This window comes from Vulpes lagopus, chromosome 19, assembly GCF_018345385.1.
Source record: "Vulpes lagopus strain Blue_001 chromosome 19, ASM1834538v1, whole genome shotgun sequence".
In the NCBI taxonomy this organism is placed as follows: Eukaryota; Metazoa; Chordata; class Mammalia; order Carnivora; family Canidae; genus Vulpes; species Vulpes lagopus.
In genome coordinates, this window is record NC_054842.1 from 44,542,944 (window position 1) to 44,831,301 (window position 288,358).

Consider the following 288,358-nt stretch of genomic DNA (forward strand, 5'->3'; position numbering starts at 1 on the left):
AACCAGGAGGTCTTTCCAAGTGAATCAGTGGTCTCCAAGCCATGATGGGGTAGGGAGAAAGGGAAGGAATGAAGAGAGTTTCCTGGAGGATGATAATTAAGATGCTGATTCTTGGGTTGGACCCTTAAGATTTTGGTGCAGGAGGTCTGGACTTAGGACCAAAAATTAACATTGTAATAAGTGCCCTAAGCAATTATAATGTAGGAAGTTCAGGCCTACACTTGAGGAAACTGAGATAATTGGTCTAAGAATAAAGCAATAGGCCTTTGCAATAAAACACCTTATTCTTATGCATCTATTCCACTTTTTGAGCTGATGTTGTCGATTTCCTATTTGGCTTCCATTCAGCATTTACTGAGCAGCAGTTGGCAGAGAATTGTATTACCTGTTCCTTTCCTGGTATGTTTGGGCTGGGTGGAGGGGATGGGGAAAGGAGGAGGGTGTGAGCACAATAAAGGGCTATTTCTCAACTTCCTAGCAAAATGACAAATTCACCTTTTCATGATTTGTGAAACAGATTAACCTAAACAGCTGTATTACCCAACCACAGTTACCATAATTTGCTGACCGTATTAGGGCACCGAGGTCCCAGAGATGTCATGGCCTTCCTGGTAGGAAGATCAGTTCTGTAAACCAAAATGCCTCCCTTCTGCACTCCATGACAGGACCCTAGGCAGGTCATTCAAGCCTTCTGTAATTCAGTTTATCTGTAAAAGGAAGAGGATATAGCACCTGCTTCAGTGAGTTGGTGGAAGGAGTAAAGGGATCACTATCTAATGGATGCAGAGGGCTCCAAGGATCGAAATTACATAGTGAAGAGTCATTGCATTTTTTTTTGGTAAGCCACGAGACCACTGTGGACATAAAAAATAAAAAATAATAATATTAAATAAATATAATAATAAATAATAGATAAATGGTTTCCAGAGGCTGATGCGAAATGAGTGAAATGTACACTTTGTTCCCAGCAGTTCAAGCGAACGCTCCGCGGAGTGGTCCGGCGGGTTTTGCTTTTCGGGTCCTCGACCCCGCGGCCTCTTCGGGAGTTTGTGCAGCTGCTGCCGCGCCCCCCCCCCCCCCCCCCGGGTGACGGAGGATGCGGAGGCGCCAGGTCCCCGGCAGGTGCCCCCGGGGCGGGCCGCGAGCCCGGGCGGGCTGGGGGGCGGGGAGGATGCGGGCGGGCGCCGGGAGCGCGCGCGGCCACGTGACGGCCGCTATAAGAGCGCTCGGCCGGCCTGGGCCCCCGCCGCGCTGCCCCCGCTCCCCGCCCCGCTCCCCCGCGCTCCTCCCGGCCCCCGACTGCGGCTGCGGCGGCCCCGGCGGCACCATGACAGGTACGCGCCGGGATCCCTCCCCGGGGCCCCGCCCCGCAGCCCCCGGGCCCTCGCCCCTCGCCCCGGGCCCCCGCCCGCCCGCGCCCCCGGGAGCTCCCGGCCGGCCGCGGACCGCCGCGAAGTTGCAGGCTGTGGCTGCGCTCGGGCGTGGGCGCCTGCGGCAGCCGGGGCCGGGCGGGCAGCTGGCGGGGCCTGGGCCGCCTGCCGGGGCCCCCGCGCCCGCTTCCGTCTCCGAGCCCTTCCTCCTGCCGCCGCCGGGAAGGGCGGGGGGGCGGGCGGAGCAGCGGCGGCGCGGCCGGGGGGGCGGGGGGAGCCGGTGCCGGGGGGCGCCCGACCCGGGCCCTGGAGCGCGGCGCGGGGGCACCTGGGGGGGCGCGGGCGGGGGGGTGCGGGGAGCCGGTGCCCGGGGCCGCCTGGCCCGGGCCCTGGAGCGCGCCGCGGGGTCACCTGGAGGGGCGCGGGGGCACCTGGAGGGGCGCGCGGGCGGGGGGTGCGGGGAGCCGGTTTCCGGGGGTGCCGGGCCCGGGCCCTGGAGCGCGCCGCGGGGTCACCTGGAGGGGCGCGGGGTCACCTGGGGGAGCGGGCACCTGGGGGGGACGCAGAGGCACCTGGAGGGGCGCGCGGGCACCTGTGGGGGGCGCAGGGGCACCTGGGGGAGCGCAGAGGCACCTGGAGGGGCGTGGGGGCACCTGTGGGGGGCGCAGGGGCACCTGGAGGGGCGCGGGCGGGGAGCCCGTTTCCGAGGGTGCCGGGCCCGGGCCCTGGAGCGCGGCGGGGGCACCCGGAGGGGCGCGGGCGGGGGCACCTGGAGGGGCGCAGGCCCGGCCCGGGTGCCGCTCTCCGGGGCGCTCGCTGGCGGCCGCGCCGAGCCTATTTTTAGGCCCTGGGGCGGGGCTGCGGCCAGCTGGAGCCGGGAGCGCCCGCTCCCTTGTTGCGGGGGGCGCTGCGGCCGGCCCCGGGCGGTCCCTCCGCTGCGGTGGGGCCGAGAGCGCGACTTACACTGCGGGGCCGGCGCGGTTCCCTTTGCCAGCGGCCCCAGGTCTTTCCCTGGCTTGTAACGTGCGCCGGGGCTTGCAGCCTGTGGCCCTGAGCCTGCGCCCTGCCTCACCGTGCACAGCATCCCCATCCTTGCTTCCTGAAATCACCGAGTCCTATTTAAATCCCTTGTCCAACTTCTATCCAGGTTCCCCTGGAATCTGGACCACTGTTGGTCAGGTGACACATTAGGCATGTTATCCCCCAGATTAAAGGCTCCTGGGGCAGACTGGCTGAAATGTTGCCACCTTCTCATGGTGGGTCGAAGGAACAAGTCAAGGCAGACGTTGATGGGCATGTCAAGTGACAGATGTCACTGTTCTGAGCTACCCTACAGTGTGACTAGCTGGGAAGCCAGTGGCCCTTGAGGAGTGGGGAACAGCACTCTTTCAAGGCTCAATAGCGAGCCTTTACAGGAAGAGAGTGGGGGGGATGGTGGTGAAGATGCCCTCTGGTCTGAGACTGGGCCCCGTGTTAGCCCCCTTGACAGCCTGCAACTTTCTCTGGCTTATCAGAGGAATTTATTCTGTCTCCAGCCTTCACAGCTGGAAAATAATGAAGAGCGTTACTTCATGACAAAATGTCCCAACTCCTTGGTTGGGCAACAGTGCCCCCAAGTGCCCCCTGCCAGTGTTTGATCCTAAGTATCCCGTACGTTTGGATGCCCACTAACTTGTTAAAATCCCCCCAGAGATGGAGTGTACCTCAGACTCCTTCCAGGGAAGACCTGGAGAAATCCCAAAGGCCGGGTTGATGGTCTTGGGAGGGTGAGGCTTGTTCAATAGGAAGAATAATTCATGTGTTTGCCTTTCCTTCTGGCAACTGAGTGGTTTTGTGTGTGTGTATGTGTTGGGGGATCCCATGGTACAGGGTAGGGCGTGCTGCGTGCCTCTCCAAGAAAAAGGCAGATTTGTTAGTGCTTTTGAGGTGGTCCCTAAATGCAGTTAACACTAGCTGCTGTTTAGATAAAAGCACTAAGGAGGGAAGGCCTCTGTCGAGGTGATGTTTGAGCAGTGACTGTTGGTATGGCGGCGGCGGCTGTGGTTGGGGGTCAGGGGGCTTTACTCCAGGTTGAGGAAACACTATATAAAGCCTGAGGCTTGGCAGAAGCTTAAGCATCAGAATGAAGACTGTGGCCTCTGCTTTCAGATGCTCTCATTTGAGGTCATTAGTGAGATTTGTGGTTGGCTGAAAATACTTGTAGGAAACAGAAAATGGACCTCTTGATTTCTTCATTACCACCTGTTAATTGCCCAAGGTTCACCTTCTGGTGCTAAGCTACTATTTAGTCTGAGAATTTTGCGTGTTTGGGCTCTAAATTGGATTTGATTTTTATAGCTTAATCAGCCTGTCGGAGATTGCCAAGGATGTTTCTGCTAAAGAATGGTCGTGAATCATTTTTAAAGTGGGCACTTGGGTTCTTCCCCCCCACTTCCAAAGAGGCTGCTCCTTAATTAACAGAGCAAGTTGATCTCAGAGAGGCTGATTTTGCCAAATTAGTGGTTGCAAAGGGTCCTGGGGTAGCTTTTCCCAGGTAGGATATTATAATCAGTGTGGTTTTTCTCTTTGTCTTTGTATTAAGATCAGGCCTTTGTGACACTGACCACAAACGATGCCTACGCCAAAGGAGCCTTGGTCCTGGGCTCGTCTCTGAAACAGCACAGGACCACCAGGAAGCTGGCCGTGCTTGCCACCCCGCAGGTCTCAGACTCCATGAGGTGAGGATCTCCCTGCTGGTCTGTGGGTGCGACTCTGCCCTCCGCCTCCCATTTCTGGCATCCCTGGGCACTGAGGCCATACCCTTTCCAGGGGTTGAACACTAGATGGAGAAAGATCAGAATTGCTGAGCTCCTTCCTGGGAGCTGCTGTTCTGACCCATGCTCTTACTGGTTCCGGTGGGAGAAGGACTCTTCTGTAAGCAAGTCCTCTAGGATGACCCGAGTGAATGTTTTAGTCCAGGCATTCCTTTTAGGTGGTCACACTTCACTTGCATTCCTTTCCCAGAATGCCACAGGGGCTGCTTTGTTTCCTGTTTTCACCCAGGGAAAGCTCAGGTGACTGGAAAAAAAAAAAAAGGCAGTTTTCTCCAGTGTCCATAGGCATTTGTAACCCAAAGATGTTTGTCTATCATTTAATAGACTAGAATGTTTGCCAGAGCTTTCTGAACTAGGGATTGTGCTAGGAGAGCACCCCAGGGGTGGGGATTGGAGGACACTAACTGCTTGTTGATTGGGTTAGTTCACTTTGATTTGTTGGTATGAAACTTTGAAGTATTGGACTGAACTACCTAGATCCTAATACTACAAAAATATGGGGGCACACTAGCAGCTCTGTATGGTGTCTATTTTTGTTTTCCTAGCCCTTTTAGAAATTGAAAATGCCCTTTTTGTGACTTTTGACAAGAAATATACCACATGCCAAGGACCTCTGAAAAGGTTGCTTTATATAATGAGAGATAGATGCTTTTCACACACTAATAACCTTATTTCTAAAGGGCAATTTGGGAAAATGCTAATGCTTCCTAACGTGTACATCCTAATTTGTAGTCTCTTTAGTGAGGATGCGTGTAAGAAGACAGATGTAAGTCTTAGATCCCCCTTTACTGTGGTAAATGGCACCGCTGACCATTTATTTTCAAAAATATCAAGTTTACTGCGTGAATTAGAACATATTTTTCCACAGCCTGGAGACAGTACATTTCGAGTTTTGTTCTACATGTCTCAGACTGTTATAAACTTTCAGCGATGACCTGTTAATCATTTCTGTTGCCCTGTGCTGAACTTACTGTTTTACCTAAGTCTTCCCCAACTTAACCCACCTCAAGATTGCTTCCTAAAATAAATCTTGAGTTAATTTGGAGCCCAGAAAAGTGTACCTCACAAACCAAAGTGAGTCCCTCATTATGTCAAACTGCTAAGCATACTGTAATGTAAGTGTTGGTTATATTCTGTTCTAAAAATTGGCACCCAAATAACTGAGTCCTTTAACTCCTTTTGGGACGCAGTGTTCTCTGTCAACTGCTTTAGCAAAAATGGCTAGTTTTAGGCTTCATTGCAGGTATGATATGCACTTAAGCATCATTTGTAAAAACATGCAGTGACCCGCAAGAATCCGTTCTAATGAGATATCACTGTTAAATACGTAGGCTGTTGTAAAGATGTGCTCTTTCCAAATGGGAGTCACATCTCGACAGGCAGTTTCTATAATTTGCTTGGTATTCAGTGATCCAATAAGAATTAGGAACCTTTTGCTATAATAATGTTTAAGACAAGTACTTCATCTTCACCAGAGCAATTTTTATTATTTTAGTGAAGTTAGCTGCACATGCAAATTACTACAGTTTGGCCTGAAGTAAATTAAGACCACCTATTTAGGAGATTGTGCTATATCAAAATAACAGATTGCTTTAGTAATTGATGGGTAGGCTAATAGTTCAATTTTACATTAGATGGGTTACTTGTTACTTATCTGAAAAGATACTAAGTGCTGTTTTCTGGTTTTTATTTTGTCAGAAAAGTTTTAGAAACAGTCTTTGATGAAGTCATCACAGTAGACGTCTTGGACAGTGGCGATTCTGCTCATCTAACCTTAATGAAGAGGCCTGAGTTGGGCGTCACGTTGACTAAACTGCATTGCTGGTCACTTACGCAGTATTCAAAATGTGTGTTCATGGATGCAGATACTCTGGTGAGTGTGGCTTTGATGACTGACAGGATGTATATAGTAACTGAGACCAGTTAGGCATTTGAGGAATGCTCTCAAGGCTTGACAGTGAAGTTCAGATAAAACCAGTCATTAAGAGCATCAGGTGATGAAGGAGAGTAAACCCAGGCTACCTTACAGCTGTCACTTGAATGGTTAAGAAAAGCAGCAGATTGCATCTTTTGTGTTGGATAATGTAGGGAGAACTTATATTTATGGGGCAGAACATTCCTGTAATGCTTTCCCTCCCACCCCTCCCCCCTTTGAATTAGGTCCTAGCAAATATTGATGATCTTTTTGAGAGAGAAGAATTGTCGGCGGCACCAGACCCAGGGTGGCCTGACTGCTTCAATTCTGGAGTCTTTGTTTATCAGCCTTCAGTTGAAACGTACAATCAGCTATTGCGCCTTGCTTCTGAGCAAGGCAGTTTTGATGGTAGGTATCTGTTCTCTTTGTATGCGATAAGCTGTTAGTAACTTCTAGGGGTTGCTCTTCTCAGGGATCTAGTTGCTTTGATTCCTTGTGCCTGGAAGACAGCAATGCATGAGATGTAGCACACATTTTCATTTGTGCTCTTGTTGAAAAGACTGTTGTGTGTCTGTGTGTGCATATGCATTTTTCTTTTATAAGTGCATAAGATTAACCTAAGCTCAGAGAGGCAGTTTTACACACCTGCCTTTAGCTGGCTTTCTTGTGTCTAAGTTAGAGTATGATAAATGAACCGTGACTATTCAAGAATTAAAAAGACATTAAACAAATCAAAAATGTTAACATCTATCTTTAAACCAAAGTAAACTTAATCGCAACAGCTAACGGGAGGACCAACCATTTTCCCCATAGAAATTGGAGGAATAAACCTGATAATTTGGCTCTCATTCTCCTGGGAAGCATTTAAAAAGCAAGACAGGAAGGTAAATGATTAATCTCTGTCTCCAAATTCTCATTCCCTATAATGCCGCACATCAGAGTGGCATTTGCAAGGCCAAAGAGTAGGACGTTGGCAAAGTCAGCATCCATTTTCTATAATTTATAAGTGCATCTGTAGCTACATGTATATATAGAGAGTTTCTGACTATTTGTGGATTTAGGGACCCACATCCTTTGGAGAAATTTGATCAGATGGTATGTTTCTGTTTCAGGCCAGTCTCTGAAATGATAAATAATCCATTTTTTAAACAACAACAAACTATCCCAAGACAAAACTACTAGTTAATGTGCAAAAGCAGCTCTTTCTAAAATTCTGGTGGATCTTTTGAATAAAGAAGAAAGCCAATTATATCAGAGAAGGATCCGCTCTAAGAAGCAGCCAGTGTCTTAACTAGCAGATACTTGACGTTGTGGCAGAGAGCTCTGAGCTCGGAAGCAGGTGCTTGGCACCAGGAATCCTCTCTTCCCCCCTCTCTTCTCCAAGAGCAAATCTGAGATTGCAGGGAGTAGATCTTTTGAAATTAGCATAAATGACTTTCCTCAGGTGAAATAAGGTTTGGCCTTCAGTATAGATATGAAGATTCATTTCCATTAACTAGTTATAAAGTTAAAAGTCAAAATCTCACATTTAAACGTTTTAAACTAAAAGATTAAAAGCTTATCAAATTGCTGAAGTTAAAACAAGTTCTACCTAAATCTGAAATTGGGATTTTTGTTGTTGCTATTCACAGGAAAACAAATTGTTTGGTCCCTTGACAGAGAACATGTGATATGCAGCTACTGAAATGTCATTAAAAAGAATAAGAAAGTTTAAGTTTCCATCTTGAGTCCCTATTTGGCTAGTTTATACTCTTCATCAAGCCCTCTCAGCGTGGGGATGATTTGGCTTCCTAGGGGACATTTGGAAACATCTGGAGACCTGTGGGATTGTCACAACTGAGAAGAAGGGTGCCACTGGGATCTAGTGAATAGAGGCCAGGGATGCCACTGAACATCCTGTGGTGCATGGGACAGGCCTCACAGCAAAGGATTAGCAGGCCCCAGTTGTCAGTAGTGCCAAGGTGGATAAACTTTGCTCTGTGCCAAGACATTATATGCTCTAAAACAGTGAGCAGGGATATCTTCACCAAAATGAATGGTGACATCTGATAAGAGGTGCAGTCTTAGTTTAAGCACCCTTAAGTAAGAAATGTGTTGAGTGATCACTGTGGTCAGGGCCAAATACAACTTCTTCACTTCACTGACTTATTTCTTCTATGGAGCTGCTAAAAAATGAAAGACCTATTAGTACTTGAGTTCAAAAACACTCCTTATTTCTTCTACTTTGCATAAAAGGAAGGTGAGAGTATTTTTAGCAGAAGTCCACTGTTTGTCTAAGCCTTCCCGTCAAAATAGAGCTTTCTTCACCTTCTCTGATCAAATTTGGAGGAAGTACTGTAATCTGCCAGAAATTCAGTATAAATTCTCAACTCCAATAAACAATTCACATTCTAAAGTAGCTCCAGCAACCTGAAATCCAAATGACTCGTAATAGCGTAAAGAGAATCAATCCAGTTTTTTAATCTAGACAAGTACTAGGTTTTGTTGTTGAGAACAAAGAGCTTGGATACCAAACAGTAGGATGCCATGGCAAATTATCCAGGTTACAATTTTAGAATGTAAAACCCATTGATTAGAACCCGATCTGGATTGTCTACCTTGTCTGGGAATGAAGGAGGTACTAGAAGAGTTGATGGATTCGTTGTTAAGAAGCCAGGATGTGTGAAATGTGCCCAACTAGAAAGCACTTGCTGCTTTTTCAGCCAGAATCTGAAACCACTGAGGGAGTCTCTCTGTGCCTAGTAGCACATTTCATTATTCAGCAGGGTTTCCAGGAGCTGGTCTTTCTGTAATGTAAGGTGTTCCGTTTACTGGCTCGTCGGTGGCAAGGGATTGAATTTTCTCTGTTAATAGAAATGCTTAATTTAAAGAGTTGAAAATTCAGTTATGCAGATGGAAACCTATAGTTATTCTCAATATGTTGTCTAAATTCCACAGAAGAATAGATCAGCAGCTCTTACGTGAAAGGTAGTTTTCCCTTTGTGTTGATGAGCTTTACTTCCCAAAGAAAGCTCCCAACATACCATGGGAGCCTCTTCTGCACTGGAAAAGTTTACTGTCCTGTTGAATTAATACCAGTATGACATAAAGACTTACTGGACTGACCCTTAACATCTTGTCGTGAACTGCATCTTTTTTTCTAATGGCCGTAGGAACCTCGCTTTGCTTCACGTTTTCAGCGCTGTGCACCATTTTGTATAAATGTCATGTCATAGGCACCGAGATAGGAACATTTTCAGTGTTTCACATTTTCTAATATCCATAGGTATTTGCCATCTCTCTTCATCCCACAGTTTTACTGAACAGGGGGCTTAGGTCACAGCCTCTTTAGATTGGTACTAAAGAAAACCCATTTATAGATGATTGTATTTCAGTCTGAATGTCTTGCAAGTCCTGCTTAATCTCTTGCATACGTTCAACAAAAACTATGGGGCCTGGTGTCCAGTGACAAGCCTCACAGGCCCCTGGTGCCTGAGTGTTTGTGACTGGTTTTACAGTTCTTCTGCTGCAGAGGAATGTGGCTGGCATGCCTCTAATCACCAGCCCTCTAATTACTACACCCCCGCCATGCCTCTAGCCAAGAGAATAGCCCTAACATGGCAAATCACGCTAGATACCTTGACTTCTCTCTTCCTTCCAAATATATGGAGTATTAGAATTTAGAGCTAGTGGCTGTGCACCTCATTCATGGCTGAATCCTAATTTTCCGGAGTGCGGTGTCTAAGTTCCTATACTGTTCGTGTTTGCAAACTGTCTTGGCGCTTACTTCATAACTGAAGTTACAGGTTTCCTGAAAGTTGAACAATAGCTGTTGTGAAATACATACACGCTAGCATTTTATACATTTTATAGATTGTGACAGGTCAGGTTAAGTCGGGGTTTGTTAGCAGCGAGAGGAAGAGAGAGGTCATATCAGATACTCATCATCCGTTTTGTCTCTGCATACTCATGTGCAACAAAGGTGATGCCCTCGGCTCTTGAAGAAATCAATCTGAATGCAAGTTGAGGTTTATTTTCTTTCCCCTCATTACTCTAAAGTATCCTAAATTAAGGACGCCTATACAGTTGGAAGTTTAGTGCTTGAGGATTGCTGAATGTTTAATTTTATCTCTTTGTGTTTGTTTCAAAAACCTAAATCAAAAAGAAGAATTCATATTTTCCCCATTTGGAGTGTGTTCTTTAAAAAAAAAAAAGAGGGATCCCTGGGTGGCGCAGCGGTTTGGCGCCTGCCTTTGGCCCAGGGCGCGATCCTGGAGACCCGGGATCGAATCCCACGTCAGGCTCCCGGTGCATGGAGCCTGCTTCTCCCTCTGCCTGTGTCTCTGCCTCTCTCTCTCTCTCTCTGTGACTATCATAAATAAATAAAAAATTAAAAAAAAATAAATAAACATTTCTCTCTGAAGATAATGAAGGATAGTTGGAAGAAAAGCAGGCAGGGACAAGCCCTCCCTCCACCCCAAAGAGGAAAACACCATTAAAAACATTTTAAAAAAAAAAAAAAAAAAAAAAAAAAAAAGAAAGAAAGAAAATGGGGATTGACTTTAACATAAATACCCTGTGCTGTTTACTGGAGTAATGAAACTTTGGTCTACAGTTGAATTTTCAGAAAGATTAGACAGTTGGTGATTGAATATTAGGTATGATTTCACCTTAAGCAGAATCCCAAGACCTGCCATGAGCTCCTTATACTTACATGTTCCATATCCAGATTCCAAGTGGTCACGAAGCCCCTTAAACTGAAAGATTTTTTTTTTCTGTGCTAGCAGATGCAGTAAACCAGGAGAGTATGCTAAGTTTTTAAAATGATTTTTAACAGAAAAGAGTTGACGTTAAATTCTTCTAAAGTGTAAAATTGACTGCACTGCTACCTCTTTTAATCTTTGTGGTAGGTTAGGCTTCAAATTGAACCTGCCCAAAAAAGGAATGAAGGTGAGAGGTATTTCCAGATAACACTTGTCTTGTCCAACCCAAATCAGCTCAAGTTCCCGTGTGCCTCACTGGGTCCGCTGACTCGAGGGCTTCTCCCTTGCCGGCTGCCCAGACACGAGGCTGCCTGTGGCCTGGAGGGTTCTTCTTAGGTCGCTTTGAAAATTACTCTGCGCTTTTGCACTTATATCATTTAATTGATAGTTTGAGTAGTCAGCATCCCGAATAAGTAAAAACGAAAAGCAAAAGTCCTGACATGTAATAGCAAGACAAATGAGCACCCAGGTTTTTTTCTCAAGAGCTATTTTTACCTCCTTGTACCCATGAGTATTTCTTTTTAAATTAGCCATCTGTTTGTCTCTAGCCTTGTAACCAGCAGGGATCATGAGCCCCGTGAGAAATCGAGAAGGGGGAAAGGACCAACGTGTTACGTGTGTACAAGCTCTCACACTGGCCCTCCTCCTCCACACCTTTCCCAGTGGTCCCATGAGGTCGTCAGTCACCCCCCCGTTCACATATTCACGTAGCAGCAGGTCTTTCTCGAGGGCCTGCTCTGTAACCAGGATGAGGAAGCCCCTGGCGTAGCGTCAGGACAGCAGCTTAGCCAGTGGCAGAGCCAGGCCTGAGCCAGACAGCATTTCTTCACTCCGTGGCTGGGTTGTGTGTGTGGGTTTTTTTTTTTTTCTCCTTCCCTCCTAATTAGTCCCTACTGCAGCATTCATGAAAACGTATCTTGATAGTGACACAGGATGGAGGAGAATCTCTGACATGGGCCTTATTACAGATTAAGTACTTAAAATTCATTTCTCTGCGTAGAGAACAGCTGCTACATTCCTCGTCGTACAGATCAACGGAGGCCCTTGTCTACTGTCTCTACAGCTGATTGCTCTTTTCCCCCAAACCGCAATATCTAAAGTATTTTGTCTTTTTCTACATCGGCTGCACAGTTTATAGTCTTACATTGTTTTGTGAGTCCAGAAGTATTCTTGGAAATATTACTGTCTACATTTAGAGAGTAGTCCATTTGGCATTTAAATCATGGTAGGTACTGGGGCACCTGGGAGGCTCAGTCGGTTAAGTGTCTGCCTTCAGCTCAGGTCATGATCCCAGGGTCCTGGGATTGAGCTATATACTTCGGGCTCCCTGCTCAGGGGGGAGTCTGCTTCACCCTCTCCGTCTGTTCCTCCCTCTGCTCATTCTCTTTCACTCAGTGACTAAAATCTTTAAAAAAAGAATCATAAATAACTCTACTAATCTGGGCAAGATGCTAAGTTTAATGGCCAGCAGTGGACTAGTAAATAATTGATTTTTTTTTATCCCTGCCTCTATAAAGCTTACGAGACCTTACAGAAATTTAATAGGCCTAGAATAAATGTTCCCTTGCATTTATACGTTATTTAATTAACCTCTTGATTCTTAAGAATCTTTCTTTTTTTAAGGTACTGTTTATTAGAGAGCAGGCATGTAAGAGGGCACAAGGGCACGGCAGTGGGGGTGGGCTGTTGGGAGCAGAGGGAGAAGGAGAAGCAGGCTCCCTGCTGAGCAGGAGCCCAACCTGGGGCTAAATCCCAGGACTGTAGGATCATGACCTAGAGCCAAAGGCAGACACTTAGCCTACTGAGCAACCCAGACACCCCAAGAATCTTTCTTTAAAAAAAAAAGTGATAAAAGTTATTACCATGAGAGGCCCCTCTAACTCTGGGAAATAAAGCATTGTGGAAGGGGAGGTGGGTGGAGAGATGGGGTAACTGGGTGATGGGCACTGGGGAGGGCGCTTGATGAGATGAGCGCTGGGTATTCTATATGTTGGCAAATTGAATTTAAATGAAAGAAAATTAGTTAAAAAGAAAAGAGCTATTTAACATGAAGTGGTAAAGTAAATCGATTGTTCTTGGCTTAAGTGGGTTGAGGCCAGTGAGATGCACTCACTATCACAGTGAGTCCCAAGCTGCAAGTGCCTGGATTTCCATGAGCTGCCTAGGGCTCATCCGCTGGTCCTTGGTAAACCTCTTAGAAATATCACCAAGATCATTCATAAACTGTAATCCTTAGCACGCTTGCTCTAGGCAGAAGCGATGGCACTAGTATATCGTGGAGATCAGTGTTAACAGGCGAGTCACCTTTTCACTTTGGCACTTGCCTGTATCTCTATATAGTACTAAGCATGTTTTACTCTATATGCTTGATACCCGCTCCTCTGCCCCTTTATTAGATTGAGAACCATTGGAGAGCTGAAACCTATCTTATTAATCATCCTGTTCATAATACCTATACCTAATTTATGATACGTCAGCCGTTTTCTATAGAAATGAAACTGCGAGTTGCATCCTCTGGTAAAGGAGGAGTCCTTCCCCTAAAAGACTCTAAACCAGTGCTTCGCATATTCTAATATGCAAAGAAATCACCTGGATTAAAGGATTAAAAGGTGGATTCTGATTCTGCAGGTCTGGGTTGGGGCTTATCATTCTGCATTTCTGTCAGGTTCCCAGGCAATGCCTGTGGTACTGAAACCTGGACCACTTTGAGTAGGAGGATTCTAAAGGGAATGTTCCTGTGGCTGAGCTACTAGGGGTCACGTTTAAACCAGAAATGACCCACCCTCCCTGCTATCCACAGTAGGCAGGCCAGCTGCCAACAGACTGTGGAAGAGTACAGAAACAATTGCACAAATTTGAAAGGCAGCACTCAACTCCATTTCTGTCTTATAAAATAGAGCGAGTTTCTGATAAATGCTGTGATGTGTTTATGGTTGCCAGGTTCATGACTCTGCTCAAAAGACCTGGAAAATACTGAGGGGTTGTAAGGCGGTTATTATACTCGGGCAGCCAGGTGGAAGGATGATGCAGGATCTGATATTTGCTTTTGTTTGCAAAACAGGTGTCAGTGTCTCTAGTCCCATTTCCTTTTTTCTCTCACCTGTGTTGCCACGCCCTGGCCTGATGGATCACAGCTGCCGGCTGGGATACCTCCTAATCATGTTTGTCGGTTCAGAGATGATTGAGATTAGAAGTGTCTTAACCTGTCAGAATAAATTAAAGCTGCCTCTAGAAGTCTGACTGAAATGTACTGGACTAAAAAGTCCTGGGGGTTTTGTAGTGAGAAGTCAGCAGCCTTCATAGAATTCCTTAGGTTTTGTAGCACAGACATGCTTAGATTTGCATTCTGTTTTGAATTGTGTTCTAGCTTAGGGACTTTTTTTTTTTTTAAGATGTTTTTCATTTATTCAAGAGACAGAGAAAGCGAGAGGCAGAGAAACAGGCAGAGAGAGAAGCAGGTTCCATCCAGGGAGCCCAATGCAGGACTTGATCCCGGGACTCCAGGATCATGCCCTGGGCCGAAGGCACGTGCTAAACCGCTGAGCCACCCAGGGATCCCCTAACTTAGGGACTTCTAAAAACACGGGATTAGGGGCACACCTGGGTGGCTCAGTGGTTGAGCACCTGCCTTTGGCTCAGGGCATGGTCCGGGGATTCTGGGATCGAGTCCCCTATTGGGCTCCCTGCAGGGAGCCTGCTTCTCCCTCTGCCTGTGTCTCTGCCTCTCTCTGTGTGTTTCTCATGAATAAATAAATAAGATCTTTAAAAATAAAAAATAAAAAGACAGGATTGATAACCCTACATACATTTTTTTCGGATGAAGTTAAAAATTTGCCTGACCTTGAAATTTGAAATTGTGCATTTGGAAAAAGATGTTTGAAGTGCTAAACTTAAAAATCCTGTAAGAAGCTACAGACTCCCAAGGTGATGTTTAATTCTATTTTCAATCCACAATTTTGGGCTAAAAGTTGACCCTTTGAGGTCACAGAATGAGGTCGGTGGCTGTGGACCTTCTGTGCTCTGTCCTGTCTGTTCCGGGAGCAAGATCCCTATTGGCTGTTGTAAGGATTTGCCAGTTGAATGTGCCCCCTGACGCACAGGTCTTCCCTGCCCGTTACACTTGATGCTTGTTTCCTATCCCGCCGGTGCTGCCTGGCCCCGGGGTGGCGCAGGGCTGATGTTTGTGGGCTACCTGAGGGTAAACGGAAACAGCCTTTTGTGGCCAGAGGCAGCTGACCAGGAGCTCTAAGGGATCAACCGCGCTGGCTTCTGTTTCCTGGGATCATCCTGTCCAATTGGGAAGTTCTGCTTTACAACTACTCTTCTGACCTTCATGGACTTAGATGCCTTCCTTGTACTGCATGTAGTCAGTAGCCCATTTCAGTGGAATTGCTTAACTTTACAAAGGTCTTATAAGGTGGCACTGAAAAAAAGCTGGTAGAAAAATATATATAGCATGATGCCCAATTTTCCAGAGTTCAGAAACAAGTGAAACTACGTATGTTGTCTGGGGATATGTATACACGTGGTAAAACCTAGGAAATCAAGACCATTACTAACAAAATTCCTTTAGTTACTTCTGGGGCAGGGGCAGTGGAATTGGAATAGGGAGCCCACGTAGAATTTAAACAGCAGCGGTAACGTTAGAGTTCTTAAATTGGGTATTGGGTAGAGTTATATAATTAATACGCTTTATAAACTACACGTGTATTTTTCTTTTGATAGTATATTTCACAATGGAAATAACAGGTAAAGAATGTTTAGAAAAGATCTTGGCACAATCTTGGTCATGCCCCGCATCATATCGTTATTTTAAACTTCTAAAAATAATGCACCTGTGCTAAGGAAAAGTCAGGGAGAGCTTACCTGGAACACCAGTCCCCTCCTACAATTATTGTTGTCTCATTTATTTCCTTCCAATATGAATGTTGTTAGTTATGATAAAGATGTGTGTCTCTGTGTATCTTTATATTGCGTGATGGACTCCTGGTCTTTCTAGCCCTTAGTCTTAACGGCAGAATGATAATCCACAGGTGGTCAGTAGCCTCACGTACTAACCATTCCTCTTTGGTGGAATGTTCAAGTCATCTCGACTTTTCTGCTGTCACAGAACATCGTCAGGTTTCTTGCATTCATTCCACAAGTCATTCACGTTATCTGTAAGGCATTCTGTGTGCTTAGAACGTAGTCAGCAAAACGTCCTAGTCTGTGTCCTTGTGCAGTTTAGAGTCTCATGGCTAACCTTTCTTTATTGTATATTGCATCTAAAGCATATATTAATCCCCAGACTTTCAAAAAATTTTTTGAGAGAATAGTAGATATACATGCAGTTGTAAGAAAATACAGAAAGTTCCCATGTACCTTTCACCCAGTTCCCTAATGGAAAAATCTCACATAATTCCACAAGCAGGAATTGACACTGATGGAATCCATCAGCTTCAGTGAGATTTCAACAGTTTTAACAGTTTTACGTGTTATGTGTTTGTGTTAGGTATGTTTGTGTGTTTTTGTGCAGTTTTATTAGGCGTGTATTTTGGTGTGACCACCACCACAGTCGAGGTAAAACAGTTCCATCACATGCTATTCTTTTATAGCCATGATCTCTTCTCCCCGACCCTTTCCCCCTCCTTAGCCCCTGGCAACCATAAATCTGTTCTCTATAATTTTGTAACATAAAGGATGTTATATAAATGGCACAATATAGTATGTAACTGTGTAAGACTGGACTTTTTCACACAGCATAATTCTCTTGAGATCCATCCAAATTGCTGTGGGTATGAGTAGGTTTTTTTCCTTTATACTGTTGAGTAATGCTCCATTGTATGGAGGTATCGCATTCATACACCTGTTGAAGGATATTTGGACTGTTTCCGGTTTTGTGCTATTATGAATAAAGCTATGATTTCCTAACCCTTTTTTTAATGATTATATGTGAAAGGAAATCAGTAAGACATCAGACCTCTGGACCTCAGCCACCAGTGTCTACATTTGGGGTGTCCTTGTAGAATCCAATGAATGGTATTGTGTTTTGGCTTTAATATTTTGTGTCTCAAAATATGTTGCCAACATAGCTAATCTCCTTTTGTTCATGTAACCGGTGAAGCACATCCTGCTACTGTCTTTATTGTCCTTGAGAACTTAAGAGGATAAAATCTTGATTTTTCTGTTGAGCTGTTTGTCCCTTGAGGAATGAGGACCCATCGGAGGAGCCTCCTTATACAAAGAAGTTGCTCTGTAGACATTTGTTCAACGAATGCCTTTGATCCATAGAGTTGATTGAGGGTATTTAGAAAGGATAAGAGTACACAGAGGCTGGATAAGGGACACTTGGACTTCAACCCTAATGCTTTGATTTTACTACTTAGTTCCAGATATTAAATAATCTCCAGATTTTAAAGTCTCTCAGAACCAGTGGAAACCAAATAATAACGCTAGCCAGTTGGGGCTGCTGTATATGTGTGCTTGGGGGCAAAGCAGACTGAGGAGGGAAGTAACTGCTCAGTGTATTAGCCTTGCACTTCAGAAGAGCCTGCTCGTCTCCCTGCCTGCCAACCCGCCCTTAACACTGCACGCCTGCGCCCACACACTTGTGTGCATACGCACACGCACGCACGCACACCCCACCCAAGCTGCTGTTTTGCTGTATGAAAGACTGGTTCTGTGCATGTTTCCTGAAATCTCATGAACCTAAAACTGAGAGGACGTGAGCTGTGTGGCAGAGGTGGCTTAGTGACCTGTTTGGTTACTTGTGTGTTTATGATTTAGGTCAGACACTTAGCAGCTTGGCTTTCCACTGCTATTTCTTTTGAATGAGTGGCCACGTTTGTGCCTTTCCAAGGAAGGCCTAAAAATCAGGAGCCCCGGGGTCTAAGCAGGTGCTGTGCTGTGTGGTCGCGGCTGACGCTGGTCCCAGGGATGACTGACCTGGACCTGTCCAGAGGCTTGCTCGGTGGCAGGAGAGTGCACCCGGGTGATGCATCTTTCTGGGGCTCTGGAAAACCATTCCGTTATCCTAGTTTGCTCTCTGTTGCTTTTTGACTCCTCCTGCCCCCATTTTCTTAACATAAAGTCAAAAGTCCTTAACTGGGGATAAAGTCTGTAGTCTGAGCCTGCATGTCATGATCCGTGCCTCCCTCTCTGAGACTCACCCGGTGCCACACAGCCCTTCCTCCCACCCCGAGGTCCGCTTGCACAGGCCACCTCCCGGGTCGTCTTTGCACAGCCTCACGTTCCTGCCCACCTCAGATCTTTGGAACATGCTATTTGTTCTTCCTGAAACACCATCTGCCCTCCTGCTCTCTCCCTGCGTTTGTCAAGTCGTCCTATGTACCCCCCAATCTTGGCTTCAAAACAGCTTCCTGATAGAAGCCTTCCCCAGCTCCTCACATGTTCCTGAGCCACTTCCATGTGCCTCTTAGCACCCAGTACTTTGCTGCTTTTCCTCTCCATTTGTGATGTTGATTGACTCTTAATTTGCTGGTACCCATGTATCCTCTCCTTGCCCTGCTCCCCATGAGGATAATGACCATTTCTCTGTTGACTCTTCAGTGCCTGGTGCTGTGTCTGGCATGTACCAGCTGCTCAGTAAATATTTGTTGAATGAATGAATTAACTTGAGAAAATGGCCACCTCCTAAAATGTCCTTGGTACGTCTAACACAGAATTTCTTGTTTTAATAATGGAATTTGTACCTATTTTTTGAAGATCCAGTTATGTGTTCTGATAAAATTACTGACCGGTCTTTGAAGTTTATGACTGTGATTCTTTTTTTTTTTGTCTTTCAGGTGGGGACCAGGGTTTACTGAACACATTTTTTAGCAGCTGGGCAACAACAGATATCAGAAAACACCTGCCATTTATTTATAACCTAAGCAGCATTTCTATATACTCCTACCTCCCAGCATTTAAAGCGTAAGTGCACAGGTTTAACTGTTGTTGGGGGTGGTCAGGGCAGGGGAGTGGGATTTAAAATTTGGTGGGGCTCCTCATGGTTATTCTGAGGTCAGTCACAGGTGGGAACTTTGAGGGAAGTCTTTATCTTATGAGAAACATGGCTATAGTGGGGAAAGGTCTTGATGTTATCAGTTACTTTGGAGTAACCCCGAGGGCGCTTAGCCACCTCCTGGGAGAAGGCTCCCATTTGCTCCTGGGGTGCCACGCCCTCTATTAAATCATCCCTGTGTCATGGTCCAGAACCCATACTGGGCACAACCCTAACTTCTGCTTTGTAGTGGCTGCCAGGCTTCAGTTCCCGGACCTTTAAAATGAGGACATTAACCGCTTTCTCCGTGGTTGTTATGGAGATTAAGCAAGATGCTGGCAACAGGGTGGGGTCCCGGTCCAGAGGGGGTGGAGCCGAACTACCTCGGTTCACATTCTGGAGTAGTTTCCTCCTGGTTGGTTACTAGTGACTCAACTTCTAGCTCAGGATGAGTTAGTCTAGTCACCGAACTTCTCTGCCTCGATGTCCTCCAAAGCCAATTGTGATCGTTAAGGGAGGTAATTGTATGAAGTGGGTAGAAGGAGGCCTGGCCTCCCTTTAGCACTCAGTAAATGTCAGACTATTAGTCGTTTTTATTTGAGAGGAGGCCTAGCAGTAACCGTAATCTCTGAAGCCAGAAAGGCAGGGGTGTGTGTTCTCACTGTACCGTTTACCAACTATATGGCTTAGCCTCTGTGCCTCAGTTTATCCATACGCAAAATGACAAGGAAAATAAGCCCTACCTCCTGGAGTTGTCATGGGGACGGCATGAGTTCGCATAGACATTACGTGCTCAGTGGACATCTTGATTTTGGCAGCCTTACTTGTTTGGCTCCCCCCTTCGTGTGGTTCTCATTCTGCACTTAGTGCAGCCCCATTGCAGGGCTTGTCTCACTGTGAGGGCCCGGGCCCTGCTCTTTAGCCTCTGACTCATGTGTGTTGAACGAGGAAGATGATTCAGGCTTCTTGAACAGAGGCCAAGCTAAGCTGTCCGGTAGATCCTGAGACACAGCCCTGAGCGGCAGAGGTCTCGGTTGAGCTGGGCTCGGCTCTGCAGTCTGTCCTGCTTGGGCATTCCTGAGCCAGGAAAACAAAGGGCCTTTCACTCCTCGGATTTCATTATCCAAAGTCCTCTCTCTAAGTCTCCTACCACAATAATGAGCATGTCTGGCTTTTTGTGGCAGAAGTGTTTCCTTTTCTGTTCTTTTCCTGGGCAAACTCTGTCAACATTCCCCCAGATAAGGATTACAAGTGTCTTGTGTTCTTTCCTCCCTAACTGTTCTCTTGGCATATGTCTCTGACATATTATAGCCTCTTGATTGTCTTCCCTCTCTAGAATGAAACAGGCAAACTCTCCAACATGCCAGCTGCAGCCCAAGTAACACAAATAGAACAGGATTCACTAGCAAGGGGTGGATTTAGAGAAACTTGTTTGTTTGTTTGTTTTGTGTTTTGGCCTCTCTGTCCTTGGCCTTGTCAGGTACCAGCTTGTCTTGCTTAGAAATGTGGGCCTGATTCTTTTCATCCTTATTGCCTCACAACCTACCCTGCAACTCTGAGCCATGCTCCTGCAGGCCGTGATAGCTCGATCCCCGAGAACTGAATTTGTTTATAAGAGGCCGTTGGGGGGACGCCCCGGTGGCTCAGTGGTTGGGCGCCTGCCTTCGGGCCAGGGTGTGATCCTGGGGTCCCACGAATGAGTCCCACATCGGGCTCCCTGCATGGAGCCTGCTTCTCCCTCTGCCTGTGTCTCTGCCTCTCCCTCTCCACCCACCCCCATGAATAAATAAAATATTAAAAAAAAAAAAAGGCAGTTGGTTAACGTAATTGACTAGACTCAGCTGAGCAAGCAAAAAGATGAGAGGATGAAGGGGAAAGAATCATTGGTAGTGTGAGCAACTCTACCCACCATCCCACTTGATTCTGCACCGTGAGCATGAGTCCTGGGATGACTGTGTGGGGGAGACGCGAATCTGATCTCCTTCCAGTTGGTCTCGGTCCCAAACAGAGTCAACCTAGTGGTTAAAGTTTTGTGTTTTCCGTGTAACGTGGCCCCCGGTGCCTAGCAACTATCTCCGCTGTGGTTCATTTGGACTCCATCTGATTTTCACCTTAACGCCGAAATTGAGCGCGCTGCACCTTTCAGCGGTAGCCTGCTTTGCGCAGACACTACTTGCCTTTATTTTGTTCTGACAAGAACAAGAAGCAGGTAGAGCAGAGTTAGGTTTTGGGGCAGAGGGGTCGGGGAAGATGGACTTATTTGCCCCTCCCTCAGAGGAACCCACTTGTTTTTATATCCTCTGAATGAATTTCCCAGAAAAGCAGCTTGAGATCTCAATGACCAGAATGGTTAGGATGGTTTCTTCTTCCCAGCTCAACAAATTAGTGCTAATTTTGGAAATCGCCTTGGTTTATTGCCATAACTGTAGAGTATGTGACGCACTGGGGAAGTGGGGAGCAACTGCATCCACGTGTTGGCTGTCAGCTGGCCTGTGGCCCGACAGCAGCCCCCGCCGCCTCGGTGCGGCCCGCCCCTGGGGGTGTCCACCCCACACTTCTCGATAAGACCTTCCAGAGGCTTTGTCTCATCCCATTGCTGCCCATTTAGGAATGTTGAAACCACATCACAGAACTCCTTTTTCCCTTCCCTCTGCCAAAAAACGCCTTTGTTTCTTGCAGAGATCCATCTCCAGAGACATTTTTCGTACAAATGGGAAGGGCTGAAAGAACAGACAGTTCTATTTCTTTTTTGTTTTGTGTTAATGTAAAATTGTGACCCTGTTCTGCTAAGCCAAGGTAGATGATCACGAACATTTGGGCTGTCATAGCTCCTCCACAGATTGCCCTGTGGACCTCTGGGAGCTCAACATGAGTGTGAGGGGCTCCGAATAACCTTGGGGGTGGGGGTGGCGGTCTCCGGGACTTAGTGGCCCTGTGGTGTGCCAGCCTTCCCCAGGGACAGCGTACGGGTGGTGGCGGGTAGAGTGAAAAACTGTGGAGTGGTTCGGAGCAACTTGGGCTCCACTGAGGAAGTAAGAATTTGTCTTACCAGCTCCAAGCAACCATGTGCCATGAGGTCACTGAGGCAGTATTTAGATGCCCTGGAATCTTAGAGCCTTGGATATGTTAAAACACATGCTACACTTAGAACAGTGTAGCCTTGCTATTTTATGGGATTTTATGGGCTAAAGGATGGCCTAATATGAATCCTGTTTGGCATGAATTTGAGCCACGGAAGTAGCAATTCTAATGCCTTTCTCTGTATACTGTCTGGATAGAACAAAACAGAAAGAAAACACACTTAATAGTTCTATCACTTTGATGAATACTCAAACACAGCTCCCGAAAAACATAATTAGTGTGTTTCCTGTAATAGAAGATCCTCTTTAACACAGTATACTTTGAGAGCCAAAATGCTTGGTCCTGGGGCAGCCCGGGTGGCTCAGTGGTTTAGCGCCGCCTTCAGCCCAGGGCGTGACCCTGGGGTCCCGAGATTGAGTCCCACGTCGGGCTTCTGCATGGAGCCTGCTCCTCCCTCTGCCTGTGTCTCTGCCTCTCTCTCTCTCTCTCGAATAAATAAATAAAATCTTTAAAAAAAAAATGCTTGGTCCAATAACTTGTAAGGTGATTCGTAATAGATGAATTGAGAAACAAGTGTATTTCTTAAATAATATTCCTGAAAGTGCCTAGCGTGTTTAGGAAATAGGCTTATAATCGATACTAGATTCTTTTCAGTTTTCTTCATCTAGAGGGCCTGTTCTATTCGTGTAGTTTAGAATCTGGCTTGTGCATAGTGCTAGGCAAAAATCTCCTCAGCCTTTAAAAAAAAAAAATCAGTCATTTAGCTCTATTTTAGCTTTCTATCCTAACTAGAGACTAAAAGCTACTTATGGCATTTTGTGCTATATAAAGTGGGCCCGGAGCAAAGAGAGTTCTCTGGTATTGCTTCAAATTGCCATACAAATTTATTAGTCCTATTGATTGACTACAGAGCTTGTTTTACCAAATAATTTCCAAGTATTTTAACTTTTTTTTTTTTAAACTCAAGTTCAGATATGATCTGAGACCTGACTGGTCTAGTCTTAGAAAGTGGGTCTAGAAACCTAAAAGATTTCTATTTGCTTACTGCTTTAAATTCTTCTGAGGATGTTTGTATACACTGTTATTTTTTTCAGGAATGTGGCCTATAAGACCTTCTCTTGAAAATCAGTATTTTCCCAAAAATGAAATGAACCTTTGGGGTCCTGAATTCTGTTGTTCTTGTGTGTTTCTGATTTGATTGATTTTTTTTTCCTTGCCCCCTGAGACACCTTTGGCTCCAGCCCCCCATCCATGACTCTTGTCTCTGAAGCCGGAGCCTTTCTGTGTTCATTACTTTCACACGCTTACATCTGCCCCTAAACCCCAAGGCCTTGGAGTTTGGATCTTATTTTTTCAGCTGCCTGTCTGTCCCCTCACCCGTTCGTCTGGTTGGCGGGCCTGCAGCACGTAGAGGGTGCCACACATCCTGCTTGCTGAGGGCTGCAAAACGAGGGAGCTTTAGGCTACGAGGGTACAAGGAGTGGTACCTCCTGAGTAAGAAATGCCTGCAGTAGGAGACAGCACGAGGGAGGAGGGGAAGAGCGTGCAGGTGGAGTGGAAGACGTACCCTCCAGGTCTTGGACCGGTGGGCTGCAGACTGGATTTGTCCCACAGTTATGTTTTGTCTTCCTTACATGATTTCCTTTTTTTTTTTTTTTTTGAAAAAAAAATCCGATATTTGGTGGGATGTGGGAGAAAGATGTCTAGTGACTGTTACAGGTTTGAGGCCATAAGCAATGAAAGTAAAGGAGTTGCCATTTCCTAAGATGGGGGGGGGGGTTGGAAACCGGTTTTTAGGGGACAGGGATTGACCACAGATGTATTAAATATATCCAGTTTGGGATGTATGAAGTGTGAGGTGCCTATGAAACACCCTAGGTAAGTAGATGTAAGAGTGGGGGGTTGTGGAGAGAAGTCCCGGTGAGATATACACATGGGAGTGTCGGCCTAGAAGTGCTGTTCATTGTTATGAGACAGGACGATGTAACCCAGAGAGTGACTGTGATAGAAGGGTCCTGAAGACTGAGCCCCAAAACAGGAAAATGCGGAGGAGCAGGGACCCGGGACAGAGAACAGTAAGGCAAGAGGAGACCCCAGGAGAGTGATGTGCTGCACAAGCCGACCAAAGAAAATGTTCCTGGGGGCAGGAGGGACCCACCTGTGTCCGTTGCTGCAATTAGGCGGGAAGACAGTTGAGAATTGGCACCGACCTAAGGGTGACTGACAGGAGTGCTCTGCTGGAGTGGGGGGAGGAAGCCTGATTGAAGTGGGTCTGAGAGAATGGAGAGTCGGAGACGGTGAACATAGACAAGTCTTCTGAAGCATTTTCTTTAAGAGGGAGCAGAGGAATGGGTTGGTAGCTGCATAGGGCTTTAGGATCCAGAGGGTAGGCAGTGGAGCTGGTTTTTTTGAAGATGGGACAAGTCACAGCATATTGGTAGATTGATGGGAATGATCAAGAAGGGCAAGAGTGAGCACACTAATAATGCAGAAAACTAGACTTGCTGGAGTCATGTCCTTGAGTAGCTAAGAGGCCGTGTGTCCTGGTGCACAAGGGGGGAGGTTGGTATCAAGTAAGAACCAAGAAGACGATGGGTATATTGGTTGAATGAATGAGGGAGCAGGCAGTCAGCCAGGAGGGCACAGAGACCGACATGCTGTCTCCAGGAAAGTCTCATGGTGGCCTGTAGTCGAGGGGCTTCCCTTGGCCTACTCTGTGAGAACAGGCCACCCTGGCAGGTGAAGTAGTTGATGAGGTCCTAGTATAGGTGATTAAGTCCACCTTGGAGGACTGATGTTCTGATTTCCAGGGCATGATTGGGATGAAAGGTGGGGACAAATCAGGAGGGTCCCTGGTGGCCACAGTTGTTCACTGTTGGGTAGCAGCTGTCTTTTGGTGACGGGATGTGTACCCAGCTGTGCTCCATGGTCCTGACCCCCACCAGCTCTGCTCCCCACTGCCTGGACAGCACAGCCCTCGGACGTTTGTGCTCATGACCCCTGGTTTAGACTGAAGCGGGGCGGCGGGGGGGAGTGGTAAGAGGAGGCATGTTGGGGGTTGGGGGAAGAGGTGGCCACATGCCAGACAGCGTGAGTCGCTGCGGTGGGTAGAGGATGGGTGGCCCATGCTGCTGCCACATTTCCCAGAGGAAGGTCTCCCACGCGGGGCCGTGTTCTTCTGCTCAGCGTCTCGTGCAACATCACAGAGACAGCGCTGTGTGAGGAGTCAGCCGGCCCCGGGGGCACGGCCAGGAGGTGGCTCCCCTTCCATCCTGACGCTCCTCTGGGCTCACCCACACATTACCAGCTGCTGAACTAGTCATGAAAATTCTATCTGACCTTTGGTGACATCAGGTCACAGGGATTACTTTAACGGCTAACATAAGCAGTATTATTGCTGGCTCACGTTCAGACTCTGTCTTGTGATCTGGACGTCTCTTTTGAGATTCTATCAAGTTAAAATTAGAACATTTATTTTAAGAGATGTATGCAAGCTGAGACAAATCCCCGTTACTGGGTCAGAATGAATGACTCTTCGTAATTTAGAGACCATTGTAATATGTACCCAGTGTTGTTTTTGTTTTTGATTCCTGGCTGGTAACGTGGTAGGTAAGTCAGGCAGTGAGTCAGTGAACCCTCTGGTTTCCTTGTTCTGGGTCGAGGTCAATCGAACTTTTATCTTTTGATATCAGTAGTTCCCCCTTCTTGGTAGTCAGCTATTTTGCTTTCAGCCAGGCAGCGTAAGTTCTGACCGCTGCCCGTTTGTTGCCTTTGGTGAAAGAGCCAGAACTAGAAAGACGTCCCGAGCTTACCCTTCTATAAGACGGGAATAGCCCCACATTTGCATTTAGGCTGAAATATTCTTTTAAGCAAAAACCAATTTCCCATTTCACTTATGACCTGTTTTCTTATCTCATTTTGATGCGGTCTTTTAGGATTTTCATACATAATTGAAGAGTAGTTGGGACACCCAGGTGTGTGGCTCAGTTAAGCGTCTGACTCTATCTCTGCTCAGGTCTCAGTCTCGGGGTCTTGAGTTCAAGCCCCGCGTTGGGCTCATGCTGGGCACGAAACCTACTTAATTAAAAAAAGAAAAAACAGGGATCCCTGGGTGGCGCAGCGGCTTAGCGCCTGCCTTTGGCCCAGGGTGCGATCCTGGAGACCCGGGATCGAATCCCACGTCCGACTCCCGGTGCATGGAGCCTGCTTCTCCCTCTGCCTGTGTCTCTGCCTCTCTCTCTCCCTGTGTGTGACTATAATAAAAATTAAATAAAAAAAAAAATTAAAATAAAAAATTAAATAAAAAATAATAAATAAAAATTAAAAAAAAAAAAAACCAAATTTAAGAAAAAAAATTTGAAGTGCTCAACTGATTAAAATGACACAAAATGATTTTTAAAAACCTTCCTAAGGGAGCAGGATTAAGACCTAAAAATAATTACATGAAATTCCTATCTAGATTAATTAAAACTCCAGATACCAAAAAAAAAAAAAAAAGAAAGAAAGAAAAAAAACGGTATTTGAGACCTCTTGCTCACCTTTTTTGCAAAACGTTTTGTGGGGAAAGCTAATAGAGCAAGGCCTCCGGCTGCTTTGCGGTAAGCGCGTCCTGTTCTGTTAGCACAGGTGGAGCACAGGTGGAGCACAGGTGGAGCACAGGTGGAGCACAGGTGGAGCACAGGTGCACAGCCTTCCCCTGTAACGCACAAGCCCTCACAGGTGGCGGCCAGGGAGAGGCCGGACGTGCCCCCTCTGTCGAGCCAGGCAGCCCTCGGGGATTGCCAGGAACGTGGCCGTGTGTGACCACCTCACCACCACGGCGGGTCCGTCTTCTCTTCCCTCCCACCCTCGTGTCGGAGCCCCGTGTCTCCCGTTAGCAGCCGCCTGGCTCGGCCCCCGCCCACGTCGTCCTCCCGTCGGGGCCCGTGGGCTGCCAGGCCTGTGCTTCCCGTCCAGTGTCCTTGCTCTGAAACGTGTGTTGCTCCTGCCCCTGCTCCTTTGCACAGGCCAGTCCGGTGTGTGGGGCCGTTCGGCTAAAGGAACACCCCGACACCTAATTAAAAAACTAAAAAGAGCTCCCAGTGTTCACTGGGCAGAAGTAGGACTGACCGTGGCCAGGACCCGGGACCCCTCAGCCTCGCAGGACTACGCTATGCCCCGGCGCCCCGCGTCTCCCTGCCTCGCACCCCTGGATCCTCGCGAAGCCTCGCTGGTCCGGCCTCCGACCCCCGCCGCAGGAGACACCTGGGCGCGGGAAGCGTTTTTTTATTTATTTTTGCGGAGATGTGGGGAGCCGTTGGGCGGTTACGTCACATCCCCACCCTCCCGCTCGCCTCTTGCCGTCACCCGATCCTCCTGGCACCCAGGAATTCCTCGACTTTGGGCACAAAGGGCCGTCCCGCCCACACCCACATCCACATCCACATCCTCCGGCCACACAGGGCGTCGATGACTCAGAAGACCCTCAGGCGTCCTGGCTTCAGGGAGGGGGAGCCCAGGCCTGAGCCTCGGCGCCATGCAGGCCGCGCGTGTGCCCCGGGTGCCGCTGTTGACTGCAGGGGAAGGCCGTGTCCGGCCGGGTGCGGCCCTGCGCCCCCTTGGGGCCCAGAGAGGGCTCGAGCCGGGCGCCCGCCGCGAGGCTCCGCAGCTGCAGTGGCCTCTGTGCCAACGAACCCTTCTGAGAACAGGGCTTGGTCGGGAGCTTTCGTCCCCCGTGGCTGCTTTCTTGCTCCCTCCTGGAGCGTATGGGAATCTTTCCGGGCCCGATGGACACATCTTCCCACTTGTCAGGGTGACCTCTGAAGTAGCAGCTGTCACTCCCGGGTGACGTCCTTCTGCGGGGGGTGCCTGCGAGCAGCAGCCTAGCTGCGCTTGAGCGCTCCGCTGTGGCACCGCCGGCCGCGTGGCCCGAGACACGATCCGTGAACCGCTTCACACCTTGGCCTCCTCACGTAGTTGCCGGACATCCCCTGAGGTGCCCCGTGCAGCCGCGCCCGCGCTGGTGAAGCGTCCGGTGCGGTCAGCTGCCCCCGGAACTCCGTGTCCCGCGTGCACACGGTCGGGAGAGCTGTGCTGGGCTCACGCTTCAGGCTCATGGGCGCGGCTCCCCGTCCTGACCACACGACGTTGGTGGGTCGAGGTGTCCTGGCCGGAGGAGCCAGCAGGCAGCCTCGCGGGCGAGGGGCGAGGCGGGGACGGAGACGGCGGCGGCCACACCTGCTCTCCCGTGTGCCCGCTCTGGCCTCAGGCGTCTGTCGTGGAGGGCGCCGCCGCCCCTAGCGCACAGCAGGCTCGGGCGTCCGGGCTGGGCCGTCCCCGCAGAGCGCTCGCCGAAGGCCCACCTCCTGCCTCTTCCGAAACCCCCTCGGCCCTGGGAGCCCGACCTTTGCCTCGTGTGCGCTGTTGCTTCTTCTTTTCGTGTTCGGGGACTCCCTTCCCTGTGTGTGTGGGTGAAAATCTTCCGGGGTCGTGCGCTGAACATCTAACGCTGCTTATTTATTTCTGTATTTTGTAAAGACTTTATTTATTCAGGAGAAACATGAGCGAGAGCGAGAGAGGCACAGGCAGAGGGAGAAGAAGGCTCCACGCAGGGAGCCCGACGCGGGGCTCGATCCCCAGACCCAGGATCGCGCCCTGGGCCGCAGGCAGACGCTCAGCCCTGGGCACAGACGTCCCGACAGTTGCTGACGCAATCGGCAGCCGGGTCTGCACAAGTTCTGCGCGTTGTGATCTCTGTCCTTTTAAGAATAAAACAGAGGCCTTGCACACTGTGCGCGCACGTGCCTACTTGGGGAGGGACACCGGGGCATCTTGTTTATGTTCAGAAGAAAGGCCACGTGGTACACAGCGCTCACTCCAGGAGCGAATTTTCGGGGGCTGTGTCTGGCGGGGCGTGGAGCAGCGGCGTGTGGGGCCCGGGCTGGGGGGCCCCCCCGCTGTGCCTGCGCCTCGGGGCCTCGGCGGGCGCGTTAGCGGGTTCAGCCGTGGGATTGTTGTCTCCCCCAGTCGTGTCCTTAAACGAGTGTGGGCCCCAGGGCAGCCCGGGGAGGCCCAGCGGCTGAGCGGCTGCCTTCGGCTCCGGGCGTGACCCCGGGGTCCGGGGATTGAGTCCGGCGTCGGGCTGCTCACGGGGAGCCTGCTTCCCCCTCTGCCGGGTCTCTGCCTCTCTCTGTGTCTCTCCTGAATAAGTAAATAAAGTCTTTAAAAAAAAAAAAGTTTGGGCCTGAACAGAGGCCACTGTCCGAGAACGATAGCCACGGTAGGTCCCTGGCGTTCAAAACCAACCAGCCCACGAGCCTTTAACAGCTTGGGGGCCACGGGGGGAGCCCCGCTGCGCCGGCGGCCTGCAGGATGTGGGTGCTGGGGGCCCCTCCCGGAGCCCGGGTCGCCCGCTTGCCCTTCCCTGCCGGTGTTGCCTCTGGCCCTGGGCGTCCCCTCGGTGAAGTGTTCCTCGTTATTATTTGGCTTTATGTGCCTAGAGTCCCTCCCGGCCACAGCAGGACCGCTCTTAACTCTCCCTCTTTTTAAGAAATTATTGTAAAATGCATACACAAAAGGGTATATAAAAAAACTCTTTTTTAAATTTCAAGTTAAGGAATGGAACACAACCTGTACCTTAGAGGCCGCCGTCTGTCCCTTCCCATCACTGCCTCCTTTTTCCCCCAGAGATAACATCATGACGCATTGATTAGCTTCCTACGCTTCAAACAGTACTTTGTTTGGTTTGGTTTTGCCCTATGTAATTGGATTCTTAGATAAGAATTTCTAGTTGAATTTGAATTTTTTCAGCACATTTAAAAAATTCATCCATTTGCTACGTGATGCATGTAGCTGTAGTTCATTTATTTTCACTGCTGTACCATAGCCCATGATCTGACTACCCCAGGAGATGTCCTTTAAAAATGATCAAGTGGACAAGTAACCATAAAAACCCCAGTGACCTTCAACAGTATGTATGTGTGTCTTGCCCAGATGTTGGTGGATCGGCTGGAGCGGCTCGGGTGGTCTCGGCAGGGTTTGGGGCCGGGCCAACAGGTTGGCTCCACATCTGCCCCATGGGGCTCCTCCATTCTTCTGCTGGCAGAGGTCCCTCAGAGAGAGGGACCAGAAACAGGGCGGGCTCTCTGTTCAAAACACACCGTCCCTTCTCCCACGTTCCACTGGCAAAGGCAGGTTTTGCGAGCACGAGGCGGGAGGTTCTCCCCCTGTGGAGACTGGGGAAAGGAGCTGAACAATCTTAACCTACTAGGATGTGGTCATTTAGGTTGTGTGTAGCTAGGAGTGTTTCAGACGGCACTGCTGCTGCTCTGAACACTGTGATCCTATCTCCTGTTGCTCGTGTGTAAGAGCTCCTTTAGGATAAATGCCTGGGAGCTGAGCCGAGCTTCCAGGCCGGAGGCGTGAGCGTCTTCAGTGTCACTCAGTAATACCAAATGGTTCTCCAAGTGGTTGTGCCTTTCCCACCACAGTGGGTTGGTGTTTTGGTTGTTGCACTGATCCACTGCTACTTTTGGATTTTTGCATATATTTAATATACGATGGGATAATTTTAAAAGTATGTCTAAAAATGTTTCAGTGAGCTTAAGTTCTTTTTCTTTTTTTAAGATTTTATTTATTCATTCATTCATGAGAGAGAGGCAGAGACACAGGCAGAGGGAGAAGCAGGCTCCATGCAGGGAGCCCGATGTGGGACTCAATCCTGGGACCCCAGGATCACGCCCTGAGCTGAAGGCAATGCTCAGCTGCTGAGCCCTCCAGGCGTCCCTCACGTTCTTTTCCAACCACTATTTCCAGCAAAAGGTGCATCGCTAAGGCTACAGAACAAAGTGCTGCTTCTCTTTTTTGTTAGTCCTCAGAATCCACTAATGGTTTCAACCTGTGTCCTCTTGGCAGATTTGGTGCAAATGCCAAAGTTGTGCATTTCCTGGGACGAATCAAGCCATGGAATTATACGTATGATCCTAAAACAAAATGTGTCAAAAGTGAGTCTCATGATCCCACCATGACTCATCCAGAGTTTCTCAACCTGTGGTGGGACATCTTCACCACCAACATTTTACCTCTGCTTCAACAATTTGGCCTCGTCAAAGACACCCACTCATACTTAAATGTGGTAGGTTCTGTTTTTTTCTTTCAGGTAATTTAATGCTGTATTTGTTCTTAAAACTTAGTATTCTGGTAGATGTAGAGTGTTTAGTGGTATTTTAAACAAATAAGATTTGTTGAAGAAAACTGTTCATCTTACAGGGAATAAATACTGCCAGCAAAGACTAAAACAGTAGATTATGTGGCAGATTTCATTAGATCTGAGAGCATAAGAAAGGACTTTATAGGTTTTATATATATGTGTGTGTGTACATCTGAGAGTGTGTGTGTGTCTATATACACACACATGTGTATCCATATCTAGTGTCTGTAGAACACTTAGCCCATTATCCTAAAATTCTGAGATTATTCCTAAAGCATAAAGAGATTGCCTTATTTCATGTTTTAGAAACTAAAAACATTTATATTTTTTTGTTTTTGCCATCTGCTTAGAAGATTGCATTTTCAGTGAACGTTACAATAACATGAACATGCGAAAATAAATACTTTCTAGGATTATTTTGGTTTGCCATATTTGTGCTCTTCCAGTTATGTAGAATCTTGAAAAAGAAGCCTCCTTGTCAGAGGAAGATGACATTAACATTTACAGCAACAACTTGCTTAGCCTCTTTTCTGACTTTGAAGGTCTTCCTCTGGGGTGGTTATTTTGGAAGAATTGAAAGAGGATGAGAAGTTACACTTCTGTGCTACATATTAAGATATAAAATATAGAACTGAATGGGCGAATTACAATCAATTCTAACTGACCAGTTACTTACCTTGCTATAATTATAAGAGGCTAGAAGGTTGTAGGACATCCTTTTCTTTGCCAAGGTAGAAATTATTTAGCCTGATTCACATAGTAGCACTTGTACCAATATATAAAATGGAGAAAGGGAAAAATAACATAACCTTCTTTAATTGCTTTATATGGACCATGAAATAATACTTGCACAGCCCTCGGAATATTGCCTGGAGCACAGTAAGCGCATAAGGAAAGCTGGATATTAGCATGTAATCCTTACAACTACTCTAGTCAAGTATTAGTGTTAAGTGCCTTTTTTATATATGAAAATTAAGTGAGGCTTAAAGAAGTTAAATAACATCTTTTACATATAAAACACTCATCAGAAGCAGAACTGGGACTCAAATCTAGGCCTGCAAGACTGTTACCTTCTGAACAACATCATGAAACAAAGGATTCTGGAAGAGCCTCCCTATGTCATTCCTGTTGCAGGTGGAAGCAAGGCAGGGCTAATCCAGGCTAAGGACTTACGTGGCTTCAGCTGCGAACCAGCCCCATGGAATCTGCCCAAATACCTTGGAGTTCCAGTGTATTTAAACACATACATAAACACACACATTCATATAGTGCAACAAAAACTGGTAATCAAAAATTCTGTTCTCCCATTTTCTCTGTTAAAAGCAGGACCTCTTTGTATCCATTCACCTTCCTTTTTCTCTGCTGTTTCCAGTACCTTCTCACCTCCCCTTTTTGAAGACTAGCTCTGACACTCGTTTTGGCACAATTGAAGTTAGTTGCCTTTCTACAAGTAATTAGATTCTAATTTAACGTAGGGTAGGTTTGCTCATTTCCTGCACATTTACCTACCTTCTCCCTTCCACAACCCAAGGACCGAATTATGAACCAAGGAAAAAGGCGATGGGAATTGACACAGTTGTTGAAAACTAAGCAAATTAACACAAGCTACAAGAATAGACGCTCCTTGATAAGCTTCAGCAGGCAGATGAGTTCGGGGCATAGTCTCAAAACCGTTAAGCTCTGGTTTTCTGGTCTTCTCTAACGTGACAACCTGTGTATGTGGTGTGGCTCTCTGGGTAGGTGCCTTGTGAAGCTTAGCCTCTGAGGTATCATTTTGTTTAAGTTCTCAACCTTTCAGAGCCCACACAGATCGAGAATTTATCGTGAGACCGTGTTCGCTTGTCCGTCCATCTTACACTTTCTAATGAACTGTTTGCAGCTTTCAGACTTGGTCTATACACTGGCTTTCTCTTGTGGCTTCTGTAGAAAGGTATGCAGAACTTAAACATTAACCCTAATTACTTCGTTCTCCCAATGTTTTCACCGAGTCAAGAAGTCTTCATTTCGTTAGGAAAAAAAAAAAAAAAATCATGCGACCCTTGTATTTTCTGTGTCTTTCGTTTGTTTGTTTCATGTGTTACTTTTCAGTTTTTGCTACTTTGCATGATGATTCATCCTGGCTTTTCTCACCTTCAACTTATTGCATTCTTTAAAAACAGTCTGATTGTCAGCGCTCAACGAGTCTCTGATTATGCTCTCCTTTTTAGGAAGGCGTCTCGGGAGCCATATCGCATCTGTCCGTTGGGGAGACCCCGGCTGCGGCACAACCTTTTGTGTCCTCAGAAGAACGGAAGGAGCGGTGGGAACAGGGCCAGGCTGATTACATGGGAGCAGATTCCTTTGACAACATCAAGAGGAAACTTGACACTTACCTCCAGTAGAAACACTGCCATTCTCCCATGGACACATCCACTTCACGGGCACTTGTTTCTGATACTTAGCATCTAGAGCTGGGTTAGGAAAGGTCTGTTACAGTTGCTAGAAGCTTTGCTAAAATTCATCAGATGAGGGGATTTTGCAGGACAACAGGTGAGAACTGGGCAGAAGTCGCAAAGTAGCAGCAGCTCTGTTACGTGGACAGTGTTCTGCTTTTTAATCCTAGGCTTATTCAGCTCATGTGTCGGAAATTCTTACTTTTGCTGATGGCCAACAAATGTGGTAAGGGAACCCAGGCTATTAAAACGGCTACATTGCCGCCGAGAAACGTGCCAGTGCAGGCCCTGAATCAGCCTCCCTCCGATGGGACAGGGTATCTCTCGCTTGCTTGCTTGTCGTACCTCTCACTAGACTTGCGTTTTAGAGTTGCTCAGAGACTGCCAGAGTGATCGTGATTCTGCTTTCAGGTAAAGACCGCCCGCGGCACTGCTGAGTGATCCGTGAACCTCTCGACAGGTGGCGTTGGCCCATTCTGTTTCCTAATTGCAGTGTCTGAAACCGTTCACCAGTGTCCCATGTGTACAGTAAGGCCGCATGCTAACACGCTCTTGTTCGGTTCTGTGTATCTGTAAACAGCAGTGTGTTCTCTGATGGTCACCTGCCGGGGCACCTTGTATGAAAATAAAGACTTGTTGCCATATCTTGGTTGTCTAATTAAGGGGTTCCCACTCCCCTTGGGAAAAAAAATGTATTAGGTGGTTTTTTGTAAGTTGTCAGTGTTTTAAAAACCAGTGTAAAACTTGACACCGAAACCGGTGTCTGGATATGTAGACAGTCTGGTGTTCTCCAGCGACGGTGACGGATGCGATCGATGGAGGAGAGTGAGCTCAAATTTGTCTGTCAACTCACAATATATCTCGGTATCAAGGGAGTATTCAGATTTTAGAACATATTATAACGTTCAGATTATCAGAGGTTCATTGTCCATCTCGGGACACATTTGATGGCCTTTCAGGACTGTTAGAGTCAGTACTGGAACCAGTGACTTCTAGTGTTTTTATCCATGAATCAAAATGATGGACGTATAGAAGGGTATTTATTAACCTTACAGGTGATTCTAGGTTGCAAGGACAGCAAGCCAGGGATGGGCAGGATTCAAAGGGACCTTTTAAAATCATTGTGAGTAATCAGAGATCATTCTATTGGGAACAAAACAAAAGCAAAACAGTAGAGGAAACCGTGACAAAAGAAACTTGAGACGGTTAGGCAGGCACAAGTTGCAGTGACTCTTACGACCCCCACAACATTCAGGGTCGATGCTCTTTATTCCCACAATATCCTACTGGTTACACAAGTCAGCCCTGTTCAGCATGGGCGTGAATGGACACAGGAGGATGCGGAATCCTGGAGGCAAGAATGGCCAAGGGCCTCCTTGGAGGCTGGCTACGGAAGAGCTCGAGAACCTGAGGATTTACCTAAAATTGTAAAATATTAAGTGATTTCTGAAAATAAACTACAGTCTTTAGGACTGGTGGAGGAGTTGCTATAATCTTCAGGTACACAAAGCACCGCTTGAGATGTAAGTGCCTCCATGAGAGGGGCCGTGATACCTCCCCTCCAGATACTCCTAAATCCAAGGATCTCTGCTTTGGGGGTGGGGGCGGTTATCAGGATGTCACCCCATCATAAACTGAGAGAGATGTGTGTAACAAATAGGGAACCAGTTTCCTGGCCTCCTCTAAAGGTAGCCAAGGTGACGGGGGAGGGGGGATTGTGTTCCTAAGCATCATTATGAATGATTGAATTCTAATAGTTGGTTTCAATCCTCTGGCATTCTTAAAGATGATCTGATTGTCTTTACAATTTACACTTAAGGCCGCTGCTTTTGCAGCTGCTGGAAAGTAGCTTGAACTGAGGACAAAAGAGCTGAAGGGAAGGACAGTTAGTTTACTCTGGTCCCGGGGAGACGGCGGTAATCTAGCGTACCTTTCACCAGGATGAAGGCAGTGAAGTTGCTGATGGATTGGATCTGAAGACTGAGGAAAAAGTAATTGAAGATGAGGGGCTCGGGCAACTGAGTGAGTCTCCAACCTTGCTGCTCCCTAAAACACTGGAGACTTAATAGTAAGTACAGTTTCTTACGCCTCCTCACTTACAAAATCTGATTCAGTAGGTCTTGGTTGAGGCCACAGCATCTCTGCGCCAAGTAACCACCAGGCGATCCAAAAGCCTCTGACCAAAATGACATTTGAGAACCACTTGATACATTGAGGTATTTATACCAGATACAACAGGGAATGAGGTTTTTAGGGATAGATGTGTGAAGAGGTAAGATTGTTGGGGGGGGGGGCTCAACTTCTAATTAAAGCCTTTCCAAAAGACAGTCTCAGCTCTTTGACACAGAAACATCACCAGAAATAACATCTTTATGTATATTTGTGTAGCGTTTACCTTTTTAATGTCACTGAGACTTGGAGCATTAAGCTAAGTAAGATTTGGCATGTCCTTAAAATAAGTCTACCATGGTTTGCTTTTTTGCTTATTACTACAAACGCACAAACGGAATACTGTCTTTTTTTTTTTTTGATTACTGTCTTTTTATACTCGGGTTATTTGGTTATTTCTCTGGGTTTCAGATGCTGAAATTCAACCTCAAAATAAAACTATGTAAAAAAGGAAAAAGAGGAAAGAAAGTTGACTGGGCATTTACATCTCCATTGTCCTCTATCAGTTCTTTGATGTATACATAGTATACACATTTTGCAGATAATCAGAGAATAAGAAAGGTAAATAATTTGCAGACTTTGCAGACTTCAAATTTTTGTACTCCCAACACCAGATTATGCTCTGTATTAAAAAAAAAAAAAAAGTATGGTCAAAACAGACAATGCAATCAAAGAAACTTCTCTATATAACCAGAAATACAAATGCCAGAAACCTGGGGAGTAACACAGTGTAGTAATAGAAGAGCTTTCGTTCTGGTGTGAAGATCAGGACCGTGTTTGAAATAGGACTTGGGAGATACCTTTAGCAAAGGCTTTCGTTAAACTGGCTGCCTGAAACTATAATGTAAAAATAAACGGATAAAATCCCAGAATAGAATTTGTTGTGAGTTTTGGGCAGGACTTAGCCTCTAAACCTAGACACGCGTCTTACAAGAAGCCCCGTTACCCTGTTTTCAGCGGTGTTATTGGCCTGGAAGAGGCACAGTTTCAGAACTCTGCTGTGACACTGTGATGGATTCAGGTCACCATACATAGCTCCCTGGGCAAAGGCTTACATCTTGCACTAAGCAGTTTCTTGTGATCTACTTATCCTTATTCACCTGTTTTTTGAGATCCTGTCTGTCAAACTATCATTTCTCACTACTGTTTTTGCCTAGAATAAAAATAGGAAAAGAGTCAAATGTTCATAAAGGGCCTCTGAATGCTAGTCCTTTTCCACGGAGTCAACTCCAGTTGACCTTGAACGCGGGTTGAACTGTGAAGGTACAATTACACACGGATTTTTATATAGGTGTGTACACACAGTAACATATACACACACGCAGTACATTACTGTATTTTCTTGTTCGAATTTTAATAATTTTCTCTAGCTTCATTATAGGAATACAGTATATAATATATACACAAAGTATGTGCTGAGTGTTATCAGTAAGGCTCTGGTAAACAGTAGGCGCTATTAGTAGGTAAGTTTTGGGAGAATCAAAAGTTGTATGTGGATTTTCAACAGCACAGGCGGGGTCAGCACCCCTAACCCCCATGTTGCTCAAGGACCAACTGTATATGGATTTACCGAAAGCTGTTATTTTAGGTGATCAAAGCCCAAGTCCCTGGTTGAGATTAACAGAAATCCAGTCTTCAGGCAACCAATACTGCCATGCAACAGTAGGTAATCCAAATTTTAAGTGTATTTTGAAAGTCTCTGTGTTGGAAGAGATCACAACATTCAAAGCCTTTTCTTTTGATAGCTGAGAAAAAGAATCAAAGCATCACATTTGGTGAGTGTGGGACAATCAAACATCTCACTTGGTGTTTTTGTCTTAATACTTCTTGTCCCCCCCCCCCTTTTTTTTTATATTGCATAAAAGTGAAAAAGCTTACATAATTTTTGTTTTAAATATTTATTGAAGGCTATTAGCTTCAGAAATCAGAAAGGATGACACCATCAGAAAAGAGGACAGGTAGATCATAGAAAACAGCATATAATGTGCATGAAAGTATCCAGTTAAGAGGCTAAGAAGTCACTGAACTAGCCAACATTTCTTTCCTTGATCTTTCAAGGTGAAGTACTGACTTTTCCAAGCAAAGCTGCACAATTACACTTCAAAATCTTCTCCAAGGAGCCTAAAATACCAAGGGTCAACTAGGAAGACACATAAAATGGCAATGATACAACTCAGATTATAAAACATTTGATAGAGGATCAACATATGTTTTTTTTTTTTTTTTTAATCTTGTGAACAGTGGCAGGTAGAATAGGCTTTCGCTAGAAGACAAATATGCCTACACAGAGGTCAGATCCGTACCTTCGGAGATTAGCTCCATGCTTGATCAAGGTCTGTAATTCATGCCTAAAATGAATGTTCATCTTAAATCTCCTTACTCCTACTGGTCTTTGCAAGAAGCCAATTAAATCTCCTTCACTATAACATTTCTCATGAAATATTTATCTTTTCTTTACCAACATATTGATACCAGGTCAAGTCTTCTTTAAAAAACTACAATGTTGGGGCACCTGGGTGGTTCAATTGGTTATGTGTCTGCCTTCAGCTCAGGTACAAATTTCAGAATGTAGAACTTAAGAAAGGTTACTACATACTTCTTAATAAATGAAGGAAACTATTACACTTTTTACAAATATTTTAACGTTAATATAGTTAAAAAGGTTAAACATCTTTCTTATTAAGCCAAATATAAAATTTGTCATGTTTAACATATCTTCCAAATCCTAATGAACAGAATTTTGGCAGGTTCTATAAATAACGGAAAAAAGTGCCCTTGACTTCCCCCAATAGAAAACATACACTGCCTGAAGTCGCTAGTTTTATTGGCATTCACTAGTAATAAACACAAGGTATTTTCTTGATTTACTATTCCAATCCTAGATTAGGGCAAAATTTCCAATGCAGAGTGCTATCTAGTAATACCACTCTACGTAAGTATTGCACCTCCTTTTTTTTCTGACAGATGAGGAAAAAATAATTGGAACTAATGTTTTAGAAGATAAAAGGCATTTAACTTTAAAATGTATACACTGACTTCTAAACAATTTGGTCAAATTGAACAAAATAAAAAGTGTTAAGAATGAGCAAACTTGTATTCTTAGTATTTTATGTACTACCTGTAGAAAGCAACTGTGTAATACAGGTATGAGATTTCATAAAAATTTTCTTCATAGAAAAACTCACAAAAATCATGGCACAGAAGCTAATTTTTGAAACTTTTATTGATTTTAAAACAAAGTCCAGTTGAACCACAAAATTCTGTTGGAACCACAAGTGGTAATACAATGTCTTCAAGATATCTCTAAAGCTATTATTCTACATAATGATGAAACAGAATTAACAGCATAGCATAATACGAACTTTTCATTCTGGTGGTTTATATTATTTTCTTAGGATGAATTAAATTTGTTTAACACCATTTAAGAGGACTGTACAAAAACAGGTTATTTTTTAAATGACTTGCCAAATTTATCATTATGAATGTTTAAAAACAAGTCTATAAATGGGTAAAGAAGCAAGCAAAGTCTTCACTTTTACAATGGGTTTGCAAGGCTTTGTCTTTGTAAGCAAGAAGAGTTTTTTTGCTGGAAATTCTTTTTGTACTTAATCTCACGGGAGTATTGGTACACAGATACCCACATACCATATTTCATGAGATTTTCATCAACCTGATTTTGTGTAATGCTAGTTCTATAAGGTAAAGAAATTCCCTACTGCTCCTAATGCTAGTAGACCAACCCCAAGTTACTAATCCATTCTTGTCCATACAGAAATGTCTGTTGATCCTTTTAACCAGGCCTCTGCCCTTACCTGCTGCCAAAGAGAAAAATTGCTGGGAAGACTCTTGCTGTCTAATCCACTGTTTCTTGGAGCAAGAGACCACCCCGCACAGGGAGGGGGGAATTTAGCTATTGATAGACTTAGCACATATCTAGCTGTATGCCCAGAACACAACACTGCCTTCAACCTCCTCTTCAAGTCACTTCTTAACACTATAAGTAAAATACAAGGTGTTCCGTACGTCTGCATGGTCAAACAGGAAGCTTCTCCTGTTACAGTAATCTTTCTTTGGATTAAAGTTTCCCTTAAGGAAAAACACCAATATCTATCGTGATTGCCAAATGTAGAGCTTATTTTAAATGTGACTTAGTCATCTAGAATGCCATGGCAACTACTGATGAGTCTGATTATTAACAAAATAGAAAAAGAGGACTAATTTTATAGATAAATGTAAGGATGAATTACTGAAGTTCCAAAATCAATGTCTGATTCTAAACACAGTAACAAATCTTTCCATTCAGGATTAAGATGTCTTTAAGAGTTGAAACGATTTTTGGAGGTCATCCAGCCCAACTTCCATCCAGATATCACGCCTCTCACATATAGTAGTCTTCTGAATTATAAAAATTTATAAAGTTATTTTTTTAAAGAAAAGCTACATAAATAAAAATTATCTCTATATATAGAAATACCTATTCAGCAATCCCATAATTTAAATATTCAAATTAAACTGGGTAGAACTGGTTCCTTCTCACCCCTACAGACTGTATTTACACACTAACACATCAAATTACGTTTAAATAATAGTACTACTTGACTGTAATGGAGAAAAAGTGTTCTAACACAGTCCCTAATATTTTCATAAACCTAAAACTGTAAATCACATAAGTGAATTATATATTGAACTGTAAAAAAAAAAAAAAATAAGTAACTTGCTAATCTGGACATTGTCTCATTTAAGGTTTGATTCTGGAATGTAAATACGGTTTTTCAAAATAATAAAATATCTTGTAGATAGTCTACATATTAATCGTTTACAAGGACTGTGAATCCATCGCATCACAAATGGGAAGCTCAAGTGATTAACCAAATGTGCCCAACACAGAAAATAACTCTATTTGGTCAAAAGTATAAAAGGTCTGACCTTATTCGAAATATGAAAAAGCTGAGTATTTGAAAGATATATGAAAATACTCAGCAAAGACACTGTGAAAACCTGAATAACAAAGTAACTTTCTAAAAAAATTATTTTAGGCCACAGTATATAACAGAACTTATTGCTATTTGAAATATCATTAAAAATAGGTTTATATATAGAAGAGATTATGTATCAGTAATACTAATATAAAACGATATGCTCCTTTTAGAAGACATACTCTCTAGATCTCATTTCTAAAACTCTGTATTGTGATTTCCAAAATTTCTGTATATATCTAATCAAACTGACCTTACCAAAATCCCACATATTATAAATCAATTAAAGTTCTGATTTCATTAATTTTAGCTTGTTTCATTTCATTAGCATTTGTCTTTTTAGTTCCAAAGGCTCCAGCAGCAAGTTCTCTTTTTGTGTTTTGTATTTTCAGCATATTTTCTTCAACAGAATCCTTTACAATGAACTTTAAAAAGAAAAAACAAAAAGTACTTTTTAGGTCACAGTATTTAAAATCTTCAATGTAAAGAAACGAAATGATGTCTTATAGCATTACATAGAGTTCAAAATTGGTCAGTAATCTATTAGAAACTTTATCTCTCCTTTTTCTCTCAATATACAATGAGCATATTTAGAAATGCCAGAATAACCAGAGCTGAACATTGCTTTCCCTCATCTCTCAATATAGTTGTCTTATATAAAAAGAGTATGGCTATAAGGCTTTACGTTACATCTTAAGAATAGCACAAAAACCGGGACGCCTGGGTGGCTCAGTGGTTGAGCGTCTGCCTTTGGCTCAGGGCGTGATCTCAGATCCTGGGATCGAGTCCCACATCGGGCTCCCTGCATGGAACCTGCTTCTCCCTCTGCCTGTGTCTCTGTCTCTCTCTGTGTCTCTCATGAATAAATAAATAAAATCTTTAAAAAAAAAAAAAAGAAAATAGGACCAAACCCAGCAAACTTTATAGGCAACACTAACTGCAATACTAGCAAAACAAATTCAGGATTTATTTAAAATGAGATTTTCCCAGAAATGGAAGAATGTGTGTTTATCTAGTTTAACTTATAATGTGGAAAAGGTAAAGAGACATCTTCTCAACAGATGCTTAGCTTATTAAATAATTCTGATAAAAACCCTGATAAAAAACTTCATTAACCTATAAAATACATGTTTCTCAATCTTAAGTGTATCCACTAGAAATTTACTAAGAACAGTATACTCAATGTAAAACAAAAGGAACAGTTCAAAAATGATTACTATCACTGCTCATACAACATCGTATAGAGGTCCAGTTACTGTGATAATTAAACAAGATGTATGTATTACATACAACTTTAATGAAACACAAAAAAGACCTAAATGAAAGAAATACTAAATTCTTGTATGGAAACACTCCTTATTTATAATAAAGACCATTCTTAATCATAAATTCAATAAATCCCAGACAAGATTTCTTAAATGCGATCTGGTAACCTAAATCCAGAAAGTTCAAGAGTAAATAGGGAATTTCCAAAAAGAAGGGTAATGAGAGCACTCTGCCCTGCTAGGTATCAAAGCATACTTTTAAAAAACCATTGTAATTCTGAGAGTAATACTGTCCTGGGAAATCAATAAAATAGGAACAAAGTCCAGGAAGGAACACTGATATATATGAATTAGTTTATGGTAAAAGTGAAATTTCAAATCAGTAGAAAAAAAGGATATACTTAAAAATAAAATGGCTTTTCATTTGAAAAAAGAACTATATTATGAATCCTAAACAAGAGACAAAATATTTTATAAGCAAATATTTACATAACTCACATACATCCTTAAACCTATTTTGAAAGCAACTTGAAGTTAAAAAAATTCTAAATCCAGAATTCTAGTTTTCTTTTCTTTTTTTAAGGTTTTATTTGAGAGAGAGTGCTCATAAGCAGGGGAGGGGGACTGAGTGAGAGGGAGAAGCAGATTCCCCAATGAGCAGGGAGCCCAACACACGCTTGATTCCAGGATCATGACCTGAGCCAAAGGCAGATGCTTAACCAACTGAGCCACCCAGGCATCCCCAGAATTCTAGTTTTCTTAACCAGTTCTGAAGAAGTATTTGCATATAATATAATGCTCATTATGGCACTGTTCTTATTAGAAAAGTATCAGACCTGCTAAATAAATTATGATGTATCTATTTGTGGATGTAATTGCACAACAGTGTGAAAGGTACATAATGCCACTTAACTGTACACTTAAAGATAGCCAAAATGATACTGTTACGTATGCTTTACCACTGGGAAAAGAATAGGTTTTATATGTTTATATGGTAGTCCCCAATATATACTATTAAGGGGGCAAAATATGTTGCAGAATATAATAAAGTATGATCCCACTTACCTTAAAAGAAATTTTTAAAAGGAGAGATGTATACATACAAATGAATCTATGTAAACAGAGAGAAAGGGACTTTGAATAACATGTAAAACTGCTGATGGTGGTCTCCTCTAAAGGAGATTAAAGCTGACCTTCCTATTTTGTTCTGCATAATTATTTTGCAATCTTGTAACATATTCATGCATTATTTATATAATCTTAAAAACCTTATCAGCCTAATTTTAAAATAGATGGTTTAAAAACTCACTTTTGTGATGATAACTTCTTGCTTCTGGCCAAGTCTATGGCATCTGTCAAAGCACTGATCTTCAGCAGCCGGATTCCAGGCCTAACAAGAATATGAATTACTTTATTACCACCCTGATCTATGAGTGTTCTGCACAAATCCTTTCATTTCAGTACTACTCATTTACCTTTTACAGACTCAAATTTTTCTGACCAAATTCAGATACTGACATAACTGCTCTGAGAAAAAAAAATACACCTCCCCCGCCCCAACTGTGACAGCCACAGCTATCCCCCTCCTCCATCATTTCACTCCACTGCTTCCAGTATCTAATCCAGTGCCTGATATACAGAAAGCACACAGCATGAGTGCTTGTTCTGTAATCACAAAGTATCTTTTCTTTCCATTCTAAAATTGATCTGTCTGCTTAACAGAGGGGGGGAAAGGGTTACACATCCTCTTAAATGATTTAATTTATATCAGAAAAGATCTATAATTTGCAAAAAAAGGTTTTCTCCCCTTTTGCTGGTCTTTTTCTTTCACTTTCTTCCTTATCAAGAAGCAAATAAATTGCGTATCTGTCCAAAAATCATCATCTAAGATTACCCTCAGGTTAGTTAATATAACAAATACATGGCTACAATGATTTTTTTAAAATCTAACAATAAAATATTAAAACTCTAGCAAAGATTTAAAACTTCATTCACTGAATTAGTAGTCCAGAGTGCCTACAGCAATCTGTGCTATTAGAAAAAGGTACTGCAGGGATCCCTGGGTGGCTCAGCGGTTCGGCACCTGCCTTTGGCCCAGGGTGCAATCCTGGAGTCCTGGGATAGAGTCCCATGTCGGGCTCCCGGCATGGAGCCTGCTTCTCCCTCTGCCTGTGTCTCTGTCTCTCTCTCTCTATCCTGAACAAATAAATAAATAAATCTTTATTAAAAAAAGAAAAAAGGGGCAGCCCTGGTGGCGCAGCGGTTTAGCGCCACCTGCAGCCCAGGGGGTGATCCTGGAGACCCGGGATCGAGTCCCACATCAGGCTCCCTGCATGGAGCCTACTTCTCCCTCTGCCTGTGTCTCTGCCTCTCTCTCTCTCTCATGAATGAATGAATAAATAAAATCTTAAAAAAAAAAAAATGGTGCTTCCTGGGCCTCATCCTTAATCTCTGAGGACAGAGGTCAGAAATTACATTTTACCTAATTCTTTGCACATTAAAACTTTAGATCATTAGCATCATGATGGTAGCTACTTTGTCTACCTTATTTATAGCCAGATTCCTGGTGTCTCTAAGACTCCCTCACACAACGCAGGATTGTATTATTTGTTAGCCAAATGAATGAAACCACTACACCAAAGCATTACAGTTAATAGAAACTTAATTCTACATACAGAGGTAGAAAATCACAGCACAGACATTAAGAACATAGACCCTGATCCTGGTTTGCATTTTACTGTGTGATATTGGGCAAGTTATTTTACTTCTCTGTGTTTCAGTTTCCTCACCTGTAAAATAAGGACAATAAGACTTCACAGGGATCTCTCACAGGAATATTATAGGGATACTGTGAGAATTTCAGTTGATACATCAAGTGCTTAAAAGAAAGTCCTCAATAAACATTTGTTATTATCTATTTCTAAAGTTTGTCTAAGAATTTTCAGTTACAACAATGAAGGTATTTACCAAAGTTTATTTAAAAAAGAAAAAAGCTTAATAACATACTGAAAAGTCTAGAGAACTACTTACTGGATCCATTAAAAACACTCGAGAAGCTGCAGAAAGATTCAAACCAACTCCACCTGCTTTTAAGGACAGAAGCATTATAGTTGGAGATCCTGCTTCAGTGTTTTGAAAACACTGAATTGATTCAACTCTTTTCTTCTGTGCCATGGAACCATCCAAACGAGTAAACACAAATCCAGAGGCTCTAATGGAGGGACAAAAGAGACAAGTAACACTTTACATACAATTTTTAAAATGTTAAGTAATTACAAATTTCTTCATTCAAACTAATCCTTCCACTCATTTATTCAACTCATTATTGAATATTTATTCAAATATTTGCTAACCATCTACTACCATGTCACGTTCTGAAGTCAGTTTTTTTTCTAATACAGGACTTAATCTTTAAAATTCAAGGCTCCCAGGAAATATTCTTTATTGTGACTACCATTTTAGACAGATGAAATGAATAGAACTGGAAGAACATTATTTTTTGCTCTCCAAATCAAAACACTTACATAAAATCTTTTTACTCACATTGAGAATCAATAGTGAATTTACCTGAGCGGTGTTTCTATTAAAGACAGGAATGTTGTAAACTGAGAAACAACTAAACTTTTTATGTTGGGGTTCTTCTTTCTTAAGTCAATCAGTGCATGCATTAGAGCATTAATCTGAAAAAAACATCAGGACACCCATTAGATTCCATTTTGAATGGGCAAAATACATGTAACTTTTTTTTATTAGAAAAGAATGGTCCTGCCCCATTATTTCCCTAAAATGCAAAAGTAAAAGACAACTAATGTTTTTAGAAATTAAGACGGAAAGAATACAAACTGAAGTTCCTTGCCTCTTAAATCCACCACTATCAATAAAAATGTTAACACTAACCGAGTATAATATTCAAATGATAGGATTATAAGCAGAATTATTTTAAGACGTGGTATCCTTATATAAAATAAATACTCCAGATATTGCCCATGTGTATTACCTTCGAACTGGATGTCCATTCTGTATTAGACTTTTTCTCAGTGTCACATGCCAGTTCTTCCGGAGGACATTCTAATAAATTGTCTCCATGTATATCATTTCTGCATAAAGGACATTTAGCATGTGGCTATATAAGAAAAAATAAGATATAAGTTTATCCAAGAAACAAATATAAACTTCCCTACAATTTTTTAAAAGTATGGTAAATTCTATATCCTTAATAGCTAACATTAGACTTTTTTATTAGATTCATTCATTTGAAATAAATCTGTACACACTGAACTCCAAGCAGATGTAATATTCTTATGTGTTAAGTGGGACTGGGTAAAAAAGGGAGCATAACTTATGGTATGTCATCTTGACAAACAGTAGGAATCCAAAACAAGTATTATAAAATAATTTACCCTTAAACATGGGTTTGAACTACAGAGGTCCACTTATATGAAAATTTTTTTCAATAAATACAGCACAGTAAAATAAATGGATTTTCTCTTATGATTTTAGTGTCTTCTCCAGTTTACTTTAAGAATACCACATATAGGGATGGCAGGCTGGTTTAGTTGGAGGACATGCAGTTCTTGATCTCGAGGTCACGGAGTGTAAGCCCCACATTGCATGTAGAGATTACTTAAATAAATAAAAACTTTAAAAAGAATGCCACATATATAACATAAAAATATGTGTTAACTGTTTATGTTATCAGTAAAGCTTCCAGTCCACAGTAGGCGATTAGTATTAGTAAAGTTTTAGAAGTTAAAAGTGATACACAGATTTCAACTACACAGGCAGTCAGCATCCCTAACCCCTCCCTGCATTGTTCAGGGTGACCTGTACTATTTGCAGACCAGTAAAGAAACCATGAATAACAGTATCTTAAACCTAACTACAACACAGCACACTACTTGGAACTGTCTTTAGAAGGGAAAAATGTCCTTCTTAATAGCTTATAAAGCTGGTCTAGACCTGTTAAATCCTATCAGGCTCATTCAAAGCAGTATTTGTTGTGTCCACTTGTACCATACTAATAAAATATCTCCTAAATAACTATACACCAAATAACATTGTAATAAAAAGAAATTCTGAAACTGAAGCTGTTAAAAGTCAATATAGTAAGGTCACCTTTAGGGATAAGGTAACTGACTGGACGGGGACACAAGGAGACAAAAGTAGTAGTTACATGGATATGTTTACTTCATAATCAACTGTACAATCATGATCTGTTTTTTTTTCTATATGTATACCGATGAAAATGTTTTTAAAAACTCTACCCTCAGCTGAAAAACTGCTTAAACATTATTCCATTCCCAAAAACTCTACCATAAATTAGAATCCAGACCTACCTTATCCAATAGCCAATAAAACACATGTAGCAAAAAGCCACACTGAGACATGCTAGAAATGTATAATACCACCAGACTCTAAACACTTAAGTTAAAAAATCATGTTAAGTATCTCAAATTTTTATATTTTAGATATTTTGGATAAATAAAAATATTAACTTCATCTGTTTCTGCTAGAAAATTTAAGATTTTATTTACTTATTCATGAAAGGAACAGAGAGAGAGGCAGAGACACAGGCAGAGGGAGGAGAAGCAGGCTTCCTGTGGGGAGCCCACTGCAGGACTCGATCCCGAACCCTGGGATTAGGCCCTGAGCCAAAGGCAGACGTGTTCAACCCGAGCCACCCAGGCACCTGTCTACTAGAAAATTTAAAATTACCTTTGAGTCTCACATTACTGATCTATTTATTGGACAGCAATGATCTTAACAATAGAACTAGGATATTGCCTATGAACATGCCTCCAAAAGTATAGTGTCTTTTATGGTTTTGTTTTTCTTAAAGATTTATTTTTTCATGAGGGACACAAAGAGAGACAAGAGACATAAACAGGAAGAAATAGGCTCCTGGAGGGCAGCCTGATGTGGGACTCGATCCCAGAACTCTAGGACCATTCCCTGAGCTGAAGGCAGATGCTCAACTGCTGAGCCACCCAGGCATCCCGTCTTTTTATGTTTAAAAGGACTTAATTAAAAGAAATATATCACTGACATAATTAACCATAAAAGGTGCACTAGTGAATCCAAGTGCAAAACTCCTCATAGTCTGTCGGACTTAGGTTTTCATTACACTCAAGACTGACCAGTGTACCCAAACACTGAATCTGTATCTAGGATAAAACTAACCTGCTCATTCTGAATGACTTGGCAAATACAGGGTTTACAAAAGACATGTGCACAATGTGTTATGACAGGAACCGTTAAAGAATCCAAGCAAATTGCGCATTCTTCATCAGAACCTGAGCTCAGAATTAACTTCATCTTCCTTATTAACTTCTTTCGTAGTTCTTCAGGTGTATCATTTCCTAGAGAAAAGGCTGAAAAATTAATTTCACAGCACTATTTGTAATATGACTAGACAAGCTAATCTTCCTTATATAGGAAAAAGTTTTTATAGTTTATAGTCTTTATTTAGGCTTTTACTATCTCAGGAAAAAAACATAGTTTAAATTTAAAATTCATAAGCTAAAATAGTAGCTAACCCATATAATATACCTTACACAAAAGCATCATTAGAATCTGCACATACTACCACAGAATAAAAGGCAGATCCAATTCAAAATGGCAATCTAAGAGTATCTATCACTGGAAATCCTGGAAGACATCATTATTATTCCATTTCATTGGTAAGAATTTGTGGGTATGTTCCAGTTGTGTCCTATTCCAAAAACAACGTCCATTTAACAAATAAGACACTATATTTAGGGCATAAGAAAAATTTCTCATTCTGATTTAAAAATCCCTAACAAATATAACAGTGTAAACAAGCCATATCTACTTACCTGAGGGACCACTGGAAGACACTGCATTTGTAAGAAGGTGAGTATGACAACAAATCTGCCGCAGTCTAAGCAAAAGCCCCAGGACATCCGCATAGTGTGCAAGGACAGTCCCTTCATTAAAATACCTAGAAGTAAAAAAAAATGTTAAATATTATGAAGGCCTCTAAACAATATTATTCCCTATTCTAAAACAGTGGAATAAAAATGGCATTGTTCTTCTCTGGAAATGACTTCAAAACAATGGAAAACAGAAAAGCCCAACTACCTTTAATGGAACCATAAGAGATTTGCAACAATAAAGCAAAATATTTGAGAAATGGTTCCACCAATTACAATAGAAGTCAGATAGGGAGATGCTGAGAGAGATGACTGCAGATCTCAAACAGACCTGCTAGAGCACAATTCTTCAAAATAGATGGCATGCCCTGAAGGGAAAATCATCATCTTTCATGTGCAAAATTTGACAAAAACAGAGTGCCCGGCTGTGGTCTGAACTTGCAAGGATAAGTTTTACACCAAGAAGAGAAGGCAAGCTAAGAAAACACAACAGACCTACTATGTTTTTTAGGAAAGATTATGGGCACAAGATTCCACATTATAAGGAACCCTACAGCTTCTGACCTTTGTTGTATAAACACAAATAATACCTAAAAAAACTCAGATATAACCCTGAGTCATAATTAAATAGGATATTTCCTATTAGTCTGGGACACAGCTATGCCTCCCCTTCCCCCTTCATATTAACTTTTTGCAAATAGCTAGGCCAGAAAGAACTCAAGACATTCAAATATAATAATCAGCAAAGATCAAAGAAGGAAAAAATGGCAATGAAAGAAAACTCACCAAAAAAATATTGCCATAGAACAAATAAAAATTATGAGCAAGGATAATGCCATGATTTACTATCATGGCAAAATAACAGATAAAAAATGTGCTACAGGGATCCCTGGGTGGCGCAGCGGTTTGGCGCCTGCCTTTGGCCCAGGGCGCGATCCTGGAGACCCGGGATCGAATCCCACGTCGGGCTCCCGGTGCATGGAGCCTGCTTCTCCCTCCACCTGTGTCTCTGCCTCTCTCTCTCTCTCTGTGACTATCATAAATAAATAAAAAATTTAAAAAAAAAAAATGTGCTACAGCTCAGGAGTGTGAAGAAGAAGAGTGAACCATTAGAGAAATCAAAGTGACACTGAAATCAGCATAAAAGAGACAAACCACCGTGGAAAAACATAGGAAAGAATGTGGGAAACAGAAGAGATAAAAAGTAAAACAAAAATATGTAAAAAAATTAGCATAAAATGATACCCATGAAAAACAAAGAACATCCAACACATAAAGATAAAATAATGGAAGAGAAAACAACATTTAAAAAAACTTTACAGGAAAGAGAGAGAGAAAAAAAAAAAAGCCTGGAATCCACAGATTTAAATGGTACCACAATGTTCCAGAAAGAAATCAACAGAGAGAGGTATTGGTCAAATTGCTAGACTTTAAAGAAAAACATAAAATAAAATCATGTTTTCAATAGAAATATTCAATAGAAAGTACAGCAGAACAATGACAATACAGGCTTCTGAAGGAAGAATGGGTGATCCAAAAATCATATACTTATACGTCTATCACATTATTTAAGTACATTAAGGCAAAAGAAAAAGTACAGCTTAATGATTAGGAGCACAGACTCTAGAGCTAGACTGAGTTCAAAACCTGGCTTTGCCAATTTAACTGTGAAATTTTGGGTAGGTTTCCTAACTCGTGTACTCAACTTCTTCAGCTTTAACAGTGGCATGGTAGTAACATATACCTCACAGGACTGTCATAATAAAAAAAAGTTAACACATGGAAAACAGGGCAGCCCCAGTGGCGCAGCGGTTTGGCGCCGCCTGCAGCCCAGGGCATGATCCTGGAGACCCTGGAGCGAGTCCCACACATCGGGCTCTCTGCATGGAGCCTGCTTCTCCCTCTGCCTGTGTCTCTGCCTCTCTCTCTGTGTCTCTCATGAATAAATAAATTTTATTAAAAATCTAAATACATAAATATTCAACAATATAAAGAAGAGACAATATGAAGTTGAACTTTTAAGCTCTAGAACCAAACTGCCTGAATTTAAATACCAGCTCTGTCATTCACTTGCTGTGTGACATAGTATAAGTTACTTAACTGTTCTGTGCCTCATTCTTCACCTAAAAAATGTTGGTAGGTAATTATTATACTAAGTTAGATTATTGTTAATTAATACATATAAAGCAGTTAGGTTAGCTTAGTATGGGTAGCTTAGTCAAGCGTGCAACTCTTGGCTTAGGCTCAGGTCATCACTTCAGGGTCCTGAGATCCAGCTCCATGTTTCACTAACTAAATAAAATCTTAAAGAAAAAAACCAAAAACATATAAAGCACTTAGATGAATGCAAAACACCTAGTAAGTGCTCAATAAATGTTACTAAATGTATTATATATTAAAAAGAATACTTTAAAAATAACCTATATATTTTCTAAGGATTCAATAAAGTTATTCCTTTAATCTTTTCAAACAGATTAACCTTCACAGTCTATTCTCTGACATGGTCACTTACTACACTAGTAGTCAGCATTTCCGTTTAACAAATCTCTTTTGAGTACCAGACAATTAGAGTAGAAGGCTCCTCCAACCTCACTAGCCACTCTCTAGAGGTCTCACTAGACCTCTTCTCTAACATCACTCACTCTTGGTGATCTCATCTAGTCTTGTGCTTTAATTGCCATCTACACGTAGGTGACTTTCAAATATACATCAAGAACATTCCCATAAACTCTAATCTCATATCTGACTACAAGACATCTCCACTTAGAAATCTCAGAGGCATCATACAATCAATGGGACCAAAACCGAGCTTCTGTTCTTCCCTGAAAAAACTGTTCCTTTCTTAGTCCTATTTCTACAAATGGTAATTCCAACCTTCTAGTCATACTCATGTGAAAAACCTGGTGCTGGGGAGCCCTGGGTGGCTCAGCGGTTTAGAGCCGCCTTCAGCTCAGAGCATGATCCCGGAGTCCCGGAATCGAGTCATGCATTGGGCTCCCTGCACAGAGCCTGCTTCTCCCTCTGCCTGGGTCTCTGCCTCTCTCTGTGTCTCTCATGAATAAATAAATAAAATCTTAAGAAAAATAATAATAAAGAAAAACCTGGTGTTATCTTTGACTCCTATCACTCCTCATATACCATATCAATTAGCAAGCTCTTCTGGCTTTGCCTTCAAACTATAACAGAATCCAGCCATTTTTTACACCCTTCATCACTACTACTACATCACTACTACTACATCACTACTACTACACTATCATCTCTTAGTTTGATCACTGCCCACTGTTCTCTATTTATGCCCTTACTCCTAGACTCTAAATCTTATTAATACAGCAGCCAGTGATCCTTTTAAAATATTAAGATTACATCACTTTCCTAGGTCAAAACCCTTCAAGGTTTTCTAATCTAATAGAATGTAAAAGCCAAAAGTCCTTGAAATATGTGGACTGTCTTATGAAACCATCGTGTACTCCCACTCCAATCTCTGACATCATCATGACATCCTGCTCATATTATCCAGACACACTTACCTCTTTGTTGCTCTTCAAACTCACCAAATATACTCTTAACTCCGAGCCTTTATGCTTGCTGTTCCCTCTGCCTGAAATGTCTCCCAACTCCAATGTCTTTTACCTTTTAGATCTTTTCCCACAGAAACCTTCTCAGAAAGGTCTTCAGTGAATACCCTATTAAAAACTGTGTCAGCACTCCCTATCCCCTTTCTCTGCTTTAAATTTTTCCATAAATTTTAATTTTTAAAAATTGTCTCTTCCCTGCATTAAAGTATAAACTCCTAGAGGGTGGAGATTTTTGTCTATTATGCTGTATCTCAGTATGTGTTACACAGGCACATACTAAATTTTGGTTGAAAGAATGAATAAAGGAACTTTCAATCACCACTGTAAGATTCTGAACTCTGAAATAACTTGGTTAGAAAAATCTTTTTCAATCTCTCTAATTGCTGTTAAACTTGCTTTGAAATTCAGTGGAAGGGATCCCTGGGTGGCGCAGTGGTTTGGCGCCTGCCTTTGGCCCCAGGGCGCGATCCTGGAGACCCGGGATCGAATCCCACATCAGGCTCCCGGTGCATGGAGCCTGCTTCTCCCTCTGCCTATGTCTCTGCCTCTCTCTCTCTCTCTCTCTCTCACACTATCATAAATAAAAATAAAAATAAAAAAAAAAAAAAGAAATTCAGTGGAAGTTCTTAAATTTGAACTTGAATTTATTTTCTCAACCCTCTTCTGCTTTCACTTGTTTCCTACTCATTCTGGTTCCATGGGCACTCACATCAAACATGTCCTTGCTTGAACTAGAATTTCTCACTTTCTACCAACCCCGATCCCTTTATAACCCTACTTTATCAGTTCCTATTCCCAGATTTCACATGTTTGGTAAGTCATATTGACTTCTATATATATCCAATACTATGTGAAGCCTATCTACCACTCTAAGAACTTACAACTTATTATAATGGCTGTAAATCCTGCTATCTTCCTCAACTTCCCACCACCTTTCTCTGCAGATACTCTTGTCTCTTATTTCACTGATTATACTCTTTATCCCTTACTAGGCTTCATTTTTCTTCATCAATTTGCTTTATTTTTTTCTCTACCTATAGTCTCTTCCATGTTCTCTTCTCAAGGCAGTTAACCCAAATAAAATGCAAAAATTTGACAGAGCAACCAACTATCAATCTATGTACCAGTCTTACTTCCATCTTCCTCTTACAAGCTTCATGAAAAATGGCCTAACCCTACCTACTGCTACTACTTCCTTATAATTCCCTTATTCCTACAATTTGGTACATGCTTCACTATCCTGGTGAAACTATGTTAAGAGTTTACACCGGTAACTTCTGAATCACCAAATTAAACAGCTTTTCTAAGTCTGCATTATATGACACTACTGACCATTACCTCTTTCTTGATTATGCGGTCTTCCATGGCATTCTCCAACAGTTTTCTTTACTTTGAAATTATGAAAACATAATTCTGCCCTTGACAGAATCTTCTACGATAATTTCTCTTTCCTATTTCTTAAATGTGAACATTCCCAAGGTTTTGGTCCTTAAATAGGTTTATTATCTCTTTATATGTATATTTCTCTCAATGTTTTTATCAATTTCCATGACAGAGAGCCAGGAATAGAAGTGAGCAAAGTCTTCTGACTAGTACTCAGAACTTGCCATTTCACATATACTTTTCATTTTTTTCCTAACTTAAGGACTTACTTGGTAAATTATAATACTATTTCATTTACTTCAACTACGAATTTGTAAAAAAGGAATTTAAATAAAGAAGCAAATTAACTTTATACTTCAGACTTTACTAACATTTCTAAGAAATATTATTCAGTTAAATAGGAAAGAAAATAAAAATTATTTTCTCAAATGGCTTTCTTTTTTCCATACCTTCCAATAGTAGCTCTGCCTTCATTTTTCACAGACTGATAAATTTTTCTCTCTTCATCTGAAAGTGTAATGTGCTGAATAAATACTTTACGTTCTGGTAACTCCAAAACAGGTTTGCCTTTAATTTTGCTTGTCTTTGTTCTTCTAAGAGTAATATTTTTAATCAGGGATTGCAAACGCCTAAGTCAAAATAAAACAAATAATTACATAACTTTTTACTTCTATATAAGTTGATTCAACAAAGACAAAAAAGAATATTTTAATATATTACTATTTAAGAACCTAAGTAAAGGTTTTTCTTAAAAAAATCTTTTATTTTGAGTCTTACCCAAACTGATAATCAGACATAAATTCTACCAATAGTTACAATAATGAATTCCTTGACCTCAATTCAATACCTGTCAGTTTAATCTTCTTTTATCCTGTCTTTATTTTTCTTACTTCTCCCCATTTTTGTTCTTCTAGTCACTACCTTTACTTCTTACTTCTGTCAACGACATCATCCAATATTCAACATTCACACTCTTAAGTACCAACACAAAGTAGAAGGCATTATACTAAAAATCATAAAACTATGAGGAAAGATTTTACCTTCGAAAAGGTTTTTCAGTAATATGAAAATCAAGGTACAAAAATCAGTAATTTTTACAAAGTAACGATGGCAAAAAGATTAAAACATGATGTAACAACTCAAAAGAGGGAGAAATACCTTCTAGGTTCTACAACCTTTACACTCCCTTCTCAGTATTAAAAAAAAAAAGGCACATCAATTAAGGTTTTTCCCAACACTGAAATATAAATACAATTTCTTAAAATAGAATTTACATAATTGGTTCTGAGAATCAAGCAGTTTTGCAGATGAGGCTGGTGGCTGTTGAACCTCCTCCACTATAACCACAGTAAGAAACACATTTTACTCCATCCAACAAATATATATATATTTTATATATATATATAATATATATATAATATACACGTAACCACATAGACGCATAACAGAAACCTTTCACAAAACAATACTATGTGTGATGCACTCTATTTTCTTAAATCTACTATTTCATTTCCTTTTGTAATGCTACCTACCATCTTTATTATGATTTCACAACCTGCTAATGGGTACCAAACTCCAAAAACCACTGTTCTAGGCAAAAACATTAAATCACATATTAGCCTAGTACCTTGTGAAATGGCTATGACCAAGTTGAATTTTATCGGTCTTCATGAGAAACCATTTTCTTTAACTCTTGCTGATAGCAGTGTATGTCATACTGTTCAATTACCACTATATAAAGTGATATAAGGTAAGTTGTGAAAATTTAATGCATATTTGTATCCTCAGAGCATACAGTTTTTTTCTGTCATTGTTTCATCAATTAATGGTGATTTCAGGGGCAAGAGCAACAGAGACCATAAAGCTCTCCCTTTCCTTTCAGTTTGACTAAAATCAAAGAAAGGGAAGGCTTATTAAGTTTTAGTGGTAGTTAGGAATCCTTGTCTCCCCAAACAAGAATCACTAGAATTTGAGAGTCAAAGGCATTAAAGCTATAAACACTTTTGGGAGAAGAAAGCCAACATTGAAGTTAAAATATAGTAACTGAAGTGGGCAACTGGTTCAAGCTGTTTATAGTTATTAGTTGCTAATATTAATCAGTTTTCACGAAATTGCTTACCTAAGTCCTCCTTCATCTCCCATTGTGACAGGACGCTGTATTGTTCTATGCCACCATTCTCTATCAAGAAATGGTTTAAGTTTTAAAAAGGAAAGAAGAGACCACAAGTCCTTTAAAGAATTCTGAATCGGAGTACCTAAAAATAACAGAACACTGTTGTAACCCTACAGTGTATTCATTCAGAAAATCCATCTGACCCAATCAGAGGAAACAACAGTTGAAAATCGGCATTCTGAACTAGGCACACCCACTATTTATCAAGGTGTAACTACAATCCTTTGTTAAACACATGTGCAATCTCAAAATACAGTTTTGCTCTAATTTTTAGCTGTCATTTGCCATACTAACAAGGCAAAAGACCACAGGTCCAGTAAATTCAACCTTTTCCTTATCTAAGAACATTAGCTTGCTTTTATTTTTTAAAGGTTTTACTTATTTATTCATGAGAAAGAGAGAGGAGAGGCAGAGACATAGGCAGAGGGAGAAGCAGGTTCCATGCAGGGAGCCGGATGTGGGACTCAATCCTGGGTCTCCAGGAACATGCCCTGGGCCAAAGGCAGCGCTAAACCACTGAGCCACCCAGGCTACCCCATTAGCTTGATTTTAAATCAGCAGTATTACGAGGCGCCTGGGTGGCTCAATTAAGCATCTGCCTTTGGCTCAGGTCATGATTCTGGGGTCCTGGGATCGAGCCCCGAGTCTGCTTGTCCATCGACCTCTGGCCCCTGCTCATGCTCTCCTTCTCACCCACACTCTCTCTCAAATAAATAAAATCTATAAATAAATCGGCAATATTAGTAAGAAGGAAAAAAATAAATCCTTTTCCTCATATTCTAGAAGTATCACAATTAGGAAACAGGTTTGGCTTCAAGACGAGAAACAGAAATCAAGATTCTCGTTGGAAAATTAAAGTGTCTAACACGGGACACCTAGGTGGCTCTGTTAGTTAAGTGTCTGTCTTCTGCTCAGGTTATGATCCAAGAGTCCTGGGATCAGGCGCTGCTTTGACCCTTGCATCAGGTTTCCTTGCTCAGTGGGGAACTGCTTCTCCCTTTCCCTCTGTGCACTCTATCCTTCAAGCAAATAAATTTTTAAAATCTTAAAAAAAAATAGTGTCTAATGAATCTCCAAAGTTTAAAAAAAAGTCTAGTGATTGTTCCATAAACAGACTAGAATTCAAATGTTGCCACAGCATGGGCAACTATGAAAAACAAATCAAAATATTTTATTCAATGACTTCTATGATTAAATATGGAACAAACTTTATACCCCCACATGACCTCACCTAAACTTACTTAATAAGTATAACCCTTTTACCTGTTAATACCCATCTTCTTTCTGCTTCTAAATCAAGTACAGCTTTTGTCTGCTGAGCATTTGGATTTCGGATGGCATGTCCTTCATCCAGGATCACTCTGAGCCACCTTATGCTATGTAATGGACTATCACCTTTAGTCTGAAATAAATGTTTCATGTGAATTAAAACACAGGGAATTAAAATAGTACTTCATGTAATTTTGTAAATATAAGTTATTAATTTTTAATATCAAGACTTACTATGTGGTAGATACTGCTTTAATCATTATATACATTAAGTTGAATAATCGAAAATTTATAAAGTATTATTATTTACTCCTATTTTGCAGATGAGAAAACTGAAGGAACAAGGCTGTGAAGTATGTTGTTCAAAGTACCACAGCTAGGAAATAAACAGGGCTAGCTTTTAAACCTACATAGTCTAGCTCTCTACTCAGACTTTGGTTCAATACACTGAGCTAATTCTGCTTCAGATTAACACTGTGATGAAAGAAATATTTAGGAAGACAGAAAGAATATGAAGTCTGAATTTTAGAACACATTAGAAATCTGAAACCTATTTCTCAAATTCAACTTCTGAAATATAAGTCTCAGCATACTTACTCCATAGTCATGAGTTAAAATGTTGTATGTAGTCAAAACAATATCCTGTTTTGAAAGCAAGGCTGGGTCTCTTATACGATCAGGACCATAATAAACATAAAAATTCAAGTGTACATCTGATTTTATATGTTGTCCAAACTGGTCCTAGAAGAAAATTAGATATATTAAAAAAAATAAACAGATTAGTATCATGTTTCATATAAAAAAAAAGTACTGTCATACTACTAAAACTACACTAGAAATATTTAAAATAATAAATGGATTTAGTGTCATGTTTGATATAAAAAAGTACTGTCAAACCAATAAAATTACAGAAAATCAAGTTTCCTACAATCTAAACTAAAATAACAACAGTAACAATACTAATTATTATTTTATTGTCAGGAAAATGGACATATATGTAATAATAATACATTATATAAATTTTCCCTGGCCCTATCAATGAGCAGCCACTTCATTTTTAGGAGGAAAACAACCAAATTCCTTGAAAATTATAATTAATTTTTAAAAATGTTAATATTTTAACAGGATGTTTCCAGATAAACTTCATAATATAAAAATTAAACTGTAAAAGAGCAACCAATATTTTCAAGAATGTAGGCAGAGATTCAAGCATAGTATCCACTTTCATTCATTTATCACAAGCCTACTATTTGCCAGGTTTTATCAACCAGAAGAGTAGTAAAGCTAAAAAACAAACAAACAAAAAAACCCTGGTCCCAGCCCTCTCTGAAGACACAATCTGTTTAAAACACTTGACATTGTGGTTTGTTTGTTTTTTTTTAATCACGAAAACAACAGATCTGAGAGATTTTGAACAGGAAAAAACAAATCATGAGTAGATTGGAAAAAAAAAAGATACTAGAGAGGAGCACCTGAGTGGCTCAGTGAGTTAAGTGTCTGCCTTCAGGCTCAGTTCATGATCCTGGGGTCCTGGGATCAAGCCCTGCATTGGCTCCCTGCTAAGAGGAGTCTGCTTCTCCTTCTTCCTCTGTCCCTCCGTCCCTTTCTGGCCCTCTCCCCCACACACCCCCATCCTGCTTCTGCGCTTGCTCTCTCTCAAATAAATAAATAAAATCTTTATTTTAAAAACAAAGGATAGGGGATCCCTGGGTGGCTCAGCGATTTAGCACCTGCCTTCAGCCCAGGATGTGGTCCTGGAGTCCCAGGATCGAGTCCCACATCGGACTCCCTGCATGGAGCCTGCTTCTCCCTCTGCCTGTGACTCTGCTTCTCTCTGTGTCTCATGAATAAATAAATAAAATCTTTAAAAAAAAAATAAAATAAAAACAAAGGATACCAGAGAGACAAAGCTGAGAATCTCTTAGGTGAGAGATGATAAAGCCCTGAAGTATCAGAAGATCAGAATGGGAAGGACAGGTATGAAAGAAAGATACCAAGAAAAGGGGACTGATGGGACTTGAGGACTAATTAAATATGGGATATGAAAAAAAAGGGAGTAGACAAGCTTCTGATACTTAAAGTGAGTGCCTAAGAAGAACTGTGTTAAAGACACAAGGAAGTTTAAAAAAAAGGGGGGGGAGCTAAAAAAAAGAAGGGAAAAGTGGGTATAAAATGAGAAAGAAATGGGGCGCCTCGGTGGCTCAGTCAGAAGTATCTGACTTAACTGGGCTCAATCCAGAACTCCAGGATCATGACCTGACCTCAACCCAGAAGCTTAACCAACTGAGCCACGAGGCACCCCACAAAATTCTAATTCTTGACCAGGAATCCATATATGCTCAACCATCCCTCATTCCTTTAAAAAATCAGTTTTTCCCATAATCTCATTAGGCAAGACTGCCAGGGCTTGCTCTACGAAGTTTCTATTATCAAAAATTTTGTTGTTTTCCAAATACAAAATTATAATGAAATGCTGATCACCCATTTTTAAAATATATATCCCCAACCAAGCTCTTAAAGAATCACAGTTCTGTTTATACCCCCGATAATACTTGTAAACCTCACTCCGAAACAGTCCTTCTAGTACCCATGTACTGGCCTTCCCAAAATGCACTGCATCTCAAAACAGAATACTTTTGTTGGAATAAAAATAGAGCATTAATATTTAGCATTAATATAGAACTAAACCTCCTTTGGTCCTAAGAAGAAAAAAAATCAGAAGAGGGTTTAATTTTTAAAAAAACATATATACCAAAAACTTAAAAAGAGAAGAATCAATAAAGGCAAGAGTACATAAAAGTCAAGAAGAAAGTAAAGAGGCACAGAATTTGACAATTAGACAATAACTACTCTTTTCCAAAGTAATTTAGATAGTAAGTGGCAGAAGCCAGATTACAAGTTAAGGAATTAGTAAATAAAAGCACACAGTGGAAATTAAACCCCAGGAGTATAACAGTGAAGGAGAGGATAAGAATAACAACTTAAAGACAAAATCAAGAGGAAGTATTTAAAAAATAAAAAAGGTCTGAGTTTGGGCAGCCCCGGTGGCTCAGTGGTTCAGTGCCTGCCTTCGGCCCGGGGTGTGATCCTGGAGAACCGGGATAGAGTCCCATGTCAGACTCCCTGCATGGAGCCTGCTCCTCCTTCTGCCTGTGTTTCTGCCTCTCTCTCTCTCTCTCTCTCTCAATCTCTCTCTGTGTCTCTAATAAATAAATAAAATCTTAAAAAAAAAAAAAAGTCTGAGTATGTTTCATGAAAAAGCCAGTAGGAAGAGACTAAATAACCAGGCAAAGAGAAAAATAACAGATAAAATGCAGAGATGGGAAGAAATGGAATCCAATGTACAGACTAAGGTAATGGTCTTACAAAAACTAGGACCTCTTCCACCTCTGAGATTAGAGGAGGAAAGGTCAGATTAGAGGAGGAAAGGTCAGGAGAGATGCAAATAACCTTGGACATGGCAAGAATAGAGTTCACATCCAGTGGCTTTTATGTTCACAATGCTTCCAATAGTCATTATTTCATTATAACATGCAGCCTGAAGCTCAAACTGGCAAAGAAACATAACCAAAGCTGCTCCTTACAAATAACATATAAAGAGGTTCCATTCCAGTATAATGTTTTAGAATAGAAAAGCAATCTGGAAGAAAAAAAAAGACAAAATTTTCTGGTGGGTAGCCTTAAAATTAAAAGCACAGGCTCAAGAATCAGAATGTTGGGAGACTGTATCCTAGCTCCATCATTTATCAACAATCTTTACTCAGTTATTTAATTTCTGTGTGTTTCAAACTGATCATCAGAAAAGTGAGAATAGTATTTGTGAGGGCTAAATGAAGAAATCTATGGAAAGAGCTTAGGGAAAAACTGAACACACAGGAGCTTACTAAATGCTACAAGTTGTTATATAAAACAGAAGTTAGGGTAGTTCCTAGAAAAGAGTCTCCAATAGTTCATAAATACAGCAGAGTCTTAAACTATATACCTCTCCTACCTTGTGGGATAGAAATGACAGAGGAAGAAGTACAAACCTCATCTTACAACATTTAAGGTTATAAAGGTTATATTAGGTTTCTTTCTCTACTATAAATCTCCAAAGAAGAATTACTTCAATTCAGCAAATAAAACCCCAACTCACCTAACAATTATTTTAACTTAGACATAAAGGGCTGACCTACCACATCTTTCCCAATGAATGACTCTAACACAATACTTTTTAATCATACAAGAGTAAAACATAAATTATGTAACATTTTTAAAAGGTTGTGAAGACTTACAATCCAGTTGCTTAACACAGAAAGTGGACAGATGATCAGTGTTGTCCGTGGTCTGTCTTCAATATCAGTTTTCTTTGAACCCTCCACTGCAGATGCTCCTGAAAGAATCAATCAGTTGAAACATCTTTAAGTATTCTTCTCATATATATGAAGTCAATAAAGAGATGACAAAATGTGCCTCTATGTAGAGAAATTAGAAAGAATTAAAATGAAGCAAATTTGTTTCCAGCCATGATGAAGTTAACAGGAAGTAGATTTTACCTTGTCACTTTAAACAAATAAAAATCCAGTGATTACTTATGGGGGGAGATAGACAATTGTGATTGAGAGAAAAAGTCTGGAATATCTCCTGATATGTACTTAAGTTCTTCAGTTATTCAACAAGGTAACATTTGTTTTATGCAGTTTTTGGAATCTGTACTATAGTTACTGTTGTAACCAGACTCCAAGATGGCCCCCAATGATACCCACTTTCTGACAGTCACAACCTCATACAGTCTCCTCCCACTCTAACAGGGTGACAAATAGTATATGGCGAAAGTGGGGGTATATCACCCCAGAGATTAAGTTAGAAAAGATGCAGTTTCTGTCTTAGGTACTCTCTCCTACTCTCTCTCTGATTACTCCCTTTGAAGGAAGCCAACTGCCATGCTATAAGGAGACTCAAGTAGCCTGTGAAAGGACACACTACAATTTTATTTTCCATTACCCTGCTGGACAGTATTTACGTTATTTCCAATATTTTTCTAAAATAACACAGCAGTGAAAACTATTTTTTCATGGGTCCTTCTACATATCTCAATGATATATCTATCTTCATTATATTTGGCTCAGTTACTCACTACGGTAATTTATATTCCCATCCATACCACATCATCCTGTTATTTTACGACTTTGCCTATATGTGGCACTATGAGATTTTTATTTTAATTTTTGAAGATTTTATTTATTCATGAGAGACACAGAGAGAGAGGCAGAGGGAGAAGAAGCAGGCGCCATGCAGGGAGCCCGATGTGGGACTCGATCCCGGGTCTCCAGATCACGCCCTGGGCTGAAAGCAGGCACTAAATCGCTGAGCCACCCGGGGCTGCCCACTATGAGATTTTTAAATGTTTATAAATGTAACAGGTAAAATGGTATCTGTTCCTTTATTTCCCCAATGACTGAATCTGCGCATCTTTCCCTATGTTTATTGGTTATTTGTTTTCTTTCTTTAGAATGCACATTTGTATTCTTAGTGGCCACTCTCCTACTAGTTTGTCTTTTGTCAATAGATTTGTAGAGATTTCTTTTACACATTCTAAACGCTGATCCTTTGTTAAGTTACACTTACCAGAAATACCTTCTTCAGTCTTAACATTTTTCACCTTATTTACAGTACACTTTGATGCACAGTAATTTAAAATGTAGTAGAATTTCATCAATCTTTTCCTTCTGACTTTTATTTCTTATTTAAAAGAGCACTATCAGTTCTGTCTCCATTCACTGATTTTTGTTTCTATTCTCTTTTCTTCCAGAAATGTGCTTATTTTTTTTCACAGCTATGATTTTTTTTTTAAAGTTTCTTCTATAATGGCTATGTGCCTGCAAGAACAACTTTCTGTGTGTGAACTTAATTCTATCCAAATTCTAATTCTATCTCAACAGAAAATTCCACATTTCTTAAAATTTCTAAAATTTGGGTTGAGTATTCTATTTAAAATGCCTATATTTTCAATTCTACTAGTGCTTGCTTCGGCAGCACATATACTAAAATTCTATTAATTGTCTGATTCTTAGACCACAAGTTGGCTCTTTTTCATCATTCTGTGTTGGGTCAAATATCACCTCCTTAAACAGGTCCCTTTCAACAATTTTGATTTCATTATCCTCCTTTATTTTATTCACAATGCTTAATGTTTAAAATTATGTGTTCATTTGTTTAGGTTTCCCCATCATTAGACATAAGCTCCATGAAAACAAACTTCTGTCTGTTATTTTCCCCAACATGTAAAATATAGGAGACTAAAGTACAAAGATACAATAACCTATCCCAAACCTCCATAACCCTAGAATTCAACCTCTTCCCTTCTCACATATTTAGACTATCATGCAATGTTTTCCTATTAACTACAAAATATAAAATTATAATAAAGCTCACTAACATTCATAAGTGAAAAACAAATTCTACTCATACCAAGAACTGAATCTTTATTATAATTTAAATAAACTAAAATGAAATTAGGTTTTAAAGAGCCATCGATTATTCTAGGCCTTCACTAGAAAAAAACATTTCTGCTATTCAGATGAGTAAAGGACCTCTTTCCATCATATTTTTGACCTAATTAAAATAAATAGAATAAGAAAAGGTTCTAGAAGAACACATCAACATGCACTTCCAAGGAAAATGGGTTTTATCTTTTTCTTTCTTCTACCTTCTGAACTTCTTGTACCATGTTCTCATAACTTTCATCATTAAAAATTTTTTACATTGAAAAACAACAGCTTAAAAAAAAAAAAAAACCATGAAGATTTACTGACCCTTTTTCAACATTCTCCTTTTTGTTGCAGGGGTAGATGAAATAAGTGCACATGCAAACTCTGAATCTTCTTTAACTTTAGAAGATCCTGCTGAAGTAAAAACCACAGAATCATTAAGATCTTTGAAAACTGATTTTCTCTTGTGCTTATTAAATGCAGGTACCACCTGAAGATAGGAAATAAAAATACTTCCATACTCTAGATTTTAAAAAGCTTAGATTATTAAATAAAAACAAAATATCTAGTGACCAATACATGCCTGACACTAATAAGCATATTCCAGCTCAAAGAAGGAATGTAGTCACTTGTCATAAAGTATTACTTCTCTTGAGGAAGAGATGTGACAGTAGGAGCAGCCATATGCAAGGGGGGACTCAGCCTTCCTACAGAAGAATATTTTCAAGGAAACAGGTATTTGACTTCTAATGATGAGTCTGACAAATATTTAGATAAGCTGGTGATAAGTTATTTTTCAAATGGAATACAATTTCTCAAATAATTAAAAATACAATATGATCCAATTTACAAGAATAAAAATAAAGGGTTATAATTTAAAGATAAAGGAAAAAGTAATGATCCTCACTGGTTGTTTTTACATCTGTATGGTAATGCAAACAATATTACCAAGAAGGCACTCCTACCCAACTTTTGTAAAATTTTAATTTATACATATGCGAATAAGGTTTTACTGAAGTCATTTTATAAAGTAGTAAAAATTACTTTGTTTAAATTTCTTTTAATTTGAAATTAATCTTTCAATTTACCTCATTCATTTACCACCCTTGATTAGCTCCACGTGTAATTCAAATGTAGACAGCAGACAAGTTTAAGACCTATTACTAAAGAATTCTAAGCTAGAGAGATATAAAAAAACCTATGGGGTTTTATTGTAATAATTTTTAAGTGTAGATTATGGATACTAGATTTAAATACATACCTTTTACTCTTTTAGTCTCAGACTGTACATTTTTTAGTTTGCCTACAACAAAACCAAGTACAAACATGGTCACACTAGGAAATTAGAATATAAGACACATTACCAAATCAAATTCATTTCACATTACCTTTCATTTTCTGTGGCAATTCACTTGTTTCATTTTCCTCTGAATCACTGCTTTCATTGTACTGGACAGCAGTTTTTCTTCTAAAATAAAGTATACAAAATTTTTTTATCAAAATGAAACAAAATGGGATATGAAAATATAGGTTTAATACATGTAGCACAAATGTTTGTGTTGCCTGTTTTTTGAAAAAAAAAATTAAAGAAAAATTTGCCAAATGAAAGTAAAATTAGCTAAATAAATTCTGCTTTATAAGCAGATGCATTTACTATACAAAATACAGTACCACTATTTATTAAATTTGAAAAAGTTAACCATCTTAATAATCATTTTAATACGGTGTTTAATATTTGGCCATTCAAACAAAACACCTATATAAAACTGAACTAAAAAGAAACAACTCTTATCAAAGAAAATACTTTTAGTATAATGAAATGAGCAGCTAAGAGAAAAAATATAATTCGCTCACAATGAAAAATCTTATGTATTTTGTGTAGGAACAGTACATTTCAGTGGTGAAGCACCTAAAAATAATGGACTGCCTCGTCAGGCTACCTAGATTCAAATTCCCATTCCACTACTTATTTGCTATGTGGCTTCTGGCAACTCACTTAATATTCTTCTCTGCTTCAGTTTCCTCATTTGGAAAACAGGAATAAAAATAAAAACACAATTCACTTCACAGGATAAAATAAGTTACTACATTCAAAGCCCCTAAAATAATGCCTGTTGCACAGAAAACATACATGTAATTAAGTATCATATGTGTGTTGGTTATTAGTTTTTCCCACATCCTCATTATTATTTCCACATCCTTTAAATCTTATCTGGTCAACCTAACAGTGTTATTTCTCAATTCATGGTTACTTCAGTTGTAAGATTGGAGATCTAGAGGAGAAACTGAAGAGTCCTGGTTTTATGCTCAGTTTAGATAGGTATTAATAATAGAGAACAATTAGTGGGGATCCCTGGGTGGCGCAGCAGTTTGGCGCCTGCCTTTGGCCCAGGGCGCGATCCTGGAGACCCGGGATCGAATCCCATGTCAGGCTCCCGATGCATGGAGCCTGCTTCTCCCTCTGCCTGTGTCTCTGATCTCTCTCTCTCTCTCTCTCTCTCTCTATCATGAATAAATAAATAAAAATCTTTTTAAAAAAATTAAAAAAAAAACAATTAGCAAAGTCTTACTTTTGAGATCTTTATTGGACTAGCTAACAGAGACTCAGATTTGAGATCACATCTGCATATATTATGGTAGACAATACAACAAAAAAATCAAGTATTTAGACCTTCTGCAGGTAAATGAAATTTATAAGGTTACAGATTCAAGTTAAGATCAGAGGAGCATTATATATTTTATTCAAATTCTCCCTCTAGGGGATCCCTGGGTGGCTCAGCGGTTTAGCGCCTGCCTTTGGCCCAGGGCGCAATCCTGGAGTTCGGGGATCGAGTCCCGCGTCAGACTCCTGGCATGGAGCCTGCTTCTCCCTCCTCCTGTGTCTCTGCCTCTCTCTCTCTCTATCATAAATAATAAATAAATATATATATAAAAAAAAAACAAAAACAAAAACAAATTCTCCCTCTAGTATACAATATAATACTTTCCATAAATAACTTCATCACGTCTTATTTCTAAAGGTAAAATGACAAAAGAACTGAGATGGGCAAAGAGTGCTTCTATCAAATCATTTAACAGGTGTCAGTTTTCATCTCCTCAAAAATATAAAGAAAACTCTTCTAAAAATCAACAAAAACAAAAAACTTGGGAGCTAGATATTAGTTCCTATGTGAAAGAAATAGAAAAAGTGGTAAAAAGGTAAGTGATTATTAAACACTACTAATTCACTTCTTTTATAGATTAACGGTACTTTTCTTCAATTATAAAATAACACCTACTTGCCTAACTCAGTGATTTTGGCAGTTTCAAATAACAAAGAATTTGAAAGAACTTTATAACTGAAATAAAATGGTCATATCTCCTTCCTACATATGAGAAAATGGAGAGAATTTAAACAAACATTACACACAATCAATCTTAACAGAGTTTACCTTTTGGGGCGGGAGCTAGACAATTCTGATTTGGTATACTTTTTCTTTCCCTTGACATCTGAAATACTGGGTTCTCCACTACATCTAGATCCTTTCATTTCAAAAAAAGAGGACAAATACACAGAGTATTAGTAAATTATCTTGCTAGTAATATCCTCCTTAAAACCTTGGTTTTCCAACTTAATAGTTCAACTTTCTTAGTCTCTTCATTCTTGTTCTTTCAATTAGCCAGGTCCTCTCTGCCCACTTACCACAAAGGTCTATACTATACTCATCCTTTGCCTAGATTCTTAACTCCTCTGACTCCCAGATGATGATCTACTTCACTTCACAAAGAAAATTGAATGCATCTTCTATAAACTCCCATTTTTCCTACCTTTTTTTCCCTTCAACTATTTATATTTTCCATTAACCTTACTTCCTTTGCTTCTGATGCTAACTCACCTATCTTTTCTCTTGATCTCACTGCCCCCACTAAGGCCTACAAGTTCTCTCCATTGTACCTAAAATCTCTTCCAACCCATGGATTTCTTAATGTTCCTCACCCCCTGCAAGAAGCCCCTCAATTCTGCCTTCATCTCCACCTATTTTTCTATTTCTATCTCACACTTAGCAAAATACATAATAGCACACAACTGTTATTTCCAATTCTTGACTTGCTATTCTTATCTTAAAATATTTTCAGTTTTGCTCTGCTTAATTCTCAAAAATTAATTTAGTGAAGGTCATTAACTGCTACGTCAGCTATATAATCGCTAAATCCAGATACCTCTTTTCATTTCTCCTCTAACTTCAGAATTGGCTCTAACCTACCTTCCACCCTTATCTGCTGTTGTCCATGCACATTACAATTACCATAAACTACTCTGAGGTCCCAGAACAAAATATCCTTTATGTTGCTATTGTTTTGTTTTTACTTTCCTTTTGCAAACTTTTTTCTCAACCAAAAATGTTCTTCCCTCAGCTTTTCTGACTGGTGTAGAACCACCCAATTCCATCATGACCTCCTTCATGAAATTTTTCCTACCAGTTCTTATGAGATCCTTAGAAAAGAGAGATCTTAAAATATATTACAAAGCCAGAATTTGAATTACATCATCAAACTGGAAAAATTTAAATCAAATATGGGGTCATGTTGAAAAGTAAACTTTACCTTTGATTAGTCCATCTGCCTTTTCACTGGCATTGTTTCCTCCAAGTTTCATAGATTGATCGTTAACATTACACTCCTGGATGAAAAGGCATATTTCTTACACAGCACTGTTGTCAGTTTTAAATAAACTTAAAATGCATCCTTTATATTGCTTTACTTTACATAAAAAAGATTACTTAGATTGGTACCCCCATTCTGGAGCAATGGGGGAAGGTGCATTAAGTGAAGAGGAAAAAATAGATTAAAAATTTTTTTCACAGGGAGTTCAAAAGAGAAAACTAGTCGATCTTTATCTGTTCAAAAGGAATACAAATAGCAAAACTCAATTATAAATGGCATATTCATTACTGAAAGAAACACTGAACATGAAATGGAATTTACTTCACCATAAACTTTTAAACCAAGAGTCCCTACTTCAGTAAATAACTTATCTTTAATGAGGCTGCCATTGTCATCCTTGTTCTCCAAAATTCTCAGGGTAATAGTACAGGTTCCAGGGTACTTATCATACTCTATTGGGGATTTTCTTGCCAATCCTGACTTTTTCTTTTTTCCCTTTATGTATATCCCTTTGTTTCAAAATGCATCAATGTATACATGAATACCTAAACTTGTATAAAAGTAAAATTTTACATTTTTGTAAAAATATTTTTAAATGAGTCTAATAGGGAAGGATTCCTCTAATCCTTAATTAACTTGATTCTGTAGATAGGAATAACAAATGCCAATTGGGTTGAATTTTATTCTTCCCAATAAAAAAGAAAGGTAAGTGATTTAGTCATACTACAAGAGGACAAAGCAATTTTTGCTGAGATTGGGATAGGACAATTTGATTTTAGTACTAAAAAAATACGATTTGAAACATCTTACAAAACCCTACCAGTTAAGTTTTACTAAAAACATAGGTGAAACAATCCATCCCCTTCTAATGGTAGGAGTCTAAATAAGTTGAAAATTTTAAATGGAACATATCTAGAAATATGTAACTAGAAGGGTTACTGTAAAAAATTAAGTTTTATTTGCATTTTTTTTTCAGAGCTCAGGATATTTTATTTTAGTCACTGACAAGTATTTATATTATTTAAGATTGCATAGCTATTATTAAGTATTTGATACATTATGGTTCAAAGCTACCATCTTTTCATAGTAGTATTACACCTTTCTTTCTTTCCTTTTTTTTTTTTTTTTTACAAGTTAGGCAAATGATTTTATTTTTTTTCCAAGTTTTCAGTTAATTAACATAGAGTATAAATATTAGTTTCAGGTATAGAATTTAAGTGATTCATCACTTATACACAATATTCAGTACAAGAAACTGATATTCAAAATGTTTTCCATCAAATGTCCTACCCAGTCTTCTTCAATAACTAGTACGACCATTTATGTTAAATAACATGCAAATAAAACCTATCTATTTATCCACATATAAAGGATGTCCATTACATTACTCTTTTGTATTAAGTAACTTTGCTTAGCAAGTTTTTTCTTCAGAGTTCAAAAATAAACCTACAGAGTCCAATCTAGCAAGTCATATTACACGCTACTGGAACTTAAATCAATGACATTTCACTCTGTAAGCTTAGAGTAGCTAATCTAAACAGTGTAATATTTTTGTTGCAATAAGTTCTTAGCTGAAAATCATATTTTCAGCCTCAATTTCAAAAATGTGACAAACTAGATACATACTAACACCTTCCTACTATGTAACACCTTAAAAGCATTGCTGATTTCGAGGGGGGCGGGGGCAAGGGAAAGCCTTACAGATAATAGATAATTCTTTAAACTGATAGTTGCTACTGAAGCTAGAAGTAGTCTTAGGTGATATTCTTCCATTTTAATAACAAAGTATAGGGGATGCCTGGGGTGGCTCAGTGGTTGAGCAGTCTGCCTTCGGCTCAAGGTGTGATCCCAGAGTTCCAGGACTGAGTCCCACATTGGGCTCTTTGTGTGGAACCTGCTTCTCCCTCTGCCTGTGTCTCTGCCTCTCTCTCTGCCATGAATAAATAAATAAAATCTTAAAAAAAAAAAAAATGTAGGAAGAACAGGATGTAAAGCATCAAACTACTCATGGTTAGGAACTGAATCTCAGACATTTAATAAGTTAAGGTCACAATAAAAAGTACAAAGGAGGGATGCCTGGGTGGCTCAGTGGTTGAGCAATTTGCCTTCAGCTCAGGGCATGATCCCAGAGTCCAGGGATGAGGTCTCACATCGGGCTCCCATGGAGCCTGCTTCTCCCTCTGCCTATGTCTCTGCCTCTATCTCTTTCTGTGTCTCTCATGAATAAATAAATAAATAATATTAAAAAAAAAAAAGTACAAAGAAGGAAATGCAACTAAGACGCAAAAATTAATAAAAGACTCTCAATAAGCAGTGGCAGTAAATTGATATGCAACCTCTTTGAAAACTAAAAAATGAGAACAGCAGCAGTACAGAAAAGTCCAAAAAAAAGAGGTATTTTGCATATACCTTTTGTTCAGTTATTTCCTACTTTAAGTTCTTTGAATTTTCAGCTGAAAATGAAAATTGTTTCATTCTAATACCATTTATTTTTCCCATAAAATGAATTCACTTTTAATTCCTAGAAATCAAGTATATTATGTTTATATGCCATATGTAAAAATACATACAAATTAGGTATAATGTCATCATTACTAGGGCATAATTATCACCATGTATGCATGTATGACTAAATTCGGACTCAGACATACATAAATATGCCTTTCCAAAATTAGGACTCAACTCCATTCACAAATGTATCCCTGGCCTTTTTTTTTTTTAACTAAAAAATATAAAAATATTCTTCAAAAATAGGATTTTGTAGTTGCAAAATATTAAATTTTAAGGCTATATAATAACATTACTGTTACCTTTTTTCTTCATTACTGTTACCTTATTGAGAGGAGTTTCTTTTCTGCCTTTAAATAATGTGGAGAAAAAGTTTGTAATTTTATATCTGGAAAAAATGTATTTCTGATAACTTCTCTCTTTCTGTCTGTCTCGTTTTCTCTCTTTATCTCTTTTTTTTTTCTCTTTGTTTTTTTAAACAAATACATTTTTTCAAGTAGGCTCCCTACCCAGTGTGGAGCCCAGCGGTGGGCTTGTACTCATAACTCTGAGATCAAGACCTAAGCTAAAATCAAGAGTCAGACGCTAAACCACTGAACCACCCAGGTGCCCCTCTCATAACTTCTTTAGACAGTCTCTCTGAAATGGCAATACTGAGTCACAGATTATAAACGCTTTTAAGATTCTTGATATATATTACCCAATTATTACCCTCAATAATGTAGTACCCCACTTTTGCTCTTAGCAACACATAAGAGAGGCCATTCATCAATTCTCTGAAAACATTGCATACTATCAATATTTTGGCAAATTATTTTTTAATGACAAAATTAAAAGGTTTTATAATGAACCAGAGACTTCAGAGAAAACACACTAATACTTTACCTTCTTCATTTGATTTTTTTTAATTCTTTCAACAGGAAGAGGTTTGCCATCATGGAAGTTGGTAAGAATTACTGCAATGGCTGTCAGAGTTTTGCCCTTTAAAGTATTTTAAGAGACAAATGGTCAGATTCTGAAACCCAATTGACCAGAGAACATTTCAAAACCAATTTTAAAATCAAGTGAGCAAATATCATAGAGCATTCAAGGCCACAGAAGCATACTATTGTATTAAATAATCTATGTATTAATAAAAATATTAAGAAATGCTTTCCCACCCTATTACTAAAAATTAAATGATTTACTCCATAAAATACTATAAGCACCCCTGAGAATTGTCATTCTCCTGAAAGACCGCAGTTATTAAGATTTAACTCTGAACTAATAACTTCATTATGAAACTACAACTATTTGCTTGCCATGTAGATCAGAGCTAATTTAAAATGATTAGTAATTCGGCATCCACATGAGATAATCATCTTATTATTAAATTTCATTTAAATATCACTGTAAGACTTAGATATAACTTAATCAATAAAGCATACAGGATATATTTCTTGTGCAGTTTTCTTAAATAGAAATGTAATTTTTCATTACTTTCCATAGCTGAATTTACAATCAGCAACACAGAATAACTCTCTGGCAATTTTAAAACAGTCAAGGCAGCAGTTTCTAAGTGTAGCCCACAGGTGCTAGAGTTTCCCAGGACCCTCTCAGGAGTATATGAAAATTTATTTTCACAATACTGCTAAGACCTTATTTGTGTTGATATCTGTAGTAATGCCACAAAAGGGAATTGTGGGTAAAACTGCTGGTACCTTAACATGAAACAAAGCAGCTGGCACTACACGGTACTAGTGTTCATTATTTTTTTGGCTGCCACATACTCACATGCTAAAAAAAAAAAAAAAAAAAGCTAGTTTTAAGAATGTTCTAAAAAAGAATACTCTTGATGAAGCAGTACTACAAGATGGGCAGCACACATACTTTCATTGCACACCAAAATATGAGGATTATCTAGAGAAAAAGTACTTGTGAGGCTGAGGTTACAAGTTCAACTAGGTACCATACATTACCATGCATCATCATTGTTTCATGCATCACTATTTTTACTTGAAAGAATGACCAACGGTTATTTATGACTGAGTGGCAGAACAAAGTATGGCTATCTTCAAGGAGAAATAACTGACAGATTGGTTGTAAATTATAAAATCTGAACTTTCAAGCAAAAATTAGAATGCTGGAAAACTTGTATCTAACACCATGAGCACAGCAGTTTCCCAAAATGTCAATGCCTTTCTAATAAGATCAGCAGTAATACCAAAAAAAAAAGGACTTTTGATACTATATAGTGAAACGTGTCAACATCTGGCAGATCTATGTAACTAACTCAATGAACCAATATTTTCCAAATAAGCAATGTCTGTATAAAATCGTGCATTAGCACAATATCCATTCAATGTGCAAGTTATACCAATGAGTTTTAATCCAAAAGAGTACAGAAAGATCACGGATACCATTTTAAGCTCCACATAATAACTGTTAGCCTTCAATAAACTAATACATGCTTAATTTTGTTGCTGTATCAAAGAATTATAATATAGTTATCTAAAAAGACCATTAAAATATTCTTCCTATTTCCCAACTACATACCTGTGTGAGGTCTAATCTTTATGTACGTATATCACAAGACTCAAAAAAAAGCAGTTATGAGAACTCAGAACTCATCTCTGAGGCCAAACATTAAAGAGATTTGCAGGGGATCCCTGGGTGGCTCAGCAGGCGATCCCTGGGTGGCTCAGCATTTTAGCACCTGCCTTCGGCCCAGGGCATGATCCTGGAGACCCGGGATCGAGTCCCGCATCGGGCTCCCTGCATGGAGCCTGCTTCTCCCTCTGCCTGTGTCTCTGCCTCTCTCTCTCATGAATAAATAAATAAAATATTTAAAAAAGAGAGAGATTTGTAAGAATGTAAAATAATGCCATTCTTGGGATCCCTGGGTGGCGCAGTGGTTTGGCGCTTGCCTTTGGCCCAGGGCGCGATCCTGGAGACCCGGGATCGAATCCCACATCAGGCTCCCGGTGCATGGAGCCTGCTTCTCCCTCTGCCTGTGTCTCTGCCTCTCTCTCTCTCTCTCTCTCTGTGACTATCATAAATAAATAAAAATTAAAAAAAAAAAAATTAAAAATAATGCCATTCTTATCAAAATTACTTTTTTGAATAGTCCCGTTTCATTTAAAAACATGTATAACAAGTAATGAGTTTATTAACTATTATTTTTAAATTAATGACTTAAAATTTTTTAACATCTATTACCATAAATATTGATATAACCCACAAACACAAAAAATGTTTTGGGATCATCAAAAATTTCTAAGAGTATAAGGGAGAACAAACAGAATAAAAACTGCTGGTGTAAAAATCATAAATGCGTATTTAACACTATATATCACAATACCGTGATAGAACATAAACAATTTCATGTAACACTGTTATCTTCCTCTTTTTTAAAAGAAAATCCATGAAAGGTAAACCACCTTGAATTTCAAAAGAAAATCGAGAAACACCTGTTTATACATTATTGCTAGTTAATTTAAGGATACCTTAACCAAATCAGAACAAAAAACAAAGCCTCATTTTAAGTGAAAGACGTAGACAAAACTGTTCTATACTTAAAGTAAAATCTAGTCCCACACTGGCACCACCAATATATTTCTATCTCTACTTCAAAATTACTTTCTATAAAATCATAATTACAAAATAAAATTTTATTAACTCAAGAAAAAAAAAAAAACAATTACCAAACCCATATCATCAGCTAAAATTCCTCCATGGACATTTTCTGGTCGGTCCTTCTCAGAAAAATTTGTTATCGTGTTATAGTATAAATCATTTCGCTGTTCCCAAAATGGTGGAAGGTCTTTACTGTTTTCCCGTGAAACCATCCAAGCTAGAGCTTGTTTTTGATGTGGAAGCAATGGTGTTTCAATAGCCTATAAAATAAAATAAATGTCTTAAATAGTTAAATAAAACCAGTCTTTTTTCTCCATGCAGATTCTGGAAAACACTTGGATCTTGTGCTAAAAACTATACATATTAACAGCATATTTTAAAATTCCAAATAGTTTTAAATAGAAAATATTGGGGGCACCTGGCTGGCTCAGCCAATTAAGTGTCTAACTCTTGATTTCAGCTCAGGTCATGATCTCAGAGTTGTGGGATCAAGCCCAGCATCAGGCTCAGCACTCAGTCTGCTTGAGATTCTCTCTCTCCCTCTGTCCTTTCCCCCCACTCGCACACGTGCATGCTTTTTTTAAAAGTTAAATAAATAGAAAATATTGGCTCAGTACCTCGGCTGGTTCCATTTCATGAGTTTTATCATCTTCTTTTAAATCTTCAAACAATTTGTCAAATTCTGTTTTAAGCTACAACAAATTGCAGTAAGAAACATCATGAAACAAACCAATTAAAATAATTTCACTTAATTCAGAGTTTTCAAATTATTTAATTAAAAGATTTGAATACCAAAAGGTACGTAACATATTCTTTAAGAGTTGCTACACTGCTCATTGAAGGCAGAATGAATAAAGGCTTTAGCTCTAAGAGGCAACTGTATTACAATCAAAAGAATACAGAAGACTTAAATCTGGGGTTTGTCACAGCTCTGTCACAAATAAACCTATACAGAACACTGGGCAAGAGACCTATATCTTAATTTTTATAAAATAAAAGGAATAATTTAGATTTGGAGTGGCTCTAAGGTTCCTTCTGCCATTGAAATTCTATGATTCTATTAGCTGTATTCAAAACATTTTTGCACAGGGTGCCTGGGTGTCTCAGTTGGTTAAGTGTCTGCCTTCTGCTCAGGTCATGATCCTGGAGTCCCCAGACTGAGTCCCATGTTGGGCTCCCTGCTCAGCAGGGAGTCTGCCTCTCCCTCTCCCTCTCGTGTTCTCCCTGCTTGTGTTTTCTCTCTGGCTCAATCTTTCTCAAATAAATAAAATCTTTAAAAAAGAAAAAGGATCTGGTAGATCCTTCAAGGTACACTGGACTTTTATTATGTCAACGACATTTCACTTCTATTACTGCAAGCAATCTGCTATGTGATACAAAATATCAAGAAATGCTTGTAATCTTACATTAATTTAGTTAGTTCTTTAAACCTGATTTAGTGTGATTTTACAACAATACGTATTATGCGTTATGATTACTTTTATAAATCAGCACAAAAATACAAAGCAGTAGCCAGAAGAAATCAGGCCATATCAAAAGTTACAGAGGTAACCTGGGGTTTACCCACCAGACTAGGCCCAAGCCGTATTAGTAAGCAGGTAAAATATGGTTAACTACAATTAGAAGACAAAAAAGCTAACACAGATGGGTAAAGACAAAAAAATTTTTGATGTAATTTATATACTGATCTCCATTAATTTATTTTATATCCTTTTTTTCCCCAAATTAACTCAGCCTAACAGTATCTTAGATTATAAATAAAACAAAGTAAGAATTACACTAATACCTACAATTTGGAATTTTTTTTTGCATTCCAGTTGCAACTTTACTGAAACAAAGAGTAAGTTTCAAGTTTCAATTTTTTAAAAATATGTGGACATTAAAAAAATTTAAATAATACAATAACATACTAAACTTCCCATGCATATACAACAATGCCTGTGTTTTAATATATGTATGAATGTGTACGTATTCCTTATCACATAAAAGTTTTTAATATAAGGGCACCTGGGTGCCTCAGTCAGTTAAGCATCTGGCTTCCGCTCAGGTCGTGATCTCAAGGGTTTTGGGATTGAGCCCTATGTCAGGTTTCCTGCTCAGTGAAAAGTCTGCTTCTCTCTCTCCCTCTGACCCGGCTCCCTGCTCGTGCGCTTCTCGCTTGCTCTCTCTCAAATAAAATCTCAAAAAAAAAAGTTTTTAATATATATTCTATTTATTCAATATCATGTTTTATAACAATATATCTAAAGATCACAAATACTAGCACATACATATTTATTGTATTCTTTTTAAACATCAACCTTCAACATTTAAAATTCACTTTTAAATTACAAAGTAAAAAAGAAGCAACCTGTTCAGTTGTCATCTGTACTGCAGCATGAACTGGCATACTATAGCTTGGTCCAGCTCTTCCAGAGCCCCAACTACTTTCTAAACTGAATCCTAAAGCTGTAATTTACAAAATGAAAAGAATAAAATCACCAAGTGAATTATCTTTTAGTAAGTAACTTTTAAAACTTGTGTTCTAAGTATATTTAAAAGATTTTTTTTTTAGAACTAAAAATCATTAAAATAATTCCACATTATTTGAACAAACTCTTGCCAAATAAATACTTCACTTCCTATTGGGAGTTTCTTTTTGTCTATGATCTATCAAAGATGATGTTTAAAATCTGGGATTTCCAGATATTATCACTGGGGAAAATATAGGACCTCTTAGTATATATGTGTGCATGTGCATGCTCTCACATACACCCCCTCCCTCCTATGAATCCATAACTACTTCAAAATAGAGGAAAAAAATTCAGGGATCTCCTTAAAAAGATTCCTAAGAAAAGTCACAACCCAGAGCCTTCAACACAAATTAGTTTAGCTAAACAAACTCTAATTATTTCTCAAGAGAAGGAATGTTTTACAATATCAAAATAATAGGAGCTTAAACCCTAAACTTACTTTTTGGTGCAGGACCCAATTTAAATCCATGTTTCTTCAACTGATCTAAAACCGCTTTTCTATTTTCTTCTTTTCCCCAAAAAGTCATATGGAGGGGCATGGTAAAAGCATTGTTTGCACCAAAAGGAACAACTCTATTATATTTAAGAAGAGAAAAAAAGAGACAGACAAAATTAGAACTTATTTTTTACTTCCATTAAGAATGTGACTACTAAATATTTTAAGCATCTCACTCAAATTTTGCAAGGAAGTGAAATAAAAAGGAACTATTTGGGCAAACTAGAAAGACAGAAAAAGTTTAAGAAATAGGATTACCAAGTTTCTGTTCCTCTGTTTCTGAAACAGAAAGCCAGAAGAAACTGAAAAAATGAAATAAAGCAGGATAGCTTATAACTGAGATTTTAAGATAGGTACTATAATAAGTTTAACTGAAAGGGTAAAGCTTTCACGAACAGAACGACTGAGGGTAGCAACCCATTCTGGGAGAATAGGGAATGACTTGCAAGAACTACATCTGACCCTTGAACATGGGGTTTAGGGACACTGACCTCCTGTGCTATCAAAAATCCACATATAACTCCTGACACCCTAAAAAGTTAACTACTAATAGCTTATTGTTAACCAGAAGCCTTACCATTAACATAGTCAATTAACATATTTTGTAGGTTCTATGCATGATAAGACTGTGTTCTTAAAGTAAGCTAAAGAAAACATTAACAAAATCATAAAGAACACAATACATTCACAGTACTGTACTACATTTATTTTAAAAATCTGCATTTAAGTGATCCTGTGCAGGTCAAACCCCTGTTGTTCAAGGGTTAATTGTATTTTTGATCCAGGATTCACCAAAAATTTCTCAATATTCAAAAAATTTAATGAACTAAGAATGGAGAAAACAAGTGAGAAAACATTACCGAGCATTTATCATCCAACTTACCTTTTCCTATCCCAAACATTCCATACCTAAATTGAGATCATAGACTAAATGCCTAAAAGGTTACCAAGAAAAGGTAACCAAGGAGGACTGGGAGTTTTAAAGAAGGAAGGGGTGGTATAACTGGGAGAGTGTACACCCTGCCTAAGACAGCAGCTGCTATTCTGCTCCAATCAACTGATGTTCTGTGAACATGAAGGTCAGATCTTCTATTTGTCAAGAGAAATCTTCATAAATAAGTTTTACATTAGGGAAAAAATTAACCTGTATAAAATGCAGAATATCCACATAATTCAATATTGGAAATAAACGAGAAATTATAAAAAACTGTATAGGTAAATTGAAACTCACCTACATATGATCACAGGCTGCTAGTATACAACCTCTGATTTAAATTAACATGTCCAAACTCCCAAATCTATGCACTAAAAGGCTTGGGCAGATGGTGGGGACTTCCTAATATTTGAACAAAAGCCTCTTTTTTCTCCGTGGTAATAATTTAATAGGAAAGTGAGAGAATAGTTGTTTCATGGCTGCGGTAGTAGAGGCAGATGGGAAAAGAATTAACACATTTACTGACCACATACTAAAGGCATAGTGATAAAAGTTGTCAGGGCAACTATATAGCCTCTTAACAAATTCAAAAATCACAACTTAGAATTATTAAAACTAAACTGTGAAAGTACATTACCCTTCAATCTGTGCCAATTTGTTGTCCATGATATAGGCCAAAGCAGCTGCAAGATCTTTCTTTAAATGGCCAACCTGACTTCCATTCACATTGTTTACTTTAATTGCGTTCTTATCATAGGGGTTATTAGGCTCTCGTTGTAATGCAACCATTTCATTATTATTAACCTAATAAAATAATAAACAGATAATGTAAATAATAAACATACAATAGCTTTCTTCATTAAACTCTATCTGGGCTTTCCGTTAATTTTTTTAATGCTTACTTAGTAACACCATACAGGAAATGTATATTGTCTTAGACTTATATTTGCGTAGTGTTATAATAAATATATTTTATCATGATTTCTCACAATATTTTTAACTTACAATCACTGGGAAGTTAACAAACCCTTGGTATCTGAAAGATACAATCAAAACTAAATAAAAGATTCACACTAAAATTTTCAATATCATGACTTCAGAAAACAGGTAATCTTTATTGAGTGCTTATTATATGCTATTGTTCTAACTACATTACATAGATTTGACTTTTTAAATCCGCACAACTCTATTGGTAGGTACTATCATTACCCCCATTTTACTGATGAAGGACACTAGACCACAGAAAAGTTAAGGAACTTGCCCAAGGTCATAAAGCTAGTAAGTAGCAGAGCTAGAATTTAAATCTAGGCAGTCTGGTTCCTAAATCTGATTTCTCCAGACTCTAAAAGAAGAAAAAGATGTAAGTTAGAATGGACTGGATGAGAAAATATATCCAGCCTTCCACTCGTGCCATTTTGATTCTGATTAAAATTTGCCTTTGGGCAACATCACTGAAAATAGAAAAGGACTTCTGAAAATTCCATCTTCCATAATGGCAATAAAAAAAATGGCAGAAATTGTCAGAATCAACCTTTCCAGACATCTGGAAATTAACCAAAGGACTGCAGAAACCTGGAAGGTGTTAATTCAAGAAAAACAGCTCAAAGTAGTACCCTAGTGCCATCTCCAGCTCCCAAACTGCGTAATAGCCTTTAAAAGTAACCTGTTAAAATTCTTGGTGCAGTCTAGTAGTCACCAGAGGGAAGAGAATGGAATGATGATAATCTTTCAAAGATTCACAACTCTATTGGTAGGTACTACAAAGAATTGTCATTATTTGACCTGTATGATGGTTCTCCAGAAGATTCCCACTTGCAAAAGGATTTCTATTTAATCTCTGAGCTCATAAAAAACCTTCTCCCTTGGGTGTTTGTCAGAAACAATTTTATAGGGAGCGGGTAATAGCTAGAACAAACAATACAATAACTGAAAGGATTAAAAGAAAGGCTGGGAACTACTAAGAATGTCCATCTGAACTTTGAAAAGCTCCAATGTACTTCTGGGGATGCAGAAGGCCATATGCAAGCAGATGGCTGTACGTATGCCTGGGATGTGAATACAATCAGGAAAAGACCTAAGAAGACTCTAAGCTCTCACCTCTGGCTAAACTTGAGGGCTCTGAATAAGCGGGACATGAAGGTTAAGGAAGAGTTGTCAACTGAAGAAGTGCTCCATTTGGGCATACAGATCCCCTGAGTAAAGACCGATAGATTTTCGGTTCTGGTATACCAAAGGCTGACCATGAAGCTAATCAAGTATAGACATGAGTAGATTTTACAGGGTTAATTCAGAAAACTCACTAAATAAGCAACAAATACCAAAATCAGCAACAACAACCAACCCTGGAGAGAGAGAAGACTCTAATTTTTACAGTTGTCACATTACTTAAAAAGTCTACTTTTCAACAACAACAACAAAGAGACACGTGAAGAAATGAGAAGGTATGATATGGTTCACTCACAGGAAAGCTATCAACTGTCCCCAGATGCTTAACCTACTATGAAAAAATTTAAATTTTAAGTATGTTCAAAAACCTAAAGCAAATCACATCTAAAAAACTAAAGGAAAGCACAAAAATTACGTCTTACCACACACACAAAGTCTGCTGTCAAGAAGTACAATAAAGTAAAAAAAAAAAAAAATCACTAGAGAGGCTCAAGAGCAGATATGTAGAAGTAGAACAATCAATGAAGTTGAAAATGAGTCTGAGAACAATTTTAGAGTCTGAGGAATAGAAAGAAAAAAATAAAGAAACATGAACAGGCCTATGGCACAACAGCAGCCATATCTAACATATATATCAGCCTCAATAGCTGAAAACTCCCCAAATTTGATGAAAAACATTAATCTGCCTATCTTAGAAACTCAACAAACTCTAAATAAACTAAACTTAAAGATATCTAAACCCAGACACATTATAATCGAGCCATAGAAAAAAATCTTGAAAGCAGCAAGAGGAGCAATTCATTATTTATTGGAGGATCCTCAAGAAGATTAACATCTGATTTCTCGTTAGAAAGCAGAGGCCAGAAGATAGTGGAATAACTTTTCAAAGTGCTTCAAAAAAACTAAAGCCAAGAATTCTATATCTGATAAAACTATTCTTCAAAAGTATAGGAGAAATTAAGACATTCTAGTTAAACAAAAACTGAGAAATCACCACCAATAGACCTGTCCTACAAGAAATATTAAAGAAAGACGTACAGGCTGAAATCAGAGGACTAGAGAATAATTTGAATCTACACAAAGAAATAAAGACTACAGGTAAAGGTAATTAGGTAAATACAATTTTTTTTGGTTGTTTAACTTTTTTCTCCTACCTGATTTTGAAGTGCATAAAAGTTATATATCTGTGTTGATGAGCATAAATTGTACATAAAAATCTAATTTGTATGTTAACAACAAAGGAATGGAAGAGGGAAATGGAGCTATCTATAAGCAAAATTTTTGTATACTATTGAAATTAAGTTGGCATGAATCCAAACTAGATTCTTATGAATTAAGATATTAATTGTAAAAAAAAAAAAAAAAAAGATATTGTAATTCCCCAGAGCAACTCAAAATATATAGAATAAGAAACGAGGAAATTAAAATGGTGCACTAGAATATATTAACATAAAAGATGGCAATAATGAAGGCTAGACCCAAGGGCCATGTATTGCATAGATCCATTCATATGCAATGTGTAAAGTAAGCATGATCCACAGCAACAGCAAATAAATGAGTAGATAGCAGGGACTGAGGAGAGAGTGGAATGGGGAGTGATTTCTAGACAGTGGGGATGGTTGTACAACCTTGTGAATAAAAACCACTCAACTGTATGTACACTTTTAAAATGGTGAATTTTATGGCAGTGAATTATCACTTTTTTAATTGCCTGAAAACGACAAAGGAATGCTGCTTCAAACCACTACCAGCATCCATCTACTGATTCTCAAGAGACAATAGTCTGAACAATTAGAAATTCAGACAGATATTCCTCTCTAGCCCTCTGTTTTCTCCCAGCCCAAATCTCTCTGCCAATGCCTATAAATACGATTTTTTAAACCAGATTATGCAAATCCCAGGAAATATACAATCCCTCAAAAGGCAAAAAAAAAAAAAAAAAAAACCTGGTATTTGTTGAACATTTCATCTTAAACAAGAAAATTAGAGAATTTTCCTTTACTGTAATAAATTATCACTTATTAAAATTAGATAACCGTCACTACTGATAGCTAATTACTATAAATAGTAGATAAAGTAGAAAGTAATTAAGGACAGTGGAATTTAAAATAGAATATAGGCGAAAATGCTGGAGACCATAAAAGACAAAGAAAACAAGGTCCAAGCATCAAGACAAAAAGGACAGATTTTTTAAAAAATTAAAACAAAGAAAAGAGAATTACAATTAATTATAACAGTATTTTTAGAAGAGGAAAAAAATAATCTACTTTATTATAAAATACTGTGTCAAGAAATAAAAAATTTAACCATAAGCTTATCAAAAACACATTAAAAACTTAAAAATTAGGAACGCCTGGGTGGCTCAGCGGTTGAGCGTCTGCCTTTGGCTCAGGGCATGATCCCAGGATCTGGGATCGAGTCCTACATCGGGCTCTCTGCATGGAGCCTGCTTCTCCCTCTGCCTGTATCTCTGCCTCTCTCTGTGTGTCTCTCATGAATTTAAAAAAAAAAAAAAAAAACCTTAAAAATTAGCAATGCCTGGGGCATCTGGATGGCTCAGTCAGCTTGAGTCTTGGGTCCTGGGAGAAAGCCCCATATGGGGCTCCCTGCACCATGGGGAGTCTGCTTCTCCCTCTCCCCACCCCTCCCCTGCTTGTGCTTTCTTTCTCGGTCAAACAAAAAAAAAAAGTGTGCAAAGATAAATACTTCAATTTTTCTTATACCTTCATAATAGTGATCAACCCCAAAATGTTCATCAGTATGGGAACTAAAAGCACAATATAGATTTGTACGGACATGAAAAAATATTCCTAATAATTTACTAGGAGAAAGAAAGGGTGGTCACTATTAACAGACATAACATGATCTCATTTTTTAATACATAAAATGACTTCAATTTACATGCATATGTTCATAGCATAAAGTGTGAAAAAATAAAATGATAAGGGTGAAAGGTGATAAACTACAGGGAAATTTAATGTTTTTTCTTTTAGCCATTTAAAAATAATGAATGGGGATCCCTGGGTGGTGCAGCGGTCTGGGGCCTGCCTTTGGCCCAGGGCGCGATCCTGGAGACCCGGGATCGAATCCCACATCAGGCTCCCGGTGCATGGAGCCTGCTTCTCCCTCTGCCTGTGTCTCTGCCTCTCTCTCTCTCTCTCTCTGTGTGACTATCATAAATAAATAAAAATTTTAAAAAATAAATAAATAAATAAAAATAAAAATAATGAATGTGTATTACTTATAAAATAAATAACACATATTTTGAAATATAGGAAAATTAAGTGGTGATTACTTCTAACCAGTTCACTATATTTTTATTATTAGCTTACCAGTGTCATAGAAATTATTCTAAGCTCAACAAATAGTAATGTTCTAAGATCAGACACCATGATTTAGTATTTCACACTGGTGTAAAATAATTTATAAAACAATCTAAGTTTTGAAGAAATAGCACAAATCAGAAATAGGAAAGCTCAGAAATAGAGAACCAAAGAAGAAATGGATATGAGATAAGAACTGACAGATTTCGGGAAAAAATTAGAAATGAGAAACTATTTCAGAATTAAAAACTAAAGTAGAAAGAACACAAGAGTGCACAGGCCTTGTGGAAAACACAGTAAAGGAAATAAATGATGAAAAATTAGAAGTCAAAAAATATGATAAAAAGGATTTTAGACAAAGTAATAGGCATATACACAGGCATATATTATGCAGAGGAGATCTAATATCATTGATGGTAGAATGAAGTCCCTGAAAAACAAAACAAGCATTCAAAACCGTTAACAAAAAAATTTTATGCTATAGATGAAAACGAAGTTACAGGGCAATCATAAGACATGCACTAATAAACTACTAGACTTTCAAGATAAGAAAAACTACCCTTTAGTTAGCAAAAATTCAGTTGGCAAAAATTCCCAATTCACTTATACGGGAGGAAAATCATATTGTCATCAGAATTTTCACCAATATTTTATGCAACATCTAAATATCATGAAGACAAAATACAGGTCAAGGACTTTATATTCAGGTAAACTGTCCTTTAATATAAATATCACAATTAGAAGCATGAAGAAACTCAGGAAATCTTGTTCTTTCCTAAGAAATCTCCTAGACAAATACAAAATAATATTAAGAAAATATAGGAGGGGTGCCTGGGTGGGGTGGCTCAGTCAGTTAAGTGTTCAACTCTTGATATAGGCTCAGGTCATGATCTCAGGGTCCTGAGATCCAGACCCTTGTTTAGGCTCCACAGTGGAGCCGCCTTAAGATTCTCTCTTCCTCTCCTTCTGCCCCTCCCCCCTCATGCTCTGGTTTGCTCTCAAAAAAAAAAATCATAAAAACACTTTTTTTTAAGGTGACTTTTTTTTAAGATTTTATTTATTTATTTATTCATGAAAGACACTGAGAAAGACAGAGGCAGAGACACAGGCAGAGTGAGAAGCAGGCTCCATGCAGGGAGCCTAATGTGGGACTCGATTCTGGGACTCCAGGATCATGCCCTGGGCAGAAGGCAGGTGCTAAACCACTGAGCCACCCAGGGATCCCATAAAAACACATTTTTAAACAATCAAGAAAAATGATTATGGATAGTTACTGGGTATAATAAGGAATTACTAATTTTGATGAGTATGACAAAGTCTGAATTTTTTTAGAAATACATACTGAATTATATGGATGTAAACTGATATAGTAGAGATTCTTTTGTACTAAAGGACAAATGAATGAAAAATTTCTTAAATGCTGAATCATAGGTATATGGGAGTTTATTATATTATTCTTTTTTGCATGCTTAAAATATTTCCTTTTTTTAATAATAAATTTATTTTTTTATTGGCATTCAATTTGCCAAGATACAGAATAATAACACCCAATATTAAAATATTTCCTAATAGGGCAGCCCGGGTGGCTCAGTGGTTTAGCACTGCCTTCGGCCCAGGGCCTGATCCTGGAGACCCGGGATCGAGTCCTGCATCAAGCTCCCTGCATGGAGCCTGCTTCTCCTTCTGCCTATGTCTCAGCCTCTCTCTCTCTCTCTGTCTCTCATTAATAGATAAATAAATTCTTAAAAAAATAAAATATTTCATAATAAGTTAAAGAATAAAACTAGTGATATATGATCCAAATAACATAGAAACATACTACATAACCGTAACAAAGACAACTTCTCATCAGATATAAAGTCATATACTGTCTCCGTCTCTCACACATAAAACACAATGCAAATAAAGAAAAAACAAGGAGAAAAACTGGGAGATAGTCTTACTACAGAAAGGGGGAAAAAGACTAAAAAATAGACAATTCCCTTATCTGGTAGGAATCAATCCTCCTCAATTAAAAATATTAAAACACAGAAATGTGCTATGGGACAGAAGAGGAAAAAGCAAAGAACATTCTACAAATGTACCCCTCGTATCTGCTTTTTGAGCCAATCATCTAACCTTAATCAAGCTTCAATTCTTCAGTTATAGAAAAGGGATAATAGATGTCCTGTCTACTTTAGAGTCATTATAGCTATCAAATGAAACCATACAGGAAAAATTGCTTTTTACATTACAAGCAGGATACACACACACACACACACACACAAACCCACTAGTTAATAAATATTTACCTCCCACCCAAATACATTCTAATTTCTTAAAATAAGTATTTTTTTTTCTTAAAATAAGTATTAACTGTACACATCACTTTCTCATTCTTATCTTCTGGGTTAATACTATAAATATATTTCAATTGATTATCTAAGTCATACTCACTACTCCTGTGTAATAGCGTAGTCCAACTACATGGCCTCTCAAAGTTCCAAATAAAATTGAATCTAGCTCTTCATCACTTGTTAGGAAATCATCTGGAGGTATAATATCTTGGAACTCAAAACGGGGAAAGAAAGTTGGATAGGAGAGGCGTGGAAAATTTCCATGGGCTCCATATTGGACAGTCTGCAAGTACTTCCAAACAGGATCTCTATTAAAAAAAAAAAAAAGAAAAAAAGAAAGAAAGAGAAAGCACAGAAAAATGATACAATATTTAACCAAAGATTATATTATAGTCATAGGCCACTTGTTTTTCTCATTTTATCTCATGTTAAATTTTTAGTCGGAACTGCTGTATAAAGATTGAGTGTGTGGGACGCCGGGGTGGCTCACCGGTGGAGCATCAGCCTCCGGCCCAGGGCGTGACCCCGGGGTCCCGGGATCGAGTCCCACAGGGATCGAGTCCCACATCGGGCTCCCTGCGTGGAGCCTGCTTCTCCCTCTGCCTGTGTCTCTGCCCCTCTCCCTCTCTCTTATGAATAAATAAAATCCTTAAAAAAAAAAAAAAAAAAGATTGAGAGCGTTACTATGCGTAAAGCAGGGACTGGAGCGAGCAGGGAAGGCCGCCAGGAACCCTACCTGTTCAGCGATGCCTCCTTCTACCCACCCAGTATTTCAAAACGAAAACTCCCAACAGGGGTTCACAGATCTATTTCCTCGTGATGATCATCTTTTGAAACCGAAAGGTATACGAGGTCTCTGACTCTTAACCACACACCAAACGCCGGTTTAAAAAAAAAAAAAAAAAAAAAACAACGAACCAGAAACAACTTGCAAATGTGGGACTGTTATTACATGTGACGCCATTTACACGGTGACAGAGACTGCATCCAGCATCCGCTATTTTAATTCTCTCCAAACAAAAAATAAAAATAAAAAATAATAATAATAATTCTCTCCAAACAGAACCCGTGGTTTCAGGCAGGCCGTGGGGGGGGGGGGTGTGAGTGACCCTCCCTCGGGCCTGTCGCTCGCTCCCCTTTGCCTCACGGGTACCCTCCCTCCCTCCCCTCACGGGTAACTTTCTGCAACAGGCCCGAAAACCGGTGTGGAGAGTGAAAAATAAGGGGAAGTCCGCCGAGGGGCTTCCTCCAAGTTTCCGGGCTCCCGAGGTCGCCGGGGAGCTATTTCCCCGCGTTTTTCCCGGGCGCCGCGCACCCCGCTCCGGCCGCGCCGCACACACGGCGTCTCCATGTCGGCGCAGCACCGGGCCTGGGAGCCGCCGGGGGACGCGGCCGGGCTGGACCGGCCCTTTATTCCGAGCAACCGCCGAGAGCGCACGGGGAGCATCTAACGGGTGTTTCCTGAATGAAGCTCAGGCCAGCATCTCGGCCGAGGCGCGGCGCCCCGAACCCCGCCCCGCCGCCTCCACGGCCCTCGGGCGAGAGACCCCCCCCCAGGCCCCGGCTTGCGCTCGCCCGGGGAGCCCCCCCCCAGCCAGCACTGGGCATTCACTTCTCCCGCGGCGGGGGGGCCGCCGGCAGGACGCCCACGAGCTGCGGCGCGAGCGCGGGGAAGGTCAGGTTCATCCGGGGACGCCGACAGGCCGTTACCCCCTGCGCCCCGCCCCCGCCCCCTTCACCTCTTGAACATCCAGGACATGGCGCTGAGCCGCTAACGGACGGAAGGCTTGGGCGCCCCAGCGAGCCCTCGAGCCGCCTCAGTACGCCTCCCTGCAGGCCCCACCGCCGAGGAGCACCGCGCGGATTCCGAGCGCCGCGGGAGAAGCGCTCCGCTGGGAGTGAGACGCCGCCGAGTCTAGTCAGACGTCGACGCCGTCGCCTTCTAGCAACAATCTGAGAGACCAGCGACGCCCGCTGACTGACACTGGGCTCGCCCAATCGCGAGGAGGGGGCCTAAGGAGGCGAACCAATCAGAGCGCGGGAGGGAGGGCAACTCCGCCCCACGCAGGGATTCAAAGGCAGTAGGGGGTCCCGGCCGCAGGGGCGGTTCCATCCGGGTTCTTCCCCGCCCCCGAGGCGGGCGCGCGGGAAAGCCACGCGGCCCCGGGAGTCGGAGAGGCGTGCCCGCGGCGCCCGGCCTCCTGCTCGATACCCAGCCTCAAGCCCTGGGAGGCGGCTCCGCTGCCCGCGCGTTGCCCCGGGCCCAAGCCTCGACCGAGGCCGACCTCTTACTTTCTCATCGGACGCGGCCCGTGCCGCCCGGTTTCCCGAGCCCCCGAGCTCCCGAGTTACTTCCCTCGGTTTCCCGCGGTGAACCTCGGGCGCTTGCCCTCGAGCGACTCGTATTTTTTTTTTTTAATTTTTATTTATTTATGATAGTCACACAGAGAGAGAGAGAGAGGCAGGCTCCTTGCACCGGGAGCCCGACGCGGGACTCGATCCCGGGTCTCCAGGATCGCGCCCTGGGCCAAAGGCAGGCGCCGAACCGCTGCGCCACCCAAGGATCCCCCGAGCGACTCGTTTTAAGCGTCGGTAGCGAAATCTGAGGGGACACGGCAGCCAATTGTGCGAACTCGCAATCTGTGAGCCGAGTCTGGAATGTCGACCCCTTAGGTTAAGTAAAAATATATTGTTTTAAAATGAATTTTGACACCCTCCCCCCGACCCCCCCGGAGTTGCCTCTTCATCATCATCTTCTTCTAAGGGAAATATGTTCATTTCCTGAGTTAGGACAGACCTAAAATGGGTGGCTGGGGGAACTGACCGGTGACCGCCGGGCCTGGTGGGCAGAACCAGCTTCGCCTGCAGCACCTGGCGGCCCAGGTGGGCAGGTGAGAGGAAGTTCGTCCTCCTCCGGGAACCGTGGGGGCCCTGAGCTCCACTGATGGCTCGGGAGCCTAAGGAGAGTCCGAGGAGAACCGGAGTTTGGGTGCAAAGAAATTCATTAGAAACGCCACTGTTGGGGGTCCCCGGGTGGCTCAGCTGTTTGGCGCCTGCCTTTGGCCCAGGGGGTGACCTAGAGACCTGGGATCGAGTCCCACGTCAGGCTCCCTGCATGGGGCCTGCTTCTCCTCCTGCCTGTGTCTCTGCTTCTCTCTTTCTCTGTGTCTCTCATGAATAAATACATAAAATCTTAAAAAGAAAGAAAGAAAGAAAGAAATGATACCATTTTCGTCTTCCTCATCATCTTCCTTCTATTTACTGAAATGAAATAAATCCCTGCAAATTCGATCTCTCTTTCCATTACTGGTTCATGCTCACAGAGGATAGCTTAAGGCAATGAACAAATGCCTCTTGAAAAGCTGTCTTTATTGACCACTCTTCATACTCTGCCGAAGGAAGTGTAAAATGGACCACTCTACGAAGGGCAAGGGTCAATACTGACCTCTTCACAAGTACATCTACTCTTTGATCTTTGACAGTCACACAGTCACACGGGGCCCTAAGTGAGGTTCAAAGCCACCACCGGCTTCTTAAGCTGGTGCATGCTCATTAGACTGAAATATAAGATTGCAAATATGAATATACAGGTTAAAATTGCAAATATGAATATACAGGTAAACCTGACTCGGTAAGATCTGTGGGTAATGACTACCCCATTGTTAAAGAAGGCAGATTAAGGTAAAAAAAAATTGGCTAAAGTCAACATTTTTGCCCATTTTGTCACTATTTAACATCTCAGATCTAGCAGTTGAACTTGAATACTCTTTCACTTAGTCATGACACAAAGAGGATGGTGAGGAAGAGGAGAACCAGATAGAAATTTATAGTCTATGGCAGAGTTTGTATTTTATTTTAAATGCAGTAGACTCCTAATTGTTTAAGCAAGAAAATAACAATGTGAGTTAGGCTTTAAGAAATTCATTCTGTCAACTCTGTGGAGATTGTAGGGGAAAAGAACAGAAGTAGACTGTTTAGTTGATAACTAGGAAACAATTGTGTCCAGCTAAGAGATGCTCAAGCTGCGAGAACGAACAGGGTGTGCTGATGGATTTGGGTATGGATGCTGAGCAAGGAAAAGGAATAAAAAATTCTTCCAGCTACTTACCTCCCAGTCACAAACACACTTTCTCATCCTCCTTTATGCAAATTAATCATATCACTCTCCCGTTTGATGCTGTGAGCACGAAATCAAAGAATAGCAGGTATGGCTCTTTATAATCTGTTCTGTGCCTCCCACTCCTATCACTTCCCAACCCAGTCTGCCTATAATGGCTTTCACTAACTACTCTAAAAATCATGAATATTTTCATACAGAACCACAAGGCCATTCTCAACGCCCAGCAAAATTAATAATAAATCAATTGTTGGTGTCTCCTAATAACTAATAACATAATCATATTTTCACTATTGTCTCAAAAAAAGACTGGTCTTTTAAAGTTTGTCAACAAAATAGAATTTTGAACCCCTTGGCAAAGAAAATAACTTTAAGAATCTGAATTCCCAAAAATCTGGAAAAAACTTTCAAGTTTATGTCATAACAAATAGGCTCTGAAAGAATGTATGATGTTTTGTGTTTGCTTGCTGTATTCACCCATAAGGGGATAGAGACAAAGTTCAATGAAAGAGAATTTTCAGGAATAACATATGAGAGTTCGCAGAGTAAATCTCAGGGAAAGGGCCCAAATGCCATCACCCTAGGCCAAGCACCACAAAGGGAGGGATAATAGCCCAGTAATTTCTGGAGATCCCATTAAAAAAGGAGGCTATGCTTCATTTTCCAGAGTGTAGCCTCAAGGTTCTGCAGATCTTAAGAGATCAGAAATGTGCCAGGGCAATAAAGGAGTAAAAGCTAATAAGGTGGTTCTGTTAAGGAGCTCAAGGGCAGCCTTTCAAAATCTTACTCATAGTCCCCAGGGAGCCTCCAACGCTGTGAAGGCTCAGTAGTTGGTGCCTGCTGGAGGTGAATGGAGCCCAAACAGCCTACAGGGTAAGAGAAAGGAGACTGAATCTGATGAAACCTATATTTAGTTGACTTTAAATCTTAAAACGCCTGAACTATCTGGAAGTGACTAAAGAAGTTACCTCCCACTAGGCAAACTGAAGGTATAAGATAAATTAAGTTCAATAAAAAAAAAAAATTCAAAGTTTTACCTTTGCAAATGGAGCCAGTCATTGCAAAATTAATACATTCATACTATACATCCATATACACAGACCTCTCAGTGAATTTACAACTGGTATTTATGGCAGATACCTCTAACTGGTTGAATTAGGGGATTTTCATTTTCACCTTTTTTCTTACAAGCATGTAAAGTATTCCCTGTATTGAATATGTATTGCTGTTCTGCCACAAGAAAAATAATAAAAAATATAAATTGTAGTAAGGAAATTATGAAGTTTTTCAACTTCGCTTTTAATTAATGTTAGATTTACAGAAAAGTTGCAAAATTACCACAAAAAGTTCCCTCATATCTCTTACCCCATTTATTTTAACATACATAATCATAGTACAATTATCTAAGTCAAGAAATTAACAATGATACAAAACTATTTCTGAACTCCTTTTTTAATAGAGAAGACAGGAGATGATAAAAGATAAAATCTTTTGTGACTTATTTACAACAGAATTTTCTCAGACTTAATCAGGACCCCAACAGTTTCTGGGGCAGATTTCTGGGTATAACAGCTGGTAGGGCAAAGGAAGTAATATAAAAAGAATGCCAAGCCTTAAAAATATAATGAATATCAAGTGCCTGCCTTGAAGTAAACAATAAATGCTTATTGTCATTACTATTATTTTAACAGAATTATTATCTAATGAGTCCTCTAGCGCTTAACAAGAAATATAGTTGATTAAAGCTTATTTCCTGGTGCTCAGCATCTGGGTTATTCCTAAATACCAGAATAACACTGTTTCCAGAAGCCAGTCATTTTACCAGGTGTGTGGCCTTGATCACACTGAATTGTTTCCATCAAGAATCAGGAGACACTCTGATCCAAACTCCCATTCGGAGAAATCTGTGGTGTTCCAGATTAAAGAGGCCTTTCCCAGGAGATAGTAGTTTCCTCCTCCTTCAGGCCTTGACTCATTAAGTTCTCTTACTTGGCAGAAGACCAGAATTGCTGAAGAATCAGGCCTGCCTGGGATCTGTCCCTTCCTTTGTGTCCTGCACAGGATCCTTTTCCTAACTTCAGGAAAGCACAGCTCTGAGCCATGGAATTATTTAGGTTTCTTGTTATGGCCGTGGTGAAAGCTCTTAATTTAATGAATACTGCAAGGGTTGATGAGTGTTTTTCTGTCTCCTTTATGGCTAAAGAAGAAAACTAAAACTTCAACTCTAAATACACTTTACACATTATCGAAAACATTTCTTTAATGTGGGAAACTATATTGCATTAGCAAATCAGTTCATATCATCAGTCATCATCATAATTCACCAAACCATTGCATCTTACAGCCTAACCATTGCATCTTATGGCCTATGGGATTATGCTTTGCTAACCAAGAATTAAGATTTAAGAATTATGGATTTAAGAATTAAGTCCTTTAGAAAGTTAAAAAAAAAAACCTGCAAAATGTCAAACACATTTCTCAAATTTAAAGAAAAAAAGAGTATTTGAATAGCTTTTTAGAGGAATTTAATCTCCTGACCTAATAGAATTAGAAATTCAGGAGACTCAAGTTCATAAACAGATGAAATTTTAGGGTCAGAATACATTAACATCCTGTTTGAAATGCTAATTTTGTAGTATTTATAAATAAAATTTCCATTTCACAAATACTTTTAGGTAACGTGTTGGGGTCAAAAAAGAATAAAGTCTGATGTACCCCCAGGTAAACATTAAAGCATTGATGACCTAGGTTAGCACACTGAAGTCAACACAGATGGCAGTTAATATTCAGAAAATTGAACTTATCAATAAGCATCAATAGTTGTCTACATTATAAATTTTTGAAAAAGATAATTAAAAGGACAATACACACATTTTAACCCATAACATGAATATAGAATTTTTAAAAGGAAGAGAAACAAAGCTAGCCTGGTGTTCTAAGGTATGCTTTTTCAAGATACTTTTGGTAAGAGATAAATCACTAAAACCTTGTTTAAAATTATTTACTTAAAAGAAAAAATTTTTATTTGTTTTTTAAAATATATTTTATTTAAATTTAATTTGCCAACATAGAGTACAATATCCAGTGCTCTTCTCATCATGTGCCTTTCTTAATGCCCATCACCCAGTTACCCCATCCTACCACCGCCCCTTCTGCAACCCTTTGTTTCCCAGAGTCCAGAGTCTCATGATTTGTCTTCCTCTCTAATTTTTCCCCATTCAGTTTCCCTCCTAAAATAATATTTGGATTTTGGAAAGAAGGGGCAATATTTGAATTTAGGAAAGAAGGGGCAAACTTACACATATACTAAAAAAAATTTTTTTTGACTGTTGTAAATTGTCTATTAGCAAGAATTTTGCGAACATTACTTATATTAGCAGTAACATGGAGCTGGAGAGTACTGCGTCTTCTCCAAGCTGCTTGGTGTGGAACTTAACGACCTTTTCCCTCTTGGGGCCTGTAGATTTCAGTTCTCAAATCTTCCTGTGCTTATGGGCTGGTTTGGTGATCCACTGGGTATCAGGATTTTTTTCTGATAGCCTTGTGTAATGGATCAATGAGGATAACCTCAAAGAATTTGTATGTGGAATCTTCACTAACCCAGTAAGAATTCAGGACTTTCAGAGGCCCACAGTAGAATCCAGCTCCCTCCTAGGCAAGACTGAAGGCTTGGGGTCAACTTTAGCTGGTTAACACCAGGATGAACAATCTTGCCATATATAACACCCTTAGGAACTGGGCATTTGCAGTTGCCGCAGTGCACATGAATATGATATATGACATAAATTTGCCTGGCCTTCTAACCCAATCTGTGCACTTTATCAGGCTAGATTGGGCAGGGTATCCTGGGGAGCACAGAGAGTTGGCAGACAGGCCAGCAGTGTACTCTGAGAATAAACCCCATTACATCAGACTGCTTCTTCCTCCACAGCCCCAGGACGTACTTGTAAGCACCCACTTTGGCTGACCTTTGAGCTAAATGGCTGCTACCAGATTGGAAAGATGCTTTCTCCCAAAATCCCTTTTGGGTTCCTCTTTTTTTTTTTTTAACTAAGTACTAAGTAGAATAGTTCTCAAGCTTTTCCCAAGAATCCTTTTGTTATTGAAAGATTGCCTAAAACCTTATTCAGGTTTTTAACCAAGGGATTCCCAAGAATCCCTTTGATATTGAAAGAGTGACTTAAACTTTATTCAGGTTTTTAATCAAGAGTTTATAATTAGCTTTTAACAAACTTGAAATTATATATTTTGAGTAAAAATAATTTTTAATAGCTTTTTCAAATCTACACTTTTTTATTTGAGGAGATATGTTTACACTTTTTTTTTTTACATCAAAAATAGGTGGATAATTTGCCAGCGGTTCCTGGCCTCAGGCTGGGAATTACAGAGATTTATGCTTTAGACATTTGTATATACACATATAAAAATGAATAGTACATGACTATTAAAAATAAAAGACGGTGGTGGGGGAGGGAAGGGCGCCAGAGTGGCTCAGTCACTTAAGCATCTGCCTTTGTCTCAGGTCATGATCCTGGGGTCCTGGATCTAGCCCCCCTTTAGGCTCCCTGCTTGACTGGGAGCTTCCTTCTTCCTCTCCCTCTGCGGCTACCCACCCCCCCGCCACCCCCCACTCCCGCTTGTGCTCTATCACTCTCTCTCTATCTCTCAATTTTTTTTTTTTAAAGGAATAAAAGACAGGGATGGCTCAATTGGTTAAGCATCTGACTTGATCTCAGCACAGGTCTTGATCTCAGGGTCATGAGTTCAAGCCCTGCATTGGGCTCCACACTGGGTGTGCAATCTACTTTAAAAAAATAAAATAAAATAAAAGATAATATATGGTCTCTAAATACACGCAAAAAATACTGCACGTCTTGCATGAGTTTATAAAGCAGCAAAGTACACAAAGTACACAAAATGAGATACAAATCACTAAACTACAAGGGAGATTAACAAAGTGGATAATAGTGATAAAAAATACTGGGAACTAGGAAAGGGTGTTCAGAGGCTTCATGAACTAGGAAGAAGCTAAGCTAGAGAAAAATAACAAAATGGTAATTTTTAAAAAAGATTTATTTTAATGAGAGCACATGCACAAGAGTAAGGGTGAGGGGAGGAGCAGAGGGAGAGAGAGAGAATCCTCAGGCCAACCACTGAGCCCACAGAGCCCAACACAGGGCTCAACCCCAGGACCCTCAGATCATGACTTGAGCTAGACGTTTAACCAACAGAGCCATCCAGGTGCCCTGGAGAATGACAATCTCAATGAGTGTGTTGCAGAGGAGTCTTTATAGCTGGAGAAAAAAAAACACCAAGTCAGAGAAGCAGCCCATTTAAAATATGATAAAGTGCTTGTTTTGGGTAAAAGAATGTCTAATGAGGGGATCCCTGGGTGGCTCAGTGGTTTAGCGCCACCTTCAGCCCAGGGCATGATCCTGGAGACCTGGGATGGAGTCCCACATCGGGCTCCCTGCATGGAGCCTGCTTTTCCCTCTGCCTGTGTCTCTGCCTCTCTCTCTCTCTCTGTGTGTCTCTCATGAATAAATAAATAAAATCTTAAAAAAAAAAAAGAATGTCTAATGAGATTTATAAAACAGAGAAATGAAAATCTTATCCAAGTAAATCCCAAAAGAATGCAGTTCTGTATTTCTCAATACCAATTTAACATAGAATTTGAGGTGGACTACCAAAATACCAAGGTAGTAAATATCTTCCTAAACACTAAGATCTGACATGTTTTTTGTTGGTGTTAATTAGCCAAGAGATTGTCCTGCTATCCACCACCCACCTCAGGAGTTCCTTGCCATCAATGCCACACTTTGCAAGAATCTTCCTTACTGGATGTTGTCTCTGCCCAAAACAAACTACAGATCTTCCTCAACTTATTATGGAATTATGTCCTGATAAACTCATCCTACGTTGAAAGTATCTTAAATTGAAAATGCATTTAATACACTTAATCTGGAACGCCTGGGTGGCTCAGCGTCTGCCTTTGGCTCAGGGCATTGATCCCAGAGTCCCAGGGATGGAGTCCTGCATCGGGCTCCCTGCATGGAGCCTGCTTCTCCCTCTGCCTGTGTCTCTGCTTCTCTCTTTGTGTCTCTTATGAATGAATAAATAAAATCTTAAAAATAAAATACACTTAATCCACAGAATGTCATCACTTAGCCTAGTCTACCTTAAACATGCTCAGATTTGTTAACCTACAGTGGGACAGCATCATCTAACACAAAGCCTATTTTACCCTGAAGTGTGGATTATCTCGTGTAATTTATTGAATACTGTACTGAAAGTGAAAAACACAATGGTTGTAAATTTATCAGTTGATTATCGTTGTGGCCTCCTGGCTGATTGGGAGCTGCAGCTCACTGCCACTCTGCTGCTGCCCAGTATCATGAAAGAGTATCATACTGCCTATCAGTAGCCCAGAAAAAGATCCAAATCCAAAATTTGAGGGCAGTTTCTACTGAATGTATACTGCTTTTGCACCACAGAAAAGAGAAAAAATTAAGTCAAACTATTGTTAAGTCAGGGATTGTCTGTAAAATGAAAACAATAGAAAGCAAAATAAACACAAATCCAAAACAAAACTAAGAGACCAGGAGATCCCTGGGTGGCTCAGTGGTTTGGCTCCTGCCTTCGGCCCAGGAGTCCTAGAATCGAGTCCCATGTCAGGCTCCCTGCATGGAGCCTTCTTCTCCCTCTGCCCATGTCTCTGCCTCTGTGTGTGTGTGTGTGTGTGTGTGTGTGTGTGTCTCATGGATAAGTAAATAAATAAAATCTTTCAAAAAACAAAACTAAGAGACCATCACAGGTCTCTTTAACCCCTCATAATTGACCTGTACCCCAAAAGATTTATTCTTACCCCATCCACATTAAACACTACCCAAAAAACAAACAAACAAAAAAAAACCCACTAACCAAACAGTAAAAGCCCACATCAACCTAAAAATCTTACTGTACTATTAGTGTAAAACCAGATGTTGTTATCCATTTCCTCCTTCAACATATTTATAAAATATTCTCTTTTTTTTAAAGATTTTATTTATTTATCCCCCCAGACCAGGGATCATGCCCTGAGCCAAAGGCAGACGCTCAACCGCTGAGCCACCCAGGCATCACTATAAAATATTCTTATTTATAGAGCTAGGGAATCATTACAAATATTATTGCTTTAGATTTATATTCTTGAGATAGTTCAAAGTCCCAAAAGAAACACAATAAATAACATATCATTCTTCATTACTGAGGATTAATTACCCCAAAGGCTTGTAGTCTAAATGCTCATTTCCTGATTCCAAGATTAGTGTCATGTTCTCCCTCATATCATACAACTTAAGCTAACAACTGAAAATATACACCAAGACAATAAAAGTCACACAAAAATAAACAGTTAAAAAAAAAAGTGCACAAAACAGCTATAGGTGGCATCACACTAACAGCCTAAACTTGGGTAAAAACACAAAAATTTACTTGTTTTACTAAAACTGGGCATTTTAGGAAGTACTTGAGAAATTAAGTTTATTTTTAAAAGGGTAAAAATTTCAGGTGGGAGCAGAAAACTAAAACCACGTTGTACTTGTTTTTTTTTTGTTTCGTTTTGTTTAAGATTTCCTTTATTTATTTGAGAGAGAGACAGAGAGAGAGAGAGAGCAAAAGAGTACAGGTAGGGAGGAGAGGGAGAAGGCACCCCGGGAGCAGGAAGCCCACTGAGGGAGGGGCTGGGTCCTAGGACCCTGGGGTCATAACCTGAGCCCAAGGCTGATGCTTAACGGACTGAGCCACCCAGGCTCCCCAGTCACCTGGGAGTCTACTGGAAGCCTTGGCCCTGACCATACCTCTCGGCCAGCTCCTCCTGGGCACTCAGTCCCTCGCGTTTCAGCTCCAACTTTAGTGGCTCTGGGAAACCTCTCTCCCCTACTCGCTTCTTTCTGCTCCGCACAGCAATGAAAACACCTGCCCTTCTACTCCTGCCACTTGTCAGTTTGCTTGTTAGCCCCTTCCAGATTGAGAGCTCCGCGGTGAATAAATCCTACCCAGTAGGAAGGTGAGCTAGAAGCTCGATGAAGAAGCAGAGGCACGTGCAGCAGCCGCACCTGCCCGCCTTCGAGCTGCTCCAATCTAAGCCCCAGGTGCCACCTGCACGTGCCAACCTCGCGCGAGAACAAGCGCCGGGCTCCGGGGCGCGATGCGCATGCGGAGTTGGGCCTGCGCGGTTGGAGACCCCCTCAAAAAACTACGAATCCCAGAATCCTCCTGGAACCGCATCCTCGTTATCCAGGGCTCAAGGTCCCGGGGACCTCCTGCAAGGTTTCCGTCAGTGCTGGAAGCTTTTCTTGCATCAGAATGCAAAAGGCGAGATTAACCGGCACGTTTCCTGCCGCCGCGGGAGCCTAGGCAATCCCTAGCTTCCCCGGGATGGCGTCAGCGAAGCTTCCTTGAGACTTGTCACAGTTTGTTAGGCCAGAAGTTCCAAGAAATCGAGATTTTGGAAGGAGTGGAAGGGGCGGGGAGACCGCTGCGCCGGAGCCCGCTTTGTGTCGAGCAACTGCAGGTGGCTGAGGACCCCATGGGTCTTGTCCACGTCACGCTGGCCAGGATGGTGTCTTGGTTCCCAGAACCCCCGCGTCCTGGGAGTCACGCTGCGGTGCACCAGGCGTCTGCTGCAGAAGGCTTGGTAGGGGCAGTGGAGCCGCTGGCTGTCCTCAGCCTCAGTCTCCAGGGAAACTGCCTAACCGAGACCCCAGACCTCCCTCCTCCTTTGCTCCTGATCCTCAGTTCCACTCCATTTCTGCTTCAGAGACTCAACTCTGTCATTCTGTGCTCAAGGATCCCCCTACCCCTTCTCTCCACCCCCCCCACCCCCCAGTCCCTAAATCTTCAGCCTCTACTCTCTAACACGGATATCCTATTTTCTTTCAGACCCTACAGTCCCATATTTTTTTGCTGATATTGTGGCATTCTTCATTGCTATCTCCTATTGAGCATATCACATCTCTAGTGCTCCATTAGGCTGAGGCTCTAAGGTTAGCCAAGGGCTTTCGGATGTGTGCCTAGAGAGAACAATTCTGTACTTGGGCTTCAGTTTCCCCACTTGATATATGAAGCCCCTTGGATTCAGAAAGAGAGAAGAGGCATATTAAGATGAATCATCTCTGGGGTGCCTGGGTGGCTCCGTCGGTTAAGCGTCTGCTTTTGGCTCAGGTCATTATCTTAGGGTTCTGGGATCCAGCTCTGCATTGGGCTCCCTGCTCCGAGGGGAGTCGGCTTCTCCCTCTGCCTCTGCCTGCCACTTCCCCTGCTTGTGCTCACTCTCTCTGTGTCAAATGCATAAATAAAACCTTTAAAAAAAATGACTCATTTCCTACTGATGATGGCAATACCTTTCTTTAGGCCTTATTCTCATTTGTAAAATGGTGACACTTATTACCCCTAATCAGAAGGCCCAGTCACCCTTTCTGATATTTCCCACACATTTCTTCTCCCTTCCCTCATATTCCCTTTCACTAGAAAGGGAGACAGAACATAAAGACTCCTAACTCTGGGAAACGAACTAGGGGTGGTGGAAGGGGAGGAGGGCAGGGGGTGGGGGTGAATGGGTGACGGGCACTGAGGGGGGCACTTGACGGGGTGAGCACTGGGTGTTATTCTGTATGTTGGTAAATTGAACACCAATAAAAAATAAATTATTAAAAAGAAAAAAGAAGGCCCAGTCAGTCAGACTTTCCTAGTCAGCAGTGCAATCTTTGCCTTCTACCCTACAGAAGAAATAAAACCCTAAGCCATGGAGGAAAGAGATTATTACTCCTCTCCAGGTACTTCTGTCTCGGATCGGTTATGTGACTGTGGTTGGCAGTTGAAGGGATCAAGATCATGCTTAGGAGCTAGAAATAGGATCCAGAAGCTATTGATGCATGCTGGTGGTGTTCACCCTGGGAAGCTGTGAAGATGAGGCCACTCGGGGAGGATGCCCTTGAGAGGAAGGGAAACTTGGAGGACCAATTACATTTCAATTCCACAGCTATTAATGATTCTTGTGTACTCTTGGTTAGCTTATTCTCTAGATCTACATTTGCCTTTCTAGATATACGTGTATGTGGTAGAGGGGCGCAGAGGTGTGGTGGAATAGTCTTCACTGCCCGCCTTTCCCTGTGTTAAAAGCACTCTTATCCCAAGAAAAGTAGATTATGTTAGGCTGTAAATGCACCACCAGAGGGCACTATTGACTGTTTGAAGAGCAATTTCGTTTACAACATGAACAGCCCTGTTATGGTTGTCATAGTTTTCACACACCTTGCTTAGAACAATGAAACAAGGTCCCAGATAAAGGCATCAATTTATTCAGCACCCTAAACTCAGAAGTAAAACCAGTCCGTTAAGCCAGAGGTTCCCAACTTTGCTTCAAATTGGAATCCCTAAAAAATACAGAGTCCTAGGCCCTGTCTCCTAACATTCTAATTTCACTGATAAGGGATGTAGTGTGGGGATTCTAATGTGTGGTGAAATTTGGGAACCGCAGCCTTAAGTCTCCCGCTCAGTTTTAAGAAAGGAGTGTGAACCTGATCTCAACTTAATATGTTATCAACTTTATAGGAGAAAAGCAGGAGTCCTCAAGGAAGCAATTCCAGGGATCCACTTGATGCAGCTCCGACTAGAAACAGTGCCAGCTTCTCTGTGCTACTTAGTATTCCCAAGAACAAGAGCTTTCCTGGGGTGATCCAGGGAATTAGGTTGAAAATTAATAATAATAGTGGCTTTCACTTATGAAGCTTTTATAATGTGCCAAGCATGTCTTACCCTTAATAGGTTTTAGTTCATTTAATATTTTTTTTAAAGATTGTATTTATTCAAGAGAGACAGAGAGGGGAGCAAAGACATAGTCAGAGGGAGAAGCAGGCTCCTTGCAGGGAGCCCGATGGGGTACTGGATCCCCAGACTCTGGGATCACACCCTGAGCAGAAGGCAGACACTCAATCACTGAGGCACCCAGGCATCCCTAGTTCATTTAATCTTGAGAATAAAAGGCTAGAAGCTATCATTATTTCCATCTTATACATGAGGAAACTGAGTCACAGAATAGGTAAGTAATTTGTCCAGGATCACACAAGACAATAGTAAATTGTAAAGCCAGGGTTCAAATCCAGGTAGTCTGTCTGCAAGAGCACAAACTTAATCTCCATGCTATTCTGCTTCCTAATCCACGAATAGTGAATCGTTTTCCTTTTTTCCCTACTTGGTCTATGTTCCCTCCATTAGTGTTCACAACCATTTTCATCTCTCCTTCATTCTCTACTCTCATCTCCAAGGCCCATATTTCTGGCCTTTGTTCATTTTCAAATTACTCAAATTTCTAGCACTACATAACACTGTGTACTCTGGGGAGATACAAGGATATAACACTTTCTCACCATGTGACAGGCCCTTCACTAAAACTTATGTGTATTATCTTATATGAGGCTTACAATAACAGTGTTGCAGTTGAAGAAATCGGGTTGATTAGGTAAAAGTAACTTGTTCAGCTGTTTGGCTTTGTTTCAGGCTGTTTGCCCTGACTTTACTCAGGGCTTTGCCATCTGTCTTATCCCAATAAGTATTTATTAAAAAGAGGAGAAAGAAAGAAAAATGAAAGAAAGAAAGAAAGAAAGAAAGAAGAAAGAAAGAAAGAAAGAAAGAAAGAAAGAAAGAAGAAAGAAAGAGAAAGAAAGAAAGAAAGAAAGAAGAAAGAAAGAAAGAGAAAGAGAAAGGAAAAGGAAAAGAAGAAGGAAGGAAGGAAGGAAGGAAGGAAGGAAGGAAGGAAGGAAGGAAGGAAAAAAAAGAAAAAAGAAAGAAAAAAGGGAAGGAGGGGGAAAAAGTTTCCTCTGTTAAAGATATAATTAATATTATAGAACAGGTCCAAATTCCCTTAGTCTGAACCTGAGTGAAGAGGTGGTTTTCCCAACATAACTCCACCAGGAAGGAATTCTGAAGCGCCATTATATGGGATTTCCCTTTGGCTTCAGCTTAGTACGTACCTTATGTCCCCAGCTAAGGAGAAAGCTGTGTTTCACACTTACTCACTTCACTCAGCACCTTGGCTTGTATGTAGTAGTAGCAAAGAATTATCAGGTGCTCTTATTTTTTTTAAAGATTTTATTTATTTATTCATGAGAGACACAGAGAGAGGCAGAGACACAGGCAGAGGGAGAAGCAGGCTCCCTGTGGGTAGCCTGATGTGGGACTCGATCCCAGAACCCGGGGGATCACGACCTGAGCTGAAGGCAGATGCTCAATTACGAAGCCACCCAGGTGCCTGGATTGATTTATTTTAATGTCAAAATTATCGGTATTGTGATTGGCAATACATTATACGTATGGAAACTTAGAACCACTCTAAATAATTTTTGGTTATAATAAGATTCAGATTCATGAAGCCAAATAGTTTACTGAATGGTTCTCAAAGTTTGGTCTGGAGATCAGTAGCATTAAAATTGCCTAGGCATTTGTTGAAAATGCAGTTTCTTTGATTCTACTGTAGACTTTCTAAATTGGAAAGTGGAGGCACAGCAAAGTGTCTTAACAAGCCCCCTAGGCATATCTGATGTGTGGTCACCTTTGTGAACCACTGTTTTAGTGTGAAGTGTCTGGGTTAAGAAATATGTAACAAATGGAAAGTCTCTAATTATTTTGTATAATGGGATTTTTAAAAAATCAGATATCCTATTTATATTTTACCTTGATTAGGACTTGTCTGGCCCAGAAATAAGAAAATGGTCACTTAAAATATTTTGTCAACAACCTAGTTTTTACCGTAAAATTATTGTCTAGCATAACTCTTTCTGAAAAGGTATAGAATTAGCAGTGCAAAGCCAGCAATTGTAAGTTTATGTGTTTAACAGGTATATCTTCCTAAAAAATTAATACAAATAGTTCATAGAAAATTCTGTTAATTCATAGTTCATAGAAAAATAATGTTAACTCATGAAATAGATATATTTATACTAGGTATAGCACATTTATATATGTCTGCCAGTGTGGGAAAAAGGGAATATGTACTTACCATGTTTGAATCTGAGAGCTCTGTGATTATTTAGGAGACAGTTTTCATACAATTTCAGTTAACCTAGCTCAGTAGAGGATGCTACCAATTCTTCCTTTTTTTTTTCTTTTTTATTTATTTATTTGTTTTTCTACCAATTCTTTCAAGCTAGGAGTCATTCCATATAAGGAAATTCCAGAAAGGGCCACTCTTAAATAAGAGAGAATCTGAGTGAGCCAGGCAAAATCCAGTCTGGGAGTCACCAGAAATGTAAATTGTCCCTTTGAACAAAGGAGGCATTTATTCCAGGAGCTCTGCTTTATTGGGTGAAAAGGTAGGGTTGGAAATGTGTGCTTGTGTGTGCGTTGGGTATAAGGAGAAATGTACTTTCTTTAAAGAAATTGGGACCTGTAGCCCACAGGACTGAGAACTTTGTGAGAATCTATAACCTTTCAAATTTACACATTTTGTTATTTATGGTTACTACCTGTTTGTCTCGTTTTCCTAACTTTAGTTAGGAGCAAAATTATTCAAAATTCAGAGTACCTGCAGATCGATTTTAGGAGTAGCCCTGTGGGAGAAGGAATCCCAAGGCCAAGAGTGGGCAGGGATGGGAGCTGCCAAAGGGAAGGATAGGATAACACTGGCCTGGCTGGCTTCAGGGAAGGCATTGGGGTAAACAAATCAAAAGGCCCATGTGAATGTCCTCTTGTGGCCGTACATGACGTTAGAAAAATGGAAGTAAATGTTGGTTTTGGTGGCAACTTGGACATACATGCAGTTGCTACCTGACATTTTAAATGAAGTATCATTCACTCTTTCTTTAAAGCCCATGACAAGCTCTGGATATCAATATATTTTGGGTTGCTATAGAAATCCATAAATTCTGCTTTAATAACATCTAGTATTTTAAACTTCTAGAATGACTTGCCCACCCTGCCTTTGCCCTAATAAGTTGGTCTCTTTAAGTAAAAAAACTGCAAAAAAGACATGAGGTGATATATCAGTAAGAAATTCTGAGCTGGGATATTTTGTTCCTTTAGATAGTGTTTCCTGATTTTATTTTATTTTATTTTTTTTTTTAAAGTTTTATTTTTATTTTTTTAATTTATGATAGTCACAGAGAGAGAGAGAGAGGCAGAGACACAGGCGGAGGGAGAAGCAGGCTCCATGCACCGGGAGCCTGATGTGGGATTCGATCCCGGGTCTCCAGGATCGCGCCCTGGGCCAAAGGCAGGCGCCAAACCGCTGCGCCACCCAGGGATCCCCTGATTGAAGATTTTAGATAGTGTTTCCTGATTGAAGATTCTCTAAGATGTTCTGGATTTTCAGGTTTTAAAAACACGACCAGTAGGTTTTGACTTCTATATTTTTTGATTGAATGAATAAAATAACGTTTAGGAACGCCTGGGTGGTTCAGTGGTTGAGCATCTGCCTTTGGCTCAGGGCGTGATCCTAGAGTCCTGGGACGGAGTCCCCACATCAGGCTTCCTGCATGGGGCCTCCTTCTGCCTCTCTGTGTGTCTCTCATGAATAAATAAATAAAATATTTTTTAAAAAAGAAAGAAATGTCTCGTTTAAGCAAAAACAACGTGAAAGACCCTGTAAGTTTTTTCAGTACGGAATTGGGACTTAGAAGAAATCAGATGAGAACCTGTTGTGGTTATTCCCATCTAAGCTGCACACTCCACTCTGTGCTGAGCCTAGGAGTGTTACCAGAAAAAGGAGAAAAGTCATGGAGGTCAAAGAGGGAGATCAGCTCTCTGCTACAGCAGAGAATTAAAAAGATTGTATATTATGTGGAAAGGACGCAAAAGTGAAAATAGTGCAAGGAGGTACTGCTTTGTATTCCTACTGGTCTCTGTGTGATGCTGTGATGTTTGTCTCTAGCTGTTATATTGACCAGTCCTGCAAATGTAGAAACCGATCCCAAACTTCTCTGCAGGCTGAAGGACAGCCAATCCAATTTCACTCTCCCTTCCCAGTCTATTAACAAATGATGGGATACTACCAAATGGAAGGGGCACGCATAGCACAAGTACGAGTTGATCAATAAATGAAGTTCATGGAGTGATTTTGAGAGCAACTCTACATTTTTATAGAAGCCAGCAAACTGATCTAAACACTAAAAGTAGTAGGACTCACTTGAGTAAGCAATTATGATCTTTGTGTCACTTTATTGTCTGAGTAACAGTCTCTGAATACTGTAGCTTTGCATATCACAATGAGGGATTCCCAGCAAAGTCCTGGCAGTCTTCCAAGAGAGCTCTGCAGCTGGAACCCATTTTTGCTTGAGGCATCTAAAATTCCTATTAATAACAATGGTTCTATCAAAATAACGTATCTTCTAGGGGTGCCTGAGTGGTTCAGTCAGCTAAGCGTCCAACTCTTTATTTTGGCTCAGGTCATGATCTCAGAGTCATGAGATCTAGACCTGAGTCAGAGGATTCTCTCTTTCCCTCTGTCCCTCCCTCTATCCTCTCTGGCATGTGCTTGCTTGCTCTCTCCCCCTCTAAAACAAAATAAATTGAAAAACATTTTATGTTTTCTAGAGTTACATTTGTGATTATTACTCTTGCTTTCAGCAAACCCATAAAGAAGAAAAGTGAGTCTACATGGTCTGGAATGTACACATACTGTCAGGAAGTATTATTAGAGAGGACCTAAAAAAGAAATAAGATAGTCATGGGAAGATGGGGGAATAAATTCTAGCCAAAGGAAACAGCAAGTGCTAAAATCCTAAGAGAATGAGCAGGGGATGTTTAGAGAACATAGAGAGGGCTTCTCTGTCTGTGGCACAATGAAAGAGACTGGAAGAAAATGAGATTGGAGAGAGATAATGAGGTTGACCAGATAATATACGGTCTTGCAGGCCAAGCCAAGAAATTTTAGTTTTGATCTGAAGATGATGGAAAGCCACTGGAATGTTTTGAGTATGAACGTGACACTGTTTCTCTTTCCCTTATTAAGAAAAAAAGTAAAAAGCATTTAGAATTTTAAAATATTTTCCTGAACATAGCAAATATCTTAGACATTATTTACCATTGAACTCCAATCCACATCATATTTTTTAAAGATTATTTATTTATTTATGAGAGAGAGAGAGAGAGAGAGAGAGAGGCAGAGACACAGGCAGAGGGAGAAGCAGGCTCCACGCAGGGAGCCTGACATGGGACTTGATCCTGGGTCTCCAGGATCACACCCTGGGCTAAAGGCAGTGCTAAACCGCTGAGCCACCGGGGCTGCCGTCCACATCATATTTTAAAGTTTTTTTTGGCTTATATATATATTTTATTAACTTTTTAAAATTCAATTAGTTCACATATAGTATATGTTATTCTCATGGCAATGAGAATGTGCATACAAGTCCTTTTAAGGATATTTGCCTCAGTTCTCTTGGGTAGATTCCTAGGTGCAGAATGGTTGGACCATACAGTCGGTGTATGTTTAACTTTTCTGAGAGGCTGCCAAACTGTTTCGAAAGTTGTTATACCATTCGACACCCACATTGATTGCTCCAGACCCTCATCAACACTTGTTATGATCAGTGTTTTAAAGTTTCTTTATGACAATAAATGTATAGTGATCTCTAATGGTAGTTTTGACTTGGCATTTCCCTAACGACTAATGCCGCTGAGCACATATTAGAATCTTAATGCCCAGTGTAATGGTGTTAAAACTTAAGGCCTTTGGGAAGTGATTAAGTCATGAGGGTAAGCCCTCGCGCATGGGATTAGTACTTTTATATAAGAGATCCCACAGAGCTCCCTAGCCCTTTCTAGCAAGTGCAAACACAGCAGGAAGTCAGCAGTCTACACCCTCAAAGAGGACTCTTAGCTACTATATGCTGGTACCTTGATTTTAGCATTCCCAATGTCTTATAGCTACCTAGTCTGTGATATTTTGTTATAATAGCTCAAATGGAGTATGACAGTGGCTATCCACAAGCCAAGGAAAGAGGCCTTAGGGAAAACTAGAACTGTAGACACCTTGATCTTGCATTTCTGACCTCCGGAACTGTAAAAAAATAAAAATAAAAAAAATCCTCTGTTTAAGTTATCCAGTCTCTGCTATTTTATTATGGCTACCCTAGCAGACTAACACAGCCTCTTATAAGGAAATTATGGTGTGTCTTCTGCTGTCCCTGCATTTGTAACAGGAATATAAGCAGACAGCACCCCTTTATAGCGACTGACATCCGTGGAAACCGGGCGCATCCCCCACCGTCCCTTGGTTAGCATGTCTATTCCCTAAGAATCTTAAACAAACCAGGTGCTTATTTTAGGGAGAAGTGGCTACGTCTAGAAGGGATTAGAATTCCGGGCTCTGAGCAAACATCACTTTTTTCTCCAAAATAGACATTTTAAATGTAGGTGAAATTACATTAAAATTAAAATTAAAAAAAATTAAACAATTAAATTGTTATTTTAGTCTTGAAATTTTAACTTAGTACTGAAATTGTAATTTTCAGTCTTTAAGGAGGAAATAACAAAAGGACAATATGGCATATATTTGTGGAGAAAGGGGTGTTTGTGAGTGTTGTATTGGAATGAGCTAATTGTATGCAGTCGTTAGGCTGTTTTCTTTAAGAGCCTTCTATGAGTTTTCAGCTGACCAGAGCAACTTCCTTGTCCAGTTGTTGGCCTCGCTTAGTTTGGTACCTGGTTGTTTTCCCACAAGTCCCTATTGGTTGGGTTAGGTGAAGGACAGTAAGATACTACTAAGGGGAGTACTTTATTCATTGAGATGGCACAGGAAATGGAGGTAGGTTTAACCTCAATCCCACTGCACCTAATTTGTAAATTCTTCAAAGAAAGGATTCATGAGGCTGACAACTGGAAAGGGACCAAAGGAAAATTTGCTTTTTTAGTTTTGTCCCTACATCATAAAGGGACACCAAAAGTAAGAGCATTTCTCAATCCCATACTTCCATATATTATTTTCAGGATAAACTGTAAAGAGTAGCTCTAATGCTCACTTCATCTAGAGGGGCGTTCTGTTTTTGTTTTAATTGGGATTGCAACCATGAGCTCCAACGTTGAGATATCAGGAACAGGTACAGGATACAGGTTAAGAGTAGTCTTAGGAGCACTGGACTGGGAGCTAGTGGATTTCACCCCTAGTCATTCCATCCTCTGGGGCTCAAAACAAATCTTTGGTCAAATACTGGTGGAGTTCTCTAGGCGATGTCCACGGTTCTTCAGCAAACATTCACACACACGTAATTTTTTATAAATTTATTATTATTATTATTATTTTGCTAAGCACAATCCAGGTGTGTTCTTTCCAATGAAAGCATTCTAGAATTTCCGATATTTTGGAACAACTCCTCAGTGTGTTTAGGCCGCAGTCGGGCCCTGTGCACTGCACTGCAGGGCTCACAGCCCGATCCTCCAGGAGCTCACGGGCCATCGGGGAGACAGAAGTGATGCCCCTGAAGCGAGTACACAATGGCACAAGATATGCTGAAACGGATCCGAGGCCCTGAAACATCTCATCTAGGGCAGCCAAGGGCGGGGAGGCAGCGGTTTGGCGGCGCCTTCAGCGCAGGGCGTGACCCCGGGGTCGCCGGATCGAGTCTCGCATCAGGCTCCCTGCACGGAGCCTGCTTCTCCCTCTTGCTGTGCCTGTGCCTCTCTCTGTTTCTCATGAATAAATAAAAAATTTAAAAAACAAGACAAAAACCATCTCGCCTAGCCCAAAGCGGTAACGCGAAGGAGAGCAGGTGCGCGCGGCGACCGCGGGGCGGGGGCCTCCCCCGACCGCAGGGGCAGCCCGCGGCGCGCAGGCGCACCGACCCCCGCCTCGCCTCGCTGCAGCCCCTTTAAGGGGAGCCGCAGGCGGCCCGAGCGGCGCTCACGTGACCGGCCCCGTGCGGCTGCGGGCGGAAGTGGTCCGGCCTCCGCCGCCGGCGCGGGGCGCGGGTCTCCGGGCCGGAGCGGGCCAGCGGGCGGCCGGGATGGTGCAGCTGTACAACCTGCACCCGTTCGGGTCTCAGCAGGTGGTGCCCTGCAAGCTGGAGCCCGAGCGCTTCTGCGGCGGCGGGCGCGACGCGCTGTTCGTGGCGGCGGGCTGCAAGGTGGAGGCGTTCGCCGTGGCCGGGCAGGAGCTGTGCCAGCCGAGGTGCGCCTTCTCCACGCTGGGCAGGGTGCTGTGCCTGGCCTACAGCGAGGCCGGTGAGTAGCAGCGGGGCCGCCGGGGCCTGGCGCCGCCGTGCCCGAGCGCGGAGCGTCGCCGGCGGCCCCCCGGGCGCGGGGCAGGAGACTTCCCGGAGCCCGCGGGCGGGTCCCGCGGGGCCTGGCGGGGGAGGCCCGGGGAGCGCGGCGCGGTGTCGTTGCCGTGGCAACCGCAGGTGCGCGCAGGCTCACTCTGGTCCCTCGCTCGCTCGCTCGCTCGCCAGAAAGGCCTGTGGTTGAACGAGCGATGCCCAAAACCCCCAACTCAAAAGGACAAAAAAAAAAAAAAAAAAAAAAAAAAAAAAATCTCGAACATGTACAAAGGGAGGGCGAAGAGCATCCGAAACCCCAGATGCTCGCAGCGTCAGCAGTGACGCGGCCTCGTAGCCAGTCCTTTTCCGTCCATACCTTTTACCCGCTTCTTGGGGGGTTTTTGCAAGTTCACGTTACATGCTGGTGTTTAAATCTATGCAAGCGGAGCTCAAGTCGTAACCACCACCCTCCCCCGCTCAAAACAGCTAGCGGCGTCCACTACCCTTTTTTCTTTCTTTATTTTTTTTTTAAGATTTTATTTATTCATGAGAGACACACAGGGAGAGGCAGAAACATAGGCAGAGGGAGAAGCAGGCTCCATGCAGGGAGCCCGATGTGGGTGGGACTCGATCCTGGGACTCAGGGGTCACGCCCTGGGCTGCAGGCAGGTGCTAAACCGCTGAGCCACCGGGGCTGCCCCACTACCCTTTTTCCACCGAAATGTGAAGCAGCGCCTAGGAGGTACTTAGGAGAGAGGTACAGTACAGAGGACTGTGTGTTCTCTTTCAGCAAAAGACTGTGATTTGGGTACTTAGTAAAAATGCTTCTCCATCATTTTTCTTTTTTTTTAAAATCTTTTTTTTTTTTAATTTTTTTTTTTTATTTATGATAGTCGCACAGAGAGAGAGAGAGAGAGAGGCAGAGACACAGGCAGAGGAAGAAGCAGGCTCCATGCACCGGGAGCCCGACGTGGGACTCGATCCCGGGTCTCCAGGATCGCGCCCTGGGCCAAAGGCAGGCGCTAAACCGCTGCGCCACCCAGGGATCCCCTCCATCATTTTTCAATGTTGGTAGTTTCCCCATCCCATTCCCCCTCCTTTTTAAAAAAGATTTTATTTATTTATTCATGAGAAACAGAAAGAGAAAGAGGCAGAGAGACATAGGCAGAGGGAGAAGCAGGCTCCTCGCAGGGAGCCCGATGCAGGACTCGATCCCAGGACCCCAAGGTCATAACCTGAGTTGAAGGCAGATGCTCAACCGCTGAGCCACCCAGGCATCCCCCACTATATCTCTGTTTTATAAAAATCCAACATTTAAAAATAGATGGTACTTAGGATTACAGGGGGATTTACCGCAGGCTTCTTTGAACTGCCTAATCATGCGCTTAAAGTTTGATTCCTGCTTCTCAGGAGGAGTGTGAAGGTATAAACTGCAGTATTAATGGTAGAAAAGCCCATGACTCAGGAGCTTGCTAATGGGGCAGAGAGCATTAACTTGGAGGATTGGAGATCTCTTTGTTTGTTTGTTTGTTTGTTTTTAAAGTTGAGATACTAGATAAATTCTTTCTAGACATTGGGATTTTGTGGATCTGTAAGAAACCAGGGGGCTGTCATACCTAGTATCTGACTATTCATTTTGTCAAGTAGAGATAAGTATTTCTAAAAAATGAAAACCGTACTATTTACTGTAACAGTAAGAGAAGAAAGCACTTAGACCTACGTATTGGATATCTTTGTTTTATGAACAACTTACTATGTTGGGGTTTTTTTTGACTAGTGAAGATATCAACAGAAGCCCTCATTGGTTCACAGATAATGTTCAAAACCACTCCTTAGATCTGTATGTTCTCTTTCAGGAAAAGATTGTGATTTGGGTACTTGGTAAAAATGCTTCTCCATCATTTTTCAATGTTGGTAGTTTCCCCATCCCATTCCCCCTCCTTTTAAAAAAGATTTTATTTATTTATTAATGAGAAAAAGAGAGAGAGAGAGAGAGGCAGAGACATAGGCAAAGGGAGAAGCAGGCTCCCTGTGAGGAGCCCAATGCAGGACTCGATCCCAGGACCCCGGGATCATGACCTGAGCCCAAGGCAGATGCTCAACCACTGAGCCACCCAGGCGTCCCCCACTCCCCTTTTAAGCATAGAAGTTCTTATCTTCAAGAGCTCTAATGACTGGCAAAAAAAAAACCTCACCAGTCTCAAGGTGTGATGTGTGTGTGTGTGTATGAGAGAGAGAGAGAGAGAGAGAGAGAGAGAGAGGCAGAGACAGTTATATCTACATGATCTGCCCCATTCTTCTAAATGGACATTTATTCTGGAATTGGAAGTGCCAGGCATTATGTAAACTTCTAGTTTTCTTCTGCGTCAGTAGTGGTGAATCTTGGGATCCTTAATGTCACTACTTATACTTATGGGGAAGCTTGAAAATGTGCTGATGCCTGGAACCACAACCAGAGAAAACTGTCAGTTTTCCGGGGTATGCCCCAGCACTGGGTGAGTCTAATATTAGGCAAGGTTGAGAACCACTGACCTAGTGCCATACTGGCTGCTGTAGGCAGCGAGTAGCCTGGTAACCTTATGAATGAGGCCTTGAAAAACAAAGACTTTTTATAATCCAGTTGGCTGTCCTAAAGAAAGTTCAGGAGTCATGTGGTATGTCATTAGTATGGGTCAGGTGGCTCAAGGGTAACATTCAGTCCTCAGCTTAAAGACTGGTTCAGCCCCTGGGTACAGCTTCTATTAATCCACGCATAGCTGACTCACAGCTATCCTGATACCCAGATAACTTGTCTTCCACTTCTTAACTTTTTACTTTTGGTCTCTTTCCTCCCATTTACAGTTACTTAGACATGAGGATTTCTGTTCTAAGTGCCTAGTGTCTTTCTCTGTAGCAAATCTCCTTTGTGAGAAACAGAATGAATCTTATATGAGCCACTTATATTTATTATAAATGCTTTGCAGGTGTCTTGCCCAAGTAGAAAATATTTTCATTTTTTTAAATCTAATTAGCAGGATACTATTCTTGTTTTATAAAATTTGGGGTTGTTAGGGATAAAGTAGGTAGAAATTTTGAAGGACGGAGGGTCCTAACATCATTTTTTAAAACATTTCACTTTTTTTTTTTTTTTTTTAAGATTTTATTGATTTATTCATGAGAGAGACACACAGAGAGAGTCAGAGACATAGGCAGAGGGAGGAGCAGGCTCTCTGCAGGGAGCCCAATGCAGGACTCAATCCTGGATCCCAGGATCACGCCCTGAGCCAAAGGCAGACACTAAACCACTGAGCCACACAGGCGTCCCTAACATCGTTATTGATAATGAAAACTTAATATAGGCTTTGTATGTGAAGTAAGGAAGAGGACACATGAAAGTTTATTACTCTCAAAGGAGAAAGACTTGGTGGCCAGGGTTGAGTGCTGTGTGGGGAGTGCTGGTGCAGGGTATATGTTTGTGGTGTGTCTGAAGCTGGTGGTGCATGGAGAACAAGACCACATGGCCCTCATTGCCTGTTCTTTAGCACAAGTGTATTAAATGAGTCTACTGCATCCCTCTAAATACTACCTACCATCTCTTAACTTTTCTAGAGCCATAAAACATATTTTGATGCATCATATATTAATTCTGCCTTTTGATGTCAGTTTTGTCATAGGAGCAGCCTTTTCCTTACTCTGGTATTAGTATTAACCAGGATTATGATCTTGCTATATAAAAGGAACCTTATTATTTTAAAGAATCAATAATCTCAGCTTAAGAATAAATATAAGAATGACTTTTTAATTTACTTAATGAAGACAGAAGCTGTTGTAAAGTAAGTAGAATAAAGTCCTGACCACATATGTGGTCATTATTTTACATAATGCCTAAAAAAATGTTTATAAGTCAGTCAGAGGAAGACAAATACCAAATTATTTTTATATGTAAAATCTAAAATCTAAAAAATAAAAAACAAAAAAACCTAATTGGTGGTTGCAAGGGGTGGGGAGTGGGGGTTAGGGAAACAGGTGAACTATTTTTTTGTTATTTGTTTCTTTAAATAAATTAAATTTTTAAAAAAGTTTAGTGTCTTTCTTTGATAAAGTGCTATTAACCTCCACAGAATCCTCTAGATTTATATCTCCTTTTTAACATTTTGAGAAATAGCATAATTGGAGAATGAGCATTGGCTTTTGAGTTAACCAGATCCAGGCTTAAGTCCCAACACTATCTTTTGTTGGCTGTGTTGCCTTAGGCAAGTTACGTTTATCTAAACCTCAGATTCCTGATCTATAAAATGGAGATGAGATAATATCTTGAAGGTTTGTTGTCAGGATTGACTGAGAGAACTCTAAATCTGTGATCATAATGCTTGTCAAGTAATCGCACTTAGCCAGTTCTAGTTCATCATTTATAAAACAAGTTACTAATCTGAAAACATACAAGACAGTATGGGCACTATCTATAGTTTGCAGATTATATATAAATGATGTATAGACTTTATCAGTGAAATAGGTATATGTTTATAAATGCATGAAAAAACAATGTTACTTAGATCAATTTATACATTAATATTAACAATTAATAATCTTAGTTTTAAAATTCATTTATTAATTTGAATATGACACCAAAGCACAGGCAACAAAAGAATAAAGTAAATTGGATATCATCAAAGTTAAAAACTTTCAAGCATCTGTAAAAGACACTAAGACACTAACAAGAGATTGAAAAGGCAATCCACAGTATGGGAGAAAATACTTGCAAGGCATATACCCAATAAGGGATTAACATCCAGAATATATGAAGAACTCCTGTAATTTAACAACGACAAAAGCCAATTCAAAAATGGGCAAATAGGGGCAGCCCGGGTGGCTCAGCGGTTTAGCACCACCTTCAGCCCAGGGTGTGATCCTGGAGACTCGGGATCCAGCCCCACGTCAGGCTCCTTGCATGGAGCCTGCTTCTCCCTCTGCCTGTGTCTCTGCCTCTCTCTCAGTCTGTGTCTCTCATGAATAAATAAATAAATCTTTACAAAAAAAGGATTTAAAAAAATGGGCAAATAGGCATTTCTTCAAATGACCAACAAGCACATGAAGAAATGCTTCATATTATTAGTCACCAGGGAAATACAAATCAAACCCATAATGAGTTACCATTTCATACCCATTAGGATAGCTGTTATTTAAAAATGAAAGAAAGCAGCCAATGTTTGTGAGAATGTGGAGAAATTGGAACCGCTGGGCACTGCAGGAATGTAAAATGGTAGAACTGCTGTGGAAAAGTGTGGTGTTCCTCAAAAAATTAATTCCCATATGATCCAGCAATTTCACTTCCTGGAAGTACATAAAAGTAATTGAAAGCCAGGACTTGTGCAGATGTTTGTACATCAGTGTTCACAGCATTTTTAAATGAGAGCCCTTCCAAATGTCCACTAACTGAAGAGAAGATAAACAAAATGTGGTATATGCATATCTGCACCTGCATGTTTATTGCAGCATTATTTGTATCAGCCAGGACATGGAAATAACCTCAATGTCCTTAAACAGATGAATAAATAAAATGTGGTATACACATAAAATTGAATATTATTCAACCTTAAAAAGCAAAGGGAATCCTTACACATGTTATAACACAAATGAACCTTGAAGACATTATGCTAAGTGAAATAAGCCAGACACAAAAGAACAAATATTGTATGATTCAGTTTATTTTTTTTTTTAAGATTTTACTCTTTATTTGAGAGAGAGCACAAGCAGGAGGGAGGAGCAGGCTCTCATCTAGCAGGGACCCCAGTGTTGGACTCGATTCCAGGGCCCTGGGATCATGACCAGAGCCAAAGGCAAGTGCTTAGCTGACTGAGCTACGTAGGTGCTCCTGTATGACTCACTTTATATGAGGTATCTAGAATGGGTGAATTCATAGAGACAGAAAGTAGAATGGCCACTGCCAGAGTCTAGGAGTGGGGGAGATTAGGAGTTATTGTTTAAGGGATACCGAATTTTGAGGAGGATAAAAAAAGCTCTGGAGAGAGATGATGGTGACTGCACAACAACGTGAATATACTACATACCATTGAATTGTGTACTCAAAAATGGTGAAAATGGTAAATTTTGCATGATGTATATTTTACCACAATAAAAAATTTTAAAAAAATCTTTTACTGGGGATCCCTGGGTGACTCAGCGGTTTAGCGCCTGCCTTCGGCCCAGGGCGTGATCTCGGGATCACGATCGAGTGATCGAGTCTCACATCGGGCTCCCTGCATGGAGCCTGCTTCTCCCTCTGCCTGTGTCTCTGCTTCTCTCTCTCTCTGTATCTCTCATGAATAAATAAAATCTTTTTTAAAAAATCATTTACTGAGGAAATTCTAGGATGATGGAGGTGATAAGACATCTTTTGACCCAGCTCCATCCAACTGATTCTTCGGAACAGAGTAAGCAAATTTATGGAGGCTGCAGGGTGCAGTTAGGCATTCTGCCAAGACACCCAGGGAATGAACAGGCTCCATTTCTGTGGGATCAGAGGAACCAGTAGTAAGAGAAGGCTTGCCTTTCTGGAAGGTTGGCTCATTTTGGACAAGGAGAGGACTTGGCTAGCCCACCGAGTGTTTGCAGAAAGGGGCTGCTTGCTTGATGCATGTGTATATGGGAAAGCATTATGCTAACAGCAGCATTTCCATTTCAGTTCATTGGAAAAGGGCTTATTTACCAAATATTGTTAGTAAATAGTAGGTTCTACATTTGGAAAAACCTTGACTTACTTTCTCAGAGTTCTAAAGATTAAAAGGTCAAATTAAAAAGCCACTAAAATAGAATACGTAAGAGTATATTTATGTAATTTGGAGGGCATAGGAGACTGTTTAAGCAAATTAGGAAATTCAGAGACCAAGAAGGAAACGATATATATCCAACTACATACATACCTGATTACTTTTATTATGGCAAAAGATGCCATAAGCGAAATCAAATGTTAAAGAATAGACTACAAAAACAATTTGCTATTCATGACCAACCAAAGATTAATATCGCTTTCACCCAGAGAGCTGCTATTTCTTATTAAGAAAAACAAACATCCTAATTAAGTAGATAAATTGCAGAAGAGAAATCACACGTGGTTGATAAACACAGAAGATGGCCAGCTTTAGAAATGGTCTGGAAAATATACATTATAATCACCCCATCACATTGAGTCAGTGAGGATATGGGGAAATGGGCATGTCCAAACAGTGCTGCTGGCAACATGAGTTCATCTTATGCAATTGTGATAGACTCTGGCAATATCTCAAAATTTAAAATGTACCAGCCCAACATTTGCACTTTTGGGAATCTATGCCATTGAAACAAACCCCTAGGAAATAAATATATAGGTATAGGCCTATTTATGAAGTTAGCATGAAGTATGGTGGCAGGAAAACTGGAAAAACTTGAATATATATTAATAGGGGAATTGAGTAAATTATGGCACATGCATACATAGGATATCAGATAGTTTTCAATAAGACAAGGTTAGATACCCATGTATTGATATGGAAGGTAAGACTTATTGATAATTTTTAGAAGTTGAGGATTGTTAAATATATTCCATGCGGTTCCATTTTGGTGAAAAAATTAAAGCACTAGTCTGTGATCTATGTTTATATGAGAGAAAGGTATATAAGGACACATATTGAGCTAGCTCTGTGTTAACACTGGCTTCTCAAAGCCTGCACTGCAGGAAAGAGGTAATGCTTTTCATTTTGCATCTCATTACTGCTTTGATTTCTCACAACAGAGAGTAACTATAAAATTATAATTTGAAAAAATCAGCAAGGGAAAATCAACTTGGATTTAAGTTTTATTTAATATGTATAGCTTTATCCTACTTCTCAGAGTTGACATGAAGGTGTGACTTGTGGGAAGAGGGTCTTTGAGAGCCACAGGAAACACTCAGAGCTAATATAAGGAATAAAATGTACAATTTCTATGTAAGCTACACAAATTATTAATGGATTACCGTAAGACATAATGAGGAGAGATTTATTTCAAAACCTAAATGCCTGATGTCAGTTAAAAATATACCTAAGATCTGGGGTGTCTGGGAGCTTAGTCTGTTGAGCCTTTGATTCAGGTCATGATCCCAGGGTCCTGGGAATTGAGGGTCCTGCTCGGGCTTTCTGCTCCTCAGGGAGTCTGCTTTTCCCTCTGCCCCTCCCCCTGCTTGTGCTTGCTCTCTCTCTCTGTCAAATAAATAAATAAAATCCTGAAGAATATATATATGCCTAAGATCCTATTAATTAGGGTTTTGTTCTCATCAATCTTTAACCATTTACAGGAGGATTCACTAATAGTTCCTTTTTATGGCACAAAGAAAGTGGTTGTTTCTAATTACATATTCTAAGTATAATCTTATTTCCTCCTCAGGAGACTATTTGGCAGCAATTGAAGAGAAAAACAAAGCGACATTTCTACGTGCATATGTGAACTGGAGAAGTAAAAGGACTGAAAACTGTCGCGTGTGTATCCGGATGGTGGGACATAATGTGGAGGCGCCCTTCAGTGACACCTACAAGGACCAGATGTCGATTATTGAAATGCCGCTTACTGAGGCCCCATTGTGCATCTCCTGTTGCCCAGCGAAAGGAGACCTTCTTGTTGGTTGTACCAATAAGTTAGTCTTATTTAGTTTGAAGTGTCAGATCATTAATGAAGAATTCTCAATACTGGACTTTGAGCGTTCTTTAATTATACACATAAGTAATATCATTCCTGTTGAAATTTCTTTTTGTGTTGGTTATATTGCTCTCATGTCAGACTTAGAAGTCTTAATCCTAAAACTGAAGTCAGACCCTAAAAATGGGGAGAATGTTAATCACCAGCCACATAAGACCAACAATCCAATGAAACAGACAGAAGGTAAATGATAAATTTAACTTAATTTCTTAGGTGTAGAGAAAACTCTTACTTCTGGCGATCTCTGAAGGATATGTGTGTGTGTGTGTGTGTGTGTGTGTGTGTGTGTGTGTGTATTTATAGATCCAGTTATTCCTGATACATGGGTTTTGGGTTTACGATCTGGCTGCCCCTATCTTACTTTGCAACATGTTAACATGTTTCAGCATATACTTGTCAATAGAAATAATGGAAGAGCTAGGAGGAGTTTCTAGCCCCAGTTCTCATAAGTTGGATGGACTTTGGGTTAGGAATACCATCTCTGAGTTTCAATTTCACATGTGTAAAATTAGGTTGATCATATCCTGTTGTACTTTACCGGTTGTGAGGAATAAATGAGGAAGTGCTAAGGCTTTTCAAAACCATAGTGGCTTGCAAATATATGAGATGTCTGTGTGTAAATAAATAAAATTTCTATATGTCTATTTAATTCGTATGGGGGTGTTGTGAAACTTAATTTTCATTCAAGTAGTACTTGGAGGTATTAAACTCTTTTCTCAAAATTTATTTCTTAAGGTGCCAGTAATGAAACTTTGCAGCTTGAGTCAGATGATTTTGTTATCTGTCAAAAGCCCATGGAACTTCTTGGTGAAAAAAGTAGCCAATCTGGGATATCTGTTACACTGGAGTCAACGGGATTAGCTGACGAAAAAATAAAATATTACCACGTTCAGCACCTGCTCTATAAGTATTACAAAGCTTTTCATTCACCAGCATTTAATATATATTTGCCGGCTTAGAAGTACATAGAAGTTAGATCTCTTCTTTCTTTTCTTTTTGTAAACTCACAGACGTTTTGCTCCTGATATTTCATCATATGTCTTAGCTGATGACATCAAGTTACATTCGCTTCAGCTGCTACCCATTTACCAAACAGGTAAGTATGGCAGTGCTACAGTGCAGTGAGGTGAAAAGGCCTGGGCTCGAGGGGAGTCTGATGTGGTAATACGTTAGGTTCCTCTACTGAGTCTCCTGTGGCCTTGAACAGGTTCCTTAGCAAATAATGCTAAATAGTGCTCCTGTGAGCATAGAAAGGGAAGTTGTTTCTGCTAGAAGAAGCCATGAAGGGGACACGACAGAAGAAATGCATTTCCCTTTTTGAAATGGTTACTTGGCTCAAAAAGGGAAATTGAACCTTGTTACAACTGGGGTTTTTTAGCTGGCTATTTGGCAAAGCTTTTTCTGATGGTCTTATGAGCAAGGTGGGCAAATCTTGACTGAATGGGAAATTCATTCAAAGCAGTAGTTTTCAACCTTGTTGCATTTTGGACTTACTTGGATGCTTTAAAGAATACTGATGCCCAGGCTCTACATACTGGAGAATCTGACTTGATAGTCAACTCTGGTGCCTGGGCATCAATAGTTTCTTAAAAGCTCCCCTGGAACCTAATGGGCAACCAAGATTGAGAATCACCATTGAGTTTTATACTTAGTCCTGGCCTGCCTAACATCTTTAGATGTTGCCTAGGGACGATATAAATATTATTCTGATACAATGTGTTTATAAACTTCTTTTACTTTTTACTTTTTTTTTTAGAAAACATTTATTTATTGACTGCCTACTATGTTGGGTATTGTTTTCTTTTAATTTTTTTTGTTGGAGTTCAATTTGCCAACATGTAGTATAACACCCAGTGTATGTTGGGTATTGTGCTGAATATTAGGGGCCCAGTAATGAGCAAAAGTAGGCAAAGTACTTGCACTCGTGGAGCTTATTGTCTTGTGGGGGAGGAAGCAGACATTCGATTATTTTCAGGGAATAAGCAATTACATACAAAATGAGTGCTCTGTGGAAAAAGAACCCTACCTTGAGAGCCTGTGACAAAGATATTAACCTCATTTAGGGGTCAGGAAAGGCTTCCCAGGAAAGAGGATCTGAAGAGTGAATCAGGGCTGATTTGGAGATACGGTTGGTGCAGAGGAAGCAGCAAAGGCGTTGTGATAGAGGAAGAATCTTCTATTTGAGGAACAGAGAGTCAAGACCTAGTGGTAGAGCAAAGCAGAGGGTCATGAGACAACGCTGGAGACCAAAGAGCCATGTTAGAGGGCTTCTATCTAATGGCTTCTCCCTTTTTCTCTCTTTTCTTTGCAGTCTATTTAGCAAGAAGCTAGACTAACACTATAGAATTTCCCAGAATCTGAATTTTTGCTAATTGACTCCCCACAGTGTCATTTAGCATGTTCCTGTATCCCCTATATTTTCCTATGATTTGATAGCTTGATCTAAAGCTTTTTATTCAGTATGGTAGTCATTAGCCACCTGCTGCTCTTCTGCACTTAAAATGTGACTAATCCAAATTGAAATACACTGTTAAGTGCAAAATTCACACCATATCTTGAAGAATTAGTACAGAAATACACACACACACATATATATAAAATATCTCATTAATTTTTCATTGCTTATTGAAATGGTAATAGGAATATATTGAGTTAATACAATATACTCTGAAAATTTTGCCTGTTTCTGTTTACTTTTTTAAAATGTGATTACTAGAAAACTTTAAATTACATATGTGGCTCATGTTATATTTCTACAATGCTGGTCTAGATTTAGATTATGATTAGATGATGATGGTAGTGATGCTTATGAAGATGATGATTTGGTAGCACAAGTAGTGCTGACTTCTCTTGGAAGGTACATGGTATCTGGTTGGCTTTTTTATGATGTTAATAGCACTGTTGATTATTAGATCTGTTAATTTATTAGAGGTTGCAAAATGGTGATATTTTAATTATATCACTCCCTTCTCATTTTTTTTTTTTTAAGATTTTTATTGATTTGAGGAAGAGAGACAGCATGAGCTGGGGGAGAGGCAGACGGAGAGGGAGAAGCAGGCTCCCCACTGAGCAGGGAACCCAATGTGGGGCTCAATCCCAGGACCCTGAAATCATGACCTGAGCCAAAGGCAGATAGTTAACCGACTGAGCCACCCAGGTGCCCCTCCCTTTTCATTTTTTACTGTTATTCTTCTATGAAGAGCAGCTTTTCCTAAGCAACTCTTTGGTTATCCACTGATAGACTTTTTTGCTTGGAAAAGTTAAGATACCAATTTCTTTTGTTTACTAGTTTCATGGGTTTCCCCCCATTTTTTTTCATGCAGGTTCTCTTACTTCTGGTAGAAAAAATTTGTCTCAGGAAAAAGAGTTACTGAGTCTCTTCTGTTTTTTCTCATTACCTCATGTGGGCTATCTCTACATGGTTGTCAAATCTGTTGAATTAATGTCAGTTTACCAGTATCCTGAGAAGTCTCAGCAGGCGGTGCTCACACCACAATTTTTGCATGTCATCGCAAGGTATGTTACAGTGTTACTTGCTGGCCTTTAAGTCACTTTTTCTTCTGCAAATTCTTGGGGTGCTTCTGAAATGAGAATTGCGTGAACCAGCATATAGCATTATAAATTAATGATGTATATTTGTCTTTTGATGGCCCATATCTACCTTTTCAATATCAAAGATATAGATTATGGTTTTGCCTTTGTTTTTTTTTTTTTTTTTCTTAGATTGAATAGGGGCCTCTGTAAATACAGTTATTAATGAGGAAAAATGTTCATAAGGAATTTTAATGATAAGTCAGTGGGGCCAGTCAGGACACCTCTGGATTTCCTTTTAGATTTCCTTTTTTTTTCTTTTCTGTCCTATCCTTTCTTTATGAGTTGAGTTATTTCATAATGGTTTAGATCTGTGAAGGAGCCAGAAAGACTATCTGATTCTAACCTCTGACTAGTACAAATGGGGAAATAATCCAGAGGTTGGGATTGGTGAGGTCATGCGGCTAATTGGTGGCAGATGCCTTTTGAGTTGCCTTATCTTAATATGCTGGCACGTAACCTGGGTTCCTGAGCAGAATTTTGATCTCATTTCCTTTTATCTTAACAGTAACCGATGCTTCTGGTTCTATTTCCTGTTTTTTTGAGAATAGATTATGTGCAAGCCACTACACTGGGCCTTCTGGCCAAGCAACTGTGAATAAGGTACACCATCTGCTTTCTAAAGCAACAGCATGAAAGAAGGCCAGAGACACATACATGGGGCACAAACACTAGGGGATTTGTGAAAAATACGACTTTGTGAAAGTGGTGTATGAACTGCGAGGAGGGAAATCACTTTTGTCTGAGTCATACAGGAAGTTTTTTGTGCTTGAAGTGAGAAAAGCAAGCTAGAATCTACAGAAGTAGATTAGAAGAGAAAAGCATTATAGATACAGGGAAGATAAGGAACAAAGTCTATGTCTAGTTTTGGAGGAGCATCTAATAATTAATTGCATACGACAGTGATTTTTAACTTTTTTCAACTGGATGATAGAATCAGAAGCTACAGCAGGTGCTACAGTGTATTCAGACTACATTGAACTCCCCTGGAGATTCTGCTACTCAGCATGGTTGCTGCCCTTTCCTCCCATTGTCTGGTGTAAGGAGAAATCCTACTGTATGTCTCCTAGGTGAACATTGTGAAAATAGCTAGTCTGTAATTTCCAATCTTTTGCACACAGTGATGTTCTTTAACTTCATATGAAGCAGCTGGAATGCAGAGAAGTAGTGCAAATAATGCTTGAAGAGAGAGCTCAGGGCTTTGAAAATTAAGGACTTTTAAAGGTTTTGATGAATAAAGTGGTGTAGTAAAAGCATTGCTTTAGGAAAATTAGTGGTGGCTGTCATGCAGGATGGATTGAACATGAGTAAATTGGTTCAGGGAAGGATAACGAGGAGCTGTAGCAGTGAGAGGATGAGGAAGAATGGATGGGAGAGGCTTCAGTAGAGAATGACAAGACTTAGTGTCTGATGGGATGAGGGGAATGGAGGAGGCCTGGAAAACCCCACCGGAATGTTGAGACTGCTTTTATGAAAGAACAGAGGCTGGCGAAGTGTGGGGCAAAAGAAGTTTGGTTTAGGCATTTGAGTTTGAGGCACTTAGGGAATATCAAGGGGAAATGTAAGATAGGCTTTTGGACACAGAACCAGGGATTAGAAAAGAAAGGAAAATGTAGATGTCTTATTACCACCAAAAAAGTGCTGACTGTCATAGTAGCGATCATGGCTCCAAGAGTATGTAGCAGAGGAAAGTAGTTGGAAAACTAAACTCTGCTGAAGGTTGTGTTTAGGAAGGGAGGGAAGGAACAGAAGGATCTTCAAGGACACAAAAGAACCCACGGAACTATAGCATCTTAGAAGCCAAGGAAAAACTAGAGGAAGAAAGAAAGAATAAAATATTAATTACTGTCCCAAAATATTAACCTTTTCTCTATCTGATTGCATAGATATAAAGGATACTGAGAATTTAGTGATTTGATTTCCTAAATATATTTCCCCATCTCTCTTAAATGTAAGTCATGAATTAGTTTGGAATATAGAGTCCTAAAAATATGGTTATAGGGATTTAAAAATGTATGGGTTTTGCCTGTCTCCGGGTAAGAAATTATTGAAGCTTTTCTTAATATCAGCACCAAAATACACTCTGACATCATTAGCTTGACTGTGGAAGCAGTAGACATTAGAATAGCCATTGTTATATGTAAATTCAGATTCTTTTTTTTTTTTTTTTTTAAATTCAGATTCTTTTTTTTTTTTTTTTTTAAATTCAGATTCTTAATAAGGATCCTCACCGCTATTTTTACAATCCTATTTTGTTAAACTTATTTTTACATATTATTTTACCCGATAAATACATATTTTAGAAATATCTTGACCCATAAGTTTGTCTCAAAATGTTTCTTTAGGGACTTCTGGGTGGCTCAGTTGGTTCAAGTCATGATCCCTGGGTCCTGCGATCAAGCTCCCGTCAGGTTCTCTACTCAGCAGGGAAGACTCCCTCCCCCCTGCCTGCTGCTCCTCCTGCTTGTGCTCTCTCTCTCTCTCTCTCTCTCTTAAATAAATAAATAAAATCTTAAGAAAAAAAAGTTTCTCAAAGACTAGTATGTTTAAAAAAAAGCAATAGAAAAAACTTTGTTAAGACTCTAAGAACAACATAGAATCATGTAAATATCATCCTTTTAGAAATACATAAATGCATAAATGCATAAATGGGAAATAATCCTAGTCCTCAGAGTCAACCATGTCAACAATTGGTATATATTAGTGTCTGCCTTTGGCTCAGGTCATGACCCCAGGGTCCTGGGATCAAGCCCCACATCGGGCTCCCCACTCAGCAGAGAGTCTGTTTCTCCCTCTTCTTCTGCCACTCCCCCTGCTTGTGCTCTCTCACTCACTCATATTCTCTCTCTCTCTCTCAAATAAATAAAAATCTTAAAAAAAATTAGTCTAAATTCGTTCAACTTTTTAAAAAACAGTACATTTATTACTTATGATTTTTTTTTTTTGTAGATCATATGATGTCCACCGTTCAGCAACTTGCTGCTTCACTTAGCAGCACATCCTGGACATCTTTCCATGCCAACACATTTCAGTTAGTTCATTTTTCTCTTATAATGCTGCTTAGTATTCCAGCAATAGCCAATAGCTGGATTATTGCAGGTGGAGGTGAGTCAGAGGACCAGCCTTTTTATCTCTAACGGTTATTTATTTTTATAGCCATAGCTACTTTTACTTGTCATTCTGGCCCCACCTGACATGCTTTTTTGCTTCTCACTATCTCAGAGTCCCTTTTACTCATTTTACTTTCTGGTGCTAACTCTCTATTCTAGATTTCTAAGTGGTGGTGCTACTATTCCAGTGATTGTTATGACTCCAGATGTCATGTCCTAGAACATTTTGGAAATAGAGATGGCAATGGGCTGAAGCTGCCATTTGTCTCTCCCCAAAACAGGGGGAAAATGCCCTAAGTGATATTTCTTACTTCCATAGTACAAAATCTCCCAACTGTGAAAATGTCAGAATGCCTTCCTTATAAAGAAGTATTTCTTCTATTTTTTAAAAAAGATTTTATTTATTTGAGACCGAATACATGAGCAGGGGAAGGGGCAGAGGGAGAGGAAGAAGCAGACTTACTGCTGGGCAGGGAGCGTGACATGGGGCTCCATCCCAGGACCCTGAGATCGTGACCTGAGCTGAAGGCAGATGCTTAATTGACTGAGCCACTCAGGCACCCCAAGAAGTATTTCTTCTATTATAAGATCAGTGCTAGGTTTGCTTTATTTCAACATAGTTCATTTTCAATTCTCCTACTTTTAAAATTTGTTTTTAAAAAATTATTCCTATGGGAAAAAATAAAAATTATTCCTGAGAACCCACTGCAAGATGGGTTTTGTAGCAATTTCTAAGTTAACTGTTTTTAATGTCAGTGTTGGGGTGTTGATTTATCCACTAGTCACCAGGTATCACTAGTGTACTGACTGTGGGTTCTCTAGGTCATTTTACAGTTCAACGCAGCCTAAGGCTATGGAAAGGCTAGAGGAGTGTGAAGAATAAGGAGATCTGGGATCTAATTTGGTTCCATTCTCCAGAGATGTCTTGAACCAGTCATAAGACTTCCATGCCCTCATCTTTAAAACAAGCTTCTGGGGTAGATAATTCTCAAAATTCTTTCAGATGGCCTGTGATTTTCCGTTCTACCATTGGATATGTGTTTGCATAGTCTCGGTGTGTTATCCAGCTTAATCCAGGCTCAATTTCATCCTGAGATGAATGAGATTGGGGTAGTAATCAGGAAACTTGGGTTCTAATCTTGGCTTTGATTCTTTCCTCTTTGTGCCTTGAGCAGATCCTACGGACATCATTTTGTCTGTAAAATGAGATTTTAAAAAAATTTAGATTCAGTTTGTCAACTTATATTATAACACCCAGTGCTCATCCCATCAAGTGGCCGTCACCCAGTCACCCCATGCCCCAACCCTCCAGATCCATGGTTCTTAACTAGAAGTGTACAACAGAGCCACTCATGGCACTTTGTAGAAATGTACATATCTAGATTCAGCCCTTAGAGATTATGATTCAGTAGGGGTAAGGTGGGGACTAGTTGTATATATATATTTTTTTCCAGTCGTATATTTTTAAAAACACTCCACAGAGTTTCTGAAGTGCTCTCTTTATTAGGAAGTAGACTAATCATCAACGTGTGGCAAATAATTGTGTCTTCCCTCACCCCCACCATTGCTCCGTTTGCCTCTGTGAAATCCTCCCAGCTATGGGCATGTTGGTTATTGTCCTCTGCTTTGCTCATCTCTATCTGTCCTCTTCCTTAGCAACAACCTACAGTGTTTCACAGTGCGGTGCAGTGCAGCGGCAGCTCGTGAGGAAGACCCATATGTGGACACCACCCTGAAGGTTAGAACTGGTTTATTTATGATAACGACAAAATCTTAAGATCAAAAAGGAATATGTGAATGCTTGCAAATTTGCTCTTGGGTTTAAGTTGGTGAATATTAAAGATTAAAGGTCTTAATATCTTGTCTATCAAAATAGAACTTTTGGACATAAAGTTGTAAGCATTTTATGATTCATGGTTTAGAAGACAATTGTTAAGATTGCTTTGCAAATATTTCACTCAGAATTTAGGTAGAGTGCATAGTTTTTAAAATTTGGTGGAGAATATGTGTAGTGTAACATCAGAGAGAGTATTTTACAAATATAGAATACTGCAATTATATTCTTTTTTAATGGAAATACTGATGGCTGTTGTATATAGCTATTAACAAAGCAGTACAGAAATCAGTGTGTTCAAGAGCACAAATGCATTAAAATTATTTATTCATTCTGTTATCAGATACGCCTATAATGCATTTCTGTAGTCTTAATCTAAGAGTTAATGGATGTGCTAGATTATGAATCTTATTTTCAGTGAGAAGTAATATGCTTATTCTCTGAAAAGCTTTTTTTTTTTTTAAGATTTTATTTATTTATCCATGAGAGACACAGAAAGAGAGAGAGGCAGAGACACACAGGCAGAGGGAGAAGTGGGCTCCCTGCAGGGAGTCCATGCGGGACTCGATCCTGGATCTCGGGATCAGGACCTGAGCCAAAGGCAGACGCTCAGCCACTGAGCCATCCAGGTGTCTGTGCCTCTCTGAAAAGCATTTGACCACAGAATAACCATAGGCAGCTTTATGATGAAATTCTTTATTTTCTGACCTTGAATTTCTGTTCTCAGAAATAGACTGATCCTTTGTGTGATAGTCATCATATGCTATTCCACTTCTCAGGTATAAACTACTTGACTGGATGTGTGTTATAAAGCTACATGCTGCAGGAAACTACCAAATTATGATGGCCTATACTTTAATAAGTTCGTTTATGTATATCTGGTACCTAGAACACCTTTTCCTAGAAAAATAAGTGTTCAGTACTGATGGTTATGTTAACAAGCCAGCACTTTATAGTGCTTAATGTATCCAAGGTCCTCTTCCACTATCACCGCCACCCCAATTGTGACATACGATAGCGTTTTACGTGATCTGAGTTCTCTTCAGTAGCTCATGGCGTGGCTTGCCTATAGCTTTCTGTTACTGACGAGGCATACTGCCTATGTTTGGCCTCTTAAGAAATCTGAATTATAGCTTTCCCATGCCTTTCTGTCTGTGTTTAGGATACACACCATAGCCTTTTCAAGAGTATATTTTAGAAATAAGGGTTATTTCCCTAGTAAAGATGGAAAGCCAACAGATTCTTTGTCCCTCTCTTCTCTCCACACTTTGCTTTGCCTTTTTATTTTTTGTTTTTCAAACCAGAAAGACGTAGGCTTACATAGGTGGTGATGCTGGAGTGAGGGATACATAGTAAACATTTTTATTTATTTTTTTATTTATTTATGATAGTCAGAGAGAGAGAGGCAGAGACATAGGCAGAGGGAGAAGCAGGCTCCATGCACTGGGAGCCCGACATGGGATTCGATCCCGGGTCTCCAGGATCGCGCCCTGGGCCAAAGGCAGGCGCCAAACCGCTGCGCCACCCAGGGATCCCAAGGGATACATAGTAGATTGAGGTAGGATCAATCTACATTTGAAATGAAATCATGTTGCAGATCTTCTCAGAGTCTCCTAAAACCAGAGAGAAGGAACAAGGAAGAGAGAAAGGGAGATAAGAAGAGAGATGGGCAGCTAGCTGGTGGGGGATGCTGTCCTTGAGGCCAGTCCTCTTGAAAGTGGCAGAGGGAAGGACAGTAATGGTCGTACCTTATGGCTCCCTCTTTCCTGTGACTCTACCATTCTTAAATTCTAGGTATCAGTTGAACCAGCACATATCTAGCCCTCTTGCTCACTCAGACTTTGGAAGCTATGGTGTCTGAGAAAAACTTCACAATCTCAGAATTTGATCCAAAGTGTACATCTTATCTCCTTTTCCTCTGAGACTCTGGCTCCTCAGCACTAGCTAAGGCCATCTTATCTATTCTTAGGAATTAAAAAGTAGATGGAGGTGTTTCCCCAATCGCTTTGTACAAAGGGACAATGAAGATGACCTCAGAACCAAAATAATGTTAATGGAAGAAAGGGCACAGGCCTGGCAGCGTCATTTTGTGAGCTTCCAGAAATGGCTCTTCTATTAGCTTATCCATTCTGCTTGAGTTAGTGCTCCCTTACAGGGACAGGAGCCTGGTTCCTGGTCCACGATTTTGTTCTGTTTACCTGACACACCCACTGTGTGTCATCCATTCCAGGCAATGTTCGCACCTTAAGGAGCTAACAGTCAAGGTCCTTCTGAACGTGTAAGCATTTCTCCTCTGCACACCCATCCATTAAGAAACCATTTATGTTCTTTCTGGGCAGTAGAATGACCTTTTATATTGTCTGATTTTTCCTAGAAACTACATTGGGGCATATCCCTGAACCAGCCCACTGTTAGTGGGGATTTCTCTAGGTGCAGGTTACTAGCCCATAGCTGTACTCCTAGAGCTACTCTGTAAGCCAGACAGGGGTTCCCACAGCTGTCAAGGGCTCAAGAGTACCTGCTGTCTGCGCTCACTCAGTAAATACTGAGTAGCTCTTTGGCAGGCACACATATAGTAAGTAGTTGGTTGCATAACTTTAGACGGGATAACCTCCTGCTCTGATAAGAATAGAAATTTAGATTGTTTCTTTGGAACGAGGCCGAGATGGGGAGCAGGATTTTATCAAAAAACAGACTGATTTTTGAAGATTAAAGTTCATGTGCCTTTATTCCTTGATTTTTCCTTTACTAGGCTTGCCCACCTGTCAGTATGGATGTCTGTGCTCTAAGAATACAGCTTTTCATAGGTTTGAAAGCCATCTGTCACTTTAAAAACCACCTCATACTTTTGACCAAGGCAGACCCTGAGACCATTCCAGAGAGAAGAGAATCACCCAAGAGGCTTCTGTAAGCATCCCCACACTTCCCCACATTCCTGCCAAAGTTTCTGGAATCAATTGTTACTGGTATATTTTGTGTGTGTCCTACTTTATCTTTTTTAAAATCAAAACTTTGAATGATTAGATGGTTTGTCTATATATTTTTTCCCCAGAGAAAGAAAAGAAAGTTCCAATGATCTCTATAATATTCTTTATATTAATCTTGGAATTTTAGAAGAAAAGGAATTATAAAATAGTTCCAATAAAAACCTGTGGCATTTTAGATAAGTTCAAAGACATGCTCTTTTTTTAAAAAAAAATTATATTTATTTGAGAGAGATAGAGAAAGAGCAAGAGAGCACAGAGAGGAAGAAGGAGAAACAGACTCCCGACTCAGCAGGGAGCCTAATACGAGGCTTGATCATAGGACCCTAAGATCATGACCTGAGCCAAAGGCAGATGTTTAACCCAGTGAGCCACCCAGGTGCCCCAGAACATGCTCTTCAGTGTAATTAATAGGAAAGACAGAGCCTCTAATGCTAATCCAAATTACAAGGCTCTTTACTACTTTTTTTCTTTGACCTTTCAGTGGTTACATTCCCCCCCCCCCCAGGGGTTACATTTTTATCCAAGTTTTATTTTCTAGTATTTCAACTCAAAAGAAAATAATGCATTTCTTACCTTAAAGCACATTCAGAAAGAATAGGTATGTATGATCCACCTTAAGATAAAATTGCATTTTGGTAACACTAATCTCTGGTTGACTCTTAGATTTTCTGCTTTTACAGTTTTGGAATAGAATGCTTAGTTTCAGACTAGTTATGCCTCTGTTCAGCATTTTCTGTTCTGTGAACTTTAATGGTAGAAATTAGATGATGATGATTTTTATGTTCTCCTATGAACAATTTAATTAGGAAAGAAATCTGTCTGGGGGAAGAGAGGCAGATAGTGTACAGATGGTCCCATACTTATGATAGTTTGATTCACGAATTTTCGACTATGATGGTGTTGAAGGCAGTACCCAATCAAAAGAAACTATACTTTGGATTTTGAATTTGGATCTTTTCCTGGCTAGCAACATGTGGTACGATATTCTTTTGTGATGCTACACAGTGGCAGCAGCAGCAGCAGCTCCCAGGCAGCCATATGATCACAAGGGTGAACAACCAATATACTTACATCCATTTTGTACCCATACAACCATTCTGTTTTTCACTTTCAGTACAGTATTCAATAAATTACATAAGATATTCAATACTTTATTATAAAATAGGCTTTGTGTTAGATGATTGCTAATCTATATGTTCTGAGTAAGTTTAAGGTAGGCTAGGCTAAGTTCTGATATTCAGGAGGTTAGGTGTATTCAATTTATGATATTTTCAATTTTTTGTAGGTTTACTGGGATGTGGCTTCATCATGAGTCAAAGAAGAGCTGTATTTCTAGTCAAGCATTAGTTTTTATTTTTAACTTGTTTTCGCTTTTTCAAATTTTTTGTGTCTGTGCTTTGTGCCCCCAACAGGAATAATCAGAGGTTGATTTGGGTAACTGGTCGCTCAGAGTGCACACTCAGTGTGCACAGAATGGTCTGAGACTGACTGACTCTAAAAGCTTTCTGGAAAGAGGAAGAACAATTTTCAATCTTGCACATTTGACATTTTTAAAAATTCTATTTTTAACTGATTTTTTAAAACTCTAACTTATTCAAAGGTTTCTTTGGTCAGAGGTCTACATTTTAGAGAGATTGTATACTAAAGAAAATGTATCACATAGTGACAGCAAGAGATAAGATAGTACTTTAAGCAGACCCATGGTTATATGTGTCTTCTGCATTTTCCCAACAGCCCTGAGTGTTTTGCCCATTATTCTGCTGGAGCTTCTGCTTAGATTGGTGGCATGAGGCATGCTGGACTCATAAAGGCCATCTGCAAGAAAGATACTGGGCACAGGCACTTTCTCAGCCAAGTCCCTCTTCCTTTTGAAGGGTCTTGCCTGTTCTTTGAGCATTTTGCCCATTTAAGAATTCTTGTGGAGTAAGTTGGAAGCAATTGATTTATCAGTAAATGAGAACTGTAGAATATTAAATGCTGAAAGCCTATATAGCATTGTGAACTAATTAACGTCCTATAGAAAAATCAAGTGTACAGCTAATCACTGAAGAAAACACTAAATGAAAATGATTGCATAGTTCTTTTTAGGTATCTAATACCATTTAAAATTGCCATTTATTAATTGCCATGTCATATCTTACAATTCTTGTTCTTTGTTTTGCCTTTTAGTTCTAGAAAAGGAACCAGTGTTAAGCTTAAAACACCTCCTGTAGCTGAGGCTGGGTGGAATTTGTATATTGTGGATACAATCTCACCGGTGCAACTGTACAAAGAAATGGTACTCCTTTCTGACTTCCAACTCTTATTTATAGAAATTTAAAGTGAAATTCATGACCAGATATTGATTTTAATTATCACACATTCAGAATGCCACAGCCAACCAGCTTGCAAGCTCTATCTCACAGTAGTGTATATCTTTCTGTTACCTTCTCGTTTTCACAGCTCCTGACATTTGAGGAGCCAGTAGAAATTCTCTTCACTAAAATAAGACTTCTTTATTTATACTCACCCTTCAAAGAGGATCGATTAACCAGTCTAAACATAAATAGCCTTTGACCTTTATTTTGAACCCTAGCAAAGAGAACCAGGAAATGGAGCTGAGAGAAATCTTAGATCATTTATTCCTGTCTCACTCTTTGAAATATTAGCAGATTATCTTAGGGCCCTGTGCACCTGCAGTGTTGTCCTGTGGGTACAGCCCAGAGGGGGCACCCCTCTTCCTTTTTTAAGAGTGACGGCTGCCTACTCATCACTGGCAATTTTTTTTTGACTCTTTATTTTGAAATAATTTCAAACTTACAGAAAAGTTGCAAGGAAATGAATAGTAGAAATAAAGCCCTGTAAATTCTACACACAGATTGACCCATAGATATTACCCCTTTTGCTTCTCTCTCTTTTTGTACTCTTGTACTTTTTTTTTTTTTTTTTTAGATTTTATTTATTTACTCATGAGAGACTGAGAGAGAGAGAGAGAGAGAGACAGAAAGAGAGAGAGGCAGAGACACAGGCAGAGGGAGAAGCAGGCTCCATGCAGGGAGCCTGACATGTGACTCGATCCTGGGTCTCCAGGATCATGCCCTGGGCTGAAGGCGGCACTAAACGGCTGAGCCACCCAGGCTGCCCGTACTCTTCTACTTTCTAAACACACACACATATCCCCCCTCCCCGGCCCCCATCGCAGTTCATTGGAAGGTAATTTATATGCATCGGAGCCTAATGCCCCTAAATACTTCATTGTATGTTTCCTAAGAATCCAGGTATTTGTTTACATCATTGCAGAACAGTCAAATGCTTAATACATTTAACATGACACACATTCCAGTTTTGTCAGTTGACTCAGTAACAAACTACCAGCATTTCCCTTTTTTTTTTTTTTTTTTTAAAGATTTTATTTATTTATTCATGAGAGACGCAGAGAGAGAGAGAGAGAGAGAGAGGGAGAGAGAGAGAGGCAGAGACACAGGCAGACGGAGAAGCAGGCTCCATGCAAGGAGCCCGATGTGGGACTTGATCCTGGGACTCCAGAATCACACCTGGGCTAAAGGCGGCACTAAACCGCTAGGCCACCAGGGCTGCCCGCATTTCCCTTCTTTAGTACAGGGGCCAGTCTAACATCAGGTAGTACATTTAATTGTCATGTTTCTTTGGCCTCCTTTAATCTGGAATAATTTCAAAGCCTTTATTTTTTATGGAATAGACATTTTTTTAAAATAAATTTTTGCCCCTCCACCTTTTTACAATTTTTTATTATTTGTTTATTTTTGTTGTTTAGATTCAGGTTACATATGCTCATTCTCAGCCAATATGTTGCATAGGTAACATTGTGCCTTTCTCAGGGTGTTACATCAGGAAGCACATGAGATCCGGGCCTCTCACTGGTGACGTTAATTTTGATCATCAGGTCAAGCTTTCGCCTGATTTGTCCCTGGCATTTTAATGCTGATAATTGTATCAGCTTTGCCCTGTCCTTTTAATCTTGCTTAATTGAAAGTCTTAAGACTTCGTCTAGATGATTTGCTTGCTGGAATCTGAAAATACTGATTGACTTAGATTAGCTAGTGATAATTTTAATAAGTCCACTGTGGGTTACAGAAATAGACCAAGTAGCACCTAATTTATCACCTGAAACTACAGTAGAGGAAGGATACTCAGTCTGAGTTTAAGAAAGATTTAAATCACAGAACTTAAAAAAGTTAACTTCTTCATATATGTTAGCCTTATCGACCTATGACCAAATTATTGCTAAATTAACAGTGTTACAATGTTATTTATACCTTTTCTAGTGATTAGCACTGTTTAACAAGGGAATGTTTTCAATCATATATTAAACTGGCTCTTGGATTGTGGGAGAAAAGAACACCTCAGGTAGGCCCTATCAGGATGCTAAATAACCACCTTTTAGTTTTTAGATTATAATGTGTCTATGAACTTTACTAACAAAATTTATAGATATTCTTAAGAACCAGGAGACTTTTGAGTGTCTTTCTGCAGCAATATTAGCCATTGGCCTTTTTTTGTTTCAGGTAGACTACAGTAATACCTACAAGACTGCAAAAACCCAGAGCTGCATCCACCTTCTTAGTGAGGCTCATCTGTTAGTAAGGGCTGCTTTGATGGATGCCAGTCAGTTGGAACCTGGAGAAAAAGCAGAGCTTTTGGAAGCATTTAAAGAAAGCTGTGGGCACCTTGGAGACTGCTATAGCAGGTTGGTTTGCTTCTTGGAAACTTGTTAAAGAAGCCATTTTGACCTTTGGGTGTATGTACTAGCTTTTCCGTGTAGCTACCTGATAAATGGGGGAGTCCATGAGGGGAGGTGGCTCATTTATTCAATATTTTTTCCACAAGCATTTGTTGAGCACATACCGTTTGCCGGGTGCTATGCTAAGCTTTGGGTTACAAAGATGACCGTGACTTTTTCCTGTCTTCAAGGAGTTATAATTTATTAGATGAACTATGAATCTCTAGTTCATGAGTCTCCCTCCACTTAATTTAGGAATTAAGTTTCTTTCAGGCCTTCTGGGCATGCTCATGACCTTGAAAATCCTGGAAACAGCTGTTATTATTAGTTTATTGCCTGTTAGCCTTAAGGGAAAGATACTGGTTGGATGGCCTGTGATTTTAATCTTAGTAGTTAGTGCTTTTATGATTTCAGAAAAGGACTGGGATGAATAGTGGTTTTCATTTTTGAGAATGATCTTTATAGATTTTTTTATATATGATTATTTCAGAGGCTTACTTGACCCATGGCAATGATTATAAATTAATAAAACAGACTTTTTGTGCCTATCAATACCATTATTTTAGAGCCACATTATAAATACTGAAATTCACCTTATGAATTATTTTTCCATTTTTAATTATAAGCAGGCAAAAAGAAACTGTAATTAGAATGACTTTATAGAATGAAACTTGGGAACTTGTTCCAACTGCTAACGGCAGTAGAAGAGTAGTTTGAGATTTATGTCGTCTGGAAAGCATTATCTGTTTTATTATCAAATGTTAGACATCCAGGCTTAAAAATGACAAATTTGAGGGTTTTTTTTTTACTTCCTTCCCTTTAGGCTTGACACCCAGTATTCCCACCTCGCCTTGCCCTACTATAAGATGTCTGGTTTGTCCATGGCTGAAGTTCTAACCCGAGCAGACTGGGTACTAGAGGATGGATCGCAAAAATACGAGAGGGGATTAATCTTTTACATTAATCATTCACTTTATGAAAACCTGGATGAAGAATTAAGTGAAGTTAATATAGTTTTCTATTTACTTATACCTAACTTTCCTAACTTTTCATTTTAGCAATTTATTTTATGTAGTACTGTTTAGAAGTCAGTTTCCAAATATTGTTCTTTGGTATTATTTTCTCCTGTTCCTAAAGGCATTGAATGTGTCCTTTTCTTCATTAATAAACCTAGAATTATAGCTTAGAAAAGAACTTATAATCACCATCTCCTACTTTCTCATTATATAGATGGAGGAACATAGTCCATTGTGGTTGAGTGACCCGTCCAATGTGACAGGAGTATATTTTTAGAAGAATGACACACACCCAGGGCCTTGCCTTCCTTCTTCTCTACAGCCCTTTGTACTCCCAAACTCCCAAATGTCCAAACCTTCACTTATTAAATCCTGGCCCAGTGATCTTTAGGCTTATTCTTAGCCCCTTATGTATTTTTAAAAAGAACTGAGCGCAAATGGATAAAGCTGGACGTTGTAAGACCCAAATGTTTTAAGGTTTTGAGAGAAATGAAACTTTTTTGTATAAATTACTTCATTAAGTATATTTTATAATAAGCTGTAATTTTTTTAATGGACTTTTAGGTGTAATTTAATCAAATTATTCTCTTCTTTTGAATTCCTTTTAAAATTGGAAATGTTAGCCACAAGTTGGTACATATTTTCACTGCTTTTTCTTCATTATAACTCAGCAAAGAGATCACTTCAGGTCATCTCAGGTCTCCCACATAATCATCATGAACGCTGTCTTTTTTTAATCCAAATGTTATAATTTTATCTTATTTGGAAGTTTATATCTTGGCTTTGTATCGCTTTTTTTTTCCCTGACTTTGTTGCTTTCTGTTGGTTAACTGACCTTTTATTTCTTAATTATGTTCACAAAGGAATTAGCAGCAAAAGTCGTTGAAATGTTCCATGTGGCTGAGCCAAAGCAACTGCCCCATATTCTCTGTAGTCCTTCTATGAAGAATATTAATCCTCTAACTGCCATGAGCTATCTAAGAAAGCTGGATACTTCTGGGTTTTCATCGATCTTAGTGACATTGACCAAAGCAGCGCTGGCTCTGAAAATGGGAGATCTTGACATGCACAGAAATGAAATGAAAAGCCATCCAGAGGTACAGTGCCCTGCTTGGTATTAACAGCAGGATGAAACAGGACCTGGTAGTCCTGAGGTGTTTCCTTCTGGCCTCTGCCTAGTTCATTTTTTCTTAGTCATAAAGGAAAATAGACTTAATGTTAGAAAAGAAGTGACCCAGAGTGGGAGTGCTTGGGCTTTGGATCTGGTAAATGGAAAAGAAATAAGAATGATCAGTGGGAGCAATGGGTATCCAAAGACCTTTCAACTTTGCATTAGGTTCAGAGCACAGTACTTGGTACTAAAGAATATACAGGCTCTGCCCTAAGGGACAGTCTAGTCTAGTATGAGGGATATGGTATGTCCACTGAAACAGAATAGAGTGTTGTGTATTCAAGTACAGCAAGTGAGTTAACCATGAGCCTTAGGAGTCTAATAGTTGAGGAAATGGCCTGCACTTGGGAAAATTAAAAATTACGTGATGGAACATTGGTATTTGAATGATACATTAAAGAAAAGGAAGAGGAAGTTTTTCTTTCAAAGAGAGCCATGTAGGGCCATGTGCCAAAGATGTTAAACATTAAGGGAAGAAATTAAAAGGTAATGTTAATTGAGCACTTATTACTTCCTAGGTCTATTCTAATCCTCTTGCATATGCTATCTTACCTAATTCTTACAACAATCCTCTAAGTTAGAAGCTATTACTATACCTTCTATACAGATGAGGGAACTAAGACAAAGAGAGGATAAATGAGATGAGTTGTCCAAAATCACATAGCTGGTGAGTGTTTGAGCCAGGATTTGGAGCGGGTAATATGACTTTTGATCCTGTGCTCCTATACTGCTGTTTTGTTGCCTGTGATCAAATGCCCACAGTATCACATTAGTTTCTAAAACAAGAAAGCAGAAGTGCTTTATCATTGTACAAATGACATATTTTGTTATGCTGAAGAGAGCGAGTCAACATTGAGGTGTGCTCTTCCTTTTGAAGAGTACAATTTTAGAAAGATAAATTTTCTTAGGATATATTCTTTTTATATTTTTAAGGTATATTATTTTTAAACAGCTAGACTTAAATATAAGGCTCTCTATAAAAATAGGATATCCTGATGCTTAAATATTAATAACTTCTTCAAAGACAGTTAACAGCGATGTCCTTCTTAAAGCAAGAGCTTTGTAGTTAAAGAAAAAGTTGACATTGAAATATTAATAGTTTAACCATGAACCTTGAGTGCAGTGGCATATATTTTCAAGATGACTGCAATGCACATTTTGATCCTAAATATCTTGTTTATCTGAAGATGAAGTTGGTGTGTGGCTTCATTCTGGAACCTCGGCTACTGATGCACCAGAGAAAGGGACAGATTGTTCCAACTGAGCTTGCAGCACACTTGAAGGACACTCAGCCTGGACTGCTTGTGGCTGCAGTTCTGGGTTTACAGAAGAACAACAAAATGGGAATTGAAGAAGCAGATTCCTTTTTTAAGGTTTGTCATTTTCAAAATGTAATGGTTCTGGATAGGCCGATAAAATTGGTGGGGGACAGGAAGCAGAACAAGAGACTGAGTTTTCATTTCTTTATTAAAAAAAGACTTACCCATAACAAATTTATAAAAGTACAGATTAAAAGAATGTATCTAGAAAATTCCATTTATGCCATCAAGAATCTGTTTTCTAAAAAAAAAAAAAAAAAGAATCTGTTTTCTGTTCAAATATCTGAATCTACTTTCCCCTTGTCATTAATGCTAATGATAAATTATTAAGTGCATCGCCCACACGATGGAGTGTATTCAGACTAGGTGTAACTCGATCAATACTATATTTATCTGGGCTATGGGGGCTTGTTCCACTGTTTTCAAGGTGCTTTGTGGCAAAGATGAAGATATAATTCCTCAGCTCTTGGTAGACCTTTGGGAAGCTCAGCTTGTAGCAGGTCTCCCAGATGTGGTTCTCCAGGAACTCTTTTTCAAACTCACATCACAGTACATCTGGAGATTATCCAAGAGGCAGCCCCCTGACACCATACCATTGCGAACATCAGAGGATCTGGTGAGAAAATAGAATAATAAGTTAAATTAAACTTATACATTACACATTACAATACTTTACCTTCTTATTTATAATGGTTTAGTAGCAAACCTCATTTATATTACCAGATATCTTATAGACAGGAATTAAAGATACACTTAAAACTCGTCCATGAGTAAATTCCTTGCATGTTAAATAATTTTGTTTTGTAAAGAATGCCCCCTGCTGCTCTTAGATTACTTACTTACATTGGTACCAGCAGTAGACAAAGCAAAGGGGAGGAGCTTTCCCCAAAACACATCTGTACTCCCTCAGGGGATAGCTACAAAGTGGAACACAAGAAAAGACCCATTTGCAGACCTTCATGGTGGGAGAACTTCAGAAGGCTTGTGGGAGAGAGACTTCCTTTACTGGACTCATTTCCTGTCAGTTGCACACACAAGAGCTGTTCTGCAGCCCTTGCAGGAGCCCTAACAACTCTTTACCACTTCCTGTCCCCTTCCTCCTCTACTCCTTTTTGTTGTACCTAATGTGTGTTCACTGGAAAAGTTACCTACTTCTTGAATAAGGGGCCTTTATGAGAAGTATCTTGCGAACTTATGGAAGAGATTTTGCCTAACAAGGAAAGTAGTAGAAATAAAAAAAAAAATCTAATATTACTGTTAAGTTTTTTTTTGAGTAAAATTAGCTTAAAAGCAGATTTGGCTTTTTTTTTTTCTAGAAATTCCTATTTCTTAGGAATATTTGAAAATTTAAAATATAAGGAGATCTTGGGGTGTCTGGGTGGCTCAGTTGGTTAAGTGTCTGACTTCAGCTCAGGTCATGATCGCAGGGTCCTAGGATAGAGCCCCACATTGGGTTCCACCCTCAGCCAAGAGTCTGCTTCTCCCTCTCCCTCTGCCCTTCCCTGCCACTCATGTGCACGTGGGCACTTGCTCTCTGAAATAAATTAATGAAATCTTTATAAAAAAGAAATAAAAAATTTAAAAATATATAAGGAAATATTTAGTGCAGGTTTTTTTTTTTTTTTTTTTCCTTTTCCATTATTGGTGCAGTTTTATTCAGTGACAAGCAGCGAGGCTGAGACTTTTCCAGGGGAATATTTTCTAAAAGATTTTTTTTCCTGTTCCCAGAAAAGTGTATACCTTACTCTGTGACATGGTGGAAGATTAGCAATTGCCTGCTCTTTGTGAAATGGCGAAGAGAATCTTGTTTTGTTGTGTTTTGCTTATGATAAATTTCTTTTACATTTTAGATAAATGCCTGTAGTCATTATGGCTTAATCTATCCATGGGTTAATGTCTTAATATCATCTGATTCATTAGTGGATAAAAGTTATAGAGAAGACCTTTCAAAATTACAGGTAAATAAAAATGTCTCTTTGTTACGAATATGCGTTCAGTATAGTGTCAGATTTAAACCTGCCAAGACCTCGGGTGTCCTGTTAATCTAGAGGGTATATATTTTTTTGAGAATGGGGGACAAAATCCGTAGTTGGGCATACTCAGGAGCTCTGGAGGACATTCCTGCTTCAGCCTGAAACTGCTGAGAGTAGGGCTGGCAGCTTCCCAAGGCTGGTTCTGTTGCCTGCAGAGAGTGAGTTCACCAGGTCTCATGACTGTCTTGCCTCATTTTCGATGTGCTTGGAAACACTTTGTGAAATGAAAGTATGGCAAATATTTAGCAGTGTTTTTATTGATGGCATTTGTTTGTTTGTTTAGTACATACATATTAGGCCTCCAGCCCAAGCCCACCACCACTGTCTAATAGAAAGTAGGTTAAAGTAGCCAGTTTATCTGGCTCCTTGAGGAGGAGTTTTAAAAAAATAAATAAATATCAGAAAATGTAGATCATCCTGCAGGATTTCTGACTGTGACAGTGTCTTGACCACAAATGAGAAATAAAGTCCTTCTCTGACTTGGTGGACAAGGTAGGCTAGATATGTGTATGATTTTATTTAATGTAGTTCAGTGGCCCAGGGACTGAGTATATAACCCCCACACCTGCTTTGTCTGGTCTATCCAATGTAGTACCAATATATAATAAAATTGAAATTTCAAATGAAGAATTCTGATTTTCGAGTTTTTCTTGAAAAATTCAGCAGAACTGGTAACCCTGGGCTTTCACTGCCTCTGAGACCTGAGAGTTGGAGAGAACTAGTGGCTCCCCTCTGTGGTCAGTGCTCTGGTTGTTCTGTCTGCCACAGTTCTTATCTCTCGGTCTTCCTGGTCCAGACACGATGTCTGGTGTCCATGTTTCTTATACCCAGTTGCCCTCACTCGTTTTCATTATCTGCTTTAGCCTCTTTAGGTTTTTGAGTTTGCAACCCCTGATTTACACTGGGAACTGGTGTAAGTGTGGTTACTGTTTATAGAAACCAAAATGTCAAGTTGGGGATGAGGTCAGGGAGAGAAGCTCAAGAGCCCGTATTGCTTAGACTCAGCCTTTAGACAGGACAGGCCTGAGTTGTCTCCAGAAATGGAGATTCATAAAATATTGCCAGAGAAAATTCTTGTTGGTTCGTATATTCTAGTACCCTTATGGTACAGAGGTTCCATAGGGCTTAGCCTCAGATACATTCATTCAGCAAATATTCCTCAAGCATGTGCTGTGAATGTGTTCTGTGGCACTGGATGAGCCAGGCAGGGCCTTGCCCTCCCAGATTATGTGTATTAAATATTTAAGATCATAATTGTAACAAGTCCTGTTAAATCTCACCTGATAAAGCTTCTAAGCATATTTATAATCACTACTTGAAAAAGTATAATTGAGTGATCTTTAAAAATTCATTTTAAAGTAGTTAAAAAGAATGCATTCTTCTAGGAATCTTTGCTGTTAAAAGATAGAAATGTAACCAACCTATACTTTAAGAAATTATTTTCCTAATTGTATCTCTTTCTAGATCCTCTGTGGGTTGATTAGTCTTAATCATTAAGTAAAAAATAACCATCAAGGAACAAAAAGATCTCATTTGTTTTCACCTAGAGGAATAGGAGGTTCAGAATCACCTGGAGAACTTTTCCAAAATTGTATGATTCTTCTATCTCCTGCATCCCACCATCACCACGCAGATTTGATGAGTGTCTGTCTCTTGTCCTCAATCACTGTAATAGTGTATTTGCGCAAAACTTAAAAGAATCTATAAATCATCTACAGGTCAAAAAGCTGCTATTTGGAAAGACACAGTAACTAGTAAATGCCCTGCCTTTTGTCATAATTGTCCTGGTCCCCTGTCCCACTTCCTTGCCAATCACCACTCCTTAGATTGTGTAGGTAGAGAAGACAGAGTGTGGGTTCTAGCCCTGCATCGTTGGCTGAGGATGAGGGATCTAGATCAGAGAAGGAAATGAACAGTGCACGTGTTGGGTGTGGAAAGGAGTCCATTTTCAATACTGGAAACAAGAGGAGCACTCTGCTAAGAAGCAGACAACATTAACAGTATTTTCAAGAGTAGTAGTAACCTTTGGACCACTTTTAATTCATTGATATTTGTGTTTTCTGGTGTTTCTTATTTTGTTAAACTTTTTGATGATATGGATACAACTAAGTAAAAGTTCCTGGGTAATCAGTTTTGTACCAAGCCTCTACTAGTTTCATTTAACCATGATTTGGTTTACTCATGCCTTGCTCCTTTCTACCCTCCCCACGATCCAAATTAATCAAAAGTTGAATATAGAAATAACCTGTTTTTTTTTTTTTTTCACATGGGAAATCCTACAAGTGGCAGATGGTCATGTTTGCTGTCTTGTCAGGAAATTATTCAGATGAAGGTGATTTTTAAACTTGCAAGGATGGAAAGGGACCAACCTTATGCTCCTGTCCATTCCTTGGTAGATACATGGAATAAAATAATCGCGCTGAGTATAAACGAATAGTTCACGTTCCACATCCTCTTATGCGTCTGAGAAGATGCTGTAGTAAAAAGGATGCAAGAAGAAAGAGTCAGGATATGACCATCTCATCTTTATCCAGAAGAAAGGGAGAGCAGAGAATCTTTTGGTGGTAGAATCAAAAGTAGTGTTTCTAGTTTAAATGTTTAAGAGTAAAATATTAGTAAAGTCCTGAATACTCACCTACTACTTTCTTTATGTCTTTCAGCTTGTGGCAAATAGCATTGATATAAATTATTAGGTTATTAGCAATTGCTTTAGTTTTCTTAAATGTTAAATTTTAGTTTGGGTTATGTATGCAGTGCTTGCTTTTATAGAAAATTTGGAAGACACAGGAAAGTGTCCTGTGTCTTACTGTCCTTCCATCCAGTAAGCTGGTCTGTTTCACATTTCAGTGCTTTTCCAAAGGCATTTCTATATGTGCACGTGCCTATGTAGATTTTACAAAACTGATCATGCTCTGAATATAATTTTGTATTGACATTTTTTTTACTCCTCATTTTATTATGGGCATTTTCTCGTTAACTAGCCTTAGAAAATAATTTTGATGGCTCTATAATATTCCACCATATGAATGTACTGTAATCTACTTATTCCTTACTTAACATAGATCTTACTTGGTCAGTATTACAACTACTCTTGAAATGAGCATCACTGGACATAAATTTTGACCACATTGTTGATTATTTCCTTAGGATAAGAATCCTAAAACAACAACAACAAAAAGAGTCCTAAAACATTCCCATTAGTTTTCATTGGCAGTCTTTCCAAAGCAACTAAAATCATGTTAGTTTAGAAATAATTGCTTTCTATTAAACAGATTTTTATTCTTTAAATTAGAGGTGGGTTTCAAGCTTATTTAATATTTCAGTCCTCTTAGACATATAAATAAATACTGTATGCATGTGCTCTAAAACTGCATTCATCTTTTTGTTTCCTGTTTTTTGGAAAGTGATGTTTGGTCTTTTTTTTTTTTTTTTTTTTGGTCTTTTTTTAAAAAAAATTGTATTCTGTATATTGTGCTTTAGTTTTTTGGGTGCCTCATTCCGTAACATTTCACTTTTCTGTTCATAGTCTCTTATATGTGGTCCTTCATTTGACATAGCTTCCATTATTCCATTCCTGGAGCCACTCTCAGAAGACACTATTGCTGGCCTCAGTGTCCATGTTCTGTGTCATACGCGTTTGAAAGAGTATGAACACTGTATAGACACACTGTTAGAAAGATGCCCAGAGGCGATCATTCCATATGCTAATCATGAACTGAAAGAAGAGAATCGGGTATGCTTTTCAGTTTATGTCTTTTAAGTTTGATTAGCGATAATCACATTTGATAGCCTTGTTGCCTTATCTGTAAAACGGAGACAAATTATATCAATCCAACCTCACAGGTCTGGGTGGGACCATATATGTTTAACATGTTATGGGCTTTGAATACTGTTAGAGACTTAAAAAGTATGGTAATTGTATGCTATCTTCATTAAAAATTTCTTGTTTGGAAATAAAGTAGGCTATTACCTGAAGATTTGGGAAACAATATGTGATGGGAAAATATTTTCTGGGCTATGGGGTCCTTAGCTTAGAAATTAGAAGAGTTTTACATTTTAGTACTTCTTCCTCCCTCCCTACCTTCACATCCTTCCTTCCTTCCCACTTTTCCTTCCTTCCTTCCTTCCTTCCTTCCTTCCTTCCTTCCTTCCTTCCTTCCTTCCTTCCTTCCTGTCTTCTTTCCTTCCTTTCTTCTTGTCACTTAAGAGATGATAATAGGACATGTCTATGTTTCTTCTTGAAAATAGCCAAGTACATATGTACAGCATACGTATCATTAGATATTTCAAGTTACAGACCTGATTTATGTTATAATTTAAGCAGAAGACTAGCTGCTGATGTAACTTATGTTGTAACAAAGTTTGGTGCCTTAATCAAAATAGTGTATTTTTGCCCTGTGCTTTCCTGCACAATCTTATTCTCATTGGAAATTTGAGTGTAAAATATACTTAAAATTTATTCATTTTTTCCTAAGATAGACTTTATGGTGGAAAAAACTGCTTCCTGAACTTTGTCACAGAATAAAATGCGGTGGAGAGAAAGGTCAACTTTACTTGTCATCATTAAAAGGTAAAATAATCTTTTTTGCTTGATTATAATTTTGGGTCTTAATTTTAGTTCCCACAATTTGTAGAAGCCTTGCTTTCTCTAGTTTTTTTCATGTGATTCTCAAATGATGTGACACTGTCTTAGCATTATCATCTCAAGACATCCATCACGTTGGTTATTCATTTATCTCTTCTAACCATGGAGCTGATGCTTTTAAGTCAATCTTTTCAAACACTTAACAAATTATCATAGTCCTAGAAATGCACAACCTCAGTATTTTTAAAACTGGAATAGCCATTAATACAATTACATTTTTTATTGATGATCTGAGTGCTTAGTTTACTTCATATAGGAAATTAAGATTATTATTATTAATTATAATTGTAAGCAAATACTAAGGAATAACAAGATTCTCAAGGATTTAAAAGATATCTATAAATTGTGCAGTGTTTTACAGAATAGGTATTGTTTGAATTTTCATAATTCATAGTTACTTGTAAATCTTGATAGATTTGTCAACAAGTTGATATCAATCCACCTTTCAATCTGGACAGGTTATCAATTTCTCTAGTCTTATATGCTAACATCACCAGTTAATTATTGGCTTGATGACAAAGGCTGTGATTATATTGATTTCACTGTGCATAAAAGATTAGAAACTGGCAGTGCTGGAACTGTATTTTCCAACTGACGTAATTGGTTTTTAAAGTGTCAGGCAGAACCAGTGGCCATTGGAGGGTGTTTTTCTGAAGTTGCCCATTTTAAGTGAAATTGTATGCTTGTGACTGTGAAGCTGTGGTGACTTGATACTAACTTTTTGTCCTACCTATCTCTCTGGGTGATTTTTTGGTCTTCAGAAGGTGGAAATTTCAGATATTTGATTGCCTTGTCCTACTTGTGTCACACTTATCACATAACCTGGAACTGATTATTTGTGTGGATGGATCACTTTCCAGTGAAGCTATCCTACATCTTCATACCTCAGCAGCATCATTACCTAGTCAAAAGACTTCATCCGTTTCTCATCCACATCGTCATACTCTCTACCCCTAACCTATGCATCATCATTCCTCTAAATGTTCTATTTTCCCGTATCATCAAAATGTCAGTGCGTATGCATAGATATGTGTACGTGTGTACGTGTGTGGCTCATAGGACTAAGTGCTGTGTGTAACTTATGTTTACTAGACTTGAGAACTGCAAGAACTGTATAGCGTTTGTTTGTTTTTTTTTTTTTCACTTTTCCCATTGTGCTCTTCTCACCAGCAGTATGCCTCTCCTAGGAAGCATTCTGTATTTTTTTATTTGAAGAGGAGACACCTGAATAACTTCAGGTCCATTTTCAAAGGAAGTATTTTTTTCAGCAGCTGTAGTACACTGAGAGGAGAGCAAGATTAGTTCCAGGTCTGCTACTGAGTGACCAGAAACAAGCCAGTGCCTTAGTATCCCGAGACTAATGAGAAGTTTAAGATTGACTCCAAAATAAACGTTAGGCAAAATCATAAGATGGAAAGGTTGGAGATGGAGGTCAGGAATCTATATAATATGCTTAGGAGTTTGGATTTCTTTTCTATCTAATGCAGTATTTCTCAACCCTGGCAGTATTTTACATTTTGGACTGATAATTCTTTTGTTTATGTGTAGCGGTCCCCTGTGTGTTTTAGTATGTTCAGCAGCATTCTTTGCCACTAAATACCAATAGCGCCCCCCCAATTATGATAAACAAAAATGTCTCCTTACATTTCCAGATGTCCCTGGGGAGCAAAATCGTGCGGGTTGAGAACCATTGTGCAGAGCCATTGAAACTGGGGCTAGTGATTGGCTTATTTCCAGGAAATATTTGTTACTGTTTTGTGGCGTAATGAACTGTGCTTATTATTGAAAAATTTACCACTGTAGTAAATTACAAAAATGAAGTTTAGAAAGTCATTTAAAAATCCCATCAGCCAGAAATAATGATTTTCAGCATCTGATGAATATTTTCTAGACACACTGGAGGATTTAAAGTCCTTTACAGATTTAAAATATTGACCTTATTCTTGAAGTTATAACCTATATAACTTATATATATATATATGTATATATATATATAACAACCTTACTGATTGGCAGAAGAGAAGCACTGAGTAGTGGCAAGATTTTTGTTGGCTCTATAACATCAATACTGGCCCCCAACTCTGTTTTTTAATACCTAGGATACTGTTTTTAGGCTCCACATTTAGACTACATAAACTCGTTTGATAGGAAAGTATTGATAATTCTTGTTTTTCATATGGGTTTTGCAAAGTAGTTAGTAGTCATTGTTTATTAAGTTTCTATTAATACTTTAGATATGCATCATTATATTTTATTTAATTCTCAAAGGACTCTGGAAGCTACTAGCAATTGGTACCACCCCATTATAGATGAAGAAACTAGGACTCACAAGGTTAAGTGACTTTCTTAAAGTCACAGAATCTGATTCCAGAGCTAGGGATCTTTCCCATACATCACTGCTGAGCTGTTCATTAACATTTTAGCAACATGGGCACGTCATTCCTTTGTGTAAGGGATGACATAGGTTGCTGAATATTAGAGAGATGACTTTGAATAGATGCACACACGTCTGAGCAGGAGATTTTATATTTCTGTCACTCTGCAAATAGAATAAGTGGTGGGCCAGTGAGGATCACACAGGAAATGGAACCCGGTGTTTTTTTACCAACACTGTTCTTAAATATCACCGCCTTCTCTTCCCAGCAGAGGGCAGCATGTATGTATCAAGAAACAGTAGAATCATAAAATTGCATCATTCTCTTTATAAAAATGTCTGCTAAATCCCTTCATAATTGAAGGTCTACACTAGAGCACATTATTTTACATTTTGGAAAAATTGGTCATGAAGACAGATTTGTACTTATTAATAACATGGAAGTCTCCTCATGGAGAGGAGCTGATTTAGGAAGATGTCATCCATCAATTAACAGTATTTCCTGTCCTAGCAATCTTTATAAATTAGCTGCAACATAGCCCTAACATTAAAGATAGTATCCAAATGATTTTATTTTTCCTTAGAGACTAATAGACGTACACTGAAAAATAATGTGATAATCCAGCAATGAAATAGTCAAAATTGCATAGAACTAATATAAAATAAGCCTCCAAGCATTTTAGAAAGAATAAGAAGTTGTTAAAACCATAAGCAGTCTGTGAATTTTAAAGACTGATCTTTTTTTTTTTTTCCTTCGTAGTTATAACATTTTGTTGCCTGAACTAGCTTTGAATTGGTTGGGTGATAAGAAAGTTGGATGAAAGACTTTCAGTTCTAACTCAGATACTCTGTCCTACCAACAGAAACATTGTCAGTTGTTGCTGTGGAACTAGAACTGAGGGATTTCTTGAATGTCCTCCCAGAAGATGGCACTGCAGCTTTTTTCTTGCCGTATCTTCTCTACTGCAGTCGAAAGAAATCTTTGACTTAAAGGTATCATTTGAAAAATATTACAATGCCATAAGAGACTGACTTAAAAAAAAAAAAAACTGAATGTCAGGTAAAAATGTAAATAAAGGATTTTCATATAGAATATGTACATTTCTTGCAGATACTTTCTGGATGCTTACCTTACTATGTAGTGGTAATATTAGTTTGGTACTTTATGATCTGCATCCACTTAATTGTCCAGAATGTAAAAAGGTTACAAAACAATTTTCTCAAAGAAGGCATATGTTTTTAAAGACATACCCTGATTTTTATTACAAGGAACATCAAATCAGTGAGAGAACCATTTTGTAGGTATGTTTGAAAGAATGTCACTCCAAGTTGTCCAGAATTTATTCTTGATTTTCCCAGATTCTCAATTAGGTTTCTGTTTCTTCTTCTTCTTCTTCTTCTTTCTTCTTTCTTCTTTCTTCTTTCTTCTTTCTTCTTTCTTCTTTCTTTCTTCTTCTTTCTTCTTTCTTTCTTCTTCTTTCTTCTCTTTGAATAATTTTGTGAAAGAGGTTAATGTTTTCCCACAGTAAGAGACTTCAGAGTTTTTTGTTACTTTTGAAACTTATGCTGTGGTTTTTCCCTGAGTCAATGAAGTAGAATTTACAAAGTCAACTTTCTTCTTGTCTGGCCATTAATGTAATTTGTTGGATGCATGTTTTTCAGCCAAAGCCTTGTTTCTATTTCTTGTTGATGTGTACTTTTGCTCTTTTAGCTAGAGTATATGTGAAAATAAAGAAATATATCATTGCATTCACAGTTGTGTCTTCTTTTTTAATCTTTTATTAAACAATTTTGAGTCCAAGTTCAGCTCATTGATAGTGTGCTTTGACATTAGTTAAAGCTGGGAAAAAAATGCTACTCACCCAGCATCTACCACAGCTATGGTTTTTTTTTTTTTTTAAGATTTTATTTATTTATTCATGAGAGACAGAGAGAGATAGAGAGGCAGAGACATAGGCAGAGGGAGAAGCAGGCTCCATGCAGGGAGCCTGACGTGGGACTCAATCCTAGGTCTCCAGGATCACACCCTGGGCTGAAGGCGGCGCTAAACCGCTGAGCCACCTGGGCTGCCCATGCCACAGCTGTCTTTTGAAACTTTTCACCTGATGTCAGTGTTCATTTTTACAGGATTTAATCTGTAGAACTGTTTGTCAGTTCTGCTTTTTCCAGTTCCAGATTATTCACCTTTTGACCATCTCTTCAAGGGTTCACAAAATCCAGATAGATTGACATTATTTTAATTTTTAAAATTTCATCTTGTTTCATTTTAAAAATTTATTTAAAAAATAATTTACTATTTTTTATTTTATTTATTTTATTTTATTATTTTATTTTATTTAAGATTTTATTTATTTATTCATGAGAGACACAGAGAGGGAAGCAAAGACACAGGCAGAGAGAGAAGCAGGCTCCATGCAGGGAGCCTGACGTGGGACTGTGGGACTCGATCCTGAGACCCCGGGATCACACCCTGAGCCAAAGTTAGATACTCAACCGCTGAGCCACCCAGGCATCCCTAATTTACTATTATTTAAAAATGATTTTTTTTTTTACATTTTACTTTCTCTACACCTATGCCCTCATGTCCTGATGCACCTCATGCATTAGGAATGATGTTAGCACCATGATAGATTTATGTGGGAAGCCAATGGTTGGGAACATTTCAATGAATCTTAATAGGGATCCTTTAAGAACCATCAAGAACAACATCTGGTCATAGATTTTGGGGGTAGGGGTGGAGAATACAGTTTTATAAAGTTCTGGTGCTGAAATGAAGAACCTATATAAATCAATTGTAAGTGTATTAGAGTCAGTCATGTGTCTGTTGATCTTTTCATATGAAACAAGGTAACAGTTTCCCCCACAAATTCATGAAAGCGTACATTTTCTGTCTTTTTTTTAATGCTTATAGCCATTCCAAAGTAAACTTTTTCTTCAGCACTTTCATGTACATTATTATGAATCATTGTTTTTCCATTTTATTTCCACTTATCACCAATTTATTTCTTTCAGCGAACATTGGTGTCTATAGAAAAAGAAATTTTAAGACCATTATTAAAAGCAGTACAGTAGTCCCCCCTTTTCCATGGCTTCAGTTATCCACGATCAACTGTGTCTAGAGGCAGATGTTCCTCAGAAGGTCAATAGTCGTTTAACACGGTGTCACAATGCCTATGTCATTCATTTCACTTCATCTCGTTATGTAGGCATTTTATCATGTTACACCATAACAAGAACAGGAAGGATCAGTACAGTATGAGATGTTTCAAGAGAGAAAAAGACCACATTCACATAACTTTAATTCTAGTATATTATTATAATTGTTCTATTTTATTGTTGTTAATCTCTTACTGGGCCTAATTTATAAATTAGACTTTATCATAGGTATGGATATATAGGAGAAAAAATAGTATATATAGGGTTCAGTATTATCCACAGTTTCAGACATCCACTGGGGATCAACATATCCCTTGTTAATAAGAGGGGGGGACTACTACATATACCATATGGTTTAAATATATTCTAATTTTTAAAAGTTACTTTAATTATTTTTGATTCATTTCTATTTTTCCACTTTTTAAAAAATTTTATTTATTTATTTATGATAGTCACACACAGAGAGAGAGGCAGGGACACAGGCAGAGGGAGAAGCAGGCTCCATGCACCAGGAGCCCAATGCGGGATTCGATCCCGGGTCTCCAGGATCGCGCCCTGGGCCAAAGGCAGGCGCTAAACCGCTGCACCACCCAGGGATCCCTGTTTTTGTTTTTTTTTTTTTTAATTTAAAATCTATTAACTAACATATAGTGTATTATTAGTTTCAGAGGTAGATTTTAGTGATTCATCAGTTGCATATAACACCCAGTGCTCACTACATCACATGTACTCCTTAATGCCCATCACCCAGTTACCCAATTCCTCCATCCCCCTCCCCTCCAGCAACCCTCAATTTATTTCGTATAGTTAAGAGCCTCTTATGGTTTGTCTCTCTGATTGCATTCTATTTTATTTTTCCTTTCCTTCCCCTATGTTCATCTGTTTTGTTTCTTAAATTCCACATATGAGTGAAATCATATAATTGTCATTCTCTGACTGATTTATTTCACTTAGTATAATACCCTCTAGTTCCATCCATGTCATTGCAAATGGCAAGATTTCATTCTTTTTGAATGGCTCAGTAATATTCCATTGCAAATATATATACCACATCTCCTTTATTCATTTATTTGTCAATGGACATCTGTCCATTTTTTATACATTTAAAAATACATCTCATCCTAGTACTGCTTTATTTAAAGAAAAATTACTTTCCTCCTTGCAAGATTATATTATAAAGGGAATTAGTTATAAAGGGAAAAATAGTAATTTTATAGTAGAGAAACCTGACAGTCATCTCCTTAATCAAATGCTCAAACTTGACATAATTGGTAAAGGAAAAAAAAAATCAACATCTTTTGCCTCTTGTTATGTGTACTGAGAAAAACAATATCACTCCTGTAAGAATCTTGCCAAAAAATGCATAACCTGAATCTAATCATGAGGGAACATTAGACAAACCCAAATTGAAGGACATTCTACAAAGTGGTTGCCCCGTATTCTTTAAAAATGCTAAAGTCAGGGCTCCTGGGTGGCTGATTTGGTTACACACCCGACTCTTCTCAACTCAGATCATGTTCTCAGGGTCATGAGATGGAGCCCCAAGTTGGGCTCCATGCTCAGGGGAGAGTCTGCTTGTGATTATCTCCCTCCCTCTCCCTCTGCCTTTCTGCACAACCCTCTCTCAATAAATAAATAAATCGTTTTTTTAAAATGTCAAAGTTATAAAAGACCAAGAAACTGTTCCAGACTAAGAAGACAAGCCAACTAAACATAATATATGAGTGGGATTTTCTTTTTCTGTGAAGAACGTGATTAGAATAATTTGTGAAATTTGAAAAGGGTCTGTAGTATTGAATCATCTTTAATTTCTTTCTTTTTTTAAGATTTTTATTTATTCATGAGAGACACTCAGAGAGACAGAGACATAGGCAGAGGGAGAAGCAGGCTCCTTGCTGGAGCTTGATGCAGGACTCGATCCCAGGACCCCGGGATCATGACCTGAGCCGAAGGCAGATGCTCAACCACTGAGCCACCCAGGTGCCCCGAATCATCTTTAATGTCTTAATTTTGATAGGTGTATTGTGTTTATATATAATAATATCCTTAGTTTTAGAAAATGTGGGTATATATATTTACCATTGTATGTGTGTTAGGGTGGGGGTCAGGTGAATGGGAAAGCAAATGTGGCTATCTAAAATGTTAACATTTGGGGAATCTGGATGAAGGGTATATGGGAATTTTTTGTACTGTTTTCTCAAATTTTCTGTAACTCTGATACTTTGTCCAAAAAACTTTTTTAAAATTCTTTTTTGTGTTGTTGAATTAATAGGTGGTTAGATATTTACGAAGCAGAATATTGGATTGAATTGGGGTACTTAATAGAAGAAATACAGAATACCATCCCTGCCTATAAGTAACTTAAAGCGAAGCAAGCTTTTTTCCTACAGACTCCTCCAAAAGGTTATCTGACTATAGTAGAAATGTCACAATCTAAAAAAAAAAAAAAAAAAAAACAACTTTTCTATTTGTCAGAGGAGGTCTTTATTATCCTTCCTCCAGTAGGGAAATGAAGCATAACATTAAGTATGACAGGATATCTGCAATTCTTTTCTAGTGATATTTTTTCGTTGTGGAGGAAATTGCCTGTCTCCTGGTGCATAATATTGAAGAATTTTACTCTAACCTGATGTGCTTTCTTTTCTATGTCAGGATAGCCAGAAAATTTTCTAAGATTCAGAATTAATCTTAGACTTAAAATTAGACTTACTCAAAGCTTTATCAAACTTTAAAGATAATTTTGACTGGTAAACATGGCTCCCCATTTTCCTGTTTATAGTTCCAACTATCTTTTTTGTTCATTACTGCTTCTTTCAGTTTACAGTTTCCTTCTATAATAATAATAATTTAATAATTTAATTATAATATAAATTTAATATAATAATAATAATATAATAATTTCTCTTTCATCTCTTACCCAGTGTAAGTCTATTTCCCTTACATTTGCTATTTGTTCTACAGTTTTCTCTATGGCTTTAAAAAAATCTCCCTTTTCTTAACCAAGAAATCATCTGCCTCCCCCTCCAGGCTAATTCTATAGTAGGAATCTTTTCAGTGTCGGGCTGTGTAGGATCACCCTGCAGCAGCATCCTCTGCAGGTTATGCATTTTGCACACATGAATTTCCAGAATGTCTGCCTCCGTGTTCCCTCACTCTTGGTTTTTACTCTGAGCAGGACCATCCTTCTGTGTGGTGGTTTACGTGTGTGCTGATATTCTTTTAAACACTATTTAAGTTTTCTTTCTCATGTTTGACGCTTCACCTCATTTAGTAGTTACTGGTATTAAACTCAGTGGTTTATTTGCCTGTATTTGGTGTTCCAGTACTCTCAGTACTACCCTTGTAATAAAGGGTTTTAATAGAATAGTTTTTTTATGTTACGAGGTATTTGTGTAAAAACGCGGGAGCAGACATGAAAACATGTTGTTTGCACTAACAGTTGACATTTCAGTGACTTTTATTTTTTTTTAAGAGATTTATTTCTATATTTTCTTCCACTTATTTGTCCCCATTTATGCCCATTTTGAAGAGGAAACACAAGGAGTTGTTTTCTCTACATCATTTCCCCCTATTGGATTTGTTTTTGCCAACTCCAACAATTCTGAACTCAGAAGACCCAGGAAACACCCAAAGCCTGCAACCACACAGCAGGAATTTCCCTCTGTAGAACACAGTTTGTGAATATTTACCCATTAAAGGGCTGTTCATTTTCCTGTGTGTGTCCTGTGCACATGTGTATGTACATAGGAAAGAGTATTAGTGCTGGGGTGGGGGAAACAGGAAATTTAGATTCTGTTTTTTTTTTTCCTGGATCTTGGCTATAGTCTGAACAATTTGTGTCCTCCAAAATTCATATGTGGAAACCTAATGCCCATGATGACAGTAACTTGGTAGGGCCTTTGGGAAGTGATGACATTATGAGGGTGGAGCCCTCGTGAGTGGGATTAGTGCCCTTATCAAAGGGGCCCCAGAGTGCTAGCTTATCTTCCACCATGTGAGGATGTATAATAGGAAGTCTACAACCTGGGAAAGGGCTCTCATTCAACCATGCTGGCACCCTGATCTCAGATTAACAGCTTCTAGAACTATAAAAATAAATATGTGTTGTTTCTTTCTTTTTTTTTTTTTTTTTTATATGTTGTTTCTAAACTACCCAGTCTGGTATTTTATTCAGCAGCCTGAATGGACTAGATAATCTCTGACAAACAATAATCAATAATACTTCCCCTCACCCCTAGAAGTACAGAAAGACATTTCTGCCTGATTGACTATTTGAAATTATACTGATTTGGGGGACCGGGGAGGGAGGCGGGGAGACTTCCTTGTGTATCAGGTACTACCTAGAAAAAAGGTTGAATGTTTTTTATTAAGAAAGAAATTAAATTCTAAATGCATCTTTTGTAAGTCACAGTTAGTCTTTTGTATATAACACAACCACTCTCATATCAGTTTTAGGAATAATTACACTGCTTCAAGCTGGTGCTTCACACTGGGTGAAGTATTTAGGCAAAGTAGCACATCTTGATTATATTCATGATACACGACTTCTAGAATTACTAACTCGATATTCACCTCTATTTGATAGAACCGTGTAAGTAGTTTCCATTCCAGCATGAATGTGGTCGGTCACATGGCAGTGGAGTAACCAGGTTCCAGGTGTTCTTGGAAACATTTCTACAGTTTGGTATGTCCCAGGGAAAATGTCAAAGACATCGGACCTATAAATGCCCCTGTGCTTGATTAGAAAAATGACAAATATTATATAATGTGTATTATATGTAATAGTTCAATCAAATACTTTTTCATTGGCCAGTTTAGGGATATGGGGAAAATGAACAAATCTGTTTTTAAAAAGAGGCAGAGAGAGAGAGACTTTATACATTTCTGCGTCCAATACAAACAGTGAGATGTGTGGTCGTAGAACTCCTGCTAAATGCCTGGCAGTATGGGCCACAAAGTGGGTGTGAAGGAAAGATGTGATGAGAGTCATTCATCCTTTAGGTCTACCTGGCTCCTCTTACACTCCGTTTGCCTTTTTATCAGAGCACTTGAGTTATGCAAGGGAATTTAGCTCTGACCTTATTTCAGTCCTAATTTCACTTTTGCTGAACCTAACCTGGATTAGTTGGCCTGTGAAACTTTGTGGCAGGGATGGTAATGCAGGGAGCAGAAAAGGAGGCAAATGGAGAAGTCAGAACCAGGGGCAGTTCAGGGAGAGTCTACACTAGACACGGAGCCCTTGGGCGGCATTTCTGCAGGGACAAAATTGAGAGCCCCCTAAGAATATAACATCTATGTAAACCAAAATACAGGTGGCAAAATGGCCTTTCCTGCAATGGGCTGTGTGATTGCTTCTGAATTTTCTACATTAACTCAAGGTAAGAAAGGGAGCTATTGACTTCTGCTGAAATCAGCACTGGGTGAGAAGTAGAAGTAGTAGCATTAAGATCTGGGGACCAATCAGTTGCCTGACACCAAAATGATAACATTTTTCACTTTCGGCCATTTAAGATTCAGAAGTTAGAACAGGTAGAGATTATAAATTAGTCTTGTCTCTACTGACTCATCATTATATGAACATTCTTAACCTCTCTGCTAACAATTCTATCCAAATACCTTGCCTAGCAATATCTGAGCAGAATTCCATGAAAACCCATGAAAGCCTGTAAATCCAAGAAAGAGCCCAATGTGTACAGAAGTTGGTAACTGCAATTGAAATTGCTGTGTGGTTCACTTTTTGAAAATAATTTAGTTGTCTCTTGAAACTTTTTTTTTTAAATGAATATTTTCTTCATTTGAATTAAAACATTTTCCAGTAGAACAAGACTAATGACCATGGATCACTCTTACCTTGTATCTGAAGCTGTGGCCATGAAAATGTACCGAGTGCAGGTCTATTTCATTGCCCATTCCCATCAGATACCAGTTGACTTCATCTCCCACATTCATCCTGAGGCCTCGTAGGTTCCCAAACATTCTCCCGTTAATAGCTGGGGAAAGCACATGGTTTTTGCGTTACCTTTTAGGATATTTTAAATCAATAGCAATTTCACTGACAATATGATTACTAGGTTAATGTATGGGATCTTTTTGAGGTAATGGAAATTATTTCACTACAGATAAGGAAATGAATACTTTAAGGTCAATAATGTCACACTGGTTTTCTAGTCACTTAGCACCAAAAGCCTTAATCCTAATTGTGAGTTTAAAATGGAATGAGACTTTGGAATTGGGAGAGAAGTTAGTAGATGGTTTTTGCTTTGACCAGAATTCTCACATGCACAGTGAGGCAGAACTGGTTTATTAAAAAATAAATGAAGGTGTGTGGGTGGCCCAGTTGGGCATCTCTCAGGGCATGGTCCCTGGGTCCTGGGATCGAGTCCCACATTGGGCTCCGCACAGGGAGCCTGCTTCTCTCTCTGCCTATATCGCTACCTCTCTCTGTGTCTCTCTCTGTGTCTCTCATGAATAAATAAATAAAATCTTGAAGAAAAATTAAACAAATGAGTAGTCTCCAAGCTAATTTTATTTGAAAGAAGGGAAAAAATAGAGTTTAAAATAATGTATCATACCATGCATTTTATTGCTTTCTATGAATTCTTTATCATCTTTGTTTACTTTCTCAGGGTGGTTAGAGTATGTTTTGATGTTGTCATCTATGTACCAGGATTCATTTTCATCAAAAACAAAAAACAGAAGGGAGAATTCCAATTTTAATATGGGATGGAAGAATTCCGTGTAATGTCTCCGGCAAACAATCAGTGTGCCAATTAATCCACTATAGAGATCCTGAAAACAAGCAAAAACTTCAGTCATCCTCATGATGTAAGTCAGCATCTCAGAGAACTGGGACCTTGGGAATTTAAAAGGACTCATTTAAATAGTGGGATTTGCCTACCATAGTGCTGTTGGGTCAGTCACTTTCCACTTGTAGTTAAATTGGACTCATGATGAGTAGTAGGTAGGTTGAATGGGTGATGCTGAAGTAATAGAAATGTGTGCTGGAGCCAAATATTGGCTCAGCTAGTGAGCAGCCATTTAAAAGAACCCCAAATGAATAGTGCTGATTTGCCTATTCCGTAAGTCAAACACTATGCCAGTCTCTAAAAATCCAGAGATGAATCAAACAAAGCCCCTGCCCTCCAGGAACTCAGGCTAGTAGAGGAAATAGAGGATGGAAGAAATGAATCACTTGTTGTGATGGGAGGAATACAGAGGAGAAAGACCATAGTTGACAAATCTATGAGAAGTTTGGTTTGGCTGGGTGTCAGCAATGGCAGATTAAGTCTGGAAGAGCCTTTGAGCCATATCATGTTCAGGAATTTTAGATTTTATCTTATGTGTCATAGGTAGCCATTGAAAAAATGAATATGGCATGGCAGCAGATTTGCATTTTAGGCCAGTCATCTTGGTGGTGGAGTGAAAGAAGGATTGAAGGAGGAAGAGGCTGGAGCCTGGGAGGCCATTGCAGTAGTGAGGCAAATTATAAGAACCTGATCTATGGAGATAGAAAGAATAGACTATTATATGTAGGTGTCTGAATTGCCTGTCTGAGCCAGGGGGAAGAATTAGATACTTCTATCCAGGGTTCTAGATTGAACAAATGAGTAGATTTGGAATTTATGGTGCTACTTATTGCAATAGGAAATACAAGAGGCGGAGGATGATCTCAATTCCATGTTAGAATTGTGTTTCCAGTGCTGGTGGGACATGCTGGTGGAGATGATCAGTAGGCTGGTGTATAGAAGTCCGGAGAGAGATTTGGACTAAGATTTAATTCTGCAAAAGAATCTTGGAACAAGTTCTGATTTGCAGTTGTTGAGTGTTTTGGTGGCTTTGAAATAGTCAATCAAGTAGCTTTAGTTGTGCTGGATTGACTACTGAGATCAACACTTTTATTATCATACAATAACAGAGCTCTGAAATCATGTACCTCAGCTCTTTGGTTTAATGTATTTTTACGTCAAAAGGGAGGTGAAATACTTTTATATTAATATATTCATATTTATCATAGATTCATATTTTGTTTGATTAATGTTTGATTCTGTTACTCATAATCAGCAGTCATAGGGTTAATATGTTTATAACTCTATCCTTAAAAAGAAACAAACCAAAAAATGAAACCAAAGTGAATTGTAGAGAAGCTTACTTTGCTGGGATTTTGAGATAGAATTGGATCATAGGAAAACTCTAATCTCATCTTTCTTCAACTGTGTGTCTATCTTGGGGATTTTCACAAAACATAAATGATTTAAAGTTTACCTTAACTTGATCCACAGTTGAATAGTAAGCCCATGGAATACAAGCAGAATCCTCTATTCCAGCCGCAGCTCTGTCTGGGATCTTCCATGTGTAAATGCGAGTTTTACCTAGATTAATCAAGTGTTAACACATCAGGTTACATTTGGTACATATTTGATATACATATAAATATACACAGTAAGCCTTGATGACCAGTGACCTAGAAACTGGAAATGTCAAGGTAATTAGTTTTAAAAAGTAGTGGAACTCAAAATTGCTTTCAGGAATTCAGTTTTTAGACAAACTGTAAGACATTTTTATTTATTTATTTATTTATTTATTTATTTATTTATTTATTTATTTATTTATTTATAAGACAGACTTTTAGATCTTCTTTGTCAGTTATGAGTTACCTATCCATGACACACGTACAATACCACCAACCCAGGAGGTGGCAATATCAATATTATAATTTGAAGGAACTTTGTGACACATCTTTTTTTAGCTTGAAGTATGTTTCTGTAAAACACTGTCTTCAGCTGTCAAGTGATATCCCCTAGTCACATGTGCAAGTCTTCTATGTGCTTATACCTGGACTGCCCGGAGTAATTCCCTGGGCCTTCCTTTTCTCCTTTTTCAATATTATCCCTAGTGATTCCACAATTCCTGGTGAGGAGCCCTTAGACCTTGTGATCTTAGGGGTCACTGACTCATCACAGTGACCCCCTCTCTGGTCTGTCCCATCCTGTCATACCATACACTGTTTCGTCACAGCTCTGTCAAATATAGGACACTGCCATACCCTGGACCTTGACACTTTGAAGATAGCCAGTGGCTCCACCCTTCTAATTTGTCAAGGCCTTTACTGTCTTCCATTTGCTGTGGGCTCTTTTCCAGGCCGATCTCTGCTTCCAGTCTTCTTAGAGTTTTGTCCAAGTTTGTCCAACTTGACTTTTAGCTGTGGGCACTCACCATCCACTCCATTTACATAGGCCTCACTGTTACATATTCATGCTGTCAGACTTTCATTAGCCAGAGTCTGACAAATGCTTTCTAGACAATCAAGCAGGACAGGAAGGGTGGTTTCAAGGGATGTGGTAAGACTTTTTCCTCAGATTCTCCATCTTACCTACCCCTACCTCATCACCCCTTTTCTAAGCAGAACATTTCACTGAGAATATGAAGCATAGACTCACCACCTGAACTTTATCATCTCTTCATCTATACTCTTAACTTCATAAACCAAAAAAATAACATTTCCTTCTCTTCCATTCCCCAGCCTGCTCAGCCACCCATAGCAGATGCCCAAAACCTTAGCACTGTCCTTGACTCCTCCTTCCCTAACATTCCCTTCCCTTTCCTTGTAGATGCATGGAGACATACACACAGATACACCTCCCTGCATGCCCTCTTAACCACCATCCATTTGGAAAGAATGCCTCTCTGATGATAACAGTCATTTGTAGAAAGCCTATAATGCTTAATAAAATGCAACCCCTCTCCCCGCATGAGTACCTGGTAAAGTTGGAATAACTGTAGAATTGTCTGTTTTCACCCCATGGGCATGTATTGAGTAGGGCCTTGTGGCCATATTTTTAAAGGTAATTTTAACTTTATCTCCAACATCTGCAAGAAGTTGTGGACCTGGCAAAAGTAAGAAAGAAGAGTGGCTTATACCTATCAGATGCAAAATTCTAACTCAGTAATGGAAGCAAATATCAGGTAACTTTCTTAGCATTAAGGCCAGAGTCTATTCCCCCCCCCCCCCCCAATTTTGGCTTCATACTATACTACTCTTGGATTTACACCTGGCCTCAGAAGATTCAGAATAAAAACACTAGTAATGGTTGCCTCTATAAATGGAAACCCAGCGTGCATCTCTCATCAAGAGTCCTATGGGAGGTTTTGGCCTAAAAGCCCCCTGCAGGGCAATGCCCTAATCTTGGTGAGTCAACTATGACCCTACCCTGGCCAAGAGTCATTATATAGCACTTGCTCTCATTTCTCAGCATTTGGACTTCCAGGCCTTCTTGAGTGTGAGTTTATGGCAGTACTGCATTTGGAAGAGTGGGTGGGGCCACCCCCTCCCATTTCTACCCTCTCTAGCCAATCTTAGCTTGTCTGCTGCTAAGAGAATTTCTGAGACCCAGCAACCATGCCATTCTCCCTCGCATGTCTTCTTCCAGGGGTTGAGGATAGCAAGCCCCAGGGTACTCTGTTAGTATGGAAATACAGTGGGGCTGGAAATGATGTCCCTTGCACTTGATAATCTTGAAGAAATTTCCCAAGACCAATGTTGGTCAAATTCTTAGACATTCTCTCTTAAAAGGATTTCTGAAAAAAGGAAAGCAACTCTTCCATGCCTTGTGTATGGCAACAATTTTTCTTTTCTTTATTTCCTTGTCTATATGTACTTTTATTTCTTGGAGTTAATCACTCACATGGCTATTTTAAAGACAAATAGCTATGACTTGGGAGGGGGAGATAGGCAGAATAACAGGGAGAGTCTGACTAAGATTTTCATTAGAAAATAATTTCTAGGAATTTCACCAAAAATATAGGCATCAATTTGACGAACACCAAATACATACAATTTCATTAGTATATGGGATAATGCTTTGTTTCTAAGAGAGGTAAGGAATATTTTTATTCTGCCATATTCTTTAGTGAGTATAGGCTTCTTGTTTTTATTGTATAACTTTTATTTTTATTTGAATACCTTTGACTATGAACTGGGAAGTTAAACCTGTGGACACGTACTCTTATTGCACATAGTATCACATCGCTACCCCACACTGATGATTAAAGTACCTAGAATTCCCAGATGTTCTTCTCTATTTTCTCTCTTCACAGGAACTCTGAACATGCTGTCCATGTACCGCCGGTACACAACTTTCTTGTACTTGGAGCCTATGTAAAACTCTTTCTTATCTAAAAATACATTCGAAACACTTAAACAAAACAGACACACAAGTAAGGTTAGTATCTGTCTTAATCGAAGTTGAAGTTGAGTTTTAAATTTTGAATAAAAATACAGTTTTCATTTAAGTAATTATGCTAATTTTAATAGTACTCTCCTATTTCAGCAAGAAAGAATAAGACTTTAGAAACAGAAAGATTTGGTAGAAAGTGCTTCTAGGTGGGAGCGAAGCCCTCTGAGACCTGGTACTGACTCTGCCACTAGCTAAAATGACCTCCAGCCAGTCATTGGCCAGTGGTCCCTCAGTTTCCTCACCCCTAAAATGAAGTAGGAGATGACATGATCTCTAAGGTTTCTCTGCAGCTCCAAAATTCTGAGCCCAGATCTCATGGATGAAGAATTCCCTGCTTGATGTAGTATTTCTGGTTTATAAGAGCTGAAATGGCCCTGTGTTTCCAGCCACTCCCTTTCCCTAAAGTTTGCATTGACTCCTCATAGCTCCTGTAGACACTTGACTATTTTACTTCCATCACTTGAAATAACCTTTTACTCTTCTATGCTACAAATCATACTCCCCATCACAGTCAAACTAACCAGCTAACCTTAGCTTAGCTACAGGTTACCAGGCATGTTGTGCATCCCAGATCTGAACACATGTCCATCCCAATCTCTCAAATCATATCCATGTTGTATAAGATGAGGGAGGGGAAAGTGGTTGGAAAGATCTTCAAGAAGTGTCTAGTGATACTGCTCTACATGTAGTTTCTGAAGCTCCAGAACTGATGCACTTATATTTATTCACAATGAACTTATTTTTAACACTTCCATAATGTACATGTTATTGGTGGTTTTGAAGCATATTTTCTCTATAAGTTCTTGGACAGAGCCCATATCTACTACACTGCCCTCAAGAATTTAAAATATTCTTCACACATGATAGTTTTAAGAATGCAAAAGAATGGATTACTGAACTGATAAGGAAATCTCTGGAGGAAAGATAAGATAAGCAGCAAACAGCTGGTAAGGAAAATAATATTTTAGCTTTGAATATAGGCATTAATTTTTGTTTAAGTTTGAAAATTGATAGCAAGATAATGGCACGTGAATATAAGAAGATCATCCAACAGAAAAGAAAGTAAGATGAGTGACTATAAAGAATCAAATGAAGGGGCAGCCCGGGTGGCTCAGGGGTTTAGCGCCATCTTCAGCCCAGGCTGTGATCCTGGAGACCCAGGATCGAGTCCCATATCAGGCTCCCTGCATGGAGCCTGCTTCTCCTTCTGCCTGTGTCTCTGCCTCTCTCTCTCTCTCTCTCTCTGTGTATTCTCATGAGTAAATAAATAAATCTTTAAAAAAAAAAAAAAGAATCAAATGAGGGAGATGGAAATTTTCCTATGAGAAAATTGTGAGAACAGAAATTAATAAGGAAAGGTTCCCAGCTGGGAAGCATTTTGTCATTGTTCTGTTGTTACTGCTTAATGCAACTGTTTGTTTTTCTAAAATTTCGCCTAATTCTTAATTCTCTGAAAGAGAAAACTTAAAATTGGGAATCAGAGTCTAGATAATTACTTTTGTTCTTGTAAGAGACGCAACTCCTGTTCCCATTCTCTACTTGGAGAATAATCCCATTCCACCTCCACTGCTGCAATGTAGTAGAACCTCTCTGACCGGTAGTGGCCTACATGGGCAGACTGTTGCTTGCATTTGTTCACTGTGTATTTTTGCTTCATGCCTCCTGTGTAGTGATCGGTTGTTAGGCATTCAACGTCAAAAGTCCCTGGAATGGTAGATAAGAAAGCATGTCACTCCTTTGCTCAGCTCCTTCTATGGCTCCTCAACTCACTCAGAATGAACACTAAGTCCTTAACATGGTTTGGTTAGATGATCACATCAGCTACCACTCACACTGCTCCAGTCACAGAGGCCTCTTTGCTGTTCTTAGAACAAGTCAAGTATGTGCCTACTTTAGGGCCTTTGCATGTGCTGTTTCCTCTGCCTGGAACACTCTTCCCCAAAATATCCATATAGCTCACATCTTTACTTAATTTAGCCTCCTGGTTAATTGTCACCATATCAGAGAATTCTTACTTTCCCACATCAGTCACTAGCCCCTTTTCTGCCATTTTTCTTTGTAGTACTGATAACCCTACTTGCTATATATATTAATGTATTTGCTTCTTGTCTGTGTCCCTGCACTAGAATTTCCATTTCACAAGAGCAGTTCATCATTTTTCTTTCACTCTTCTATTTATACTTGTCTAATGAATAATGGAAGAGATGACATAGGACTTGTTTTATGTTGCAGTGGCATAGAATGAACCAGATAGGGCCTGAAGCAAGTTAGCATGTTTCATGTTTTGGTTAAAGTTCTTTCTTTTTTGTTTTAGTTTGCTTTACTCATTCAGAACAAGGCCTATAGGTATCTCTCATTTTGCATGGCTATATTTCTAGTATAGGACACTCAATTGCAAACCACCAACAAGCCATCACTACATGTAAGCTCCAGAGAGATGACAAAAAGTTTAACTGCAGAGCTGTTATGAAAGTCATTCCCTTTCTAGTCTGATTTGCCAGCTATCTTTAAAAGGACCGTAATTTAAAAAGAGAACAGTTTGAGGATTCTACTATGTGGAAATGGGAGAAACCACAGTTTACTCTTCACTTGTTACTCCTTTCCTCTCAACAGGAAGGAAATGGACCTATCTGGCACATACTTAGCTAATAGTGGCCCAGATGTGCTCTTCAAGGGAAGGAAGGGCATTTGGGAGACTTGGGGAAGAGATGAGTTTTTCATCCAACACAAAATTTTAAACCAAAATGACATGAATTGATTCAATGGAGACTTGTCTTGACTTTAAAGAAAGATACCTGGAGTATCAGGCTGCATTATGAGCGTAGTAGTTGTTTGAGGGAAGAGGTTTGCTGTGTCTCTTCTTTCTCCTTTTGACAGATATGTGTTTCCTGTAAAGTAAATCCCATGTACATCAGCCTCATTTCCAGCACTGAATAAGTACCACACAACTGAATCTCCTCGGCACATGTTGAGACCAGGCTGATTCCCGTACATGAATCCATTAATGGCTGTAAAGTTGGAAAATTATATTTTAAAAGTGGTTTACCTTATGTTCTGCTACATGACAACCTCCCAGATTTTCCAGAGCCAACTTTGTTTATTTAATTTTTGAAAGACTTATTCATGCCTGCCCCACCTCTTTATGCGTCAGGAGTGTCTCTGCAACTCCTTGCTGTACCCAGCAACCCCAGAACAGTTCCTGACTGGAAGGGGAAGAGCCAAATGTGGGGTTCTTAAAGTTCTGCACTGTTCTTCCTAGCTAGCCACTTCTTAGTTCTCTCAACAGTCATATTTGTAAGCACCCAAATGTATGAATAATAACAGTTATTCCTGGGCACTGTGGACTGGGAATGTGTTTGTCGCTTTGGATGGTAAATTCTCTGATTCATCTTGAATAACAGGTAAGAGTGAATACAGGAAGTTTTCTCTCACTGCTATGACTAATAGGTAATAGTCTCAACTTCTCCAAAATGCAAAAATGCAAACCCAAAAGGAATATTTTAATGATTGCGACTAGTATTGATCCAATTAGAAAAACAACATCAGTCTGTAACCCAACTTTACATTTGTTTCTTCTTACTACTACAGTGATTTTTACATGTAGGCCATTAACAGTGTGGACATTCTGAACAATTAGCTTACTGTCTCTAGACCTTTAGAATTACCCTGGGAACTAAATAGAAAATCTGATGCTAGGTTTTTAATGAAGTAAACATTCCTGGAGGTTACCCTGAGCACTTAAAAAATAGTTTTAACAGTTTTAATAAAACTCCCAGGGGATTCTAATTTGTAGACAAGGGTGAGAATCTTTGAAGTTCATTGAAAACAGAGACCGTATCTTTCCTCATATTGAATAATAAAATGAAGCTGTCACCATTGAACCACAGGCAAGACACGCATCTAATCCAGTAGTTCTCAAACTTAAGCAAGTATCACAATGATGTAGAGGGTTTGTTAAATAGAGATTGCTAGCCCCACACATAAAGTTTCTGATTTGGGCAGCCCCAGTGGCGCAGCGGTTTAGCGCTGCCTGCAGCCCAGGGTGTGATCCTGGAGACCCAGGATTGAGTCCCAATTCAGGCTTCCTGCATGGAACCTGTTTCTCCCTCTGCCTGTGTCTCTGCCCCTCTCTCTCTGAATAAATAAATTTAAAATCTTAAAAAAAAAATAAAGTTTCTGATTCAACAGGTAGGAGTTGGGGCCCAAGAATTTGCACTTCTAACGAGTCCCTGGGTGATGCTGAAACTGCTGATCCAGGGGCTACATTTTAAGGACCATGCATCTAATTGCTCTATTTTGTATGTTTTATTATTCTAGATTAAGCAAAATGAAGAATATTTGACTGATACCTTAAATATCAACATTACCCTCAAAGTTATATTTAATCATTTATTGAAAATTAAGCAATGGGCAAAGCTATTAGCATTTTTGGTTTCATTGAAAGCATTCCACGTGCAGTACTGAAATAACCTAATATTGGCGATGATTCATACTTACAGTGCATCTTATTGGATTCCTGAAAGTCTTCATCTTCCTTATTTACCAGATCAGGTGCAGTTGTAAACATTCTAATATTTTCATCCAGGAGTAAACTTTCATTCTCATCAAAGACTGTGGGAAACAGATAGAACTCCTTGTCTACACCTTTCTGTAAAACAAGAACAATGAGGTGAAGATAGGATAAGCGAAGCAGAAAGACTTCCCTGTACACAATACTATTTGTGCACAAACTCACCAAAGGAAGGATAAGAAGTTTCCATTCCTCTTTGTAGATGGGGCTCGTGAAATAGTCCAGCTGACTACCAGAGTTTTCACTACTATCTGTGTAGAAGATTTTTGGTTCAACATGATCTAAGTCTCTCTTGGCACCTATAACTTTTGACTCCTTTCCCCACCTTCCTGCCAGTTCTGCCCAAACCAAGTGAACACACCAAAAACAATGATTAAGGTGGAGAGAATAGGTGCCTGTGCCAGAAATTAAGGAAAGTGACATCTGTGTTCATGAAAACTTGAAGAATTTCTGTAAGATAGGAACCATCTTAAATAAAGACATAGCCTGCCAAATGAGGGGGGCCAGGAATTCACACAATCTCCAGTCATCTGGAAAAACATTCTCACTTCCTCTGCCCCTGTCCCTGGTGAAAAATAAGCAGGCAGAAATGCTATCTGGTCTATGAAATGTTTCATTAGTTCAGAAGAAGGCAATCAGTCTAAGAAATCAAAGCATATGAGCCCCTAAAAACTAGATGCTCCCTCAGAGAAGAGAAAACTTTAGAGACTATGGCATGTCTTTCTTCTGAGATATTTTTTTCAGATGAGAAACATGATTATCAAACTTTTAAAGATTTTTTTATTCATTCATGAGAGACAGAGGGAGAAGGAGGCACCATGCAGGGAGCCCGGTGTAGGACTGGATCCAGGGACTCCAGGATCACGGCCTTAGCTGAAGACAGATGCTCAATCCCTGAGCCATCCAGATATCTCTGATTATCAAACTTTAAAAATCTAACAAAAGCAGAGAACTGAAGGTTAGATTCTAAAACTGAATCAGTGATGAAGATAATTTTTTAAAGATTTATTGATTGGTTTGAGAGAAAGAGAGAGTGGGGGTAGGGGCAGAGGGAGAGAGAGAGTCTCAAACAAACTCTGTATGGAGAATGGAACCTGATGCAGAACTTGATCCTATGACCCTGAGATCATGACGTGAGCTGAAACCAAGGGTCTGACACTTAATTGGCTATGCCATGCAGGCGCCCCTGTGATGGAGATAATTTTAAGAAACCAGAAGAAAAGATTCAAAGATGAAAAAAATATATATAGTAATGATTTCATAAAGAGAGACATTATAAAAGGGGAAGACAGAATGATAATAAGTAATAGTGGAAATGTTTACCACCATAAAGAGAAAATTCAGATTCAAAAGCTTCACTGAAAACAAGCAAAAGTAGTCATAGAGATTTATGTTTAAAAATATTTTTGACAAGATTTTAAAATTTCAGCCATAGACAAGTTTCTACAATAAGTCATTTAAAACGTATTATCATTGGACTTCTTTAGCACAATAAATGTTAGAAGAAGATGGAGTAGCATTTATGTTTTTGAGGGAAAAAAGATTATGATACGAAAATTCTAAACCTAGCAAACAACAGAAATACATTCTCAGATGTGTAGGGATTCTAATTAGAGGACTGCTACAATCACTTGTATTCTGATCTATAGAGAAAACTTCAGTGAAAAGTTTACAGGCCATGTCTTCTGATCATAATGCAACAAAACTAAAAAGTACTAATAAAGGGACAAAAAGTCAATAAAATTAAAAAGATCGTATTTGATCTAAATAATCTTAGATCAGAGAGGAAGCAAACATGGATTACTAAATATTTAGTAAGCAATGTCCATGAGAACAAGGCATAATGTGTGGAATATAACTAAACATATAAACTAAGAGTCTGAAATATCTTTTAAATTTCTTTTAGGAAGAGGGAGAGTGCACAGACATGTGTGCACAGGAATGGGAAGAGTGGAGGGGCACAGGAAGAGAGAGAATCTTGGCAGGCTGCACTCCCAGTGTGGAGCTTGACATGGGGTGGTCTCATGACCCTGATATCATGACCTGAGTCAAAATCGAATTGGATGCTTAACCAGCTGAGCCACACAGACACCCCTTAAATACTCTTTATTTTAAGTGAAACCAAATAAAAATAAATGTTTTTAAATATCTGAAAATTTTAGAAAAATAAAATGAAAAAAGGAGAATGGAATTAATAAAGGCAAAAGCATAAATAAAAATGTAATTAAAACACATTTTAAGAGACAAAAAAAGAAAAAAAGAAAAGAAGAGAAGAGAAAAATGCCAAACTACTTTTTAAAAAAAATCACACAGTTGAAATAATTTTACAGGCAATTTCTTTCAAATCTCTAAGAAGTATATAATTCCAATCTATTTAAACAGTTCCAAAGTATTCAAAACATGGAAATTGTCCCAATTTATTTAATGAAGATAGAATAACCATAATATAATACTTTTAAAAAGCACACAAAATCTAAAATAATATCACTTATAGCTTAGGTGAGAAATTCTAATAAAACACTATCAAATTCAATACAGAAATGTAATTTTAAAAATATTTAAAAACCACAGTGCTCACGAGCATTTCTCACAGAGCTAGAACAAACAATACTAAAATTTATGTGGAACCACAAGAGACTCCAAATAGCCAAAGCACCCTGAAAAAAAAAGAAAGAAAAGCTGGAGGATTCATGATTCCAGACTTTAAGCTGTTATTACAAAGCTGTGATAATCAAGACAGTATGGTACTGGCATAAAGACAGACACATAGATCAATAGAACAGAATAGAAAACCCAGAAATGGACCCTCAACTCCATGGTCGACTAATCTTCAAAGCAGGAAAGAATATCCAATGAAAAAAAAAGAGTCTCTTCAACAAATGGTTTTGAAAAAATTGGACAGCAACATGCAGAAGAATGAAACTAGACCACTTTCTTACACCATACACAAAAATAAATTCAAAATGGATGAAAGACCTAAATGTGAGAGAGGAAACCATCGAAATCCTAGAGGAGAACACAGGCAGCCACCTCTTTGACATCAGCTATAGCAACTTCTTACTAGACATGTCTCTGGAGGCAAAGGAAACAAAAACAAAAATGAACTATTGGGACTTCATTAAGATAAACAGCTTCTGCACATTGAAGGAAACAATCAACAAAACTAAAAGGCAAACTGTGGAATGGGAGAAGATATTTGCAAATGACGTATCTGATATATCTATAAAGAACTTACCAAACTCAACACCCAAAAAACAAATAACCTAATCAAGAAATGTATTCTTCCAAAGAATACATCCAGATGGCCAGCAGACACATGAAAAGATGCTCAATGTCATTTATCATCAGGGAAATACAAATCAAAACTTTGATGAGATACCACCTCACACTTGTCAGAATGGCTAAAATTAACAACACAAGAAACTGGTGTTGGCAAGGATGTGGGAAAAGGGTAATCCTCTTGCACTGTTAATGGGAATGCAAACTGTGCAATCACTCTCAAAAACAGTTGGTTTTTGAGAACAGAGGTTCCTCAAAAAGTTAAAAATAGAACTTCCCTACAATCCAGCAATTGCACTACTCGCTATTTACCCAAAAGATATAAAAATACAAATTTGAAGGGGTACATGCACCCTAATGTTTATAGCAGCATTATCAATGATAGCCAAACTATAAAAAGAACCCAAATGTCCGTCAACTAATGAATGGTAAAGAGGATGTATTTTATATGTATATATATATATATATATACACACACACACACACATAATAGGATATTACTTAGTCATTGAAAAAGAATGAAATCTTGACATTTGCAATATTGTGGATAGAGCTAGAGTATATAATGCTAAGTGACAAATCAGAGAAATAAACAAATATAAATAATAATATAAACCAAATAAAAATAGAGAAAGACAAATACCATGAGAACTCCTCATGTGTGGAATTTAAGAAATAAAGCATAAGAACATATGTGGAAAGAGGAAGAGAAAAGGAAACTATGAAGGATTCTTTTTTTTTTTAATTTTTATTTATTTATGATAGTCATACAGAGAGAGAGAGAGAGGCAGAGACTCAGGCAGAGGGAGAAGCAGGCTCCATGCACCAGGAGCCTGATGTGGGATTCGATCCCGGGTCTCCAGGATCGCGCCCTGGGCCAAAGGCAGGCGCCAAACCTCTGCGCCACCCAGGGATCCCCTATGAAGGATTCTTAATGATACAGAATAAACTGAGAGTGAATGGAAGGAAGAGGGTGAGGGGTGGGCTAGATGGGTGATGGGCATTAAGGTGGGCACTTTTATGATGAGCACTGGGTGTTGTTGTAAGTGAAGAATCACTGAATTCTACTCCTGAAACCATTATTTTACTGTATGTTAACGAACTAAAATTTAAATAAAATTTCGACAAGAAAAAACAAAAAACCACAGTGGTGAAATAATGTTTTTCCTCAGAAGTGCAAAACTGGTTCAACATTAGGAAATCCTTCATGTAGTTGGTCATGCTTACAGGTCAAAGGAGAAGAGATATATAATAATTTTCAAGGTAATCTAAAATTTTTTTAAATTAAATTACACATTTTGGCACTAGCTCTTCCCTCCACTTTACCCTAGATCTTTGTAAGCCTTCCTCCTTGAAATTTAGATCTCACCTCAAACAGTATATCCACCTTATATAAACTAGGATTGCTGTTCAGTATTATATTACCCTAAAGAGAAATTCCATGTTCTTGAATAGGAAGACTCAATATGGCCAAGTTGTCCATTCTTCCCAATTTGATCTATAGATTCAATGCAATCCCAATAAAAATACCAGAAAATGATTTGTCGATAGCAACAAAATGATTCTAAAGTTTATACGGAGAGGCAAAAAGACCCAGAATAGCTAACATAATACTGAAGAAGAACAAGGTTGGAAGACTGACATTTCCAACTTCAAAGCTTACTACCACACTACAGCAAACAAGACACTATGGCATTGGTGAAAGAATAGACCAATCGGTCAATGGAAAGAATAGAGACCAGAAGTAGACTCACATAAATTTAGTGAACTGATCTCTGACAAAGGAGCAAAGGCAATACACTGGAACAAAGACAGTCTTTTCAACAAATGGTGATGTAACAACTGGGCATTTACATGCAAAAAAAAAATGAATCTAGACACATATCTTACACTCTTCACAAAAATTAACTCAAAATGGGTCACAAATCTAAATGTAAAAGGCAAAATTATGAAGCTTATAAAAGATAACACAAGAAAAATCCAAATGACCTTGGCTATAACTATTTAGGTACAACACCAAAGATACAACCTGTAAAAGAAACAATTGATAAGCTAGACCTCATTACAATTACAATTTATGCTCTGTAAAAGATAATGTCCAGAGAAATGAAAAGACAAGCCACACACTGAGAAAAAATATTTGCAAAAGACACATATGATAAAGAACTGTTTTCTAAAATATCAAAGAACTTTTAAAACTCAACATTAAGAAAACAAACAACCCAATTAACCAATAGGCAAAGACCTTAACAGACACCTCACTAAAGAGGATACATATATTGAAAATAAGCATATGAAAAGATGTTCTACTTCATATATCATTAGGGAAATTCACATTAAAACAATCAGAATGACCAAAACCTGGAACACTGAAAACACCAAATATGGGCAAAGATATGGAACAACAGGAACTCCCATTCATTTCCAGTGGAAATACAAAATGGTATGGCTGAGCAACTATATGCTAACAAATTAGGCAATCTGGAAGAAATGGATGCATTCCTAGAGATGTAGGAACTACCAAAACTGAAACAGGAAGAAATAGAAAACCTGAACAGACCCACAGCCAGCAAGGAAATTGAAGCAGTCATCAAAGTCTCCCAACAAATGAGAGTCCAGGACTGGATGGATTCCCAGAGGAATTCTACCAAACATTTAAAGAAGACTTAGTACCTATTCTTCTGAAGCTGTTTCAAAAAATAGAAAAGGAAGGAAAACTTCCAAACTCACTCTATGAGGCCAGCATTACCTTGATTCCAAAACCGGACAAAGACCCCACCAAAGAGAATTACCGACCAATATCCCTGATGAACAAGGATGCAAAAATTCTCACCAATGGGGTCCAACAGTACATTAAAAAAGATTATTCACCATAGACTAAGTGGGATTCATTCCTGGGCTGCAAAATGGTTCAACATCTGCAAATCAATGTGATACACTACGTTAATAAAAGAAAAGATAGGAACCATATGATCCCTTCCATAGATGCAGAAAAAGCATTTGACAAAACACAGCATACTTTCTTGATTAAAAGTCTTCACAGTATAGGGATAGAGGGAACATTGCAATACCATAAAAGCCATATACAAAAAAACCTACAGCAAATATCATTCTCAATGGGAAAAAACAGAGCTTTTCCCTAAGGTCAGGAACACAGCAGGGATGTGCACTATCACCACCTTTGTTCAACATAGAAGTAGAAGTCCAAGTGTCAGCAAACAGACAACAAACAGAAATAAAAAGCATCTGAATCAGCAAAGAAGAAGTCAAACTCTCACTCTTCACAGATGACATGATACTCTATGTGGAAAACCCAAAAGACTCCACCAAAATTTTTCTAGAACTCATACAAAAATTCAGCAGTGTCAGGATATAAAATCAATGTATAGAAATCAGTTGCATTTCTATACACTAACAATGAGACAGAAGAAAGAGAAATTAAGGAGTTGATCCCATTTACAATTGCACCAAAACCCATAAGATATCTAGGAATAAATCTAACCAAAGAGGCAAAGGATCTGTATTCAGAAAACTATAGAACACTCCTGAAAGAAATTGAAAAAAACACAAAGAAATTGAAAAACATTCCATGTTCATGGATGGAAAGAACAAATACTGTTAAAATGTCTATGCTACCTAGAGAAATCTATACATTCAATTCAATCCCTATCAAAATACCATCAATTTATTTCACAGAGCTGGAACAAATAATCATAAAATATGTATGGAACCAGAAAAGATCCTGAATAGCCAAAAGAAGGTTGAAAAAGAAAACCAAAGCTGGAGGCATCACAATTCCAGACTTCTAGTTCTATTACAAAGCTGTGATCATCAAGACAGTATGGTTCTGACACAAAAACAGACACACAGATCAGTGGAACAGAATAGAGAATAGAAATGGGCCTCAACTCTATGGTTAAATAATCTTTGACAAAGCAGTAAAGAATATCCAATGGAAAAAAGGCAGAGTCTTCAACTGTGTTGAGAAAATTGGATAGCACATGCAGAAGAATGAAACTGGACCATTTCCTTACACCATACACAAAAATAGACTCAAGATGGATGAAAGACCTAAATGTGAGACAGGAATTCATCAAAATCCTAGAAGATATGCACAGGTAGCAACTTCTGTGACCTTGTTCACAGCAATTTCTTGCTAGACATGTCTCTAAAGGCAAGGGAAACAAAGGCAAAAATGAACTATTGTGACTTCATCAAGATAAAAAGCTTTTGCACAGCAAAGAAAACAGTTGACAAAACCAAAGACAACCAACAGATAGGGAGAAGATATTTGCAAATGTCTTGTCAGATAAATAGCTAGTATCCAAAATCTATAAAGAACTTATCAAATTCAACACCCAAACCACAAAAAAATCCAATCAAGAAATGGGCAGAAGACATGAACAGATATTTCTCCAAAGAAGACATACACACGGCCAGCAAACACATGAAAAAATTCTCAATATCAGTCAGCATTAGGGAAATACAAATCAAAATCACAAGGAGATACCACCTCACACCAACTAGAATGTCTGGAATTAACAAGTCAGGGAGCAACAGATATTGTTGCGGATGCACAGAAAAGGGAAACTTTTTACACTGCTGGTGGTAATGCAAGCTGGTGCAGCCACTCTGGAAAACTGTATGGATTTTCCTCAAAAAATTGAAAATAGAGCTACCCCATGACCCACCAATTTCACTACTATGTATTTATCCAAAGGATATAAACATAGTGACTCAAAGGGGCACATGCACCTCAATGTTTATAGCAGCAATGGATTAAGAGATGGTACACACACACACACACACACACACACACACACACACACTGGAATATTACTCAGCCATCAAAAAAGAATGAAGTCTTACCGTTTGCAATGACATAGATGGAACTGGAAGGTATTATGCTAAGCAAAATAAGTCACTCAGAGAAGGACAAATACCATATGATTTCACTCATTTGTGGAACATAAGAAACAAAACAGATAAACATAGAGAAAGAGAAGGAAAAAAAGATGAAAATTAAGAGGGATGCAAATCATAAGAGATGCTGAACTCTAGGAAACAAATTGAGGGTATCTTTTAGGTATTTTACCCTAAAGATAAAAATATAGTGATCTGAAGGTGCACCTGCACCCAATGTTCCTAGCAGCAATATCCACAATAGCTAAACTATGGAAAAAGCCCAGACATCCATCAACAGATGAATGGATAAAGATGTGATTGATATGTATATCAATCTGGCTGACTACTACTCCAGCCATCAAAAAACAAAAACAAAAAAACAAAAAACAAAAAACAAAATCAAAACAAAAAAAAACAAACAAAAAATAAAGAAAGAAAGAAATCTTGCTATTTTCAACAACATGGATGGAGCTAGAGGGTATTATGCTAAGCAAAATAAGTCAATCAGAGAAAGACATTTATCATATGATCTCACTCATACGTGGAATTTAAGAAACAAAACAGAGGATTATAGGGGAAGAGAGGAAAAACATAAGATGAAATCAGAGAGGGAGACAAACCATAAGAGACTTTTAATCATAGGAAACAAACTGAGGGTCACTGGAGGGGAGGGGAGTGAGGGGGCTGAGGTAACTAGGTGATGTGCCTTAAGGAAGGCATGTGATATAATGAGCACTGAGTATTATAAGCAACTAATGAATCACTGACCTCTACCTCTGAAACTGATAATACATGTTAATTGATTGAATCTAAATTTTTAAATGTAAAAAAAAAAAAAAACCCTCAAAATGGTATAGCCATTTTGGAAGACAGTTTGGCCTTCTCTTACAAAACTAATTACACTTTTATCGTATAGCCCAGAAATTGGGCTCCTTGGTATTTACTCAAAGGGTCTGAAAACCTGTCTACACAATAACCTGCACATGGATGTTTATGGCAGCTTTATGCATAATTGGCAAAACTTGAGAGTAATGAAGATGTTCTTTAGTAGGTGAATGGATAGACAATTTGGTACATTCAGGCAATGGAATGTTATGCAGTGAGAAAAAGGAATGAACTATTGAGCCATGTAAAGACTTGGAAGAAACCTCAACATGAGTTACCGAGTGAAAGAGGCCAGTCTGAACAGGCTGTATACTATATGATTCTAACTATACAATGTTCTGGAAAAAGGCAAAACTGTAAAACCAGTAACCCAGTGGTTACCAAGGGGGGGGATTGGGATTAAGGGATAAATAGGTGCAACACAGGATTTTTTTTTTTAATGAGAGACACAGAGAGAGAGAGAGAGAGAGAGAGGGAGAGAGAGAGGCAGAGACACACACAGGCAGAGGAAGAAGCAGGCTCCACGCAGGGAGCCCGACATGGGACTCGACCCCGGGTCTCCAGGATCAGGCCCTGGGCTGAAAGTGGCACTAAACCGCAGAGCCACCCAGGACACGGGATTTTTAGGGCAGTGGAAATATGCTATATGATACCAAAACGGTGGATACTTATCATTATACATTTGTCTACACCCACAGAATGTAAACACCAAGAGTGAACCCTCAGGTAAACTATGGACTCTGGATAATAACAATGTGTCAGTGTAAGTTCATCAATTGTACCACATGCACCCCTCTGTTGGAAATGTGGATATTGGGAAAGGCTGTGGGTGTGGGGGGTAGGGGATATATGGGAAATCTCTGTACTTTCTTCTTAATTTTGCTGTTAATCTTAAAGTGCTCTAGGAAGTTAAGTTGACAAAAATAGTAATGAAAAAATAAACTATAAAGCTAAAAATGAAAGGTACTTTTACTAAGGGAATAGGTGAGAGGGGAGAAAGAATAGGAGCTAGACTTCTTTGAATATTCCTTTTTTTGTAGAGTTGATGTTGGAACCAGGTAAATATTTTACATTATTGTAAAATAATATTACAGTTTTTAAGGAAATTCCTAAAAGAAATAAAAATAAAGCTAATTAAATAAACCTGTATATCTGGTGGGTGGCAAAACTACACAGAGAGGAACTACTCCAAGTGACTTTGACTCTGTAATTTGGCTGAACATTCCCAGTGAGATCTACTCTACAGACAAAAAGTGCAAACAAATCTTACGTTGTTTTCAGTAATTCTACTCCTGGCTGTAATGTTGTAATTATGATCCTGAGGCTGTTATATGTATAGTGTGGGATGAATTGAGTGAATGTTTATGTTGCATCATTGAGAACTAAGATTTTTCAGTGCAGCTGAAGGGAGATATAGATGTAAGGTTAATTACGAATCTAGGAAATGCTTAACATTCCCAATTATATATTATATATTCCCTGATGAAAATACCCAGTGCCATCCACAAAGTAGTATTGAAAAAACAAATCTACCCTGCATTGATCAAACCTCTAGATCTAGCCACTGATTTATAAGTAATTGAGGGAAAGGGAAAGGGAAAGGAACATGTTTCATGACACCACAGGAATACGATCAGTAAAATCTAGGCCTGGGAAACATCCAGAGGATAAATGACCCTTGCAACAGAAAAAAATGCAAGGAAATAACCTTGAGAAACATATCAACCGAATGCAATGTGTGTATGTGTAATTACTTGGGTACTGATTCAAACAACAAACTTGAAATAATTAAGAGGCAACTGGGAAAATGTGAACATTGATTGGAAATTTGATGATAGAATTTGATTAAAAAATTGATGATACTAAGATTATTATGATGATGATTTTAAGGTATGATAATTATATTGAAGGTATTTTTAAAAGAGTCCTTATTTTTTAAAAGTTCATATTGAATACTTAATTTAGAGATAAAAATATGATGGAGCTAGGTATTTCTATTTCCTGGTCAAAGGTCATTTCTTCCTTTCTAAAAAAATGTTTTAAGCAATATTTTCCTCAGTGAATGTTGAGTGACCAATTATCACTTTTTATTTGTGTGTTGACGTCTAAATGTATCATAAAATACCTTGGATTCCAAGGAAAGTCTGTTTCAAGCTCATCTTGGAATTATCATGTTAGCCAGAGAATCTCTGCACAATACAGCTTTCCAGGAGCCTGAGAAAACTTTATAATAAATATCATGTGTTAAATCCTCAGTGTCTCAAAGCCCAGAATTTTCCTTACAATAATGATAATTCAGGGACTCCTGGGGGGCTCAGTGGTTGAGTGTCTGCCTTTGGCTCAGAGCGTGATCTCAGGGTGCTGGGATCGAGTCCTGCATTGGACTCCCCGCAGGGAGCCTGCTTCTCCCTCTGCGTGTCCCTGCCTCTCTCTCTCTGTATCTCTCATGAATAAATAAGTTAAAATCTTTAAAAGAGATAATGATAATTCACAGGGATTGGGAAATCATTTTTATTTTCCCTTATGGGACTTACCTGTTTCCCATTTGGTTGTAAACCTCCTTTTTTGCATATTTTCATTGGCCCGATAAGCCCAGTGAATATATCTTTGGTAGGATCCACAGCAGAATAATACATCTTAGATAGACAGACAGGGTCTTTGTAAGTGGGTCCCACTTCTTCGGGGACAGTCCATTCATAGGTGAATGTTTGTCCAGGTGCCACATGTGAAGCTGAAGGAGGCGTACCTATGAGATATGTCACATTGCAGAGGTTAGACAGGCTTTCTGAGGTGGTCATTTGAGCCACAGAGTAGACTGGGTTCAGTCTAAGACCCACTTCTCAGTTCCTTATTATGAATTACAATGAAATCCTACTTGGATGGAGACCTACGTGTGCTCCTATGTCAGGTCACGGATGGGGGTGATTTCCTTTAGGACGCTTCCTCTTAACCACGATTGGTGCCTGCTATGGTCTGAATGTTTGAATTCTCCTAGAATTCACATATTGGAATCTCAATGCCCAATGTGATAGTGTTAGAAGGTGAGCCCTTTGGGGGCTGATTAGACCATGAGAGTAGAGCTCCTCCAAAAAGGATTAGTGCCCTTACAAGAGATTGGATCCCACAATGCTCCCTAGGCCCTGTCACCATGTGAGAATACAGCAAGAAGTCTGAGACCCAGAAAAGGATCTTCATCCAACGATGCTGGCCCTCTGATCTTGGACTTCCAGTCTTCAGAACTGTGAGAAATGAATTTCTGTTGTTTATAAGCTGCCTAGTCTGTGGTATTTAGTCATAACAGCCTGAGCGGACTAAGACAGGGCTGCTCTCTCAGCGCCTGAGGATGTCCCCAACACTTTCATGTTAGATTATGTGTACTTCCCCCACAAACAGAACTTCACTTTCTTGAAGCAAGCGTTACCCCTACATTTCCTTTGTTAGAACAACAACAGAAAACAGAGGGTAATCCATACATTTTCTATTGAACAAAACTGAACTGAAAATAATTTCAGAACTAAAAGGTAAACTGCAGGGACACCTGGGTGGCTCAGCGGTTGTGCATCTGCCTTCAGCTCAGGACGTGATCCTGGAGTCTGGGATTGAGTCCTGCATCAGGCTCCTTGCAGGGAGCCTGCTTCTCCCTCTGCCTATGTCTCTGCCCCTCTCTCTGTGTCTCTCATGAAAAAATAAACAAAATCTTAAAAAAAAAAAAAAAGTAACTGCAGATGATCCTGTTCAAATATCCTGATTTTATACTTGGGTAAACTGAGGCCAGAAAGACTGAATAACATGCCCACGGTCACACTGCAGAGGGTGGCTAAGGCGCTAGGCTTCATCAGTCAGCCTGACATATAAAAATACCTAAATGCATGCATACCGGAATATTGTGTGTTATCAAAGTTCTATCAAAATGTTATAATGCTAAGAAAACAAACTCAGTACAATTACAATGATAAGTGTTTATACAGTATGATCTCAACCACATTTAAAATATATATTATATGTACACAGATGAAAGAGTGGAGGAATTATCTAAGAATGTAATAGGGGTTGTCTATAGAACTATAGGTAATATTTTTGGCTGTATCTTTTTATATTTTTCAAATATTCTAAAACGAGCATCTAACCTTATCATTGCAAGAACATTTTTCAAATTTAAAAATCACCCAAATAGTACTCTAGAAATGTATAGTTGATATAATCCCCATAAGTTACTACCAGCATTGTTAAAAATCATGCAATTAAGGCAGGACCAAATTCCATACACCAATTGGAAATGGAAGAAGAGGTTTACTTGCTTCCTGGCATGGTGCCTAGGAATGATATAGGAGCAGTTTCCTTGGAAGTTTCTGCCTTCGGTTTTTGCAGGGCAGTTATCCCTGGGCGACCAGCAGCGTGGGTTATTAGGGTTATTAAATGTTGTTTGGTTACAGAACATTGTACTCACTTTCAGTCCGGGTGTTGTTACGTGAAGAATAGTATGTGCCCTCGTAGTTCTTACTGACTCTCACTCCAACTGGCTCAATACTGAGGGGATATTTTCCTTTGTTATAGAAAGTGACTCTGATGATAAATCCCACCTCTGCCCAAATGACAGGACCTAGGAACCAAGAGAGCATTGTTATCCTTCCTTGGTATAAAAAATACAAAATACACAGGATAGTTATTTTCTTTGGCTCATCCTCTGGCAGAAACTGCTGGGAACAACATCCTATTTGTGGAAGACCTGTTTTTTTAAAGTCCGTTATCAACTTGACATGGCAAGGCTAGAAAGAGGTAAGAAGGGCTTTTTTATTTAAATTCAGGCTAAGGAAATTGGTTATCATTTTTATCCAAGTCAGTTTACCAGCTTTATACAAACTTCAATGTCTATACTCTCCTCATCCTAGTCTTCTGTTCGCCAGATGTGTGATATTTGTCCCAAGCGTCAGGGGGCTGCTAGGTAAACCCTGACCACTCAAAGAGGGTACGTTAAATTGTCTTGGAGGTGAACAGTAACACTTTGGTGGATTTTCCATCATCAAAATTAATATTCTTACCAAATACAAAATGAAAACATAGATGTACATATTTTATGTAATATATAAAATGATATATATTGAGAGCTTCCCATGTGCTTTTCTGAGTGTTTATGTGTATTAACTCCTTTAATCCTTAAAAACCCCTTTATGAGGTAAGGCCTATTATTGTTACTATTGTCCCCATTTTACAGAAATAGAACAGGCACAGCAAACCGAGTACTTTTGAAGATCACACAGCTAATAGGAGAGGAGTGAGGATAGTCTGAATCCAGACTCTGTGTGCTCATCCTGTCTGAAGGCCTGAGCAAGAACAGGTGTCTGGGCTATGCACAAGGCTCTAGGACAGACCCCGAATTTTTTATTAGTAGCCTGAATTTTATTTCTACAGGAATGTACCTTCAGCTAAGAATAGAGGCTAACAGTTTTGTTGTCTATTTAAACCAAGTCATAAACACACAGTTCTCTTTACCTCTTGAAGAAAAAAAAAACATCATTTGAAGTCAGCATAGGTTTTAGCGATGAAGATTTACTATTGGTAATTTGCACTGGGAAAGTAATTAGCTGCTGCATTTAATTATAGAATGGCCTTCCACATCCCTAGTTTATATGTAGAAATCATACTGCAGGTCCTGAAGTTTCTGTTCTTTCTGAAGTTGGGTAGCCCAGGACAAGAGTAAGATAGTCATAAATGTTCTGCATGGACTCACCCAGGATGCCAAGATGTTCCTCTTCAGGGCCTCTCTCCTTTCGATTTGTGAAGGAGGCATCTGTGTACGCACGATAAACCAGCTTTTTATAAGATCCTCCAATTCTTGTAGTACCTTGTTTAAAAAATACCTCGGAAGCACTGCCAAAAGAAAAAGAGTTTAACACTGGAGTTGAAAGCAGAACAGAAAGCAAGTATTCACACAGGAGAAATTGAAGAGAAAAATTATGACCAGTGCCAAATATTTATGATTTGCCAAATATTCAAACAGAAGCAGATGGTACTAGGCACTTCATAGAAAGATGTTCAACATGAGTGGGGTATCATGGTGTAGAAGTTTCACTTTTTCAAGTGAAGTGAAAAATTTTAAGATGGCCTATGCCAACCTCTCTCTGCTAGTTATTACTTTTTCTACAATAGACTCTTTTAAACAAATTATGAAGGGTTTAAAAATACAGTAGCTATCGTTTATTGCGTATTAACACAGCCGGGTACTTAGGAGCTTTCATTTATTATCTGAAACTTACATGATAAGGTACCAAAGTTGGCATTATTCTCTCCATTTTACAAATGAAGAAATTAAATTTCAGAAAGGCATTTATTTGACTTGCCAAAGTCATCCCATTCATCTCTCCTCCCATTTGACAAATGTACTGGACACCTGCTTTTTGCCAGGAACCTTGTTATGTGCTGATGGCATAACCATAAGCAAGCTGGACCCAGCCCTATCCACTGTACATCTATCAGAGAAGACAGGCTATGAACCAATCAATATAATCCATCTAATAACATGAAATAAGCACAGGGTGTTATGGAGCAGTTCTCCTGGGGTTGGAGGAAGTGGTGGGAAGAGGCCCCAAAACCTTTCCAAAGAAAGCAATTTTTAAAAACTATTGAGAGGAAAGTGAGTTAAAAAGATAAGGTATATGTGGTGGGGAGGATGGGGTAGGTGTTTACAAAGAAGAAGTACCCTATGGAAGGCTCAGAGGAAAGAGTGAATATGACATGTTTGACAAGATATGACAGGAGCATAGTGTACAGGGCAGAACAAAAAGATAGAGAAAGAGCAGAAGAGAGAGAATGAGGCTTGGAGAAATGGGTGGTGGGCAGCAGGGCCTAGTTAAAATTTTACTCCATCCCAGAGCAGTGGGAAAGCTTAGAAAGATGTGAGCATTCAAGAGTAGTGTTTTAAGAGGATCCCTCATGTGAGGAAAAAGTAGACAATTTCTGGAGACATTTAGGGTATAATGAGGTAGTGCTTGGTGAGGAAAGGAGGGGGTGGTGAACTAGGGAGTCAGGGATGGTACTCAGGTTTTGGCTTGAGTAATGGATGGATAGTGATACTATTCACAGAGAGGAGGAAACTAAGATATACAGAGAAGACAATAGGTTCAGATTTGGACATACTGATTTGGAGGGGCCTCATCCAAGTGGGGTGTCTTTTAAGCAACTGGAAATGCAAACCTGCAATTTACAAAACCCTTCTGGGCTGGAGATCCAGCTTTGGAGTCATTGCATCTGGATGTCAGTGTAGACTGGGACTTAAACTTATGCTTCACGAGTCACAGACCTGGGTAGAACCAGGCCCAGCTATTGACCTGTTGGGGTTCATTGAGTAAGTTACTTAACTTTCTAAGTTGATTGGTTGCAAATAAGGCTTTCCTTAGGAGGTGATATTTGAGCAGAGGCTTGAAGCAAGGGTGTGATACAATCTCATCAACATTTTCAAAAGACTGTGTGCTTCATGGAGAATGGACAGTAGTAAAGGAAGATTGAGTGGGAAAGAATGACTAGGAGGCTGTGGAGGTCATTGGACATGTCCAGGAGTAGTTTCTATGCATCAAAGGACACTATCAAGATAGTGAAAAGAAAACCTATAGAACAGGAGAAAATACTTGCAAACCATATATGTGATAAGAGATTAATATCCAGAATATATAAAGAAGTCATATACTTTAATAACACCACCACCAAAACCAAAAGCAAACAACCCAATTAAAAATGGGAAAAGGACTTGAACAGATATTTCTCCAAATCACCAACAAGAACATGAAAAAATGCTCAACATCACTAATCATCAGGAAGATGCAAATCAAAACCGCAATAAGATACAACTTCACACCCAATGAGATACCTATTATAAAAAAATGGAAAATAAATATTGGCAAGGTTGTAGAGAAATTGGAACCCTTGTGGGAATGTAAAATGGTACAGCCACTGTGGAAAACAGTATGGTTGCCCCTCAAAAAATTAAAAATATAATTCCATTCCTACATATGTACATAAAACAATTAAAAGCAGGGATATAAACAATACTTGTACTTCCAAGGTCATAGTTGCATTATTCATAATAGCCAAAGAGTAGAAACACCCCAAATTTCCATCAACAGACAAATGAATAAATAAAATGTGGTTTATGCATTCAATGGAATATTATTTAGCCTTAAAGAGAATCTACGACATCAATGAACCTTGAAAACATTATGCTAAGTGAAGTAAACCAGACAAAAAAAAGACAACCACTGCATTATTCCACTTGTATTAAGTGCCTAGAATGGGCAAATTCATAGAGATGGAAAGTAGGAGTTATCAGGGATTAGTAAGCCACTATTTAGTGGAATCAGACTTTCTACTCAGGATGATGACAAAGTTCTGGAAATGGATAGTGTAGGTGATTGTACAACTTTGTGAATGTACTTAATGCTGCTGGATTGCACAATGCTGTGTTTTCATGAAAGGAAAGCAAATGCATCAACCAGTCTACTATAATCAGTATTTTCTGAGGAATTTGTTGATGATATAATAATTTTTAAACCCATTTTCTTTCATGAACTCAAAAGTCATATTTCTCAAACTGAGAGTCATAGCAAACACCTTAGTAAATATTTAGCAGTCTAGTTACTCAGTTGCAGGTACCAATTAAAATGCTAATTGCTGAATCCATCTTTTATCTTTCCTTCCTTCCTTCCTTCCTTCCTTCCTTCCTTCCTTCCTTCCTTCCTCCCTTCCTTCCTTTTTTTTAGGGAGGCATTTTTAAAAATAATAGTTCTTTTTCTGAACTACCTTCCAGGTGCTGTTAAGTTTTCTTTGGTGAAGTTGTTTAGCCCAGAAGGTGCATAGTCCCAGATGATTTCCTCAGCAGCGATGTAGTAATGTTTAACATATTTCCAGCGGATGTTTTTCTCTGATGAAGGCTTCTTACAGTCTTGCACCTGGAAAAAGGCCTGGAGACCAGCTGAAAATCCACATGGAAGGAGACATTGGTTAATGGAGGCAATGTTTTCCCCTCCTACTGCCTTGTAAACACTGCTGGTGAAATCACAGATGGAAATTGAAGAAATATACAGCTAGAAACAACATTAAAAATTAAACAGTTGTAGATGGAAAATTCAAGCAGTAAAACTTCTCTATATGGCTCAGAGAAGAGATTTTAAACACTAGTTTAAAAAAAATACTAGTATTTTTAAAAATATGGAACCAATCTCTGTAGAGTTTCACTTGGGAGGTCTTTCGATGAGAAAAAAAAGACACATTGATAGATAAGTTAATGAAGAGAGATTTGGCCATATTTAAAGGGGCAGGGTAGAGTGGGGTAGGAGGAATTGAATGAGCATATATGATTATTGTTCTCAGACAAAATAAAAATGGTTACGCACCCATTGCCCTGGGTCTTCTGAGGCCAAAGTCATATTTAATAGGCGAGGTTATGTTTGGAGGTCAGAGTTAACATATTAAAAGACCCAAGTTCGAGTTAATTTCTTCAGGAGATCATTATTTCAAACTAATATTTTTTAAGAGCCAGGAATGTTCTCATATTGAAGGATGAAGGAGGGATTTAGCAAGTTAAATCAAAGAGTAGCTGGATTCAAAGAACAAAGTTGGTAATATTTGACAGAACCAAGTAAAAAAGAAAAGCTACTTTTTTTCACAACATGCAGATCTTCTGGTGTTTTCAATATTGTGTATTTTACAAAGCCGAGAAGTTCTATACAGCACTATACTTTAGGACAGGACTCCACATTCAGGACCAGTTGTTCTTTTCCCAAAATTAATATGTTTTCAGATTTCATTACTTTATAAAATTCCAGTCTTTCAGTCTTTTGTTTTATTGCATTATGAGGCATATCATCATAGGAATAAAATTATCCGTTCAAAGTTCAGATTATTCCAAAGACACTGAACTTTTACATTCTGATCCCCAATAATCAGCCCCATTGGTAGTGTAACTGAGACATGGACTCTTTTTTCAGCTGACAGTTCATTGTAGGTAAAGATGCCTTACCTTTCAGGTGGTTTAGATTCTGACAGCTAAGCATCCATTCTCCAGGATTCTGGGCCACCATAAAAGCTTCAAAGAGGGTAGCAGGAAAGAGATTGACTGTATCAACCCGGTAGTTCTTATTAGTCAACACTTGACCATGGAAGAAAGCTGCATGCACGTCCACTTCATTACCCATGCCAAAAAGATACCATTTTACTCTATCCTCTGCACACATAGAGAGTCCCGGGAGACTTCCAAAAGTGTATCCATTCACAGCTGTGAATCAAGAGCAGAGATTGTGACTAACAGACACGAATACCTGGGATAACAGTCACCCCTATAGAAACAGAATGAAATTGGGGTGGAAAACACCTGGCACACATCCTGCTGCTATTCCTCCCTCCTATACCCATATCAGACATTGCTAATCAATTGTAGCACCCTTATTTTGGACCTGAATTCAGCCTCAGGAATTTTTTCAACACAACATTAGAAAGTGAACACAATACTGAAGATGAAACCTATTTTCTCTCTCTGTTATAAGCTATACATATTAGTTTGTTTACAAGTGTATGTGTATTTGAAAATACAAATACGTGCATTTATGCATATGTATATACAAAATGTACACACATAAACTTTAAAAAGACTGAACGTTGCTGATTTTCTACAGTGAATATGAATTACTTTTGTAATGAGAACATGAGGAAAACTTTTTTTTTTAAATATTGGAAGACAAAAGTGGAAGAGATATGAAGGAGGAGAAAAGGAATTCAGGAAAAGGATCCCAAGGACCAGTACCAGAGCCACAAAGCTCTAAAAGTTCAAAGGCAGGATGACCCAAGCAAGACCCTTTGAAGGAACTTAGTATCACTATTCAAACCTGGTGGTCTAGAAGTAAGGTGGAAATTAGTTCTGGAAAGCACCGTGAATGTATCTGATACAATAGAGGTATAATCAGACCTCCCCAGACTAGACATTTGAGTATCTTTTTCTAATCATCTATTTATGATTAGTGGATAACAGAGGCAGGATTGAAGTATAGAAAGAGGGCCTTCTAGCCAGAAATAACAAAAGCTGGGAAAAAAAAATCCGTATACTTCATTAGTTTATTTTTCTGCTTTGGTCATTGTTTTTATATTCCCGATTTCTGAGTAAAGATTGTTTTGAAGAAGCTAAACACAAATAAAAATCTATACTTATTGGTCTAGTTGATGTTAACAGATGTGATTTCTTAGACAAATTCTGAGGGATAGACAATCTTACTAAGCTCATAATTTTGTGTCTGGGGACACTTAAGATTTAAGAATTAAAGAGAAGCCTAGGAGGTAAAGAAAGCATTTCTAAAAAAAAAAAAAAAAAAAAAAAAAAAAAAAAAAAGCCTAGGAGGTAAAGAAAGCATTTCTAAAAGAAATAAAGTGAATTAAAAGATAGAAAAAATGATGCAGAGGGACAGTGTATATGTAAAATAAATACCTTTTAGAACTATGTTCCTAAATGCAGTTCGATGCTTTATGATATAAGTATAATTTTAAACATTTAGTTTAATAATTTTAGGCTGCCTCAAATAATTTTTGGAATGAGATTAGAGTATAAACAAATATTTATAAATAAACATGACATGCATATGCATTAAACCATAATTGATGTTTTATCTTTATTAGTTTGGGAACAGTTTGGGATTCCTTTTTTTTTTTTTTAAGATTTTATTTATTTATTCATGAGAGACACAGAGAGAGAGAGAGAGAGGCAGAGACACAGGCTGAGGGAGGAGCAGGCTCCATGCAGGAAGCCTGATGTGGGACTTGATTCTGGGTCTCCAGGATCATGCCCGGGCTGAAAGCGGCGCTAAACCGCTGAGCCACCGAGGCTGCCCCAGTTTGGGATTCCTAGTTTTACCTGACACAGAGTTTTGATTTGATATATTTAGCTGATATGAAGTTGTATGTTTAATATGCCTCCTTCTCAGGGCTAGAGATTAGAAACACACTATTTATTCATGTGAAGGAATAAACCTAGCTGACTTAATGGATCAAGAAAAATAAGATAAAGTTAACACATTTTCTATGATCTTACAATACATTCTGTTACTCTCCTGGAAGTCTTCATCATCTTTGTCAACTTTCTCTGGTTCAGAGCAATAGGTCTTAATGTTGTCATCTAGGTACCAGCTGAGATTTTCATCCACCACAGAAAACATCACGACAAACTCTTGGTCAATATTTTTTTCTTTTTCATTCTCCAGGGTATCTGAAGTGAAAATTGCTATTTTAGTAGAAGTTAATCCGTAGCATGTATTTTTTAGTAGATGATTTATAGCTTTAAAGATTTTTTCTTATAGTCAAATCTGGATTAGTCACTTCCATTTTACAGATGTGGAAATTGGAAATTTTACGTTAAGTATCCTGGGATTGGAGATACTTATATACCTGGATGTCCACTGACCACATAGCTATTTAACACTTTTTGGCAAATGAAAAGGTTGGAATTCAAAGTCATGTGTATCTCTTCTGGTGCATATAGCCATAAGCTGAGACAATAAGTCTTTGCAGATAACTCATTATTGTTCAAGAAAGATTTATATTTCAAACTCTTGAGCTATGTTGTCTTTTTTATTTAGAAATAGAGACTGTGATCTTATATTTACCAACACAATATGGATAACTACAGACCTATCACCATGGAGTGCTGCTAAGGGGGTCACATTCAGTAAAGTCACACGTCTTTTCGACACCACTGTTGGAAATTGGACACAGCAAACCTCTCTTCCAGGAAAGCATGTTTCTTGCAGCTTAGCAATGTAGTGAATGCTTATTCCACTTATCCCTTCTTTTCCTGCCCTGCTCTTTCTTCCTTTTCTGGATTCACTCCCTTTCCAACTTACCTGGCTTATGTTTTAAAAACAAACTGCCCTGTCACTTGCCTTTTGGTCATACATGAGGATGAACAAGGAAAAAAATGTACCTTTTCTACAGACTATTAAAGGTCCGATGAGTCCTGAGGCAATATCTTTTGGTGCATCAATGTGAGAATGGTAAATCCTGGTCACACAATTGCTATCTTCCTCACCAGGACTGTCATCTTGGCTGGCATCCAATATGTATGTGTACTGCTGACCTGGAAGCACTTTATCATCTGCTTTGTGAGAACCTATGGTGTTATCAGGATAGATGGCCCCTAGGATGGGAAAAAGTTATAAAGTGAATTATTTGAACTTAAATGAGAGAATAGATGGTCCATTAATTTACTCAGCAAACATTTATTCAATTTCTAGTATGTGCCCTCTTGGGGGTGTAGTGATGTCCTATTTGAACAGAGAAGAGTAAGAAACTAATGACTAGGGGGTTTGGAAGTTTTACAGAAAATTTGGTTATTATTTTTTATACATACTGAATCTTAGGGGAGGAGTAATAGAGAATAGTGACTTTTGGTTTACAATTTAAAGAACCACTTTTGCTCTGGGGTCATGGTATGGAAGTATGAGCAAAATGGCTACTCTCTCATAATTTGAAACATCTTATGTGATATCAAATTTTTGTCCATGAAGCAACTGTGGATTTTTAAAAATTTTGTACTTTTAATTTTGGAAATTTCCAAAAATATGTAAAAGTTAAGAAAATAATACTATGAACTTTCATGTACCCATCAACCAAGCTTCAACAATGATCAACTCAAGGGCAGTCCTGTTTCATCTATACCCCCACTCTTATTTCACATCACCATCGAATTATTCTTTAAAAATTTTTTTAAAAAAATTTACCTATTCATGAGAGACACAGAGAGAAAGGCAGAGACACAAGCAGAGGGAGAGGCAGGCTCCCTGCAGGGATCCCGACATGGGACTCGATCTGGGACTCCAGGATCACGCCCTGGACCAAAGGCAGACACTAAACCACTGAGCCACCCAGGCATCCCACCATCAAATTATTCTAAAGCAAATCCCAGGCATCATATAATTTCATTCATAAATACTTGAATATGTACCTCTAAAGGATAAGAACTCTTTTTTTTTCTTTTAACAGAAACACAATGTAACTACCATATCTTATAAATGAGTAATGCCCTAATATACCATGAAATTGTAAAAAAAATAAGATAGCAGTCAGCCTCTATGCTATGAATGTGTTTGTGTCAGAAGAACAAACAAAAATATATGGTCAAAACAACCACTTTCTAAAGCAATACCTCTTTAAAAAAGCTAATAATTGATTTTAAAAATCTAATTTTATTTTCATTTCCAGAGTTAATCTTTATAATTTCAATTAGCATAGCCTCCGCATTTTCGCTTATGATAATACCTGACGTTGATTGAGCTATTACTATGTACTATTATTGTCCTTGTTTTATGGGTGAGGAAACTAAAGCACAAAGATTTTAAGAAACTTGCCTATGATCATTCAGCCAGTAAAAGCAAGGCTGTCTTCCAAGCTTGGTCTATTGCTCTCAAAGCCTTTGCTCTTATCCACAATAAAACACCACTTCTTTTCATCACTGTTACCATCATCAAGTACTAAAAATGAGATCAGAGATGACAAATCTAATCTGTGTCTTCCTATACCATCATTAAGGTCTCTAAGTCCTACATTCCAATGACCTTCTGGTTACCTGTATCTCAGCTGTGACTCTGGGGTCATGCAGACACATGGACCATTTGGCTGACGTGGGAGACTGACTACCCAGACCGCCTTAGCAGAGATAGAGTTTATCCCCAGTTAGCCTGGGACGTGACAACAGCCACATCATGTTCTCACACAGGAATTTCAGAGGTGAGACGATCCTGATCTTGAGTCCTGTTTCCTCCCTTTGAATCTTTGCCTTTTCTGGGCCTTAATGCACAGTGCCTGGCTCTCTCATTCTCTTTGGCTGGCGAGTTGTGGGGCACTGGGAGGGAAGTCCCAGTTCTCACTGACTACCTTACCAGTCTACCCAGAAGCCCCACCACGTTCACACTGCACACAAGCAAGCACCACCAAGGGAAACATGGCATTATTATGATGAACCAAAATACTTATTAATGAAATAGTTTCGAGCTAAACGACATAGTTACAGGTCTTATCCAGGAGGGGAGGACATAATTTTAGGAGTTAAAAAAAAAAAATGCTCCTCCTGAAAATTAAGAAGAAATTCCAGCTAGAATATGAGCTGAACTTACCCTCATATTCCTTACGGTAAGTTATTCCATGTGGATGAAAAGTGTAGGGCCTAGAGGCGAAGTTTTTTAAGTGTACATAAACCTTATCTCCAATTTCAGCTTTGATAATAGGGCCTAAAAACCCCAGCCAGACAGGTTTTTCTATAACTGTCTTAAAGGTTTCGTTCGTGTATTGAAGATAAAGGGCCTTCTTATATAGCCTTCCAATTCTATTTGGGCCATTTTGAAGGTAGATATTGGAATGTTCCCTGAAAAGGAAAAGAAGACAACTCTATCAGGAGCCATCACTTCTGGGGATACATTATAATTATAACACCTCACGTAATTAAAGAGAAATTAATAACTATATCACACTAAATGTTTGCCTATCATTTGTAGGGACGCTTCCAAAAGATGAAGAGGTGAACAGGCACTTACCGTGCTATTTTAATTATGTGAGGCCTCCCACGTCAGGTGTGTAGCAGAGAATCATGTGGTATCTTACTCTGGTAAGATACACCTTTTTACAGGTTTTTTATGTTAAAACACAGAGGCATTATGAAATAGAAGACAAAATTAAAGTGAAATATTAAGATAAAGCAGGTAAGACATTACTCACTTAGGGTATACCTCTTTCAGCTGCTAGAAAAGAAAAGTTTATAAGCAGTTAATCTGGATATTTGAGACTTCAACACGTGTATATATTTGTTTTCCCAAATAAAATTAATGATGCTAAATTAATTCTACCATTTTTCTTTCTAAAGAAAAGTACTAAACCAAGATTGGAATTGGGGATCCCTGGGTGGCTCAGCGGTTTGGCACCTGCCTTCAGCCCTTACAGTGTGATCCTGGAGTCCTGGGATCGAGGCCCACATCTGGCTCCCTGCATGGAGCCTGCTTCTCCCTCTGCCCGTGTCTATGCCTCTCTCTCTCTCTTTCTCTCTCTCTCTCTCTCTCTCTTTGTGTCTCTCATGAATAAATAAATAAAACCTTTTTAAAAAAAGATTGGAATTGATGCGTGCAATATGTATGGGTTTTAAAATTATCTTGCCCTTATGTTCTTTTAATCCCTTGCTACTGAAAATACTTGAACACTGAAAGTTTATATTCTGCTTCACGGCTGATTAATAGTCACTCAAAACTTTTCTGAAAATATTCGCAAAGTAAATGGTAGCCAGGTTGGAGGAGCAGAGGGGAGAGGACGAGAAGGACAAGAAAGGAAAAGAAGGAGAATTTGGTACTCAGACTTTTTAAAAAATTTAAATTCAGGTAGTGGTATTCAAACTTTTAAAGTGATTCTTATGTTGTCCTTAACAGAAGGCTCTGGATAGCTCAGTGAGATGTTTGTAACACCATCTACCCTTTTAGGAGGACCCACTTAAATCCGGATTTTGGCAAGCACCCACCACAAATGAGATCTCCCTCAGTAGAATAAAAATGCTGACACTCAGGCTGATGATCTGGAGTTTGTGTTTCTTTGTGTGAGTGTACGTGTGTGTGTATGTATGTTTGTATTTTGCTAACTTTCGCCTCAGTGACCTTTGATGCCTTACGGTTTCTACTTAATCCCTGTGGAGCCGGATGATCTGACTGAAAAATAAACTTCGTCTTCTTTTCTCAGCTGTAAGTTCATTGGAAAGAGTGAAAGATACTTTTGCTTCTTTCCTTCAAGACAAGAGGAGCGCTTGTCTGGGAGCTCTGGACTTCTGTTGCTGCAGAACTTAAATGGCTAGTTTTTCAAAAATCTAGGGTTACAGTCTAGTATTTCTTAAATTTTAATGTGCATGGGAATCTACTGAAGACGTCGGTGAAATGCAAGCTCCTGAGCCCAGCCCAGATGCGCACCATCAGAATCGATGGGCCTGGGGCTCAGGCACTCGTAGTGACTGACCGACACCCCAGTGTGTTCTGTTGTGGGCAGGAAGCTCTGGGCCCTGGGTAACATGAGGCTCCAAAATGAAGGTGAAGAGAGCAGCCTAATCCCAGAGGCAGTGGGATTTCTCAGGACTGTGAGATACGAAGGTGGCAGGCTCTGTTTCCAGAACATACGCTGGCAATGGCCAGACCCCTGTTGGTATAGTTGCATGAGGACATCAGATTAAAGCTGAGTCCTGGAGCCAGGGAGCACAGCTGCCCCGCAGTGGCTCTGGTGGCTGAATTCGGGCAGCAGCAGGTGTGGAAAACAGCAGAGCACAGGATGTCTGGGTGGCTCAGTGGTTGAGCATCTGCCTTTGGCTCAGGGCATGATCCTGGGTTCCGGGATCGAGTCCCGCATCGGGCTCCCTACGTGGAGCCTGCTTCTCCCTCTGCCTGTGTCTCTGCCTCTCTCTCTGTGTCTCTCATGAATTAATAAAATCTAAAACAAAAACCAAAAAACAAAAAAACAAAAACAAAAAACCTAAAGAAAATAGCAGAGCACCCTGCCCTGAGTTGAGCAGAGGACTTTGATGAGTATCTCATCATTGTCACCATACACCGAAGACCCCACTTTTCCCAGATTGTGTGAACGCCAGGATTCTCAAATTGTTGGCTGAGAAATGAACCCTTTTAACGGAAAGGGGGCCAAGCTAGAAGTCAGAAAACAAAGGAGTGACATCTTTTGCTTCATTTCTCCTAATTTGTCTTCGTTTTCTAATTGTTGGAGTTTCCATTTCGTTAGAACAAAATAGAAAAACGAATTCAGGGAGGCTCAGAGGGACTTCAGGGACATCAAAATGCACAGGAAAACAGCAGGCCAGGGGTGTGAATTGTTCCTCTCACACTGCAGTGTTGGTATGAACGAATAAGCAGATGTTTTAACAGCAGCAAAATTCTGAGGCACTGAAGGCCGCTGAGATTAAAAGCAGATTCATCCAGCCCGTCCTGCTGCGAGGAGGTGCACGAGTACAGTTTGAGAGAGACACACAAGAGCTGGAGCACAGCTCCCAGGGCAGAGATAGGTTCTTCCCCAATCACACCAGAAGGCCCGGGCCCACGCGGTCTCACACAGGCCCATCTGAATCTGAGGGTAAATTTTCTCCGGTGTCTCCTATTGGTAGAGATTCATCCTGGTGATACTTAGAGATTCAAATCCGTGCTCTGAAATGCCCTGTTGATACACATTTTACATAGGCCAAAGTTTTAAAATAGCCCTCAAATTCTTAAGGCTTCACTCCAACACACTGGGTGTTTATATTTTTTGAATGTGACTCTGAAACACTTGGGAATATGTCACATATTCCCATTTCAATAAAATGTAGTGGGTTTTGTTGGAATGCCTTCATTGCAGGGAAGTTCCCCCGTGTACTAATCACCTCTCCATACAGGAGGAGCATTGCAGAAGCTTCGGGATTAATTCTTTGTACACAGAGATTTGGGGGGAGGCAAGAACTGTTTTTGAAATAATTGATCTGGAGTTACAACACATTCGGGGTTGTTAACATTTGAAACTCCTTTTATATTCACAGCAATATGCAAAATGTTTCCCATCTTTTTTTTTTTTTTTAATAAAATTAACCAAATGGGACAACAACAACAACAAAAAATTAACCAAATGGGGAAATATTTTGTATCACGTGATAACTCTGGGGGAGGTCTATTGGATTATGTTCTGTCTTCAAAGGAACATCAAAGGATCATTAGAAGATGGAAGATGTCTATTTAATTTCAAGAGCACAGCTTGGGGACAAGGGTCAGTTACTGGAAGCTTGCAGGAAGTTTGCCAGTCAGATATTCAGTCAAAAGAATCCATTACAGTTGATCTTTGAACCAGATAATTTACATTAATTGCAGTTCTTCCTGTTGACAATTGTAACATGCTCTTTTCTACTCATTACAACAGATAGTCTCCCTCTCAGTAATCATATCCCTCTTTTTTATACCCCCACCCCAACTTCTAGAATCCTATAGCCAACGCTTATAATTTTTGGTAGATTCAGACTCAGAAGTGAGTTTTTAACAGTAGTGGAATTAAAAAAAAATTATACTGCCTTATTAAGATGGTAATAATGCTACATCCATCCATAAATTCAGAATGCACTTGGGTGGTCTTGGTTTATGTTTAGACATGATTACTAAAATGTGGATAATACATGGGAAAAGTTTCTGGATTCTTGGCTTTATCAGTTGAGACACAGAACATTAGTTTTCTATTGACAAATAATAAATTATCACATAGCAGTCTAAAACAACACCCTTTGGGAATCCCTGGGTGGCTCAGCGGTTTAGCGCCTGCCTTTGGCCCAGGGCGCGATCCTAGAGTCCCGGGATCGAGTCCCACGTCCCTGTGTGGAGCCTGCTTCTCCCTACTCCTGTGTCTCTGCCTCTCTCTCTCTCTCTCTCTCTCTCTCTGTCTATCATAAATCAATCAATCAATCTTAAAAAAATAAAAAATAAAAAAATAAAACAACACCCATGGATTATTTCACTGCTCTGTGGGTCAGAAGTCTGGCACGGCATAACTGGCTTCTCAGCTTAGGTTATCACAAGGCTGACATCAAGGTGTTGGCTGGCCTGAGTGCTCATCGTGGAGGCGCTGGAGAAATCCACTTCTAAATTCATCCAGGTTATTGGTAGAATTCAGTTCACTGTGGTTGTAGGATTGAAATCTCCACTTCCTGGCTGGTGGTAAGATGAGGACCTTGCCTTAACCAGCTCTTCATGGCCCCCCCATTTTCCTTCTCAAGTAGCCTCTTCTATATGCAAGTCAGCAGCATTTTTGTTGAATCACCTCAAATCTCTTTTCTTCTTCCTCTTCTTCTGCTAAAGAATTCTCTGGTTTAGATTAGGCACATTCTTTCTTTCTTTCTTTCTTTCTTTCTTTCTTTCTTTCTTTCTTCTTTCTTTCTTCTTTTCTTTCTTTTATTTAAATTCAGTGTAGTTAGCATATACTGTATTAGCTTCGGGGATAGAATTTAGTGATTCATCAGTTGCATACAACACCGAGTGCTCATTACATCATGAGTCCTCCTTAATGCCCATCACCCAGTTACCCCAGTGCCCCCCCCCCCCAACCTTCAGCAACCCTTTAGTTCTAGAGTACAGCATCTCTTATGGTTTGCCTCCCTGTCTGATTTCATCCTATGTTATTTTTCCTTCCGTTCACCTATGTTCATCTGTTTTGTTTCTTAAATTCTACATCTAAGTGAAATCATATGGTATTTGTTTTTCTTAGACTGCCTTATTTCACTTAGCATAATACCCTCTAGTTCCATCCACCTGGTTGCAACTGGCAAGATTTCATTCTTTTTGATGGTTGAGTAGTAGTCCATTGTGTATAGACTTTTCTTTATGCATTCATCTGTCGATAGACATCTAGGCTCTTGTCATGTTTTGACTATTGTGGACATTGCTGCTATAAATATTGGGGTGCATGTGCCCCTTCGAATCACTATGTATCCTTTGGATAAATACATAGTAGTGCAATTGCTGGGTCTTAGGATAATTCTATTTTCAACTTTTTGAGGAACCTCCATACTGTTTTCCAGAGTGGTTGCACCACCAACAGGAACAAGAGGGTTCCCCTTTCTCTGCATCCTTGCCAACATCCGTTGTTTCCTGAGTTGTTAATTTCAACCATTCTGACTGGTGTGAGGTGGTATCTCACTGTGGTTTTTATTTGTATTGCCCTGATACTGAGTGATGTTGAGCATTTTTTCATGTGTCTATTGGCCATTTGTTTGTCTCTTTGGAGAAATAGCTATTTATGTCTTCTGCTCATTTCCTGATTGGATTATTTGTTTTTGGGTGTTGAGTTTGCTAAGTTCCATATAGATTTTGGATACTAGCCACTTATCTGATAAGACATTGGCAAATATCTTCTCCCACTCCCTAGATTGCCTTTTAATTTTGTTGACTGTTTTGTTTTTGCTCGGTTATCATCCTATTTTAAAGTCAACTGCACCACTGAATTAGTATAGATCATGAGAGTGATAACTCATCATATGCACAGGTTCTGGAGGTTTAAGGCCACCTCTAATGTGATGGATAAGGAGATGGGGCCTTTGGTATGTGCCTAGGTCATGAGAATGGAGCCCTCATAAATGGTATTAGTGCCTTCTGAAAGAGGCTCCAGAGAGATTCATAGCTTCTTCCACCATGTGAGGACACAGTGAAAAGGCTATGAACCAGAAAGAGAGCTCTTACTAAAACATGGCCATGCTGGTAGCTTGGCTTTGGACTTCTTGACCTCTAGAACTAAAAAATATATTTCTGTTGTTAATAAGCTACCTAGTCTGTTATATTTTGCTATAGCAGCCTGAACAAACTAAGACATGCTGGTAATCAGAGACAAAGAAGGGAGAGCAAGTTGCTACCTACACTTGTCTATACAAAAAGTTTAGTATGCTACTGGTGAAATTTCTAAAGCGCTGTTAAATAGTCACAGTTTAGATATTTTTTTAAAAAAGATCACAGGCAGAATGAGCAGTGCCATTTAGAATTCGTATTACTCTAGGCTGTTGTTGAAGCCACAGATTACCAAACCAATGTTGCATAACCTCCCTGAGCACAGACAAGACAAAAGAATATTTAAAACCAAAGGAATTCACTGCCCCCCAACCCCATTTCCCACCATTCTTAATAAACTCTCTCTTCTTTCACTTTTGGAGTTACAGATTTCTTTATTAAAGGTTGCTTGGGGCAATGTCTTGCACTTAGTTTATGCCCAGCAAAGCTGATTGGATTTTTGATCATGAATAACAGCAGAAGAATGGTGGATGGGGGCATGGAGTATAGCAGTTTTTTTTTTTTTATTTTATGTTTTGTTTCCTTATAGAAATATAATTTATATTGTATTTAATCAGGGAAAATACTGCATTCATACAAAATAATTTGGTGAAATCATGAAAATAGGTCGTTTTCCTAAGAAGAGAATACTACCTCAAAACCAGATTTAAGTAAAAATTATTGCAAAAGGTATTAGTTTTGTTAACAATCAGTAATTTTTAGGCCAGAAACTTTTCTTACTGTATATTATGAAATTAATTATTTAACAATTAGATGTTATTGTCAGCTATGCATTTATTTCTTACTGTGAAAAATTTCAAACACACATAAAATGAAGGAGAACAGCATATACCCCGTCAACAGAATCAACAATTAAGAAAATTGGCATACTTGCTTAGCTATTTTTAAAGATATAATTTTACCAGCTGATGGTCATTGGGTTCATTTGTGCTTTATCACCATTAAAATACATTTTTTTAAAGTAGTGGGCATTGGGTGTGGTGAAAAATAATTAGCATTAAAAGTAATGACCTCAGTATAAATTTCCATTATAAAAATGTCCAGGAGAATCATACTCTTGTGTTTCTATATGGTGACTGTTGCTTAAAATAAGGGGCCTTTCACCTAAAACATGAAAACATTTAGGTTACACAGAGTCTTTTTTGGGGGGAACATTGCAATAGATAACTCACAGTTTTTGTTCATGTGTGATGTACCAAGCACTGTACTAAGAGCTTTATATGTACCCACTCTTCAAAGAACCCTATGAGGTCTTCTTTATCCCCATTTTACGGGTTAGCAAGCTGAGTCTGAGAGAGACAAACTAAATTGACTGTCCAGAGTCATCCAACAGGTATTGGGCACAGTTATATTTGTTAAAATTGTGTTTTATTTCTATGAATGACCTTTTAAAGGAATGAAAAAAAAACATTGTATTCTTATGTACTAATAATCAATAAACAGTATAATAAATATAACATTTTACATAGCCATTGCTTAAATTAAAGAACTTCTGCATAAACAGACAAGAAGACTGAACCCTGATGAAAGATGCAATAATAACCAGAGGAGGTAATAAGGGGCCCCTGCAGACTCCCCAGGACCAAGGGAAAGAAGTAGGACAAGCCTTCCTCCTCGACAAAAAATGCCCAGGAATTTAGAGGAGATTTATTAAAGTTTCCTGGATTTCAAGTCCACATTTTGCAGTTTCTGTAGACAACAAATTAATAAAATAATTTATCTTACTGTTTCAATTTTTTAATTGACAGCTTATAAATTCGGTCTGTAAACAATAAAAATAGTGACTTACGTGTCAACTGAGATAAGTTTCTTCTCCTTGTTGTCAGAGGCATAGTCCCAAGTTGTTTCAACAATTCCGATGTAATAATGCTTTTCTTTTGCCCAGGCTGAGTTACTATATAAAAACAGAAAAATTCCCAGCAGCAAAATCTTCATTATTTTTCTCCTGGTGGAGCCTGAGAAGCAATAAGGTGAAATCAGAAGCAGACAATTTTATAAGTAAGGCTTTCTTCCTTTATTTGCTTGATTGACACAACTTAATGTTGCACAAAAGTAAATGGTTTCGTCAAAGCAAATAACGTTTCCCACTTAGGCTCAGTTCTCGTAAACCCAGAAAGAAAAGTTTTCTGTTGCCAGGCTGCTCTGATTACAAATAAAAAGTCAACAGTTATTGTTGGAGCCACTAGAGTGTGCATAACACTGCTTTCTTCCATTTATTGTGTAAATTCCAGGAGGGCAAAAATCATCTCTAAATGCTCCCTTTGTTCTTTGAACAATAAGCCACAGTACAGTGCCCTGCACGCAGAGAACTTTTAATAAATTGGGAGGAAATTATGCAAAATGGTTTAAAACAGGTCACTCTTCACTTTTGAAATGGCTAACAATACTTAGTTGCAACTTGATGATACAAAACATGGTATTTAGCATGCCAAATTTAAGTACCCCACAACAAGAGTCTTATTTTGAAGGATTTATCTATTTTGTATGCTCTGAACACACCTGCATAGAAAGTTTACCAGATTATTCTGCCTTGCTATATGCAAATAACCAACAGAGCATAGCAGGGGCTGCTAATTCTGCTTTATCATTAAAGATATCAGACATCAGTAAATCTGTTTTCAAAGGCAAAGGTTGGTCTTAGTAAATGGTAGTTTATTATCAGAGTAAACAGAAGTTTATTAGCAGAAAATCCTGGTTGTAACACTGCACACTTTGTGTTAATATGACCTTTGCCTCCAGAATCCTTCAACGCACTATTATTTGCCCAAAGTTTATAGAAATAGATTGGTATAGGAGAAAGGATCCTGATGTTTGGACAATTCGTTGATTTAATAAGTATTGCAGAGAGAGCCTGCTGTGTGCCAGGCCCTGTTCTAAGTGCCTGAATCCCTACCTTCATCAGCTTACCTTCTACTTGTTGATAATGTACAAATGAAGAGTGAAATAGCTAGTATCAGCAGCAAGTACTATGGAGAAAAACCAGTCAGAGAGGGACAATAATGAGTGCCAGGGAAGACAGCGGGATGAGGATCAAAATCTCAAGGCACCATGTCACATCAGGCAAGATACTTAACCTTGGCCTCAGTTTCCTCACCTGTAAAATTTCGGGCCCAGGAGACTGATATCCAGGTGGTAATTGAAATGATCCATCATGTTAAGGCACATAGTAGAGATGCTTCTCTCACCAGGTCCTAATAATGGTAACTAAACTGCCCTGATACAGAAAGCTGAGTCACATTGCCCAGGATGTCCTGAGACCTCCTTCTAGAGCCACCTTTAACTATTGTGCCCCCATGACCACTGAGAGGACCACCGCCCCAAATCTACCCCTACAGCAAATGCTGTTCCCTTTCAATACTGGAACCTCAGAAGGGCTCCTATTTCCAAATGGTCTACTCAGAGGGGACATCTTTTAGCAGTTCATTCCCCCAAAGGAAGAATGGCACAAAGCCACTATATGAGCCAGCAACTTGCTGGGCATTTCGGTCTTTCTCATTGTCTACTCCATGCTCAAACTCAGCCACGAGGGATGTGAGGACAGTGATCAGATCACAGCAATAGTCCCGTCACCTTTTTCAGCTCATCTACCTCACACACACACACACACACACAAAAATTAAATTAAAAAAACATTAACAGGTAGTTACTGAGGTCTTCTATAGCATCCCTTATATTGGTGGTGAAATGAAATGGTTAAATAGTAACACCTCTGCCCAGTGGGAGTAAATATTTTATGTTGCAATGCAGAAGGAGTCAAGAAGTCCATATTTCTGTCCTCTTTTGTGACAGTTACCTTTCCTACTAAAAGGCAGAGAGCTGCTGAATGGCTGGGAGTAGGGGGAATGCTCTGAGCCTCAGGACTGTCTAAATAAAAGAGGCCGCTGTGGGCTAATGAGCAACCAGCCATTGATGGGGTCATTTACTGCAAACCCCCTTACAGTGATTCCAGAGTTGGTACTCAAAAGCAAACTTTGAATAATGTTGCAATTGAGAACTCCTGTGGTCAAGAAATGTGTCCCAGCCTCCGCATAAGCTGGGGTGAGACCGGAAGGGCAGGGGGCCCACCAGGAGAGGCTCAGCAGCCTCAGAGCATTGCAAGAAATCAGAGAGGAACCCTGATGGGACCAAATAGCTCATCCACTTACCTGCAGCTGTCAGAAGGTTGTTACCTCAGAACCCTGGGGGACACCTTTGTAGTTTGTTATAAGTAATTACTGCACACCCAGGGTAACTGTTTATAACCTGAGTAGAGTGACATAGCACAAGTTTTCATCATTTTCCACAATTTCTTTCTTTGTTGTCTTAAAGATTTCTGGATTGAGTGAGTCTTACCTGTGTTTAGCGATTAAAATCCTGGGGCTGGGGGCTCCTGGGTGGCTCAGTCGGTTAAGGGTCTACCTTCAGCTCAGGCGATGGTCTCAGGGTCCTGGGATCAAGTCCTCAGTTGGGCTCCCAGCTCAGCGAGCGTCTACTTCTCCCTCTGCCCCTCTCCCCCAACTGGTGCTGGTGCCCACACACCTGTTCTCTCTCTCAAATAAATAAAGAAAACCTTAAAAAAAAAAAGATTTAAAAAAGAAAAAGATCCTGAGGCTGATAATGGGTAAAGTCAAGGAAGCTTTTGCTTTATATCTGTCCGGCAAGATTCAATCTCTCCTTACCTCCACAATTCCTGTTTATACTCTTGAGTTTCTTTTTGGTTGATCCATGAAAACTGGCTTTTAACCTAGTTTACCAGAGTTACTAAGAAACAAGCAGCCAAGGACAGTCTTTCACTTTGTGACAGCAGGAAGCGCTGAGTATAAAACAGCAGGTCATTCTGTACATGACCAGTCAGACCACCACGATGTTATCTTTTTCAAAGGAAATTGTGTAACTCTGGAATTTTATCAGTGAGTGTGGTTATGTACAGAACTCTGATAATGAGTCCCCTGACTTGAACTAGTATAGCACAAGCTCGACTGATCCTCTGCTCTTCTACTGCTCAGTTCATGACTGTTTAGGGACTGATCACACAGATTGGTCTTTGGTTGCTCCATATCCCCTTTGGCTGCCCATTAACGGGTCAAGGTTCTGCTCATCACCCTCTGCAAAATATGTCACAGGCAGGAAAAGAGAAAAGTCTAGATTCCAATCTAGCAAAAGCCTTGATGGTGTTGATGCCCCCATCACAACGGGAAAGATTTGTTTTCTAACAGCTTAAGGATTCCATTTCCTCCATTCTTGTTATGCTGTGAGCAATGTAGAAATCAAAGTATATGATTTGTTAGCAATGAAAAGAGAACTGAAATAGTAGAGTTATTTTTATAAAAGATTAAAGAATAACCTATTCACAAAGTTTGATTGCATACAACTTCAATGTGTGACTTTCTTTTAAAAAAATGATTTTATTCATTTATTTGAGAGAGGGAGAGAAGCAGGAGCAGGGGAGAGGGAGGGGGAGAGGGAGAGGAGAACCAGACTCCCCACTGAGCAGGGAGCCCAATGTGGGGACTCCATCCCAGGACCCTGAGATCTCGACCTAAGCTGAAGGCAGATGCTTAATCAACTGAGCCACCCAGGCTCCCCTCAATGTGTGGCTTTCTTGAAACATTTTTCTCTCTTGCTGTGCTTAACCTCATTCCCTCTTGCCTCTATTCCATGCTGAGGTAATACATTCGGTATAGCTCTTGACACTTTGATTTGTGCCTGAGTCTTAATTTATAAAAGATGACTCCGTGATGACACAAAGAGGCCAATGCCATGGAGAGAAAAATGATAATTCCCCTAGAAAGAAGAGGCACACATGTCATGCAGGGCTGGTTGTTCAGGAGGCAGAAGCAGATACTGGGGGAAGGATAGGCCGCAGCCTTTATTGGGGTTTGTGTAGGAAAGGCAAGGTAGGGCAGAGTAAATAGCTTATGACTGATCAGTTTAAATGATCTCAGAGGGCTTTGGGGCATAGGAACTGTCTCTAGCTGTTTGGAACTTGGCTCAGATTGAGGTAGGGTAGAGGAAATATGGTTTGGTGTGTGATTTACATAAAGGAGATGGTTGGGGGTATGGATTCGGGGATGAGTGGGTTCACATATTAAAGTCTGGCTCACCTGCAAGCTGTTCACTATCTCTAGGAATTAACTAGCTCTGGGAGGGGCAGTCTTTTCTCAGCTAGCAAGGTCCTCAAATATGCCAAGGCATCATTAAATAGTGAAAATTAAAAACATGATTAAGACATATTTCATATCAGAATGATCTGTTTATGTGACTATTTCCTCCTCAATTAGACTGGGCTTTCTTTCTTTCTTTCTTTCTTTCTTTCTTTCTTTCTTTCTTTCTTTTTTAAAAGATTTTATTTATTTATTCATGAGAGACGCAGAGAGAGAAAGAGAGAGAGAGAGGCTGAGACACAGGCAGAGGAAGAAGCAGGTCCATGCAGGGAGCCTGATATGGGACTTGATACCGGGTCTCCAGGATCACACCCTGGGCCAGAGGTGGTGCTAAACCGCTGAGCCACCCAGGGATCCCCTAGACTGGGCTTTCTTGGGGCCAATGACTATGCCTTATTTTGTCTTAAATCCCGGGCACTTAGCACAGTTCTTGCCACACGGCTTAATAAAAACTGAAAGAATGAAGAAATGTTAACTCTAGGAAGAGTCACTAACATTTATTAAATGATTACTGTGTACCAGCACAATTCCAAGAGCTTTGTAAATTTTATTTCATTTAATCCTCACAACAACCAATTGGGTAGATGTAGTAGTATTCTTTTTTATTGCTGTTTTAACAAATCACCACTAACTCAGTTGTTTAAAACAACATAAATTTAATACCTTATACTTCTATATGTCAGAAACCTGACACCTATAGCACCGGGCTGAAATCAAGGTGTCAGTGAGGCTGCATTCCTTTTTGGAGGCTCTAGGGGAGAACCCATTTCCTAGCCTGCTCCAGTTCTTAGGGGCTGCCCACATTCCTTGGCTCATGTGGCGCCCTTCTATTTTCAAAGCCAACAATGGCAGGGTGAGTCCTGACATGGCTCTTTTTGACCTTCTCCTCTGCCTCCCTCTTCTACTGTTAAGGGCCCACCATGATAACCCTGAATAATCTCCCTATCTTAAAGTTAGTTGATTGGCAGCCTTAATTCCATTTGCAACCTTCATTCTTCTTTGCCATAGACAATAACGTAGTCATAGGTTCCAAAGATTAGGATAAGGACATCTGTAGGGGGCCATTATTTTGCTTACAGAATATCACAAATAGATATTATTATTTTTATTATTGTCTTCATTTTACATGAGGAAACTATGGGTAAGAGAGATTTTATACCTTGTCAAAGACCCCGTAACTAGTAAGTGGCACAGATGGAGTTCAAGTTTGGCCTGCTTGACCCAGAGATGCACTGTGATCCTGAGAGCATTGGAGCATGGATTCAGATGTTGTTTCAGTTGGGCTTCCCGGTATCTCTGTGCTGTTATTTCTGCTACAAAGGCTACACAGCTCTTTCGCAGCCTTCCTTGCAGTTAGGAATAGCCAGATGACAGGGGTTTGACCAGTGAGACACAGAAGTTGGCTGGGTTTCCTCAGAAGATTTTTTGCTTTCTTGATAAAAGGAGAATGTATGGTTGGTGCTACTCTTTCTTCCTTCTTCTCTGCCTTCAGTGTGGATGCAATATTTGGAGTTGCAGCAATAATCTTGCAACCATGAGGCCACAGTCATGAGGGAAAGGCCAAGGGCATTAAAGACACCGGCCCTTGCACCATGAAGTTGCTGAACCAATCCTAGCAGCCTCCTGATTTACTTAAAATTTGAGATAAACACCATTGATAATCCCCTTAGCTGGGTTTTCAGTTACTTGCAGAACATATCCCAAATGTTAACATTGCTAGATACAGAGTCAGAGCATGAGTCCTTATTTTTGGTTCTGGAAAACTGACACTTAGACATTCTAATCTGTATTATAGTCTAACAGTAATATATGGATTTGCATTTTAAAGACTGATTCAGATTCTCATCCATGCTATGAGAATTTCATTTTTTTTTTGTTTGCTGATGTTGCAGTTTAGATTGTGTGTTTTTTTTCTAACTGAGCTAGACTTCAGATTGTACCTACCCTCATTTTCCTTTTGCCACCCCCTTTGCGATGTTGTAAACTTTGTTATACCACTACAGACTCTACTCCAGTGGCACAGTTTACATAAAGAGGAAGCAGCTTGCACACAAAATTGACAAAAACAAAAACAAAAACAAAACTTTATTTCAAACTAGTTTTCCTGGGAGATTGCCATGAAAGTCTTTAGCCAGGCCCTCCTAAATTCCTTCATCCTTGGTTTTCTTCTTCAGCAACTTTCCCTCTGCTCATGGACTTGTCAACATTCATATCAGAAAGATATTTGTGCTCTGGAAAAGAAAGTTTCATGATGTTCTAAGGAGTAACTGAATCAAAATATTACAATCATTGTACCAAGAGACCAAAGGGTAATGACTTCATGGTTAGCCTAAGTAATGAAGGAGCTATTGAAAATCTCAGAAACAAAGATAGTATTTTCATCCTAAAGTTGTTATAAAATGTGTTGAAGAAAAGGGAGATACGAATGAGAAGAAAAAAAAGTGTCACTTGAATATGAAAAAACAGGTAGTCATTATTTAGTTTCTTTCAAGAGCTGTGGAAACACTTTATACTTCCTACCACTGCATATGCAATGCACCCATCTCACCATACTGTTACATTATCTTTGAAAAAAATAAATATTTGCCAAATCATTAGCTTCCTTACTAAAAAAAATGTATCTGACTGTAGTTTAAATGCAATTTTTAAGTAATTTCTTATTAACAAGGCTAAATATCTTTATAGGCTCAATAGGCATTTGTGTTTCATCTTCTATAAATTGCTCAAATCCTTATGCATATATTATATGAATCTGGAAATAATGCATTTAACTCTAGAGTATCTTTTATCACATCAGAAACAGTTATCTAAGTTTGAGAAAGAAGATAAAACCAGTTTCTTGGTCATCTCAAAACAGTAATATTTTTTTTAAAGATTTATTATTTGAGAGAGAGAGAGAGAAAATGTGAGAGAGCATGGTGGGGGAGGGGCAAAGAGAGAGAATCTCAACCAGACTCCTAGCTGAGCACATAGCCCAACATGGGGCTTGATCTCATAAACGTGAGATCATGACCTGAGTTGAAATCAACAGTCAGATGCTTAACCAACTGAGCCACCCAGGTACCCCTCAAAACAGTATTATTTGAATAAATGAGTAATGTGTCAGATCATGTAAATATTCAGTGGATCAGATATCCTTATATAAATGTCGAATTTATTTCAATACTATCACTTCAAATTAGTTTGGCTTACCTTTTCATTCAATTACAGTGTAAGTGCTTTCCATTCCACCCTCAATGTGAACACTAACATGGCAATGAAATAACCAGGTTCCAACATCTCTTGGATACATTTTTACAGTCTGATATACTCCAGGAGGAAGGTCATAAACGTCAGAGCGATACAGTCCCATATCCTCAATAAGGAGACAAAACACCATTAAATAATTTATAAAAGGCATTAGTCATTTATATATCCTATCAATTCTAAAATACTTTGTAAGACAACAATGAGAAAGCATTAGGTGCCCTTGCATTCTCTCTGAGTTCAATCGAAGGTTTAGAGGAGAAGCAAACCTGAGAACATTTTAGGGAGAGGCTATAGAGAAACATCTCAACTCTTAAGGGATCTTGTGTCATTATCAGTGTAGATACCTTGTCTACACCTCCTGCAGAAGAATGCTCAAGATTTCAGACATCTGGTTTTACAAATCCCAAAAGTTTTAACTGAAGTATTTCTTACTAAGGATGTTGGTTGTGTGAAAACGATCATTCTTGAGATGTAACTAATCAAAAAAACTCACGGTTACAGGAAAGACAGGAGCTCATCTGCCTTCTGGGGTCAGGCCTGAAGTCTGGAGGCCTCAAGGGCTATTTATTCTCTTAAACAAAGAACCAGATGTTCAGGAGACTACCTCCTCTGCAGGCTGCTTTTTATTTTGAAAGATGAAGCCCCAGGGCCCGGCATGGCTGGATTAGGATGGATTTGGAAGATCATAGGAGGGAGATGAATTCCTCTGAATAATGCAATGGGATGTATTTGGAGGGGGGGGGGTGTTTTGAAGAGAGTAGCTCAAGATGGCATCTGGGATGATTCGAGGAGAGGACAGATGCCAAACAAGCATGGAGAGAAAGAGTGTGAGAAAAGAAGTCCTGAGTGTCAGTAGAAAAGGTGGAGAGCCAGTGTTTCTCGGTGAGGCATGGGGAAGGGATGCCTGAAGATAGAGGTGTCTAATGTCAAATGGTAAACACTTTCACTGTGTAATATCGAGGGAAAAAGAGCCTTCATCTACCTCCAAACTTTCACTAAGAGTCTATGACCCACAATGGCCTTGTTTTTGTGGTTGTTAAGGAGAGTCAGAGGAAATGAGCCTGTGTTCCGTTCCTGAGATGCACAAAAATAAGAAAACACCAGCCATGGGAGGCAAGAGGTAAGGAAGATGAGCAGAAGCAGAAAGTGACAGTGGGAGAGACAGGCTCTCAAGATACCCTGGAGATACTGGAGAGAAGAGAGTAAGGTTTTCCACTGGCTGCAGATTGGGGCCTCAGTCACTGTTATTCAGGAATATTCATCTTACATCTACAGTGACAATAAAATGGGTGGCCTGGATACATTTCTAAGATGTCAGAAAATGTAGAGAACAATACAAAATCATTTTAACTAAGAATTGACCATGTTCAAGGAAGGCACCAGTAGATGTGCACTATGTACCTGGAGCATGGCATCAAGGGATACCATGACCTTATGGAACAGGGGACTGGCTATTCCATGACCAAGTGAGTAACCCTACAGGGCTGCTTTACTGTACCTGGGAGTTCCAGAGAGCAGAGCCCAGAGGCTGCATTAACGCTGGAGTAATTAAACTTCACCTCAAGGGAAAAGACTATTCATTATCATCTGAGATAAGTTTGGGTTGAGTGGCTAGAGCTGACATGCTGGTACTAGGCTCTGTGGTATTAATAAGATTATTCTTTTTTTATTTTAAATACAAGTATAGTTAACATACAGTGTTATATTTGTTTCAGCACACAATATAGCAATTCAACAATTCTATACCTTTCTCAATGCTCTTAATCTCCTTTTTTTCACTCATCCTCCTACCCACCTCTCCTCTGGCAATCACCAGTTGTTTTCTGTATTAAGTCTGTTTTTCTGTTTGCCTTTTTTCTTTGTTTGTTCATTTTGTTTCTTAAATGTAATAGGATTGTTCTGAAAAGAGCAGTTTTGTGAAGAGGTTAAGAGTGAGGACTCTAGGGATGCCTGGATGGCTCAGCATTTGAGCGTCTGCCTTCGGCTCAGGTCATGATCCTGGGATTCTGGAATTGAGTCCCACATCAGGCTCCCTGCAGAGAACCTGCTTTTCCCTCTGTCTATGTCTCTGTCTCTCTCTGTGTGTCTTTCATGAATAAATAAATATATCTTAAAAAAAAAAAAAAAAAGGAGTGAGGGACTCTAGAGTGAGAACCAGGGATTCAAATCCTACTACTACCAATTATTGTCTTGTTAATCCTTCACTTCATTCCCTTATAAAACAGTGATAAAATAGTGCCTAGCTCTGGGAAGTTTCAATGAGAAATCCATGTAAGAACGAAGCATAGGATGTGGCGCTTAAGAAGTACTTAATAAAGGTTGGCTTTAATAAACATTATAGAAATGTTACCTTAATTCCACTTAATTTGATGCCTTATAATATAATTACATATGTAGCACTAGCTCCTGAAAGCTAACTCTTTGATTCCCTCTCATCACCACACAACACTTGGCACGGTTCTAAGAATGTCAGAGGCATTTTCTGATCAGAACGGATCAGAACTGAACATCAAATATACTGTGAAACGCTATAACTAGAGTTTATGTCTCTCTCTTTTGTTCTAACTTTTAAAGTCTACTGTAAACACTTATCAATAACAACTCTAATATCAAGGCATTTCCTTCAAAACTATGGGGAATGTAGATTGAAGTACAGGAGGAAGGTCATGATTGTTGGCCCTGGGTGGTGGGAAAAGGAGTTCATTATATTATTCTGTCTACTTTGCCATATAAAACTCCCTAGAATATTAAAAATAGTTTTTTAAGCCAAAACAAGTAAGTTTAAGAGGAAAGAATTTGTTTATTAAAGGATAGAAAAGAAAGCAGCCTACCGATAAAGCATTGTACAAATCAAGTCATGCACACTCGTTTAATTTATCTAAGATAGGCCCTAAGCATTACAGAAGCTCTGAACATAATACATCTAGAATCCAGGAAAGCTCTATGTGAAACTTTCATCTGTTCCAAAAGATGGACTGTATTATGCCAAGTGGCTGGACTGAACATCTGAGGTGTCAAATGCATGAAATATAATTGGTCCTCAATTGTACATTAAATGTTTATATAAGGGATTAGGATGAAGAGATTAGAAAATACTCCTCAAGTAAATAAGTGAGAGCCAAGATACTGAAAAGGGGAAGGATAAAACTTAAAATACTTGTAATAAATTAGAGAAATGGCCAGGCAAATGTGATCAGTAAAAAAACAATGGTAAAGAGTATGATGGTGGAGTGATGGAAAAGCAATTCAGAGATATGAAGAGACTAAGAATATTTAAAATAGAAAAAGATGAAGATAATTTTTTTTTAATTTTTATTTATTTATGATAGTCACACAGAGAGAGAGAGAGAGAAAGAGGCAGAGACACAGGCAGAGGGAGAAGCAGGCTCCATGCACCGGGAGCCCGACGTGGGATTCGATCCCGGGTCTCCAGGATCCGCCCTGGGCCAAAGGCAGGCGCCAAACCGCTGCGCCACCCAAGGATCCCAAGATGAAGATAATTAGAGAAAAGTTACCATAAAGCCAATTGTCATCTAATGCCTCATTTTTATTTTATAAAAAATGCTGAAGGAATGATAAAATTGGGAAGCTATCATTTGTAACTTCTACTGTAAAAAAAATTGATTCTAGCAACAATCATCCATGAATCCTTTTTATAACTACAAGGTGAAACAGAGTTGGAGAATAAAATATGTGAAAAAAATCACTTCAGAGATTGTTTTTTAATTATAAGAAGATACTTTTAAAATGAAGAGAAATGGTAGGCATCACCTCAATAAAGTTATCCAAATGCCCCAACAACATCAGCACCTGTTCACAGCATATGTACCTTCTGGTGTGATGCATGGGAAGTACATAATATCACCTATGTAGTGTTCATACCAAGAATGCTTGACGTGGATCCAATCATGAGGAAACTATCAGATCAAGGAAGATTATGGGGCATTCTACAAAACAACTGGCCTGGACCCTTCAAAAATGAAATGCCATGAAGGATCAAGAAAAAAAAAAAAAGAGATATGACAATGACAACCAAATGCTAAGTATAAATGATTAGATCCTGGATTTTTTTTTTTAAACCCACATGGTTATAAAGGGCATTTTGGGGACAACTGAGGCTATTTGAATGGATTATATGATAGATTATATTTTTGAATTAATGTTAGCATTGGAGGTGTGATAATGTTATCATAGTGGGACAGAGATTCGCCTTAGTTTTAGGATGCACATGGCTTTACTATGTAGGGGTGAAAAAGCATGATGCAATTTAATTTAGGTTCAGAAGACAGAGAAAGAAAGAAAATGTGGCAAAATGTATAGGAGTGTTCAAAGTGTTTTTCTTTTATGTTACTAAAGGTTTGAAAAAAAAGTTGGGGTAGAAAGAATAAAACTAAACATGATCATACAAGTCTTATTTACCTATTAAGTAATACTTAGAGTGAGAAATGCACTTCATGCATTCAAAAGCATTTACTAAGTGTCCAGGGGACACAAAGAGCTGTAATTATGTACATTCACCTGATATATTATAGATTGTAGGTATTGAACTTCAGTTCTGGCTGGCTTGACCCAGAACTTTCTAGTTATTATCCTGCCATGCTGCCCCAGTAACTGCTTTATAAGACACGACAATAATGAAATGAAGCTGCCCAAGGCTCTTACCGTGTATTCAAAGCTGTGGCCATGAAAGTGAACAGTGTGCAGGTCAAATTCACCCCCCATGCCAATCAGGTACCAATTCACTTCATCCCCAACGTGGAACGTCAGACCTTGGTTATTTCCAAACATTCTTCCGTTAATTGCTATGGAGGGACACAATTTGTTATATTCAACAAAGATTTAAAATAATATAGGTCTTAAAACAAACAAGCAACACCTCATAGAAAGTATCACAGATGTTTTCAGAGTCCATGAGGATTTTCAAGTCAGCGTAAGGAAGCTGTTAAAAGTGACCAAGCCAACCATTCACGGATGAGTCTAATTCTAGAGGAGTTTATCTTGCCTGAGGAAATGAGGCATTGACTTTGGTTTAACATAATTGGGTTGGAGTAGAATATTTCACAACTACGGATACTTAAATGGATGGATATTTAAATGTGTCTGCATATTTAAAGCATATTTAAAGTGATTACAAGAAGCTTAGATATTGAATGTGTTCCTCTCTAACTACTCTAAGTCAGACCTTTGTGATTTGTCACTGGTATGGCTAGAATGGCCATTTAGCTGAGGTCCAGGCCTTTTGTCTTTCCCTCTCTCTCTCTCTCCAATCCTCTGTAAGTATGGCTTCCCAAAGGTAATAGGAAGAAAATATTAATTTAATTATATATATAAAATACATATAATTATATATATATATTCTCCTTTTACTTTTTTATTTTGTGTTTACCTTTTGAGGCACTAAAATGCATTAATGTAGTGGTACAAATATATAATTTATAACCATATATCGATGGAGGTTGGGTTCATTTTATTTATTTATTTATTTATTTATTTATTTATTTATGACACAGAGAGAGAGGCAGAGACACAGGCAGAGGGAGAAGCAGGCTCCACGCAGGGATCCTAATGTGGGACTCGATCCCAAGACCCTGAGATCACACCCCGAGGCAAATGCAGACACTCAGCCACTGAGCCATCCAGGCATCCCTGAAGGTTGGGTTCTAACACTTTAAGCCAATGGAAGGATGTAAACAAACAAACAAAAAAACAAAAAAACTAGGAGACTTGTCCTTAGACCTTGCTTCCCAGGCTTTAATACGTTTGTGGCCTGAGAATCTTGTTCACATGCAGATTATGATTTACTAGGTCTTCTCTCCCTCCCTCTCTCTGTGTGTCTCTTGTGAATAAATAAATAAAATGAATACATAAAAAGTTCCCTCCCCTTCATGAAAACTTTCTTCCAAATAAGAATTTAAAGCGCAGCACTGTGTTTATGTTTCTGTGACAGCATCCCCACCCCTACCCCAAGTCGGCCTTGTACTATAGCAAAGCAGAAGGGTGCTGGCCCTGTGCTGTGAATACTTTGAGGGAAGATGCTTCGTCTTATGGCCTTTTTACCTGCCTAACACCAGTATGGTGCTCTGTGCCCTCTACAAGGCTTATTAAAAGGTGATGTGTAACAAAGATGCAATCCTTGAATTAATTTCAAATTTACTATATGTGTCTTGGGGGAAAAAGTGAAGAAGTTGAAAAAGGTCACATTTGCATTTGCCTTAGGTAAGGATCCCTTATCTAGTCCCTGAGCTTCCTCAGGTGAAAGGCCTGGGACCTTCAAAGTCCAACTGAATGTGACTGTGGCTAAGTGAAATTGTTTATGTGCTTTCTCTTTGAATACTTGTCTCATTACTCTGATTCTAGATGGGAGGGAGGACATAAACAGGATGTGCTTAGTCACAAACCACTTATCAAAGAATTTTGGTTGATGAGCATGGGGTTTTGTGAAGTGCTGCCTGGTGGGAAGATTGGATGGGGTCATGTGCTCTCCAGTTTGCCACAAGCTCCACCTCTCTCTAAGTTCACCTAGGTAAAATACTTAGAAAAGTGTGTAGGAAAGTTGTCTAGAAATGATAGCTAATATTCTTAGTTTTACATCACCCGCATGGTTCCAGAAGCATTGGAATTTGCCTCGCTGCTAAGTCTACAGCCCTTAGGCCAGATCCAGCCCTCTTGCCTCCTGTTTTTCTATGGCCCAAAAGTAAAGGGTGGTTTTTAAATTTCTAAGTGGTTGAAAACAAACAAGCACACAAAACAGAATATTTCCCAACACATGAAAATTACATGAAATACACATTTCAGTGTCCATAAAAGAAGTCTTACTGGCTGGTAGCCACTTGCATTTCTTTACATCTTGTCTGTGGGTGCCTTTGTGCAGAGTGCAATAGAGCCTATGGTAGAGACTGTGTGGTTTACAAGTCTAAACTCTTTACTATCTGGGCCCGTATGGAAGAAGTTTGCCAACCCTTGGTCCATGTGATCTACACAATGGCCCTATGCAATTGCCTTCTCTCAACTACTGAGTTTGACAAGTGTGACCCTTCATCTGTTCCTTTTGTGTGAAACAACCTACTGGCTATGGTTGCTGAGTCAGCTAGTAGACATTACCGTGCATTTGGTTGCTGAGGTCAAACTGTTCATCATTCCTGTCTATGTTGTTCGGAGCTGAAGAATAGGTATTGACATTTTCTTCAAAGTACCAGGATTTGTTCTCATTAAAAATCATAAAGTGGAGCACACGGTGAACTATGCTGGCTTTGGTGTTTTTGCGACATACGATCAAAGGGCCTACCAGTCCACTGTTCAGATCCTGGAGAGGCAAAGCAAGATTATCCGCTGTGCCCCCAACTAAAAATTTCCCCCAACCAGTGAAATGAGGAGAATCAACATTGAGTTCTAGAAGGTTCAGATCCTGAGTTTTTAGTTATTAGGATTCTGAGAGTGAGGAAGAAAATGTTTGACATGTTAAATCCTTGACTAAGGAAACTGTCATCTCACTCATTCGATTTGAAGTCTGAAGAGAACAACTAACTCCTAAGAGAGATTTTAGTCACATTCCTCGGTGGATTTAGCTCTATTTTTGAAATTTTAATTAAAGAAAAACAAAAACAAAGCCGAGAGTTTTGTTTTTAATTAGAATTTCTTGGCATTGGAGTTGGTTGGCAGCAAAGTCTAAAGGTCTTAAATCCTTTGCCCTGTGATGCCTCTGCCCCCAGAGCCGCTTTCAGCTGGGAGCCTTGGTTTGTTTGTACTCATTCTGGTTTTGAGTTGAATGTCTGTGTAGATTCTTGTTCTGGGCAGAGAGTGTGCCAAAGTAACTAAAAGTTTGGAGATGAAACTTTTGTTGTTGTTGCTAAATGAAAATAAACTGAACTCCAGAGTTGACGCTTAAAAAAATATATACATACGCATGTGTTTATTTCTCATTAATTAGAGACTTTTAACTCCATGCTTTGTTTTCTGTAATCCAAATCCAACAAGACAAAGGAGAGGATTATTACATTTTCCTATTCACAGTGACACTTTGGAAAATATCATGAATCGATATAATCATAATGCAATGACATTGCTCTTGGAAAACTGCAAATCTCTGTAGAATTAAAAGCTGAGCAGTATTTAGGCTACTTAAAGGAAAGATTACATAGAACTAAGTTTTTTTTGACACACATAAATTCCTTCTTTCTTCTATTATAATTTCTAAGAGGAGATAGGAGAAAAACTATGACTTGATTTAAAGTTTACCTTAATCACATCCACGGTCGAATAGTAAAACCAAGGTATGCACTCAAAGTCCTTTGAGGCAGGACCAGCTCTCTCAGGAATCTGCCAAATGTATGTTTGGACCTCTCCTAAAATAGACAAATGCAGTGTATATAAACAGAATCTTTTAAAGCACTTGTTTTTATGGAGAAGCAGATAATGAGCAAACCCCAAAGCCATACAGATATTGAGCAGCACAGTCCTAGTTTTCACTTCTGGCTCTCCTGCTCCTAGCTTTGCCCATGTGTTTATAGTTTCTGAGTTTCTGCTTCCTGCTGCACATAAAATGAGAATTTAGGGATTAGATAAGATAGTACAAATAAAGCATTACTTGGGTCACAGGGTGAAGTTGATGTAACCATCACTGCTGGCTATTATGTTTCCAGGGTCATTGAATGGAAACCTTAGAATGATTTTGCCGTTGAAAAATGTCAGTCACTACATATCTAACTCATTTGTTCAACAAATATTTATTGTAGTGAAGGTATCTCAGGCTTTGAAACGTGACAGATTTGTTTTGAATATCAGCTGAACCTTCCAATGTATAGATCACATGTGCCTCTTCCCTGCTCCCAAAGCATTTGCATTAGCCCCACTGAATCTAAATCCTATGCCTATTTCGGAAAAGGTCTTTTGGATACCTCCTTCCACTCCTGCCCCTTAGTACCAACCCTCTCCTTCCAGGGCACCACACAGTGCCTGGGCACAGCAGGTACTCAGAAGTGTTTGTGGAATGTAAGCAATGCGATCCTTCTCTGACTAATGAGAACAGAGTGCTGACTTGCAAACTCCCTTGATAGGAGATTCATGTTGGTACTACTGTGGGACTGTCTCTTTTTTAAAATCAAAAGGGAATATTTCACTTGCCATCAAAATCTCTCTTCCACCCCTCTGCCCCACACACCTTTTCTTTCTGAATTTAGGTCTTTCCTTGATACCCTTAACTCCCAGAACTAGTTGTTTTGGTAGGCAACTATGGTAGACATTCTGGATGCCCCTCTCAGGTTCCCCATTTAAGAATGAAGGAGTCTTTGTTCCACAGGCTATCCACTTCCTTCCAAGACAGCCTTGGTGGAAGAAAGCCACCTCACCCAAGCTTACATCCAATGACAGATTCAGGGACAGAGAGGCCCAGCTTCCTCACCCCAACTCAGGACAGCTGAGTGCTACCCTCTCTTTGGAACTTCTAGGGGTGGCTGTGATTTCTATTAGGCTACATCTCTGCTTAAGCTCTCCCCCTGCCCAATTCTGTTTCCTTGTCTTTCTCTCCATAGGCTTTGATCTCAAGACTACTCTCTGCCCACAAATTTTTGCTTCAGAGTCTACTCCCTGGGCATTTATATTAAAAAGTATTTGTTTTTGTCTGAGGTCTGTGGAATGCCATACTGTATAGTGGTGACGCCATAGGAATGTTAATACATGAAGTCCATTATTTTCTCTTAGTGGCTCTCTTTCCCCCGCTCCTTTCTTCACACACTGCCTCCTATACTCAACTCCTACTTTAGCACTCGAATTGGAGAGATGGGGCATAGCCTAAGAATACCCGGCAGCTGGACGGTGGAGAGATGGGAGGGAAGGTGGTTCTAGAAAAGAATTGTAAACACTGGGGAGTTTTGTACATGGAACCCATCCTGGAAGCAAACTCAAGACTTGCAAAAGGACCTCGCTCTCAAACTCCTTCTTTAGACCCTTCCTACCAGTCCACTGGTCTCTGTCATCTAGAACCACACCCATACTTAAGAAAGAATATTAGCACATAGTCCTGCTTCAAAACTTTGAAGCTTTTCTCTGTCCCAAAGCAGTTACCTGGCTGTGTTGGAGCAACAGTGGAATAGCTTGTTTTCACTCCATGAGCATGAATTGAATATGGTCTTGAGGCTTTATTTTTAAAGATAATTCGGATTTTTTGACCAGGAGTGAGAAATATTAAAGGACCTGGGGAATATAAAAAGGAAAATGTGTGGAAATTGTTATTTATTTTAAATTATGAGTCATCTGTCCTCTTAAGTATTTACACAGCAACTTATTTTTATCCTTTTTCCTTAACATGCAGCCAAATAAAACATACTTTTAAACAAGTGGATTATTGATGATTTATGAAACATGGTTTTTGCCTTGAAAACTTAAGTCTCTAGAAGACTTAACTTTGATGAGCATCAGTTAATGCCTATGAAAACACACAATTTAGAGATGAAATCTTTTCTTTTCTTTCTTGACCAATCTTATCACTTAAGCCTTTTATCCTTTTCCCCTTTCACCCTAGTGGAGAGTTAGGAGGAGCTAGAAGGCCTTTTTATTGACCCAAAGTGATTTTTTTTCCTCTCAAGACTGAAGACCCCTTCATTGTACTCTCTCTCCCAACCATTCCAGGCCAAGAACTGGAGGTAAAAAAACGGTTTTAAATATTCTTTCTATTTATTTTTTTTTCTTCTTTCTATTTAGAAGCAGGTTATATCAGTGACTCTAAAAATTCTGAAACAGAGTTGGTTTTGATATGAACTAAGCAGTAAGAATTCTCTTCAAACTTGCACTATAATTGCTGAAATAAGAGCCCTAAAGATATCTATTGGACATTAGATGCTAGCTTGGGACATCCTCTCTTTGTCCGCATGGCCATTCCATCTTCCCAAACACTAGAGAATTGTTTTTACCTTTTCCATAAAGTGGTTCATTATTTTTTTTGATAAATCATAATGGAATCTAGAGGGTCACATTGTATTATTTATCTTGTTGCAGTCAGCTAGAATTCTAGTGAAAACTAACATCCTGCTATTATTAAAGATAGGCTCATACCCAATAGCAGTGGGAATTGGATAGCACAGCCTCTTTCTGGGGGTTCCAAAGAGACAAGCTCAAGAGGCCAATGAGGATCCAAGAAGAACAAAAATTTCTCAACAGCATGTAAATCCATCTTCTCAGGGTCTCACACCAGAAAACAGTCCACAATAGGGGCACATGGGTGGCTGAGTCAGTATCTGACTCTTGCTTTTCAGTTCAGGTCGTGATCTCAGAGTCTGAGATCGAGCACCGTGTTAGGCCTCTTGCTCAGTGCAGGATCTACTTGAGATTCTCTCCCCCTCCCTCTCCCTCTGTTCCTCCCTTGATGCATGCTTCTGCATTCTCTCTCTCTCAAATAAATAAATAAATAAATAAATAAATAAATAAATAAATAAAACATTAAAAAAGAAGACACAATAGACACACAAATATCAAGACCCAAATAAAATTTGACCATATGGAAATGCCATATGACTTCTGGAAATACCATGCAACATACAGAAATGTCATTGACATATGAACACATCATGTGACCTCTGCAAACGCTGTGTGATTTAGGGAAATGTTACATGTAGGTGCTTGGGGGTGACTTATGATTTTCCTAGCTGACCTGTCAAGGGTGGAAGAAAGGGCTATACTTTTCCTCACTCTTGGAAAGCAGATGAAACTTTAAGTGTTTAAATTAAACACTTAAATTTAAACAAAGAGATCCCCCTCCTCACTATAGCAGGGCTTCTGGGCTTCATTTTAACAGTGAAATGATCTCAAAATGCTACTTCTAAGCTCTCTGGAGTTCTTGAATCCTGCAGCTAAGAAGCCAGGTAATCTGAGACTGACGACATTAACTCTCTATGGTCTTTTCAGTTTCCATGAAGCAACACTTAAATCAATTCTCTTTTCACACTAAAAGTGCCTATCAGCAAACAAATTAGAATTAGCATTATAGGCACTTTCCTCTGTTAAGATGGAGGTTGACAATATCCCAATGTGTACAACAGTCTCTGGTGGCTGAGGACAAGAAGAAAAACGTGAAGATCAGTCTGATTGTATATTAATACCTAGTATGTCCAGATGTTTTTCATCTTCATTTCTTTGTGTTAGATTCTGGAACGTGATATCATCATACTGACGGTATATGACTTTCTTGTATTTGGACCCAAGATACGTCCCAATTCTATCCAAATATATGCTCGTTTTACTTTAAGGAAATAAAAACAAAACCAAAAGAACCACAAAGTTAGCTAGTTTAACCATTAAGTTAGGAAATTGTCATATGGAGGAACTAGTTTAACCATTAAGTTAGGCAAATTGTCATTTGGAAGAACTCCTTAATGAAACAACACAATTGATTAATATTTAGAGGCTACTTTACCTCGGAAAGTAATTCTTCTTAAAAAAATTTATTAATACTGGTAAGACTGTTGGATATTCATTCTGTACTTTAAAACATGTTTTGTGAATGAAATTTTAGTTTTGACACATGAATAAATAGTAAAAGTGAAAATCAGAGAAAGAAATCAAGTGCTACAAAAAGAAAAACAAGGGTCTGCCAATAGAGGCTCCTAGAAGAGAGATTGACAGAAACAAACGAAGACAAAAAGAAAACCTGACTGCTGCCAGACGTTAAAGGTAGTTGAAGTGATGTTTATTACACCTCGGAGTGGTCAGGTTGGATGATATCACACACCAGCCAGACTGGATGCAAGAAATGAAAAGAAAGGCAGCCAGAAATAAAGCACAGAAGTAAGTGACGCAGATTTTTAGAAAGAATTGAAGCCATTTATAATTGAAGGTAAGACACACAGATACATTGTGAAGTTATTTGTAATGGGATGAATCCTAAGCATACTCACACCTACCACGCACACACCCATCACTCACATAGCAAACAAATACACAACACATGCACACACGTTCACACATTTTTGTAAGGCTGGAAAGAGAGGTTGGAGGACTCCCAGAAAGAACTCTTGTTGGTTAGAGACGGAAGTTATTGCCATACTTCTCTCCTTGTAAATGCTGCAGTCGTTTCTCCCACTTCCTGCTAGGAGAATAATCCCACACAATTTCCTCCGCAGCAATATAAATGGTTTTCGCTTCCTCATACTGTGTTTGATCAGGGTTTGACTCCGCACATTGCCTCACGTGATATTTATGTTTCATGCCTCCTTCATAGTGCTCTGTCGTCATACAAACCACATCAAAAGTTCCTAAAGATGAGTAAGAAAAGAATGCATAAAGCTTTGCATTGAGATTTCTTTTCTCTAAGAAGTCATCTGTAAGACATATACTCCCAAATGTAATATAGTAGGATAGTCCATTGATTCTTTTTTCCCTTAACTTGACAGATACTTCTTCATGCCAGGCTTATTCTAGGCACTTGGGAAACACCAGTGAGCAAAATGGTTAAGAAAATCCTTGCCCTTAGGGTTTATATTGCATGGTGGGTATTGTCGAGATAAACAAGACATAGCAGGTGATGTTTTCATAGGTTGGAGGCTGATGAGCGCTATGGGTTAAAGAGAAAGGCAGAACCATGTCAGAAGGATGGAGAATCCTGGGCGGGGTGGGGTGGGGCAGGGGGAAGTTCCAGGAAGCAATGAGCAATATATTATGGGATGATCAAGGTAGGCCTTGATGGGAGGGTGACACTTGGACAAAGATGAGAAGTGAGTGATGGGCCCAGGGAAAGAGCAATCCAGGTAGAGGAAACACACAGCAAAATCCCCAAGCTGAGGGCCTGCTTGGCGTGTGTGCAAACCATTCAAGAGGCCTGTGTGTCTGGAGTGGAGTGAGCAAGTGGGAGAGGAGACAACCTTGGTGCAGGGGGAGGGCTGGGGGCCTGGGGGCCACTGAAAGTCTGTGGCTCTGTGAAATGGGGAGCCATTGTGGGATTTTAAGCTGATGAGTGATAGGGACACTGACAGCTGTGCTGAGAACGGATGGTAGTGGGCAAGCGTGGAAGGAACGAGACCTGTTAGGATGCCGAGAGGGTAATCCATGAGAGATGGTGCAGCGTGGATCGGAGTGGCAGCAGTGGGGTGGTGACAGGAAGTAGAAAGTCATCAGAATCACACTTTCAAATCCCCAGGCAATGACCACAGTGAAAAAACTCCAGCCTGGTTCCGACCAGTAAACTCCACCTGAATTCAGGTTGTCTTTCAGGAAGACTGGCAAGGATTAACCCGTCAGACTCAAGGGTTTGGGAAGAAGTATTTGTTTAGAATGAACTGACGCCCATGTAGCACAGCACTTGACACATAGCAGGTGTCTCCACACTTTTACTGCAGCTGATATTGTTAAGGAAAGAGATGACGAGCACAGCAATATTTTTTCTTTTTCTTTTTTTCTTTTTTTTTTTAAGTCCAGGAAAACATCTCCAGGGGAAAGGAGAGGAAGAAGTGGGGCGGGCAGAGGCAGGAAACTGCTTGCCACCTAGCGAGGGCACAGGGCAGAGAGGAGAGCCAGTGCTCTTAATTACAGGTTCTATTTGTTTGAAAAGTAAAAGAAAAACTTTTTTATTTTTATTTTTTTTATTTTTTTTAAGAAAAACTTTTTTAAACATAGAAAATGTAATCAAATGAATCTGTGGTGTCACAAAGAATTCAGATACCAATCTGTGGCATTTATGGAGTAGCTAGCTTATTGTATAGCCAGCGTTTGATTTGGTGCCACTAGCTTTTGACCAAGATGAATGGACTTTTATTTTTTTTATTTATTTGATTTTGGTGAAGGTGGATCTGCAGGATAAACGAAGGAACTAAGATTTTATTGAACATCTTACATATGCCAGGCATTTTGTGCTACATCTATCTCACCTGCTCCCTGTCTATTCCTTTTTATGGTTGTAAACTATTGCAATCCCTATTTTACAAACGGAGGTATTAGGCTCAGAGCAGAGGGGAGGCTCTTCTGATGCCTCTAGCAATTTTCTAATAGGGGGTGCCTCTTAAAAAAATTTTGCCCCAGCAATTGACCTCACTGAAATGAGAATATTTCCCTAGAGAGCTAAGCCGGCAAGGAGAGGGCTAGAGAAAAGGCAGAAGCAGAAGGCAGGTCTGGGAAACAAATGGATAGAAGAATAAGAAATGGAGTAGATAATAGAGTGAAAGCAGGTTAAAAAAAAAAAAAAAAACCATCTTCATCACTTTTGAGGAGTGTGGATTGATTTAGAGTCTGGAGGCCAGGAAGAGAAAACCGAGAGGAGTGAAGGTGATTTTTGTGACCTGGGAAATGCTATACTACCGCTCCTATAAATTAAATGGAGCAGGGGAAAGGCTTTTTAAGTATTGCTTACATATGAGTTCCTTTTTTTTTGTACAAACAATATTCAGCTCATGTAAAGACACTGCTTTTCAAAATCTTGACATGTTTCAGTCTAAAAGAGAAGAAGATCTACTACTTACCTATGGAATCGGGTGTCATAAAAAGTGTCTGGGAGGTGTGGGGAAACAGAGCTATGGTGTCGTCCCTTGATCCTAAGGAAGTAAAGGTATTTCCTGAAAAATATATCCCATGTAAGTCTTTTACGGATCCCACACTAAGAACGTGCCATGAAACGTTGTCTCCTAAGCACATATCCAATCCAGGCAGATTTCCATACATGTATCCGTTTATGGCTACAAGACATTTGTGACAAAGAAAAGAATATTTAATTTTTTGATAATTGGCATCCCTTCAAATTCCACAAAGGATTAATCATAAGGCAGCTCAATCATGTAAGAATCTCAATTATCTGAATTAACCCCTTCCTTTTAGATACTAAGAAACTAATGCCAAAGAAGCAATTACTTGTCCAGTGTCATTAAGCTAATACTTGGAACAGTTAAGATCAGAGTCCGAGTCTCTAGACTCTAGACCAGTCCTTTCCCCCTACACTTGCAGTCTTCAAAAACCAACCAAACAACCAGTCAGCTAATTAACCAACTCAATAAACATTCCACCCACCCATGTCATTAATTTGACAGTAGAAAAATACATGACTTTTCTACCTCACATTTAGTAATAGCTAAACAATATAGTGCACCAACAAGGCATTGTTAAATATTCAGTAAATTGCGTGTAACGTAATCATCCTAGTAGATAATATTTTTATTCAGAAATTATCTTTAAAATAAACATGAAACATATTAGTCAGCCCTTGGGGGGAAAAATGTAGGTCTTTTTTAATCTGTAATTCTTTAGACATAATGAAATTAAACAAGTGCTTAATATGTGTATCTTGTAAATTGTATGTTCCCTTACAGTGCATCTTGTTGGACTTTTTGAAGTCTGGATCCTTTTTATCCACATTTTCAGGGTTTTTGATAAATGTTTTGATATTTTCATCCAAGAGATAATTTTCATTTTCATTAAATATTGTGGCAAGCAGGTAAAACTCTTTGTCTTTTCCTTTCTGTGAATAAGAATAGAAAAAGAAATAGCCCCCAAATCTTAATGCTCTGTATACAAGATCTAGTCAAATAGTTGATCTGCATACAGGATTTCCTATACAAAGTTTTTTGATACTCCTGGAAAACCCCAGCATGGATAAAGGCATGAATCCCACTGAATGGATTGATCACAGAATGAAGTTAGGAGAATTATCTACAGCTGTTTTCATATAAAGCTTTTACTCTGGGAATTCATACTGCTGAACTTCATTAAACTGTTTGATCATAGGTGATTATAGTGGCTTTTCATAGGATGCTTTGTAGAAAGTGAGTTAAATAAAATGTTTTCAATTCTAGAAAGTCTGCATTTTTAGCATTTATGAAGAAATTAAATATGTACTATAAGAATTATGAGATTTGTAATGCTTCTATTATGTGGATGCCTATTAATATATCATCTCATTTTCTTTTTTTTCTGATTATGATTTTTTATTTATTATTTTTTTAATAATAAATTTATTTTGTATTGGTGTTCAATTTGCCAACTTACAGAATAACACCCAGTGCTCTTCCCATCAAGTGCCCCCCTCAGTGCCTGCCACCCAGTCATTTTCAAATAAAATATACATTCAGTTATATATATATTTATTTGGGGAGATTTATTAGGCTTTATTACCTTATAAATTACAAATGCAAAAAAGAAATTGGATATTAGATCACTTGTGAATGGGGAACAAGGGAAATTCATTCCTCAAACATTTATTGAGTACCTACTACATGACAGAGAGGGGCTGTGATTATTACAAAAAATTAATAAAACAGTAATAAAATTAATGTATGGTTTCAAGGAACTTATGGTCTAGTGGGACTGAAAGGCTGACAAATATAATTGAATAGATAAGTGTTCCAATAGAAAAAATACACAGGGAACTATGGTAACCTGCAGAAACCACTTTAGTCAGTGGATATTGTCTGAAGGGCAGGAAGGGACCTTCAGTAGGAGTTTTAAAAACGTTTCCCCTTTTGGGGCACGTGGGTGACTCAGTGGTTGAGCATCTGCCTTTGGCTTAAGTTATGATTCCGGGGTCCTGGGGTCGAGCCCTGCATTGGGGTCCCTGCAGCGAGCCTGCTTCTCCCTCTGCCTATGTCTCTGGTTCTCTCTGTGTGCCTCTCATGAATGAAAAAAAATATCTTAAAAAAAAAAAAAAAGATTCCTGGGAATATTTCCCTCTCCATTTGCCCCTTCCTTTACTTATACTCTCTCTCTCAAATAAATAAATAAAATCTTAACAAATAAAAAATAAAAACATCTCCCCTTTTAACAGGCAAAAACAGTGAAGTGAGTCCGGAGAGAAAGAAGAGGACAAAATCAAAGAGATGTAAATTAGCCTTTCTTACTCAGGGACTAACAAGCCAGTTCTGCAGCAGAGCCAGAATTGCACACACAGGGTAGCAGGGAACAAGGCATGAATCTGGAGGGATCAACAGGGTCTGAAGTGCTGACTTCAGAGTCCACGAACTGCAGAGGAATTTTTCGTGTAGAGAGTGCTATTGTTGGATTTGAAAGGAAGGGATCTGGAGCTATGTTGAAATAAGGTGAGAGTTGGGGATCCCTGGGTGGCGCAGCGGTTTGGCGCCTGCCTTTGGCCCAGGGCGTGATCCTGGAGACCCGGGATCGAATCCCACATCAGGCTCCCGGTGCATGGAGCCTGTTTCTCCCTCTGCCTGTGTCTCTGCCTCTCTCTCTTTCTCTCTGTATGACTATCATAAATAAATTAAAAAAAAAAAAAAAAGAAATAAGGTGAGAGTAGAAATGGGAGTCAGAAGGTTAAAGGAATTCAGAAAGAGGTGATGGTCCCTCAATTAAGACAATGGTATTGGGAGTTTGGTGACTAAATGTTGGAGGTGAGAAAGGAGTTGTTGATGGAAGTCCTGGCTTGGGTGGAGTCATCAACTAAGAGACAGAGTAGAGGAGAGAGAGGCAGGCAGTGGTTGTCTGGAGGGAGAGGAAGAGATCAAGCAGTCAAGTGGAACTCAAGGTGTCTGGAACATGCTAGGATCAGGGCTCATTGGGTAGAGAAAGATACAAGTCTAAAGTTAAGAAAACGAGAGAACGTGAGAATCAGCACACGGAAGAAATTGAAACTGCCCATTGCCGCATTGTTTTTCCTCTGTAGTTCTGTCTCAGGCAACCTGTCACCAAGGCATATCTGGACATAGGTCCATGACTCACCTGTTTGCCATTCTTTCCAAGAGTTCCATTTCTGCACACGAGGAGAGGCCCTACAAGGCCACTGTTGACATCTCTTGTCATATTTACTGAGGAATAGTATAACCAGGTCAGGCAGTTGGGATCCGTGGAGGTAGGACCCACGTCTCTTGGAATTTCCCACGTATAGACAAATGTCCTGCCAGGATTTACATGTGAGGAGGGTGGAGGAGTACCTAGTAAGAAATGAAGATTTCTAAAACAGGACCTAGGACCAGAAGTGCCCTAGTCTAGACTGTGAGATCTCTGAGAGCAAGCACTGTATCTTGCTCACCTTGGAGCACCTTTGGGTGACAGCTGAAAGGGGCTGAAGAAATTACCACCATAATAAGGACACAGAGCTGTTATGAATTGAAAAGTGGGCTGCATAACGACTTGAGGAGGAATTTTACTTTCTAGCTGACATCATATTGCAGTGTGGCTTGCTCGGGCTCCCTCGAGTGCTACTTACGTCTTCCAGGGGTTTTGTAGAATGAGCCCTCATTGTTCTTGTTGTAACGTAGTCCATGAGGGTGAATGCTGAGTGGCACGGAAGCCTTGTTATAAAAAGTGACCTTGATGATCTGTCCCACTTCTGCCTTAATAATAGGGCCTAGAAACCAACAGAACTGGTAATTGTGCTCAGTTTTCACAGACATAATTGTCAGGTGTGTTACTTGAGTGACTTTCTTCTAGGAACAAAGAGGTGATGCCATGAACCAGAGATGCATCCAACTGCAAGAGCTCTAGATGGTTCCGGGTCTTAGGACATCACTTGAGATCACATGAATATCTTAATCTTATTGGATGTATAGGAACAAAAGAATGTAGTTTAACATTAGGTGAATCAGAGTGTATTGTTTCCATAAGGTTATAAGATGACAGCTGAAATCTCGAAAACTGTGAGATGTGAACACTATTTTGATTTCAGAGGATATGTATAAATGGTGTTTATAACCCTACAAAGCTATAAAGAGAATTTTACCAAGGATTCCAAGGTGCTTTTCTCTCGCCTTCCGTGTTTGGAAGGAAGCATCCGTGTATTCACGGTAGACTAGTTTTTTGTAAGTTCCTCCAATTCTAGTTGGGCTTTTTTCAAAATACAGCTGAGATTCACTGTGCAGAGAAAGTAAACAAGCAAAGGACTTTTCAATTAATGGTGATCATTCGGAAAGAAAGCCAGAATCTACATACATCTGTTTTTAAATTACTTGTAATTTATTGACAGAAACAGTGCATGCTCATCATTGAAAATTTGGAAAATAAGAAGAAAACTGACCCCCCCCCCAAATTAAAATCTTCATAATCCCATTATCTGCATAGAACCACTGCAACACTTTCTGTGGATTTCTTTTCAGTCTTTTATCTATGCACGTGTACATGAGAACTCATGTCTGTCTACCTGGTGGTTTATCCACATACTTTCTTCTGAAGCAAAAGGTATTTTTTCAGTCAGGTAGTAACAAACACCACCTCTAAAACAACTATGTGCTGAGATCCAAGAATATTAAGATCGGAGATGTCTTTCTTATTTTAAAATTATTTTGCAATAAAATTAAATGGAGTCCCCTGAGAAAAAGTGATCCCTAGCAGTGAAGTAGTAGTAGAATTTCATAGCCAGGACGATCAAGCAAGCCGAAAAAAAAAATCTATTAATTCATACTTATTTTAGTCAATATAAAATGAGAGTTGTACCTAACTTTGAATCTAATTTTTGTTCTAAGCCCAGATACCCTTCATACAGTTAATACAAAATTTCCATCACACAGAATGAAAAATTTATTGATGAACTTAAAATATAAGAGAATAAATATTCACTTGATATAACATTCTTAGTTTTCTCAAATTTTCTGTGGGTAAATTAGAGAAAAATAAATACCATGGGAAACATTGCTTGGTGATTTTAGAACTTGATATTTTCTGACATATAACTTTCATACAATAGACTAGAAGGATTAAAATTCTTGTAATCTTTGAGTTGGCAGATATAATTATAACAGTTGGACTATCAGAAAAACTTTTTGAGCACTTTTAAATTCTGATGCCACAGTAATATATTTTGGTCTTAGTTTTTGGTTACTAAAATAGTCACAGGAAAGAGTAAAAAAAATAATAAAAAATATCAGTGGAAATTAATTATATCTTCAGATCTTAGCAGGAAAGCATAAATTATGCATGAGGAATGTTTTTGAATTTTTATAAAATTGTTATTGATAACATTATCCACTATGTCTCAGAACTATATATAATAAATCAATTTAAATTTAATTTAATAAAATTAATTTATTGCTAAGAAAAAAATGAGCAGTATGTTTTATTTTGCACTGGCTATTGAGACATTTAGAGAAAAATTGTGTGTGGTAATGATCCTTAGATTTGGTATTTTCTAATTATTGATATAATTATTTTGGGGGAATCCCTGGGTGGCTCAGTGGTTTAGTGCTGCCTTTGTCTCAGGGCGTGATCCTGGAGTCCTGGGTTCGAGTCCCACGTCGGGTTCCCCACATGGGGCCTGCTTTTGCCTCTGCCTGTGTCTCTGCCTCTCTCTCTCTCTGTGTGTCTCTCATGAATAAATAAGTAAAATCTTAAAAAACTAATAATAATTATTTTTCTATCCTTGTTTTATCAATATATTTTAATTATAAGATGCCTAAATCCTTTTCAGGAGTAGCTGGTTACAAAAAAGTTCCATTATCTTTATTTAATCATAAATATTTCAATCACCGAATTATTACCTTCCAGCTGCTGTTAAATTTTTTTTAGTGAAGGAGTCTACACCAGAGGGAGCATAGTTCCAAACAATTTTTTCAGCAGCAATATAGTAATATACAACATGTGTCGCAGTAATGTGTGTTGAACATTTTTGACAATTCCTTACGTTGAAAAAGGCCTGTATACTATCTGGAAAACAGTAAACCCAAGTAGAGATTGTTACTAAGACATTTGTCTTATTCCACACATATTTTATATTTTAACCAACAATATTGCAACTTTTTCTTTTTTGAGATATTGGATGCATTTTACTTACGGAATCTGTGTAATAACCTAAAACGTATGAAACAAATACAGAAAAGCACGATGTGAAGATGAACATTAGAGGAATACATATTACCAGAGAATAATCACCAGCATTGGACCAGTCCCTAGATGAAGACGGTGCCTGTCTACCATGAAGAATTTTAGAGTCTATTTGGCCAAAAACAACTCTCTTCAGGGATACGAAATTACTACCATTGGCCGCTAATGAATTAGCTGATTTATTAGATTAACTAGTCGGCAGGCAGGAAGAAAATCAAGGCAGGTACCTTTCCATGAGGGCATCAGTCCTGTGCTTTGATTTCAGAGCACTGTTGGTGGGAGCGTAAATTAGGATAGACGTTTTGGAAGGCAATCTGGCAGCATTTGTTAAAACTACAAACCTCCCATTACGTAATTTCACTCCTTGGTAATCACCAAGAGAAATATTTGCACATATATAAAAAGATCCAATAAAAAGGTGTTAACTGTAACATTGTTAATAAGCAAAAAATGTGAAAGCAATTTAAATATCTATCGGTAGGCAGATGGGTAAATAACTTAGGATACATCCCCAATGTGGAAAACTATACAACAGTGTAAAAGAAGTTAGATGTATGGGGAATGTCATGGAAAAAATTTCAAAACATAATGAGGAGTGAAGAAAGCAACAGCAGAAAATTATATGCAGAGTGATCTACTTATGTAAAACAAAACGAAATATAACAATGTGTTTTTGTTTCTATATGTTCATGTATATTATGTGAGAATGCATAGTAAGCAGGTGTTCAAGTACTCACACCCAGTATTTACTCTCTGGGGAGGAACGAGGATGGCGATGGGAGGGTTGGACTAATGGTATTGTTCTTAAACCAGCTCTCTAAAGACAAAAAAAACACAATATTTGATTTATTTGCTAATTTTTGTGGTCTAAACACTCCCACCGTGGCCAATTTGGTTCCCAAGAGTTTACCAGTTGACTGACTTAACTATCAGCCCTCTTGCGCTGATGTGAGCTGGCTCCCACACATCACATTAGATTTTTACTTCTTCTGTCTTCTGTCCTCCCCCTACTTCTCCCCCCACCTTATTCCTTCCTCTTTCCATCCTTCCTTTCTTTCCAGGCAAAGTCTAGTCATGTATTCCTGTGATTACTAGTAAGATAAAATAAAAATTTAAATAAATTTTAAATAAATATTTTAAACAGGGTGGAAGTAAATTTGAAAAACCACACCCAACTCGAGGATACAGGAAGAGAATGAAACACATGAGAAAGCTATGGAGTCAATCAGATCAGCCAAGGAACTCTCAGAAGTTTCTCAATTGTGCCTAGAGCTGACCCTACTCTTTCTGCAGAGTTGAGGGCCAGACCTGGCGTGAAGTCACCATCTGCAAAGTAAGTAAATCGAAAGAGTCGGGTTGAGCATACATTTTCACCTGAAAATGATATTCCTTTTTAAGTGAGAGATTTTTTTACTATTAAATTCAGTCCTCGAGTTGCAGTAGCTGCAAGGGGTTCTCCTTTTCCCCAGAGCCCTGGGAGGGCTCCAGCACACAGGAAGTCCTGATAACTACTTGGTGTGTACTTATTTAAATAATTAGTGGAAGCATGATTCTAACCAAAGTATGGGACTAAGAAGACAGATTTGATCACAGAAGTAAACCCCATTTTTGTACACAAAAAAGTTAAATTCTTCGGTTCCAATAAAACCATGTTTTTTGATTGAAAAGGTAAGAAAACATTTGCATGATTGTATGTAGAAACATTTGCATGATTGTATGTAGAGTTTGGTCACATTTAAGTTTAGAAAAGATTAATAACTTCATAACTGGCCATTGTATTATTCAATGGAGGGTGTTGACTGAAGAGGGAAATAAACGAAAATACAGAGGTTTCTTGAGTTCTGGATTAGTATCGTTTGGTCCCGCAAGAATCCTGGCAATTCTTCTTATAGGGTTTTGGACAAGTGTTTTAACCTCTTGAAACTCATTACCTCACCTAAAAATAAACAGTAATAATACCTGCTCTGACATTCAGCCTTTCTGTAGGGCTCACCGGCTAAAAAGTATAAAAGGTTTTTTTTGTAAAAATAAAACAAAACACCCTGATATACCTAGAAGGGTTCATTATTATGGAGTTATTTGTCAGAGACCTGGGTTCCAGTTCTGATCCCATCACTCACTTTCCAAAAAAGCAATCCCATCACCTTCCTAGAAATCAGTTTTCCCATTTGGAAGACAAGGCGTTTGTGATGGGTTGTAACCTTGAAAGTTCTGTGTAAAGGTCATAAATTCCTACCATGTATCTGACATCTCAGCTTCCACTCTCCAGGGCCTTTGGCTACCATGAAGGCTTCTTCCAGCGAGGCAGGGAAGACGGTAATGGTGTCCTTTCTGTGATTCCGAGATATCAGAGTTTGTCCGTGCAGATAGATGGGGTGTGTGTCCAACACACCACCCATGCCAACAAAATGCCACTTGACCCTGTCCTCAGCACACATGGTGAGATTGGGCAGATTTCCATACATATATCCATTTACCGCTGAAAACAAATATATGTTTTATTTAATTTATTTTTCAAGTAAACTTTACCCCCAACACAGGGCTTGAACTCATGAGCCTGATATCAAGAGTTGCAAGCTCTACTGACTGAGCCCACGAAACAAACGTGACTAATTTTTCACAGTAGATGAGTACCATATGCTGCACATCCTGCACACTTCCTCTTAAACATCATAATGTCAACTTTATTCTCATACATAATCTACCATGGGATTTGATTGGTCTTTCACACAAGAAAAGGCCATAATTCTGTATCTAATTAGAAGTCTTAAGAGCATAAAGAGTTACAGGCAAGAGGAGGAAAAGTGAGCTGAAAGGCAGGGAGCAGAGATGAGGGGAAAAGAATAAAAAGAATCTAAGTCCCAGAAAGCAGAGAACAAGGATGGATGACTGAGAGAATAAGAGCATCTTTTCTGAAAAATCCTATATAGAAACACATTTTTCTTTTAGAAACACATTTTCATTAAATATCTGCTCTGCTATGTTTTTATTCTTCCGTAAGATTTTATTCCCTTAAAATTACATCTTTCCTGTTTTTACCATCTACTTTTGATCAAGATCGGACTTTAGAAAACTAATGCATCTACCTAACTTTACATGCTACGAAACTTTGCAAACCAGCAAGATTTACTAGGTGCCTTGCATATCAACCAGCAATAACCTGAGTGAAAGACTGGAAAACGTAAACTCAACCACACAAACTTCAACAAAAGAAAATCACTAAGTAGAATCACAGAAGTTAGAGTTATAGGATATTTTGAATAGGAAGCTTTCTTTGGGATCCCTGGGTGGCACAGGGGTTTGGCGCCTGCCTTTGGCCCAGGGCGCGATCCTGGAGACCCGGGATCGAATCCCACATCGGGCTCCCGGTGCATGGAGCCTGCTTCTCCCTCTGCCTGTGTCTCTGCCTCTCTCTCTCTCTCTCTCTCTCTCTCTTTGTGACTATCATAAATAAATTAAAAAAAAAAAAAAAAAGGAAAGCTTTCTTTAATCTTACAGGGCATGAGGTTGCTCTCCTTGAAGTCAGGATCACTGGCATTAACTTTGCCGGATTCAGTATATGTATTAATATTGTCATTGATATACCAGCTTTTGTTTTCATCAGTTATAGAAAACAGCAAAACATAAGATCTGTCGATATTTTTTTCCATGTCTCCATCCAGCGTGCCTGAAACATTAAGAACAACAAAACTTGCTCTTTGCACCAATTTTTTTTGCTATGAAATAAACCGGTGATTCTAACTGATTCAACTTAATCTTGCACACCGAGGGACAGAACTCCAAGGAACAGGCCCATGGCCTCTCTCCTCTTCCTACTTTCTTCTACTCTGCTGATTCAACACTCCTCTATACAAGAAAGGGGTCAGTCATTTGGGGAGAAGTTGGCTAAAGTGAAGTCTGCTGGGTTGGACTACCACCTAGTGACCAACCTGCATCACTGGACTTGAACAGAGGCCTTGGACTCACCATCGCCATCCGCTGCTCAGAGTCTGAGAGGGCAACTTTACTTTCTTGACTGGAAATCACGATCAAGGTGGAAAATGGAGCTTATTTGATAGATAACATCTCCACTAGGAGAGCAGGGGAGAGCCCACTGATTCTGGTTCTATTGCTACCATGAGATTTTTTAAAACATGTTTACCTCTTTTGCAAGTCAGAATTGGTCCAATGAGACCCGAAGCCACGTCTTTTGGAGTGTCTACATGGGAGTGGTAAATCCTTGTCACGCAGTTACTGTCATTGGGTCCAGGCCCCTGATTTTCTTCTACGTACCACTTGTAAGTGTATCGTGCCCCTGGCTGCAGACGGTCGTCTTCCTTTTGCTTGTCCGTCGTGTTATCAGGATAGAGAGCGCCTACAAAACATAATCCACACCGTGGTCACAGTAACCACTGGGCAAACACTATTTTGAATGTGACTCATGCTTTCTGTATTAAGCCATAAGTGTAGGTTAATTTGTATCTTTAGAATCAAGTGTGCATTTCTCCCTCCTTTTTTCCTGCCTCCTGTCTCTTCTTCCTTAGCTGACTTCCACATGAATGCCCAGCTTGTCTAGTTTCTAGACTAAACTGGAATGAGGCAGGCAGTATCATTACAGAATGTTGATGTAATGGATCCATCAATGGATCAACCATTGGTGGATTCCAAAAATATTTACTGTTTGTCTACTGTATACTTAGACTTCACATACATAAATCTGGGCACGAGAGTTGCCTTCCATATTTTCTTCAGACTTGGGACCCAGGGCATTAAGAGATATTCATGTGTCCTCCAAGTAGACCACTGGAAACCAAAAGTGGCCGTCTGCATTGCATATGTTACCCTGAGCTATTACCCCAGTTCTGAGTCTGGGGCCTTTCTCTTCTTTCTTTCTTCTTTTCCTAGAATTTTGCCTCAGATCTTTATCTCTTGAGGATAGAGTCCTCATAACTATGAATAAAGTTCCTACATTCAATAGAACACTTTGAAGCATGGCCAACCTCTCGTATCTACCCATCTTTCAGGATGCTTCTGCTCCATGTTGAACATAAACCTTATTCGTCGGCTTTCTTTTCCTTTTCTTTTCCCAATATTTTTAGGCAGCTGTGAGTGTAGATGTGTAGCAGACAAAAACTGTCTGGAAAATAATGATTTCTCTTGACACTGATGTTTTCAAGAGGATAATCCTCACCCATTGGGAAATAAAGTGAGGTGGGGGTAGAATAGTATTTCTGGAAAATAATGGTTTCTCTTGACACTGATATTTTCAAGAGGAAAATCCCCGTCCATTAGAAAATGAAATGACGTGGAGGTAGAATAGGATTTCTGCCAACCTAACATTTGCTCATGAGTGTCTCCCACAAAAAAAAAAACAAAAAAAACAAAAACAAAAACAAAAAAACAACAAATTGAATGTGATCCATGCTTTATCCATTAAGCCATGAATTACATTCCTTTGTATTGTTATTATTATTGTTGGTGAAAAGTGTGTTTTCTCTCCTAGGAATTGCCAAAGGTGGGTACTTACCCAAGATGAGAAATTGGAGAAGGACTGTCTTGGGTTGAAGCTTTAAAGACATCAAAAAGAAGAGTCTGCATTCACCCCAAACTACTCCCAGTTGATAATTACCCTGCTTTCCCTGAGGTATTGGGTCAATACTTCCCATTAGCAATGGCTCAGGAATTTAAGAAAAAGGATCCACTTACCTTCATTGTCTTTAGTGTAGGTGAGTCCATGAGGATGGAAACTATATATTCTTGAAGCAAAATTTTTTACATGAACGTGAATCACGTCTCCAGTCTCTGCCTTAATTATTGGACCTAAAAATCCCAGCCAGGATGGCTTTTCAATGATTGTTTGAAATGTGTCATTGGTATACTGAAAATACAAAGCCTTTTTATAGACAGATCCTATCCTGTCTTGGCTTCGTTGTAGATATATGTGGGAATGAAACTCTCTGTAAAAAATCAACAAAGAAACAAAAAGGGAGAACTTTAGCAAAGTTTGTCAGGAAAGAACAAAACGATTAAATCAACTGAAACTAGAAGACTAAAGACTGTTTCCAGTCTCAGCCGCTGGAGAAAATGTGAAGGGAATCAAAAAAGGTGTTATAGGCAAGGAGAACATTGGAGTCTGTGATGAAGGGATCAAATACAAATGTAGCAAGTGATATACTTGGCATTTTTGTTTACAAGACTTACCAAATTCTTCATACTGAGCCACAAAAAGAGGCTTCTAACCCCACTTGAAGGGGACTTTAGATCTCGACCATTAGATTGATCCCCATGACTTAGAATTGTTTACACATTTAAATGGGTTTGTGGATTTGCTGGTAGACTTAGGGTCATTTGGGCCAACAAACATGATAAATCCAAACCCCACGCGTAACCTCTAGATTTCTCCCTCCCAAATATTTGAAAAGAGAAATCAAGAAACACAGCTGCAATGTTAGAATCTCTATCATACCCTCCATTTCAGAAGGAAGAGTGTTGATTTATATCTTGACCCCCACACAAACAAAATTGATGAGAAAATGCAGAAGTAGAGATGATCCCTAAAATAACGTGTCATGATGACAAGAGTGGCAGCAATTCTAAGAAGGAAGAATTTCGGATTTCTAACGACATCTGCTTTCCATGCCATGCTTACAAGGAAACAAAGGAAGCAGTTCTAATAGCAAATGTGTCCTTAAAGGGTCAATCGTGGGAGATTCTTCACCAGCATTTTATGAATAATCATTACCAACTCCTGTTTCTGATAGTAACCATTTCACTGCAAAGGGATTACTTACTGATCTTCTGAAAAAGGCTTCCCATTGAGCATATTTTTACCAGTAGGAGCGTAGTTCCAAGTGGTTTCTTTGATGCCTATACTGTAGTGCCTATTTTTTGCCCAACTTGGAGAACTAATAAAAGCCAGAAAGAATAATGGTAAAAGGGCCCTCATTTTCAAGCCCTAAGCCTGGAAAGCCTAAGTGAGTGATGTCTGCCTTTCTTTTATAATCCAGGCTATCTTCCTTTGTTTGTGTCCATTTACATAAATCAGAGTTGCATAAGAGCCCATCATGTGTTTCATCTACACATACGTCATTTCCACTCTGAATGCATTTAGGTTTTCTGAGTCAGGTTGGGTGAAATGTTTCGCAACCAACCCATAGAGAATACGGGTGCTTGGCCAGGATTAGAGCTTGCTTGAATTACTGGATAAATGGGCTACTCAGATCATCCATCATCCCCTGACAATTATTATCTTTTCCTAGGTTATAGGAATCATCTCTGGTTTATTCTCCAGACTCTCCTTTCTCACTGTTCCAGTCCATTCTACTACACGCCATTCCCAGATTCTTCATTACATGTTAATTTTAATGATTCAGTTCTCTAGGTGTTAAAGTCTTTGTCATTTAATACTTTAAGTTATTCTCAAATTAGTTGAGATTCAAGATGGTCCATAATCTAGGCCCCAATCTGATAATCCACGTTCATCTCCATAATTCACTTACAGACTCCTTCCTCTGGGAAGTTGACTTATTGTGGATACAGTGAGGGGCCAGGGTGGTGGTGGTGGGGGGCACACCTGAACCCCAGAATCAGAGAGCTCTAACTTAACTGCCATTTACCAGCTGTGTAACCTGTGTGTAATTGTGCAGCTCAATTTCTTCACTTATAAAATGATAATCACTCTTGGAAGTTGTGAAAATTAGACAAAACAGCACACATTATAGAGGAGCTCAGGGACATCTAAGGAGTCTGGTACACAGCATTTAATAAATATTATTTACCTCTTTTCTCCACATTGTGAGCTTTCTGAATTCATCAGATCATATGCACACCCATTCCCCAGCCTGATATTTCCACATTCTCCTTCTCCCTTCCTTGTTTAATCCAAATTTTCCTCATTTTTCAAGATTCCTGAAACTCTACCTCTTCAGTGAAGCCCTCCTTGATTATTTCAGCCTATAGACACCTTTCTGTTTCTGAATTCACCGGCTATGTCCAGGTCTGGCAATTAACCTCACAGTTTTGTACTGTTGTTTAAATTTTCATATATTTTCTCTACACTCAGTAGGTTATAAATCCTAGAAATTACTTCTTTTTATTCTATTTATCTTCTAAAAATGTCAAGAAATAAATGTCAACATTTTTGGAACAAATAAATAGAGTACCTTGGCTACAGTTGCAGTACACAAGGAAAGGAACAGGAGTCTTTGCCATTGATTTATGTATCATCATATACTGGGATATCTATCACTGTTAGGTCTTGTTTGAGACTTTACAGTTGCAAAGCCACAATGCCTTTCGACAGTTAGAGCGGTATTCTGTTTAGGTTTGAAATCCACATTTAGAAATATTAAGGCAGGGCTACCATACAGCATGTATTATTTTGTAGCTTGCCTTTATTCCTCAACTACATTTCTTAGAGACCTTTATATATCATTGCCTAGAAGTCTACTTCCTTCATTTTAATTGAAGCATTTTTTTCTATTATGAATATAATTCATTTATGTTTTAAAACACACAAAATTAAAAAATATTTTTCCTGGTATACATACAGATGTCTATACACACTTAAGGAAGTGCCCAGAAGGGCACATATCAAATTAAAAACAGCTCTGAGAAGAGAGAGGATTATATTTAAAGGAAAATATTTAAATTATTATTTATAAGGAGAATACATTTCTATATTACTTGATTTAAAAATCAACAAAGTATTTGCATTTTTTTCTTTCTTGGATTAAAAATTAATGAGGCTCTGAATCTTCCCTATAAGCAACAGTTACCAAATTCTACAGAAATAAAAACTTCTGGGCTGTTATGTCACAAAAATTCACATTTGTGAATTCGTAGGTGAGTTTTAAAAAGAGGTTAGGTAAATAATCCACTGCTTTGGCAGGTCTTAAAGTCACCAGCAGATGCTGGAAGGAATTCAGAAAACCTGGGCCTGGAGGGACCTTAGTGTGTGGAAAAACTACCCACAGGAAAATCAAGAAGGGTTTCACAAATGGCACCCTTTGGAAAACAGTTGAAAGAGTTGAGAAGAAGACCCAGATCAGACATAGTGGATCTCACAAGAGAGAGGGGTTAGAAACTGGCTCTCTAGACTCAAGGAGGAGATCCATGGATTTGCATAGTTGGAAGCTACAGTCTCACATGTTTCGCTCTGTTATGGAACAACCTAATCACCTTCCTCATCACTGTGGCCTACCCAGCAACTGGGAAAGAATCCATCAGGCAGGAGGGCGGGATTCCTTAAATCGGCTTTCCAATATCCCTTTGTCCTGAAATTCTGTGACTTCTTTCCTCATCCTCCCAGAAACATTAATTTTACTCTGGAATGTGGATAATAGAAGACCCACTCAGCTGAATTTTTTTTTAAGTACCCCCAAGAAGTGTAAAGTCTACATTGTTCAAATCAAACAGATGTATCCCCAGTTCCCAGCTCCACTGTATACTAGCTATGTGATTTGGGATGACTTGAATAATCCTTCTGAACCCAGTCCCCATATCTGTAACACAAAGATAATAACAATCGAAGCTCAGGGCTGCTATGAGGACTTACCTTCAGTCTATTAAAGAAAGGGAAGCATCCTCCCCCCAGACAATGAAAATGGTGTTGATAAGCATTCATTGTGTGTTTTTCTTCTCAACAAATGACTAGGGAGACTGGCTTCTTCTTGTTGTTCTTCTTCTTCTCCTTTTTTTTTTTTTTTTTTGTGAGTCAGTGGGTAGGTGAGATTGGAAGGAAGCACTTTTTCTTCTCTAATATTATATATTATTGGCAAGATGGCTTGGCAAGATGACAATTTCTGTCCTTCCCTCCTGCATAGCCCTCAATAGATCCGTCTTTTGGGACAGCAGTATTTGAAGTTGGTCACCATTATTTGACTATATTCTTGGTTGGTAGCCCGAGAACATAAGGCAACTTAGTTAGCTAAGCTTTGTTGAATTTGGCCCAAAGGTGTAAGCTCAAACACCTTGGAGGAAAATTTGGATTCCTTCCTGGTTTTTCCATTCCACAGCTGAAAACCATTTAAGAGGAAAGAGAGCACACAAAAATATGCATAAGGATCTAATGATACTAGCACCTTATGTTTGTAAAAAGCTTTATAATATATAAAAATACCATTATTCTTCAAAATGTAATCTTCAGAACACTCTCCCTCACCCTTACTCTTATACCTGTTTAATACATGAAGTATCTAAAGCTCAGAGGGTCTAGTAACTCACTGTAGGATGTACGCTTCCAAGTTATGGTGCCAGGGTTCAAACAGAAATCATTGGATTCCAAGTCAAATGTTTCTTCCATGTGATCTTATTAATTGGCTTCAATAGTTTAAGTATATATACTTCTATATTACCAATAAATGCTAAGTTTTTCTCAGAATATATAACTTTAATTGTATCTTCCAACAAGGCAGACCAATGGGATATCACTGATGTGGGGTTTAAAGACAATGGGGAAGATGTTAGCAACTTTTACATCCATTCTCACTCTTTCTATTTCTTCTACCAATAACCACTATTTGTTGAAAGTTAGATCGTCACTTTCTAAACAGTAGCTTTAATTGTGTCAGCAAATTGTGAAAGGGATGTTTAGAGTTGAGGAAATGAAAATTTGGGGGCTTTTAAAGAACTTACCAATTTAAACCCAGACCTTAAAGCCTGGTGGACATTCTTACTACCTACATTCTTACTACATTCAAACTCCTTACCTGCTACTCTGGGCAACTCTGAGCAACCATCAACCAGATTAGAAGAGTTTAAATCAGTAGAGCAACTGGCAGCTGGGGCAGATAGGTACACTTAGGCTAGAGCCCTGTGCCCTTCTCACAGGACACTGTGAGACACTTAGAACTATGTAAACTGCAAGCTTTTACAGTATGGGGTAGACTCCATAAGGGACCAGATGCCCACAAAACAAGGCATAGAAGGAAATAGTGGGAAGATGCTGAAGCTCAAAAGAAAGAAAAAAACAGCCCCTGTTATTTGGAGCTGGCCTGATACTATCAGGTAGGCCTTGTCCTGGGAATCACAGTTAGATCTTGGTGTTTTCCTCCTATCGGATACATTAAATTTCCAGAACTGTAACATCAGACAACACAACTGTGACCACACTGAATCAAGACCCCCCCACCAAAAAAAAAGTCCACTCCCAAATAATGTTTGAACACACATGAGGAATAGGAACATAGTCCAAACCTTTAAAATAACCAAGTATTCCCTTACCCTGACAATAACTAACTGTTGCTTCTTCACCAGTTATAACTTTGGCTTTCCTCCTGACTTATGGATAAGATTTATTAAGACATCTGATCATAGAATCAACCCTACCACATCCAATCCAGAGCAAAGCCCTGCTTCTATAAACATCCCTCAAGTCACCTAACACAAGCACCAATCCTAGAAGTCCTCTTGTAATCCTTTTTCTGAGATATTTCATGGTTCTCCATGGTATGTGTTGGCTTTCAGTGCAACAAGCAATAAACACAACGTATTCAATAACAAGTGTATTCCTGTGGTTTGGTTGGAGTGCCCTGGCACTTATTTCCCCTAGGAAAAGAAATCCATGACATGGCTACTAATAAAATAGTATCAACATGACAAAAAATCAGAAATGTATGTCTCCAATCTGGACCTCCCTGCCTAATTCCAGTATACATGGTGGTCTACTTGACATCTTCACTTGGTTGTTTAATACAGCACTTGGGAAACATTTGTGTGTAGATGAATCCCCCCAAAATCTGAGGGTCTTCTAAAATGCAGATTCTGAGTCTGCAGGTCTGAGGTAGAGCCTGATGTTCTACATTTCTGTGCTGCCCCCCTAGTGATGCCAGGGCTGTAGGTCCGTGAGCCACACTTGAAATAGCAACAACCTAATGGACACCTCAAACTCAACATGCCCAAATATGAACTTCTAAGACTTTCATTCTTAGGTCCAACATGTTAAGAGCTTGGAAGTCATCACTGTCATCCTTATAATAAGAAACACTGGACAAACCAGCAATCAACAACTTTTCTTTTTTAAAAAAGAAAATTCATTTATTCATGAGGGACACAGAGAGAGACAGCAGCAGAGACACAGGCAGAGGGAGAAGCAAGCTCCATGCAGGAAGCCCGATGTGGGACTGGATTCCGGGCCTCCAGCTTCACACCCTGAGCTGAAGGCACACACGTAACTACTGAGCCACCCAGGCATCCTGACAACTTTTCTTAAACCTATTAGAAAAGTAATGCAAGTAGAGAGATAAAAATTCAAAAAAAAAAAAAAAAAAGAATCAAAAGAAAATGCTAGAAATCAAAAACACTGTAACAGAAATAAAAGTGCTTCTAATGCTTCTTTAGACATACAAGGAGAGAATTGGTGAACTTAAGGATCAGTCAATAGAAATTTCCAAAAGTGAAATGCAAAGAGAAAAAAGAATGAAAACAAAAACACACACATACCCACAATATCCTGGAACTATGAGATAATTTCAAAAGATGTAACATAATTGGAGTGCCAGAAGGAGAAGTATGAAAGAAATGGAGTAAAATATATATTTGAACTCATAAGGACCAAGGACTTTCCAAAATTAGTGACCAATACCAAACTACCAATTCGAGCAGCTTAGAGAACAAATGCTGGAGTAAATATCAAAAAAACCATCAAACTACAGAAGACCAAATCTAGAGAGAAAATCTTGAAAAACGTCAGAAAAAGGAAAGCATCTCCCCTATGAAAAAACAAGAATAAGAATTATAAAACCAGATTGATCTTGCTCATCCTCCTAAAGCCATTCCATTCACGGCCTTCTTCATCTCAGTTAATGGCACCTCCAGTCTTCTAAAAAGCCAGGCCAACAATTTGGGACTCATCCATAGCTCCTCTCTTTCTCACATTTCACATCCAGTATGTCACCTGTTCAAAGTATAACCTAAGATCCAGCCACTTCTCACCACCTCTACTGACACTTCCCTGGTTCAAGCCACCACTGTGCCCCGATAGGGAACTGTAAGAGTCTTCTAAATAGTTTCCCTGTTTCTACTCTTGCCTCACTCCAATCTGTTCTTAAACAGAGGCCTGAGTGACCCTTACACTCCTAAGTTCCATCAGGCCACTTCTCTGCTCAAAGCCTTGCACTGGCACCCTATTTCTTGTGGTGTAAGATCTAAAGTCCCTTCAATGGCTTTCAAAGTTCCCTAATGGTTTCACTTCCCATTACCTCTTTTCTCCCATCTCCACTCTTCTCTCCGCTTGCTCGCTCTGCTCTGAGCAGGGTTGCCTCCTTGCTGCTCCTGGGACACACCAGCCACACCTGCAACAACAGGCTTCTGCACTGACCTCTCCTCTGCCCGAGCGCTGCCCCTCCGGTATCCTCAGGGCTCCCTTCTTCATCTCCACCAGGCCTTGATCTAAATGTCACCCTCTCAGTGAGGGGTCCCCTGACCATACGGTTTAATATCAACACCTGCTCCACCTCTGTCCTCCCTAGCACGTGGGATTCCCCCCAGCTTTTCCTCTTGTCCATAGCATGTATCTTCCAACTTACTATAAAATCTTCTTTATCAGGTTTATAATTTATGGTCTGTCTCTTTTTACTAAAATGTAAGCTCCATAAGGGCACAAAATTTTGTTGGTTTTGTTGGTGATGAGAACAGTGCTTGGCTCAAAGTATGTGCCTAATAAATATTTGTTGAATGGCTGCGTTGTAGGATACCCTAAAACCGGCCAAGTGACCTGGAAAAACAGAAGCAGCAACAATGATGACAATTCGTAGGGTGCTTTCTTATATGTTAAGCACTTTATGAATTTGACTTATTTGATCTCTACAACCTGGAGACTGCGAAAACTAAAGCAAGAAGGAAGGTAAAACTCCCTCCCAGAGCTACGAAGCTGGCAAAAGACAAAGCCAGAATTGGAAAACTCAGGCATTTGGGCTCCAGAATTCAAGTTTACAAGTAACGTGGTGCTATGCTGGGAAAGCAAATTATCCTCTCTATACTCCAAGCATTTTCCTCTTCATTACAAACTGTCATGTCAAATTACTTTAAAGGATCCTTCCGTGTCCACAAACCCGAATGTCGCTCTGCTTCACTATTTTATCTACTTTGCTGGTGGTTTTCACACTAAGTTATAAGATAATGACTTGATGGAACCAGGAACTGGTGGCTCTGTGGACATCATGTGCAGGTCCTTTAGCATGTTCCCACTTCCTATTTTCAGATGCAAATATGACACAACGGTGCACGAGAAAACTTTTTTTTCCTGATATGACAATACAATGCTGGCTAATCCTGCCTGTCCAAGTTCTTCCTAGTATCTGTAATGATGAGCAAACAGTGATTTTGTAAGTCAAAATTCTGCAAAGAAAACAGAACAATCTTAAGTAGCCAGATTAATCAAAATTAGCAGAGCCTCCACTCCTGTTTTCAGGAGCAAATGGGGACTTTTGTAGGGGAGGGACTGAGGGGGTCTGATACAGCTCAGAGATATTCAACTGGCCAGAAATACTGGGATATAAGGTGAAGGGATTAATAGAGAACTGTATTGGAAAAACTCTTTTGCCCCTTTTGTTTACCAACTATGAGCCATTTCTACTTCACTGTATATGTGAATGGCTCATAAATAGGAAGTCATGACTTCACTGATTTATTCAACATTCAACAGATACCCATGGAGAGATTTTTTTTGTGCCCAGTCTATGCCAATCACTAAGAGAGTAATAACATTTATAAAATACAGCAGTATAATGAGGGTCTGTTGCTGATGGTAGAGCCACACATGAAATATGGCCAGACAACACAAATCTCATTTCTTATATGTATTCTCAAATATATTGCCTGGCTTGTTTACTTACCACATTACTAAAATCAACCCAACTTTGGTGGATGAGTATCTGCCATTTTAAAAGACATTTAAAAAAAATATATTGCCACAGAACTTCAGGGCAACCAAAAGAGAAGACCCAACAATGATTTGGAACCATGACCTAATTGTGAAAATGTCTGTGTAATCTCCCAGGTTGATGACTTTGAGAATATCTACATTTACTAGAATATGCACATTCCAGTGTGTTTCTCTTTAGCTGCTATTGGCTTAAAAAATGGATAGATTGCAAAAATTAATTTATAATTCATCCTTTGGACCTCCTGATGACTTTTCTCCCAATGAAGCAGGGTTTCAAGTGGCAGATGAATTCCACCCCTGCCCTCCAAATGACATTGTAAACCCAAATGTAGATAAAATAACCAAAGATCACTGTTACTGAAAAATGGCCACCTAAACACTAAACCATTTGAGACTGAGAACAAAATATTTGATTAGGATTTTATTGTTAGAAATGAAACCAATTAAGAAAAACAGCTTATTTTATTTTACATCACTTGAAATCCTACTTTTTTTATTTATAAAAATGAGTTACACATGGTTTCATCTCACACCTAACACAATTTTGAGTAGGCCTATAAGTCTGTGCCAAATCTTAAGATAAAGCCAAAACAAATCAAGTTGTACTTGGATTTAAATGTTATCATTTTTGTCGACAATTTTTTTTTTTTTAGGGAGCACAATAGAGACTCCTTCATTTCACTTTTGATACATGTAGCGCCCTCACAATTAGGGTCATTTGCCTACATACTGAAGGGACCCCTAAGGCATCTCTAAATGCATAATATTCAAATCATTCTTTTGACACATTTAACCTGTCACAATTCTGTGATTTTTTTCTTCAAACATGTGCTAACTTGACCCTGCCAGGTCCTTATTTGTCAAGACCTACTCAGTCACCTACTGTATTTGAGTAGTTCCCAATTACTTTCAGTGACTTTTAGGTCCTGCAATATATACATTTAACTGGCACTGGGAAGTGAAGCAGGGCAGGGAGAGAGGCCAATAAAGTGAGTGAGTTAATGCCGTGGGTAACTGGGGTTCAGTCAGGCTGGGAATTCTTTGAGAACCTGGATAATACCCCCTGAGAACTACCCTATCAAAGAACAAGGAGGAACTTACCGACCTAAAGGCCTCTGCTGGGCTGTTGACTCCCAGGTCCTTCTGGCTTCTGGCTTCTGTGCTGTGCAAGCAATGCTCCTACACCCAGAGAGAATATATTCAGGGAGAGAAATGCAGAAAGTCATCTGTCTGTACTGGAACTATCTGCAGAAGCCCTGCAGGGTGGACTGAGGGGAAATGAGAGAGACACTGACATATCTACTACGTTCAGTTGGGTCACTCAGAGAGGGTGATGTCACCTATCTCCATGAAAAAAAGGTATCTGTTTCCCTTTGTAATTTATGAGGAATTTCAAAGGTGATCTTTGAGATCAAGTAAACATTTTATTCCCCAAACATACTTTTACTCAACGATTTTACTATTAACTTATAACTCTTTTTAAAAAGATTTTATTCGTTTGAGTAAGAGAGCACATGCACACATGCTGGGTGGTGGCGGGGTGGGGGAGAGAGAGCAGCAGACTCCACACTGAGTAGGGAGCCCAACATGGGGCTGGATCCCAGGACCCTGGGATCATGACCCGAGCTAAAGGCAGGTGCTTAACCGACTGAGCCACCTAGGGCCCCCCACTCATAGCTCTTATTAACATAAGGCATCAAAGCCTATCTCTGATTACTGAGTTCCAGAAAACCTAGAATTAATGAAAGTAACCTCACCTGGGCCTCTGAACTCTTTGAACCTGCCTTAATCTTTCCCCTTGGCTATCCTTTTAGATCTTCAGATCCAAAGGAGCTCATCCTTAGGGGTTGATGGCATTATAAAAACTGACCCAAGATACCAGGAACTGCCTCCAGGATTCTTGCAAATATTTTTCTTCAATCTTCCTGGCTTTACCCCAGGGCTGGGTGCTACTGCCTCTGCCAAGATAGGCGAAGAGTTGGCCTAGAACTCGGATGCAGAGCAGTGAGACTTGCCTCATCATACCCAAGAATACCAAAAGGCTCCCAGGAGCCTCATTTTCCAGTTCAGAGAAGCTAATGAAAGACTCCAGCGTGACAGGCAGAATCTGTACTTCTAGAGAGTTCCACCGTGCTGGAGCTGATAGATTCCCTAAAGCTGCAGGACTCAGCCAGAGTACCTCTTCCTGCTCCCTGGAATGGACATGTCCACATTTTACTCATTTCCTAGGGTTCTTTTTTCTAGGGCCTGCAGGATCAGCTTTATCTGGATGCCCTGAGGCTAAGATTGCTCAGTGGTACTCATTCAGCAGAGTTCTGCATCCTTGGTCTGCAGAGGAAAGCTCAACTCCCAACCTAAAGGAGTTCCAGCTTCCACTGAGTATCTTCTGTTATATCTCTACATTAGATAACAGTGGTTCTGAAAACAGAGAACCGGAGTCTCATGGAAAATAAAAGGGAGGAGGGGGAGTCCAGAAGCTATATTAAATTGTTCTCTAAAGATCTCAGGCTCCCAAGTTTGTCTGTAAGTAAAAATAAATTTCTCTAAGCATCTTTAGAATCACTCAAATATATTAACCCTAGTGCCTGGAGTGACAAGTTATGAAGTGTCCCACAACCGGAGTTCCTCTGGGTGCTCCAGCAGTTGAGGTCACCATGGAGGGCCACGGAGACCACAGAGGACCAGATCCAGGCTGAACCAAGGCTTGCTTATAAATCTGGAGAATATCGAAAAAGCCCCCAAACCTCCCTACTAATGCAAGTTCCTGCGCTGCTGTGCTTGAGACTTTCCTTGAGTTAGAATTCCCCAGGCCTTCCCAAAAAAGCCCTTTATATGAAATCCAGAACTGATCGTTAAAGACCCAGGAACAGCCAGGGTGACACTGGAATCCACCTCGGTGAGCACCAGGACTTTCCCTGGAAAACAAGTTGTTCTGTCCTGTATCATTTTATCTAGATCTCTATCCCCAAACAATATGCTGTTGACTTTTGAAGAAAAAAAAAATAACAGCAAACATAAACCTGTCTGTGTTAAGAAAGAGGCAACCGTGCAACGGTGGGCCGAAGGCTCCTGGGAGAAGGTAAATAGAACAATTTGGTTCCTGTTGTGGCCTGTCAACCCTCAGATGTGGACACAGGGGCATTCCTGGAGAGTGAAGTGAGTGTCTTCAGACAATTCAAATGGTGGCCAACAGAAGTGAGAGCAGGAACATCAGCAGCACATGGTTAGGCCTGACCAAGTACAGATTAAAATCTCACCCCGTCATGCTATCCTCAAGGTAAAAGGATAGGACATTCGGACCAGGGCTCTTGGTGACGGCTGCCCTCGACCTGTCTCCCAAGTCATAGTGCTCCGTGGACTGCTTGTTCTACTCCTGGAGAACAGGTGTTATTCTGGGACACTCTTCCTTCTTTCTGGGAATTCCCCTTACCTCTCTTCTGTGATCTATCTCCTGTTTCCTGAATCTTATTTCTTCCTCTTCGTGGAGGGAGAATTCTCTTGTTTTGGTGGAGTGCATTCTCCAGGAGTTTCCTGGGAAGGTGATTGTTTTGAGAACTTACTCATCAGAAAATGTCAGGTGTCATGGAAGTAATCTTCAAAATTTTAAAGGCATTGCTCCAGTCTTTCTCTAATCCAGCTGTTTAGAAATCTAAAGCCAGTATGATTCCCGATACTTTCTATGTGACCTGTTCTTTTTTTATCTGGAAGGTTATGGAATATCCTCTTTCAATCAGGGGTTTCAAAACTTCACTTGGTATACCTTTTCTGTCTTGTTACTCATGCTCTTCAATCTCATGAAATTTTCTTGCATTAAAATTATTTCTGCCCAGGCATAGCTGGATGGCTCAGTCGGTTAAATGTCTGACTCATGGTTTCAGCTCAGGCCCTAATCTCAGGGTCATGAGATCCAGCCCTATGTCAGGCTTCATGCTCAGCACACAGTCTGCTCAAAATTCTCTTCCTTGCCTTTTACCCCTCCCCTACTCTTGCATGCTCAACTCTCTAAATAAGTAAATAAACAAAATCTTAAAATTATTTCTGTCTTCATTTTGTCTGTTATCTCTTTCTAGAAATTCATATTATTTGGTTTGACTTCTTTGACTGGTTTTCTTTTTTTTTTTTTTTAAGATTTTATTTATGCATTCATGAGAGACACAGAGAGAGATGCAGAGACACAGGCAGAGGGAGAAGCAGGCCCCTTGCAAGGAGCCCAATGTGGGACTCTTGATGTCCTCCAACCAAGATCACACCCTGACTGAAGGCAGATGCTCAACCGCTGAGCCACCCAGGCATCCCAGACTCACTGGTCTTCTGATTTTCCTTAATTTTTGCCCCATTAAAAAAAAAAAAAAACCTCTTATTCTTTTTGCTGCAGTCTCCAAGTGATTCCTTGACTTCATTTGCCACATTGTCTATTGAGTTTTTCATTTATGCTATCTTATTCTTGATTTCTAAGATTTGTTGTTTTTGTTCTTCAAATGTTTCTTTTCAAATAGCATTTTTTTTTAATTTTATTTATTTTTGTGAGGGAAAGAGCATGAGCACTAGTGGGGAAGGGGACAGAGAGAGAGAGAGAGAGAGAGAGAGGGCAGAGGGAGAAGCAGACTGCCCTCTGAGCAGGGAGCACAATGCAGGACTCCATCACAGGGCCCTGGGATCTCAACTTGAGCTGGAGGCAAATGCTTAAATGAGGGAGTCACCCAGGTATCCTTAAATAGCATTCTTGTCTTTTTTTCATGAACACAGAACCTTATCTTCGTGAGGGATTCACGATACATATTTTTTAAAGTCTTCTTTCCAAGTTTGTCTCCTCCAAATCAGGGTGTATTTACATTTGTTTTAGCTTCTATCTTTCATGTAAAAAGCATTCCTCAGATGTGTGGGGACCCTTGTCTATCTGCTTATGATTAGGAATGAAGGGAAGAGCTGATTGCAAGTTGAGTGTGTATGTGTAGGGCTTATTGATCCTGGACTTCACTGTTGGGTAAACTGGGTGAGCTATTTGTTGAAGAATTGCAAATGTCACTATATTCGTTTCCTATTGCTATGGTGACAAGTAACTACAAACTTAGTGACAGAAAACCACACAAGTTCATTTATCTTACAGTTCTGAAGAGTGGAAGTCCAAAATCAGCTTCACTGGACTAAAATCAAGACATTGGCAGGCCTGAGTTCCTCTGGAGGTTCTAGATGAAAATCCAATTCCTTGACTTTTCCACTTCCACGGGCTGCCTGTGTTCCTTGATTGATCCCCTTCCTCCATCATCAAAGCCAGAAGTGTAGCAGCTTCTCTCCTGTCTGATGTCTCTTTCTGTCCTTGTCTTCTCTCTCTGAAAGTGATATTCCTGTCTTCCTCCTGTAACGACCTTTGTGATTACATTGGATTTGCCTGGATAATCCTGAATAATCTCTTCTTTTTAAAACCTTAATTTAGGGGCACCTGGGTAGCTCAGTGGTTGAGCATCTGCCTTCAGCTCAGGGTGTGATCCCAGGGTCCTGGGATCGAATCTCCCCTCGGGAAGCCTGCTTCTCCCTTTGCTTATGTCTCTGCCTCTCTCTCTCTTTCTGTGTGTCTCTCATGAATAAATAAATAAAATGTTTTAAATATTTTTTAAAATGTTTTAAAAATAAATTAAATCCTTAATTTAATCACCCTGGCAAAGTCCATTTCCAGGTAACATATTCACAGGCTCCTGGGATTAGGACATGTACATTTTGGGGGGTTATTACTCAGCCTACCACAATCAGTATCTAAGTTTTCCCTCTTGCACTGGCCAAACTTCCTACAAGAGGCTCCAATGTGGAAGGTAAAATTTTGGCTACCAGTATTCTGAGATCTGAGTGGATTGAAAGGGCTTGGGAACAGGTGTGTCTCAGTATTCCTCATTCAGAATGCACTAGTCACTTAATGTCTCTGGTTTTGGGGCAGTGTCCATGTCTTTGGTGAATCTAGTTCCCTCCAATTCAGAGACCCTCTATTTTACCCTTCCCAGGGAATAAACTTTCAAATGTCTGCCACTTTCCAATAACATAGAGAGAAGGGATATCAGGAAGTCACCTAATCCTTGTTTCGGTGATCCTTCTTTACTCCTAGCTCTCCATGTACCCTGGTGCTATCCATTTGAGAATCTTTTGAAGATTCTGACATGTAAATTACTCTGGCTCTCTGCTCCCCACTCTCCCTTCCAGAGCTCCGGATTTTCATGTTTCATGAGTTGGTTTTGTCAGTTATGTTTTATCATTACGCTTTGTAGCTTCCACAATCTTATTGCTGTTGTCTCTTCTCCTAATCTCTGCATATTTGTTGTCTTATGTCTTTAAAAAAAAACTTCATTATAAATTTAGTGTGATTTGGGGCAGGAGTGAAAGTAGATGTGGGTATGCACACGTGTTTTCATATTAATGCAGAAAAAGCATTTAATTTGAATTGGTTATATTCCTTGTGTCAGGCAGGGGTTGACCAGACTAGCCAGGCATCACATCTAGTAAAAGGATTTTAGTGGCCGGGTTTGTGTGTCCTGCCCTATCCAATTACACACACTAAAGCTTGACTTCTTGACTTGGTTTCCTACTAGATATCCCAGTTCCTCTGGGACTGGAATCGTGTCCCTAATTCCTGGCTGCATCTCACAAAGCAGGAAGCAGAACTGGTAGGAGTCATTCTGAATATAAATAGTTGGGGTTTTCATAATAGTACCCTTGAATTACCCTCTTTCCTTGTGGCTTTTCAGTGAGATGGAAATATATAGAGAGAGCAGAGGCTGAGGTTTTAGAAACTTGATTCTGATGGCTATTATGTTAGCCCTCTTCAAGCATGAGATGAAAGGAAGTGCAGACCTGTCTTACACTGTACTTAGCCTAGCATTGCCTGCCTCTTACCTCTGCCACCCCAAATCTGCCCCAACTACACTGGGTTCTGATTTTAGTCACCCCGGGTTTTTTTTTTAAGATTTTGTTTATTTATTCACGAGAGACACATAGAGAGAGGAGAGCCACAGGCAGAGGGAGAAACAGGCTCCCGGCAGGGAACCTGATGTGGACTCCATCCAGGACTCTGGGATCACAACCTGAGCCAAAGGCAGATGAGCCACCCAGGTGCCCCCAAGTCACCCTGGTTCTAAGAGCTTTTTATGTACCAACTCACAATCCGCACACCTCTATTATTTTATTTTTATCTTTATATTTTAGAAGGGGAGGGGGAACAAAGGGAGAGAGAATCTTAAGCAGGCTTCACGCCCAACACGGAGCGGGATGTGGGGCTGATCTCACAACCCTGAGATCACGACCTGAACTGAATTCAAGAGTTGGATGCTTAACCTATCGAGCCACCCAGGTGCCCTACAGCAATTCTTAAACCTCCTTTACAAATTTAGAAACTGAGGTACAGATACTGTAAGTAAACTTGACCAGGATCATACAGTTAATAAGGCAGGGTCCAGATTTGAATCTGAGCATTCTGACTCCAGAGTACATCTTTAACCACTGTGTTATAGACTTATAAACACATTCATGTGCCAAATACTGTTTCCTGATGTAATTAAGATTGTAAGGAAAAATGCTGAGGATCTAAAAGACAAAATTAACAACTTCATCTAATGGGCATTATAGAATCTTGCACCCAATTTTTGGAAAAATATATACTTTTAAAGTACATAAAATATTTACAAGTAGTAACCATAAAACATGTTTTAAAAATGTTCAAAGTATCAGAATCATAGAGACCATATTGTATAGTCACAATACAATTAAGTTGTAAATCAATTTTTAAAAATCTCACATATTTGGGAATTTTAAAGCACATTTAAAAACACATAGATGGGGACACCTGGGTGGCTCAGTGGTTAAGTGTCTGCCTTTGGCTCAGGTTATGATCCTCAGGCTAAGACCGAGTTCCTCATCAGGCTCCGCACAGGGAGCCTACTTCTCCCTCCTACTATGGCTCTGCCTCTCTCTCTCTGTCTCTCATGAATAAATAAATAAAATCTTTTTAAAAAATTAAAACACACAGATGGAAAAATAAATCATAAAGGAAAGTGGAAAACTTTATAACTAGATAATAGGGAAATTACATTTCAACACCCAGGAGTTGAAACCAAAGTAGTACTTAAAGAAAAAGTGCATAGTCTTAAATCCTTATTTTAAGAAAAAGAAATGTTGAAAATTAAAAAGCTAGGCATTAAATTTAAGAAGTTAGGAAAATTACAATGAGATAGAAGCAAGGGAAATAAGAGAGAAATGGAAATATAAAAACATAAATGCACAAAATAGAATTCATTCTCAATTAAAATTAGCAATATTTAGTCTAAGAATGGGAAAATGATAAGAATAAGAAAAAGGGCTATCACACACATACCTTTATGTTTAGTGCTTTTTTATTTTAAGCTCCTTAAACAGATTTTACAGAAAGGATGAGAGAATACTTCCTTTTTAAATGGGGTTTATTTTTTCTCGTTATTCAAGTAACACATTTTCAAATGAAAATTTGAAAATATAGAACAATATAGAGAAAAGAAACAGAAGTCATAATCCCACCATTAGGGAATAATTATTAACTATTAACATTCACGTATTGCTTCAGTCCTTTCTGTCTGTATCTGAAGGTTTGTGCGTGTCTACATATAATTATATGGTTATTTAAAAGTTTGGGCTCACGCTGCACACATATTTTTGTATCCAGCTTTTCCCCTTAAAAACACATCATTAGCAAGTGCTCTTTAAATACAAAATTTGGGGTGGCTGTGTTAATATTTGATTTACTGATACATATGCTATACTGCATTTGGCTGCAACCCTGTTCTTAGGCAATGTTTCCAATTCTGTGGTGGAGTGGTTCAGCTGACCTCTACTCGTGGTCCACTCAAGGTATGGTGCCATATTGTACCTAAACAAGACTGAGACAGTCTGAATGTGTCTGACAAACTGGTGGGATTGACCTGCCGGAAGTCTGTTTACAAGAGGGTTAAGGAGGGATTGGGAAAACTAAAAGAAGTGGGTGCTGAATATGACAAGTTTATGGGCTTGGTGGAGTAGTTAGATACTCTCTGTATGTTGAGTGTGTTGGCGTCTTTTCTCATCCTTTAATTATTTTCCTGACAGCACTGACTGGTTGCTTCATTCCTGCCTTCCTTGAGTTCAGATTCTCAAGTAAGAATGACCACTAATCTCATTTTGATGGTGTCTCACTCTTGGCTGAGTCAGAGCTAATAGGCAACAATAGGCTGCCCGTGGCTTGGGTGCCCATCCCAATTCTTTCAGCTGGGTCCAGGGCATGGAGATGATCTGAAAGACAACATGGCTTGCTTTCAAGATACTTATATCATCAAGGGCTGCCAACAGTGCAGCTTCTCTTAAAGAAGGATGTGGGCAGGTCAGATATCAAGGAGAGAAGCATTTTCCCCTCTTCCCCCAGGCTGCTGCCCAACTTTGGCACAGAGCAGGTGTTGACAGAGCATTGTTGACAGTGTTCATGGAGGAGAGCAATGGGCAAGTGGCAGAAGTGTTATGGCCCAGTGGGCCTATGATGGAGACAGGTGTTCAGCAGAGTAGCCATGAAGAGCAGACGGGCCTGGCATGAATATCCAACATTGAGTGTCTACTATGCCCACTTTGTGCTATGTCCTATGGATGGTGGGAAAATATATAACATGGTTGCTGTTCTCAAGGAAGTCATGGTAAATATAGAGTATAGACGGAAAGTTTCTAGATGTTTCACTAAAATTTTTTTTCTATACATACAGGTAGTGATAACTCCCTATGACATAGGTATCAACTGGTCAGTGGTCACTTTCTTTAACTCATTGAGCATGTCCTCAACTACTCATTTATTTCAAGGTTACCTCTTGTAGCCTACCACACTCATCATTAGGAATGACAAAATAAGGCTAAAGGCTCAGTTAGATTATATAAATTTATATAAAACTTTTTTTATGTCTTATGTATCTCAATACTTTCCTTATTGAACACTGATTAAAGTGTTGTATTATGATGTTTACAGATATTCAAGGTGGGAAAAAGCACATATCTTTAAAGGTTGGATAAAAGCAAAAAATTTTAATAGTAAAAATATGAGTATTAAAATATGTTTTAATTATAAAACATGATAAAGAAAACTTGGGAAATAGAGAAAAGCAGGAAAGGTCACCTATGATACAGACCAATGACAGTTGACATTTTTCTGTAAATCCTTCTAGATTTAGTTTTTCTCCTAAACTTTGAAGATTTGATGTTTGTTCTAGATGGTTATGTTTATACCACTAAACGTAAATTTGTAATCTGCTTTTTCACTTAACAGTATTCTTAATGTCTAGGATATAATTTGTAATGACTGCATAACATAATTTGTAATGGCTACATAATATTACAACTAATGTACTACTCTTGATTTAATCCTTCCCCTAAAATTAGACTTTGGGGTATTTCTAATTTTCTAGAATAGTAAATAATATTGTATTATTTGTATTTACATAAAGTTTTATCTTCTTTTCTCATTTATTTCCATAGTATAAATTATTGAAAATGGATTTGTTTGACCAAGGAGTATGGACTTTCTGAAGATCCTGATATATATTGCTTAGAAAAAAATCTAAATGGAAGGGTAGCCTAATTGGCACTTCCAGGGGGGACTGTAAGTTGTATAAACAGGCAAAAAAGCACCAAATGGAGAAACCACCATCATTTGAATATTGCCTTAAGGTCTATACAGTAGATGTGATACAGACAGATGGTATATCTTGATAATGGGAAATATTCTTGTCCTCATTCAAATGATTCCAGGCTATGAAAAAAGAAAAAGAAAGTGAGTAAAAGTAGTAACTTTGACTTGATTAATTATCCATGATTACATTTAGCAACTTAAATTTATAGTCATATTCAAAACATGATGAATTAGGAAAATATCTACTTGAACCTACTAGGAGGTTATACATTATTTGTTGTTGAATAAGACACAAGATAACTCAATCATGATTTCTCTTCACTCTGGACTTGCTGGATAGTTCAAGCAATTTCAACCATAACTGAATTAACATTAGTATTTTAGCACATGGAGCAGAAGCAGTTTTGCAGGGACAAAAACATATTTCTCTACATTAAAACCAATTACTAATGATTCCGTATAAAGAATGCTTATTAGGTTAATATAGCAGCATTCAGAAGAGAAATTATTCCAATGGGATAATGTTGTGAGCCTTCAGTTATCTTATGAGCAGGGAAATTCTCAATGAATAGTAAGACTTTGTGCTTTGGGTTATTTCTATACAGAACTAAACTGTTGCTCATTCAAAACACTTGTGCTATTTTCACATTCAGGACCAAGTGCAGATTTTATAATTATTCCATTGACTCAATCCATGTAGGCAAGCCAACAGACACATTGGAATATTAAAAAGGAAGAAGAAGAAGAAGAAGAAGAAGAAGAAGAAGAAGAAGAAGAAGAAGAAGAAGAAGAAGAAGAAGAAGAAAACAATTAACTATTAGAGCTTGAGTAAAGATCAGGGCAGTAGGAATGGAATAAAAAGGTAGGAGGCTAAAAACCTTTTAAACAAGAGTCATTGAACGTTGGGCAGGGGGGTAAAGTGGAGGCAGTACAGGTACTACTGGTGATCTATTACCTGGATGATGACGGAATAGGTTCCACACAGTATCTTGGATAACTGAGCGACTACTCTGATGAGGCAAACAATTACTTGAAGCCCACTGAGAGCTATGAGAATGGAAAATAAAATGATGTTCCACTCCACTACATGTGCTGGTTCCAGGCACTCAGTCCATTTGCTGGAGTCTGTAAGGAAACTGAGAGAGAGAAGAGATATAGTCAACAAGACTCATGGCCAAGCCTAAATACTTGGTCCAAGTAAGAAGGCTTGTATGTTTGGGAAATTAATAAATCTGACTGAAATACATAATATTATTAAATGTGAATTAAAGTACTTAAAAATCATTCAGATACATATATTGGGTATATAGTATGCATAGCATTGGGCTATACTTATTTTAAACATGGTGCCTGTCTCAGAGATGATTTTAATTCCATTAGAAGGCAAGACACATACTGAAGAGTTCCCTAGTAATAAAAGGCAGCACATGTCAATACCAAGAAAACTATAGATTGCTCATTCCCTAAAAGTCCAGAAGTAAGCCTGGGCTGTAGAGACAAGGCTGGGCTTGTCTAGATATAAAAACCACACATGTGGCAAAATAGCAAAGGGAAATGCTGCTAGAAATTCCTCCTCTCTGTCCCAAAGTCCTTTAGAAAGGTGGCTCTCAAAAACGATTATCTGGAGGGCTTGTGAAAATGCAGATTGCAGAGACCTCACCCCAAAAGAGTTTCTGATTCAGAAGGTCTGGATGGGGCTTGATATTTTGCATTTCTAAGTTCCCAGTGTTGCTACTGCTGCTGCTGGTTTGGAGGCCACAGTGTGAGGACCTCTGGTGTAGACCACTGCTGCTCTACTGCTGCTAAGATTTAGGTGATGAGGTGGGGAATGCAAAAAAATTGCATTTTGTCTCACAATCTAGTTTAGCACTGGAATATGAGAATTAAACCAGTCCCGAGATAATCTTAAAACCACACTGAATCTACGCGACTGGACTTGGGCCCACTTCCAGGTGTGCCATGGCCAGCAGCACTTTCTCCTAAGGGTGACACTCTGTCCAACTGAATCAAAATGGAAAGCTGGTCTCCTCAGAAAATTCTCCAAACAAAAATAATCAAACCTGTTTGTAGGGTAGAGCTATTAATATCTTGTCAATAGCAATATGCTTTTTCTTGAGCTGGCAACTAAGGTAAGCTGGCTCCTGGACAGGTGGCCTGGAGCATTGGTGTCTGTGGTGGGAGAGGGTGAATCCTGCATTTTGGGGAACTCCACCGCCACGACTTCTCTCTCCTCTTTGTTTTTCCTTCTCCCCCACTGCTGTTTCTCTCCTATTCCTTTCCTTTAGTTCTCTCTTTCCTCCCTTTCTTTATTTCCCACTGTCTATGCTCCAGAACCCTCAGAAGCACTCTGAGAGGAGCAACAGGGTGGCTCAGTGGTTGAGCATCTGCATTTGGCTCAGGTTCGGATCCTGGGGTCCTGGGATCAAGTCCTGAGCCTGCCTCTCTCTCTACCTCTCTCTCTCTGTGTCTCTCTCATGAATAAATACATAAAATGTTTTTTAAAAAAGGAAGAAGAAGAAGAAGCACTCTGAATTTCTTGATTTGCTAAATAAAGGCCTTTATGTTTCAAGTGGCAAAGAATACTCCATCTGTAGGATCTTGGACAAGAGGCTTTATTTACACCTCTGACCCCTAGAGTCTTATTTAGATGATGGGCTTAACATATCGAACCCTGGGGTTTTTACGAATATTTGGGGAGAGGAGTGTAACATACTTTGGAACCTATAAAGCATGATGCAAATATAATATCTTGTTACCATTTCCCTAGACCCATTCCATACACCCTCATACTCTGGACTCAGTCTCGGACACCAGGGAAGTCAATGTCTTCAAGACCCTTCCTCTAGACTGTTCCCATTACCTGCTCTGCACAGATCGGCCAACACTCTAAAGCAAGATGATTTGCAGGGTGTTGATTTTTCTCCTGGACTGTGGTGCTATTTTTTCTTCGTGTAAACCACAGGGTAGTAAGTGCACCAGCAGGATCTGGAAGGAAGGGAGGTGCTTTTTCCGACGCTCCCTCCCTCCACAACCTCCATGTGCGGCTCTACCACAGCATTTACTTCATTATATTGTAAGTCTGTCTTATCTGCATCCATATCTACTCCCTCACTAAACTGTGGACTTGGAGAGCCCTGCTGTGATGTCTGCACCCCCCCAATGGCCAGGCCTAAGACCTAAGGCCATTCCTAGCACATTGCAAGGATCAGCAAATGCTTGTCAAATGGAACTGATTCAGGATCCTCACCAGTCACCATGCCAGGGGCTGAGCCTGCTAACCACCCAGCAGATGGAGGACATCGTGTGGCATGAAAGATTACACATGGTAGTGACATTAATCATAAAATCTGGCATGTCTTAAGAATATATTAAATCTAATTTATGCTTTCCTCCCATTTAATTGTCAATTCTGGGAGGTAGAACTAATTATCTCCAGTTTACAGGGGCTCGGGGATATCTGTTTCAGGTCACAGTTTGTCAGTAGCAGATGGAGAAGACTTGAATCCCGATGTGCTGGCCTGTGCATTGAGGGCCTGTGCTACCAGGGTAACATTCACTCGAAAGCTCCACCTCAGCAGAACGTTCTGTAAGGTCTGGGTGAGCTCCTAGAGGGAAGTGGCACTGTGTAATTTATCTTTGATTCTCCAGCACCTAATTCAAAGCCTGGACATAGTAGATGCTCAATGAAGTGTTGAATAAATGTACAAATGATTACCTAATTTGTAGAACTTGTTCCATCCAGGTCTGCCTTTGGCTCAGGTCATGATCCCGGGGTCCTGGGATCGAGCCTCGCATCAGGCTCCCTGTTCGGCAGGGAGTCTGCTTCTCCCTCTCCCTCTGACCCTCCTCCCCTCTGCTCATGCTTTCTCTCTCTCACTCTCAAAAAACAAAAACAAAAAACAAAACAAAAAAAACAACAAAACAAACAACGCCCCCCCCCCAACTTGTTCTACCCAGAATTTGCCAAGGCTTGGAAACTTCTCTAAGAGACCAGAGACTTAACTTCCCCTCGTGGCTTCCAGTGTTTCACCTCCAAACATTTGTATGTAGCTGGAAGCAAGTGAATACAAATATCAGGGGCAACTTTAAAGAGAAATGGAGAGGCATGTAGGCAGTCTGAAAGTGAAATCTCTTTGGTTTTGGGGTCGGGGAAGTTCAGGGATGATGGCACCAAATAATGATTTTTTGCACCCTGTGGGACTTTCTTCATTAGAGTCCCCTTTCCTGAGCCCTGTAAGTCCCACAGGAGTGCTCAGAAATGCCTGCTATTTTCTAGGTTCTCCTGAGCCGAGAGAAAGCTCTGCTCACAGCACATGGTACTTTGTGGAAGCTTCAGGATGAAGGTGGCTATGGGCACAGAAGCAGTTTTGCAATGCAGGTCTAGGTGAGCACATAAGACTTCGAATAGACGTGGGCCCTGAACTAGAGCCAGTCACAGGGAGCTGGGAAGAAACTAGACTTCTCTGGGGTGTGATAGAGATACCCTCTCATTTTATACCATTAGAATTCTGAGCATAGGACAAGACAGGGAGAGATTCAGGGGACCTCTCCTGTAGCTCTGTCTGGGCCCTGCTACCTCTAGAGCTGTTTCTGTAGGGACTGGCAGGCTAATAACCCAGGTACTGGTAAATACAATGCCAGTGGGGTATTCCTTGATCCAGGATTGGGTTGCTCGATGGTTAACTGAGCCACCACCCCTCTAAGTAAGTCTACCTTCCTACACTCTTGTTCAGTACACACCAGATTATCTCCTGGCTGCTCCACAAATCCATGCACCAGGTCATGTTCCTGGATCTCATTCTGCACTTGGCTGCTCACACTGCCTGGTTCTAATCTCTGTGTTGTCTCTGACAGTATAGCGTGGGTAACACCAGCCAAGGGCACTGTGATTCTCTCCAAGCCAAGCCCCTTCCCATCTATAACAGACCGCACATCCGCATTGGCCACATGACAAGACTGAGTTGCTAGAACCATTCAAGTGCAAGGCTCCAGCAGTTGCCAGACCATAATAACCACAAAGCTTTGCTCTGAAGTTTGGGAGAAATACGCCTTTCATTTGGATACCTCTACATCAGCCTCAAAATACTGAATGCATATGACATTAAAAGACTGGCAAAAAAAACAAAAACAAAAACAAAAATACATCTAGAGATCTGTGTAGGAAGAAATTGGTCTGAGTATCATTAAACTAATAGGAAAATTCTGCACCAACATCCCCACGCGGAATCCCAAAGTGATCATAGAACATGAGCATGAACATGAAGCCAGGCTTTCTGGCTTTCTGAGCCCCTTGACTTGTGGAGCACTAGTCCTTACCGTCCTGAAGTGCCTTCAAAGGCATACTCCCAGCCATCGAGGGTGCGGCAGTATGGACCCTGAACGAGGCCCAGAGCAGATATGACCAAACAGTATCCAGAGAAAGCAATTCCAAGGGCGGAAAAGATCATCGACAGCAGTGTCTAAATTAAACAAAGAAGAAGGAGGTCAGAAGAAAAAAAAGAAGGAGGAGGAGGAGGAGGCGGAAGAGGTCAGTGCCATAAAACAGACAAAGGGCTATTGTGGATAAAAAAGATCAACTAGGTACCTCCCCCTACTCATCCAAGCCTACTGCACGCAATCTGGGTAAATGCCCACAGAAAAACAGAAACAGTTCATCCAAACGCACTTGATCCTTAAAGTAAGTTTTTAAAATAACTTTTTGTTTGGAATTCCACAGAGGATACTAGTTAGCTTACTAAATTTCTTCCTTTCTTCTGGAATTTCGATGATCGAAATAATGATCACACATTAATGCAGTGAAGCAGCGTGACCGATCTCTATATTTACATACTGAAGACGTTTCTTTCTAGGTAGGGTGGGTTCCCTAAGAATCATAAGCTATGACCTTTGCTTTTCTCACGTGACGATGATATGTGAATACCTTCACTTTAGGAATATGAGGGGAGGTATCAGGTGTTAGCCTACAAAGCCATATTTATGTTCAAGTGAGGATGGGATTGATGGGGAGGAGGGCATTTTCCCTAGAGTAGAGAGAATGAGCAATGCTCACAGGCAGAACGGTACAAACAGTAGTAAGGGTAAGTAGGTTCATGTGACATGGGGGAGGGTTCCTACAGAGCATTAGAGAAAAGCTTATGAAGACCAGATTGACGTGTTTGTAAATGCTGGGGAAATGGGGTGGTCAGACACGACGCGGTTCTCAAGTGACTTACATGCAAAGTGAGTGTGACTTGGAATATTCAGGCAGAAGGTAGCTTTGAATGCTGCATCAAGGAGAGTAGATTTCATCCTTCAGGGAAAGTAGCTCCCCCCTGCCATAGCCTTTCATTAAATTTTTTTCCAAATTAACCAAAAAATTGAATGTATAGCCAATGTGGCTCTGTATACTCTATATCCAGACACACCTTCTGTGAGAGATACTTTATCATTTTTGCTCTCTCTCTCTCTCTCTATATATATATATATGTATATATTCATGCACATATATTATTTACTGACACATTTTTGCTGCTGAACCACCTGAAAGTAGGTTGTAGAAACTGTGATATCTCACTTCTAAACACATCAGCACACATCTCCCCTCAAAAAGATATTCTATTATCTTGCAAATGTTTTTTATTTTTTACTTTTTTGTACAGGGTTACATCTCTTTAGTTTCTTTTAATCTACATTAGTCTTACCAGCTTTTTGTTTTTTAGAACATTAATTTGTTTTTGGAGAATCCCAGCCCATTGTCTTATAGAACGTCCCACCAATCTGGGCTTTTCTGATTGTTTCCTTACAACTGGACTTGGGTTAAACATTTTAACAAAAACACCTGCTGGGCATGAGTACATTAGGCGGCTCTCGCTGCCCTTGGTGATGCTTTTGATCTCTTGGTTAAGGTGGTGTCCTTCAGATCTATAAACGTACATTTTCAAGTTTGCAATTAGTAAATAATTTGTGAGGTAACACTTTTGAGACTGTGTCATGTCCTATCCCCCCAAAACATTTCAACTGATGGATTTTACCACCCACTGATGATCCTCATATCCACTAATTACCAGTTATCACAATGACAGGTTGCAGGATGCTGCTTATTTCATCCCATCATTTCTTCTACATTTATAAATTATTGCTTTTCTACACAGAAGAACTTCCATTTCCCATCTCTCTCTTTCTCTCTCATTGTGGACTCATGGATTTTCTAATTCAATGTGTTATAATTCACAACTCTTATTATTTTTTAGATGCTCATTTGGTCCAAATATGGCCAATGGGAACATCCTGTCAAGTCATCCTGTGTTCTTTGAGACATCCCTATCATCCTTTGAACACCTCTTTGCTTCCTGGCACAGAATGTACCAAACTCATTTTGAATTTATAAAGAACTAGAATAACTGTTTTTCCAAGAAACCATATACTTGGTTTTTGAGCAAGGAAGTGACATGAACCAATATATAATTTTGAAAGCTGGCTCTGGCAGCAATGGCATCCAGCCAGAGTGAGAGCCCAAAATAAGGATTCCAAGTGGAAACAACTTCAAACTGCGGTGACAAAGACGTGCCCTGGAGGGAAAGACGCTGGGGAGGAAATAAGTAGCTGGAGATGGACTGAAAAAAAAAATTCCAGAGTTTGGGACTTGAGCGAAAAGGCCAGTAATAGGGATGCCAAGAAGGGTAGTTTGGTCTGGGAGACAATTTAATCTAATTTTAGAAATCTTGCTTTCAAGTGAGAGTAGAACAGCCAGGTTGGTTGATAATAAATTCAAAAATTTGAGACCAAAAAAACAGAACAACAAACCTGTGATCTGGGGAACAAAAGTCATCTCAAATTATATATCTCTCAAATAATTTAACATTTACTTTACTGATTATAGCATTAATACATGCTCATTACTGGAAAGCAGAAAAATACATTTTAAAATCACTAAGAAGAAAAGAACAATTCTGCTTTTTTTCCTATTTGATATTATTTCATTGGCATCTTCATATATGATTTAAAAATCTTTCTAATTATATTTCTCATATTGATTTTAATTGAATTTTGACCTATCAAGGGACGAGAGACACAGCTACTTTTTTTTTTTAATAGTAGATTACTGCTTGTTATGCTTACCAAAGAAAATTTACCTAATCACCAATGACATTTTCCAAAAAGGAAGAAGGATGTTTTGAAAAGATTGAGCTCCTTGTTTACCAAATGTGCTCTTAAGCAGATCACTGGAAAGATCAATGGAGAATTTCTTCATTTGGTGAAACCGGCAACCATAGCACAATGTGTATGTTTGTGTATATATACAAATTACAGTCTAGTGAGTGGATACCATTGCACAATTGAGCCTCAAAATAAAGCAGGAGAACGAATTCTCTGAGTTACAGTAGCATTTTCTATAAACTGCAAATGATGTAGATGTTTATAGTACCTACATAACAGGGATGTTTCAAAAATTAAAGGACACAATGAATGTACAAATTATTTTAAAAGTCTAAATATAATCACAATATTATCTATTATTCCAAGCGCCTTTACTTCGCTGAGAATTGTTTTGCAGGGATAACAACCCACAGGATTTCAGCAGAAAATGAGAGTCCACAGAGGAATGAAAAGCAAGCAAGAAATTAATGGGGTTCAGGTCATTCCTGAAATATGGCACCTTAGCATACTGAATATCTTAAACTGAAGGAGTTCGAGAAAATGACAGAAGCAGGATGGTCTCTCTGGCCCCTCCCAACCCCTTCACCCTTCTTCTTTGAAACAGGTCATAAAACTCCCACGTGCAAGGTACCCTCTCTGTATAAGGAGGAAGGAAAACATTCTTATCAGCAGAGACAGGGGATTTGGGGCCAAGAAATCAGTATAAACAAACCTCATTAAACTAAACCTTCTCTTTCTAGTTACTTCTTCATTTACTACCCCTAGCCCAAACCCTTCATTCTCGCCGATTCTTTACAAATTCTTTGTTGTTTCTTGCTACTGTGGTCACTTCTCCAGGTCTTCATTCTCCCATGAAGGCCCCCCTGTATACGTAAAAATTCAATAAAATGTGTACCCCTTTCTCTTGCTAATCTGCCTTTGTCAGTTTAATTTTCAGACTGAGCCAGAGAACCTAGGAGGGTTGAGTAAAACTTTTTCTCCCTAACAGTTTCTGGCACCCAATCTGGGACACCATTGGCTGGGGACACCTTGCTTGGTCCAGGAGCTACAGTTAGAGATCCTGGATCTCTGACAAAAGCCTCAGAAGAATTCTTGCCATGTCAGTTTCTGGGACCACTGCCTGGGGCGGGGGGGCCGGGTACTGGTCAAGGGAAAGTGGTAAGAGTCTTTTCCTTTTCGGATTCAGCTGGGCAGGACAACAATATTTATAAGAATTAGTTCTTTGGATTGTGACTCTGGTTAAAATTTGATTTTGAGTTATCCATTGGTTATTGATCCTTTCTCTCTCAGGGACAGCTATCTGCTTTCCTCTTTGCCTGTATTTGAGTTTGGAGAACTTGGCTCGGCATTTTGCCTGCCAAGTGTCTGTTCTTGGAGGCAGCCGATTGTCAGGTTATGGGCCTCCAAAAGTACACCTTACAGAGATTTGGGCTGCACCCCCACTTTGTGGCTAGCATCCTACCAACCATTGCCTGCTTTCAGGAAGAGTTGTCTAAGTCTTTTTTTTTTTTTTTTTTTTGTTACCTTTGGGAATGGTTCTGGATCTTGCGAGGGCTGCATCTTGTGCATCCTCTTTGGGGACATCTCTTGCACCCATGGTTAAGTTTTGGTTTTGGTTTCAAGTCACTTGATAGGTTTACTTTTAATTCAAATATTTGAAACAATTTTTTTAATGAGCTCTATGGTCAGAAGTGGGCCAAATTGAAGGTTTATATTCAGATCTTGACAGAAAATTTTAAAATAAGGCCTTCTCTCCTAAGCTAAAATAGAACTCTGAACTCAGAGGAAAAGAAAACATGTGAAAGGTTTTGTGAAATGATTATGAGAACATTACAAAGATACACCATTGTAAATCTAGAACACAGAAATTTTCTGACTTCCATCTTAGTTGGAAATCTTCTCCCTAATATAAAGCAAATCGAAGATAATGTGGTTGGATGGGTAGGGTAAGATCATCCAGGCTGTGACCCAATTCTTTGAGGAATTATAAAACAACCGTCCTTGTCTTAACAAATCTAGTCTTTATGCAAACTAGAAATGTGGCAGTAAAAGCAATTCAAAGTTCACCCACCTATCCTTACCAATCCCCAAGCTTCCCTATTCATCTCAAAATGTTTGTAAATGCTGCAATAGATCAGGATGTAGGAAACAGAACTGCCTTGTGCTTCAGAAAAAAGAAAACTTTTAAACAGTAATTATTCTAGACCTCTAGATAATAGACGAATATGTCCCAAAATTCCTTCCAAAAGGAAACTTACACCTTCTTATTCCCCTAGATGCGACTCTTCCCATGTCTTAGAAATGTAAACATTCTAGGAGGTAATTAAAACACAACCCTGAACTGCCTGGAACCAAAGGGGAAAAAATACCAGGGGTGGGGGAGTCTTTTAAAAAAACAAACTGCTATAAAAACTCCCTCGCCAAAATCTAGTCCACAGCCCTCATAAGATTACGTGTCAAGGGCAGATACAAATCTTAAAAGTCTTCTCCGCAACTATTAGTAAAAAGCTTTAGCAATCTGAGTGGGTAGCCAAAATTTGTTCTATCTGCCAGAAACATGATTTGGACTCTTACAAACTAGGGAGTTTTCTGTCAATGTACCTGATACATGGCTAAAATTTAAAAACAAAGGCTGTAAGATCTCTGTGTCTGTCTCTCTATTTATGTCTGTATGTACATGCTACAGACCTGTGATATTTTTCTACCTTTAGATGGTATCGCCAAAATAATTTATAAAAATCTCTCAAAAGAGTTCTATTCTAATTGACCTAGAGATAAATGAGTGCTCATGTAAACTAAGTATCCTTAAAACTCTCAGAAATACAGAAACTAATCCAAAACAATTTTTTAAGTTCACAAGATCTGGAACAGTCTTTGGGATAGTCTCTTAAAAACTATTGGGAAAAAACCCAACAAGCGCATCTTGAGAGTTGTCAGCCTTAAGCATAATGTAGTCGTGCAATTTTTTTCTACCTAGGATTGCTAGTCAAACAAACATATTATCTTAAGAAAATAAAACTATAAATTCAACCTAAAAACAAAGCATATTGTAAAAATAAATTGCTGAATGTATGTCATGTACAGCTGTTGAGAAAAAGTATGTTTAACTTTTTGGGTGCTTTGTTTCTGTGACATTTAGTGCTTACCTGATATATATGTCACAAAATTTGTCAACAAGAAAAATAACTTAAAATAATGGCTAACTTTGTCTACTGTCATGAGTGACCTAAACAGAGTTGTTAAGAGCAAGTGAGTTAAATGCACATGTGCTAATAGTTTTGAAGTGAATTTTTCAACAATCATTGGGTTTTGTAAAATATGTTTATTTTAAAATACCTCCCAAAATCTTTTTGCTAACTTGAAACTTTAAAGTTATACAAATTATGCAAAGTGAAGTTAAATGATGGTAATTCATTGAGTGTACAGGTCATTTCCAAATAAAATAAATTGCTGAAACATTGGTGAACATAAGCTCACCCACTTTTGTCTATTAAAGAGGAACTAAAGATATTTGGGTCTCTTAGTAAATATGTCTTGCGCCACACTGAAAAAATGTACTATGGGGAAATGTATGCTTTAGAAATTATGAAATAGCATATTAATGAATTTGCCAACTAACAGGATGCTGATATCTATAACACTCCACAGTTGCTAACTTTGTAGTTTTCACTAGAAATTAGTTTCTAAGACTTAATAATTCTAATTAGTATATGTAATTCAAACTCCTAAAGAAAAGAAAGTAAAACTACTAGAAATAATAAGGGAACAACTCCGTAGACAAGAAAAAAGGCATGTGTTTTGGCCAAAAAGAAAAAAGAAAGAAAGAAAGAAAGAAAGAAAGAAAGAAAGAAAGAAAGGTAGAAAGAAAGGTAGAAAGAAAGAAAAAAGAAAAAGGTATGAGTTATGGAGATGTGTCAAGGGCAGATACAAATCTTAAAAGTCTTAAAGGTCTTTTGGTTAAGGGAAAAAGGAAACTTTTGGGGAAAACCTCTTCTCTTTTGTATAGTGAATCTTGGATGATCTCAATTTTCATTGCAGAGCTTCGGCAGTTCCAAACCAGGGCAGACTCACATTTAGCTTTCAAGATGTGCTTTATTTAATTTAAATGAGTTAATTGCCGACATGTTATAATTGAGAAGTTGTACCTAAAGCTCCATCTTTCTACTCTATTGAAAACTGAGAAACACTATCCAGTTTTGTCGTGACAACAATTGGCTGGACTGGTGTAGCAGCTCCCTCTCCTCCTTAAACAGAAATTTTGCTCTAATGCCTACCAGGCTCACTTCTTTCATTTTCGTTAGATCTTTAGCTCCTGGGAGCATATATACTGGGACCCCTATTCTAAAGACCTTGAAAGAGCCCTGCGGGGAATCCCCTCTCCCTTCCTCCTGTTCTTTCCATACAGATGCCTGTCATCTCATTCGAATTGATTATAAAACCCTGTCCAGACTCCACACTGTTTACAGCACCCATTTGTACTGGAGATGCTGAGAGTGAGTCAAGGCAAATCGAACACATTTATTTTTATTATGAACTTAATGGCACATACATTTGATTTCTAGAGATTCCCTGAGATTCATAGGTTAATGTTTACCAGAATTTATTGCTTCACCTAGGCAATTTTGACAGCTTTTCTATAAGTATAATACCAGCAACTACCAGGGGATGTCTGAGTCAATTGGTTAAGAAAAGGCAGATGCACACAATGCACATGCGCATGCACAGAGTGCCTTTCAATTTTTCAAATCTCCTCCACCAGGAGCACAGTTCCAAATTTAGCAGCTAATTTAACTCATCTGTCAAAGAAAGCTGGACATGCTATCTTGGCTGCACATTAAAATTTCTTTGGCCCTTGGATCAGCTAGGTCAGGGTGTCTGGGGGTGGGATTCCAACTCCAAGCTCTCAGATGATTGCAATGTGCAGCCAATGGTAGGCAACCACTGCTGCAAGATATGCCTACCAGGCCTCCAGGAAAGTTCTTTTTAGTTAATATGTCACGTGTTTTCTCTGAGCCACAGATAACTCACATAAAGTGTGAATAACAATGATGCAATTCACTGGGTAAGTGTGAAAAAACTATGAAGTGCTATATGAAAATGATTAAAAGATGATGACCCTGAGGAGGAGAAGGAGAATGATAGAAATGTGGGAGCCCAACACCTGCCTGCTGAGCACAGGCTTAGAGAATATGGTTGTATTGTTCTCTCTTGATTCTATTTAAATTATTTTTCAAGTCCCAGTTAAAAAAAAAAAAATGTGCATCACATGTACCCAACACATGGAGAAATCTAATCACTATGCTGAGTGAAGGAAGCCAGATACAAAAGAGAAATACTGCATGGTTCTATCTACATGGAATATAAGCTAATCTATAATGACATAAAGCAGATCAAAGATTAATCTTTTGGGAGTGACGGAAATGTTCTGTGTCTTGATTGTGATGATGGTTTCATGGGTGTATTTGGCTGTCAAAACTCATGGAATTGTATAATTGGGATGGATGCCATTTGTTATATGTAAATTAGGCCTCAATCAAGTTGAAAAGGGGAAAAATAAGTTCACAGACACGTCGTTAGGAAAAGGTAGTATTATTTTCTAATCTCATGTATCTTTAAATCCTGAACTTCTGGAAAAGCATCAGCAGGGACAAAGGTGGAGGAAAGACAGTAAACAAAATGGAAGATAAATTTTTTTCTTTTTGAGTAAATTCTTGGGCTCTGCGTTGAAAGGATGGTGGAAAGTGGACAACAGCGTCAGTATTTTCACTTTTCTGAGCGAGAGGGAAGAGAGCCAGAGCCCACTCAAGCATCCTCAAAGTACTATTGCTCTTACCATGTATTTTTTGCTGCAGTTTTCACTCTGGCAACATTTATAGTTGCTATCATTCTCCAGTACAAGAAGAACTGCTGCTACTATAAGCATCTGTGGTAGGGAAGAGAGGAAATATCAGAAATGGAATACTAGTCATAATCAGAGCACAGTGATTCAGAGCAGGAGTGGGGTCAAGTGGACCTGGGTTCAAATCCCAGCTCTGCCAGTTTCTAGCTGCATGAACTTGAGGGTCCTTCCCTATAAAATGGTGTTTGAGGACTCACCTTGGTGGGTTGTTAGGAGGTAATATATACACAATTTTGAACACAGTGCTTGATTTATAGTAAGTGATTGATAAATGTGAGCTCTTATCATCATGCTTATCAGCCATCAAAAGCTAATGATTAAGCAGTAAATGGTATGGACATGGGAATACCACCCCAGGGCAGCAAATCTGCGTTTCTCACTGGCTTCAGTTGCGGAGGCCAAAGGAAAATCATTCACCAGACTTTGCCATTTGCCAGCCTCTCTCCATTTACTGTCCTTTGGGAATGCAGGTGAGAGGGATGGTTAATCTGAAACCACATGTCTTCATTCAAAGTAAGGTCAGTTTGATTTCCCCAAGCATTCAGATCATCGCAGGTTCAAATTTTCAAGGGTGCTTTGTCTCTGTTAAGCTAACGGACTAGGAGAATTCAATGTATCCTATTTCCCTTCTTTGGTATCTTAGGGAAGGGCTCAGGTTCTGGAAAGAACATAGATTTCTTTACTGTTATAGGTCCTCATTTGGGCAGATACAGACTGTGAATTGCTTCTAACAAATTCTCCACCTGTCCTTTAGTCCTGATGTTGAGGACTGAATCTTGAAGCTGAGTTCATCGTTCTTTTACTATGTGTAGTCAATATTTCCACTTTCCAAATTCCTTCAGCTTTCATTTGTCTACTTACTTATCTAAATTCCTCTTCTTCCTCCTAAAAAGATTTGATGTGGTAACAGTAATGTTTTTGAAGAATTCCTCAACAGTGGAAGATGGAGAGCAGGTTCTTTTCTCTTTTACACAGAATATTAGTAAAAGAGTCCTATACTCTCCTCCTTTCAACACTGTTAGTTATCACAGATTTTAGTGGATTCTGGCTTAATCTCACTAATGCCTTGCAATTCTTCTATTTATTACAGCTGCATTTTGAGGGAAACAATGACAGAAGGCACAGTGCACCAGGTACAGTAATTGGCTTTGTGACAATATTAGTAGAAATAATTAGATCTAGAGCCTAGAATCCTGTGTCAAAAGAGAAACAAACACAGGCACTGCCCGTGTTGAAAGAGAAACTGCTTTCTTTTTTCATTATAAAATTAGAACTGGAATACAGGGCTCAAGCATGATGGAGGAATATTACACCAAATCCCACCATCCTCACATGTTTTTTGTATTTACTCCTGGTGTTTACCACCTATGTATATTTTACATGGTACGATCATCATTTATTCAAGTTTTTTGTATCTTTTTTTTCTTTTGCTTAACACAAAATATTCATTTTCCACATAATTACAGCTTCACCATTATAGTTTTCATCATCATGGGAAGTGAATGTAGCACAATATATTTGGCCAGTTCTATGCTACGGTGCTCCTATAATTACTTACTATTCTAAATAGTGCTGTCATAAATATCTATGCATGCATCTGTTTCCTTATTATGGATTATTTCCTCAGAATAAATTCTCAGATTTAGGATTACTGAATCAAAGACATAGGCACTTTCATGGATCTTAATAGAGCATATCAAAATCTTCTCCAAAAGATTTGCATTCACTTATGGTACGAGCACCAAACATTCATTATGTACCTACCACACAGCAACTTCAATAGCATTGGGTATCAATACTTTAAAGTTGACTAAGTTAATATGCAAAATAGTAACTAAATGAAAACTGCTTTTCATCATAGTTATTCAAATTTTACAATTCTTAGGAGCCAATGAAGACGTAGAGATAAATTATAATGCATTTTCTTTTATGGCATTGGTGGTATAGTAAGCTTACAGTGAACAATGTGCTGTTTTTAGAAATGATATGATCAGGAAAAGTGTTTTTCCTCTGAGTTGCCAACATGATTTACTATCGGTTTGTTTTCAAAGAGCACAAAGCCATCAGGAAAACATTCATAGATTCTTACGGTAAATAATTTGATTTCTTTTTCAAAAACACCCCCCAATACGAGAGGCATAATATCAGACTATTTAATGATAATATGGTTCATTCTTCAACAAGTATTTATAATTACAATATTCACTGGCTACCTACTACACGTCAACTTATGTCCTAGGCACTTCCTTCATGAGATTTTATTGAATCCCCACAGTTACCCTAAAAAGTAAATGCCATTACTCCCATTTTTCAAATGAGGACACTGAGGCATTGAGTAACTTGCTCAAGGTCTCATGGCACAAACGACAGAACTTATATTTGAATGTAAATTTGTCTGAATCTCCAAATCTCTGCTTTTTCCACGTGGTCTTGATACCTCTCCTCTAGATAAATTGTGAGTCCAGGTAGAAACTATTCTAAAAAAGGGGCAATACCACTGAACATTAAACAGCTTAAACCAACACACAGGGTTCATGAGGACATAATATTTCGACAGGCCAGTGTCCCACAGGCTAATTTCGTTCAGACTAATTTCCTGCATTGCTGAAGCAACATATGTGGGCAGCTTAACAAAGACAAAGCCACCCTGCCAAGTCCTCACCGACTACCTGCCCCTCCACCCCAACCCATCCTCTAAATCCCAAACCCAGGATTAGTCCAAGTCCAGTGATCGTTCCACCATGCATTATTTCTGCTAGGAATAAGAAAATGCTTAGTAAGAACAGCCCCTCCTACAGCCCCAAGTCTCCAAAGTCACACTTACCATGACACCTGAGAAACAGATTCCTTCAAAATACCACACGTAGTTGGTGAGTTTATTGCTGGACGCATAGGAAGTTTGCCCATTTGGAAAATATAATAATATATTGACAATTATGCTCCAAAGTGCAAGAGGAATCAGCAGACCACTTAGGCAGCCTCCACATTTCCGAGACCCCATCTTACCCTGCTCAGAACCTGCAGGAGATTTCAAGAGTGTAGAATTACATAAAGCTTAATTTTCTTCCTACCTGTCCTTTTTTTTTTCCCCCCCTTTTTTTCTTTTTTGAGATTACCTTCCACTTTCTGGGTCAGAGCCCTTCACTCCATATTCATGAGAAGCCCAGGGCTCGGATAGAACTGCAGCCCACACAATCTCTGGTGTGAAATAGTGGTTTACTGTTTGGAGAACAATAGACAATGATCCACGGCTGAAGAGCTGAGCTGGTCTTCATCCTGTGCCAAAGGAATGCGGTGTTTTTACTGCATTTTAAAATAAGTCATTTTCCTCTGGATTCCAGCACTAAAGCCTTAACCGTGAGCATATTTTTAAGAAGGAAGTTGGGGGTGGGAGGTGAGCAGGGTGCGGTGTGGAATCGAATCTGGCAAATTTCATCTGACTGTGAACAGGAGGGTTAAAGAGAAAACTGCCAAGGGAGTTTATCCTAGAGCAGAGTATGTGGTATGTTTGCTCGGATATCCTGACTTTATATATCTGCCCTTCATTCAGTGTTCTTAATTCTGTGCTCGCTATTCACCAAGCTTTGTTCCAACTGCAGGGGGCACAAAGGGGACAAAGACAGGGTCAGACTAGTGGGTGAGAAAAACAAGACATCACTGTTGGTGAGTTTACTGTTGCCAATACCAGTACAGCTTTCCTTCTGAGAGTTCATCTCTGTGATTTCTACCTCTCTGAAAAATAATAACAGGAGTAAGTTCACATCTTTCCTACTGCTTAGGAAATGGGTACAAGAATTTGGGGAATTTGATTAGGATTTCACAAGTAATAAGTTTGAAACATGGACTTAAGAATTCTCCCTTCCAAATGATCACCCTGAATTGAAAGAGCCACAGATCCTCTCTAATTAGGTTGACATGAGGAAAGGATTAAGGGAAGGCATCCTGACACTACTATGTCTTTTTAAAAAATATTTTATTTATTTATTTGAGAGAGAGCACGAGTGGAGGGAGGCGCAGAGGGAGAGGGAGAAGCAGACTCCCTGCTGAGCAGGGAGCCCGATGCGATGCAGGATCCCAGGACCCTGAGATCATGACCTGAGCCAAAGGCAGATCCTTTTTTATTTATTTATTTATTTATTTATTTATTTATTTATTTATTTATTTATTTTTATAAATTAATTTTTATTGGTGTTCAATTTACCAATATACAGAAAAACACCCAGTGCTCATCCCGTCAAGTGTCCGCTTCAGTGCCCGTCACCCATTCCCCCCGACCCCTCGCCCTCTTCCCCTTCCACCACCCCTAGTTCGTTTCCCAGAGTTAGGAGTCTTTATGTTCTGTCTCCCTTCCTGATATTTCCCAACATTTCTTTTCCCTTCCTTTATATTCCCTTTGACTATTATTTATATTCCCCAAATGAATGAGAAATACACTGTTTTTCCTTCTCTGATTGACTTACTTCACTCAGCATAATACCCTCCAGTTCCATCCACGTTAAAGCAAATGGTGGGTATTTGTCGTTTCTAATGGCTGAGGAATATTCCATTGTACACATAAACCACATCTTCTTTATCCATTCATCTTTCGATGGACACCGAGGCTCCTTCCACAGTTTGGCTATTGTGGACATTGCTGCTAGAAACATCGGGGTGCAGGTGTCCCAGCGTTTCACTGCATCTGAATATTTGGGGTAAATCCCCATCAGTGCAATTGCTGGGTCGTAGGGCAGGTCTATTTTTAACTCTTTGAGGAACCTCCACACAGTTTTCCAGAGTGGCCGCACCAGTTCACATTCCCACCAAGAGTGCAGGAGGGTTCCCCTTTCTCCACATCCTCTCCAACATTTGTTGTTTCCTGCCTTGTTAATTTTCCCCATTCTCACTGGTGTGAGGTGGGATCTCATTGTGGTTTTGATTTGTATTTCCCTGATGGCAAGTGATGCAGAGCATTTCTCATGTGCTTGTTGGCCATGTCCATGTCTTCCTCTGTGAGATTTCTCTTCATGTCTTTTGCCCATTTCATGATTGGATTGTTTGTTTCTTTGGTGTTGAGTTTAATAAGTTCTTTATAGATCTTGGAAACTAGCCCTTTATCTGATATGTCATTTGCAAATATCTTCTCCCATTCTGTAGGTTGTCTTTTAGTTTTGTTGACTGTATCCTTTGCTGTGCAAAAGCTTCTTATCTGGATGAAGTCCCAATAGTTCATTTTTGCTTTTGTTTCTTTTGCAAAGACAGATCCTTAACTGACTGAGCCACCCAAGCACATGCCCCTGCCTTTTAAAAAAGACTTTATTTATTTATTTATTTATTTATTTATTTATTTGAGAGAGAGAGAAAGAAAGAGAGACAGCTGATACTACTACGTTAAAGATGATGTGGACAGTGGTGGTAAGGAATTCAAGGGTTGCCTCATTTTGCTGCCACCACTTTCTATTGGTAACATCAGAACCAATGATGAGGAAGTAGACCCTAAGAAATGGGAATTTTAAAAAGAAAAAAAAAAAAGATACCTTCCCCAGAAGGGAATAATGTGAGGGTTAAACAAGATCATGTGTACAAACCACAGTGTCAGGTGATACAAAAGGAGTAGGCAATGAATGGGAGCCATCATTAACAATAAAAAGAGCAGTTATAGGGACATAATTGTCAAAATAGTACAAGAGATCAGAAGTAAAGTCTGCTTATTTACTTCTCTTGGTACCTAAAGAGTTCTGTCTCATGAGCTCTTAAAAAAAAAAAATATATATATATATATATATATATATATATATCTTTCAGGATATATAGCTTTCAGGTAGTGGTAAGCACGGTTAAAATAAATCAAGAAAAGGGTAACTAGGAGTGCCAGAGACTGGGGATGGGGATATCATTTCAAACAAGGTGGTCAGGAAAGACCTTAATGAGAAGATGACATCAGAGTGAAGATGACATCTGAGGAAGTGGAGAGTGTGAGCCATATAGGGAACTCTGGAGGAAAGCATTCCAGGCAGAGAATGGCAAGTGTACAAAAGTCCTGAAGTAGAAGTGAATTCTGGTGAAGAGACCATTGTGGCTGAAGCCAAGTGAAGGAAGGGAAAAGTAGTAACTCTTGAGGTTAGTTTTGAGTAGGAACATGGCTTGCTATGTTAAAAGGTTCACCGTGGCTGCTGTGTTATGAATAGGTTGTAAAAGATCCAGTTGAAAGAAAGGAGATGAGGTCTAAAGTCACTTCAACAATCCAGGTAAAAGATTATAGTGGCTCAGACCATGACAGTAGTAGCAGAGATGGTGAGAAAAGGCTGGATTCTGTGTGTATTTTTTTGTTAAGATTTTGTTTTAGGTATAATCTCTATACCCAACGTGAGGCTTGAACTCATAACATGGGTATCAAAAGTCACATGCTCTACTGACTGAGCCAGCCAGGTGCCCCTGTATGTATTTTTAAGATAGAATCAATGGTATTTGGTGACAGATTGGATAAGAGAAAGAGAGGCATCAGGGATGACTGCATGGTTCACAGCTCAAGTAACAGGAAGAATAAAGCTGTCATTAACTAAAATGAACAAAACAGCAGGCTGAGCAGGTTTGGGGGTGGTAGGTGAAGTAGTAAGTTTCAGACATTCCAAGTTTTGAGATACCTATTAAAATCCAAGTGGAGATGCCAATTAGATAGTTGGATATACAAATATGAAGTTCAAGGGAGAAGTCTGGAGTGGAGTATATGAGGGTTGTCAGCATTTGAATGGTGTTTAAAGCCATGAAGCACTCTGAGAATAAATACAGACAGGAAAGAGGCCCAAGGACTAAGTCCAATGAATTGAGTTTGGAGACATGAGGGGGAGCCTGCAAATTTGAATGAGAAGTGGCCAGTGAGTTAGAAGAAAAACCAGAGGCTTATCCTAGAACTTGAGTTTCTCGCTGAGGAGGAAAGGATCTACTGAGTCAAATGCTGCCTATACAGCAAGTAGTATGGGAGGACTGAGAGTTGGCAACATGGAGGTCCCCAATGACCCTGATAAGAGAAACTTTGGTGGTGTGATAGACATGGGAGTCCAACTGGAATGAGTTCATGAGAGAATGAAAAGAGAGGAGAGGAGCTCTTTTGGAGAGTTTTACTGTCAAGGAGAGCAGAAAAATGAGGCAGGAGGGAAAGTGAAAATCAAGGGGAAAAGTTTAATGGGAGAAATTGTATCACATTGATGGGAATGTTCCTTTTGGGAGCAGGGGAGGGGAGAGGAGGAATAATAACGCAAGAGAGAGGGAGGAGAATTGCTGGGACTCATCCTTGAGTAAATGAGAAAGGGTGGGAGCAGGTACACAGATGGAGGAAGTGGTCTCAGATAGCAGCATGGGCACTTCAGTCCTCTTCACAGAAGGGAAGACAGACAGAATTGGAAAGGGGGGGCAGGAAAGGAAAGAGAGGGGGAGTTTCTGATGGCTTTTGTTTTCTCCACGAAACAGGAAGCAGGTTCATCAGTGGAGAATGAGAATGGGGAGAGAGCGTTGAAAGTTGGGAGAGAGAGAGAGGAAAGGTATGAAACAGTTGCCTAGGATAGTGAATGGTCTGGAACAATGTGGCAAGATTGCCAGCCATCACTGAGGTCTCAGTGAAGTCATGAATTTATAGGGAGCCTAGGAAACATGATTATTTTTCCTGATTAAGTTCAGCTGCAGAGGTGTGGGCAGAGTAGTAAGAAAGCTGGAATCACCAGGACTGGGACTTGGCCAGGTAAGTACCATGAAGAGAACGAGGCAAAGGAGTCAAGGCTAAATGTAAGAGAGTGATTACAATGATGGACCGCGGAATGTAGTGTGAGAAAAACAAGTAAGGGCATGAGAGAATGTAAGGGGCAGTGAACAAGGGGTTGAATTAGGAGACTGTGTGTCCCAGTGTTGTTGAAGAATTACTGGTTTGGGGTAGTAGAAAGAGAAAGAGCTGGAAAGATAGAATTTAGTGATTGAGAAGTGGGATGCTGGAATTTGAGATTGAAATATTTCAGAAATTGAATAAGACATCTAAGGATGTATTATGGGCCAAATTGTGTCCTCTCAAAATTCATTAGGTTGCAGCACTAAGCCTTATAACCCCAGGATGTGACTATATTTAAAGTGGCAATTAAGTTAAACCTGGGCTGGTAGGGTGGGTCCTAATCCAATCTGACTGGTGTCCTTACAAGAAGAGGAAATTTGAACACGTAAGGAGAGATCTAGTATGCCCTGTGCACAGAGAAAAGGCCTCTGTGGGACACAAGAAGGCAGCCATCTGTAAGCCAATGAGAGAGGTCTCAAGAGAAACCAAATCTGCCAACCTCTTGATCTTGGACGTGGAGCTTCCATTACTTTTCAGAAATCAATTTATGTTGTTAAACCCCTAGTCTGTGGTATTTTGTTGGAGCAGCTCCAGCAGACTAACACAGGGCATGGCCCTGAGAGTGAGAGGCGAGGGAGGGTGGGAGGCAAGAGGATGGGAAACGAGAATTGAGAGGGTTTAGTTGAGATTTTACAAACGTTTTTATCGCTAATACGTTGTACTTTGAAGGAGAGTGACTGAATACTTTTTGTTCAAGTTTACAGAGAGTGCAGTCATTGAGGATTTTCCATCTTCTCTCAGTGCTGTGGCTTCCAGTAAATTTCAGTGTCAGTGAGATGAGCGATCAGGGTGTCCCTCCAAGTAATCATGGTGAACTGATACCTAATGAGTATCTTTTTTTGTGCTAGAAACTGAGCTGGAAGCTTTCACATGCATCAAAACAAAAAATGAGTTCAATGACACTGTGGTGAAAGCGTTATTAATCTCATTATGTATGTGGGAAAAAAATGGAACTAAGAAAAAACTTTCAACTTGTCCAAGAACTAGAAGTTAAATCCAAGACTTTTATATTCTTTGGACTCTTCAACTGCCCTCACCTGATACACTTCTATGTATCAATCCCCTCTTCTTCATTGCAAATAGGTTTTGAATGTGGATATTCTGATTCCTTGGCAGTAGCTGCCTACAATGTTATTTTCAAGGCACATCGGTTTCAGTGGGAGAGATACCAGGCAAGATAGGTTAACTAGAGAGATTATTGCTGTCTGCTATGGAGATAGGGTCAGGGGAGGGTAACATGCGTGGCTAATACTCCCCAGTCTTAGATGACCCCAGAAAGGTGTCTCTAATGATGCTCTTACGTCACACATAGTTGTGAAGACTTGAGGAGGTCCAGGGACAATTGTCACTTGGAAGATTGCTCAGTAAGGATGACAGAAGTAAATGAAAAGGATATGACGGGCTGGAAAACTTGATACAATTGTGAAAAGGGGAGTTGTGTAATGTCCTGATTTTGGTTATCCCATTAATGAAAATATCTAATGAAGTCTCCCCAGATAAGTAAAAAAAAAAAAAAAAAAAGAATTTTACTTAATTCCATTTCTAAGAAGACTCTTTTTTTAACTTGCCTCTCGAAAAAAAATATGTGAACTCATAGAAAAGATTCCTGAAGCCATTTGTCTCCAGTAAACTCCCAATTTTCTTGCCAACGAATTCTTACTAAATCAGGATTTTCTTGCTGGTCCTCCAGGAACTGGAAAGAGTCACTGGGCTGCTGTGCTTATTGGCTGCTTTTGGCCTTGGCTTCCTGTTCTCAACAGCAGAGCTGAGGAAATCCGCAGGATGCTTGCTACCAGGGGACGAGATGACTCAGAAGGAAACACTCCACCTAAAATAGTCTTGATGTGCAGCCTCTGAGTCACTTTGGAATCAAAGTTAATGTGTGATCCTGGAATTAATCCCACAGGTGATGAGAAGTAGAGAAGAAGGAAGTATCTGAAAGAAGTTTATCCAAAGGAAAATTTGCCACAACGATGAAAATTTAACTGCAGAAGAGGCTACTATTCAGGGAGAAATTTCATCCTGGAAGTTCAAAATGGATGAATTGTGATTTTCTCTAGTGACCATGGGCATAAAACATTAGTCGAGATCCAATCCAGGGACCCACCGGATGTGGATATTTCCTTAAAAACATTAGGAAAACAGCAGTAGAACAGCTGTGTAAACAAAAATGGACCATTGGTTGCAGTTGCTTTGAGTTTTATCTTTATAATTCTTTCTCAAGAATCATCTGGCCAAAATGCTTATGGTGCTGCTAGACTCTATGTTTTTCTCTAATTAATGGTTAACATCTAGTATTTCACCTACTGAGAGAGGGGAAGGAGTATACAATTCATATTTAAAGCTCTCCAAGCAATATTCTGTATTTGGGATGGCCTCTCAAACTTTCGTTTTACTTGCCTTCTTCTCTCTTCATCCTGGCTCTGGCCCTCAGAGTCCTCTTATTTATTGCAGCTGTTCACAATGAGAGACTAAGGAACTATATTCCATTAGTTATTCTTTAAATGTGTATTGAACAATTACCATCTAGCAGGAAGGCAAAGAACACCCATTTTTTGCCCTAGAGGTGCTCAGATTCTAATTGGGGACATAGGAAAGTTCAACAAAAGTTTTGTAATTCAAAATGTCAAATGTCCAATAGATTTAACCATAGGCTTCTTGGAAGTACAGCAAGGCACAGGGAACTTGAATGGAGCTGGGGACTCATGGGAGATTTCTTAGAAGGGCAGAGTCATCAAAGTGAAGAAGCAGGGCAAATCGAGACTCAATCAAAATTAAACATTCACTATTGAACATTGCAAAACTACGAATACAGGGGCATGTGGGTGGCTCAGTGGTTGAGCATCTGCCTTCAGCTCATGGTCCTGGGGTTGAGTCCTGCATTAGGCTCCCCATAGGAAGTCTGCTTCTCCCTCTGCCTGTGTCTCTCTGCCTCCCTCTCTGTGTCTCTCACGAATAAATAAATAAAATCTTTAAAAATAAAAAACTATGAATACAGAGAATATTAGACAATATTAGAAAATATTTTAAATTTACTTTGGGTAAAGTAGTGTTGTAATGAAGAAAATTGTTCTAATTTTTAGGAGACACATACACTTGAAATGTAATTAGGAAATGGTTTATCAAAAGGAGGAGGAGGAGGAAAAGGAGAAAGAGAAGCAGAAGAAAAGAAGAAGGAGGAGGGGGAGAAAAATGAATGGATGGTAGGTAGATAAGGGAGTCAAACATATCAAAACGTCAATAATTGTTGAATCTGGATTGTTCATTGCACTAGTTTTTCAACTTTGTTGAGTTTTTGAAAATTTTCATACAAAATAGTTGGAGAAAACGTACCCCTGTATAGTTGCATAGTTGCCAACACTACCCAAAATGCAGACAGAGTATTCCTGCTGGGAATTCAACATAGAAAATAAATGCTCTGCCCAAACAACTGCATTAGGCTACACAGAAGTACTGAGTTGGGAAAGAGAGGCCCAGTCTGCAATATAGAGCCAGTGTCCAGATGCCTGGTGGGAATGAATGTGGTGGGGAGGGTGGGCGAGGAAGGAGCTCAGAGCTTGAGGAGTTTTGTGCGTGTCAAGCTGAAGAGTTTAGACTTTATCCTGAGGAAGTCAGAGCCACTTAAGAGTGGAGGGCATTTTAGAGTAAAGCTCAGTTGAAGGATGGATCAGAGTTTGGAAGGCTTGGAGCTAAGAGATCATTGTAGAGACAAGTGCAGTTGTTCCATCAGAAATAAAGATGGCCAAATGTTGGGGAGGATGCAAAGCAAGCCGCTTTGAAAAAGAGTTTGGCAGTCTCTTACAAAGTTAAATATATTATACCATACAACCCAGCAATTCCACTACTAGGCATTTACTCAAGAAAACAAAAATCTTAAGTCCACCCAAAGACTTTGACAGGAATGTTTAGAGCAGCATTATTCATAATCACTAAAGTTGGAAGTATTTTTAAAAAGGTTTTATTTATTGATTCATGAGAGACACAGAGAGGCAGAGACATAGGCAGAGGAGAAGCAGGCTCCCTGCGGGGAGCCCGATGTGGGACTTGATCCCAGGACACGGGGATCATGACCTGAGCCAAAGGCAGATGCTCAGCCACTGAACCACTCAGGTGCCCCAAATTGGAAGTATTGACTAGTAAATGGATAAAGTGTACATTCATAAATAGGACGGGGTACGATAAAAAGGAACGACCTACTGATACTATAACATGGATGAATTTCAAAAGCCTTATGCTATGGGAAAGAAGCCAAACCACACGCTGTATGATTCTCTGGATGTGACTTTCCGAAAAAGACAAAACTAGTGGCATAGAAATTGGACCAGTGGTTACCAAGTACTGGGGTATGGGGAGGATTTGCCTACAAAGGGGCATGTGGAACTTTCTGGGGTGATAGGGAAATATTTTATATAGTATTTTTTACCGTGGTGGTGGTTCTACAGCTGCATACATTTATCAATGCTATGCACCAACAAAGGGTGAATTTCACTATACAGAAATTGGGTATCTCAATATACCTCGCTTCAAAGGAAAAAGAAAAAAGAATAACAGGATGTGAGGACTGAATGGATAGAGAGTAGGATAAGGAAAAGTGAAAGATGGTTTGGTAATCAAGAAAACAGATACAAGAAGTGGAAATGTCAGAGGATAGCACCTGATAACAGTCAGTGAACTACTTCAAGAAAGAATGATCAATCAAGTTATATGGAGGAATAATTCGGAATGTATTAAAATATTTCGTTCTATTTTTATGTTCCTTCTTTAGCATCCAGTTTGGCACAAGTATGAGGAAAGTGTTATTAACTTTAAAAAGTAGATTCTCAAGAAGAAATTTATATTCTGGGGACTTAGAAAGTGTGTGTGTGTGTGTGTGTGCATGGGCATTCCTGTCTCGAAATATCTGATAATAATCTTTGGGTTATGTTTTTCACTGATTTTACATGGTTTTTAAAATTTATTCAAGTGTGTGTGAGAGAGAGTGTTCTAGTAGCAGGAAGGAGCAGAGGGAGAGGGGCAAGCAGACTCTGTGCTGAGCTCAGGGCCCAACATGGGGTTCCATACCAGGACCCTGACATCCTGACTTGAGCCAAAATCAAGAGTCACAGCCTTAACCAACAGACCCACCCAGGGGGCCTTATTTTACATGTTTTTTAGACAATTAAAATGTATGCAAAATGCCTTCTTAATCCTAATTAGTAAAAAACACCTTTTTTTTTTTTTTAATGAAGAATGCCTATAATATGGTGGAAGCAGTAAGCATGGAGATAGTTTGGAGAGCATTTAAGAAGGTAGACTCTTCTCCAGGAAGGGATGTTTCAGGTAAGATAGGCTTGCACATGGGCATATGGACCTGTTGCATAAAAATACTACAATAGTATTTGTGGGGAGCAAAGAGTAGGAACAATCTAATTTTCCATTAGTAGGAAACTAGTTAAATAAATTATGGTATATCTATATAATAGAATACTACACAGCTGTTAAAAATGAGAAAAATCTATGCGCACTGATACGCAATAATGGCCAAATTTTAAAAAAACAAGAATATTGTGCATAATATTACTAATCATACAACAAAAGAGATGTGATACGTGCACACACGCACACACAGTGCATAGCCACAGAAAACCTCTGCAAGACTATGACCAGAGGCTGTTTTGTCAGGGTCCCTTCAGGACACAGAAATTACACAATAATTTGACTAGTGAAGGCTTACTATGAAGAGTGGTTGGAGGCCACCAGACACCGGCTGGGCCGGAGGCCACGGGGCCAGCGCCCCGCATCGTGACCTTGGCCCCCAGGGTGCAGCACGGGCTCCTCCAGAAGAGGGGTGCGCTCGCTCTTGTCTTCGGGCTCCTGCTCATCTACTTCCTCCCCAGCACCTGCAGGCAGAGGGAGAGGGCAGCGAGAGATCGGAATCTCCTCCAGGTTGGACACCGTGACACCCCAACCTGCGGAGAGCGCAGATGCGGTCGGTGTGTGGGCAAGAGCAGGCCGGCCTGGCCACCGGGGTGGAACCCCACCCGAGCTCCATTTGCACCTCAGCTGCTGCAGCGCTTCCAAGGACCGTGTGCCCTGCTGCCCTCAGCCCAGCCTGTGACTTCTCCTGTGACTTCCCTGGCCAGGCAGCCTTGACGTTCCAGAACCTACTCGTGGCCAACCAGGATCACTTTGAATTGTGTTTGGCCAAATGCAGGACCTCATCCCAGGTTCCCAAGTAGCTGATACTGCCTGTTGACCTGATCTAGTCATCATGACAAGGGGAAAACAAAAAAAATTAAATGACAGGAGGATCCAGCCCTCTCCCCACCCACTACCCCCAAGAGGAAGGACCCAGGGCCATTTTGCAGTGGGTTGCATGGTGGCTGCCCAAAAAAGATGTTCGCATCCTGACCCCTTGGAATTTGTGAATATGAGGCTATTTAGAAATAGTGTCTTTGCAGATGGAGTTAAGTTCAGGATCTTGAAATGCGATCACCTTGGATTACCTGGGTGGGCCCTAAATCCAATGACAAAAGCTCCCGTGAAACCCACAGTAGAGGTGCACACAGGGGAAGGCCATGGAGACAGAGGCAGCCAGAAACCTGGGGATGCTGACAGCCACCAGGAGCTTGAAGAGGCAAAGAACGAAGTCTCTCCTCCTCTGGAGGAGGCACAGCCCTACCAGCAGCTTGACTTTGGATATCCGACCTCCAGAGATGAGAGAATAAATTCCCGTTGTGTTAAGCCACCAAGTTGGTGGCAATTTGTTTTGGCAGCCCTGGAAAACTCCTTAAACACTTCTTCATGCATTAATGAAAAAGGGACCAAGTTTAAGGAACAACAACAACAAAGGATATCGGAGAAGCCAGTAGGATTTAAGTGGCAAGTTGTGTTTAATGAGCCCTGTACCCCAGGCCGGGTGCCTGCGTCAGTTAAAACGTGATAGAAATTCAGACCCAGCAAGATGAACCCCAGAGCTTAGGTCTTTAACCAGCTTCCCTGTACTTTTAGGAAAGAGTGAAAGCTGTATCTCATGGAAAGGAACCTAGGAAGGGAATGAGAAAAGTTAGCAAAATTGGGGGTAATTTGAGAGAGATTTGGAGGCCAGCTGCCATGGAGGTGAGGTATGAGTTTGTAAGTTTTGTTTTACACTATAAATAGAATTTTGAGAAACTTGACAAAAATTTAAAGGGCTCTCCAGTTAAAAAAAAAAAATTTTTTTTTTTTTGATGTGAGATTGTGCTGCAACTTGCACACATGGTACTTTTGCTTTATACGGGTTACATTTTCACGCAGTTGCCATCCATTCATTGAGCTCCATTTGGCTTTTGTGCCACCATCTTTGTGTGCTTAGTGCTGGGCAGACCTGCACGTAAGTGAGAACCAGACCCTGCCTTGGGAGGCTCAGCTCATCCTGGTTCGGCAGACAAAGATTGTTGAGTTTGGACACCATTATGGGCAGTGGGAGTTTGTATGCAGGGGGGACAAAGCTGAGAGAGAGCGAGAACTAGTTCTGTGTTCCCCAGGCTGCTGAGCCTTCTGGATCTGTAAATCCCCACCCCTGAGCTTTAGTGGGCTGTTGGCTAAGAGGGTAAACTGATCCTTGCTAACCTACTGAAGATTAAAGAGCTACTTCATTCAGGTAGCAGCACAATGAGATTAAAAATATTTTCTCTAGGGATTTTTTTTTATATATAGGTGGAAGGGTGTCTAGGGAGTGGGAAATGGGAGGTAGCGTGCTTGATTTGCTTTCCTTTAGTCTTATCTCCTTGATGGCCCCTCCTGAACCCAGTCATAGGGTTAGTCTTGACTTCCAGAAAATATTTGCTTTAACTATATGGGCAAAACCAGATTCTAGTCAACTTTGAGATTCCAGAGAAATCATATCTGATGTGATAGGGCAGCTCTGTAGTTACTGGAACTCCCAGGAGGAACACACATTCCTATGGTCAGAAGGGACCTCTGAAAACCCTTGGAGAGACATTAACTTGGAGACCGTAGTTTTCTCTGTCACTCCAGTGCAGCCAGGTAGTCTATGGTGTTGGAGAAGGTTGTTGATTGTTCAGTTGAGCACCAGCTGAAGAAGTTGGCCAGCTTTAGAGGCCACGGTCTATGAAAACAGTAGATGTTTAAGTACCGGACTCAAGCTTGGGGCAGAGAGGCACTTAGGAGCAGGGGCTTACTGATCGGACCCCAGTTCCACACTGGGAGAAGAATGGCAGGAGAAAGCCTGCCTGGTGCGTAATGTTCATTTGTCCTGTCTTTTCTCTCATTATCATGCTATTATTGTTATTTTTACTAGTCTGCTGGGTGCCTACAGTTGAATTTGCATAACACAATTGAATACATTATAAGACTACACTAAAATGGGACTTTTTCTTGAAATGACTTGCTTTTCAATAGGAGTTGCACCCACCTGACTGCTGAAAGAGGGCTTTATGGAAAACAGCATTTTCCTCTCTGATCCTTTCTGAGAATAAAATTCAGCCAGCTGAGTTGTCCATGTAGCTCTGCCAAGGGACTGCATCTTCCAGCCAAGTTGGGCCATGTCCATAGTGATCTGGAAATCAATTTTCTGAATAAATCACAAAATTGTTCCTGAAAAAAAAAGTTGTTATTTATAGGGAATTTGCTGAGTGAGAATAAGGGAATTCTGTGAAGAATACATTAGGGCCGAGAAAGAGTATCCAAGAAAGGAATGAACTTGAGGGGCCTCTGGGTGGCTCAGTCGTTGAGTGTCTGCCTCTGGCTCAGGTCGTGATCATGGGATCCTGGGATCGAGTCCTGCATTGGGCTCCCCACAGGGAGCCTGCTTCTCCCTCTGCCTGTGTCTCTGCCTCTCTCTGTGTCTCTCATGAATAAATAAATAAAATCTTAAAAAAGGAGGAGGGGTGAATGAACTTGAAAGGTGGAGTCTCAAGGCTGGACCCAGATGTCCTTGGAGAGGGAGAAGCCATCTTCCCACCATGGTGTAGCATTTTGCTGGGTTGCCTCAAGTCAGAGCTGGTCCACGGTTGACAGGTGACAGATGATAAGCTGGAAATACCCCAGTGAGGAACCAATAGTCCGAGGCTGGTGGGAAAGAAATTACTTCTTGGGGCTGCTGATGGAATTCTCTGGGAAACCGCCATGGAGAGTTAAACTGTTAAACTTGGTGGGAAGCTGGCTGGGCTCCTGGCTGACCACAGTGGAAACCCTTCGGAGAGCTGCTTACAGGAGTGCTGCTGAGCTGGCCCTGGGGAAGCCAGCTGGGGCCCCCACCATCATTGGGCTTCCCACACACCTGCTCAGCACCGCAGGCACAAGAAGAGAAAGCCCACCAGAACCAGGAAGAGAAACTCATCTTTCCTCTAGTGTCCCACCAGTGTCCTCTACTAGCAAAGCTTCACACTGTGTCAGGGAGCAAGGAAAGACGCTTCATTTATCAGAAGCAGAGAGATGAACAGGAGGAGGGGGCTGGAAGGCAATGAATTCCTAAATGCCACAACTGGTACCAGGCTTATCTGGGGAGGAAAAACTTGCTCATGAGGCTCAGATGGGAGAGAGAGACTCACTTTCCACTGCAAATCTTTGTACTGCTTGATTTGGGGGAGGGACATTGAGAAATTTCTTTAATACATTACTCTGAGTTTCATACTATAAACTAATAATGCTGTTGATGATGGTGACAGGCCAGCCACTGTTCTAAATGCTTCAGCTACTCACATAATCTCTCCCCAATCTTTCTCTTTATTATTATTTTTTTTGTTTTTTTTTCTTTTTTTCCCCTTTTTTTATTATTAAGCCAAATTTTTACACCTGAAGAAACTGAGGCACGAAGAGATGAAGTAACTGCTCAAGATTAGCTGGCAAGTGACTGAACTAGTAACGGGTAATGTGGCTACAGGATCTGTGTTCTTACCCACTATACTCTATTAACTTCTCACAACTATCAGGGTTTACTGTGGCATGAAACAGTGAACGAGCGAGGTGATAATCAGTAATACTGCTCATCAGATATCTCCCAATCTCTAATTCCCCTTAGGGATGAATTGGGTCATGTGATTAAAGAGCTACACATGTCATTTCTAGTCAAGCATGTCATTAGTTGAGAGGGACCTTCCACAGCACTTTTTCCTCTTGCACAGATTGTGTTGACTGTGATGGGTAGGTAGTGTGAGCAAGCAAGAAAGAAACCTTTGATTTTCTAAGACCTGGATATTTTTGCTGCTGATTCCTACTGAAGCAAAAATCTAGCTTTTTTTTATTGATATAAATGATGTGTTTCTTTTTTTTTTTTCATTTTTTTTAATAAATTAATTTTTATTGGTGTTCAATTTACCAACATACAGAATAACACCCAGTGCTCATCCCGTCAAGTGTCTCCCTCAGTGCACGTCACCCATTCCCCCCCACCCCCCACCCTCCTCCCCTTCCACCACCCCTAGTTCGTTTCCCAGAGTTAGGAGTCTTTATGTTCTGTCTCCCTTCCTGATATTTCCCGCACATTTCTTCTCCCTTCCTTTATAAATGATGTGTTTCTAATTAGAGTTACTACCAAAACATGTGTTTTATAAAATGCCAGATATATCGTAACATAACGTAAATGTAAGATATACACCTAGTCTAAAAATTTTATTGGAATTTTGAATTTAAGAAAAATTGAAAATTTGAGAATTATATAAAGATTGCTCTTTATTCTTCAGCCAGACTCATCAATTGCTCATATTTTGCTCCCTTTGCTTTATGTTTCTCACGTGCTTTTTTTTCTGAATCATTTAAAAGAAAGTTACAGACATCATGAAATCTCACTGGAAAAACTTCAATGGGTATCTCCTTTTTTTTTTTTTTTTTTAGATTTTATTTATTTATTTTAGAAAGATAGAGTGCAAGCTGGGCAAGGGGCAGAGGGACAGGGAGAGAATCCCAAGCAGACTCCTCACACTAAGTTTACAACCGGACTCAGAGCTTGATCTCATGACTCTGAGATCATGACCTGAGCCAAAAATCAAGAGTCAATCACAGACTGAGCCTCCCGGGTGCCCCTCAGTGGGCATCTTCTAAGATTAAGAATGCTCTACAGGACCACTGTAAAAACCTTGGTTCCTAATAATATTCATATATTTACTTCCCACTGCATTCTACAATATTGTATACATAAAATAGCTTTAGAAACACAATTCTAATATTAATTTCAATCCTAAATCTATGAAGTAGAGTTTAGACGTTTTGCAGTCTCCCTTTTTATTTAGAATTCAGGACACCAGGGATGTGCAATCATGGTATAGAGTGGATAGTACAGAACAGAGTAATTCAGGTAACTTTGAACATAGTCCTCTGTACATCCTTAGTGAGATATATTCTAAGAACATAAAGGGACTGAAAAGAAATCTTGATAATAATTTGATAGATTTTTAAAATTTGATTTTAGGTTTTGATTTTTAGAATCTTTTTATTACATTTTATTACACTGGTTTATGGATGACTTTTACTTGGTTCAAAAGTTAGAGCAATATAAAAAAGTATATTCAAAGAAGTGCCACTTGCTTCCCTTTCCTTCACTCTGTTCCCACCATTTCCAGAAGCAGGTATTTTCATTAAGAGACTATTGAAATCCTTCCCTATGTTCCCTATTTTGCAAAAATAAGCATATGTATGTATATATGTATATATATATTCTTATGTTTCCTTATTTTTTGCACCTCATTTTTTTCACTTAATAATATAATCCTGAAAATCACTCCATATCAGATTATAGAAATATTTCATTTGTTTGTGACTGCTTAGCAGTCCATCATGTAGCTGTACCACAGTTTAATTTATTAATGGCCATTTGCACTGCTTCCACTATCTTACTACTACAAGTAATATTGTAATGAGGAATATTGTACATGCATTCTTTCGTATTTGTGGAAGTTTACTTTATTTATTTATTTATTTATTTGGAAGTTTACTTTAAAGGTAGTTTCCTAGAAGTGGTTTTCCTGAGTAAACACAAAATAGTTATTGGTAAGTGTTGCTCAATTTCCTTCACTAAGGACTGTATCATTTTGCATTCCTATTAGCATTGTATGACAGTGTTTAATTCCCCACAGCCCCACCCACAGAGTATGGTGCCAAGATTTTGAATTATTGTGACTCTGACAGGTGACAAATATCTCTGTGTAGTTTCAATTTGTGTAGCTTTTATACTATTAGGAATAAATTTCAACTTCTTTTTACATAATTTCAGAGTCAATTCTAGGAGCGCCTGGGTGGTACAGTTGATTGAGTGTCTGACTCTTGGTTTTGACTCAGGTCGTGATCTCAGGGCTGTGGGATGGAGCCCCAACGTGGGGCTCTGTGCTCAGCACAGAATCTGCTTGAATTTCTCTCTCCTCCCTCTGCTCCTTCCTTCAACACTGGTGCTCTCTCAATCTGTCTCTCAAATAAATAAATAAATCTTTTTTTAGAAAAAGAAGAGGATGAATCAAGATGGCAGGAGTAGGGGGACTCTACATTTGTCTCATCCCTCCAGTACAACTATATAGTTATCAGATCATTCTGAACACCTGAGAGATCAATTGGAGACCTAAGAAAAGAAATGCCGTAAGTCTACAAGTAGAAAAGTGACCACCATTTGGAAGGTAGGAGGTACAGAGACCTGAATCTAGTGTGATATAGCTGATGATACAGCAGAGGGGGAGAAAGCCAGCTTAAGGAGGCTACTGCCAAGTATTATAAGCAAATGAGTGCAAAATCAGAACTTTCAGAAGTCTGCTACAGTGGGGGGGATGTCCCTGGTGTAAAGGTGCTCAGGTGGTGAAGTGGGACAAAATCACAAGTGTGACAGTGTGGTCTCAGGATCCCAGGGACCACAGGAAAAATGGGTGGTGCCCGAGTGGGGCAGGATTCCCAGGCATGGGAGTGAAGAAGCTGGCTGAAGACAGCAAGTCTAGGTGCTGGCTCTCTGCTCGATGTTGCCATAAACTGTGAATGGCTACATGGTTGGGCAACCTCTTTCTTGGGAGGGGTCCAGCAAAGGACAAAAGCATGACAGGACCCACCCCCCCCTCCTGGGAGGCACAGCAAGGTTCCAAGCAGCAAGAGTCTGTAAAATTTGGAGTTTGGGAACTCAGTTGCTAGCCTGAGAGAAAAATGCCTGGTCACAAGGCGGGTGAGCACAGAGTTCTAACAGTAACCAGGGCGACAAGTGTGATTGACTGCTTTTCTGTGTGAATTTTCAGCTCTGGGGCTAGAGAGCCAGGGCACCACCATATCCATCCCACCCATCCATGCTAAAAGCCTTTAGGGAGCAAAACATCGCCACCTAGTGGACTCTGGAACTGCTTGCACTGAGCCCTGCTTCTGCACTCAGGGGGCATATTTGCATTAGAGCAAATCCACCTGAGAATTAGCCCAACAGGCCCCGCCCCTAGAGGACCAGT

At 39.6% G+C, this 288,358-nt stretch overlaps 6 protein-coding genes and 1 pseudogene across 20 annotated transcripts; 2 read left to right on the forward strand and 5 right to left on the reverse strand.

Moving 5' to 3' along the window:
- The first annotated feature begins 1,081 nt into the window (after window positions 1–1,081).
- On the forward strand, window positions 1,082–34,165 carry GYG1 (glycogenin 1). The gene is made up of 7 exons (XM_041733889.1): window positions 1,082–1,334; window positions 3,952–4,087; window positions 5,882–6,056; window positions 6,344–6,506; window positions 18,625–18,751; window positions 30,795–31,014; window positions 33,297–34,165. The coding sequence occupies exons 1-7, from the start codon at window positions 1,097–1,099 to the stop codon at window positions 33,468–33,470; spliced, it is 1,233 nt and encodes a 410-aa protein (XP_041589823.1). The 5' UTR covers window positions 1,082–1,096; the 3' UTR covers window positions 33,471–34,165.
- Window positions 34,166–38,895: 4,730 nt separating this feature from the next.
- Window positions 38,896–88,176, reverse strand: HLTF (helicase like transcription factor). Of its 6 annotated transcripts, none has more exons than XM_041733885.1 (26): window positions 87,972–88,176; window positions 86,333–86,540; window positions 79,045–79,211; window positions 77,417–77,550; window positions 76,815–76,912; window positions 75,082–75,156; window positions 74,533–74,724; window positions 71,735–71,830; window positions 68,282–68,357; window positions 67,129–67,219; window positions 65,086–65,165; window positions 64,959–65,000; window positions 64,022–64,111; window positions 61,502–61,599; window positions 57,825–57,968; window positions 57,222–57,360; window positions 55,905–56,040; window positions 54,235–54,414; window positions 48,768–48,892; window positions 48,112–48,302; window positions 45,929–46,054; window positions 45,499–45,611; window positions 44,962–45,142; window positions 43,241–43,321; window positions 40,925–41,091; window positions 38,896–40,085 (listed from the first exon to the last, which is right to left on the reverse strand). In XM_041733885.1, exons 1-25 carry the CDS (start codon window positions 87,989–87,991, stop codon window positions 40,939–40,941), a joined length of 3,036 nt encoding a protein of 1,011 aa, XP_041589819.1. In that variant the 5' UTR covers window positions 87,992–88,176; the 3' UTR covers window positions 38,896–40,085; window positions 40,925–40,938. The 6 variants fall into 6 exon arrangements, with proteins under 6 accessions (XP_041589819.1, XP_041589818.1, XP_041589822.1 ...); XM_041733884.1 differs by having other exon boundaries at window positions 40,920–41,091; XM_041733888.1 differs by having other exon boundaries at window positions 38,896–41,091; window positions 48,112–48,290; window positions 64,022–64,108.
- Window positions 88,177–93,822: 5,646 nt separating this feature from the next.
- On the reverse strand, window positions 93,823–98,617 carry LOC121478696 (annotated as a pseudogene).
- A 10,606-nt stretch (window positions 98,618–109,223) lies between these two features.
- On the forward strand, window positions 109,224–148,331 carry HPS3 (HPS3 biogenesis of lysosomal organelles complex 2 subunit 1). Of its 5 annotated transcripts, none has more exons than XR_005984640.1 (17): window positions 109,224–109,540; window positions 117,949–118,440; window positions 118,993–119,164; window positions 119,268–119,353; window positions 121,581–121,773; window positions 126,615–126,696; window positions 129,545–129,699; window positions 131,949–132,057; window positions 134,303–134,484; window positions 135,341–135,521; window positions 136,397–136,630; window positions 137,892–138,077; window positions 138,451–138,639; window positions 139,874–139,981; window positions 143,583–143,789; window positions 144,532–144,626; window positions 147,939–148,073. XR_005984640.1 is itself a non-coding variant. In XM_041734595.1 (17 exons), the coding sequence occupies exons 1-17, from the start codon at window positions 109,324–109,326 to the stop codon at window positions 148,064–148,066; spliced, it is 3,012 nt and encodes a 1,003-aa protein (XP_041590529.1). In that variant the 5' UTR covers window positions 109,226–109,323; the 3' UTR covers window positions 148,067–148,331. The 5 variants fall into 5 exon arrangements, 2 of the variants coding, with proteins under 2 accessions (XP_041590530.1, XP_041590529.1); XM_041734595.1 differs by having other exon boundaries at window positions 109,226–109,540; window positions 144,536–144,626; window positions 147,939–148,331; XR_005984642.1 differs by lacking the exon at window positions 147,939–148,073 and having other exon boundaries at window positions 143,614–143,789.
- Window positions 138,501–201,255, reverse strand: LOC121479085 (ceruloplasmin). 5 transcript variants are annotated; one of them, XM_041734589.1, is made up of 22 exons: window positions 201,107–201,255; window positions 200,781–200,997; window positions 198,238–198,403; window positions 190,245–190,492; window positions 188,057–188,269; window positions 187,169–187,342; window positions 185,114–185,368; window positions 183,895–184,066; window positions 180,833–180,972; window positions 179,552–179,704; window positions 177,639–177,850; window positions 165,963–166,113; window positions 164,261–164,473; window positions 162,962–163,169; window positions 161,284–161,423; window positions 159,988–160,116; window positions 158,494–158,600; window positions 156,804–157,020; window positions 156,082–156,221; window positions 154,804–154,966; window positions 142,426–142,530; window positions 138,501–138,636 (listed from the first exon to the last, which is right to left on the reverse strand). In XM_041734589.1, the coding sequence occupies exons 3-21, from the start codon at window positions 198,381–198,383 to the stop codon at window positions 142,427–142,429; spliced, it is 3,285 nt and encodes a 1,094-aa protein (XP_041590523.1). In that variant the 5' UTR covers window positions 198,384–198,403; window positions 200,781–200,997; window positions 201,107–201,255; the 3' UTR covers window positions 138,501–138,636; window position 142,426. The 5 variants fall into 5 exon arrangements, with proteins under 5 accessions (XP_041590523.1, XP_041590525.1, XP_041590526.1 ...); XM_041734591.1 differs by lacking the exons at window positions 138,501–138,636; window positions 142,426–142,530 and adding an exon at window positions 149,860–150,100; XM_041734592.1 differs by lacking the exons at window positions 138,501–138,636; window positions 142,426–142,530 and adding an exon at window positions 153,665–154,571.
- A 3,440-nt stretch (window positions 201,256–204,695) lies between these two features.
- On the reverse strand, window positions 204,696–234,494 carry LOC121479087 (ceruloplasmin-like). The gene is made up of 19 exons (XM_041734594.1): window positions 234,340–234,494; window positions 233,255–233,505; window positions 231,711–231,923; window positions 231,066–231,236; window positions 229,806–230,048; window positions 227,227–227,392; window positions 225,477–225,607; window positions 224,964–225,104; window positions 224,477–224,688; window positions 222,116–222,266; window positions 221,278–221,490; window positions 218,874–219,081; window positions 217,930–218,069; window positions 215,900–216,028; window positions 214,076–214,182; window positions 212,942–213,143; window positions 210,503–210,642; window positions 205,784–205,946; window positions 204,696–204,822 (listed from the first exon to the last, which is right to left on the reverse strand). Exons 1-18 carry the CDS (start codon window positions 234,492–234,494, stop codon window positions 205,788–205,790), a joined length of 3,132 nt encoding a protein of 1,043 aa, XP_041590528.1. The 3' UTR covers window positions 204,696–204,822; window positions 205,784–205,787.
- A 16,292-nt stretch (window positions 234,495–250,786) lies between these two features.
- On the reverse strand, window positions 250,787–270,516 carry TM4SF18 (transmembrane 4 L six family member 18). 2 transcript variants are annotated; one of them, XM_041734573.1, is made up of 6 exons: window positions 270,238–270,506; window positions 269,946–270,139; window positions 267,056–267,145; window positions 258,403–258,545; window positions 254,042–254,222; window positions 250,787–253,206 (listed from the first exon to the last, which is right to left on the reverse strand). In XM_041734573.1, the coding sequence occupies exons 2-6, from the start codon at window positions 270,120–270,122 to the stop codon at window positions 253,192–253,194; spliced, it is 606 nt and encodes a 201-aa protein (XP_041590507.1). In that variant the 5' UTR covers window positions 270,123–270,139; window positions 270,238–270,506; the 3' UTR covers window positions 250,787–253,191. The 2 variants fall into 2 exon arrangements, with proteins under 2 accessions (XP_041590507.1, XP_041590508.1); XM_041734574.1 differs by lacking the exon at window positions 267,056–267,145 and having other exon boundaries at window positions 270,238–270,516.
- Between the last annotated feature and the right edge of the window lie 17,842 nt (window positions 270,517–288,358).

Coding starts and splice junctions, on each gene's coding strand:
- TM4SF18 (XM_041734573.1), bottom strand. CDS start 270,122: ATGGGGTCTCGGAAATGTGGAGGCTGCCTAAGTGGTCTGCTGATTCCT. Junction 258,546..267,055: donor ACTGCAGCAAAAAATACATG/GTAAGAGCAATA, acceptor TGTTTAATTTAG/ACACTGCTGTCGATGATCTT. Junction 254,223..258,402: donor TTTGAAGGCACTTCAGGACG/GTAAGGACTAGT, acceptor TCTCTCTCTCAG/TTTCCTTACAGACTCCAGCA.
- LOC121479087 (XM_041734594.1), bottom strand. CDS start 234,494: ATGAGGGCCCTTTTACCATTATTCTTTCTGGCTTTTATTAGTTCTCCA. Junction 231,237..231,710: donor AATTCTGACTTGCAAAAGAG/GTAAACATGTTT, acceptor TTAATGTTTCAG/GCACGCTGGATGGAGACATG. Junction 205,947..210,502: donor GCCACAGCTTTGAATACACG/GTAAGAGCCTTG, acceptor CTCCTTATTGAG/GATATGGGACTGTATCGCTC.
- GYG1 (XM_041733889.1), top strand. CDS start 1,097: ATGCGGAGGCGCCAGGTCCCCGGCAGGTGCCCCCGGGGCGGGCCGCGA. Junction 4,088..5,881: donor CAGGTCTCAGACTCCATGAG/GTGAGGATCTCC, acceptor TTATTTTGTCAG/AAAAGTTTTAGAAACAGTCT. Junction 31,015..33,296: donor CCCACTCATACTTAAATGTG/GTAGGTTCTGTT, acceptor TCTCCTTTTTAG/GAAGGCGTCTCGGGAGCCAT.
- LOC121479085 (XM_041734589.1), bottom strand. CDS start 198,383: ATGAAGATTTTGCTGCTGGGAATTTTTCTGTTTTTATATAGTAACTCA. Junction 158,601..159,987: donor AGTTATTCCAACTTTACCAG/GTACTCATGCGG, acceptor TGATTAATCTAG/GTAAAACTCGCATTTACACA. Junction 154,967..156,081: donor GCCACAGCTTCAGATACAAG/GTAAGAGTGATC, acceptor TTTCTAATCAAG/CACAGGGGCATTTATAGGTC.
- HLTF (XM_041733885.1), bottom strand. CDS start 87,991: ATGTCCTGGATGTTCAAGAG. Junction 75,157..76,814: donor TACAGATGACAACTGAACAG/GTTGCTTCTTTT, acceptor AATTTGTTGTAG/CTTAAAACAGAATTTGACAA. Junction 57,969..61,501: donor CTGTGTTAAGCAACTGGATT/GTAAGTCTTCAC, acceptor ATTTTCTTCTAG/GACCAGTTTGGACAACATAT.
- HPS3 (XM_041734595.1), top strand. CDS start 109,324: ATGGTGCAGCTGTACAACCTGCACCCGTTCGGGTCTCAGCAGGTGGTG. Junction 119,165..119,267: donor GTTCAGCACCTGCTCTATAA/GTATTACAAAGC, acceptor GTAAACTCACAG/ACGTTTTGCTCCTGATATTT. Junction 132,058..134,302: donor TGCAACTGTACAAAGAAATG/GTACTCCTTTCT, acceptor TTTTTGTTTCAG/GTAGACTACAGTAATACCTA.